This window comes from Polypterus senegalus, chromosome 5, assembly GCF_016835505.1.
Source record: "Polypterus senegalus isolate Bchr_013 chromosome 5, ASM1683550v1, whole genome shotgun sequence".
Classification (NCBI taxonomy): Eukaryota; Metazoa; Chordata; class Cladistia; order Polypteriformes; family Polypteridae; genus Polypterus; species Polypterus senegalus.
In genome coordinates this window covers 141,760,119-142,048,476 of record NC_053158.1, presented here as the reverse complement: position 1 = coordinate 142,048,476, position 288,358 = coordinate 141,760,119, and the positions used below count along the sequence as shown (strand labels likewise).

Below are 288,358 nucleotides of genomic sequence, written 5' to 3'. Positions count from 1 at the left end.
TGGCTCTTTCCAAAATCTAAGGATTTTATTAAAAATACAATATAGGGTAGTTAGTACATTTCAGATTTATTGTTATGTGTATATACAGTAGTACAATGGAATTAATATGTACTCTTCTGACTATGCTCCAACACTCTTAAAAATAAAGCTGCCAGAGTGGTTGTTCAGAGAACCTTTTTTGGCTCCCAAAAGGCCCATCCACATTCAAGAAAAATATCCAGGTTCCAGAAAAATATTTTATTTATTTAGATTCATAACAGGCTCAATACAGTAAATAGCCATGAATAGATGGTAACAGATTAGTGAAATACCGATGGGTCATAATTTTAAAAGGACTCTCACTGCATACAATAACACAGGTTTTTCAAAACTGTTAGTATCCTGCTAGGTAGCCTACCATACATTAAAGGTTTCTGATTTTTCTACAAAGAACAAAAAACAACTTTAGATGCAAAGAACCCATTCCAGAATGAAATGGTTCTTTTTCAACAATAGTTTTAGGCAGAGTCACAAAACCCAGTAAAGAACGATAAAGTGTTATTAAAGAAGCAGTATTTTTAAGTGTGCACTTAGTGTGCATCTTCCTCTCTAGGCTACGTAAAATAACAACATAGAATGCAAAAGACTCGGCGGGCTGGTGGAGCTTGGCCTTCGGTTGTCATAACTCCACCTATGACAGCTGCTGCAAGCAGACAAATGAGCATGAAATGTACCCTTAATTTGAGAAAATGAACCAAAAACATGTGACAAGATCATCCTTTCTTGTTTCCTTCCATGATCACAAGAATGGCTCATAAAGACGTAAAGGCATGTTATCTTAAATTGAAACCTTTACTGCTTCAAAGTGGACTTATTTAGTAAATTTTAAGGCTTTTGCATTCACCTTTGTACCCGTTACCCCATTGTTAAATGCAAGGACAAACAAGATATTTTTAACCTTTAAAAATAATGCTTCACTCTGGAACTCAATGTCAAGTGGCAAATTAATATATATCATGATTTTGAAGAAATTACTTTTACTTGAAAAATACCAGAGTTTTCATTTAAAGCCACCTCAGGCCAGAAGGCAGAAAGGCCACATATTTAAGAGAAAGGGAGAGTGAAGGGAGGAAAGTGAGCCATTAGTGATATCTGGACTGGAGCAACAGGGCACATCATTTGTGATGAAACAGGTCTCAGAGAATATGCACAGTGAAAGATTAATGGTAAATAACAGGACCGAGGACAAGTAGTACAGTATAATGTGTCAGACTACTGAAATTCTAGTGCAAAAAAATAAATAAATAAAAGCTGAAACAGCCAATGGCATATATAGTTTATTTGGGGTACCACCTGATGATGCACTGTGCTTCATACATCACTGACACATGTACGTGATGCATTTCAAATTGCAAGTTGTCTGCTCACACACCCATACACCCATATCAGCCTGCATTACAAAGAGTTTTTCTATGCAACTTGTCTCGAGTACCCCCAGGAAGCCTACCACGTTGACTGTCTGAACCACCGTGGCACACTTGTGTATTCCCCAGATTACTGCTGCCTGAAGCCAAGCATACAGGAGAACAAGCACACACAACTCCTATACTCTCCGGCTAAATGCAGCACATCTGCCATGTGCAACAGATGCCCACAAAACAACTGCATGTCTTGTGTTTTAAAAAACTGTGTGGCCGCAAGGGACACCATAGAGCCCTAAACCACAGACACCAATACCCAACACAAGTCCAGGTTTAAATAAGTGATTACCTGATAAGACACCTTTTTCACATAAACTCCAGCAATATAAACCAGTCACAATTCTTCCTTCCTTTTCCAAAAGAGCGTTGCCTGCTGCCTCCAGACTCTGACTTGGTTTAAGTGAGGCAGCGGAATTACTTTTAAACCAGTCCAGGGAACTGCTTGTGGTCTGCTGTGCAGGGTGTCTAGAGCATTTCTGGGTTGTGAGGAAACTGGGGCAGTCCCCCAAGGCCAGGGTCATCTTAACAGCATTATAGGCCCTGTCACAAGAATGAGACTTAGACATCATGAAGGTTTGGGCCAGTGACCAATATATTGTTCCACAGCTGCAAAAATTTGTTATTTTGAATAGAGCTGTTCACAGATTCTACGGTGGGCTAGCACCCTGCCTGGGGTTTGTTTCCTGTCTTGCGCCCTTTGTTGGCTGGGATTGGCTCCAGCAGACCCCCATGACCCTGTAGTTAGGATATAGCGGGTTAGATAATGGATGGATGGATGGATGTTCACAGATTCCTAACTAGAACTGATTGCATTGACATAAAATGGTGGTTTTTAAGGCCCGTAAAGGAAATGACGCCATCGGGGCCGTAACTGGAAGTGATGTCATCATTCGGGCCAGAACCGGAAGTGACGTTGACAGGACCAGAAGTGACGATGTCATTGGGACCTGAAATGGAAGTGACGTTGTCGGGACCGGAAGTGACGTTACAATTGGCGCCGCTACCCTGTGGGATTTCCCATGGATGGTCTGCAAGAGATTGCGCGAGACAGTCAGCGCACCCTGCTGCCCTCTGGTCTGGCGTGGAATTACCATTTATGCCCTTCAGCTGTCTCCCAATCGCACATGTGTGACAGCCCCCAGGCAAAGCAATGTGCTGGGGCCCCTACCTACACAAAAATAAAAATGTATATGGTTGATAAAATTGGACATATATTTATTGTATTGGTACTTCAAACGAAATCAGTGTTTAAACATTAAAAAACATGCTGTACAGCAAAGATTAATCAACAAGTCACAACAAACGTAGATTAGCGTGGGGCCTTTATGGTCATGAGGTCCGGCATGCCCATGTGTTAAGATGGCGCTGTTAAGATGGACAGGGCTGTGTTTCCAGATTCCAAATCTAATGCTCCCCTGTGGGTGTCCTGATTGGCTTTAGCTCCAAGGGACAGGGCCACCCTGTTGTGTGAGGAAATGATCTGCACTTGGTGAGCCTGCTTGCCTGCTCCTTCCATTATGGCCACCGGGCCAGGCATGAATCCTTCCTTTACCCTGGCCAGGATGCCTCTGGAATTTACAACTGTCTTTTAAAACATTATAATAACCCGCTGAGTAAAAGGTACTGTATAAATAAATCTGTGAAGTAATTCTTCACACTGCCCCGCCCAGCGATCAGCAATTCGAAACCTGCAAAAGTAGCCCCAGCTCAGAAGCAGTCTTTTCTTTCTTTTGTGTTTCACTTCTTTGTGTGCTTGAAATGTTTGACCTCCTTGGCATCATTCCAAAAATGCTGAGATATGTCTTTTCGTATTACAAGATATATCTTTCAATAAATTTGGTTCTTATTACACCTGAACAGTAGTGTACATTTTTCTGATGTAAGAGGATATAAGATGAGGATAAACTCAGTATGGTCCATTGCAAGACATATTCATGAATACACTTGATGAATGCCTAGTTTGTTTAGTGCATTTTGTTTCAAACTCTGGTGCGATTTGCTCGAAAATCCAGTTTGTCTAGCTAGTCTGGCTAGTGAACATGGCAGTTGCACTTTGGCATGGACCAAAACAACTATGCTGAGACTTTTTGCAAAGGGTGGTCTGAGTGCAGTTCAAAGAAAACCCTGGAGCAGTTCATATAAGATATAAATGTGACCCGACAAAAGACAGATGAAACTACAGAAACTACTGTGCATTCTTGGTGAAAAGGTGAAAAATATGAAAAAAAATATGAAGAAGGTACTCCAAATAAAAAGATATCGGGACATGAAATGAACCAGGCTTTGTGGAGCTGTAAAGCAACATCGGTATTGAATGCATGGGCATCAGCAAAATTTATTTATAAAAGTGATTGGGTTGCAAACAGAAAGACAAATAACAAATGATCAAGTCTCAATACATGTGGCAAAAATGAGAGTTAAATAAAGAGGGTAGGCCAAAAGATGGTTGTTGTTGTGATCTCTGATTTGTCAATAAACTATTGTGCAAATTCTACTAGAGTTTCTGGCGAAGTGTTTATAGATTACAAGGTTTTCACATACAAAGATGCCAAATCCAAAATTTACTTTGTGATTTTTCCAATTTAACAAAGTTTAAAATTTATTTAAGCTTTACCACAGTGTAATTTTGTCTTTTCTCTCAGGTGTTGTGTGTCTCATTGAAATGATGTGTCCTCCTGATGCCAGGGGTGTGTTCACAAAGGTCATTACTCTGACCTCATTAGGTCAAAGGTTTAAAGGTTGGCTGAAGCAGTCAACGGTTATCTGAGTATTACTCATTAACCTTGAATCACTGTGTGAAAGACTGTTGTTTTTGATTTTTCACAGTTAATGAATCCTTGCTGTTGCCTTTTTTGACTTTGAATTTCTGATGGCATTTTAGTTCTGACAAAATTTTGTCTTCCGAGTTATCTTGTTCTAGGTACTGACTCCAGATATTTTGATTATGTTCCCATTTTGTTTTAAAGATAGGATTAAATTTGGTGTCTAACCTTGGCTAGGTTTTTCGCTATGCGTTTTTTCTAATACATAAAAAATTTTACAGTCTCCCTGTGGGGCAACACAGATATAAACAGTGCTGATACGTTAATCGTAGTCAAGAAAATAAAGCTGGAGTTAGTTAACCAGAAATACTTCAAAACAACAAAGGAATTAAAGCTTAAATTCTTGGGGTAAAATTCAATCAAGGACGATAAGAAAGTGTTTGACACAACCGTTATACTTTGCACAACCCTGCAGAGATAACTTCTCAAAATTTTGGTGTCCATAAGATAAACAACATGGTGTTATAGTGTAGTACGAGGGGGAGTCAAGCTAAAGTTAGAAAATGGAATTGATTAGAAAATTTAACAAACCTTAACAAAACTGATAATGTCATTTCTCAATGTAGTGTCCACCCTTCTCAATGCACTTGCACCACCTGCCTGGAAGTGCCTGGATTCCAGCAGAAGAAAAGGTTTGGTCTTGTCCTCGCAACCACTCATGCACCTTAATTACTGTCGAACACTACATGTTGAGAGGTGCAACGTACTGTGACTTGCTGGAGACCAATGTGAAGCCTGCTATTTTATCCAAGTGGTGGGGGACTGCTGTCTCAAAGAGTCCTTTTGCTGATAGACAATGCCCACCCGCCCACACGGTGCTAAGGACACCAAGGCTTATCTGGAGAAACTGAAGTTTGAGGTATTGCCACATCCTCCTTTTTGGACCTCTTAAAAAACATCTGGGTGGTCGTCAATTCAAGACACATGACGATGTGAAGAAAGTGGTGCACGAGTAGTTGTGAGGACAAGACCAAACCTTTTATTCTACTGGAAACCCAGGCACTTCCAGGCAGGTGGCCCAAGTGAATTGAGAAGGGTGGAGACTACACTGAGAAATGATATTATCAGTTTTGTTAAGATTCGTTCCATTTTCTAATAAATCCAATTTTCTAACTTTAGCTTGACTCCCCCTCATATTATTAACTATTTACACATATAACTTTACCAAGTTTATGTTTTTTGTATCACAGATTCTAATGTTGTGGTTAGTTTTTTTATTTTAACTTGTTTTAAAAGCGTTCACTTTGATTTATGTCTCATGCCATTTTATTGTTTGTGTGAAATTTTGAGTGGTGTCGCACATCTGACATTTATGGCAGTCACATCAATCACTAACCCTTGTCAGATATACATAAAATCTTTCAAAGAATTTTAGCTATTTTAGTTATTTTCTTTTCAAGTAAGCCCTGGTGTCAGGTTTTTGTACTTTCATTTGATCTTTGACTTTTCATTTTTGCTCAGTCCTTTTTTTTTTTTTGTTTTGCTCATTCCTCTTTTTCCAACATGTAATAGTGCATGTTTCTGGTCATTTTTTTTCTGCTTTTTTGCATGCAGTAATTCCCAGGAGACCTTGTGCTGGTGGACAGGGCTGATCAGAGCGGCGTATGCACTCGTGTGGACAGTGCACCAGTCAGTCACGGTGAAGAGAAAGCAGAACTAAAAGGCAAAGCTCTTGATTTACTGGTTGATCGACATTCTTACCCTCACCTATTATCACGAGCTTTGGGTAATGATTGAAACAACTAGATCACGGATAGAAGCAGCAGAAGTTAGCTTCCTTCACGGGGTGTCTGGGATCAGCCTTAGAGGCAGAGTGATGAGCACAGTAATTCAGGAATCTCTGCACTGAAACAAGCCATTTGAGGTAGTTTGGGCATCTCATTAGAGTACTTCCTGGATGTCTCCTTCAGGAGGTTTTTCAGGTTTGTTCACCTGGAAGGAGGCCTTGTGGGAGACCCTGGAAGCACTGGAGAGATTATATGTCCCAGCTGGCTTGGGAAACACCTTGGTATCCCACTGGAGGAGTTGGAAGAGGTGGCAGGGAAAAGACATCTTGGCATCTTTGCTTAGACTGGTGTCCCTGGACTTGGATAAGCAGATGAAAATTGATGGATGGACCCTTGTGTCTCATACCATTTAGGAGAACACTACTTATTTCCAGCTTTGCTAAAAATGTAACAAACACCAACATAAATGTGGCTAAGAGACTCCTGGACTTCTAAAAGACCTAAGGCAAGATCTAAGTAATTCACAGAGGTCAAAGAGAATTAAACAAAAATCAGAAATAAGAACCTGATCATGACAACATGAGTGAACATGTCACCTGCTGCAACCTGCCAATCATATTTGAAAAAAAGAATGAATAAATGCATTTTGAGTTGCAATATTTCGGGCCACTAAGAGATAACATTTTATGTTATGGAAACTGAGCTGTATGCTGCAGTATTTGTGTTATTGTGTTTGAGTTATGTGTCACTTCTTTCTAATAATAAGAAAAATAAATCAATATCACCTCATATTTTTTAAGTTTATACAGAAATGTGAAGTTAAAGAAAGCTACTTTGTTATACTTCAAGTATGTAATATGTAAAGGCCCGAGCTCAGAAGGGAATGAGGGGGCCATGCTGTCTGAAGAATTGAGAAGAATTACCTTTTGCACGTGGGTGGTAGATGCACAGCCTGACACTACAGAAGGGGAGGCATGAAGTGGGCCACCCAGACCCACAGGTCTCCACCAACAATGCTCCTTCTCACAGCTGAGCAGACACCTGCCCCTTGCATATCTGCCCCCCTCCTCCTATTACCCTTTTAATTTTCTTAGAAAATTCCTCCCTCACTGGAACCGACTCTTCTCGAAGGCACTACTTTTGCAAGCATTAAAGATTTAGTTTCATTTAAATGTTCTCAAATGGTGCCCAAAAGGAGCCCAACTATCCCAATTGGGTGCATTGTGAAATGTGAAATACTGACACGAATTTTACTGAAATATCAGTTAAAAAAAAAAAAGGAAAGTAAATAAATTTCCTGTCCTTGCTCTGGTGGTCTTTCACTGTCAGGAACACAAGTGCTATTTGTTATCTTTTGGTCTGATAAGTACATCTGGTTTTGATTCAGCTAGCAGAGGCTGCCTTGAGAGTTGAAAAGCAGGGGAGAAGGAGGATTGCTTTTTCTTTCCTAAATTGAATTTCTCCCAATTTTTGAACTGGTACATGAACCACCAAGGCCTGAGCCTGTCACACAAAACTACATTTGGATTTTTGGCCTCTGGGCAAGAAAACCTGGCACAAATGAGTTTCACCTGTTTGGCTAAATACATTCACGTTAAAAATAATAAAAGCTATTAGCAAAAGCTCAGATTTTCTGCATTCTGATGTGAAATTGGGTGAACTCCCTGTGACCCAGCCCGTCACATATCTCTCTTTGTCTGGATACTTTAGTTATTAAAAATAGGCTGCCAGCATCTTGACATATAAGTCAGCCCCTTTTCCCATGGCCTTATTTATATATACTTAGCGAGCAGACACGAGGCAAATTCAGCTTTAAAGCTGGCCTGTCAATATTGTTATTTCTACCTATTTTGTACATTTCTCAATCTCTAAATAACAACAACGACAATAATAATACTCACTATGGCACACAAAGAGGAATAAAGGAATGTGCAACGTTTAGAATGAACTAACATTCAAGACGGAGATATTGTCACTTCATTACAAAGTCAGTGATCCATGCATGCACTTTTGAGGCTTACTTACATACTCTATTGGTAAACGTTTGCTTGGTTGAACCTGTCATGAGAGAATTCAGACACATCAGAATAGAGTGAGAAAAACACCTTGGATCTACCTCAAGGGCAAAAAATAATGTTTAACCTGGGATCGCTGTCAGAAAGAGTATGCATATTTGGCTTTAATAAATGTAGGAAAAAGTGACACAATGGGCCAGTGTCCAAGTCACGGGTAGAGCCAGACATATTGGCTTAAACTGAGGTAGTGTTCATTCTGCTCAGGCAGGCAGTCAGTCAGTCACCTTCCCCACCCTACTCAAATCAGTCTGTCATTACTCCCACTATGCTTGCTGAATTACTTGATTGATTACGAAATGAAGTAGAAGAACCTGGGAATGTGACACCAGGATAATGACAGCATAGACACAAAACAAAAGCAGTATTCTAAAGTAATTACGAAAATATTGGCGGCATGTTGGCTATCAATTGATTCACTTTGCAAAAAGGTTTATTCCATTACAGCAAACATTATTGTACTTGAGCATATACCTGTCCCAGCATCATTAGGTGCACGATAGAAACCATTCCTTGATGCGTCTATCACAGTGCTAATTTAGAGAAACCAGTTTATTTAATGTGCATTGTGGAAGCAAACTAGCTTTGTAAAACCAGAGACAAAAGAAGAACATGAGTCTGAATGTCAAATGAACAGGCTGTGAGGCACTAGTGCTAAGCACTGCATCACTTAGATGTCAGCTACTTTAAATAAATTGATTTTTTTTGTGTTATTGTTCAGGACACAGAAAGTGTCATTTGTTAATGCTGCCATTTCAAGGATTCACTGTTCTGGGTTCAAATCCTAAGCTCTGTTTCAGTATATCTGTGTACTTTGATATCTGTTATCACACATTTGCACATGGGAGACAGTATAAGAGCTTTAGTGATGGTAATTCTTTGCTGATCCAGGGGTTGGTATGCTGTGATAATGGCTTCTCTTTTCCTCCTCTCCTTCTATAGAATGGAAGATTGACAGCTCTCTTCCTCCAACGTCATTTACAGGGTCCACCCATCTTGATCAGCCTCTTCCTGCCCACATACTTCATAACCAGAGAAACCACCATCTTTGTCAGTCAACTAAGAGGACACCAGTTTGAGGCCGACTTAACATTTAATGTGCACTTTTAAATGTAATATTTATTTAATTATATGGTTTTCTGCAAAGTGCCCCACTACTGTCACTTTGTCTTGTCTTGTTCTTACATTGTCCTAGATTATTTGGCAATTCTAAATTGGCCCTGCAAGTGTGTGTGTGTGTGTGTAATTTGGACCAGTGACTGACTGGTGCCCCATCCAGTATTTGCTTCTGCTTTGCACCTAATGCTGCTAGGATAGGCAGCAATGAATTGCGATAAGCAGGTATGTTACGATTGGTTTAGGTACAAAATGTCTGAGGGTATCACAGTGGTTCCAGCACCCCTACATTTTCCTACATTTACTAATACTATTTCAGATTTGTGTAATGAAAATGATGATAAAAAGTGTCATGTGCAGTACTGTATAAAGTGCCTATAAAAAGTGTTCGCCCCCTTGGAATTTTTCATTTTGTATTATTATACAGCATTGAATCAAATTGGAATTAACTTCTTTTTTTAACATTAATCAACAAAAAAAGGACACTTTAATATCAAAGTGAAAACTGACCTCTGCAAAGAAATCTAATTTAACTTCAAATATTAAACACTGTGAAAAAGAACAGCCACCTGTATACTTGAAACCTGGTTGCAAAAAGACAGAATAAGTTACACAGATATGTACAGAATTGAGTCCAATACAGAACTGAAGTTAAAGAGGAAGTTGTCTTGTATTTAAGGCAGGCAGGTGGAAGTGATGTCATTGGGGCCGAAACCGGAAGTGACTTCTTCTTGGCCTGGAACTGGAAGTGACATCCTTGGGGCCGGAACTGGAAGTGACATCTTTGGGGCTGGAATCAGACAAAATTTCCTGTGTCCGCTCTACAGAGGTAAAAGAGGAAGGTTGATGTGCACCCTGCCACCCCCTGGCCTGGCATGGAATTACCTTCTTCTGGTCCATTTAGCTGCCTCCCATATGCACGTGTGTGACAACACAAGTAACTGATTGCATAACCATGCATCCCCTTCAAGTCAGTACAGTGGTAACTCGGTATACGTCTGCTTTGGAATAAGTCCAACTTGGTATATGTCCTATTTGGACGCGAAAAATTTTGCTTGGTATACGACCTTTGTTTGGAATACGACTCGCGTGCTACCCTTGTTTACCTCTCTCGAGACAAAGCCACGACTGCCCACGAGCATCAGTGCGCCAGTTGCTAGCATTCAGTGAACAACCCGCGCTATAACTCTCTGTGAATTTTCACGTGTGTGGTATAGCGGGTCCACAGCTCCTGTCAAAGGCCAGTTTTAAAATAAATAATCACCGCGTTCGCAGCCTGGTGAGGGGGAGTGGTGGCTCTGCAAGTGGATAGTATTGGGCAGAACCGTTTCTCAGGGTGATTCGCGATGTGGGCGTTTCTCACCTAATTGCACAGGTGACAAACCATCCGCATTCATGATTGTTCCTGGGGCTGTTGATTTCAGCTGCCATGCCCTCTTGATAAACAGAAGCGCAAGTCAGCTAGAAGGGGAGGAAAAAGAAAGAAAGAAAGAAAGAAAGAAAGAAAGAAAGAAAGAAAGAAAGAACGGACGAGCGGGAGGTTACTGGAGAGAGAGAGAGAGCCCGAGCGCAGAGGCAGGCTCGTGTTGCAGCTGAACAGGAAGCCTGGGTGTTGGGCCGACACCCGGGGAATAGTAGTAGTGGTCACTACTGCTGAGTGATCATGGAGCGGGATTGACCGGAAGGAGGTCGCTGTGGATCCCAAGTCGCAGTCAGGAGGAGCCTACTGGAGCCGAGGATCAGAGAGGTGAACTGAACAGCTGAAGTAGGCAGAGTGAAGGTCAGCTGCAAGTATGGCGACTCCTATTTTGAGAAGCCCAGATGAGGGAAGCAGGGGGGCTGCCAGGTAAAAAGGCACCGGGCTTGTTGTTTTTTTTTTTTGTTTTTTTTTTTAAAGAATGGTTACTGCTGTATTTTAACCTAGTTGTTTTTAAGAAGACTTTTTTTCTATTGCTTTTAACCTCCACGTTTTAATTCTGATTTTATGGATTTATTTATTGGAACTTTGGACACTGCACTTTAATTTGAACACCTTGTTTTGTTGATTGTTTTAATAAAAGCACTTTGCCCCACTTATAAGCTCATCGGTAACATTACCGACAGTGTAGGGTTCAAGGGCTCCCGGACAGCAGATGGGAGCATACAGCAAACCTGCATCGTCACAACATGATTTTGTGTTTTTTCACGTAAATTTGAATTGATTGTTGAAAAGTATGAAGGTGGCATGCGTATCCGGGACATGGTTGCTGCATACCGTATGCCGAAAACGGCAGTATCTACGATTGTAAAAAACAAAGACGTTATTAAAAAGTAAGGTGAGGTTAAATTTTCATTTATTTCATCTAATTGCTTTTGTATTTATGTATTTTAGTATTAAGCAGTTTTTAAATTTTATACAACCCCATCAATGTATAATATGCCAATAACAATAGGATTTTTTTTCATGGGAACAGATTAATCATTTTTCTATTATTTCTTATGGGAAAAATTGGTTTGGTATACGTCCTGTTTGGTATAAGTCCAAGGACCTGGAACGGATTAAGGACGTATACCGAGGTACCACAGTATTTGGAAGATATACAATTGGCAGCTATGTCAGCCTTGAGGGTGAGTGTATCAGCCTTGCACAACTGTATAATGGCCGACCCCTTACCCAGCCGGCAGCTACACTACCAAGACCTGTAGCCTGGATGAATTACTGAGGCTAACCTATATATACCAAGCCGTACCTCTAACAAATAATATTTTCCCCCTCAATCGATGGTTTAAATGCAAGCACACAAAAGCAGATATGTAAAATAGGTGTATAATTATATTAAATGAAACACAATAACAAAAAATGCAAATTCCACATGTAGAAAATGAACTCTGACTAGGCCATTTCAGGACATCAACATGGTTGTTTTTAAGTCATTCCTGTGTAGCTTTGGCTTTATGCTTGGAGTCATTGTCTTTGGCTAGAAACTAAATCTCCCAAGATTTAGGTTTTTCTTGCAGAATAAATCAGGTTTTCCTCCAGGATTTCTATGTATTTCAATGAATTCACTTTAATGTCAACTTTCATAAGCCTTCCAGAGCATGCTATAGAGAAACGCCCCCATAGAGGAATGCTGCTACCACCATACTTCATAATGGGGATGGGCTGTTTTTGATAATGTGCAGCTTTTGACTTAAAATCCATTAAGTTTGATGACCAAAAGGTTGAATTTTGGTCTCAACATACCATAGAACCTTCTTCCAGCTGACTCCAGAGTTTCCCATGTGTCTTCTGGAAAACTCTAGTTAAGATGTCATGTTTGTTATTTCTTAACAGCAGCTTTGTCTTTGGAAATCACCCTTAAAACTGATACTGATGCAGCAGCTGAGCAACAATTGTCTGCACAGTTCTGCCAATGTCAGGTCAGATTGTTACTTCTTTAGAGTTATCATTGGTTTCTTGGTGGCCTCACTCACTAATCGTCTTCTTGCATGGCCACTCAGTTTTTGCTCTAGCCAGGTTTACAACTGTGCCATACTCTTTCCATTTCTTTATCATTGATTTAACTGGACTCAAGGGGATATTCAGTGACTGGGACATTTTCTTGTCTCCCTCCACTGATTTGTGCTTTTCAATGACCTTTTTACTGAGTTGCTTGCAGTGTTCTTTTGTCCTCATTGTGTAGTTTAGGTGATGATACTAACTCACCACAAGCAGGACTTTCCAGATTCTGGAGCATTTATATTCAATCAGTAATAATCCTGACTACTGTCACACACGCGCGATTAGGGAACAGCCAAAGGGTTCAATTCAGGGTGTGAAAACATTTGGAAAAGGGTTAGTAAAGGGTACCAATGTCTTCTCTCTATCATTTTCACCGAACCACGGAAGATTAAGTAACCTTCCTCCCTTCCAGATGACCTAACTTCTGTCTCGCCTTGATAACCTCACCCTACTTTCTGCTGCCTCAATATTAATTCTCAGTCTCTTTATTTATCACTTGTCTTTTTGGTGTTTTACAGCTAACAAGACCAGTTTCTGTCTTTTTTAACTACTCTGCCAGACAATATACAGGGCCAATCCCCAAATGTTTATTTTTGTTTGTGCAATTATTCTACACTACATATCTGCATTTAACTAATTACGTGATTCCTACAACCTATTGGCTGCACCATATTAAATAGGGTAAATAGTTATGTGATTAATTATTTAGAGTTTAATATCTATAATTAGCTTAGATAACTTGCAGAGATCTGTTTTCCCTTTGACATTAAAGAGTCTTTTTCTGGGAATCAGCGTCAAAAAAAAAACCAAATTAAATCCATCATGACTCAATGTTTTAAACATGATATTTCCAAGGGGTGAATACCTTTTTTGGAACTGTTTGAATTGCACCATATTTGCTGTGCCAGAATTATTGCATGTAAATAGATTTGCTGGATTTTAACCAGAGTTGCTACTGTGCTATTGTGAGTACGTGCTCTGGACTTACCATTCATTAAATTGCACTGTTCCACTTTGATGTGTACATCTGCATTTCCAGTTGGAGATTTAGAAGAAATAACAGCTGCTATTTTGACCTGAATTTATACAAAAAACAATGTTCTGTATTTTGTTTTGAATGGGAATAAAAAGTGAACAAACACATTAAGTGAGTATTTATATTGCTCTAAATAAAATGTGACTTCAAAATTCCATTTTTGGCTGTGCAGTTATTTTATATTTTATAACAGAATGAGGTGAGTGGACAGGGCTTTGTCACCACTCCGTGAAATCAAGTTAAGAATGTTACCTGTGAAATTTCTCACAGGTAGCTGCCATTTGGAAGGATCCTTAAGTGAAATTTCATATTGGGGAACTTGTATTTCCCATATCTCCCAGGGGTCATTAACTCAGCATATGCAATGCTATTAATAATTTAGTCAGTTTGGAAATCACCGGACACAGCTTAGGCAGAATGCAACCATCTTCTACCTGCTGAGTTTGTCCTGAGACCCTGTGAACATTTTGAATGTTGCCAATTTCTCTGACACAGTTACTGAAAGCTGTGATGTCTCTTCATTGCATGCATGTGTTTGCTCAGAAGTGAAATCTGTTTTGCAGTTTAAACAAATCACAAACAATAAATCATTGTATTAGGTGTCTTGGTACTTTCTTGTAATTTTTTATTTTTATTTTCTTGTGTGGTTATTGTTGTAGACTACATCAGGAACCGCAATTGCGTAACCAGCTCAGCAGTACAAACCAATGCATATTAAATTCAATAAATCTTCATTTGTGCGTCTGTGTGGTTTATTAGTAATGTTTGCCAATGTGGAAAATTGGTTAGCACTTCTGCATCTGAGATCTGTTTCTGGCTTGGCCACTAATTGTGTCGATTTTGTACACGCGGTGTCACATTATACATCTGTTAGATGGAGTTTATGCCACATTTAATGACTGCAGTTACTGGATCTCATTGCCTTAAGAATGTGAGATTACATGACAAGGAATCACAGGAGATGATAAACTTCATACCCCCTCATGCCTGCACAGAACTGTTTCAGCTTTCCTATTGTGCCACAAAAGTGTCACAAGGTTGACATATTTTGGTGGGCAATCAGTATGGAGCATCTTTTTTCTTTCTCTACTCTATCATGGCATGTTAGAGACAGAAGTTAATTAGACTATTCTGCCAGCATTAGAAAATGGCCAAAGCAAAATAATGGAAAATGGATTTGGAGAGAAAGAACGGTTCTTTATCTGTAATTAGGTGAGGCTAAAACTGGGACAGATATTAAAATTGAAAACATCTAAGCACAATAAATAAATCGATAATCATAATCATAAAAGCTACTTTCTAAGATAAGCTTTTATTCTTCAAAAAAAAAAACTACAGAAAAAAATTATTATGTTTGAATCCAGAATCCTGGACAATATAAGCAGTGCATCACCATACTAAATAGTGGTTATGACCTCCATACAAGAAATGCACAAAATGTTGTGGATGAGACAAAGGAAAGAATAAACAAAATGGAAGCATATAAATAATAACTGGAAGCATTAACAACTCTAAAATGAAAGTATAACCACAAACTTATGTTGGGAATGCAACTACAAATTATTACAAATTAATGAAACTGACATTTGTCTGGGCTTCAGTGTTCTGTGACTCCCTCTTATACTGACTTAGGGTAAGACAGTAAATGATTTAATGTAGAGGACCAGGAGATGCATGTAAGCAAGCTAATGTTGGCACCTACAGTCAGTTCTTTTTTTCAAACAAATTATCAACGTAACCAAAAATTATTAATCAGAAAGGAGAACAAGAGATCAAGAAACTGGACAGTCAAAAGGAAAATAAAAGGTTCCAAAAGTTTGAGCATAAGTACTATCTGTCTGTTAAAACTTGGGAGATGTTTGACATCAAATGTGGGAATTGTGGGATAACACCAAGACAATAGGAGACCCTGAAACAGCAGTGCCATAGGAAACAAAGATGGCATTGTGGCATGATGAAAAAATCCTGATCTTTCTCAATTCACAACAAAAACAAAAAACAAAGGGAAAATTGTGATCCTTGAGTTCTACGACCGTAAATCAGTACATTGACTGTATAAATCCATCCAGAAAATTCCTCAAAAACCTAACAAAGGCACAGATCACGTTCTTTGTTTTCACAATCTAGAACATCCATTTTTGTTTATTTCTTCATAGCACAATTATTCTTCTACATTCTTCTACATCCATTTGTGAGTACTGTATATATTGTATGTCAATGCTCATCAGTTGCCAGCTCTCACACATACTGGAGCCCATCCATACACCCTGCAACAAAATCAAATGATACTCAACTAGTATCAAGAGGTCTAATGTGAAACAAGAAAACATTCCTGGGAAGCTCTTTGTGAATTGCTGGAACCTCACATTGGGGACTAGTTATTATTACCATACTCAAATTAGTTTAGATCACAAGTCTTGTCCATTCTATGGTTTGGTCAAGCAACAAATAAACCACACTTATTAATGCTATACACATGTAGGCAATAGAGTGATCATAGTGTAGCCTACGGAGGTGTAAGAGGTTGGAGGCCTTGGTTTGAATTGTAAGAAAAGGATTTTTTAACTATATTCATAACTTGCTCACTTTGCCTTTACCAACTTTTGCATCCTTTGTACATGGCCAGTTCTGATCTCCATTTGTAAAGTTCTGATAGATTTTTCAAACCAGAAAGAGAAGATACAAGAGAAGGAAACAAAAGCAGTTATTAATATACATATAGGAGAGGTAACATCACCACTTTACCTCTCCGTTTCAAGCATACTATACAGATTTACTATAAATAATGACTGCAGTATATCTTAAGAGCTCAAAACCCACTGGAGTAACTTTATATTTACAGAGAAACATTGAGAGACAGCTGTCATGTATATCCTCTGCCAACACCATTTCTTATGTCCTAAAATGTCTTATCTTCTATACTCCCCACCTTCACAATTTGTCAATTTGTTCTCATTTTGCTGCTAGATAGGTATCCTGTTTCTCACCTCAAATCCTTCAACAACTGTCATAGCTGACCACTGACACCCACTGTGATGGTCATTTTTTGGAGACTCCATATGTTATTTTCCAGACTCAAGAGTATCTCTTTACAGCACTTTTGACACTAGGTCACAACACTCCCTGGTGGTTCATGGCATCTCCTAACACCCTGAAACAGGGTGTAATGTGAGGTGTCAAGTTAACAGGCATCCACTTAACTGGATCTCAGTATTTCACATTATAATGTCCTGGCAATTTTCTACTTAACGGTAGTTAAAGCAAAAAACAGATACACACAATGGTAGTGATGCTTGATGCTACCAAAATAATAAAAAATCACACAAAAACTATCATGTTGCAGCATACTTAGAAACCACCATAGAGACCTATTAAACAGACATTCTAAATGTCATGTACTATAAACCTTATAGACCTACCAATACTCACCAGAGTTACTATTCCAGCACCTTGTTAAATAACTCCCCAAGTCCCTCATTTTGCTTTGCAGCTCTGACATTGTTTTCTAGATTTATTTGTGCTATACCTATAGTCGTGGCCAAAAGTTTTGAGAATGACACAAAGTTAGCTGCTTCATTGTTTTAGATCATTTTATCAGATGTTTCTATGGCATACTGAAGTATATTTAGAGGCAAGATTCAAAGGCTTTTATTGACAATTACATTACGTTTATGCAATATTTGTTGTGTTGGCCCTTCTTTTTCAAGACCTCTGCAATTAGCCCTGGCATGATCCAACAGCAACTTCTCATAAACATTCAAGAACAGTTTTGTGATGAACAATGCCTTTTCCAGCTTGATGGAGCACCATGCCATAAAGCAAAAGTGATAACTAAGTGGCTCTGGAACAAAACATCGAAATTTTTGGTCCATGGCCAGGAAACTCTCCAGACCTTAATCCCATTGCGAACTTGTTGTCAATCCTCAAGAGGCGGGAGTATGGACAAATAAAACCCACAAATTCTGACAAACTCCAAGCATTCATTATGCAAGAATGGGCTGCCATCAGTCAGGATTTGGCCCAGAAGTTGATTGACAGCAAAACAGGGTGAAATTGCAGAGGTTTTGAAAAAGAAGGGCCAACACTACATATATTGACTCTTTGCATAAACTTAATGTAATTGTCAATAAAAGCCTTTGAAAAGTGAAATGCTTGTAATTATACTTCAGTATGCCATAGAAACATCTGAGAAAAACATCTAAAAACACTGAAGCAGTAAATTATGTGAAAACCAATACTTGTGCCATTCTCAAAACTTTTGGCCAACTGTACAGTAGCACGTGATGATTAACTCTTACTTTTACATTTCCATGTCTTCATTTACAATTTTCAACAGTCCTTAGATGGTAATGGGCAGAGTATTGGCTCTGAGGCTAGGGATCTGCACTGGCAATTGGAAGGTTGCTGATTCGAATCTCATAAAATGCCAAAAGGGTCTCTGCTCTGTTGGGCCCTTGATTAAGGCCCTTCACCTGCAATTGCTCCGTGCTGGGTATGATGTTAATCTGCATCCATCCCTGCATGTAGGCCTTCCAACCTGCAGGGAAAAACTTGGGGGTTGGTGGCAGAATTGGCACTCCAGCCACCATACAAAAACCTCACACTGTTCCACTCCATCTGAACTAGTATGGTGCTGAGGTATCACCCGAGTCCTAATCTGGATCCTGAGTTGGTTTGCTGTGTGGTGGATGCGGAAATGCACTGTATCAGTGCGTGCTCCTAACCTCTCTCCCTTAGATGGTAATGACCCCACTGTACCGTATACCAATGTAAATTGCTAGTTGTAAATAGAACAGCCCAAATATATTAATTCTTTCTGTTACTCTCCGAGCACTTTTGCAGTTTTTACTTTATTATTTTCTACATTTGGTCTTATTTTATATCTTACATGGCATATCAATAACTGATCAGTCAAACATCCTGTTTTCTCTTTAAATCTGTCAGTGATGCATGTTTTGCTTTTTATTTTGTACTAGCCATTCCCCATGGCTCTGCCTGCGTAGTGACAAACTTTAAACGTCAATAAAAAAAAAGGTATTGCTAGCTAAGCGGAGGCAAGTTATGCTCCAAAACACAGAGGTTGACCGACTCCCCACACCTGACATCACGTTTCCCCTTCTCCTCGGCCCGCACCCTCTGTCTCGGATATATTCCTTCTGCAAGCGAACTATGATTCTTAGCGTAATGAAAGAAGTCACAAAATCAACAGGAATGTTCAAGCAAATTCTAGAAAAAAACCCGATCTAAATGCATTAAGTAGTTGTCTCGTTCACTAGCTAAGTAAGATACGCCCTGTGGCTGATGCGTGAGTGAGGACCCCCCCTCCCCGCGGGCCCCCCTCCCCTCAGTCTGCTGCATCTCTCTCAGATTCATGCAAATAAATCGGTACCGTAAGCGAACTATGATACATAATATCGACGAGAGAGATCACAAAATCAACCGGAATGTTCAAGCAAGTTTTAAAATAAAGCCCAATCTAAATCAAGTTGTTCTCTTATGAAAAGCAGACAAACAGACAGACAGATGTTAGATTTTATATAAATAGACATTAGTTATATTTAATCTCTCCATGACCTTGTATTATAAAAATAAGTTTTGCAAAATGAATGAATGCTTTTGATCTTTTGCATATTTAAAATGCTTATTTGAAAGACTATTGCAATCATGTTGCTCTATAAAGCACTGGTAATGGTGTCAATGGTGCTATGTGAAATTAAAGCTTAATGATTGCTGACAAGCAATTGTATGAATGCACTTAATCAAACAGGATAGAATGAGACACAAATGACAAGAGCCAGCACTGAACAGGGAAGTAGTCCATGCACCATCATATTGACACAACTCGTTCATTTTTGCCAAAAACCAGACTGACATGGGAATAACATGCACTTCCGCACAGATAATGACCAGTCAAGGATTTGTACAAAGGACTCCAGAACTGTGAGGCTGCAGAATTAATTGATGGGCCATCATGTTGCCTCGTAATCAGATATAATATGAAAAAGGTTTTTGGATCTTTTCCCAGTCTTTTCTATTATTCAGGTAAATGCCTCTTAGATTAACTAAAAAAACAGCAAGATGGACTTTAGATAATGTTGTGATACACAAATTAGCTGTTGCAACTAGTGGTTACGTAAAAATGTCATAAATATGTACACATTAGAAATCCAGATTCAATGCCAGACTGAAGGTCTTCAGTATCTCTTGAGGCCATCAAACTCACCCCATTTCTCAAAACCTGTGCTCGCGCTGTTATATGGCCCTATGGAAAAACATAAGATTTGTTATTTGGCTTTTATTAGATTAACTCTGACTTTTACCTCAAATGAAGCAATGAATACTTTTTTATGTATGTTACTAAAGCAAAGGAGGTTTCCAGAATTGCCTTCACCGTGATAAAAACGGAGCATTTTAGAGGTCTTTATTGGAGAAGTCAGTAATTACCTAAGAATTACCTTGGGATATTTCAATTACAAAACAAGCTGAGATTTGTACTTATAGTCACACTGAACAGTGGCACATGCAGCTTTATCACCTTTGCAATCAAAATTCTCAAATAGATGAAAGTGATGTGGAAAAACAGGAATTTGTTTTCAGCCACTTAGCCAAGTACACTTGCCATATCATGCTGTAAGGACTGGTGTTATCAAATCTTTTTGTTTATGTCTTATCATTTAAAATGTTTTATCAGTAGTGAGACCAGCTATGTTATATGGGTTGGAGACTGTGGCACTTACCAAAAACAGGAGACAGAGCTGGAGGTGCAGAGTTAAAGATGCTAAGACTTGCATTGGGTGTGACAAGGATGGATAGAATTAGAAATGAGTACATTAGAGGGTCAGCTCAAGTTGGGCGGTTGGGAGACAAAGTCAGAGAGGTGAGATTGCGTTGGTTTGGACCTGTGTAGAGGAGAGATGCTGAGTATATTGGGAGAAGGATGCTAAGGATAGAGCAGCCAGGCAAGAGAAAAAAGAGGAAGGCCTATGAGAAGGTTAATGGATGTGGTGGGAGAGGACATGCAGGTGATGGGTGTAACAGAACAAGATGCAGAGGACAGAAAGATATGGAAGAAGATGATCAGCTGTGGCAACCCCTAACGGAAGCAGCCAAAAGAAGAAGAAGAAGATCGATTATTAAATATCTTAATTTATACCTATCTTAGCAAGCATGCACTGTGCTATTCAGTGGCACAGGCTGAAACACAACAAATTTCCTCTTGGGTCATGTGGTGCCTGAGCCTGTCCTGGCAACATCAGGAAGAAGGTAGGAATCAGCTCAGGATAAGGCACAGTTCTGTCATGGTGCAGGCTCACATTCAGCTAATTCAGAATTGCCAGTTTAACTCACCTGTACGTCTATGAAATTTATGACGGAAACTCGATTACCTGGAGTTTGGCCCACCTATTTTAGATGTGAGGCATCAACACAAGCGAAGCAAGTAGAAATTATGCCAACCAGAGAATTATCAGTTCAGTGGAGAGCAGGTAAAATTAAAAATATGAATAGATATGAGTAAGGTTACATTTCTCAGTAGAGTAATGATGATGTTTCAACAGTGTAAAAAAAAATTCTAAACGAAATCTCTACAGAAGTATTTCCATAAGGTTTCAAGTAACTGGCCTATACAAACAAGAGTATGAAGTACATCAGGTGAGCTGATGTTTGCTGTCTTTTAGTTGAAATAAAGCTAAGTATTTTAATAGATTTCACTTTATGATGGCCTCAGAGAACGGAGGTGTGTTGAAGTTGACCTAACATTCTCATAACTATATACTGTACACAAAACAACAGCTATTATTAGTAAGTGCAATGACATGGGTATAACAGGCTGTATTTTATTACAAGAGCTGACTCCTCTCCACTTGCCCACTTGTTTAGGATTGAAGTTGTCTTGGCATCCTCAGGGATTTTTGAAATTAACAGAACTTTATTTATAGTTGCTAGGAGTCTGTCTAGGTGTAACAACTATAGATACAACAATAGTTCTATCTATCTATCTATCTATCTATCTATCTATCTATCTATCTATCTATCTATCTATCTATCTATCTATCTATCTATCTATCTATCTATCTATCTATCTGCTTTCTTAGTACTTAGTTTTCTCTGTGCCGTCTGACATATTGAGCAACAATCCTTCAATGAACTCGGTCTACCGAGACTTTTGCTGGCTCATCCTAAATTATGTCAGTGACTGCAAGGTCCCCTGAGTGGGTAGTCTCAATTCCTTTTCCTGTTTCTAGGCTTGTAGTGTAACTTCGTCTTGGGGATCCAAAATTCAGGTCGCCTGAGTACATGGCCGGTGAGTCACATCCGCTAGATGGTGACAATGTTTAATAGCTTCAGTAAGCTACTCTGTCATAGAAAGTATTCATTAAAGCTTTGATTGCAGATGGTGATGTTAAGAATCTGTTACAGGCACTGCTAATGGAATACATTGAATCATTGGGTGATGCTCTGCATTGCATTCTAGGTCTCACCGATATGGCAGAGACACCAACCAAATTTCATGTAAAATGTTTGTTGTAAAACTTGGCCAATCCATTGCCATGCATCTTCATCAGGTGACAATGCTGTGTAGATAGTATTGTTTGGTCACTGTGATTTCCCAGGTATGTAGATAATAATGAAACTGAGATGCACTAGTGCAATGAGGACACAGACAAGCAAGGCTGGTGCACAAATTGCATAGTGCAGCTTATTCTCAAATAAAGTAGTGCCCCAGAAACAGTTGATTCTAATTTTCCATAGATAAATAATTAAGACACGAATTAATATCAATCAATACATCCATCAATAAATCCAAAAGATACTTTTGAAAACAAAGGATAAAAACCATTGAGATAAAATCGGGTTCTCTTTCTCTCTTTTCTCCTGTGTAATTCGATGCGTCCCTCCCTCTCACCTCCAAAGCTCAATCATTTGGTTGCTTCAATGAGGCTGAGACATATTTGAGAATGGTCATCCATTAAGCTGTTTTTGTTCCACCACTGGAACACCCAAAGCCCAGCTCTATCATCCTACAACCATAACTTGGCATTCATAGGACAATCTTCAGAGCCAACCACTTGATCCTGCACCTACTTCTGCTCCTACAATGCTAAAAAGAAGAAACCCACCTCTGGAGCGCCATCCTTCTAGCTCACCACAGGGCCTCCCAACTGCCTTGCCTCCTGTCCACCACATTTCCAAGCTTACTCCTTGTTCTTTCCAACTACTCCTCTTGATTTCTCCCCGTTTCACTTTTGCTTTCTTCATTCTTTCTTTCTTTTTTCTATATCAATCCTTTCTTATCTTTCCCCAACTGTTTTACACAGAATCTATGGATATGGGTGCTTTCACTAAAGTCCTATGGATCATCAATGGAAAATGGCTATGCTTACTCCATTTTCCCCGTTGCACACAGGAACACTTTTTAATCAGAGTATAGCATCAAGTCAATGAAATTTCTGGGATATTGATCTGGTCAGTTAAGTAGCAGAGGGGGTTGTTAATCAGTTTCAGCTGCTTTGGTGTTAGTGGAATTAACAACAGGTGCACTAGAGGGGCAACAATGAGATGACCCTAAAAACAGGAATTGCTTAACAGGTGGAGGCCACTGACATTTTTCCCTTGTCATCTTTTCTGACTGTTTTTTTACTAGTTTTGCATTTGGCTACAGTCAGTGTCACTACTGTTAGCATGAGGCGATACCTGCACCCTACAGAGGTAGTCCAACTTCTCCAGGACTACCATGCACTATGGATCAATACGTTGCCATTGCCAGAAGGTTTGCTGCGTCACCCAGCACAGTCTGAAGAACACGGAGGAGATTCCAGGAGAAGGACAGTTACTCTAGGAGAGCTGGATAGGGCCATAGAATGTCCTTAACCCATCAGCAGGACCGGTATCTGCTTCTTTGGACAAGGAGAAACAGGATGAGCACTGCCAGAACCCTACAAAATGACCTCTAGCAGGCCACTGGTCTGACCAAACAATCACAAACAGTCTTCATGAGGGTGGCCTGAGGGCCCGACGTCCTCTAGTGGGCCCAGTGCTCACTCCCACTCACACTGGCACCTTGTGCTTTTCACAGATGACAGCAGGTTCACCCTGAACACATGTGACAGACATGAAAGGGTCTGGAGAAGCCGTAGAGAATGTTATGCGGCCTGTAACATTGTTTATCATGACCTCTTTGGTGGAGGATAAGTGATGGTCTGGGGAGGCATATCCATGGAGGGACACACAGATCTCTACAGGCTAGACAACGGGACCTTGACTGCCATTAGGTATCAGGATGAAATCCTTTGACCCACTGTCAGACCCTATGCTGGTGTAGTGGGTCCTGGGTTCCTCCTGGTGCATGACAATGCCCAGCCTCACATGGCGATAGGATGAAGGAATTGATATCATGGACTGGCCCCCATGCTCACGTGACCTAAATCCAATAAAACATCTCTGGAACATTATGTTTCGGTCCATCTGACACCACCAGGTTGCACCTCAGATTGTCCAGGAGCTCAGTGATGCCCTGGTCAAGATCGGGGAGGAGATCCCCCAGGACACCATCTGTCGTCTCATTAGCAGCATGCCCCTACGTTGTCAGACATGCATACGAGCATTTGGGTGCCATACAAACAACTGAGTATGATTTTGAGTTGCTGCAATGAAATTTCAGCAAAATGGACTAGCCTGCCACATCATTTTTTCACTTTGATTTTCGGGGTGTCTTTGAATTCAGCCATCTGTAGGTTGATAATTTTCATTTCCATCAAACGTTGTGGCATCCTTTCATTCCTAAAACATTGCCCTGTCCATATCAGCATAGATATCCAGCATGATTTTTTTTCCTATTAAGATTTGATGTTTTTTCAATGTGTTCCTTTACTCTCCCCCACTATCTAGTTATTCTTCAGATGTCTGTAATTATCATATATATTATTTCACTAATCTTGATATTTCCTTTCTCAGCATATCAAAAGGATTTTAAAATGAGATAAGTTTTCTCAATCTTATGATGAAAGTCAACATACTATCATTTCTTTCTTTCTTTCTTTTTCAAATTCATTTGTAATTGTCTGTAATGTTTTCCCTGCTGTTTTTTTCAAATCACAATACCCTAAACGTCTTTTGAAAATTTGAACAAAGAAAAACTAAAATGATTAGTTAGAGACATGAATACACATTGTTAAGACGATTGCCCAAAAGACTATTGTGGAAACTGATAAAAGTCTGGTAATTCATCCAAACAATGTGTTAGGTTTCTCCTCCTCAAAACTCAAGGGCTTTTACAGATGGAAGGGTATGCTTGTCCATTTATTGCCAGCCATACATAGCTGGTTGGAAGGTTTGCTCAAATCCCAAGCAAGTGAAAATGCAAAGTCGAAAAAGGTGTGCAAACCAGGTACTTGTTGAGGTGAGTTAGGGTTGGTGTGCGTACGTTCTGTATCACATTTAATTTTCAGTAATGTTTTTTTAAGTGTATTTATCTTATTTTAATTTTTCTATACATATCTAATTAATATATAAGTGGACATGGGAAGTTCATGTCAGAGAACAGCAAAAACTTGGCTCAGACGGTGCTTGAAGGACTTTATTGCTCATCTTGTGTAGGAAGTAATTTTATAGTACAGTAGTATAAAAGGAAAATATTAACAAATAAAACTCAATCAACATTTATTTATATAGCACATTTTCATACAAAAAATGTAGCTCAAAGTGCTTTACAAAATGAATAGAAAAATAGAAGAAACAATAAAAAATAAACATAAGTCAACATTAATTAACATAGAATAAGTAAGGTCCGATGGCCAGGGTGGACAGAAAAAAACAAAAAATGGAGAAAAAAAATAAAATCTGTAGGGGTTCCAGACCAAGAGACCGCCCAGTCCCCTCTGGGCAATCTACCTAACATAAGTCAAACAGTCCTCTTTGTACTTAGGGTTTTCATGGAAGGACCTGATGATGATGGTCACGTAGACTTCTGGCTTTCAGTCCATCAATGTTGGTGCATCATGATGCTTTGAGTAGGTGGTGGTGGCACAGGCCGCCATCACAAAGAAACCGGAAAAAGAAACAGAAGAGAGAGTAGGGGTCAGTACAGATTTTGGAGCCACTGTGAATAGTTATTATGATGAATTGAACATACAGAGTATACAGAGTAAAACTGAATTTAAAGTTCACAGGTCTTTGTTTCATTTGCTGCACTATTCCACTTATTCAAACAGTGCTACACTGAGTACTTCCAGTAACTTAGAAACTGCAGAAGCAGGCAGACAGACATTTTTTGGAAGACCTGTTATAGGAAATTGCATTGTATTCATTCCAACTAAATTAAGTCCTTTGTCATCATCTATTGGTTTATTGTCTTTGCTATGCAGTATTTTGACATATCTTTCACATCTGCTCTTCATTTGATCAGTTTCAGCTCTTAATCCACAGATTTCTTTCTTAATACTATCATTATTGTTAGATTTGTTCAGTAGCCTTATAATCCTTTGACCTTCTTATGCATTGAGTCTCATCTTTCCTTCTTGGAAAGTTCTCATTTGATAGGGGCTTTACCTCCCCTGTAGGCTGTTAATATGTGTTCATGAAGTAGCTGTAAGATAAATGTGTAGGATCCCAAGAAAAGGAGATTAACAAAAATTCTTTCAGAAGAGAACACTTGATTTTATTTTGTCTGAATGATTTCCAAATTACCTCAACACCGTACAGTATAACGGGAGAAGATAAAGTAAACTCAAATGGGCTGCTGCAGTGATGCAGTTGTCATATATGTGTGAAGGAGAAGAAAAGCCCTATACGTCAATCCACTTAATTGCTATAAATGTTTGCTTTATACATTCAGCTAAAGCAGACAGCAGTGTAAAGTGATTATATTTCTTAGGATTTCCTTTTTTGCATTTTAGATTACCTTTACCTGGACTTAGAGCAAGATGGTGGCATACAGTTTTGCTGCCTCAAAGATACAGCACTCTGTGTTCAAAATCCTCTGTGCTTTTGCTGTCCTGGTGGAGTTTACTCTGTATGAACAGTCCTTTCACACATTTCAAAGACATGCAGGTTAGGTTACCTAGCAACTCTAAATTTGGATAGTGAGTTTCAGTATGCCATGTGATAAATTGCACCATCCATCCATCCATTCTCTTCCGCTTATCCGGGGTTGGGTCGCAGGGGCAGCAGCTTGAGCAGAGAGGCCCAGACTTCCCTCTCCCCAGCCACTTCTTCCAGCTCTTCCGGGAGAATCTCAAGGCGTTCCCAGGCCAGCCGGCAGACATAGTCCCTCCAACGTGTCTTGGGTCTTCCCCGGGGCCTCCTCCTGGTTGGACGTGCCCGGAACTCCTCACCAGGGAGGCGTCCAGGAGGCATTCTGATCAGATGCCCGAGCCACCTCATCTGACTCCTCTTGATGCGGAGAAGCAGCGGCTCTACTCTGAGCCCCTCCCAGATGACTGAGCTTCTCACCTTATCTTTAAGGGAAAGCCCAGATAACCTGCAGAGGAAACTCATTTCAGTCGCTTGTATTCGCGATCTCGTTCTTTCGGTCACTACCCATAGCTCATGACCATAGGTGAGGGTAGGAACGTAGATTGACTGGTAAATTGAGAGCTTTGCCTTACGGCTCAGCTCTTTTTTCACCACGACAGACCGATGCAGAGCCCGCATCACTGCGGATGCCGCACCGATCCGCCTGTCGATCTCACGCTCCATTCTTCCCTCACTCGTGAACAAGACCCCGAGATACTTGAACTCCTCCACTTGGGGCAGGATCTCTCCCCCAACCCTGAGAGGGCACTCCACCCTTTTCCAGCTGAGGGACGTGGAATTGCATCAAGTGCAAGTGGATATACTCCATCAGGATTTCAGAATGTTATGATATGTTACATTGCCTTCCACTGTGGTGGCTATAGATCGTGTTTGCTATTGTAAAGCAGTCTTGCCGCATAATACAGTTTGTGCCATCTCTCTGTCTTGTGAGCTCCCTGAAAGGTTTTCAGAAACTGCTACTTTCCCTTTTTAACATTCCTCCTTCATTTTTCCCTCTTCTGTCTCTTTAATCTGAAGGGGAGTGCTAAGAGTCTCTTATTTCTATCTTTACTGTAGGTGACTCTCATCTCATGTATCTTTCTCATGTTCCTGCCTTCAGAATTATAAGAATATAATTAAGCCAAACAGATACAGAAAAAAGTAACATATAAACAGGAGCAACTAGAAGGGTTCACTTTACCCTACTGCCCCCAATTTGGATTATGATTATAATAGTGAAATGATGAATTACATGATTAGTATTGCACAAGGGTGATTAGATGGCCTCATTCTCTACAGTTCTTGCGCTCCAGGTTCCATATGAAGTTTAGATGTTTTGGCTGATGAGTTAGATTGTGATTCCTTGTTGATGCGGTTTTCAGTGAGTCTGTTAGTGACCTACAGTCGATAGCTGTCATAGATAAAAGAAATGATTCACTCATTTATAAAAATTCCAAGTGTTATCTCCCAAGATCGCCTTGTTATGTTTTGATTTTTTTAATTTTGAGAAAGGTTAGTCATACAGTTTTACAGTCATACATGAATGAATGAAAACAAATGTTTAGAGTTTTGAGGTTTAGAGGTTAAGGAAATGACTGGACTTGGAAACAAAACAAAACAAATTAGCACTAATCTTGAAAACCGTTCTTTCTTTAAATAACTTACAAGGGCTTTCTCCATCTTAAGAACAAGCTGTGTTTTTGATTGACAAATACACTTCAGATTTAACATTTTAAACCACCATATTGTAGCATGATGGTGAGAACTATTTATTTGTCTCACTAGTACTAGTGTGTTGTACCATGTTGGCCATTATGGGTGTGGTGAGAAGTTAAAGAAAATGACACCTTTTATTTACTAACTAGAAAAATTACAATATGCAAGCTTTTGAGGCAACTCAGGCCCCTTCTTCAAGCAAGATGTAATATGTTTATATATATTGCCTCGAAAGCTTGCATATTGTAATTTTTCTAGTTAGCCAATAAAAGGTGTCATTTGCTTAATTTGTCTCATTAGTGTTTTATACATCCCTTCATTTATAATCAGCAGTTTTTAACATTCTATTTAAAAGTGTCTGCACACTGCATAAATGAAATGAATTTTGACATAAACCCCGTAATATTTTACAGAGGATTATTCCTATAAGTAATCTTACCACTCTTGTATTTATAATTAATGGGTTTTTTTTTGCCTGCATATAGGACTTTGTACCTTTCTACATTAAACTTAATATTCCATCCCCATTTTTACCCGTTTAGGGTTTTGGATTGTTTTTTCCGCTTCAGGATCTGGTATTTCTGCAGTTCTAGTGTCATCTGCAACTTTCAAAAGTATAATAAATATACTGGAATTGATTTAATCGATATTACTATAAATTTAAACAACAGTCCAAGAATAGACCCCTAAGCCACTCCACTAATGACGTTACCTTATGTGGAATATCTTCCTTGAATCTGTAGTCTTTGTCACCTGATTAATCAAATTGTTGTTTTTAATTCCAAAGTTAATATTTGAAAACCTAACAAAATGTTAAATTCTCAGTTTTTGTCTACTACTCCAGTTGCCCATTTAAAAAAGTGTAACAGATTGAGAAAGGTCTGGCTGCAGAGACTTTTAGCGGCAGGCCCCTTTGTGGATCCTTTAGCTACAGGACCCTATGATGTCATTTCCTCCCAGTGCTCGGATTTCTTCCCACAGTCCAATGACATACAGCTTAGGTGGATTGGTAATGCTAAATTTGCTATGATAAATGTGTGCATGAGTGTACATGTGTGTGTATGTTCAATCACATGATGGCAGTGCATTCGATGATTGCTGGATTGAGCAACAGCTTCATTGTGACCCTGCTCTCAGATGAGAAGGCTGAGAAAGACTGACAGATGGATTGATGGATGTATTAGGTTTTGGGACTGTGTCACGGAAATATTCACCGAACATGAGGTATGAAACTGTGACATTGTCTCGCAAAAATATTATACAATATTTAACCTACAGTAAGAGTACTTTTACTTACAGGCTGGTTAAACGCAGTGTGACTCATGTTAAGGGTGTTTCTGAAACAGCACAAATGTAGCAACTGTATTCTATGATTGAAATTGTGCAATCAGTGACCCAGGATGTTAGGCTTTATTTGTGAAATGTTGCTATACTTTATTTCTTCATTTGTTTTTATTGATCTTATTACAACGTACTATAACCATATCTACCTTTACATTTATCCAGTAAAATTTTACGATACCCTGTGCCAAGACTTTCCCTTTTTCACAAAATAATAGTTGCTCAGAAGAAAATGGCTGATGTCAGGTTTTCTTGATACTTTTAGCTAAGGGTTGTTATTGACAAGTGGGTTTCCAAGAGTACAACTGCAGTTAACTGCCACAGACATCCTTTTGTTTCTGGCCCTTCTCAGATTTAAAAAAAAAAAACTAAGAAAAAAATATCCCAAATTCACAGATTATAGTTACTCTTTAAACATTTGTGTCATGGCAGAATTCTCCATTATTAAGACAGACATGCTTGGTTTATTTATCAATGCTCTTTACGTATTTGAATGTGCAGGTAGTTAAGAATTGTACCTGTAAGCGGTTTTATGTTTGTTCTGAGATGCCAGGAATATCTCAGGTAGAGTCTCTCTGCTAAACCAGTAGACTTGTCCCATCCTAGGGCTTCTCATTTTATATCTCCACAAGGGGGTGTATTATTATGTATGTATGTTATTTTGGGCAGGGCTAGACATTCTGTGCTTCAGGGCTTCCATTCTAGGTGTGTTCACTTTTGAAGCACCCCTATTTTAGTTGCACTTGCTATGCTCTATAAATGTTCAACTTATGGAGGCAGAGCTAGCTGTATATAATGTCCCTTATGCTCACTTTTGAGGATGCATTTGCAATATTGTGTTCAGTGGATGTTTTCCTATTAGCAGAAGCATCTTGCAGACCTTCAGATCACAATTTAATCACAGTTTGGAAAAGTTACAGTAGGTGAGTAGGAACTGACAGTCTTTGTGAGACCTAAGGGACTATCCTTGTCATAATTATGTTGTGTTGTAAGATGTGTAATCAGCAATTTTCCGATTTTATACCATAAACTATTGAACAAGGGAGCAAGTGTTGCTATGCAAGAATATTTTATGAAAAATTTAGTCACACTGCAAGTGTAATTTTTCTACCTTTTTACTTTGATTACTGAGTTACTGAGGTGTGCACAGTTGTTTGTCTTAGTGTGGCATCCCATAGCAGATAGCATTGCCAATCCACCAAAGCTTGTGACAGTCATATTTCTTTATCCCATCAATGCAGATGCATTGTTATTGTTGTTTTTATAATTTTATTCTATTATTAGTACCCCCCTCTAATTATTTGGTCCATTATTTTTATTGAAGAATGAAGCTTTTCTATTATTCGGTGTAATATGTGATTCTTGGTTTGTCATGTCATTCAGCATGCATGCATTTTGTATCTTCACCTAACAGGATGGTTTGTATTTACCTGACAAGAGTTTCATCTTTATTAATATTTAGGGCTTATTAGTAGCATGTTGTAAGAAATTTTCTGTGCAAATTGCAGACCAGAATCACCACAAGTCAATGTTACTGTATAAAAATGTAATTTATTTACTGTATTTGGGATGTGTCATTATTATGTAAATTTGAACCTAACGCAAGTACTGGTTATCAAAAGTAAGCACATTTTCCAGATAAAGCCCAATTAGTGCTTTGTTATGCTGTATGAAATTATCAAAGATATTAATGATTCATCACATACAGTATTTCAGAAAGCATTCAGACCCCTTCGCTTTAATGCATATGTAGATTTAATTTTAAATAGATAAGTTTGCCATTTTGGCCCTTCAGTCTACACTCAATAACCCATAATAAAAAAATGAAAAGATGTTTTCACAAAGGTTTGTAAATTTATTAAAAACCAAAAATTGAAATCTCTCAAGCATCTTATATATAAATGTCTAAGCGTGGAAGTCTGCATTTCTGTCTGCCCAGCCCGGAAGTGCGAGGGTACAGCATTAAACTCAAAGAGCCGGTAAGGCTGCCCCAAGTTAACGAGTCAGAGACAAACTCGCATACCCACTGATAGACAAGGGGGGTAAGCATATCGGCAAAACAAAACCTCCGAGGAGAGAGAAACTTGCTTACCTGCTGATAGACAAGGGAAGCGACCACGTCCGTAAAACAAAACTGCCGACTCTGCATTTCAGTTTTTTTTTTCTGGCAATATCAATAGTTTCTAGATGCCCAGGATTTTTACAACACGGGCTTACACAGCTAGTACAGTATAAATAATCAGTCCATTTGCCATGGCACTCCAAATTGTGGTCAGGTACATCTTCTTTGCTTTTGTTATCCTTAAGATGTGTCCAGAATTTGATTTGTGTCTACCTACGCCAAATATAATCAACTGGACATTATTTAGAACGGCACACACACACCTATGTACAGAAGGTCCCACAATTCACACTACATGTCAGGACAAACACCAAGCCATGACATCTAAAGAAATTTCTGTAGGCATCCGCAATCAAACTGTAGTGAGGCATAGATCAGGGCACAGGGATAGAACCAATTACAGTGGGATGCAAAAGTTTGGGCAACCTTGTTAATAGTCATTATTTTCCTGTATAAATCGTTGGTTGTTACGATAAAAAATGTCAGTTAAATATATCATATAGGAGACACACACAGTGATATTTGAGAAGTGAAATGAAGTTTATTGGATTTACAGAAAGTGTGCAATATTTGTTCAAACAAAATCAGGCAGGTGCATAAATTTGGGCACCGTTGTCATTTTATTGATTCCAAAACTTTTAGAACTAATTATTGGAACTGAAATTGGCTTGGTAAGCTCAGTGACCCCTGACCTACATACACAGGTGAATCCTATAATGAGAGTATTTAAGGGGGTCAATTGTAAGTTTCCCTCCTCCTTTAATTTTCTCTGAAGAGTAGCAACATGGGGGTCACAAAACAACTCTCAAATGACCTGAAGACAAAGATTGTTCACCATCATGGTTTAGGGGAAGGATACAGAAAGCTGTCCCAGAGATTTAAGCTGTCTGTTTCCACAGTTAGGAACATATTGAGGAAATGGAAGACCACAGGCTCAGTTCAAGTTAAGGCTCGAAGTGGCAGACCAAGAAAGATTTCGGATAGACAGAAGCGGCGAATGGTGAGAACAGTCAGAGTCAACCCACAGACCAGCACCAAAGACCTACAACATCATCTTGCAGCAGACGGAGTCACTGTGCATCGTTCAACCATTCGGTGCACTTTACACAAGGAGATGCTGTATGCGAGAGTGATGCAGAGGAAGCCTTTTCTCCGCCCACAGCACAAACAGAGCAGCTTGAGGTATGCTCAAGCACATTTGGACAAGCCAGCTTCATTTTGGAATAAGGTGCTGTGGACTGATGAAACTAAAATTGAGTTATTTGGGCATAACAAGGGGCGTTATGCATGGAGGAAAAAGAACACAGCATTCCAAGAAAAACACCTGCTACCTACAGTAAAATATGGTGGTGGTTCCATCATGCTGTGGGGCTGTGTGGCCAGTGCAGGGACTGGGAATCTTGTCAAAGTTGAGGGACGCATGGATTCCACTCAGTATCAGCAGATTCTGGAGACCAATGTCCAGGAATCAGTGATAAAGCTGAAGCTGCGCCAGGGATCTTTCAACAAGACGAAGACCCGAAACACTGCTCAAAATCCACTAAGGCATTCATGCAGAGGAACAAGTACAACGTTCTGGAATGGCCATCTCAGTCCCCAGACCTGAATATAATTGAAAATCTGTGGTGTGAGTTAAAGAGAGCTGTCCATGCTCGGAAGCCATCAAACCTGAATGAACTAGAGATGTTTTGTAAAGAGGAATGGTCCAAAATACCTTCAACCACAATCCAGACTCTCATTGGAACCTACAGGAAGCGTTTAGAGGCTGTAATTTCTGCAAAAGGTGGATCTACTAAATATTGATTTCATTTCTTTTTTGTGGTAACCAAATTTATGCACCTGCCTGATTTTGTTTGAACAATTATTGCACACTTTCTGTAAATCCAATAAACTTCATTTCACTTCTCAAATATCACTGTGTATGTCTCCTATATGATATATTTAACTGACATTTTTTATCGTAACAACCAACGATTTATACAGGAAAATAATGACTATTAACAAGGTTGCCCAAACTTTTGCATCCCACTGTATAAAAGTTTTGAGTGTTTCCAAGAGCACAGTGGATTTAATGATTGGTAAATCAATTACGTTTGGAACCACCAGGATTCTTTTGTGAGTTGCCCACCTGGCGAAGCTCAGTAACCGGGCATGAAGGACCTCCATCCAGAAAGAGACTAAGAACCCAACAGTCACTCTAACAGAGCTTCAGATGAGAAGGATGTGCTGCCAGTGTATGACTCAAACAAATCAATATTTGGGGTAAGATTTGTTAAAGATACCTTTAATGTATGTGTCATAATTAGCCTAATTCTATCACTTTTTTTTTGCAGTGACAATTAAGAATCTGCTTTCACATAAGCATGTCAAAGCAAACTGGATTAAGAACCTAAAAAAAAATTCACATTCATTATGTTTTTTTCACCTCAAATTTGTCACATCAACTAGTCTTTTTATTATAACACATGTGGAAAAATTAGTCAACATATCTTCTTCTTTCGTAGATAAATCATTCTTTACTTTTTGTAACTGACAAATCACAATATGCTAAAACTATAATCTTTATTTCTATTTTTTGCTTCTTTCATTTGGTCAGTTACGTTTTGACATTCTCAAAGAAGGTGTTTTCAGTTCTTTGTGTCCAAATCTGATATGTGACCATGTAGTCAAACATACGCTTCCTCTAACTCCTCATTAAATTTTTTTATGACACCACCATCACCTAGCTCAGCGTTTCTCAACCTTTAAGTATTTGCGACCTGAGTTTTCATAACAGTTTTAATCATGCCCCCCTAACGTTTTTTTTAAAGGAGCCCACTAATACCAATTTGTTCTTTTTTAATTAATGTTATATCATAGATGCATATTTTATTATGCCTACTTAACTTTTATCGACATTTATCTACCTCTATATTGATTTTTCTAGTATCAGAATGCAGTTTAACTTAATTTGTTTTGGTTTCAATAGATGTATTTTTCATATTTTTGATTCTTGTTTTCTTTTTTTCACATCTTTGCGCCCCCCTTTTTTTGTTACTTTGTGCCCCCCTGGGGGGCCCATCCCACAGTCTGAGAACCACTGATCTAGCTGATCTTCAACAATGATGAGGCAGCTTACAAGGAAGAGGTTTGCCATCTGATATGGGAGCTCGGACAATAATCCTTTAAAGGAATACTCCATCCAAAAATGATCATTTTTTTATATGTCACTTAAAGTTAAACCATGCTGTGCCACAGTGGTGCAAGTCGTAGCACTTCTGCCTCACAGTAAGGAGACCAGGGTTTACATCCTGGGTCCTCCCTTTGTGGAGTTTGTATGTCCTCCCTGTGTCTAAAGTGGGTTTTTCCAGGTTGCTCCAGTTTCCTCCCATAGTCTAAAGACATGCAGGTTAGATGGATTGGTGTAGCTAAATAGGCCCTAGTGTATGGTTAGGGTGTGTGTGTGTGTGGACCGTATGCTGGCTAGGATAGCATCCACCACACCCAAAAAAACTCTTCAGACCTAAGTGGGTTAGAAAACAACTTTAATAAGGAAAGCAGGAGATGCAAAAAGGTTTGGGGATGGCCACCACTGAACACAGCAAAAGAAACATGTTTATACAAAGCGGAGTTCAAAACAGAACTGAGGTAATGAGGTTGACACAGAGACATAATATGGCTTAAGTAGTAAGGGGATGGATCAGGGTGGCCGGAATTCAGTAGGTGGGTTCTGAAGAGGAAGATGTCATCAAGGAGGGACGGATGTGACGTAATCAGTGGGAGGGTTGGTGGCAATGTAATTGTTTGGTCGGTTCTTCTGCTGGTCTGTAGATGGACAAAAGGAGAGCCCATCAGCCTTCGCCTAAGTGCACATATGTGACACCATGTACTTTGTAGTGGTGACCAAGAACAAAAAACGTAATTCCTGTTTTCATGGAGAAAAGACATATCGAAAGATTTGAACTCAACAGAACCCTGCAATGACCAGTTATGAACAATAACAAATGATGTGTCCCTAGGCAGACTCAAAAATGGGAACCGATTTTATAACTCTATAATACAATCAAAGTGCCAAAATATATCAAAGTGTCTTTCAAGGGGGAGAAAACCATAAATCTCAGGCTTGTAAAGACAACCCAAACAGGATTTTTTTTTAAATAAATTGAGGATTTATGAAAAAAAAAGAAAATAAGAAAAAGGCACTAAAGGGCAAAAAGATTTGCCTAAAAGCAATCCAATGTGAACAAGTCCAATCCACAAATCAAAGTAAATACACAGAAAAACCAAAACTCATGAAACAACTTGTGACACCTTATGCAAAGGCACCCTTACACATCGTTAGACTTCAGGAATCTGGAGTCATAACTGAACAAACCAATTGGTGAGAAATTGAGACATAGACAAAAATGTTATTCTTTAAAACAGAAATTCTGGTCTACCCCAGCAAGTGCCAAATATATACAAAACAGAAATAAACCCAAAAATAGGTAACAAGTGACTGTATACAATATGTAGAATAGCTCCAAATCAAATGTTGAAAAAGAAGAAAAAAAAGTTATTTTTCCTTCAGTTTCAAAATGGACGTAAAGAAAAACAGTCAAAAGTCAAACAGGGACAATTAAACAAAAAAATAATAATAATAAAGTACACCAACCAAAACCCAGATTATCGCCAGAAAAAATGTATAAAGATAATCAGTCAGAGGTGAATCTCTTTGTAGATTTATATACATAAAGCATGCACCATACTTTACTGCTATTACATTCAGTCACCAAGACATCTCAGCTTTGTCAACCCTACAAAGAACTCTGTTTTTGTCTACATGTATTAGGGTGGTACACAAACCAATGCAAAGAGTTGATGCTTGTAAAATCAATCTCTATTAGGGGTTGCTTGCTTACCTGGGAAAGTTCAGCTTGATTCTCGCTTCATTCTGTTATTTGTAGTTTTCACTACTTACTCTTCCCTGGGATTCTAAACTGGTTAAGTGATTGGAAAACAAAACAAACAGAAAAAAAGAAATACAGAACATTCTAGTACAAAGGTGGAGTTTCCACAACATTCTAATATTAAGTAGGAATTTCAAGAACATTTAAGTATAAGTAGGAGTTTCTATTTTGGTCCTTTTTGATTACAGAGTCTCAGCAGAAACAAAGAAAAAGATTATGCAAAGTTTGCAGCATCCGCCATTATCAGACATTTCTCGACAAATGTATCTGAACAGCTGAAGTTGGAGGATCTGGTAACAGAACGAACAACATCCTTCTATGATGTCCTAATAGAACAGGGCAAAGAAAGGTCACAGTTGTTCCTCAAGAAATCACTAGAACAGTGGACAAATGATCCAATCTTCAATGAATTTTGTGAACTGTTGGTATGCATGATGGTAGTGAAGGATGTAGCTGAAAGAGCTGAAGATACTGACAATGAACCATGATCAGAAACATCACACAAATTCAAATTTATCAAGTGTCAGTTAAAAGGGGATTGTGGAAGAGAAGTGAAAAAGAGAGTGCAGGCAGGGTGGAATGGATGGAGAAGAGTGTCAGGAGTGATTTGTGACAGATGGGTATTAGCAAGAGTGAAAGGGAAGATCTACAGGACTGTAAGTGAGGCTAGCTATGTTATATGGGTTGGAGGTGGTGGCACTGAGTAGAAAGCAGGAGACAGAGCTGGAGATTAAGATGCTAAGATTTGCATTGGGTGTGATGAGGATGGACAGGATTAGAAATGAGTACATCAGGGGGTCAGCTCAGGTTGGACAGTTGGGAGAAAAAGTCAGATAGGCGAAATAGCGTTAGTTTGGACAAACATGAAAGCAGAGATATGCTCGGTATATTGGAAGAAGGATGCTAAGGACAGAGCTGCCAGGCAAGAGGAAAAGAGGAAGGCCTAAGAGAAGGTTTATGGATGTGGTGAGAAAGGACATGCAGGTGGGGGGTGTAACAGAACAAGATGTAGAGGACAGAAACATATGGAACAAGATGATCTGCTGTGGCAACCCCTAAAAGGAGCAGGCAAAAGAAGAAGAAGAAGAAGAGGAAGTTCAGGTGACATAATAACTACTAATTTAATTAACCTCTAAAAACTAGCCTTGTGGAGAACTTGAATCTGTTACATTCTAATATGTGTTGTCATATAAATGAGTCCAAGACATTATAAAGGTTTGGGGCAGCAACCCATATATTGTTTTTCCCAGCTGCAAAAGGGTTTTCTGAATCAAATACACGATGTGCATATCACAGAGTCCAAAACAGAACTGGCTATAGTAGCCCAAGATGGAGGCTTTAAAGGTCTGGAGAGGAACTGATCTCATCAAAGGGGCCGGAACCAGGAGTGATGTCATCAAAGGGGCCGGCTTCGGAAGTGACGTCATCAAAGGGGCCGGCTTCGGAAGTGACGTCTTCTGAAGCACCGGAACCTTGCAGGATTTTCCGAAAAAGGTCTGTAGGTAACTGAGAAAGACAGTCAGCGCACACCGCTGCCCCCTGGTCGGATGTTTTATTACAATTACTCAGGCCCTTTAGCTGCCTCCTACTCGCACGTGTGTGACAAGGCCCCCCCCTCAAACCAGACCCATTGGGTCGGGCATCCTGCACTGAGAGGTCATGGGCACGAGAGAGAGCATCAGCGATGGCATGGAGAGAACTCTTACGATGAATAAGCGAAAAATTGTAAGGTTGAAGGTCAAGAAACCACCTAGTGACCCATGGATTCGATTCCTTGTGAAAGGAGCATGATCCGTCACTAGAGTGAACTCCCAGCCCAAGAGGTAGTACCACAACTGCGTAATCACCCATTTGATCGCAAGAGCTTCCCTTTCCACCGCTGCATACCTGGTCTCCCGATCCAACAGTTTCCAGCTGAGGTACATGATGGGGTTTTCAACACCATCGACACTTGGCTCAGCACTGCACCCAGGCCTGTGTCCGAAGCGTCCGTCTGGAGAATAAAAGGGAGAGAAAAATTAGGAGCTTTTAAAATTGGTGCTGATATTTTAAGTCACTAAATACAGTGTCCGCCTTGTCAGTCCATACCACATGATTAGAAGCTCTCTTCTTTGTAAGATCAGTCAAGAACGCCACTCTCTCTGTAAACCAGGGTACAAACCGGCGGAAGTACCCTGCCAACCCGAGAAAGGCTTGGACTTTCCTCTTGGTTCGCGGACAGGACCATTTAACAATGGCATCTATTTTTGAACACTGTGGTTTCACAGTACCCCGACCCACCAGGTAGCCCAAATATTTAGCCTCTTTCAATCCAAAGAAACATTTCTTGGGATTAATACAAAGCCCGGCTTCTCCTAGTGTCTGCAATACCGCAGTGACCTGCTGTACGTGTTCCTTCCATGTGCTGGAATAGATGACGACGTCATCCAGATAGGCAGCACTATACGCATTATGGGGTTGGAGCACTTTGTCCACCAGACGCTGAAAAGTCGCAGGAGCCCCATGTAACCTTAATGGAAGAACACAATACTGCCAGTGTCCGCTAGGAGTGCTGAACGCGGTCTTGACCTTCGCGGAGTCCATTAAAGGAATCTGCCAGTACCCTTTTTTCATGTCAAGCGTGGTCAAAAATTCAGCTTGTCTAAGTCGCTCGAGGAGGTCACCCACATGAGGCATGGGATAAGCATCAAAAAGGGAGACCTGGTTAAGCCGCCGGAAGTCATTGCAAAACCTCCAACTGCCGTCAGGCTTACTAACCAAGATAATTGGGCTGGACCAGGGACTATAACTTTCCTCAGTCACTCCTAGTTCCAGCATCCGCTTGATTTCCAGCTCCACTTCTGTTTTCTTTGCCTCAGGAAGTCTATAGGGGCGCTCCTGGACTATAACCCTAGGTTCAGTCACTATGTCGTGCGCAATCGGAGAGGTCCTTCCGGGTTTTTCACTCACCACCTCTGAGACGGACAGGATAGTTGATTCCAGCTCCCGTCTTTGTCTATAAGTTAATTCCTCGCCAAAATTAAGGTTGTCTATGTGAGCAAAGAATGAGCAGGGCTGAGTGGAGGAGGAATCTGGTTCCCTCTCCTTCAATGACTTCAGCAAGTTCACATGATAAACCCGCTCAGTTGGTCTACGATTGGGTTGTTTCGCCAAATAGTCAACCAATCCTTTTCTCTCCTGCTCCCTTTTAAAAGAAGCTGAAAGTAAATGTCGGAGAGAGGTTCCGGTCTGACTTCAAGGGGAGGGGATTCCTCCTGAATCGTCAAGGCGCGGGTGGATGACGTATTTGCCTGCGATGGACCAGGAATCTCCCTGTCCTCCACGTGGGCTTCTGTATCGCTCTCCGCCAACTGTGTACACGGCATGGAGACAGCTTGAGACGAGTTATCCCCACCTATAACGTGGCCTAAGTTTTTATCAGGAGTAGTCAATAGTTTACCGCATTTATTTTCTGACCAGTCCCGCCCTAGAATCGCTAAAAAGGGAAGATTAGGGTGGACCGCCATAGGAAATTTTTTTAGCGATCCTCCCTGACTTAAGAAACACAGGATGGTGTTATACATCCGGATGTCTCCGTGAATACATTTAATACTGGTCTTTTTTTTAATTCTCTGTCGCGGTTAAACATATCGGCAATCAACAATGGAAACGTTGCTGCCGGAATCAAACAGGGCATGGAGTTTATAACCAGTAATGACTACTGATCCTGTATTTGAACACGTCAGGGGGTTGGCAAGAGCACACAAACCATCCTCCCCCTTCCACCTACATCCTGCCTCGCTCCCAGGTGGGTCGCACACCCGGTGGCCTGGGAACTCAGAAATAGGCTCTGATGTATGTGTAAGAGACTTATTCAGTAGGACGTGATCTCTAGGAAATCCACTAGAGGGCTGTTCTGCTCTCCCAGATTTTGAGACTGTCTCGGGTGTTTTCATGAGCTTTATAAGCTCTTCCATAGAATGAAAGTCACCCCAGTCCGGCTGGGCAAAGTTTTTAGGGAGGCCTTTTAAAAAGAGAAGGCAGGCTACCTGTAGAACTTTCTGGCAGGTGGTTAATTCAAATGGCCTTAGCCATACAGCCACCTGCTCCCAGAGGGCCATAGCCTGCTCCTGGACTGATCTCTCTGGATCAAGTACCCAGTTTTTTATTATTTTTGCCTGCTGGACTGGGGATAGACCATATTTATCTGGGACCTCAGTCCCAGGACTTCATCCTGCCGACTACGCCACTGACCTATAAACAAGTCCAAAACATTATAAAGGTTTGGGGCAGCCACCCGTATATTGTTTTTCCCAGCTGCAAAAGGGTTTTTTGAATCAAATACACGATGTACATATCACAGAGTCCAAAACAGAACTGGCTATAGTAGCCCAAGATGGAGGCTTTAAAGGTCTGGAGAGGAACTGATCTCATCAAAAGGGCCGGAACCAGAAGTGATGTCATCAAAGGGGCCGGCTTCGGAAGTGATGTCATCAAAGGGGCCAGCTTCGAAAGTGACGTCTTCTGAGGCACCGGAACCTTGCAGGATTTCCTGGAAAAGGTCTGTAGGGAACTGAGAAAGACAGTCAGCGCACCCCACCGCCCCCTGGTCGGCTTGTTTTATTACAATTAGGCCCTTTATCTGCCTCCTACTCGCACGTGTGTGATAGTGTATACCAACCACTGAACTAATGCTCCTCATTTTTCTCCTGTATCCCTTGATGACCGCCTTGGCATCAGTTTATTTGAACCCTGTGGCACAAATTGCTGACCTTTAGGGCACAAGGACAGCATACAACCATGAGAGAAATGAAATGTGAGTGTGCATTGCCAGGCTGCCACCACATTAACCCACATTGGAGCACTTTTTTGTCAAATACCAAGTAAGTGCATTTACTTGAAATAACTGTTTACAGTTGTACTGTAAAGCTATAGTTAGTAAATCTATTTCAGAATTGAATCCATGAAGCGCTCTGTCACACAACTTCTTACAAACTCAATAACCCGCTGCCAGGTTCTTCTCTCTACCCTGAATATAAAGTTGGAAGATGGACTTAGCAGCAGTGAGAGCAGGGTGGCCTGGCCTCCAAGGGGTTCACCCACAAGGACCAGGATTGGATGAATATTTAAAATATATAAGTAATAAACAAAAATAACAGAAATTCAATAAAACATATAAATATAATAATTAAAAAAAAGCAAAGACAACAATAAAACAGAAAAAAATTAAATCTAAAGAAAGGAACCTGGCTATAACATAAAAATGTGCTTATACATTGTGGAGGACTGCCGGCTTCCCATGCCGGTCCGCACCCCCAGGCCACCAGGAGGAGCTCTCCCGACAGCAGGATCGTGCCCCGAGTTCCAGCAGGGCCTAATGGACTATGTAGTGTTTTTACACAGCCCTGCTGGATACCTTGGGGACCACCAGGAGTCGCTGTAGGGGGGCTCATGGGCTCTTGTGTGCCCTATAACCGGAGTGCGTCACGGTCATGTGACAGGAAGGAACGGCGTGCTCCCGGGTTGAAGAAAAGGACTGTTGCCCTGACCCGGAAGGAATAAGGAACTGTGGACTGTTGGGACAGGAACACCTCCAGGTCAGGGGCTATAAAAGGACGGTGCCTCAGTCCAGACACTGAGCTGTGATGGGAGGTAGAGGAGCAAAGTGTCTGGGCGAGGAGGAGTGGTTATTGTGCTAGTTTATTGATTTATTGAATGAGTAGTGTGGAGGGTGCTTGGTGCACTGTGTTAAAAGAAAATAAAAAGGTCGTGGACTTTTACCTGGTGTCTGGAGTTGTACCTGAGGGTTCAAGGGTGCACTACTGCCCCCTACTGCCACAACATATTACAATTATTTCATATATCAAGTACAGTTTAACAATGCTGCCATTATCTGTCAAATTCTTAAATAATTTCTATTAAATACATTGATTAGTAGGACATCAAATGTAAAATGTTGACAAAGATCTTTTTAGAAGCAGTGGTTCCACTGGCACAATGCTATTGAGGGAGGTTGGCTGTAGGTTATTTCTAGCTCTCTTAATGTAGCCTTGACAGCCGGTTTCTGTTACTTTCTGGCCAAGAGCTACAGTCTGCATGAAATAACCAAATTTGGGAGTGGGTTGTAGCAAAGGCATTCAATTTTTTATTGCACCAAAGTCAATTAAATTACTTTATTTCTTTGTGTGCTGACTGATAAATGTAAAGAAAGGGGGACAGCATAAAGAATAATGCAGGTTATTGTGATGTCCTGAAGTTCAACTAGAGCTTCAAACAAGCCTGTTTCAAAACAGAGAGGCTGAAATGAATGTAAACCGACAGCTGATGTGGTTTAGCGGAGCCTGGCTGGTGGAGGGACACTTTCACCTCTCCGGCTGCCCTCTCCATGACTCTGTTACACAAAGATTTTGTGTTCAGTCATACTTAGCCCTCTCCCTGACCTCAGCAAAACCCTTTAGCCCTTTTTTCTTCCCACATTGCTCCAGTAAAACCCACTGACTAAGTTTTGGTTTATTTGTTCAGGTGAGGAAACTGTATCGAATACTGGTTTCTCAGTTGCTTTTAATTAGGCTGCTGGAATCCACTCTTTCATCTGGAGGAAAACCTGCGTCAGTCCAAGACTGGCAATTGCAAATTTTACACAAATAACTTAAAGCATACTGTGGGGAACAAGACTTAATTATATGGGCTTCAGGTTTGTGGTTACAAGCAACTAAAATCTTTAATGGAAAAGAGCCTTGTTTGTTTTAGTTTCACCTTTAAATGTTTTTCATGTTTGCCGTGGTGTTTACCCGCAGAATCAGTGTACTACACATCTGTGGGAACTTTACTGTTAAACCACAAGTATGTACATATGAAACATTAGCAAACTTGTTTCTCTTGGTCCATTCAGCACTTTTAGAAATGATGCTTGCCTCTACATCATGCTAAATATAACTTACTTCTTGTAAATGTCCTCTGCTTCAGCAGTATCTATTTTCATAGTGCTTTATCTGGTGACAGTATATGAAAAATATGGCATGACCTCTATGGTGGCAGAGGAATAAAGCAAAAAAAAAATTCCAGGGTTTTTTTTTTTGAAGACCTAACATAATTCTGGTATTTTATTTAATAGTAACGAAGCAAATAAGGCCCCTCAGGTTCTTCTGGGCTTCAGCTTTATTATTTGTACTTTGTATGACCAGACAGTAGTTTGCCGAAAAAAGAGACTTAAAGCTCTTTAATTTTTAGTTTCTCAGCTGCCCTAGGTCAGTTGTAGTGGCTGAAAAAGGTCATTGAAGAAAATGGCTGGAATTTAAGAATAGAAAGAGGGGTTGGGAACATGCAGTGCATCACCCACCACATGACGAACCACCTCAGGATTCCAAATTAGGACCCAAGCACAGCCATGGAATGGGTGACACCACAGCAAGACACTAGTTTGAATGGAGTGGAAAAGCGGGAAGATTTGTACAGTGGCTGGAATGTTAGTCCTGTCACCAACCCCCAGGAGGACATGCTTGCACGCCTGGATAAAGGTTACCATCGTACTCAGGATGGAACAGGTTATTGGCCTTGGTCAACTGAGCCCAACTGAGTTGAATCACTTCTGGCATCTATAGGATTCAAACCAGAAACCTTCTGATCGCTGGTGCAGATCCCTAGCCTTAGAGCCACCACTCTGCCCCCAACAGAAGCACATGTTTTTCATATTCAGCTATACTCAAATGGGAAGCAGAACCTAAAAAATAAGAAAAGCAAGAAAAAATTAAATTGGCACCCTCTTCATTCTTTGATGTTGCATGATGTGCGGTCTGGTTGAAAGATTCTAGGACTGTTTGGGAAATTCTGGGATGATAAGTGGGTCATAAGTTTAGTGTTTGCCATGGTATTGTGGGCATATATAATAATTCATATGAAAAAATAGTTTATTTACTTATTTAATCTTATTTTTGCAATTAGTACACCTGACAGGTCATCACCGTTAAGTTGGCAGTGCTTAGCATAGTAATAATTTATTGATAGATAAGATTCTCATGCTAATGAAAAAGGTCTTACTTCATGCATTTGATTTTTATGTTATATATATCATCTTTACTTAACGAACAAACTCATATATGTTTACTTAATTAATTAGTTTAAGTCTAAATATAAGGAAATGAAGCAGATTTTAGCTTGTGAGAGCTTCTTTGGGTTTGATAAGTACAGTCCGAAATGCTCAAGAACATGATGTTTATCCAAAAATCAGAGTTGTTTGGTTAGAGTCTAATCAGCATTTACTGTATGATATACAGTTTAACCAAAGGTGTGAAGCGCATGCAAATTGTATAAAAGGCTTGTCTGCAACTGAGTAAAGTGTACACATATGAACATCACAGTTAGGGGGTGTGTGTGTGTCGATAAAGATATCCTTGCTTTGGACAACTAAAGAATAAAAGTGTCTATGATTTACTTTATTTAGATAAAGTCTTACAGAACCCCTTCAGTGACAGAAAACATGCCACTCTTGTTCTGTTTCACTCAAAGCAGTGTTTAAGTGGCACATGGGAGTGGGAGACAATGTTATGAGTTAGCTACTTAAAAAGAAATAGCAGAAGTAGAAGTTAACCATGGAGGAGAGAAGGTACATCTGTATATGGGAGAAACTATGTGAACATTAAGTCAAAGCCCCCATCCAAGTGAGTCCAAAAGAAGTTGTATAAAACCATTTCCGTTTATAAATATCTAAACTGGTGGTACCATTAACTCTAGCAGCAGGTACTGTGTTTTCCCAGAAATAAGCCCTACTCCGAAAATAAGCCAAGATCGTCCACAGGCGCCTAAGACCAGGTTTATACTTAAGATGATGTGATGCGTGTGCCTGAAACATCCATTAAATTCTGAGGACACCTTGCCACAATATCTCTGAAAATTCCATTCCAGCAGCATCGGCGCAAAACAGAAACAAAATCTCTGGACCAGGTGAACAGAAACACACACATACACTGGCGTCATTGTAGCTTCACCAAATCCCTAAACCTTCATGTCTCTGGATGGAAAACTGAGCACACTGTGGAAACCCACCAGGAAAACTTGCAAACTCTAGGCAGGTATCACAAGGGACGTGACTCCCTGCGAGACAGCAGTGCTACCACTCTGTCACTGTGCCACCCCATATGTGTAAATATTAGCAGTATTTATTATTTAAACAAAGTTAATGATTTATCTGTAAAATGTAACATACATATTTTAATGCATTTCATCATGAAAGTTATATCAAGTATAAATCTAAAAATTCTAAATGTGCAGAGAGCTAGAGTATTATAAATTTAATGTGTTCTGTGTGGGGATGCTGCTTGCCGCTGCTGTCAGGTCAGGAGGAAGCCCCAGAAGCGTGTAGCGATTTAAAAACTGGGTCAGTTTTAAGGTGATGTTTACGACGGTCCACTTTAATCACAAAATAGACATTTTCATTATGTCCTCATTTTTTTTTTCTCTGAGGCCGTACATTCTGATGGTATTGTAAAGTTGCAAAAAAAAAAAAAGACGGCACAGAAGATGGTATGTGAGACTTTTAAAATGTATTGTGTCATTAGTTTTGTGAATATGCGACACTTGAATATCAAAGCACCATGAATGCATTTGTATGTCAGCATTTTGCTTCACCACGTCAAACCATTTATCAAACATCGAAGCACGTACATCGATCCGGAGGATCCTAAAAGCGGCTGGAGTAGCAAGAAATTCAGGCTGAAATTCAGGGTTTGAATGTGGAGATTTATATCGGTATTACAGAAGAAGATGACATGACTTTATTTGGATAAATGTATATTGTTGTACAGTACATGAATATATATATATATAAGGTATCCCCTGAAAATAAGCCCTAGTGCATCTTTTGGAGCAAATATTAATATAAGACCCTGTCTTATTTTCGGGGAAACACGGTAGCTAAAGAAGAAAGAGAATGAGAAGAAAGATCAAAAAAAAAGAAATCTTGAGGTAAGGACAGAACAAAGGAACTGTGACAGAAGGCTGAGATTTTAGGGAATTCCCAGTATACCTGTGAAATTCAATCTGAGGCTATTATTTTTGCATCACCTGGAGAAAAGCTGAATTCATTATTTTTATGTCCATTTTGTTTTACTGATGGGTGCCGCCATTTGTTAGGTTCTGCTACTGTGAGGCTGTTGTTGGTTGCTGGAGCCCATGGTTTCCATTTACCATGCATGATTTGGATAAAACAACCTACAAATTCTGTTCTTTATGCATGGACATTTACTGTAGTGGTTTTAACCCTTTCAACTATGATTTTGATTAATGCTCTTGTTATTTGGTCTTTTATTTCCTTTTGACAACCTTGATAATGACTCTAAGAAAGAGTTCACCACACCACTCACACCAAACAATACAGTCATGACAACAGAATTGTAAAGAGGTTACAAAATATGGATGTGGATAAACACAAAGAGTAAAAAAAAACTAAAAACGTTCTTTCTGGTCCTACTTAAGCCAGTTTTCTTTGTCCGCTGGAGTGGCTGGCCCTCTTTGCCATTCTATGCATACCACAAATCACCACTTCTCTCTCTTTCGAGTTTCATATATTTATGTCTTCAAGAACTTTCTGGCCTCACTTCAACTCACTAGTCAAAGATGTTCCCCAAACACACTACTTGACACATTTCTTGGTGATGCCAGGGCTCCATCACTACCCCAGTCTTGTATATGTTAGTTTGTTCATTTTGTTATTTTATGGTAACAATTTGTTATATTTACTTATGGTTCAGGTCCTGTTAATTTGATTCATAATAGTTTGTTCTGTCTTTATTTTTTTATTTGATCTCGTACTTGTCAGTTCTGTTAATTCTGTATGTATTTGTATTAGTTTGTCTGTTAGATCTGAGGAGGCAGGACCTCCAGACAAAAGGATTCCCAGAGACCTATCTAAGGACACAGTACGTCTCAGAAGAAGTGCCATGGCATTAGTTTCCCATTTTTGTTGTATGCTTCTTGTTGTTCCTTGTCCTTGGGAACAGCTTCATAATAAGCATGGACCAGCCAAAGCAAGATGGAATTTGTGTTATCAGAAATCTTTGTTTTCACCCATCAGCTCTGGAGGGCATTTTCAAAAGTGTTCATTTTCATGAATTGAACACGCCAGTGCAGTTTGGATGAAAGGAGAGAACACAGACAAATGTCCACATTTTTAAACGAAAAAGTGGGAATGTGAACAGGGCCTAAGAATATTACTATTATTATTTAATGTAAATGTTAGCGCAAATGTAGAAAAATTAAGCAAATTACTAATTAGTAGCCAAACAGAACTTGTAGATATTTTAAATAACAGCACAAACACTCAAAAAATTACATTTTGCATTTAGTCATGTGCAAAGGTTTTTTGGTCTTTGGAGTCCAGATGAACAAGATGATTACGAAGACCATTTGAAGTGTTTATACCTACTTGATGTATGTGTTGAGAATTTTGAGAACTTTACACGGGGAATATTCAATTAGTAATCCAAAAAAGACCTGAGGTCCAAAAAAGGAAGGAGTTATCCACCAAAACTCAAGGCTCAGAGAGTAAAACTATTAATTATTTAAGTTAGGAATCCAACAAAAGCATACAAAATATTCCAAAAATATACAAATTTCAAATGCCAAAAAAGCTAAAAATCCCTAAATAGAGCTTATTTTCAAAATACAGAAACTAGATGTTAATTACTAAAATTAACAAAGCAGAAGGTAATCCTAAATTGCCAAAACAAGTCTGCTAAACCAAGAACAATCCCCAAAAGTGCAAAATCGAGGAAACAACCAAAATGGACAAAATGTACTGCTAAGAGATGGAAAATAGCAGTGCAAGTTTGAAGAATCAGAAGAAGTGACTTTGGACATGAACCAAAGACTAGAAAACCACATGAAGATACAGTAAAGAACTATAAACAAATCAGTAATCAAAGTCAAAGAAATGTGCGTTCAATGCCGTAACCAGCAAAGCTAAGAGAAAAGTTTGAATAGAATGAGTTTTGTTTTGGTTTAAATACTCACAGTTTGATGGGATGCCATAGATGACCTTTTAGTTTATCAGACACCTATAAGTTGTGTCCTAATTACAGTAATTACAGAACAGCAGCACCAAAAATCAAAATGGTGTCAAAAATGGTTCAAAAAACCATTTTAAACAATTTTTGAAAGCAAAAACTAATGGCAAATTTGAATTCTGTCATGATCTGGGGGTCACAAAACACGTAAGTCCCAAAAGCACTTCTGGAAATGCCCACTGAAGGGGATTTCCCATCATACCACATGAAGATATAGGGGCAAACACAAAATATTTATAAAATAAGGACAATTATTTTTCACATAAAATGCTCTGTAATACTGTGAAATTCAGAAGAGCACAAAAGGCATACAGGAGTTGTTTGAAACAATAAGACAATCCAAGCAAAACACAGTCCCAACTCAAATTCCAGGTCCCAAGTCAAAAACAGGGCAGAAGGTTTAAAATTCAGAAATTCAATAAATCACAGAAGAACAATAAACACAAGCAAATTCATCAATTCTGTAGCCCATTCACAATGACCACTAGGAACAGTGGGAGACCCACTAGATATATAGGGTGGAGGGCAGTTCCTGGTGGGGATTGGGGGACCACCCACAAAACACCTAGAACATAACACAGGCAAAGAAAATACAGCAGATAATTTAAAAAAAGTAACATTAACAAAAATAAACGACTCAATAAAAATTTCTAAAAGCGTAAAACAAGACTTTGAACTCCAGCCAGGAAAGGAACCCTGGATTAGATATAACAAATACATCATGCTAAAAAAATCCTAAGTGACAAAAATCAAGCTTAAACATGACAAAAAACAGCAAAAATTATAAATGAAACTAATTCATAAGAAAAAAAAACCCAACAAAACTCACACAAAAAACTGAAATAGAAGGAAAAAACAACAAAGGGGCTGAACGACAAAAGGATGGAGCAGATACCAAATGTCCCAGAAAAGAACTGAGGCCACTAGGTGGAATATATGAGACTCATCAGGTCATACATTAAGGTCATACTTCCAAATTAGTGAGGAAAAGGATTGGGAGAAAATTGTGAACAACAGAAAAAAATATAACGAAAGAACAAACAAGGGAGTGAGCAAAATTACCAAATTAATAAATAAAAATGAAACTATAATGAAGTAAAGATACAATCATAGGAACAGGATCATTGACTAGAATGAGTTTTTAAGCCCTCACCAGGGATCACAGAAAGGTCCTCTGGTTCACCTGAAGCCATCTCCCTAAACCGTCTTCAGGCTTCAGTAACAGAAGATTCTCCCCATTGCCCTTTCCTTATCACTGGGCCCTAGAATAATTTGTTGTGGGACCCTCTCATACTAATCCGGGTTTTGAAAATGATTTCTTTCTTCCTGAACTGATATGCTAACAAGTGTTGTCAAATTCTAGAGCATACTTTTCCTTTAATTTCAGGCTCTCCCACTGTCCTGTAATGAGCCCTTTCATCTTTCCAGACCACGCAGTGTGACAAGAAAAGAGATTCTCTGAGGAGAGTAAACTGAAAGAATCAACAAAAAATCTAAATTGGAGTTTGATGCTACCCAGATGGAATTTGCCCATCTGCTAGCTGGCATCAGAGGGCATTTATGTGCACAACCTGAGCCTGTTACATTGCCTTAGGTTATGATGAACAGGCCTCCTGCGTTTTTGTAGAATTTCACTTGCTCCAAAAGTAACCCTGGGGTGGCAAGTGAAGTACCCCCAGTGCATAGTTTTGATAAGCATTTTCTGCTAGCTCCATTTGAGCTGAAGTGGAGGAGTATTTCAAGCTGGACCCGGGAGTACTTCAGGTATGTTAGCACTTCTGCATCAGGTGGCACCTCCGAATGACAGCTCCCTCCAGCAACACCCAACAGACACAACGGGGCTGTGGGTGTCCATATGGGAGCTCTGCTAGAAGTATACTGCCATCCAGAGTACAGCACAAACACATGGCCTTCAAAGACACTCCCAGTTTCCTTCCAGTATTTTGGAATCCCAGTCATATTGGTTAGGACATCCATCTATTCCTGCTGCCCATCTATGATGGTCTCCCAGCTGGGAAAGGTATAAGCAACCATCCGGTCAGGATACCCATCACTGTTCCACAGCCATGATGCATGATGGCCTCTCAGTAGGGTAAGGGGACACCATCCATCCCAACCTAGAAGCCAGTCCATTTCTACAATATAGTACCTTTGTCATACCAAATATGCAAAAAATAAGATTACATTTTTGGCCATGGAATTGTTCATAGTCAGTGGCAGAGGTTAATCGAAACCATAATTCAAGGCAAGGAAGAAAGCCTGAAAAAATCCTACCAATCTGTGATGTTTAAGCCAAAACAAGAATCTACACATGTACCCTAGAAATGCCAAGGTTAAAATCAGAAATTAGCTTTGCATTTAATGGAATATATGAGTAAAATCGAGTCTAAAGAAACCATCTCTCTATCAGAGGTGCAGTTTTCTCAGGTCACTTAGAGTATAAGGCATCCTAGGGCATTTAATCTTTCATGGTGGCACTTTGCATTTTGACGACTGACATAGGATATCTGATATAGCAGTTAATTTGCACATAGGGAAGATGAATAAACAGTGTCCATAAAAAGTATTCACACCCTTGGATGTTTTCACATTTTCTTGATATATAATATTGAATCACAGAGAATTTAATCTGTTTTTTTGACAGAAAACTGATCAGTGAAATGTGATTTCTGCAAAGTGGTGTGCATTATTTTCAAATGTAAAATACAAAATTATTGATCTCATAAGTTTTCAAACTCTTTCATATCACACACTTAAATCATCACTGGGGCAGCCAAGAAGTAAAGAATGTAAAAAGAGAAAACACCTTTAGTAAGAATTTAACTATTATTCATCATTCATTCACTTTCAAACCCACTTAATCCATTTATAGGACTGAGAGCAAACTGCCTGTTCCAGCAGCACTGAGAGTAAGTCAGGAGTCTTACTTGTATTTGGTGTTATACTGAAAATGTTGTGGAGAAATCTTCAGAAAAAATTAACAGAGTCTTTAAAAAGTCAGTCAGAATTGTGACTCTATTGCACAACATAAGAAACAATTGTAGAGCACATAATGACGTCTCAGTTCATGGAGTGAGTCGGGTGGTTTGAGTGTGGTTCGTTTTTATTTCAGTTCTAATCACAAAACATCCCCATTTCGTAAATATTTCTCGTCATCCACTTTACATGTTATCTTCATGTTATCGTAATAATGTATCTGTTTCCATAAAAATTACCTTGCCTTGTAATCTCCTTTCCCCTAATGATCATCATGCTTGCTGCCTGGCCCAGAGATGACCATCATCTAATCATGTTTTACATGTCCCACATTTTCACATTCCTCATCTTGATCTACTAAAAATTGGAGGCCTTTTAATTGATCAGTCCTCATCATTAAGTTGGAACCAAGGTGACCCACATATGAGAGACTGAACTGTTCAATTAATAATTGATGGTTGTACTTGCATTTAGTAAGACTAAAATCATAGGAAGCTGTGCAGCTTCACTAATAAGGGCTGAGCTGCTGGAGCTGAATGCAAACGGCTCTTGTGATAGTCCTCCTGTATAACTAAATCGTAGCTAACACAATGCAGCTTGCTTTCAGCTTGATCATGTGGAATATTCATAAGCCTTAAAATATAAAATTAAATGCCATTTAAAAAATGTTTATATGTTTAAAGTCTTTATGTGCTAGCATGCAAGTTTATTTGTTAACTTGTTTGGTCTTTAGTCAGTCAGAAGGCTTAGCAAAGTTGCCATGTCCAAAAACAAAAGCTTGTTTACTCAGTTCCCTAAAAAAACACAGCATCCTTTGTTCATAGAAAACAAGGGAAGTGAAAAGCAAACAGGCCACATTAAAAACAAAATAATAGTACCTGTCTAAGCCACTTATAAAGATGTCAAGCACCTCCTTTTAATAGTCAATAGTTCAAAAACCAATAACAAGAATAACAAGACATATTGATCTTTGATTTAAACCTCAATAAAACATGGCACATATAGAGGATGACTTTAGAGTTGCTAATTAACCTAACTTGAGCCTCAGTAGGATGAGGAAAGAAAACTGAAATACATGGAGAAAACCCTACATAGACTTGAGGGGAAGGTCCAAACCATGCAAAAGGTGACTAAGCCAGGATTAAGTCTGTGTGTCACCAAAAGCTTTGAGGCCATAGTAGTGGCTACCATTTTTGTGACCACTGAGATGATTTTCTTCTACAATTTATCAAAGTTTATAAATCTGTTTATTAACTTTCAATTAAGCAGATGCCTACAAATGCATTTAAATATAGTATTGTCATGTACATTTCAATAACTATTTAGTATTTGTTCATCTGTTGTGGACACTGTGGCATAAGGCGCTATATCAGCACCGATCTGTCACAGACAGACACCGAAGGCATGTCAAAAGGATAACAAAAAGATTTATTTTCTTCGTCTGTGGACTACACCTTCCTCGTACATTGATACACAACACAGTCCCAAGAGCACACAAAAGGAAAAGCAAACTCTTTTTCCTCCACTCCTCTCAGGCAGCTTTGTTGTTGTTGTTGTCGTCGTCCTCCTCCTCCTCCCACCTCTGACACCTCGAGTAGAGGCTGCAGGCTCTTCTTATAGCCCACCCGGAAGTGCTTCAGATGATAATTAACCTCATTCAGGCTGCACTTCCGGGTGTGGCTGCATTTCAGCCAACACGGACTCGTTAGGCCGTGCAGCTCCTCCTGATGGCTCATGCCTGTGGCCCCAGTATAACCCAGGACGGCTGACACCACACATTCTGGGGGACGTAGTGTGCATCCCACGGCTGCTCCCCCGGTCCCAGTGTCAAAGGGGCATCCCGGCCGAGCATGGGTCCCGGCCTACCGCTACAACACATGGTTGCAAAAACAACAGTCTGTCCTCAGTGTCAGCAAAACAAAGAAGCATGTAGAAGAAAACAGACCACACTTCATCTGTACTGAAGGTAATGTTATAGAGAGGATTTGCACCCTTAAATTTGTTAGAGTCACTATGTTGAAATGAAGTGGGCACTATACATCTTAGCCTTTGTCAAGAGTTCTCACCAATACCTTTACTACCTCAGATATCTAAGGAACGTCTGAATGGCCCCATCTTTGCTCACAAACATCTACAGATGTACAGTGGAGTCCTTTTTCAGTGGCTGCCTAACGTCCTGTTGTGGCACTGGATCAGAACCACAAACCACTGCAGAGGGTGTTGAATTTGGCACAGGATATTCCTGTTACACAGCTCCATTCTATTTAGGACGTGTATAACCGACACTACCTTTGAAAGGTAAATACGATTATTTAAGGCTTATTCACTTTTCACCCTCCTCCTTGATGGCTAGTACCAGATTATTAGTATGAGCACCAGTAGATTCAGAAACAGGTTTAATACTTAGTCACTCAACAGAAACTCAAACTGACAAATACTGATAAGTGAAACAGACAAGTTTCAAATTTGCATACAGTTTAGTGAAACTGACACTAAGTGTGGTTATACAGGCGATTTCGCAATTGTGAAATACAAAACTTACTAGTAATGTTTCTTGAAGGTTTTATGATTTGGGGTGTGGAAAACAAGAAATAATGCTCCCTAAAGCCAATTTACTCTTCCATGTTTACCTGTGTTCTTTTCTTTAGCGACGTAGTGCATGAAATCAGTTGCACTCTAGTAAAATCAATTCTACTTATGCCACTCATTCCCATAAACACACTAAGATGTACCATTGTGTGCATTTTGCAGTGTGTTCTTTGCAGGAAAATCTCATTTCATGAAAGTTGCCACCCCAGCAATTACAACTACCTAGCATCTCCCCTGGATTCATGTGGATGAGAGTTTGCAGTCTCCAAGTGCTGTGGAACTTTACGTCTCATTTCTGTGTCCAGCTCACCTTTAGGAATGTGACTGCCAGGTTTGTTGTCGTAAATGGCAAAGTGGGAATTGTACTACCAGAACCTGTCATCTTAACAATATGTCTGCATGGAGAGGAAATCAGTCTGGTGATCATTTTTTTTACTAGAGATCTAAATTACAGGCAAGCACATGCATGTAAATGCTTCCTAACAAAAATTAAACATGCTTCTTCTTTTGTCAATGGCATGGATTTCTTTGCAAGCAAATATTTTTACAAAGTGAAACACTGAATTTTGCTAATCGTAGTCATCACCACTGACAAATAAAGTACTGAGTGTTTTTTGAATGTATATGGGGTACATACTGATCAACCATAACATTAAAACCACCTGCTTAATATTGTTTATGTCCCCCTTGTGCTGCCAAAACAGCACTGACCCGTTGAGGCATGGAGTCCACAAGACATTCAAATGTGTCCTGTGGTATCTGTTAGCAGCAGATACTTTAAATCCTATAGGTTTTGAGGTGGGACCTTCATTGATTGGACCCCCTTTTTTCCCAGCACATCCCATAGATGCTTGATCAGATTGAGATCTAGGGCATTGGGACGCCAGGTCAACACCCTGAACTCTTTGTTATGTTCCTCAAACCATTCCTGAACAATTTTTGCAGTGTGATAGGACATATTATCCCGCTGAACATGACAACTGTTATAAGAGAATACCGTTGCCATGAAGGGGTATACTCGGTCTGCATCAGTCTTTAGGTAGGTGGTACATGTCAAAGTAATAATCATATGAATGCCAGGATCCAAAGTTCATCAGCAAAACATTGACCAGAGCAGACACTGCCGCCGCCTGCTTGCCTTCATCCCATAGTGCAACCTCTTCCTGAGGTAAACAATGCAAACACACCTCTGTCCACATGATCTAAAAGAAAATATAATTCATTGCTCCATTGTCCAGTTCTAATGCTAACGTGCTCATTGTGGACCCTTTTGTCAGGGGACAGAGTACAGCATGGGCACTCTAACCAATCTGTGGCTAAACAGCCCCATACACAGCACTGTGTATTCTGATATCTTTCTCACATGGCCAGCATTAACTTTTTCAGCAATTTGTGCTTCAGTAGCTCTTCTGTGCCTCAGACCAGATAGGTTAGCCTTCACTCCCCACACACATTTATTAACCTTGGGCACCCATGACCCTATCACCCGTTCACCAATTTCCCTTCCTTGGAGCAGTTTTGCTAGGTACTGAGAACACAAGACCTGGGGCCTCATGTATAAACGGTGAGTACGCACAGAAACATTGCGTAAGAACTTTTCCACGTTCAAATCGCGATGTATAAAACCTACACTTGGCGTAAATCCACGCACTTTTCCACGGTACCTCATACCATGTCGTACGCAAGTTCTCCGCTCGGTTTTGCAGACTGGCAGCACCCAGCGTCAAAGCAGTGCTACTGTTCCTGTGTGGTTACTCTTTATTTTCCTAACGCGGCTTTATAAATACACTGAAACTAACCGCATATTGTTTATTAGTGTAATGCATCTGATTGTAATTAACTTGTAACAATATAATGGTAGAGGGAACAGCCATAGTATTCCAAATACCATAACTGCTTTAGCGTTGTTACTCTCACTTCTTCTTCTTCTTCTTCTTTCAGCTCCTCTTGTCAGGAGTTGCCACAGCGGATCATCTTTTTCAATATTTCTCTCACTGCATCACTCAGAGTATTTATATCACTGTATCTGAGTGTGAATCACAGCAGCAGCTGATCGGAAAGGGAATTATCGGTATACAGCTTCAAAGACACGCTGTCTCAGCCACGGCAAAATGTTTTAAAGTCTTTCCTGTACGGACCTCGTGGTTCAGAAACAGAAACGATATCATGTATAAGGTGAAATTCAGCAAAATATGTTTATTAAATTATACAGATAAAACTTTAACTTCATTTAAATAATCTATATTCTTCACTGGGAGTGTCGTTAAGGATAGAATAATTAAACATGTACTATGAAGATATTTCAATGTTCTTTAAACGTTTTGAAGAATCGGCACTAAGCTTACAGATGGCTTAACGTCTATTACAGAGCTGATTGTATGGTGATTGGTTACTTGGGGAAAGAAAAGCACTGACTGCAGTGGCTACGCCAATATATATTGAATATAAAACAGAAAGAGAAAATAACAACACAGCTAAAAACACAGCGACAAATTTCGGCAAAAGTTAAATGCTTGTGTCATGAGCACGAGGCGGCTATGCAGTGTCCGCAACGGACATAGCCATCCACTGTGCATAAGCTACCTTACTGACGGGCGGGCGAAGGAGCCACCGATTCTTCCTCTGCCCAGTGCCACCACAAGCCTAGAGCTGCCCCTGAGTACTGCTGCAATAAATTATTTAATCGAAGTGAAACACATGTTTAATAACATGCTTTATCCCCTATCATCATGAAAATGATATCACGTATACATCTCAGTATTTTAGTTATTCAGAGAACTGTAATATCACGAATGTAATGGATTCTGTGTCCAGTTGGAGGAAGAGAGCCGGTTTAAAAGCAAGTAGTGATTCACACACATAGAGCACATAGAAGATCAAATACAAAACAAAGCATTTAACGTGCTACTTTAATTACGATGTGATTTGAGAAACTGGTTAATTAAACGATTTTAAGATGAAGTTTATGATGTTCTACTTTAATGACAAAATAAACTACGTGATTAAAGTGGAAATGTCGAGATTGAAGTTGAAATTTCGTGGTTTTTCCTCACTGTGTGCCTTTTTTCTCTGTACCCTAATAAGCTTTCATATGACACTCAGACAGTGGGCTTTACAACTCGGCTTTTCACGGCGACTTTGATATGTGACTTCTTTTTTATTTCCGGCACTGTGCGATTTGTGAATGTGAGCTTTCAAGTTTCTCCAACACGCTATGTCATTCGATCAACTTCCTTTTATTGATTATACCGCGGTTTATTTGAACAAATAGTATGTTTTTCATTTGCCTCCACTTGGTATTCGCTGAAATTCTTATATTTTCCCCCGTGCTTTTCCCATTGTCTTTTCACAGAAGGCTGCGCTTAAGGGCGATTTATATTGATTTGCATATTCAAATAGGCGTAATTCTGGGAGGAGTTGGGGCGTTACTTAATCTTGTGTGCGGCGTTAGTTTTCACGCTGATCGGGATTTATGTAGCGGAAGAACGTGGAAGTTGGAGTACACACAGATTCCTGCATCTGGATTTTTCTGTGCGTAAACACATTTCGGCTTTTGTGCTTACGCCATGTTAGTGCGAGTTCTACGCACGGCGTTATACATGAGGCCCCTGATGTTTTAGAGACGTTCTGATGCTCCAGTCATAGAGTCATCACAGAGTCACTTAGATCCTTACATTTGCCATCCTTCCTGCTTCTAACACATCATCCTTAAGGACTGACTGTTCACCTGCTACCTAATGTATATATTTTTTGTGTTCTTTATTTCGCCTTATACAAGGAATTAGGAATTTATCAGAGTGCAGGATCAGCCATTGTACAGCACCCTTGGAGCAATTACAGGTTAAGGGTCTTGCTCAAGGGCCCAACAGAGTAGGATCTCTTTTGGCAGTGACAGGGATTCAAACCGGCAACCTTCAGGATACCAGCGCAGATCCTTAGCCTCAGAGCCACCAGATGCAGATGCAATTGTAATGAGATAATTAAATTCAGTGAATAACTGTCAGTGGTTTTAATGTTGTGGCTGATCAATGTATTTACTGCATTACATTTAATGTACAGTATGATGTGCTATTAATTGTCCATTTTTTTGTCTGAACTAATGTCACTAGTCTGTGGGAGACATGAAAATAAGAATTTCATTACTATATACATATGTCAATGCACTTGAATTTAAAGGAATTTAATTTTATTCTCTCCAAAGGATGAGTATCTGTCAATAGATATTCAGTCATTGTTATGGCAATAGTGCTAATGTGGCGTACCCATCTTGCCAGAATATGCTAACAAAGCGTGTAGAACTGATGCTGTGCCTACCATGTGGAAAAAAGCACAGGCTTTACTGCAAAATAATACACAGTACTAGTGAATCCTAAATTGTTTCTGTGTTCATTTTAACAAATACTTTGCAGATACATTTGAACATATCTGTTATATGTGTTTAATTAAGGCCTTATGTGTCAAAGAAAATATTTTGATTTAAAATAATACTGTGTTTACTATAACCATCAAAGTAATGCTTAGAAAAATGATGAGTACATTCCAGCTTAAAATGCAATCTTCATTTTTTTTCATTTTTCAAAATGTGAAACAAATAGATTCCAGTCTAAATGATATGCTTTAGTTCATTTCCAAGAAATGTCTTTTCAAAGTGTATTACCACTGAAGGAAGCCACTGGAGTTAGACGAAGGACACCAAACTACAAGCATTCTTAAACAGATACGTGCCAGAAGAATAACTGCAGTAATAACAAAAGCTTAAAAAAGAAGCATACGGACAAAACCAGACCATCTACTGCTTTTTCTAGAGAATACATTGAGCACCCACCTCACTCTGATGCTGATGATTGTGGTATATGGCCGGCCATTCATCCCGGCCAATAACCCCAGGCCGCCAGATGGAGCCCTCCCTGCAGCATGGAGGGGCCCTGTATGCCAGCAGGGAATCATGGACAATGGAGTGTTTATTCACAGCCCTGCTGGATACCATGGGGGCCTCCAGAGGATGCTGCAGGGAGGATCAAGGACTATTTTCCCTACAGCCCGGAAGTATGTCCCAGTCATGTGGATAGAAGAAATGACGTACTTCCAGGTTGAAGAAAAGGAGTTTTTATCCAACCTGGAAGTGTTACCAGTCACATAGACTCTGTGTGTGTGTTGAAACACTTCCAGGTCGAGGACTATAAAGGACTGTGGGAGATCCCAGACGGCAAGCTGAGTTGGGAGGAAGGGAACAACGCGTCTGGGTGTGGAGGATTGATTATTGCTATTATTATTGTATTGATTTATGAATATTGTGGAGTGCAGGGTGCTTTGTGCACATTATTATTATAATAAAGTGAACTTTTGGACTTTTATCTGGTGTTTGGCATCTGGACTGAGGGTTCAAGGGGATGACAGCGTCCCCTATCTGTCACATAGTCTAATCAACAATTTAATTGTCCAGCCAATAAAAAGCAAACATTAATGAAACCATCCTCTTTTTTCTGAAACCATCTTTTCCATTATAGTATTATAGCCCAGCATCCATCTATGTGGGCAGCAAGCAATTGGGGAAAATATGCCAGTCCATCACAGGGCACACTAACACTTATTTGCAGTGGGAAGATTAAGATTCTATTGTGCTGAATACAGGGGTGATAGAAGCAGCTTAGCTGCCCCCACTCCAAAATCAAGTATGTGTTCTCCTTAATGTTTCCTTTGTAAAACTTTGACAGTCTATGTTTACATGGTGATTTTTTTTTTAATACCTTAACTTTTACATGTGGCACGAGTGACAGTGGAAGAATTAATCCAAAATAAGCTGGGGTGCCAATGCCATGTAATCTATACTAATAAAAGGCAAAGCCCTCACTCACTCACTCACTCACTCACTCACTCACTCACTCACTGACTCATCACTAATTCTCCAACTTCCCGTGTGGGTGGAAGGCTGAAATTTGGCAGGTTCATTCCTTACAGCTTCCTTACAAAAGTTGGGCAGGTTTTATATCGAAATTCTACGCGTAATGGTCATAACTGGAAGCAGTTTTTCTCCATTTACTGTAATGGAGATGAGCTTCAACGCCGTGGGGGCGTTTCGTGTGACATCATCACGCCTCCCACGTAAACACGCAGTACATAGAAAACCAGGAAGACCTCAAAAAGCGCTGAAGAAAACATGCATTATATAATTGAGAAGGCAGCGAAACAATAAGAAGCGAGCGAAAGTGACATATACAACCATATTCATGAGTTCTGCTACTGAAACAAAGCACGATGTAAACCTACACTTTAAATTAAGTTCATAGACAGGCTACGCTGGCGCTTGTAATTTAGTGCCTGCCCATATAAGGCCGTCCGTCAGCGGCAATCCAATAGCAAACTGCCACGGGTAAATATTCACGGGTGAAGGACTGTGCTTATGGAGAGGAAGATGAGATGGTCAGGGTGGTGTTTGACACAAACTCAGCGAAACTGCGAGAGAAAGTTTTAAGTGCCAGGACTAAGGTAACATTAAATACAGCCATGGACATAGCACGAGATGGCACCAGCACAGCTGGGAACCTTCGATGCATGTACACCGAGCGGCTCACGGAACTGACGCGAGTGCACAGATAAAAGGCAACAGTTCCAAAGAGCTGAACAAAACCGAATTACACAATTGAAAAGGCAGCAAAAATATGAAGCGCCTGATACATACAAGCATATTCATAAATCCAACTACTGCGGAAACAAAGCACACGTTGGAAAAAGTCAATGTCCCGCTAAAGGAAGACAGTGTAAAAACCCTGCATGCAGTGTGTCAGGTCTCAGATAAAGAAGAAGACGAGCTGTTTATTGATGCAGTAAGAAACGAATCGATGAATGAAACCTGTCATCTTTACAACGATTGACAAACACGGAATGTAACTTGAACACAACACATCCTACAAATACGAACCTGATTGAAAGAAATAATGATAATCAAATCCTTGATGACAGCAACACTCAGTAACACTCACAAAACAAATACTGTATATTGACAGTCATGTTACGCTATTTTTAAAATGTTCCCTTTTCTTTTCTAGCTTTTTAACACACTACTTCTCGCTGCGACGCTGGTATATATATATGTATATATATATAACCCGATCTACATACTCGAATAATGGATACTTTATTCGCCATCAGTGATTGTTTTGGTAAAGCCATACTCAGTGTATTCATTAGATGAACGGTAAAAAATAAGGGCAAGGGAGGATGACTTATTGAGGCATGCAGGCTGTAGTGCGTCAACTCTATCTGAATTGCGCGATCACATTTGAAAAATATATCTTTTCAAGTTCTATTTAGTCCATATGTGTCAAACTCAAGGGTCCGGGCCACATCCGCCCGGCGTAATTATATCCGCCCGAGATCATTTTATATACTGTATTATTGTTATTAAAGCCCGGTATATGAAGCGCTGGTAACACAATAAACTACAGATCCCATAATGCAGCGCTTCAGCTGCCTTGCCGAACAGTTACGCGTTAATCAAGTCTACCTTAAGATGCTGCAAGTTATTGCGAAGCTAGCTCACACGATGCTGAAGAGAAAAGTTGATTCTGAAAATAGAGCCTTTAAAACCGATGGGAGCCTGAGTATATGTTTACTGAACCCGTGTGTCTCATTTGTGGAGCTAATGTGGCTGTAATTACAGAATTTAATCTAAGACGGCACTATGAGACAAAACATCAGGGTAACCTGAAAGACCTGAATGCAATGCAGAAGATACAGAAAGCAGAAGAATTAAATAAGAATCTGACACTTCAGCGGACGTTTTACCGTGCACAATCACAAAGTGATTTCAATTGAGCTGCTTTTATGGGAGACACAACCACTTGCCCCACTTTCCCTATTACCAAGTAATGTTAAACCAAGTCGTCACTACGGTGTTCCCAAATACGCACTTTGCTGATAAACTGAGCGCACTGAGTTTGCACGGCGCTTTGGTGACTTTGAAGAACAAAAAAAGTCCGTCTACATGCGGCTCGAACCTTGTGCATGTTTGGTAGCACATATCTGTGTGAGAAGCTCTTCTCAGTGATAAAGACTAACAAAACAGCACACAGGAGTCGCCTCACTGATGAGCACCTGCAATCCATCCTGAGAATCTCCACAACACAGAACCTCACACCAAACAGAAACGAACCTGTGCCAAAAAGATGCCAGGCGTCCAGCTCTAAAATGACATATGAGCAAAGACAACTGAATGATTTGATTTGTTATTGCTGAAAGGAACACATTTTATTTATATTTCCAGGTTTTGTTATGCAGCATGTTCATATTTGAATTTGTATAATTTTGACAGGATATATTTTTATGGAGAGCAAAATCTTTTGGGATATTTAAAATCTAAGTTTATTTTTATATAAAATTACATAAGAGTAAAGAAATTTGAATGTTTGTTCTTTTAATGTTTACTTTATTTCTAACTTGTATAATTTAGACAGGATATATTTTTATGGAGAGCAAAATATTATAAGTTGTTTAAGGTTTGAGTTGATTTATTCAGGAATAATATTCCTGTCTGTTTTTACCATTCCTACCAAAGATATTTCTGTCGACTAAATAAAAATTCCTTCTATTTAAAATTTAAATAGAACTTGAACAAATACGATAGTTCATAATATCCACGCAGACTTGCACGTAAGAGCGGTGTCATCCGTTTTAACAAACAGCGTATTGCACTGATCTGAAATAGCTGTGTGTGTATATATGTAGATATGTATGTATATGTATATATATGTTTATATATGTGTGTGTGTATGTATATATATATATATATATGTATGTGTGTGTATATATGTGTGTGTATGTATGTATGTGTGTATGTATATATATATATGTATTTGTGTGTATATATGTGTGTGTATGTATGTGTGTATGTATATGTATAGATATGTATATATATATGTTTGTGTGTGTGTGTAAATATATATATATATTTATATTTATATATATATATATATATATATGACAACAACACTCATCACTCACAACAGTGACAAAACAATAACATTGACAATCATGTTACGTTATTTTCAAAATGTTTCCTTTTCTTTTTCATTGCTTCTTTAACACACTACTTCTCCGCTGCGAAGCGCGGGTATTTTGCTAGTCTATACTAATAAAAGGCAAAGCCCTCACTCACTCACTGACTGACTGACTCACTCATCACTAATTCTCCAACTTCCCGTGTGGGTGGAAGGCTGAAATTTGGCATTCCTTACAGCTTACTTACAAAAGTTGGGCAGGTTTCATTTCAAAATTCTACATGTAATGGTCATAACTGGAACCTATTTTTCTCCCTATACTGTAATGGAGTTGAGCTTGATGGCCGCGGGGGGCGGAGTTTCATGTGACATCATCACGCCTCCCATGTAATCACGTGAACTGACTGTCAACGCAGTACGTAGAAAACAAGGAAGAGCTCCAAAAAGCGCTGAAGAAAACATGCATTATACAATTGAGAAGGCAGCAAAACAATAAGAAGCGAGCAAGTGACACATACAAGCATATTCATGAGTGCAGCTACTTCGGAAACAAAGCACGGTGTAAACCTAAACTTTAAATTAAGTTCATAGACAAGCTGCTGCTGGCGTTTGTCATGCCCACGGGTAATGCGGGATACAAGTTTAATGAGAGGACGCAGGATATAAACGAGAGTTTTGATCACTTTGTAACTAAGTTAAAATTGCTGGTGAAGGGCTGTGCTTATGCTAATTCCGAGAAACTGTGTTTGTGGGGGGATTGACAGTTAAGGTGGGTGGGGGAGTCACGTCATCATCTCCCCTCCCATTCACCTCATTTCGCTCTGAGCTGAGCTCCGCGGCTAACACGGTCTTGCGGAAGCAACTTCATCACGCTGCCATCAAATACTCACAGAAAAATCCACAAGTTAATACACACTCTGTCTCTAGAGTTTCTCCACACTCAATGTGTTCCTCGTGTCCCCTTGCGCGATGACAAGTAATAAGTCTCAGGGACAGACCCTACAAATGCCATTGATTTCAGGCAAGATTGCTTTTCTCCTGGACAACTATACGTTGCATTTTCAAGAGTGAGCTTGTGCAGCTTCATCATATTACAACCGGAGTGCACCAAGAAACTTTTAAGTGCTGGGTCTTAGCTAACATTAAATTAAGCAGTGGACATCGCAACATCACACAAGAGAGCAGCTCATGTGAACTTACTGAACGCAGTACGAGTGATCACTTCCATGCATCAAACCTGTTCAAAAAATGTATTACATAATTGACAAGGTGATGGCTTTATATGTAGTTCATTTATAAAAGAGCGGAGAAGCTGTGTAAAGGATGTTTCACAAAAAACCAGCGGAATGTCTTATATGAGCAGGCAGTCAGGTAAACAAGGGAATCAATAAATATCTATATAATCGTAATAAACGAGAAAAAAATAACGTACAAGTCGTGGATTAAATAAAGGAAATGGGTACCTGAACAGTAAAGTAAGTCTCGAATAGCTACACAATAACTATAACAATTGTAATAAATGAACAATAAAACAGTACAGAACTGCGAAGCAAGGAGAAACGATGGCCTTATATGGCGTTCGTTTATAAAGCAGCGGAGAAGCTGTGTAAAGGCAGCTACACAAAAAAACAGCAGAGCGCCACACTCTGAATGTATTTCTGGCATCACAATTATACCCTCTGATCTCCCATTTCAATTGAAATGCCTCAAATTTCCAGTAAGGCTCAGCTTCGCGATGACAATTAATAAGTCTCAGGGACACACCCTACAAAAGGTTGCCAATGATTTGAGGCAACATTGTTTTCCTCCTGGACAAAACTATACGTTGCATTCTGAAAAGTAATATATATATATATATATATATATATATATATATATATATATATATATATATATATATATATATATATATATATATATATATATACACACCCGGTCTACATACTGTCAAATAAACGAACCACACACCCTGGCGCTGATATCTGAGGTTCGATTCCCGAGAGTTGGTGCAGTGAGTGTGTACTGCCTGAAGAGCCCAGAATTAGGGCGAAACACGTGCCGCATACTGTTTGCATTATTTGACAGTAAAACTATTTTAATATATTCAATACATATATATCAGTGCTTCCCAATTCATTTTACCCTCGCACCCCCTTGGTTTGAGAAGAAGTATGAAAAAATATGAGGTTAACGCAGAAAAACAGATCACCAATTGAAGCTTTATGAATAATGGATACTTTATTCGCCATCAATAATTGTTTTGGTAAGGCAATACTCAGTGTAATCCTCCTTCCATGTTATAATTTTTGCGCGACTAGCCATGATTAAATGAACGGTAAAAAAGTAAGAGCGAAGCGAGGGTGACTTATTCAGGCAGGCAGGCGATAGCTCAATAGCTCGAATTTGGATATAAGTAGGTTGTATTTAGTCGCCAAAAATATCTTTGGTAGGAATGGAAGTTGAATTTAGTCTTTAAATTTTTATGGTGAAGAAAAATTTATGCAATGATGACTAAATTTAACTTTCATTCCTACTAAACATATTTCTTTCTACCAAATAAAAATGACTTATATTTAACATTTAAATAGAACTTGAACAGATCATAATACCAACGCAGCACTAAGTGCACGTAAGAGCAGGAGTCATCCATTTTAACAAGCAGCGTATTGCACTGATACGAAATAGCCTGCCAATTTAATTATTTAGGAATGGATAGATAAATTAAGATTTTTTACAAATAATGTTTTTAATTTTTCTTTCTCGATGGATTCTGGCACCCCCAGCAACAGCTGCTCGCATCCCAAAGGAGATATATATATATATATATAGATAGATAGATAGATAGATAGATAGATAGATAGATAGATAGATAGATAGATAGATAGATAGATAGATAGATAGATATATGTGTATGTATATGTGTGTGTATATATGTAGATATGTATGTATATATATATATATATATATACATATGCCAGCAACACTCATGACAATAACAAAACAATTACACTCACCTAAAGGATTATTAGGAAGACCTGTTCAATTTCTCATTAATGCAATTATCTAATCAACCAATCACATGGCAGTTGCTTCAATGCATTTAGGGGTGTGGTCCTGGTCAAGACAATCTCCTGAACTCCAAACTGAATGTTAGAATGGGAAAGAAAGGTGATTTAAGCAATTTTGAGCGTGGCATGGTTGTTGGTGCCAGATGGGCCGGTCTGAGTATTTCACAATCTGCTCAATTACTGGGATTTTCACGCACAACCATTTCTAGGGTTTACAAAGAATGGTATGAAAAGGGAAAAACATCCAGTATGCGGCAGTCCTGTGGGCGAAAATGCCTTGTTGATGCTAGAGGTCAGAGGAGAATGGGCCGACTGATTCAAGTTGATAGAAGAGCAACTTTGACTGAAATAACCACTCGTTACAACCGAGGTATGCAGCCAAAGCATTTGTGAAGCCACAACATGCACAGCCTTGAGGCAGATGGGCTACAACAGCAGAAGACCCCACTGGGTACCACTCATCTTCACTACAAATAGGAAAAAGAGGCTACAATTTGCACGAGCTCACCAAAATTGGACAGTTGAAGACTGGAAAAATGTTGCCTGGTCTGATGAGTCTCAATTTCTGTTGAGACATTCAAATGGTAGAGTCAGAATTTGGCGTAAACAGAATGAGAACATGGATCCATCATGCCTTGTTACCACTGTGCAGGCTGGTGGTGGTGGCGTAATGGTGTGGGGGATGTTTTCTTGGCACACTTTAGGCCCCTTAGTGCCAATTGGGCATCGTTTAAATGCCACAGGCTACCTGAGCATTGTTTCTTACCATGTCCATCCCTTCATGACCACCACGTACCCATCCTCTGATGGCTACTTCCAGCAGGATAATGCACCATGTCACAAAGCTCGAATCATTTCAAATTGGTTTCTTGAACATGACAATGAGTTCACTGTACTAAAATGGTCCCCACAGTCACCAGATCTCAACCCAATAGAGCATCTTTGGGATGTGGTGGAACGGGAGCTTCGTGCCCTGGATGTGCATCCCACAAATCTCCATCAACTGCAAGATGCTATCCTATCAATATGGGCCAACATTTCTAAAGAATGCTTTCAGCACCTTGTTGAATCAATGCCACGTAGAATTAAGGCAGTTCTGAAGGCGAAAGGGGGTCAAACACTGTATTAGTATGGTGTTCCTAATAATCCTTTAGGTGAGTGTACATTGTCAATTATGTTACGTTATTATTAAAATGTTTCCTTTTCTTTTTCATTACTTCTTTAACACACTACTTCTCCGCTGCAAAGCGCGGGTATTTTGCTATACATGTATATGTGTATATGTATATATATATGTATATGTATATATATGCATATATATGTATATATATGTGTGTGTGCGTGTATATGTATATATATGTTTATACGCATGTGTGTGTGTGTATATATATACACAGTATATATATATATATATATATATATATATATATATATATATATATATATATGCCAGCAACACTCATGACAATAACAAAACAATTACATTGTCAATTATGTTACGTTATTATTAAAATGTTTCCTTTTTTGCGCGGGTATTTTGCTAGTACAGCCATAAAAATAAAATATATCGACAGGTGCATGGAGGCACTGAAACACAAACAATCAATGCAGTCACTTCAAGTTTTGCCCTTTAGCAGCATCAAAATACAATGAAGAGTTAGCCTTTGGTTCAGCTCCAGCCTTTCGGGTGCTCAGGTCCAACATCGGCTGCCACTTCTTGGAGATGACTGCTCTTATATCATCTGGACTGGAACAGGTGGAGCTTATCTGGCTCAGTTGCCCTCATTGGACATCTTCTTGGCTCTGAAAGGGAATGATCAGGCAAGACCAATTGCGACAGCACCCCTCTCATCCTGGGGTGTTACTGCACACCTCTGCTGATCTCGGAAGGCAATCCTCTGGTGTGCATGCATGACATACTTCATATACTAACCAGGCCCACCTCTAGAATGTAGGCAAATTAAGCAGTTGTCTATGGCAGCAGAATTTGAAGGTCATCATTTTTATAAACAGTACAGAATCTTGTACAAACAGCTGAACTTAAAACAGCTGTCCGATTTCCATTAACCCAATTATCACTCTATTATAATAAAAAAATCCAGGGACGAGACGAGATCTCTTTTTCAGAGATACTTTCATGTCCTGTGAGACAAGACTTTGTGCCAAGAGATTTAAATAAAAGCCAAAGAGTAGATGACAAAGTAGAACGTCATAAAGAATTCAAAAACACTGGCGCTATACACATGCAGAGCAGGTTAGAGATATTGAAAGTACTAAAATTTGAAAGTCTCAAAAAAATGACAGTAAAGACCACATTAGCGCAAACAAACAGAAATTATTACTCTGTGAAATAATGGAACAGCGAAAAGAGATAGAATATATTGTTTGGATTTAAACTTTAAGTCGGAGACTAGTAGATCATCTAATTCGTGTTGCCATCAGGGAAAAGTAGTGTTTCTTCCCAATGAAGAGGCGTATCTGCGAGAATTAAAAGATTTGTTGTTTGGTGAAAGTGAAATCCACATATGCAAGTAGCAGAGATGTGAAGTGGCTGGCGCGTAGCACAGGCTTTTGGCGAGCAAAAGAGAGCAGGGGCTGAAGCCCCCTAGTATTTCATATTATCATGTTTGGTCTTATTGTCTGACATTCTCCATGAGCCCTTTACGGGTGATCTTCCAAATACCAGGATGCATCCTACATGACTTTTCGTTTTTTTACATTCAATGTTGTTCCTTTATTTTTTTCAGGAGCAGGCTTGTAGTTTTAGTTTTGTTTTCATGGATGCCAACTTGTCATAAACATGAGAGAGAGGCAAAAAATTATAGGCTACAACATTGATGGTGATGATAGGAATAATCCTCAAACTGGCATAACATAGGATGGCAAAATGATATTAAGCAATCAAAATAGTAACAGCTTTTGAATGTGCTGCTAAAAGCTGATTTAATTCAAACTATAATCATCTCCTAAATGGGAATACATTAAAACTTGCATAACATTCAGTCCTGGCCTGCTAATGCAGTTCTCCATAGTCCATTTCTTACTGGAAAACACTCTGAAATTGTGCATTCATTGGATAGTTATATTGCATTATTTGCATACGTTAGTGATGATACAGTAAATAGGAATCATGGGTAACTGTTAAAAGATAATCACTATACTTTAATTTCTTTGAACTTGGTGATCTTATTAAGTTTGTCAATTTATTTTAGTAACCTAAATTAAATGTTTTTGGAGCTACCTTGGTAATTTTATAAATAGACTGACATCACCATCTAGCAGTTTAAACAGAGAGCTACAATTTGTAGCTGCAGTTTAACAGTAGAATTACCAGAGCCTACGAAAAAACTCATAGATCCATCCCACCTTAAATCGCTTCTCACCTCTCCATTAGCGTCTTTTGTCCTTTAAATGTGTTGATAAGCAGCAAACAGCAAGCAGTCTGTTGTCACATCCCCCACTGGCACACAGTTTTCTCAGCTCAAGTCTGTTTACCTGTATCTAGCAAAATGACACCTTTTATAAATAGTATATCGTTATTTGAAACACAAGCATTTCATGTGTGTTCCGTGTCTACAACAATCTATGTACAGTAAACACATCGTTAAAACAGAAACGTTTTTCATGTTTTCGTAATAATTGACAAAATGTAGACATGAAGTGTATAATGTGTTAAGTCTGATTTCCAAATATCAAATTAACACTTTCACAAAGGTATAAATATAACAATAATCTGATTATGTGACACAAATGTTTTTTTATTTCCACAAAGAAATGTTAAATCCAAAAAAGTATCTATATAAATAAATAAATAAATAAGCCAACTAAAGCAGTGCAATTCATACATGTCAGCCCTAAAGTCTGTATTTTTCTGAGACAGTCTTGTATTAGGATATTGCTAGAAGTAATCAAATGACCCCTTTGACATTCTCAAATTGTAAATTCAATTTTTGTATCCAAACGCTGCATATTTTGCGCTTCCCAGTCCTGGATCTTGTCTCTTGTGTCTCCTAGTTTCCAAGGGCAGTTCTGGCAGTGATGATTTCACTTTAAGAAAGGGCGCGGCAGACTGCCATTTACAGCTCCGCATAAGGCAGCAGAAATACTAGAGATGACCCTGATATTATCATATTCTCAAACAGGCTTAATCCATTTCAGGACCATGTTGGTCAGGAATCTATCCTCATATCACTGAGTTGAATCTGGCCCTGGTTAGGACAACAGTCCCCCATAGAACCCATTTACACCCACAGAATGCCAGTTTAAAACTGGCATTAACCTAACCTGCACATCTTTCTGGGTGTTTGTGGAAAATCCACAGAAATACTCGTAAAATGTGCAGACTCCATATGAGCAATGTCTGGCCATCTGATTCCAACTGAATACCTTAGATGATTGGTGTTAAACTCAGAGGCTGGTGGGATGCTGTGGCTGCAAGTTTTGTTCCAGCCATTGTCTTAAATGGTACAGTGACAGTTGCTGCTTTTAAAGGAATTGATTGACTTGCTTTTCAACATTCAGAATGCAAAAGTGTTTATTTTTCCTTTAATCAGCAGCCAAACACTAATGAGATGCAAAGCAAGCTGACAGATGACCGGCCAACTCTTGTACTCTATTTAGGAGAGCCACCATTTTCACTCCAACCAATTTCTTACTGAAAAGCCTGCTGTTGCTGCAGAAAACTGTTATTTTATTCTATAGTTTCTTGTTGCTCTTATTCTGCTAAAATCTGTTGTATTTTTTTCTTTCTGATTGCACCATCTAAGTCCTTGGGAGCAGATCAATGTTCCTCAGACCTTCACTTTTTTATTTTAGATATTTTATTGAAACATACATTGTATGAAGGGCAGAAGAACAGTACTGTGTGTGTGTATGCAAACATGATAACTTGAGTACACTTACGCTTTTGGTCAACCAAATTTTGCATACAAGTATTTAGTACAAGTATTTAGTACAAAACGTAGATTTCTATCAACTTTTGGGCGATTTAACTGGTAGTGGTACTTTTTTATTCATGCAGCTGCAGAGTCCGATTTATTCAACTTTACTTTTATAATAATTGTTCAAAAGATTATTAATTTGATTTGATTTGTTGTTTATGGTTCTTAAATGTACATAATATAAACATGTAATCATTGTCTTGCTCTTTACTCCTGAAATATCCACCCCCGTATCTGTGTATGCGAGAAAGTCTAGGGGAGACCACTCCTGATTTTTGAATTGTGTGCTTTACCAGATCTGCATTCCAGGCATTGCTGTTACAATTCATTGAGTAGATAGTTTAATATTGTAATGTGTCTGCCAAGTACCGTGGTGCTGCATTGGCATTTCACCCCAGTGCCCACAGGTCATGGCACTAAGTTGTTGTGCATACTGTATCATGTTGAATATTGAACTAGGAGTAAATGTGGATTTAAAAGACCTGGAGACAAAGACTGTTTGACATAGAGAAAATGAGAGAAACTGAGTAGAGTGCAGGGATAGCCAGTGAGATCAAGCAAACAGAAGGCAGGGATCCTGTGAGTTTATTGTCATTGGTGGCCTCACCTCTTGTCCTAAAAAGAGAAGTGTGAGGAATTGTAGCAAACAGTCTGTGCATTGTGTCCAGAATTCTATAAGTTTCATTTAAAGACATAACTGAAATGTCTGCTTACTCCTATTTTGGTAACAGCTTCTGTTTAATTTTTAACATGGCTACAATATCAAAAAGTCTTAAAATTATTCCTTTATATACTTCCTTCCACCAGTCCAGCTTACTTCTTAAATTAAAACATGGATATCTTCCTTTTTTACAATGCTCTTGTTGGGTGTGAAAAGAAGAGCCTCAACACACACAAGAAGGTTTGGGGCAGCCACCTACATCTTCTCTCTGGCTGCAAATGTTTTTTTTCAGCACACTCATGTGCATTGTTTCGAGTCTTGAGTTAAACTGATGTGCTGAAGAAATGATGGTGGCTTTAAAGGCCAAAACTGGAAATGACATCGTCCATGGAGCTGGAACCAAAAGAGACGTTGTGCATGGCGCTGTACCCCGGAAGTGACATCATTGGTGATGCGTCTTGTAGGTTTTCCAGTATTTCGCCTGCAGAGATAACAAAAGTGGGTTTAGTGCACCCTGACACCCCTTGGCCTGGCGAGTAATTACCTTGACTTGGTTCGCTCAGCTTCCTGCTACTCGCACATGTGTGACATGGGATAAACACAGCGTTGGGGTAACAGACAAGAGCCCAGTTAGAGTAGGTCTGCACCAGGGTTCTTCTTTATGTCCTTACCTCATTGATCTGTTACGGATGTGTTGAGTCATGGGATAAAAGAACATTCCCCCGGGCATTACTTTTGCTGATATCATTGTTTTGTGTAACACCAGAAAAGAGGAAGTGAACAGGAAATTGGAAGAATGAAGAAGGTCTTTGGAAGATTGAGGGTTGAAAATAAATAGAATGAAGACATAATATATGGTTTTTAATGCTGATCAGGATTCAGAAGTTAGCCTGCAGGGAGTGCTATTGAAATGAGTGAATAAATTTAAATAGCTAGCATCAGTGGTAAACTGAGATGGAAAACTAATGGAGAGATAACCCACAGAGTGCAGCACTGATAGATCAATTGGAGGAAGCTGTCAGGAGGATTGTGTGATCAAAAAATTAAGGCGAAGGTGAAAGGTAAATTTTAAGACAGTGACAAGACCAGCGATGATGTAGTGAGCTGAGACATGGGCAGTATCGGCAGTGCAGGAGAAAAAGTTAAGTGCTGCAGAAATGAGAATGTTCACATGGATACGTGGAGTTACTAAAAAATGAACAGAATAAGAAATGAGACAATCAGAGGACCATCAAAAGTGGAGAGATATCTAAGAAAGTACAGGAAAGTAGATTGATATGGTTTGGATGTATGCTGAGGAGACACCAAAGCTGAGGTGGATGGATAAAGTACAGCACATCTACCCCACATGGAAGTGGCAAAAGATAAAGAGTAAGAAGGAGAAGAAGAAGAGGACTTGCTGTTCTAAAAGGTAAATTGGTAACATTACTGTCTCACACAGGCCTAGCTGTGGCAACCAAGTTGTAGTGTTTTCACTTTTATGCCCCTTTCTGCTGTGATATACTGGAAAAACATGTTTGTTCAGCCAGCCACCATTTTTGCTCAAAGTAAAAGGAATTTCTGATTAAGACTGTAAAAACTTCCAGTATCCAAATATTGCAATGCTTTATTTTCTTTATGGAATGTTGTAGATGTATGTGACTATTAATCTAATATATATACTTCTATTAAATATGGGGTTTAATTCTTCCCACTCAATTTAAAGAAAACCTGCTATTCCTTGTTAGATCACTTCTTGTTTTGCCCCCACAAAGAGGTCTGATCTGAGGTTCAGACATATATTAGGTGATTAACAAAAGAAACCATACAGATATTTACAAGAGCCACTAATGAAGTAGCAGCCCATCCCACCACTTATATTTTGCAGTCTCAGTACCAGATGGTATTTAAAATTTTTTAGAAAATCTTAAACTTAACTCAAATATTGATCCCAAAGGCCACACATTTTATGGCTCATTGGCTTGATCCTACCTTGGGGTATATACTTCTAATCGTGAACACTACAGTGATTGTTCTTCGTCTGTCTTCCAAATATAAGCAGTCCTCTGTAGGAAAAGTCATATAATGTGAAAATATAACATATCCTTATTGACTTTGATGTTTACATTTTCAACTTTGTGAAAATTCCTTTATTAAAAGCAAACCCTATTTGTACATACTTCCTGTTCTTTTCTGTAAGTACAGGTACAGCTATGGAGACATTCTTCAAGTGGATGGTTCTTTTATTTACTGTTTCACATTCTATTGTTTTAGAAACATTACAATGGAAAGCAAATGTCAACACAGAGATACATACTATAAATGTAACTCTGTTACAACATTCGCAAGCTCACTTGATCTAATTGCACGGAGCCAGAGGGTATCCTGACAGCATTGGACACGAGTCAAGAAACAGTTGTGGACAGGATGGCAGTCAATAACTTAGCCCATTTATGCTATGCCAGGTTGGAATCACCAAGTAAACTCCACTCTTAAAAATAATGGCACTTTAACAACACTCTACTAGGTTATGTGGTTCCTCATAGAATCATTGCTTGACAAAGAGTTGTTTAATTCTGGGAATGGTTCTTTGCATATGAAGTTGGTTCTCTGGGCTTTGAAAAAGTTAATGTGTGGGTAAAACATACACCTTAAATGTATAGTAGGAGACCTGGCAGGACACTTAACGAATCAAGGAAACCTGAACCTAACCTGTGTGCTTGTATGCGGTGAGAGTCAATTAAAATCAGGGGTCCATTGGTATTTCACAAATTGGTTGCCATCACTTCATGGCTATTTAGATAAATAAAAGTTCTTACTGGAAATTACATGTTGATGTTACATGTTACATGTTCTTTTCGTGGACCTCAAACAGTTCCTCTAGGACACAACTCTGGCCCGTTTTATTTTGAACAGTTTACGCTGTGTGTCTTTGTGCATGAGGGATGAAAACCAGAGTATCTGCTGCGGTACCCGAACCCAGAATGCTTGATCAATGAGGGAGCACCACTGCTACGATGCCTGCATGGTTTTTCACACAGTCTGCTTTTAAATTTACAGTCTTGTGAAACCCAGCCATGCGGTAGTGATTATAACGGCTGTTTGCAACGGTGGGAGGCATTTGGATTTGCAAACTGAACACTTGAGACCCAGGTGGACTTAGTAAGGTTAATGACCTCACTTGTGTTTTTATTTTAAGTAACACTGGCCTATTGTTACCCAGTCTGCACCTGCTTGGGTGGCTTCACTTCCATTTCTGTCTGTTATACGTCAGCTAAAGAAGGTATGCTTTCTTTATATTTATTTAGCATTCTCCTGTAATCAGTTCTTTATGAGTCAATTTAGTAAAGTTTTAATAACATTCAGAAGTCAGGTACTTGACAGAATCCTGTCCTCGTAAATGTGAGCTATCTGAAGTTTAGAGCAAGGCCCATTTGTCTAAAGATTACTTTATCTCACCATTTCATTTGGTACAAATCTCATTTCCTTAAATCATATAGTTAGTTGCACATCCTGTTTTCTTTAAAATAAAAAGTGACATAAAATAATGCTATCCATCCATCCATCCATCCTCTTCCGCTTATCCGAGGTCAGGTCGCGGGGGCAGCAGCTTAAGCAGTGAGGCCCAGACTTCCCTCTCCCCGGCCACTTCTTCTAGCTCTTCCGGGAGAATCCCATGCTCCCAGGCCAGCCGGGAGACATAGTCCCTCCAGCGTGTCCTGGGTCTTCCCCGGGGCCTCCTCCCGGTTGGACGTGCCCGGAACACCTCACCAGGGAGGCGTCCAGGAGGCATCCTGATCAGATGCCCGAGCCACCTCATCTGACTCCTCTCGATGCGGAGGAGCAGCGGCTCTACTCTGAGCCCCTCCCGGATGACTGAGCTTCTCACCCTATCTTTAAGGGAAAGCCCAGACACCCTGCAGAGGAAACTCATTTCAGCCGCTTGTATTCGCGATCTCGTTCTTTCGGTCACTACCCATAGCTCATGACCATAGGTGAGGGTAGGAGCGTAGATCGACTGGTAAATTGAGAGCTTTGCCTTACGGCTCAGCTCTTTTTTCACCACGACAGACCGATGCAGAGCCCGCATCACTGCGGATGCCGCACCGATCCGCCTGTCGATCTCACGCTCCATTCTTCCCTCACTCGTGAACAAGACCCCGAGATACTTGAACTCCTCCAGGAGGTTGGGTGCAGTGTGAGTTGGGTGGTGGCCGAAGACGGGGACCTTGGCGGTCTGATCCTCGGCTACAGAAACTGGCTCTTGGGACGTGGAAAATAATGCTACTTTATCTTAATTAAAGTGAAAAACAACATTATTCATAACATCATGAGCAGCCATCTGATTTGCAGGAGCTGCACAGATGTCATGGGTGATGGGGGTCTCATTTGTGGCGATGGGCTGCAGGAAGCCAGGCAGAGGCACTCTCTGAGTGATGTGCATCAGAAGGATGCCATTCAATTATTGGTTTATTAACAGGATTAATATCAGGTCTTCCAATTTGTCATATGCTTTAATGAGTTCAGCTGTTGTGTTTTATTTTGTTTAACTTTTTGTACCAACTAGTATGTTTCAGTTTTATCTTAAGCTGTACTTGTGTTTGAATGGGTCAGTGTTTTTAATTTAATGTTTGTAATTCATTGTCACTAGTCCAAAAACGTCTGGTATGCAATATCTGCTAAACAAAAGTTGGCAATGGCTAAGCAGTCCGCAAGTGAATCACAAGTTACCGTGAATTCACAAGCTTATTATCTCACTGCTCTGTGATGTTATTAGATGAAAGCGTCTGTATTAAGCACGTTTTTTTTTATTTATTTTTGATAAAATCATTGTGCTTTCAATATTATTTTCATTATGCAGTGGATTCAGAAAGAATTCATACCCCTTCTTTTTCTGTGCACACTTTATTGTAGGGTAGCTTTAATTTTAAATGAATATATTTGTTATTTTTGCCCATCAATCTACACTCTGCAACGCATAATGACGAAGTGAAAACATGTTTTCCGAAAGGTTTCCAAATTTATTAAAAATCAAATAGTGAAATCTCTCATTCATACACTGTAAGTATTCTGACCCTTAATACAGCACTTTATAGAGACAGCTTTGATTCTTGTTAGGTGAATCTCTTCAAGCTTCGCAGGCCTGTACTTGGGTAGCTTATCCCATTCTTCCCAGAAGATCCTCTCATTTTGAATTGTAGAAAAGATTTGGTGGATCTTACTTATATGTCATTTTGGGAGACCTCTGTAAACACCCAAAGTGTCGTGAGAGGAGACTCCAGATCCAGAAGGTAGAAACAAGCGCGTCATGATCTGACATAAGTGTATGGCAAGAGTTGTACACTCTCCATGCATATCAAACCCATAGTTGGAGTTTTCCCACCATCTTCAGGATCTTGCAATGCTTGATGGTGGTTTTGATAACTCTTGAGGTGATAGACAGGAGTGAGGAGCCCCAACGGGTTACCTTAAAACCAGTCCACAGAACGTAGTGATAGTCGGGGGAGTCAGCCATTACGGTAGCTGAGACACAGGCTTGCTCCAGAGACAGTAGGAAACTTCCTTGAAAGGGTGGATAGGCCCTTGGCCGCGGTGGAGCGGGATCCAGTTGTCATTGTCTGTGCTGGAATAAATGACAACCTTTTTGACATACAAAAGGGCAAGCTGTCAGTTCTATAGTCCAAATTTAAAGAGTGAGGTGCCAAACTGAGATGCAGAACTGACAAGGTGGTCTTCTCTGAAGTTCTGCTGTGCCACACACCAGTGGATGTAAGATTAAGGGGATTAGGAGGCTTAGCACTTGTCTTGGGTCTTGGTGTATGATAGAGGAGTGTAGGTTTAAGGGGCATTAGGACTCCTTTAGGAACAGCTGGGACCTGTGCTGCTGTGACGAATTACATTTGACCAGGAGGGGTACTAATGTACTTGGGAGGTGTTTGAGAATGAGGGCATTTAACACAGTCTGGGTTTAGAGCTTCACATATAGGACATGCTGCAGTATAAATAAAATTATTCAAGATAATTTTGAAATTTCTAGTACACTGTTAAAAAATGAAAGTAAAGTAAGTAATGCATTTGAAATGCTTGCATGAATGCTAGGAGTATTAAGAATAAAATAAGTGAGTTGGAATTATATGTAGCTGCACATAACTGTGATATAACAGGAATAACAGAAACGTGGCTAAATAATAGAGACAGTCAGGAATCTAACTTGGATGGGTACAATGGCAAACTGAAAAGGTGGAGGAGTCGCAATTTATGTAAAACAGAATTTAAATGCAAGTTTACATATCCATTAGTCCCTAGTTAGTCAAATTGTGTATGAATGGATCTGATTTATTATTGTGGCAGCTCTCCCAAGAACTGGGCACCAATCAAGATGACCTAAAAGACACAAGGCAGAATTCTCATTGAGGTATGAAAAACCAGGCAGTAACAACTAAAAACTTGAAGGAGTCACTGGAACAGGTTAACGTGTCTGACCATGAGTCTACCATACATAAAACATTGAACAGATGGGACATAAAAGAGGAAGAAGCTGTGCTCCAAAAAAAAAAAACATTGCTGCACACCTGAAGTTTGCCAAAGACCATCTTGACACTCCCCAGTGCTATTGGGAAAAATGTTTTGTGTACTGATTAAGGTAAGCCTTGAATATGCAGCAGTACATATAGTATAGGGTGGCACGGTGGCGCAGTGGTAGTGCTGCTGCCTCGCAGTTAGGAGTCCTGGGTTCACTTCCTGGGTCCTCCCTGCGTGGAGTTTGCATGTTTTCTCCGTGTCTGCGTGGGTTTCCTCCGAGTGCTCCGGTTTCCTACCACAGTCTAAAGACATGCAGGTTAGGTGTATTGGTGAAATAAATTGGCCCTAGTGTGTGCTTGGTGTGTTTGTGTGTGTCCTGCGGTGGGTTGGCACCCTGCCCAGGATTGGTTCCTGCCTTGTGCCCTGTGTTGGCTGGGATTGGCTCCAGCAGACCCCCGTGACCCTGTGTTCGGATTCAGCAGGTTGGAAAATGGATGGATGGATGGACATATGGTATAAAAAGGGCACTGCATACCAATATGAAAAGATCATCCCAATGAGAGGGAACATCATGATATTGGGCTTCTTTACTCTCTTGGGGCCTGGACAGTTTGCCATCATCGAGGGGAAAACAAATCCCAGAGTTTATCAAGGTATCCATCAGGATAATGTCAGACTGGGTGTCCCCTAGGTGAAGCTCAGTAGAAGTTGGGTTTATGCAGCAGGATGAAGGACTGTAAACATCAGAATAAATCTAGCACCAAATGGCTTCCAAAAACAGACATCTGGGGTGACCCTGTAATGGCTGGTTTATACTTCGCACTGAGAACACTTTTGTGCACATATCATGGCTGCCACATGTTTCCAGCGTTGTTTTGATGCACATTTTCAGAAATTAATGCGACGCGTGCACGAGTTGCAGTACCAGCAATAATATGGGTGGCTTGCTTGTTCAAGTTTTGTAACATGACATCAGCATCGTTGTTTAGAACATTATTACATTAGAACACTCTAGACGAAAACAGGCCATTCAGTCCAATAAAGCTCGCCAGTCCTATGCACTTGTTTCTTCCAAAAAAACATCAAGTCGAGTTTTGCAAGTCCCTAAAGTCTTACTGTCTACCACACTACTTGGTAGCTTATTCCAAGTGTATGTCGTTCTTTGTTTAAAGAGAAACTTCCTAATGTTTGGACAAAATTTACCCTTAACAAGTTTCCAGTTGTGTCCCCATGTTCTTGATGAACTCATTTTAAAATAACAATCTTGATTCACTGCACCAATTCCCTTCATAATTTTAAACACTTCAATCATGTCACCTCTTAATCTTCTTTTGCTTAAACTGTATAGGCTCAGCTCAACATGTGACGCAAACCATACAGCAGCTCCAACAGGATCAATCTGTGTGCTTCGATATTTGATGAATGGTGTCATGCGGTGAAGCAAATCATTAAGCTTAACTGCTGGCATACAAATGTGCTCTTTTTCATCAATTACATGTGTCACATATTCCCATTGTTATGGAGAGATACATTTAAAGGTCTCACATACCATCTGTATCGCTGTTGCCGTCTTTTTTTTTTTTTATCTTCACAACAGCATCGCAGTCCAAAGAATTTTTATTTTTAACATCTTTGTTCCTCAACTCACAACATGGGAAAACCAGATGTTTTGTCACCATGATGATGTCTCACAATGCTACCGGGTGGAATCCTCCAGAATTACTTAAAGTACACATGCAAGTATAGACAGTACACTGCTTGCGTAGCCCCAGCATCCTGAAGCACACGCTACTTGAAGTGTTAAGTTTATCCCTGGCCTAAGCACCCAAAACCTTACCTTAACCTAATACAGTTACAATGGAATGACCTCAAGAGAGACGTTCACACCAGACCTCCTAAGAATATGGCTGAGCCGAAGCAATTCTGTAATGAAGAATAGTCCAAAATTCCTCCTAAATATTGTGCAGGTCTGATCCACGGCTACCAGAAGTGCTTGTGAGGGGATATTTCTGCCAAAACTTTTCAACAAGTTTTAAATCCAATGGTTCATTTATTTTTTAAACAGCGCACCATGAATGTTTGATGGTAGTGCTCAATAAAGACATGAAAGATTATAATTGTTTGTGTTGATTAGCAAATGCATATTGTGTTTGTCTATACTTGTGACTTAGATGAAGAACAGATCCAATTTTATGATCAGTTAATGCAGAAAAACAGATAGTTCCAAAGGATTCACCTACTTTTTCTTGCCACTGTTAATATAAAATGGCACACTCTAAATATATGATAATTGTCATTATCACAATATAATTCAAAAGCTATAAAAAATAATGAGTATGGTGGCATCTTCCTTCTTCTAGCTTATTGTTTCTATAATGACTTTTGAAAGACATCTGTTTAGGCTTTTGCACTTTTCATAGTACAATAAACATAACTTTTCATTTTGTTTCTAGGCTGCAAATATTTTTGCTTCAAGCCTAATTCACTTAGGTTTAAATTTGTTGCTTATTTAAGCAATGCATGTATGTGGATGTTGGTAATAAATGCAAATGGGTAAAGAGTAAGCCATTACGCACCTCATTTTATAAACAGGTTTTTGGAAGTTACTCTACTGTCCTCTAGTGGCAGTTAGGCAGAATTAAAAAAAAACAAAAAAAAAACTTCACAATGGATGGAACAATCCCTAAATCAGCGAGAGGCTAATTGACATAAAAGCAATCCTTCTGCCCTCACACCCATGAAAATCACATTTTGGATCGACAGAGTGCTAAAAAATTTTGTGTTTCACTCCAACAAAGTGTACAGCTCAAAGAAGAATAATGGATCATACACCCATTGATTTTCTTAACTCCTTATCCAGTACATATCTTTACGAAACATGCAAAGGGTGCAAAATGGGAACTAACACTGCTGCAGACAAACGTGTAGTTTTATAACTTTGACTTCTTTTGCTGCCTTCTAAAATCACACATTTCTCTCCATCCAATAGTAAATACTTTATGATTAATTTAAATTATGATCAGGGGTCTGGGGCCTTGTCCTAGAAGCCTCAGAGACAGGGTTGGAACCAGCACATGGCACGCTCACATACAGTCTAACTAACTCATAAGATTAAAACAACATGCGTATCTTCTCATCTCATCTTCCGAAAGAGCTTTTCCTGGTGAGGGTTGCGATGGCAGCAGGCCAAACAGATCAGCTCAGACTTCCTTGTCCCCAGCTACAGATTCCAGCTCTTCCTGGAGAATTCTCAGGCATTCCAAGTCCTCTGAGAGTTATAACTCCTCCAACAAGTCCTAGATTTGTTGCAGGGTCTCCCCCCAGTGGAACATGCCTGAAGCAGTTCCAACAGAAGCCCCCGCAGAAGCATCTTTATGACATGCCCAAACCTTAACTGGCTTTTCTTAATTCTGAGGAGCTGATGCTTTATTCTTAGACCCTTATGAATCGTTAAGCTTCTCACCCTATCATGGAGTGTCAGTCCAGTGGGCCTGAGAAGAAACCTCATTTCTGCCACTTGGCCTCACAGTCCTATTGTGTCAGTCATTACCCACAGCTCATGACCATAGGTCAGAACAGGGATGTCAATTAATCGGTAGGCCAACTCAGGTTGCACTTTACCAACACAGTGGCAGTGCTCAAAAAATAGCTTCCGCCATTCTCATCCGATTATCAATCTCACATTACCTTCTTATAAGCAAGGTCTCAAGGAACTTGAACTCCTCCATTACGGGCAGTTGTTCCCCCCACTCTTGGAGAGAGCAATCCACTCTTTTCTGAGAAAGAACCATGGCCTCAGTCTTGGAGTTGCTGATCCTTATCCCTGCTGCCTCACACTTAGCAGTGAATCACTTGAAAGCATGTCAATAGTCACAGGGAGATGAAACAAAGAGAGAACATCATCTGCATAAAGTGATGATGCCAGTCCTAGCCTCCCCTACTGGGCATCTTCACATCCTTGGCTGCACCTTGATATCCTGTTAATGAAAACCACAAAGAGGAGCAGTGTCAAGACAAAGCCTTGAAAAGGGTCCAATACCCACAGTGAACAAATTCCACCTCACTGCAAGTATTCAGGCATAGTTCTCAATGTGTACCATCAGAGAACAAACAGCATGCAAGAACGACCCTGTCACTTCATACCCTTACAGCACCTCACACAGCACATGCTGAGGGACACAGTCATATGTTTTTTTCCAAATTTACAAAACACATATAGACTAGTGGGTTATCATACTCATTTCTGCACCAGGAAGAAGAGCTGATCTACTGCTCCATGGCCAGGACAGAATCCATACTGCTCAACCATCAGATGGAGTGTCCACTCCAGCAGTCAGGTGAATGCTGTTATTCTGGTCACCAAGGGTACTTGACCTGTCTTCCATGCAGCATTGAATGGACATGTTAATCATGTCATCCCGACAATGTCCAGAACTTTCAACATCTCCATTCAGATATCATCCACCCCAGCAGTCTTATGAACACAGAGGACTTGCACCTAGATTGCAACTTTGGCAACAGTGATGGAATTTGCCCCATCAGTCATGTCCAATGCTGCCTCCTGATAGGAGGGCATGTTCACTGAGTGGAGGAGTCTCTCAAAGTGTTCCTTCCATCACTTGACAATTTCCACAGAAAAGGTCAGCACTTCTAAATCCTTGCTTAACACAGTCTGGGTGAGATGACACCTTCTAATTCTGAGCCATCAAACAACCAGAACAGTAACAAAAGACCAAATCTGCAGGCTTTGCTCTCTGCAGAATGAAGGAGGGAGATGGAGCTTTCCTTGCTGTGTTTCCTTGATTGAAACAGTCATGCAACTCAGTGTAATATTGACCAGTGTGATATACCAGCCCGAATATACACACGCTTTATTTTTGTAGCACAACCCCACAATGTTCAATTAGCAACAATAATGCTTTCAGGCCCTTTTTTCTCTCTCTCTCTCTTTTCCTTTCTTTTTCCTCTTTGGTCACCTCCTCCTCTTGACTCAGACTCCTGTCTTCTCCCTTCAGACTCTGGCCTTGAGTGGAGTGCGGCGGCCTCCTTTATACTGCACTTGGAAGTGCTCCAGGTGCTTCTTGATTAACATCCGACAGCACTGCCGGGTGTGGCGGAAGTGCTACATACGGGTTCAGCTCCTCTTCTGGCAGAACTGGAAGTGCTGCCGACCACTGTCCTGGAGCTGTGCAGGTGCCCCCTGGCGGTGGCCACGTCCCCCCACAAGGTTAAGCGTCTCAGCTCCGTGGTCCCCATGCAACCCAGGAAGGCTGCCTTCCCATGTTCCGGGGCAAATACTGCCCCTCTCCCAGTTCTTCCCTTCTACCGCTGTCCTGGTGGGGCACTGTCCCCGGACATCTGTCACACCAGTTACTGTATGTGGGCCTTTATAGGCTCATAATCAACATAAAGTACCCCCTCAACATAATAAAAAGCTGTGCAAAAGAATTAGACCTTAAATTTCTTTGATATTGAAAGACCTCCATGATTCCATTGTTTTGATTACTGGATAGATTCTGGTTTATAAAGATACCACTAAATTTGATTCCAGTTATGAAACGCTTCTTAAACTTTTCTCATTGCAAATTCATAGATTCTTTGTTGAACATCGGATGCTTCATTTCAGAAGCCCACACTTTGGGCATCCAATATGCACAGACCTTGTTTGTGTTTAATTGTTCAAAAAGAATGGATTCAACTGACCAAAAATGAATCCATCCATATGTATGATTACTCTTCAATTCTCTATACTGATTTGCTCCAAGTTGGTGATATTTTCTTCCATTGTGAATGTCAGTGACTGGGTAGACCCAAAGTTAACGTCAAGAAATGTTCTGCTATGATGGAATTCTGAACCCATGTTGCATATAAACTGATCCTGGTAAAAACTCATTGGCTGAGCATAAATCTGTAAGTTGCAACATTTCATTTTATACTTTTTGACATCCATGCAGACCAAAAATATTAGCAACTTGCAATTTGTAGAATACTTTCTGGTGTAGGGTGAAATGTTTTGGATCTCACCTGTAGTACATATTGTTACATTCTACCCTTAAATTCTTTATTTTATATCACCTCTTTTAATGTGATCATCATCATAAATTGACTTATAGAGAAATTGGAATAAATATGCAGGTTTCTCCTAGCCTTGTATTTTTCTCCAACATCTTAGAGATTTACAAATTAAGGCCGTGACATACAAAGTATTATGCAACTTTTGGGTGATCTTTAGTCTTAGGATTCATTTACATAATTCTTAGTGAGATGGAGGTGGTTGGCAATATGCTCCCCTGAAGCCAGTTACCTACATGTCACACGTTCTGCAGCTCACTCCAACTAATTCATGACTCACTACCTTTAGTTATAGTGGTGGGCTCTGTGTGCATGAGATCTGATAACCAATGAATGTTCATTTGAAATTACAATGTACATAATGCTGTGAGAGGGAATAAGGAAAGGTCTTTGGACCTCAAAAAGAGTAGAGAAGCTCATCTGTCTAATACCATATGTTTTATCTAACATGACAGAAAAAGGGCCAAGACTACAGCTCAATTTGTTGTACCTATTAACACTTCATACAGCACTGATTCCATCAGGCAGCACGCTATTGGCTGTCACAAAAAGGGACAAGCAAAACTGCGGTGGAATTTTAGCATGCGGTTGGTAAATGTGACATGTCCAGTGATTTTCATTCAATAAAAGTGACATAGTCCAGTGACAAAATCAGCAACTGCAGTCCAGTCAACAAGTCTAACATGCCCAATGAATAAAAGTCGCATGATGTGGCATCTGCTTTAGGTGCATGGATGTCTCTTAATTTCTCCTTCATGAATGAGTGTGGGAATGCGCCAAGGACTGTGTCCTGTGAAGAAGAGGATGTCTTCAGTGACGGTTACATGATATTGAAGCCATGCAGCAAAAAACAGATTAGAGAGTAAAGGCGTTTTCACACTCCTAGTCTGCTTGGTTTGCTCCAAATCATAAGATAGTCCCTTACTTTGATACCATTTTCACTTAATTCATTTGCATTTCACACTTCAGAGTTTTAAGCAAACTAAACATACCAGTGGGCTTGTTGTGGACTTCCTGCATTGGGAAGAAACATTTTTTCCTAGGAAAAAATATTTTGAATGGTTGACAACAGCTGTGTTTGGTTTACTCAACTACAACTCTATGAGCAAAACACCTCAAACAACTGGAAGACTATATGAAAATGTACTGTATGTGCTACTGCGTATGGTAAGAATAGGACATGTTTCAAATGAGTGAATAAAAGAAGGTATACACATTGAGTGCTTCAGTTTTATGACAGTCGTTGTGTCATTTGTGTTTCATTTCACTGTACGATGTTGTGTATTCACTCCACAGCAGCCACCATGTGAAAGCAGCCTATATTATCTCAAATGACAAATCTTCTGTCATAGCTCCTGTATCCATCCATCCATCCATTATCCAACCCGCTATATCCTAACTACAGGGTCACAGGGTCTGTTGGAGCCAATCCCAGCCAGCACAGGGCACAAGGCAGGAAACAAAGCCCGGGCAGGGCGCCAGCCCACCACAGACAGCTCCTGTAACTATTTGTTAATAATGTTCATTTTGAAATGTCAAAGTTAGTACACTTTTATATTTACATCACACATTTGAGAGAGCACCCCACCTACATGCATCACTACCGGTGTATGATTAAGGGGTTTGATCCTCAGTCTCACAGGGCACTTCTATTTGTGTCTTGCCACCACTGTATATGTTTTGATCGATCAAAATCACAAATTAATTTACATTTTTTTTTTATTGCTATATGATCGCAAATATGCAGGTCCACAAGGGACATGTTTGAGGTGCCAATTATATACTAGGCTTGCTCTGATCGATTGGTAATTGTGTGAGTTGGTTATTATGTGTTGCATTTATACTTACACTGCTTATTTATTTTTACCTTTTTATTGTTTTTAATCCTTCATGTTAACACTTGGGCAGCACAGTGCCACAGTGGTAGTGCTGCTGCCTCGCAGTAAGGAGACCTGGGTTCGCTTCCTGGATCCTCCCTGCGTGTTCTCCCCATGTCTGCGTGGGTTTCCTCCGAGTACTCCGGTTTCCTCCCAGAGTCCAAAGACATGCAGGTTAGGTGCATTGGCGATCCTAAATTGTCCTTGGTGTATGTGTGTGTGTCCTGCAGTGGGGTGGAGCCCTGCCTGGGATTTGTTCCCTGCCTTGTTCCCTGTGTTGGCTGGGATTGGCTCCAGCAGACCCCGTGACCCTGTATTTAGGATAAAGCGGGTTGGATGATGGGTGGATGGATGTTAACACTTAACTTATTTTGTGAACAAGATTCCACAATAACTAACAGCAGATGCTTAGCATGACTACCACAACCAGCATGAACAATTTCACCCATAATCCACAGGATCATATTCATACCTCATGTGAACTGGTTCAGTGTTCGCTCACATGATACCGCACCAAGACCACCTAGCCAACGTTTCTTGATCTGGTTGTTTTGGCCCACACTTAAGTGCAATGTGTGTTCACATCTACCTACATGAACTGGACTGTCAGGGAAATTGCACTAAAGTTCAAAACAAATGCGCTAAGCAAACTAGGTATGAACATGCTTTAAATGAAAAAAGCATAGACTAAGGGTAGGCAACCTATGGAACGATTTTCAATGGCACTCTGATTGAATTGAAATATAGTACAAAATATATATATTTTAATTACAGAGCACACATTTGTACCCTCACCTACATTATAACTGGGCCAATTTTGATACTATATATAAAAAAATTGGTAGAATTATGTCAGCTGTCACAGGAGGCTAGTGGTCAGACACAGCCGGGACGTCTGGAAGGACCGGGAGGTGGTCTATACGTCTCCCGGGCCACGAGGGGGCAACCGCCCTGGATGATGGGGGACCACGGAGATGGAGCAAGGAGGCTCAAGCCCATTGGGGCCCTTGGCCACCGCATCATGGAGCCCAGGAGATCGACACTTCCACCACACCAGGAAGTGCTGCTGGAAGAACGTCATCAAGCACCTGGAGCACATCCGGGTGGAAATAAAAGGGGCCGTCTTCCTGCAGTCGGGGAGCTAGAGTTGGAAGCGGGAGCAGGACGAAGCTCCCAGGACAGGAGGAGGAGAGGTGGCCCACGGACATTGAGGGAAAGGTCCGTGTTAAGGGTGATTGCTGCTGGAAGCACAGTGTGCTGTGTGAATTTTATGGTAAATAAACGTGTGTTTTATAAAGAAGAGGTGTTTGTCTGATGGTGTTCGGACCCGTGCTCACACGGCACACGGAATAAAATTGTAACATAGGGTCAGAACGACATCGCTGAAAGGTTGCTGACCCCTGGCATAGACCATTGAAACCCCTTGCTGGTAGATCAAGAGAAAAATGAAAGAATTCATCTGATGTTGGACTCATTTCTTAAACCAGACATTAGTCACTTGCACCAATAAAGCAATCTAAGGTAATGCTTAAATTCATTTATTACAGTATTTTGTAGTCAATATCAACAATGAGATCATTTATAATATTTGACACAGGTTCAAAGACATTCAAAAAAATAAGTCCACAACCCTGACGACATTCCACTAATACAAGTAATTTAAGAACTTTGAAAAGCGAAAACTGACATATTAGGGAGCAATAAACATATTGCTGTCTAACACCTGACTAATTTTTTAATTAAATAATTTAGGTAGTTTCCAGTTGATCTATAAACCTTCACAGAAGGTGAGACACACACACTAGAGTTCCAGAATGGAGGTACACACTCGCACACACACGCACACACAAATGACAAATAATGTTGCATTAAGTAACCTTCCAAGTTGCTGCTTATTACTAGAAGTTGCACCTTCTGTTACATAACAAGTACAACTTGAGGCACCAGGCATACCCATACCTTGAGGCCTAACCACCCCAAACAGCCCACTGGGTCTGCGACTTTTGGTATCAGAACAGGAAATTCATCTGGCCATGTCTGTGATACCATTTGACGTCACTAGCTGTGAACATTGTATGGAAAGTTTTTACTGGTGCCCACATTTATCTGATTACCAAGTTAATGACACGGAGAGATTTCCAAACTGAACATTTGTTTCAACATTTGCCTGCCCAGCACAACACCCAACGCCAATTTTTTCATTTCATCCACTGTGTTGCCTGAAGTTTTTAATATGCACACAGTCAACCAAGCAGCATACTATCTTAAAGACAGGGCCCACTTTCTAAACAGTGTTCTAGCTGACTGTAAAACAAGGCGTGAGTTTGTCAGAAACAAGTACATTCCATACATTCAAACAAATCAAAATATACACAAGGCCTCATCTAATTCTGTCAGACAGTTTTGCGCTCACAAGGGCGTTCTCTGTCACTATCACAAAAGCAGGCAGCAGTGTGGCTTCGTTTTTTATATTGTGCGCATGAAGGCCAGACAACTGTGCTTTTGTGTTTCTCATCAACATATGTTTCAAACAAAACAGGTGCAACATGTAAATTGTAACCTTCCAATGCAAATGTGTTTAAAAGAAGGCCACCTTTCATCCTCGTATGATCCCTCAATAAATCTGAGCCAAACAGCCTAGTCCTTATGTTGCCTTCTGAGTACAATTATTCTTTTACCGGGCTACTAGCATTGCTACAGTACAGTAAATCTGCATGGAGACAGTGTGCAGAAGTGGTTTACTTGTGTTCCCTTGGCTTGAAATCCAGCAGTCCTGTGTTTCCAGAGAAGCTCACAAAAAGCAAACAGTAAAGTGCTCTTACAGTATCTCGTATTACTAAAGGAAAATGCAGCTGTCTTCTATCTGTTCACTGAGTGTGATGTTGAAAGTTGTTTCACAATCCAAGTATTACTTAACTCATCTAAATGAATATTTGTGTTTCAAAACCAGCAACAAAATATATATAAATAATTTAAAAACATGCTACATTATTTACATCTTAAAAATTCAACACAACATTGCAATACAGCAGATCAACATTAAATTGCACTGTAATATCATTACAGAGAAGGTAGTCTTGTCAAAAAGGTACAGCTAATATCACATGCAGGATCTGACACCTGATACATTTACAATGTGTGGATTAAACATTTAAATGGGATTATTCCAAGATATGTTTATCAACAAAGACTCACAAAAGTTGACAGAAGAATATGAGAAAGATTCTCATTCTCAGACTGCGCACCAGAGACTATCGAGTGCTTCGCAAGGCTTAAAACTTTTGCAAAATGAAACCCCAGAGTTTAGATAAACCACTGGACCAGGCGGCACTCCATTTTTATACACTAAAACAATGTAATGTAGTCACTGGCATTCATACTTTAAAAGATTAACATATTAAGAACTGAAATCCGCTTTGATTTTATATTATAAAATGTTCCAGTAAAATGGCAAGAGTTGTTTAATGATAATGGTGCATTGTAATACTACTACGACTACTACTACTACTACTGCTATTATTATTATTCACATTTTCTGTCAAATTCAATTTAAAGACAAAATCCCAAATCAACTCTTTCAATTGCAGCATTGTAGACTTTACAAATTTATCATTTAAGTATCCATAATAATTTTTTGATCGAATTAAGCCCTGAGAAATAAAAGAAAACAAAAATAAGCAAATCCTTAAATGAACCAAAACACTCCTATTTTACGTATATCACCTTAAAAATGCTTAACTATAATTATTTAATAAACTATACATTACATTTAAATATTATTAAAACTATAATTACTAATGCAGAACAAAAATATCTCCTCTTCAGTGTTTATTAAGCTGTAGCACTGTTGGTCCAGTAGAATGAGGCTTGCTGTATTCTTTTCTTCTTATTAATCTGTTAAGTAAAAACAAAGAAATAAATAATAATTAAAAAATATATATACTGTATATACAGTATATATCCATCAATCCATTATCCAACCTGCTATAACCTAACTATAGGGTCACGGGGGTCTGCTAGAGACAATCCCAGCCAACACAGGGCACAAGGCAGGAGACAAACCCTGGGCAGGGCGCCAGCCCACCGCAGGGCGAGAACACAAACACACGGGACAACTTAGGATCGCCAATACACCTAACCTGCACGTGTTTGGATTGTGGGAGGAAACCGGAGTACCCAGTGGAAACCCATACAGACACGGGGAGAACATGCAAACTCCATGCAGGGAGGACCTGGGAAGCAAACCCTATATATATGTACCTATATATATATATATATATATATATATATAGTTTACAAAGAGTTAAAAATATAAGTGTATATTTATTTTAATTTTAATTGAATTAACATTTCATTAAGTGTGTTGATCTACCATGTACCCAGGTATGTGATGTGTAAAAGTAAGTGCACCTTCTTTCAACTCTATGATTAATTTTTATCATAACATAAGTAAAAATCATATAGTTTTCACCAAATTATAAAATTTGATAAATCTAAGTTAATAAATCTATTCCACATGTTAAAAAACTAGATAGTCCCTGTAATTCAATAGCCTATAAATCCACCTTTGTCATTACTAACTTGACGCACAGTATATTTTCCTGTGTGAGCTTATCAGCCTAACACATTGCAGTGGAGGGATTTGGTCCATTCCTTTTCATAACAATGGTTCAGTTCATTGATGTTTAATCGCTTTCATATACAGCACTCATATGGGTCAATGGAGGTGAAGTCTGGCCATCCAAAACCTTGATTCTTACTATTTCAGGTAATGATTTGTAGATTTTCTGGTTTGCTTTAGATAACTGTCCTTTTACGTGATGTAATCACAGTCAAAGTTTAGCTGTGACAGTTTCACATTTTCGTCCTAGAATACTCCGGTATAGAAGAGTTCACAATGGACTCTGTGTTTAAGCGCTTGACCACATCATTAGCTAACCAAATTCACTCAATTTGTACTACTCTGAGTACCTTCATAGTTGATATGATTTTATAAATTTTTTTAATATATTTATATATATATATTTTTATCTTTTATATACATTTTATGATTTTACATACCGTATTTACGCTTGTACCACACGCACATTTTTTCCCGAAAATTACCATTAGAAAATCAGGTGCGCGTCATACACGAGGAAATGTAATTCTGTAATGTTTACTTCTTCTGCTTGGGCTCGCTCGGTCGCTCTCTCTCTCTTTCTCTTGCTCACTCACGCTCTCGGGCTCTCTCTCTTGCTCTTGTTTTTGAATCAGTTTGCCGTTGTCATTCAGTCATTCAGCATGAATAGTAGCAAGCGTTTACGCTCCTTCACAGCGGGAGAGAAACTAAAAGTGATTTTGGAAGCAGAGATGATAGGAAATCGGGCAGTAGGTCGCAAGTACGGTGTTCCAGAGTCATGTGTTTCATATTGGCAACGGAAGAAAGAAAAACTGTAGTCATGCAACAAAAACAGAAGGGCATTTCGCGGAAAATGTGCCCTAAATGCTTCCTAAACAATTACAAAGCTTGTCGTACACGGGGCAAAACGTTTTTGCAATTTTCTTTGTAAAAATTAGGGTACGCGTCTTACACGAGGGTGCGTGGCACACAAGTAAAAATTGTATACACCATATAAATATTCTAAACAAATCCAAATCATATTATGTGAAATCATCTACAGTAATCCCTCCTCGATCGTGGGGGTTGCGTTCCAGAACTAGTGAAAATCCGCGAAGTAGAAACCATATGTTTGTATTCCTATTTTTATATATTTTAAGCCCTTATAAACTCTCCCACACTGTTAACATTATTAGAGCCCTCTAGACATGAAAGAACACCCTTTAGTCAAAAGTTTAAACTGTGCTCCATGACAAGACAGAGATGACAGTTCTTTCTCACAATTAAAAGAATGCAAACATATATTCTCTTCAAAGGAGCGCCGTCAGGAGCAGAGAATGTCAGAGAGAGAGAGCGTGACAGAAAAGCAAACAATCAAAAAATCAATTTGTGCGGTTGGGCTTTTAAGTATGCGCACCGTGATAAAACAGCTGCAAAGAAGGGAGCAATGTGAAGGTAGTCTTTGAGCATTTTTTAGAATAGTGTCCGTATCTTCTAGGCAAACAGCCCCTCTGCTCACACCCCCTCCGTCAGGCGCAGAGAATGTCAGAGTGAGAGAGACAGAGAAAAGCAAACAATCAAGCACCGCTCGGGAAGCACATCGTATATCATTGAGGAGTTTCATTTAATACGTAATACATGCTCTGATTGGGTAGCTTCTAAGCCATCCGCCAATAGCGTCCCTTGTATGAAATCAACTGGGCAAACAAACTGAGGAAGCATGTACTTTAAATTAAAAGAACCATTTTCCGCAGAAATCCGCGAACCAGCGAAAAAGCCGTGATATATATTTAGATATGCTTACATTTAAAATCTGCGATGGAGTGAAGCCGCGAAAAGTCAAAGCGCGATATAGCGAGGGATCACTGTACTGTTAAATTCTGCTCTGTACTTGTAAAATTTTTATTTTTATACTGTATTGAGGATTTGTTCTGTTCTGTGTATTGTATTGTATTGACCTCCTTCTTTTTGACACCCACTGCACGCCCAGCCTACCTGGAAAGGGGTCTCTCTTTGAACTGCCTTTCTCAAGGTTTCTTCCATTTTTTCCCTACAAGGGTTTTTTTTGGGGAGTTTTTCCTTATCTTCTTAGAGAGTCAAGGCTGGGGGGCTGTCAAGAGGCATGGTCTGTTAGACCATTGTGGCACTTCTTGTGTGATTTTGGGCTATACAAAAATAAACTGTATTGTATTGTATTGTGTATATATATATATATTGTGTATATGAGGAAAATTCAAAACATTTCCGCACTTTTTTTTAACTTTGTTAATTAAGAATTTCAAAAACAAATTACATCACTTTTCTATATAGCCACCTTCATTTGCGATGAAATTTTCCAGCGTCATACCAACTTTTTAATTCCCAATTACTACTTCTCCCACCTTCACCATTTCCAACGAAAATATTAAAATGCGGAAACTTTTTAAACGTCCCTCGTATACTGTATGTACTGTATACAGTATATATATGTATACCCATTAAAACTTTAGGAACATCACCATAATTCCAATTTTTATTCAAATTTTAGCAGTTCAAGTCCAATAAATAACCTGAAATGGTACAAAGGTAAGGGGTAAACTGCCGGAGAAAAAAGAATTGTTTAGGTTAGCAAAAACTGCTAACAAATGTAATCTTCGGAGTCATACAAAGAGGCATTTTCAGGGAATGGGTTAACAAAGCAAAGTCTATCTGCAGCAATGAAACTTAATTAAGCATTGAGAGTTGATGCAAACAGTTCTTACAGGTGTCCCAATGTTTGCTGATTACTGAAAAATCCCCTGTCTGTATAGCTGCAATATTGAAACATCTTGTGTTTCAACACCCTCTAAAGTATTATTTGGACAATATTGCACTGTATGTTGCTATCAGAATACTGTAGTGAGAAATGGGCAGAGAAAGATAGACAGATCATTACAACACTTAAAAGTGGAGGTCTTTCCTCCAGAGAAACTACAAACAAAGCCAAGGTGTCAGTGAATAGTTTCCAACACCATCTGAAGGAAACTCAAACAGGAACAGGTCTGGCAGACCCAAAGCCACAGAAGAATCAGAAGAGAAGTCCCTGAGAGTCATCAGCTTAGAAGATATGTGCCTCAAATGGAAAACAGCTTCAAGCACGGCTTAACAGTGATTGAAGAAAGCAACACTCATTTTCAAATGTGAAGAGAAGACTTGGAGCTGTAGGTTTGACAGGTCAAGTGACAGGAAAAAAGCTTTTACTACAATGTTTAAAAGTTTTAGAGTGTCCCCATTTTTTCAGTTTTTACTGAAACTTATACAGTTTAATGCCTCAATGTACCACTGCCCTGTCCTGCACATTTGTTAAGCTGTGCTTGAAGCTGTTGTCCTGCATGGCGCCTATCATGCAAGCTGTTGAATATCAGTTAAGCGATTATGCAATTAGATATATGTGTGTAAAATGGGTGGACTAGTATACATTTTTACAAAAAAAATTAAATATGTGTATGTAATATGTTTACATAGAATGTAAAAATAATTCATATTTGCCAATCATTTTCTTAACTAAATTAAAGTTCTTACACTACTGAAAAGTTGATAACTAAATTGAAAAGTAAGCATTATTAAACTAATCTAGTGGGAAATGTAAAGGAAATAATGCACACTTCCATTACACACAGATTCCTTGTTGCCTTACCCATACAACTGTCTAGCACCTCCCTGGACAATTAAATAACTGACTGTAGCATAAGCATCCAAATATATACATTTTATAAAGTTTAGTTTGACTTGAGCAGCAAGGCAGCGTAGGGAGAAGCACTATTGCCTCCTGGCTACAGGGTCTTTGGTTCGTATGTAGGCACAGGGATTTTTCTTCTGGTAACACTGGGTTTCTTCACCCATTTCAAAGATAGCGGTGTTAGTTTAATGTTGTGTCTCTAAAATGGCCTGCTATGTGTAAATGTAAGTGTGCATAAGAGTATGCTACTCAATTGGCTTACATCCTGTAAAGGGATTTGTCTTGCATTGTGTTCAAATGCTCTCCGACTTCTATAACCCTGAAATAAATGGAGCTGGTCTGATTGTGGATGACTAGACTTCAACCTGACTTCTCAGTCAGTGTTTCAAAATGCAAATATAAACCCCAGGAACATAACTAGGTGACTTTGAATTTTTATATAGTGAAAAAATGTAGAATCTGAAGTAAGGAGCAAATTGTGAATCAGACACCACATGCATAACTCCACTCATTCACACTGTTGCCTAAAATTCATATATAGTATTTGGGATGTGTGAAGAGTGTAGAATTTCACACCAGAATGTTAAAACTTGTTTGCCTACAGGTATTCATTCACCTGTTTCAACCCCAAGCAATGTTGACCACCAGATTCACTTTTGTCTTGTGAAGCCAGAAGCTAATCTTGGGCAATAAGCAGGAGCCACAACTGAGCAGGATGCCAGTCTTTCATGGAGGACACTCACAAACCCACTTTAGACTGGTCTGACAAACTGCTCTCTACTGTCACTGGCTAAGCACTACCCACCAGTTCTGAACCAGTAACCCTTAGGTTAGATAGATACTCTGAAATTGTGGAGAACAATGGGAGAACTCCAAGCCACAAATGTATGAGAGAGCTCCTAAGGTATAAGCAATGCATGTCTGTGTGTGCCATGTCAGGGTGAGCTCTCTTCCAGACCTCCATTTCTGTGTGCAAATGAACTACTAAACCTACTTAGAGTATTGATGGCCATGTCTGTTGGTTATGGGAGGAACCTGTAGAAAACAGAAATACCTGAAAAAACTTTTTTTTAATATAATTTCTAAAGGTTTTACCATAATCTACAAATGGATAAGGGGTTTAGAAAATGAACGGATTGATGATGTTTCAGGAAAACATTTTACCATTTTACTGTCACCCGCAAAGAAGGACTATTGCTTTGCTGAAAGGCACCCTTGGGCAATGAAGATATTAAAGACACTTTTTCATTCATCCATAACCCTCTTTATTTTTTGAATAATTAATTTTACATGTAAGAAAACAAAGTAGGCATCTTTGTTTCCAGCCCTATGAGTGCCGAAAACTTTGTTTTGACATTTAAATGAAAAACATGTCACAAAAAATGATATGGAAACAAATGAATGGCCTTTACGGAAAATATATGAAAAAATATTCAAATCTGACCTGCACACTAGTTATCCTGAATAGATTTTAGAGATCAAAGAACAATACTGGATGTTTGTTTTTCTAACCCTGTGACACTTTCCAAATACAAATTAATTGCCTGTTCATAAGTAATCAGCTTTATTACACTTTCCCAACACATGCTTGTTTCTGCCTATGCAATTTGTAAAGTCAAAATATTATTTTTCCACTAAAGGTGTGGTATGATACAAGCATAAGTTTTTTTTCTAATGTAAACTCATTTTGAGCAATGATCTGGTTATACATTAATCATGACTGTGTCTTCACAATATCACTTACTAGGTGTTACATTACAGAAGTGCTGGTATTCAATTTATGGTAAAGGAAAAGGAAATACAGACATACTGTATTTATAAAAATATGAGGTGACGTGCACTTCTTATTAGAGAACAGTTAGTCTATGTCTGCTTGGACTGAAAGTTTATTTCTTTTGCTTTGGAATATTGATTAAACATGTTAAGTAAAATATGAATGCATATTTTTGCCTAACACCTTCAGGTCAGGGCAACATTTTAAGTATAAATTGTTCATGGGCCCTTTTGTTCTAATAGCTTTGCATTGACTTTGTAGACCCTCCTTTAAGTTGGGCTGCCTTTAGCCATTCCTTAAATTCCAAATAAAAATGATGTTTGAGTATAGAAGCCAGCGTAATGTGACCTAGTGCTAACAAATTGGCAAAACATAACTAATAATGTTTCAGAACTACTGCTGACCGTGAGTTTCAAATATGCAGTGTAAGTGGTCCTGTATGTGTGCACATTTCGTCTTCTAGTCTGAGCCACAAAGGCCTTTGTTAATAGAAATACTGCATTCATTTGTTCATGTTGTATGCAACAACATTGGGCTTCTCTTACTTTGTCCATTTAACCATCTATTTATTTTCTAACAAGTTTTTATACAGTATTTCATTGCAGCATAAGGATAGATAGATATATAGATAGATAGATAGATAGATAGATAGATAGATAGATAGATAGATAGATAGATAGATAGATAGATAGATAGATAGATAGATAGATAGATCACACAATGAAACAGCTACAAGGCAGACAAGCAGTTCAGTACCACCCTCTGGAAATGACCCTCTATCTGCTGCAGCCAGGTGTTACGTGGGAGTCCCCTTTGCCTATTCCAGCTACTCGGGTCCTCAACAATGAGGATCCTGTGCCCCGGATCACCCTTAGGGAATCGCGGGAATTCGTCTCAGGTCACTGGATAGCGTCCATGTCTTGAAACCATATAGCAAGACAGGAAGCACCAGGACTCTAAAAGCTTGGATCTTCATCCTTTTGCAGAGATATTTTGAGTTACACACACCCCTTTCCAGTGTACCCATGACCCCTGCATGTTCTCCTAATCTGTCTACTGACTTCATATGAAAAGTCACCAGAAACAAGGTCGACACTCTATGTGCAGACAGACACACTGCTGATGGCTGTGCCTAAGAGGTCATTAAAGGCCTAAATCTTGGTTTTTATTCAGGACACTTGCAAACCCACTCAGACTCCTTGCTCAGTCTCTGAAGAGCCCCAATCAGAGCCTTCATTGACTCAGTGATGATCACAGCATCGTTGACTAAGTCAAGATGAGTCAATCTTTCTTAGCCAACAGATGACCCAGAGCTGCTGGACCCCACAACCTTGCCCAATGCCCAGTCCATGCAAGGATTGAACAGAGTAAGAGCAAGAACACCTCCCCGATGAACCCTAGAATCAACTGGGAAAAATGCAGAGGTTCTGCCTCCACTCTGCACAGCACTCACAGTGCTAGTGTACAGGCTGGCCATTATATCCAGCAACCTTGAGGGGATCCCGTAAAGTCTCAGGATATCCCATGGGGCACATTTATGAAAATCGACAAAGGCTGCAAAGAAACTCTGCTGATATTCGCATTTGTGCTCCATGAGAACCCTCTATGCCAGGATGCGGTCGATGGTAGACTTCTTAGGCATAAAACCAGAATTCTCCGGTCACTGGTAAGTGAACAAGCGATCATGGATCCTATTGAGGATGACCCTAGCAAGGACCTTACTGAGAGCAGTGTTATTCCCCTGTAGTTTCCACAATACAGGTGATCATCCTTCCTTTTCCAGATAGGGACAACAAGTCCCATTTTCCAGTCAGTTGGGATGACACCAATCTCCCAAATGGAAGCAAAGATTGCTTGCAATGCCAGGAGGACAACCTTACCACCAGTGAGGAGAAGATCATAGGTAGATTAAAATAATGAATGCATATTTTCCTAAACTAGATAGTCATATTTTAGAAAAATACGTATTGATTCATTCTCTGATTCAACAGTATTTATCTATCTATATATATTGCTTATTCATTTAATTCTTCAATCATACTTATTTAATTACAACAGGGATCAACTTCAGTCCTGAAGCAGCTGCTATAGTTGCAAGTTTTCAGTCTAACTCTATTTTTAATTAGTGAACAGTTTTTGTTGTTAATTGACTTAATTTCCCTTAATTTTAATTGTCTTGTTTTTTAAGATTCAGTCGCCCGAATTGATCATTTGTTTCCTTAAAAAATAATATGTGAATTGAGCCAACAGATGACCAGCTAATTTGGGGCCTCAAACTGTTATCAACTTCACTCAAACCAGTTTCTTAATTAGAAGTCAGTTCCTGTTGTTAATTAAACCTGCTATTTAATTCCATGGCTTGTCGGTGCTTTCATTCTGCCACAGCTGACTTTTTAAAAACTGTTGATTTTCCGTTTTTCTAAGAACATGTCAAAATATTTTGTGGACCTGAGCAGGTCAACATTACTGAGACCTTCACCTTTCTATATTTTCAGATATTGTATGATGCACAATGTCTCATTATTTGTCTTACTATCATTTGGCTGATAATTATGGAAAAAAGAAATAATTAGGGGATCTGATTCTTAAATAGCAAATCAATTAAAATGAAGGTGAAAGAGTTAATTATCAGCAAAAACTTGTCCCTAATTAAGAAAAGAGTTTGAATGAAAACCTACAGCCACTACAGCCCACCAGGTTCATTGTTGAAAACCCCTGAAGAGACATGGAGTTTAAAAAAATGAAAACCACTGAAGCTGCAATATATTACTTGAGACAACTCTGTTTTCGAAACTATATGAGTCATAATGTCTTCCATTAAGCTACGTTACATAGTCGTGTGTCTGATAGTTTACTTAGTAGTTCTGTGAATGATAAAATCTTCTGGGACCTCCTTTTGCCACCTCTTTTATTTATTTATTTTAGATGTTATAACACACAAATACACAGAACAAAGTAGTTTAACAGCATCACTCAACCTAATGTGCATGTCTTTAGAATATGGAAAGTGATGAGAAACACCTGGAGAAAATCAATGTGAACATGGGGAGACCATACGAACTTTACAATTTTGCTGGAGTTAGTACCCTAGTTATGCATTGGTTCATGTAGTTATGGGGCAGCTCCAATGGCCCATATGAAAATGTACAAGCTTATTAGTTCTTAACTAGACATTAAGCCCGTTACAATAACGGGCGCTAGAACAGTAGTGCATAAACATTAGTAGGAACAGTCTATATTACATGGCAAGGGACCTTGTATGTGGCTGTAATATGCGTCACTGTATTGTGTGCCTTTAATTTTCTCTCTCAGTAATACTGGTTTGTATTTCCATAAAATGCCTGTAATTTTGTCAAACAGTAATACAGTGGAACCTCGGTTCATGACCATAATTCACTCCAAAACTCTGGTCGTAACCCGAGTTGGTCATGAACCGAAGTAATTTCCCCGTTTCAGACTGTATGAACTGTATGTAAATATATATTTAAGTTTTTAAGCACAAATATAGTTAATTATACCATTGAATGCACAGTGTAATAGTACACTAAATGTAAAAACATTGAATAACACTAAGAAAACCTTGAACAACAGATAAAACTAACACTGCAAGAGTTTGCGCTATAGCCTTACGACCCGCTCGCTAAAAACACTTTTTTTTAATGAGTTTTAAGCACTGGGAAAAAAATGAACATTTGAAAAATCAGTAATTTAATAAACAACCAAGAAAAGTAACATTGCAACAATGCACGCACGCGACTGTGTGTGTGTCTGTTTGTCTCACGCTTGCCTGTATATGTGTGTTTCTCGCGCCTGTCTGTGTGTGTGTGTGTGTGTGTGTGTGTGTGTGTGTGTTGCGCGCGCCTGTGTGTGTGTGTGTCTGTCGCGAGCACACCTGTGTGTGTGTGTGTGTCTGTCTCGCGCATGCCTGTGCGTGTGTGTGTCTGTCTCTAGAGCGCCTGTGTATGTGTCTGTCTCTAGCGCGCCTGTGTGTGTGTCTGTCTCTCTCTCTCTCTGCACAGGGAATGCACAGGAAGAGACTGAACACGTGCTGTGTGGCCCCGCGCATGCATACTTCACCAGAAGACACACACACGGACACCTGGACGCACACAGTGGTTTTATTAAAGAGGATAATAAACTCCTCATTAAGTCACATATGGAGTAAACATAATATTAAATGCAGGGTATTCCAAAAGCTTACTTACAGCCTCTTGTGAAATATCATTGAGGGGAAGAAGGTACATGGGTTATGTGGGACTTGGCCTAAAAGAGAGATAAAGCAAAGCTATCACATATCATCAAAAATGAGAACATGTTTTTTGTGTATTCATTCCTCAATAGTCAAGTCCTCTCAACTGCTGTTTACATCCTTAAAACAGTAAGGGAAAACCTACCTCTACTTTTTCTAATGACAAAAAAAGTTTAGGATTCTTAAAGCTAGGCATTGTCTCAACTTATGTTACCATATTTAAAGCAAAAATAACAAGTAACATTCTCAAAGCTGATTAATTCAATTCAAGAGCATGTGGTCTATCACAGCAGCATGGGGCACAAGGCAGGAAGCAACCCTGCCTTGTTGCATCAGTTCATCTGAGAGGCCACAAACTCACACACCCACTCATATGGGTCAAATTTATTGTTATCAGTCTGCTTAATTGTATTAGTTGTAATTAGTTTTTGGGTGGTAGAAGGAAAACATTTATTCAAAGATGCAAAGAAATATTAATTGGGGAATATATAGAAGTAAATGATTAAATTCTCACAATGCTCCAACTGTGAAAAGAACTAAAGTATGTTTCTTTATAAGCCTTAATTTTACCTAAACAAATTTAGAAGATCCATGCATTTGCAAATTTGACACACTCTCACATATGGGGACATCTTGGAGTTGCCAGTCAACTTGCATTTCTTTGAGTTGTGGAAAGAATACCAAAGTATATTAAGAAATATCTATCCACACATGGGGAGAATGTGCAGCAAACTCTATACAAACTGGGTAGGGATTTGAACCTTCAAATCTGGAACTTTGTATGTGCCAGCACAATCCACTTTGGGAGCCAAAACTGAATGATGGACCTTTAAAGTATACTGTACCTGCTGATGAAGCATGTAGTGAAGACTGCGATCTGAAAGCCAGGGATGCTTCAGAGACTCAGTTGCACTTATCCTCCAGCTGGAATAAACAAATATATTACCTAAATGACATGTAGGCACAGTAAAGATTATAATTAGGTTTCAGTAAATCTTCCTATTAAAATGTATTGGATATCCATTAATGGAATACTGCGTATAAAATGAGGAACATGGAATAAAAGAGTAAATTTGAAAGAAGATGGAAACTTCTCTTGGCAAAGTGATACAATTGTCGTAAGAACTCCAGTAGTAGTAACCAACAGTTGCCCAGAATTTATCATAGAGTGTGATGCAATGTAGGATGCAATCCTACATGCGGTACCAGTCCATCACAAGATTCACAAACACTTGCACTTATTCTCTTTGGGCTAATTTACAATCAACAGTCAATGCAGCCAACAAATCTTTGGGATACAGAAAGTAACTGCCTGGGGAAATCCAATACAGACATATTGAGGATGTGAAGACTTCACTCAGATGCTGATTGGGTTAGGAATTAAACCCATGCCACTAGAAGCAGCACTAACCACTGCCTTATCATAGTTTCCCCAGGTTTACGAAACTGATGCTTCTTCCTTAGTATTTTGTCCTTCATCTTGAAGCTTCCTTCTAAAAGAGCCCTTTATACAAACAGGAATACATGTCATAATACAAACTGCATTAACTTGTACATCTGAGAAAGGGAGTAATGGCTGTGATAGGATGCTCACAATACATGCTAGATTCTCATCAGCTGTAAAATAAATATTTATGGTCTAATTACACACTCTTATAATCTGGAATATTTAAGTTATTTTTTTGTAAATTTACAATTTTGTTAAATTAATGACATGTTTAATGTATGTTTCTCACAATAATACCATAAGATTGTAGAATGTGTTGGAAATGTTAATATTTTTGAATATTTTAAAAACGTTTCACAAGTGTTGCTTTTTCCCTTATTTGTTTATTACATGTCATATTATGACAGTAACGTCATGCTGACATTTTCCAAAGAAGAGTTCTTTCTTGAGAACAGACACTTTGTTGGACATCACAATGTTGTTTATTACATTTCTAGCCCCACTAGTATTGGAAACCTTTCTTCAATAATAGAAACATATGTATTTGTTAGAATAAGACATAAGGATTTCTTATATATTGCTAGGAATTCTGGATTTCTTCTTTTGATATTAGTTTGTTTTGCATTTTTAGTATTCTAACTTCCTTTTTTCTGCACTGACCATGCTTTATTCTTTACCCTTTTCAGCTATTTTCTCTCCCAGTCATATTTGTTTCCCTGTCCATGGCATGATGTGCTACAAAGAAGATGGGGAAATGCAGGAATATGTACAAATGGACAAATGCAGTGCCCTGCAATGTCCATAAAATAAGAAAAAAATATGGAATTATGTATTTTGAGGATGCTGAGTGTCCCATAATCATAGAGACAAGAGGTCCAAAGAAATAAAAGGGTAATTTATGAGTAGGTAAGAAGTGCTCCACAGTTTTTTCCAGATGTAAATGCAGGATGGGCTGGATGGGTCTACAATGTTCTTGTTAGAGAATGATAAGATAATTTAAAGCCTTGAAAGGTTGACTCTTTAAGGGTAGTGAATGGCTCAGGCATTCAAAGACTTCAATATATGTTTATGATTTAAAATATTGGGACATGACTAATTGTGGAAGTGACTTCCAGGCATGGCCAGAAGGATCCCAGGATGGGGAGCAAAACCAGCCTTGTTGCCAGGGAATCAAGGAACTTAATATCAGGAAGATACTGGTCGGCATGAGCCCAAAGAGTAGAAGAGGTTGGATCACTGATATAGAGGGACATAAGGTGATGTGAGCCTTAGTGCAGAAAATTCCCAAGTTGGTCCATCACAGTTATCAGATATATGTAAACACACCATATATAAAGGCCCAGACAGGCTTAGGCTTTCCCCTTTATTATTTGCACTTGCTGTTACTGCTTTTGCACCTCCCCTGTTTTATATTCGTAATAAAACTCTTTGGTTTTGATTGTTCAGGAATTCAGATGCCACTTACTGTATCTTTCACACTGTATTTACTAAAAATATAAATTCTATCAAATACACATTGTGTTGTGATATGTACATTACATATATTTTTATATTTTGTGTTTGTCTGTAGGTTCCATTATACTAAGCATATTTCAGAAAACACCTTTATTTTTCATACACACAATATTCTACTTCAGCAACAAAGAAAATATCAACAGCACAAACCGCAACCCACAATTCATAAACTTATCACTGACATCTTTTTTTTCTGAGGTGCAGTTAGCTTTCAAAGGGACTTAAAAACTACCTTTTGTCTTTGATTAGAAGTTTTCTGATGAAATCTTTGGCTTCCTCTGAGACATTTTTAAATTCTTCTTCTTCAAAGTCCCATCGGCAAGCAAGGATGTTATTGAGAGTTTCATTGTCATTCTCCCCAAGGAATGGAGAAAGGCCACTGAGCCTAGAAACAAAGAAATGTATTAGACATTTACTCAAGAAAGAAAAGTACAGTATTGGCCTTGGGCAGCAACATAAAATTATGACCAAATGTTGGGTTAGGAAATTATCCTTCACTTTGAGAAAAAGGTCTAATTTAGTTGATATATTCTGTTTGTAAAAAGATAGAAAAGATACAAAATATTAGTATTGCAGGTGGTACACAGGATGGACAGGCATCCTGACAAGGAGATGGGAAGATACCTTATCTGGATGGAAGGTCCCGAGTTGACAGAAAGACATCCCAGCCGAGAAAGAGATGCATGTCATACCTGGACAAGGCTGCCCAAATGGAAGGACTGAAATCCCAGCCAGATGGCTCCTTATCCAGACGTGAAGCCCCAGACGAATGGACAAGCATCTCAACCGGACATTTGTGTAACACTATCCCTGGTTGACATAGAAGAGGAGAACAGGCAGGGACTGTCTCTAGGGGGTGTTTATTCCCCCCAGATGCTAGGTAGCAGCAGCCCTTGATATCGGCACCCATTTGGGAACCAGTGGGAAATGCTGGGAATTATATTCCAGCAGCGCAGCCCTGCTGAGGTCTGTGGGTGCTGCAAGATGACGCTGCAGGGAGATGTACTTCCTGTTAAGTGGGACTTCCCTATGACCCGGAAGTGCTTTTAACAGGAAACAGTCCTGGCACCTGAAGTACCCCTGGGTCTTCAATAAAACTGTACTGCCTTGTCCATGCCAGTCAGAGCTGGGAGGAGGACAAGCAATACTCAACTGGAGGACAGCAGTGCAGTGAAGAGAGGAGAGGTGTTAGGAGGAGAGATAACTTGTGCTTTGGTGCTTTTTGTGAGGTATTTGTGTAATAAACACCCGTTTATTTGAACCCAGGAATGTCTTGGTGTGTTTGTGTTGGGGTTTGGGGCTCTCAGGCACCCCTGAGCTTTCACATTATGTTGTGATTTTTAACTTACTGAAGTTTTATCATACATACTAAATTATTTAATGATAACTAAACCATCTCCATTCCATTTGAATTTTGTCCTTTCACCAGCATATGTCCCTTAAACAATTAGATGTACTGTATATAATAGCACCTGTCCAAACTATTCCTTCTACTAGTGTTTAAAACTAATTCTATAATTAATAGCCTTTAACCAACATCGTGGTTTACTCCTATGCTACTAAAACAATACCAATTAAAAATTAAAATGAGAAAATAGGAACCCGAAATGTCCCGATAAGTTAATGTTGTCAAGTCCTAAAGCAAAAAATAGATGGAGATTACTTACAGCATATATGTAATCACTCCAAGGCTCCACATGTCAGTAGGAAATGAAACAAAATCATAGTTGATAACTTCTGGGGCAAGAAATTCTGGAGTTCCAAAATTAACTTTAAGCTTTTCCCTTGGTTTATATCTAATGAATTATAAGGAGATAAATGAAAAACAAGTTTTAAGGGAATACGTTCCAATAGAGTTTCATTTACACTTAAGGTCAGTCAGTCATTATCCAACCCGCTATATTCTAACACAGGGTCACGGGGGTCTCCTGGAGCCAATCCCAGCCAACACAGGGCACAAGGCAGGAACAAACCCCGGGCAGGGTGCCAGCCCACCGCAGGGCACACACACACCCACACACCAAGCACACACTAGGGACAATTTAGGATTGCCAATGCACCTAACCTGCATGTCTTTGAACTGTGGGAGGAAACCGAAGCACCTGGAGGAAATCCATTCAGACACGGGGAGAACATGCAAACTCCACATAGGGAGAACCTGGGAAGCGAGCCCGGGTCTCCTTACTGTGCCACCGTGCCACCCCACTTAAGGTCTGATTCTCCAAACTTTCTATAAATTAGCATAACAATGAAAAAGAGCTAAAATTAAACTTATACATCAAGATCACAGTAAATGAAATCATCTTTTAAAAGCTGCAAAGTAGAACAATGTTTAGTAGTTTTTCTCAAAATGTGATATTTATAATTATTTTCTTTTATTTGCACAGTTCACTGTTGGTTCCTTCTTTTTTTCCCCTTGTAAAGTGTGCATGGTGAGAACTTTGAGTAACCAAACCAGAAATCCCCTAACAGCCCCTGGTGTCCCTAAAACCCTCCTGAGCCTTCTACCACTCCTAAAAAGCCAAACAATCTACCCAGTCTCCCTTGTTATACTGACACAACAGTACGGGGGCAATGTGTCTTTTAGCAGGGTGCAGTTCTGGTACTCTTTGTTCTTTGTCTCGCTTAGCCTCAGAGAATACAATCTCTCAAGCAAGTTTCCTATCCTCTACTATACTATGGGAAAACAGCTTTCTGTCCCAGAGGTCACTTTTAAGGGTGTCCCACCACTTGATGTTCTGGGGAAGTCAGCAAACATACAGTTCATAGTACTCACTAGTGTGCAAGGCTGTCAGTGTCATTCATTAAGTTGTTATGTGTACATATATGTCACACATGTGCATCAGACCCCAAGCCCTATAAAGCCAGTCATCCCCAAGCCAGACCAGAAGACAGATCTCCTCAATGCCAGACCCACTCAGCCAAACAGCATTTGCAGACCAAGAAAAGGTTATAGCATGTATTTCTGTTGTTTGACATCATATATATTATGACAGATGGCCGGGGTCCTTTACCGGCTGGGAGACTGTTGTAATGGAAGGACAGGGAGATCAGATGTACACAGGGCACTGCCTCCCCCGGAGTGCTAGATGGCAGCTCCCCTGGGTTAAGAAGAAGCACCTTTGTTTCCCGCAGGCCCCCATAGGAGTTGGAGTCTGGCACATCCCTGTTGGGGTCCATGGGAGCCACCAGGTGGAGCTGCAGAGCCCTACTTTGCAGGGCTCTCAACACACGGGAGTGATTCCAGAAATTGCTAATGAGACACATGAAGTACTTCTAGGTGCAGCATAAAAGTGGCCACCTATCTTCATTTGGGCAGCCAGAGTTGAGAGGACTAGGACAAAACTTGCCAGAGAAGGAGTGGAGGTGGAAGGAGAGACAGAGAGAAAGAAGAAAAGAAAGTGCTGAGCTTATTGTACTATGCTTGGTGCTCTAAAGGGAACAAAGAGAAAGTGTTTCCCCCTTGTAAATAAAGCCTTGTATGTTGTTGGACTTGTGCATGGTGTCTGCCTTTGTTGGGTTTTGGTGAGCCGGTGCTGCATATACAATAAGCATGTAAAACCCAACAATTTTACTTTTCAATTTAATTTGAATTCTATTTCAAATACCATCTTTAATTTTTACTTATAAACCAAGACAATTAGTTTTAACACTGATAAATAGAGGTGAGGTGTAGTATTGTACAGTACAATACATAGTCACTATTTTCAATCATTTTGTGTCCTCATTCACAAGTGTCTTACAATAGTTAGATAGCAGGGGATTTTTATTCCATTAGTATGACTCCAAAATACACATCCACTATAAGTAAAGGGGGTTGGTGGTGATAAGAACAGTAATAATACTGGAAGAATAAGTAGACGTTATAAAGTGTGCAGAAAGCGGAGACTATATTAAATAATATACAATTGACATACTCTATAGGGTGGTCCAGGATCTAATTATGCAATTTTCATTACGCTATAACTTATTAAATTTATTACATAGAAAATCACCCGAAAAATCCAGGACCATCAAGAAGTGTGTGAACTGACGACATGAAGAATTGTCTTTGCGCCGAACTGGAATCGTCCCCACATAAATCAAAGTCATCCAGACGATCTGGATCTGCATAATTAGATCTGGACCACCCTGTACATACCCATGCCTTCTGGTTTAAAGTATAGTAATATTGCTCACTGGCACTTTATTAATGCATTTTAATATGTTCTTATGCAAGATAAATAATGAAGCAATCTGCATTTTTGGTGATATTCCATTAGGGGACGAGTTCTGAAATGCAAATGTCCACAGGGATGGAATTTGTTCGTAATGATGAGTCTCACTTGTATATATGTATAATTTTGGAAAGAAATACTGTATATTCAGTGGTTTTCCCAAATATGTCAGTAGGAAATGAAACAAATAGTTGATTGAAGTTGATATGATAAATCATAGTTGATAGAAGAATGTGTGCAAAATTTGAGGAAAATAGGTTCCATACTAGAAATATAATGTGTGTGCATATATGTATAAATGTGGGATATCTTCTTACCTTCTTGCCAGTCCAAAGTCAATAATTTTAATTTTGTTGGTAGCTCTGTCTACACAGAGGATATTTTCAGGCTGTTGAGCAAAAAAAAAAGAAGCTAGTATACTAAACATTTTTTCACACTGAGGTTTATGTTCTTCAGCCCAGTTTTCCTTTAACAGTAAAACTTATACCACTGATGCAAAAAATACATATCATTTAAGACATCTGTTTGACTATATACAGGATATTTTTTATGCACAAAAGGTTTTAGGATGTATTCACCATTTAAGGTGCATTAATTGAAATGTTAAAGATTTAACTGATTGTGCTAAACATATCCTTTGGATTGCTTTTACAGTCCAATAATACTTATATGTTTTTCAAATTGTACAATAATTTAAGGGCATCATGATGACCACTATCTCAAAGGCCCAGAAGACTATGCTTGATTCTGGCATGGACAAGGCTTGAGGAGAGTTTGCATGTTGTTCCTGTAGTTCTGTGAATTGTTCACTGGGTATTTGGATTTTGTTCTTACATGCCAAGTTACAAGTTCAAGGAGGCTGTGAATCTAAACAGGCAACATAAGAATAAGGGCACCTTGTGACAGACTGGGGCATCAGCTCAGCTAGGAGTGGCTCTTACCTAAAGCCTGGCTCCCTACAAACCTAATATTGGATTAAGTGATTGAGTGATCCACATACAAAAACTCATATTGCAAGTTAAGTGGAAGTGCACCTACTGTGGCGTTCATTGGTGCAGCACAGTAATATATGGAATAATGACAGAAATTCTGGCTTTAAGACCCTTACTGTTATTGCACTTTATTAATATTACAAAATCAACAAACATATTTTCAGACTTCAAATAAAACTGAAATAAAAAAGAGAGATTTTTTTGGCAAATGGTTTCCCTTCTTTGATGACCGACAGAATTCAATGTGTGTTCATTTTAGGCTGGCCACCCAGAAATCCTATTTCTGAACACCAGGGGTGGGTAAACTGGACAGAAGATATCCTAAGGCTATTTCCATGCTATCACACTGTGAGCAGATTTAAACATTCTGCGAAAGAACTAGCCTGGTGCAGAAAATTCTCACAGAGATCCAGTTTCAGTTGGAAAGCCAGGAATTTAAGTGAAAACTTTAAATTGACTGGTGATGATACATTCATTTTATCTATTCTGTAAAACTGCATTTTATATTGCCATTATTTTATAATATATTTTTCTCATATATTTAATATAAATAAATGCATTTTAAAAATAGCAGTTTATATGTTCAGAAAAAGTAAATGTACCTTTAAATCTAAATGCAATATATACATCTGATGCATATATTGAATTCCATCACAGATCTGTTTGATGAATAATATTGTGTCCAGTTCAGTTAAGTTGCAGTTTTCATCAATGATTCTATCAAAGAGTTCTCCTCCTTCCACACTGAAAAAAATAAACACACAGACTTTGAACACACTACAATGTATTTTTGGTGTACAGTAAAATATTTAATTTAAGCCTCTCTATAAGCACACAAATATAGTGTTTCCACTGAGAATAAGGCTATTACATTATTTTTCTGTAAAACACACTGCATATGTGAACTTGAATTTTAGAGTATCACCTCTAGGGGGAGACATAGACACTGTTAAGTTGAAATTACATCGCAGCAAATAGAAGATACAAAGAATACTTACTATTCCATAACAAGTACAATCTCATACTTGGATTCAAATGCTGCATATAGCTGGATGAGATTAGCATGGTTTAATTGATTCATAACTTGTATTTCATTCTTTACTTCCTCCTGGCAGCAAAAAGACAATAATAACATTTGTTTTGGTTACAAAAGACAATATTAAAACTAACACTATTCAGTGTTTGCATTCTGCATGCACCACTTAAGACATTCTCCCTGTAGGCATGACTGAAAGCTTTATTTGATGTAAAGGTATTCTGTATCATTATCAACATACACAGTGCCTGGTTTTTGCCTTTGAATTTTGAAAACAAAACAAAAAACAATTTGCATTGAACATTAGTTCATCTTGGAGATAACATTTTCCTATAACAAATACAACTGTTAAAAAAATAAATAAATAAAAATCTTAGCCTCCTTGCTAATAAATACCATATATATGCAAGAACAGAGAGGGCATGAAAATGGCACGGGAAAGGGGGTAGTTCAGTCAGTAGACATGTGGAAAAGGAAAAAAATAGACTATCAATGGGGCCAATGTAGACAGACAAAGGCAACTCGAGGGCGTTAAACCCTGAAAACTGCAGATGGTTTCCTGAAAAGGAAATTCTTCAGAAGTGCCAGAACAAGAAGGAGGTAATAAGTGCTGGAGGGAAACCAACATTATTTTCAGGAGACACTGTATGGCAGTAGGAAAATCAAACAGGAGATTGATGAGGTGTGGTTTAAGGACAAACAAGACAACTACTATAGATACCTCATGTTTGTTTAGTTGCATATTGGGCATTGACTGTGATTTCTTTGCTCCTTAGATTCTCTTATTGATCTATGACTGTGAAAATAGTGGACTTTAAAGAGCTACATATTGTCACCAGCAAACTGAGTTAAATTTAGAAAAGAGTTAGGGAAATGGGTTACTAACAGTAAGGTTCTCATATTAAGGATAGAAATACAGAGAGAGAGAGAGTGACAGATACTGGAGGTGGAATGGTGACTTGTAGTTGTCATATCTGTAGTATTGTGTTATTGGATTTAATGTTTTTTTATGTGTCACATGTGTGTGCATAGGGGAGAGCTTAAAGGCTCTAGTAATGGTAATACCCTGCCTCTCCAGGGGTTGGCGCTGTATACTAAAGTCTTTTCTCTTCCTCCCTTTGCAGACCAGAAGACTGACAGCTTTACCACCACTGACGTCATTTTAGGATTACGTCCGCCTGGACCTGCACCTTTCTGCCAGGCGTCCTCAACGCCAGGAGATCCGCTATCTTATGGCAGTCACAACTGGACTCATGTCTGCGAATACATTAATTCTTCTTAAATGCACTCACTACTTGGTGTTCAAAACCTTTGTGCTGTTTTGTCCATTTCCTTACACATGGTTTTTCTTACAAGATATTACTTTTCTTTTCCTGTTTCTGTTCTCCTGTTCTGGTGTGTCTGCATAATATATGAAAACACCGACTGTCTTTGTCATGTCTATCTGTTGATCTGCCTGTATGCATGAAACAACTTGACACCTGCTGGAGTGATTTTATTTGGAATCTGGTACATACAATTTTCAAAGAAATTGGTCAGGAAATTTCGATTCTGTTGAGACATTTCAAACAAAATGCTGTACACTTTTTTGAAATTTTGAAAACATTCATTTATCACCCACTGATGAATTTTCAAAATTGTCTGTCTTAAAACACACAAAAATAAATTCTATAGCATCAATTAATGTAGTTTTTACATCACATGAAATGGTATCTGCTGCTAATAAAGGCTATTTCAGAAGCTAAAATTCTACTTGAGCTCTGCTTAACTAAACTACATTGTAAAATGCAGTTAAAATGTATATTTACTCTACTAATGCATTCTTATCAGTGGCATTTTGTAATGCCAGGCACTGGGGTAATGTGAAATAATCATGAGATAAATTTGTTTGTAATGTGCCTGGTGTCAGCACATGTCAACATCCAATAATAATTGGTTCTGACTCGTATTTGCTTAATTTCTGTGTGAATACCTATATTTGGTGGGTGAAGGGCTCTGGCCAAATGAAAATCTACGCAAGTCCTTGATCTTTTGGCAAGCAGGTGAGGCTGTCCTTTAATTGGTTCCTTTCAGATTTTTCCAGGGACGCAGCTCTCTGAGCCCCAGACACTGCTACATTTATTGGCAGCAAATTAGCATTGTTTAAGGTTTTTTTAATATAATGTAATTGAACAATCGTTGATACACTACTTTGTGTTCATATCAGTGGTTTACAGTTCACACCCACCATTAACATAACTAAGGATCAGCGAGTGTGACTTTACAGAGATGGCAACTTCAAGTGGAACTTCAGAAATCAAAGAAAATTTGTTTCTTTCTGTAATGAATCACCCCTTTATAAATCGTTCACTTGAAGAAGAGAAAAAGAAGATAAAGGGCAAGTGATCGAGGACAAGGTCACACATGGACTTTTTTCCACACAAGATCGACATGTAACCTGTCTGAGGATACGCTGGATACGCTGGCATAAAAGTAGCTCCGTGATCTTCAAGTTAGAACACTTTGGACGTGTCTCTTGGCTGCTAGAGTCCATCTGCCCTGGGTGAATAGTGGACATTCAAGTTGCCTCTGAGGCAGAGAGAGGCAGGCAAAGGGACACAGCAGCTAGGACATGCCAGCAAAGTGCATACTAAGTGCTTTGTCTATGAATGCTGATCCCAAAGCTCCTTTTTTACCAGCTTCTCCAGTAGTTCCACTCCTTCAGGAGGTTGAGCAAATGTATGAGATATACTGAATATGTGGTTAGTAAAATAGTGGTGTGCTTTGGGATGACTTTGGTTAAGAAAAGAGTGCCAGTTCAAGAAAAAGGTTGGGAAACACTGATCTAGACAACAGTATGAGGCTAAATTTTGCTGGCAGGCTTAATGAAATGACTCAGTTTAATCAGAAAGTAATTAAGAAATTTCCAGGCCTGAAGGAAAGGAGGGCAACGTTTATGTTCAAGGAAATACAGGTGTTCTGATCATAAAGGTTGAAGATTTAAGTTGGACATGTACTGTGAGTGTAGTTCAAGACAGGTTGGGGGGGGTGAATTGTTTTAAGATGTGGATCCTACAATGTGAGTTTGTGCCCAGGTGAGGTAAGCCTGGCAAACTTGCATACGTACTTGGCAAACTGGCTGCAAATCTATACTAATAAAAGGCAAAGCCCTCACTGACTGACTGACTCACTCACTCACTCATCACTAATTCTCTAATTTCCTGTGTAGGTAGAAGGCTGAAATTTGGCAGGCTCATTCCTTACAGGTTACTTACAAAAGTTAAGCAGGTTTCATTTCAAAATTCTACGTGTAACGGTCATAACGGTCGACAACGTCCGCCATGTTAAACTTTCTTATTTATGGCCCCATCTTCACAAAATTTGGTAGGCGGCTTCCCTGCACTAACTGAAACTGATGTACGTACTTATTTCGGTGGTATGACGCCACTGTTGGCCGCTACATTGAACTTTCCAACAGTCTTTGTTGCCCTCACTGACTCACTCATCACTAATTCTCCAACTTCCCATGTAGGTAAAAGGCTGAAATTTGGCAGGCTCATTCCTTACAGCTTACTTACAAAAGTTAAGCAGGTTTCATTTAGAAATTGTGCGCGTAACGGTCATAACAGTTGACAACGTCCGCCATGTTAAACTTTCTAATTTATGGCCCTATCTTCACAAAATTTGGTAGGCGGCTTCCCTGCGCTTACTGAAACTAATGTACGTACTTATTTCGGTGGTATGACGCCACTGTCGGCCACCATATTGAACTTTCTAATGGTCTTTTTACCTATTGGCCCATTTTCAAGAAATTTGGTACGCGGGTTCCCAACGCTAACTGAATCCTACTTACGTACATATATATGTCCATAGCCTGCAGCTCGGTCGCTGTGTGAGGCGGCATTAGGTCCCCCATCCCCACACCTCTCACATTGTTGGCTACCTGCCTATATAAGGCTGTCCGTTGCTCCGGTCTCTTTATTCCCTCCTTGCTTCGCCACGGTATTCACATCTCCCTGCTGATAACTGCAGCCTTTTTATTTGATCCACGGCTTCTCTACTGTTCTATTGTTTGTTTATTACAATTATAATTATTTTATAGGTATTTTAGACTTACTTTACATTGTTCAGGTACCCATTTCCTTTAGCGTTCCAACCATACCCCCATTAACATGTCTATCGAGGTGATCACCATCGATCAAAGAACTGTCACTTACTGAGTGGTTTCCATGCCCGGAGATGGCGCCTGCCTTTTCCATCCTCTGTGTTACATATCAGGCTCACTCTTGATATCCGGAGGAACATTGTGTCTAATGAATTGAATGACTGGGATAGGTTCAAGGTGTGGACTGATGATGGTACAAGAGATAATCATACTACACAGGAGCACTAGAAGAGTGAAATGCTTAAGCCCTTCACCTATGGTTCTGCAGGTGAGTTGATGGCTACCGCTGAATTTTTCGGTTGTCGTTTTCAAGTGTACCGAAATGGCCAAATATTTTACACCTTTGGACAACCGCCAATGCCTCTTAAACATCTTAGATTCACAGGTGACGATTTGAGTAGTGGACACTTTGATGTTTATGAAAGTTTAAACTCTCAAAAGCTGGATGTGAAGTTATCGATGAAACCGGTTGTATGCTTACAACGCTTGACAGATGCCGAATGTCACTTCAACACAACAAGTCCTGCAAATACTAACGTAATTGAAACAAACCATGAAACTCAAACCGATTATGACAGCAGCAATCCAAGCTGTGAGATTTGAGGCAAGATTGCTTTTCACATGGCCAACTGTACATTATGTTACATGCTCAAGAGTAAGCTCAGCACACAGCTTGGTCATATTACAACTGGAGGGCTGAACTAACAATGTGGCATACAAAGAGATCCTTAACAAATAATTATTGGTATATTTTCCCTCAGTTTAAAAAGTTTTACTTTTCTTCTTAATAAAAATTTTAAGGCAGTACTTCGCCGCTGTGAAGCGTGGGTATTTTGCTAGTGTAGAATAAAATTAGGATGGAAATGACTCTGTGGATGTGGTAAACAATAAACTGGGATGCAAACCTGAGAAAAATCAGAGGACTAAGGATTATAAGATGTGGATTTATGGAATACTGTGGGAATAGCGAAGGACTTGGCACTCTATTCGATTTGGATTGATCTTATACTATGGATGTGTTATAGGGAAGACAGAAGTCCATGTTACTGGAATATTACAGATGGGGGGAAGTTTGTGGGTTTTTTCAGAATGGGGAACTGGGCAACTTGGCAGAGGATTGGGCAGTTTAGAGACAGTTGTAGTATAAACTTTGGGTGGCAGATGCACCTGTTAATTTCCACATCTCTAGGGCAAGTTATGAGAAGAATAAAGAAACTGTGGAGGTTTTGGAGAACAGTAGAAATAAGAAGGGTATTATAATACATTTTAGCCTGGATTTGTCCTATGGGTCTGGTACTGGACAGGCCAACATGAGCATTGACACTATGATGAGGACCACAAGAGCATGTGGAAAGACCAGAGAGATAGATATGATAGATGTGAAAGGTATTTATTTTTCTCTTGTTGAATTAATTTCTTAAAATGTCCTTGTGTTCATCTGTACCTTCTGTTTGAATTTTTAATGCTCTTTATTTTTCCAGTGTTTGAAGTAATTTGAAATCTAATTTTTTAATTCTGGGTTTAACATTCCACAGTAGACAAACCTTGTTGAAACAACTACAACGCATTAAAGAACATGTACTGAGATATGTATGCCAAGATAAAACTTTAAACTTTCTATTTGATGTTCTGGTTATTATTATTTTTTTAACTCTAAAATTCCTAGTTTGAAAGGTAAAACATTCTCTAGGAATAATATAAGCACTCATTCTGGTTTGAAGAACATATTTGCAAATTGGATTTGTGAAAGGGTTATTAAAATAATAGTCAAATTTTGTGCTGGCTGCTATCTGTGTTGTGCATTCCAATAAAAATACATATGAAGTCTTTGTAGGTTGCTGCAGTGTTTCTGATTTGAAAAGTAAAGTCAAGGCACCCTGGATACCAACTGGGAGAATCAAAAGACACAGAGCTGAAGATGGACCTAGGGAAGTAACTGAAGTTTCCAGAAAACATCACAATGACTTCACACAGGCCAGATATTATCAAAACCATCGAAATGGGTGGTTATGTTGGAATTAACTGTCCCCTAGAAAGATCAATTGGAGGAGGCAAATTAGTGTAAGAGAGCAAAATATGCAGACTTAGCTCTTCAGAGCTGCAGAGAAAAATGGAGAGCACAGTGCATGTTTGTTGAAGTAGGATGTAGAGAGTTCCTATCTTATTTTCTTTGCAGGACCTGCGGTCAACTGGGAGTCAGAAAGGTAGCACCGAAAAAAAGCCATAAAAGAAAGCTGAAAAGGCCTAAAGATGGCTGTGGAGCAAGAGTCATTGCATGTGAATGCTACTTGGACAAAAGCTGAGGCCTAATTGACCTTAACTTGGTCAATTAGAAGGTATCTAATGTTGAAAGAACCTGTACACCCACTGAACCTAGAACACATCACTGATGAGTCCAAGTGCATCTAAAGATGTGAGTAAGAATTAAGGAAAAATTAATTTAGTACAGAATGCAAGGATAATCCGTAAACCTAGAATGAAAGTCAATGAGGCCACTGTAATGACAAATGGGAGTATATTATGGAGAGACAAATTCCATAGATAAAAATAAGTAAAACAAAGCTCTAATGTCTGTATCGATCTTCCTATACTCAATGGCAAGTCCCCCTTTCTATTCAGTATAGTGGCTGTTCTGTTTCCTACCGTTGTATCATGATTAAGTACTCCTTACACATCTCCTGTACCTCTTTATCAAAACCCTGTCCTCACCTCCTCTCACCCATCAATCCTTATCTAAATCACCTTCTGGCCCAAATATCACTGAAGCCCTAATTAAAGGGGTTTTGAAGCTGCAGCAAAGGATCATTTATTGAGTAACTCTTCTTAATGGGAATGCCCTCTGAATACTACTGGCCAAAACATCCCAGCAGTCTTGAGCTCCAGCTCTCACTTAAAGAACAGACAATCTCCAGTATACGGTAGGAGTTCACACATGTTGCACAGGTCCCAGTAAAGGTTTGGTGAAGTTCTGTTGCATCATTTGCCACCCACAGTTTTTTTATTGTAACAACATGGATTGGGCACCTCTTTACATTTTACAGTACCTGAATCACAATGACTTTGATTAAATATTTTATCTTCTGGGCGGCCCAGTGGCGCAGTGGGTAGCACTGCTGCCTCACATTTAGGAGACCCGGGCTTGCTTCCCGGGTCCTCCCTGTGTGGAGTTTGCATGTTCTCCCCATGTCGTCTATGGGTTTCCCCCGGGTACAGTCCAAAGACATGCAGGTTAGGTGCATTGGTGATTCTAAATTGTCCCAAGTGTGTGCTTGGTGTGTGGGGGGTGTGTGTGTGCACCCTGCAGGTGGGCTGGCACCCTGCCCAGGGTTTGTTTCCAACTTTGTGCCCTGTGTTGGCTGGGATTGGCTCCAGCCGATCCCCACGACCCTGTAGTTAGGATGTAGCGAGCTGGATAATGGATGGATTTTATCTTCTAAATTAGTTAATGATGCACATGTTACTGCTTTATTTATTACACAAAATACAGAGATGCATAGAGATACTGATAAATGCAGATTAGATATTTTCCTGTACAATATTGTCATTGAAATCATGTGACATTAGTTTAATATTTGTTTCAAGATGACAGTCATGTCAGAAATGCAAGTTGATGATATCCTTGACCTGAGCAAACTTGCTGTGCTAAGTAAGATCTTGGCAGATTGCATATCTGACTTCCCACCTCAAAGGATGACTGGATGACAAATTGGAAAGCGGCATATGTGGAGAGGGATGTATTAATAGAACGGTCAAAGTAAAGTGAGCCTGACGCCAGTCAATTTTTGTCTCAAACCTGTGTCATTCAGCACATGAAGAAAAAGACAATGGCATAGAAAGTATTGTGGGCATATACATTCTCTTCATCTATCTATCCACCCATCCATCCATCCATCGATTTCCTCATCTGTTTTCCACTGTCATTTGTATACTATATTTATCTAAAGGCATCAAAATATTTAGAAAGGATTGTTTTTATTTCTTTTTGAATGCTACATTGAAATAAATGCAAATAGAGTTATTTGCATATTGTGTTTACCTTTTCTTTGGAGCCCCTGGCTTTAATGATTTTTGCAGCCAATGTCAGACCAGATGACTTTTCAGTGCATTTGTGAACTTGACCAAAGCGTCCTCTGTAATGGAAAAAGAGCTTTAATTGCCAGTAATCTACACCTTTCAACATAAGATTCTGTGATAAAATTTAAAATTTTACTTCTAACTGCAGTGAGCTAGTTTTGCACTTCATTATACTTGTTTTATCTTTAATGTTTAAAATAGAATTCAGAACCCCTCTCCTCCTCTTAATGTGTCATAGGAGCCAAAGACTTTCATGGCCCTATCAGGCAAAGAGCATCTAGTGACCCTGACAGGCTGCCGTGTTCTTCATCATTAAACCACTAAGCCTACAGTTACCAACCAGTGCCAACGTTCATGATTTTTTTTATCATCTATACATTCCATTCTTTCTATATTTCCTTTCAATAAGACAAGAAGCAACTCAGGACTAGACATGCTCACATACACTGACATTCACCCATTCTGGACCAATATAGAGGTGACCATTAAATAAACACACATACTGTTTGGTATAAGACAGGAAAGTAGAGAACCTAGAAAAAAAGCCACTGGAATAGGCATCCTACTCCAGTTTCTCATTCATTAACCTAATAGGCACATTTTTCAGATGTCAGTAAGAATCTTAAGTGCGTGGAGAAACCAGAACATGAATATTCTACTGTATATTGTCCATATTCCACAGAGACAGGGACAGCACTATTAATCAAATGTTGATCAATGGATTAGAGAAATTATGACCACCATGGTGCACAAAAAATCCCACTTATCAGCTGGGATACATGTTTATAATTTCCTGGCAGAGGAGGAGTACTATCACAAGGTAATATCAAAGTGCAAGTAGGAGGATGATATCTTGTCCTTTTCTCCATGAATAGGCCAAAGTTCCTTTGGATTATGCAGGTTCAATAATGAATGGAATATACACTCCTCTGTCTCTTTAGTGTACCTCAGAATACTGACAGTGGGGTGTCTAAGTTTCAAATCAACATGTCTTGGGGGTATCAAGACTGGAATCATTCACACAATGCAAATTCATCCATTGTACTGAGCTGTCTCCTCTAGGGGCCAAGCCACAGCACAAATATTTCACTAAGAATGAGGTTCTTGCAATTATGCACACATCAACAGACACAGCCAGATGTTAAAAATGTTTAGCAGTGCTGATTCCACCACATTTGGAAACATCAATATGAAACTTTTGTGCAGTGGCTAAAAAATACAACTCGGCATGCAAATACGTAAAAAAAAAATTGAAAATTTGTATTACACTACAACAAAGCCAATCAACAAAACAAAACAGATTCTAAAAGGTGAATGTTCAAGCACATTGCAAGAGACCGGCCATTCAAGGAGCAGGATTATCACCTTCTGAGGACTTGCCAGCTGTTTTCAGTTTTAGTTTCACATATAGCACTGTACTTTCCACCAACGTATACACAAAGAAGAAGGAACTAAAATGAATCCAAGCAAGCCTTGCTGTTCTTATAAAACAGTATTGTTATCAAAAGACATGACACACAGTCTGGGTGTCTTACCCTCCGATTATCTCCTGTTTGTCAATTGCATAGAAGCTAGCTATTGGTGCTGGCTTTGCTGAGACAATACGGTGTTCAAATGGAGCCAGAGGTGAATGGCTTGTGTCTGTAGAGGCAGAGAACAAAAATCAAAAGCTGTATGATTTAACACAGTCACTGTTCTTTCTAGGCTTACTTATACATTATACACATTATAATGTGTTCGTGCTCATATTATAGTCACTATTCTACATGTTTAACATTTGTTTTGTTTTTAAATATATTGAATTACCTGATTTTTGACAAGAACTATACATCTGTACCTATTACATATTCTTTGACGGTGTCCTCCTGAATCTGTGGTCCCTGCCCGCTGTCTCCCTTGCACTGGTCATGTGCTTCATTGGTTGTCGTTGCTGGTGCTGACTTTTGAGATTCTCCCACCTGAGACTCAACACGGCTCTTCTTTGGTGCAGCTTTCACCAGCTCCTCCTCTGTGACTCTCCTTTTGCTGCTAGTGCTCAGCTCGGAACCTTCTCTATTTTCCATCTGTGCCTCATCAGTGCACTCTTTTAAGTGCAAAAAGATGCTTTCTTCATTGTCATCTTCATACCTTAAACACAAATATTTTACATTTAGTAGTTTACATGACAAAAGGAACATTTATTAGATGAATCTGTGGTGTTAATGTCTAGTAAGCTTAACTGGATAAAGCACATGAATGCATGTCTGGCATATAAAAATGTGTAGTTATATTCCCAATTGGTTTTCTGTGTTGCTGGAATAGGCACCAGTCTCTAACCCTGAACTGAATTAAATGGGGTAGTTGCTGAAAGAAAGAAATCCATTACAAAAATTACTAATTACTTTTCTCAAATTGTAACAGGAATAATTTTCACATTGCCTCCAGGAAAAACTAATCACTTTACTAATTACTTAACTTTTGCATTATTCTCCAAAACCATGTAAATATATACCAATTGCAAATCGCAAGGATGACACCCCAGTGTGCTTCTAGTATTATAATAAGGAGGAAAGAACCAATGACAGAGAAGGTGAATTCAGCAGTTAAACAAGTAAACGACATGACTTTCAAATGTATGAACCAGCGAGTAGAGCCCTTTATTAAGAATTCTCAATAAAAACTAGTCTTAATTATGGAAAAAAAGACAACCAACTGAATACTTGCAAACATTGCCTCTGTAAATAGTTAAGTTTTTGCTAAGTGTAAGAGGCAATACGTCACAAAAAAATCAAACATATTAACACTAACTGTATTATTATCACACTGTCATGGTAATTAGTATGGGGAAGGGATGGGTAAGGAGAACACATGTACAGTAGTAAAAAAGCAAAGCTACTGTAGATTTGTAACCAGAGTATAAAAAAACAATGCTGACAAAATCAGCACATTAATCAAAAACTGTAGTCAAAAGAATGGAGCAAAAGATTGTTAACCAAAGAATACCTTTCAAGAAAGCAACAGAGGGCAGCACGGTGGTGCAGTGGCAGTGCTGGTGCCTTGCAGTTAGGAGACCCAGGTTTGCTTCCTGGGTCCTCCCTGCGTGGAGTTTGTATGTTGTCCCCGCGTCTGCATGGGTTTCCTCCGGGTGCTCCGGTTTCCTCCCACAGTCCAAAGACATGCAGGTTAGGTGCAATGGCGATCCTAAATTGTCCCTAGTGTGTGTGCGTGTGTGTGTGCCCTGCAGTGGGCTAGCTCCCTGCCTGGGGATTTGTTCCTGCCTTGCGCCCTGTGTTGGCTGAGATTGGCTCCAGCAGACCCTCGTGACCCTGTAGTTAGGATATAACAGGTTGGATAATGGATGGAGGGATGGATGGAAAACAGCAGAAAAATCACTAGTCAAGATCTGTCATCTATCCACAATGTGAGATAGAAAGAAAACGCTGGGGCTGACCTATTAAAATGTCACTTCAGTGATGTCATTCACCCCATACTGTACATCTGGTTCATTTGCCATGTAACAGTAATGAAATAGTGGCATCAAGAGAAAATAAATATGGCTTCAAAGGCATGTGCAAAAACATTTATACCTTAATAAAAATGGCATTATCTCCAAAAAATAATGCATATATATAATCTACATTATTAAAAAATCCAAGTAGGTGCAAAAAGGAGGGTCACCTTTCACAACGTTATCACAGGAAAATTAAAAATGAAGACAGATCATAACAGTGTGAAATTGAACGCCCACACTTCAGAACATATGCATTGTTTACATAGATGTAACGCAAGAAACAAAATTCTACTTAAGTCAGAAAGTGTAATAAGATTACAAGAATTTAAACTGTAATTTGCACTACTACTTTATTATTATAAGATGCTCCCAGTTCTTTTGACTAGGCATATGTAGACAGAAATATTTATAAGTTTAAAATAGATTTATTTCCAATATAAATTTTATTCTAGCCAAATATGAGCATTTTTCTTTCCTCAAGGTAGCCTGGATTTCCACCCACATCCCCAAAAGACTTGTGTGTTAGGTGAAGTGGCCATTGTAAATTAGCCCACTGTGAGCCTTAGTGTGGGCATGTGAGCCATGTGATGGGTTCAAGCTCCTCCCTGGATCAGTTTCTGCTTTTTATCCACTTCTGATGGAATGGTCTACAGTCTAGTGCAAACTGTGTTTTCAGAATGTTAAATTCTGCCATGTTAAGTTGTATATAAATCAGACCTTTGTAAACCATGGATTCTATTCTCTGTTTCAGGTATTCATGGCAACACCTTCTCAAATACCAAACAAAATAATAATAATGGAAATAAAAAACTTGTTAATTATCATCTACAGAACAATACTGAGAAGAAGTCAAGGTGTTAACCAAATAGTGAATCACTGTCTCCAGGCGCAGTCTTAGCCTTTCGTTACATTGCATTAATTACACTACGGTTTGCATTCAATTGCTTCCTGCTATTGGATGGTAACTATTAGTCACAAAAAAGAACAGGATTGTTCCTTCTTCTAACTATGTCGGCAGAATTTAGAAAATTAAAAAAGTCTAATGCATCTTCCTATTACTTGTGTTACAAAAGTGCCACGCAGGAAAATCTCTTTGCTTGTTCAGGAGGGTGTTGTCTTATGCTACAGTTTTACCTGGAGATGCATAAAGAAGGTAAAGCAAAACGACAGTTGTGATTCTGGCTGTGATCTTTTACTGCTCCCAAGTGGCCAAAGTGGCCATGTTGTATTCTGATATATTAAAAATCCATATTATGCACACAAGTTGACCAAGGCCAGTAAATTTAGAGAAATATATTTCTATATACTATAAATATATACATTTCAAATTTGTAAGAAATGCACAACAAAAGATAGTATGATTCAAAAGCTTTGCAGTTTTGCATAAAGCACTACATTTTTCAATTTAAACAATATCAAGTAGATTTATAGTCATTCATTTTCACATATACAGAGTACAGTGAAATTCTTATTTGCATGTGCTAATGAACATGTAATGTGTCACCACTCTCTGTTAGTGAGTACAACAACCTTAACACAAAACCTTTCTTATCTGAAAAATCACAAATATACTGTAATGAATATCAAATAGAATGAAATTGGCATGGTATAAATGAAAGTATGAGTGAGTGTGCTTTCTAAGGGATTGACATCTAAGGCAGAGTTGATTCTTGCCTCGTGCCACAAGCAGTCAAGTTGATTCTTTTCCTGGAAAGGGCCCAGGGCCATCTTAACGTATGGGCACAATGGGCACTGGCTGGGGACCCATGATGTTTCTGATGCTTATGTATGTTCTTGTTTTGCTATTAAAACAGGGACCCCAGCACACAACTTTGCATGGGGGCCCATAATGCAGCTAAGAGGGCCCTGGTAAAGGCAGGCTCAGAAAATGAACAAATTGGCACATAAGTTCACTGACTGAAATATGTACCTTTCATGTTAACATTAACAAGTATATGAAATCATACACAAAGGTAAGTTCACTTTGTAGTCACAACTAAAAAGCACTAAATACTCACAAGTTTTAAAATGACATAAACCTAAGATACATAACAGTTTTTGTCTTGTTATCATTATAGGAGGTGTCATGGAGGTCCAATGCCTATAAGTGTTGTCAGATTTACAGGGTGTACAATTTTTTTTCTGTGTGTATTTGCCAATTGCTAAGATGTGGTTGTAACTTAGAAGGGACTGTTTCAGTGGATGTGTGTGTGAGTGTGACATATTGCACAATGGATAGCCTGGAAGTGATAAATGTCTACTACTCAATCTGCTGAGGTATGTTCTGAATTTCCTGGATTAGGTAAAATGTAAAGTTAGCACAAAATGGATGGATAAATGGCATGATATGGGAACTTACTTCTGCAATAATACAGTACAGTTCTTGTTCAGAACATCAGCAGACAGCTCCTGCTCTTCTTCTTTGTTATTTTCATGTATAACCTCTGAAGTCTCTTTTTCATATAAAGAAGTTTCCTCATTTTCTGTCACTTCTTCAGTGTATATTTCATCCTCTTCCCCACATTCTTGTACATCTTCATTTGTGTTCTGCTCCTCCTCCTCCTCGTTCCCTTCCTCTTCCACCTCTCTTTCCTCTTCCTCCTCCTCCTCTTGAACCTGTATTTCAATCAGTTCTTCATCTGATGACATTTCAGGCACAAGTTCCTTCTCCTTTCTCTTTTCATGATTTGTCACACTGGGCTTTTCAGTCAGCCTGGCTTCAGGTTCGTGTGCTTCATGTTCAAGGACTGAGGTAGAATTCTCGGTAACGTTTGTGCTGTCTAACCCACTCCATGTTTCCTCTTTTTTGAAAGATTCATCTGCAGCCTCCTCAAGAACCACACTCTTGGAGATCTTTTCCAAGGGCACCTCTTCACTGGGCTTCTTCTCCAGATCTGTTGATGTGGATTCTTTAGATGGTGCTTGGATGTCTTCTGGAGGAGAAAATATTTTTCCCAATCTTTCAGCATTTTGTCGGTTCAACTGATTTACCTTTTCATCAGTTGCTGCCTGCTTCTTATAAACTGGTGATTCTGTAAATAGATAAGAGTACATTTGAAGTAAATGGTAATTATGCTGCTAGTAGTTAAAACAAAATGCTACAAAATAAGGAAGGTTTAGTAAGGAAAAAGTATGGTTAATAGTTGCTGTATAAAATATACTGGCCATGTAAAAACCATCAGTCGTCAATGTGATTTACTGCTTTACTGAAGCCACATATTCTTTGCAGACACAGTACAAGAATAGCATTTGGTGACCTCACCTGTGACATCGAGTGTTTTTTTCTTTTTTTGAGATTTCAGAACTTTAAGACTTATTCTTTGCTTTTCTTTCCCATCTTTTACTTTGTGATCCTTAAGCTGTAAAATAGAAGTAAATTGTTACAAACCTGGAAGAGCACAACATGATCATTTATAATTATTACAGTACAGCTTACACAAGGGTAACCCCAAAAGTAACAAATACATACATTTTTTTTAGAACAAACTGCAGCTGTTACTTTCTGAGCATCCCTCATGTAATTTGGCTGACATGGAATTTATTTTGAAAGAACGATCACAGAGTCTTATAATGACTAAACAGCACTTTGTGAAAGAGGATGGAGACAAGAACAAAACCTACAATGTATCTATATTTACGGTTAGCAAGGAAATGCTTGGGTCCCTGGAGTTTAGTCCTACGTGGGGGGTTGTGGATGGCTTCACAAGGCCTGGAATCACTGAGGTCACTGTGGGGTCGGATTCTTTGAGTCCAGTGAGCAGCTTTAGCTGAAGGAGCAGTCTGTTAAAAACAAGATGGCATTGCTTGGACAGGTCAGTGCAGATGCAGGTTAAGCAGTCATTTGAGCACAACTAACGTCACACTCTACAGCAAAAATAAAAATAACACAAAATGGCTGCAGCGTTAGTGAAGCTCAATATAAGCGCATTTTAAAGCTTGGTCAGCAAAATGCTTACGAGAAAACACAGAGGTACTGTTTATCTCCCTCAGATATTAAAGTAATATTCAGAGCGCTCAGGCAGATCAAGCAGCCCAATTAATGCATTATTTACATTTTTGAAGAGATCTCTAAAATTATTATTATTTTCACTTGTTTCTCTTGTTCTGAATGCACATCCTGCTCTGTCATAATAGGCTCTATTAAAACACCAAAAATAAAACATAATATAAGGTTTGTGCAATAAGGAGAGACAGGAACAATAATTAATATTTCCTGTGATGCAAAATTTTCAAGGAAATTCTGTTTTCGTTTACTATGAAAGGGGAGACGTGTGCAGTTTTTAGGACTAAACTGCATATTTGTGAATTTCCCCTTGGGATTAATAAAGTATCTATCTATCTATCTATCTATCTATCTATCTATCTATCTATCTATCTATCTATCTATCTATCTATCTAAAGAAGTTATCAAATGGTGACCATATCTTGACACACAGAATGAAACACAATTAGCCAGCAAAATGTCTTGCTGAAATGAGATGTGAAATCTGTTGGCAATGAATGTTAAGGAGATGCTATCCTTTCCTTGACTTTTACAAAACTTATTTGAATTCTCTGAGGGAGAACATCTTAAGAATAAGGAACTTGTCCCTAAAAATATAAATTTTATAGCTACATGAGTCTGTTGTTCTGCCATATAAAACATTTTGAATACATATGGTAATGTACAGTACAACATTAAGAAAACATTATATAACAGAATGGATGAAAGAAAAAGTGTTGCTGAAAAATAAGCAGAAGCTGAGCAAAGCAACGTCAATCTAATATTGTGCTAGATAGCACTGTTCATGGTCATTCCAAAGTACAGCACACTGGAAGGCCACAGCAGGCCAAGGCTGAAGACTGAATCTACTATGGCTTGGTGGTTGTTAATCCAACTACTAGATTACTCTAAAAGGATACCGTATTACATTACCATTTGCCTTCGTTTGAATATGGGAGTCAGATATTTACAGAATAATGCTGAACAAAACATTCTAAAGTGACACACCTAAGCTGCAAGAAAATCACTGCACCATCAAGTGTTGTTCTAGGAGGACATAATTTGTGGTAGAGGGGATAATAATGAGTTTTAGTTTGGAGAAATTGTTCAGCATTAATTTTTTCTATCACAGGTTTGTATAATAACCATTAAAAACAAACAAAGTGATTTTTTTTCTTTTATTTATTTTAATTAATTTGTTTTGAGAACAATGTGATAGGTGCTACCCAATAGGGAAAAATCCTCACATAAATATAAACGTTATACTGTATATACATCGTTCAGCCACAACATTAAAACCACTGTTAGGTAATGTGAATAACATCGATTATCTCATTAAAATTGCACAGGTCAGGATATATTAGGCAGCAAGTGCAAGTCAGTTCTTGAAGATGATGCTTTGGAAGCAGAGAAATTGGGCAAATGTAAGGATTTGAGCAACTTTGACAAGGGACAAATTGTGATGGCCAGATGACTGAGTCAGAGCATCCCCAAAATGGCAGGGCTTGTGGGGTGCTCCTGGTGTGCGGTGGTTAGTACCAAGCAAAAGTGGTCTAAAGAAAAACAGTCATGGGCCCCAAAGGCTCATTGATATGCATGTAGAGCAAAGGTTAGTCCCAGCTTGCTGCTTATGGGGCTGCATAGCTGCAGAGTGGTGAGTGCCCATGCTGACACTTGTCCACTGCTGAAAGCGCCTACAATGAGCACATGAGTATCAGAACTGCATCACAAAGCAATGGCAGACAAAGGCCTGGTCTGATCAATCATGTTTTGCTTTAGATCATGTGGACGGCCATGTGTGTTGGTTACATCGGGAAGAGATGGCAGCAGGACACACTATGACAAGCCGGCTGAGGCAGGATGTTGCTTTGGGCAATATTCTACTGGGAAACCTTGGGTCCTCACAATCATTTGGATTTTACTTTGACATGTGCAATCTATCTAAAGATTGCTGCAGACCACAAACATACTTTCATGACAACAGTATTCCTGGATGGTAGTGACCTCTTGGAGCAAGATAATGTGCCTTGCAACACTATAAAAATTGTTCTGGAATGGTTTTGAGAACCATGACAAAAAGTACAAGATGTTGATTTGACCTCCAAATTCCTCAGATCTCAATTTGATTCCATATTTTTGAGAGAAAAACAAGTCTGATCTGTTGAGGCCCCACTTTGCAACTTATAGGACGTAAATGAGCTACTACTAATGTCTTGGTGCCACATACCAGAGGACACCTTCAGTGGTCTTGTGGAGTCCTTACCTTGACATCTCAAAGCTGTTTGGCAGCCCAAGGTGGACCTACACAGTATTAGGCAGGTGGTTTTAATGTTGTATATATAAAAACACACACGCATGTGTTGCTTTTATTGCTGATTCCAAATAAGTCCAGGATTGTGGGTGTATGAGCAAGTGTGTCCTTCAGTAGTCTGGTGTCCCATCCAGGTTTGGTTCTTACCTTTTGCTCAAGGTCTGGTTAATTATGACCCTATATTGAATGCTACGATACACACAGCATACGGTTAGAGAAAAAGTAAGTAAAAAATGCTCCCAGCCAACCTTTTTTTTTTAATTTACATCATTCTCGGGAGGCCATATATCACTCACTCACTGATATGCAAACCTGATAAGAACAGAAAGATTTTGCAATACTTCAGTTGTAAGTAGAAGGAATATCACCATGGCAGTGTATAGATCCACACCTATTTTAAATCCTACCTGTTCCCCCAGGATATAGCAGTAAGTGATCACTTGATCAACAGAAGGAACATTTTGAAAGGGAAAATCCCCTACCTCAGTGCAGTTAAACCTGCGTCAGCATTTGTCATACTGTGAGGGTCCCTTAAACTAATACAGCTGCCCTAACTAGCGATGCAAGTAAAAATATTAGCCAGTAACATAGGAGAGGCAGTGAGCTTGTGGTGAATTCATTACTGGGCTGGTGGTAGAGAATTTGAAAGGGAAGGAAAAGAAGGAACAACTAAACTGAGTGGCTTTAGGAATCATCCTTTTTTTTTCATTTTCAAACACAGGTTACTTGTGTGGGCTTAATGGGTAAAGCCTATCCAGGCATTGTCAAGAGCAAAAGGGGAGCCAGCTGTAGACAAGTTGCCAGTCCATTGTAACGCACAGTCAAACACCAACACTTATTCATGTCAATTAAGAGTTGTTATTAATGTAAAATACATATTAATGGCATGGAGGAAGGAAAACAGAGCATTGAAACCCAGTAAGAACATACACAAATGACTAGGACAGAATCTGAACCCTGTACTCTGGAGTTGTCTGATAACAGCCTCTACCCACTTCATTACTACTCTACTATCAGCCAGAACATTTCCCTAAACATGGAAAATATGAAAAATGTGATTGAAAATACTTTGTAAATCAATGTGTAAAATGTCATATTGAAAAAATAAACAAACATGATAATAAATGTAGCTTAGCTTAGGAAAACAGTATTATATGACCTGGAATTCTATCAAGGTTGTTTGGTTAGTTAATAACTCAGTTGTCATAATAGTTCACTTTAATTGTTTTTTTAAAGTTATCAAGTTACATCTAGGAGGGTATGTACAAAACATGCAGTAGGGTGGACTTTGATGTACAGCTACATCAGCAGGGTGCATCTATGGACATCTGGACAGGTGAAATGGAGTTGTCTGGTATTTTCATTAGCCATAAAACTGCCAATTGAGTTAAAGAACGACTGACTTTTATATATTTTTTTTCCTCGATTGCTTGGTTTCTTGTGTTCCCTTCCCCTCAGCTGTATTTTATGGACTGTGTATGTTGTAAATGTTATGATTTGAATAGCTCAAATAAACAGCAGTGTAAATAGTGTTAGCATTGACAGCTTTCACATGGAATCAAATGTGTGATTGGATGTAATAATGTATGCTAATGAAAAGCTTACCTGTCTCACATTTACCACACTTGTTTTATCAGATATGCGGTGGGCTGGCGCCCTTCCTGGGGTTTGTTTCCTGCCTTGTGCCCTGTGTTGGCTGGGATTGGCTCCAGCAGACCCCTGTAGTTAGGATATAGCGGGTTGGATAATGGATGGATGGATGGATGGATGGATTTATCAGATTTAGACCAAACTGGAGTTAAAATACCTATCTACTAGACATGCAACATTTGTTTCTTCTAAAGAAGGGTCTAAACCTGGGTGGGCAAAGTCGTTCCTAGAGTGCTGCAGTGGCTACAGGTTTTTGTTCCAGCCCACTTACTTAATAAAAAGCACTTATTGCTTCAAGTAACACTTCTGCTTCATTTTAGTTGTCTCACTCGTTAAAATTTTGAGCCCATATTGTTTATTTTAGTCATAAACAACTGTATTTTGTTTTTTAATTGCTCCTTATTAGCAATAAGATGCCAATGACAAAATAAACCAACATTTCTCCTTTTAGCTGGTTTCCATTTACACCTGTTTGGTTTAATTAAACACTTGGAAGGAAAGTGAAAAGAAAAAAGTGAAGGACTGAGAATTACTTATTCATTTTAGATCATTTGGATGATATCCTTAGAAAGGAAAAAAAATCTAGGATATGAGAATGACCTGACATGGCAGATTTAAACCACTAACAAGCCATGAAATTAAATTATTGGCAAGAATTGTTTTCTAATTAAGCAACTGGTTTGGAACAGTCCCTCCGGACTGACTTTGCCCACCATTGGTCTAGATGGCCAATTGCTATTCAATGTAAAATGGTAAACTCTACATATTATTTGCATTTTAAACTGATGTTGAAGGAGTAACTCAAGTGGCCTAAAGATGGCTGATGACACCTTTTATTAATGATGGCTTGTAGCCTCTTCTTTTATATATTAATGTTTCTTCTGAACCAAGATTCTGGATGTTCTGGGTATTGCTGTGAGTTTCCACTATGTCCTCTTCTTTCTTTACACCTCCCAAAGAAGTACAAACGAGAGTGAGTAGTAACTCTTAATAGCCCTGCATGACTGAACATGGTTGAAGGAATGAGTTTTTGTCTGCTGCTTTCCAATCAACGCTACTGGGACTAAGCTGAGGTTCCTGTGACCTGGCAAAAACTGGGTTCAGAAAATGACAGAATTAATGAATTTTTAGATATGAAGAAAACAGTACTGTATTCAGATTAAAAATGTGACTCTGGTACAGTTATGCATTTTTTCATCACTTATGCATTTTTGACATTTTGATGTAGCTGGATTAACTCAATTGATCCGTACAAAAATGTGCAGCACACACCTCTAAATATAACCCCATGGTATTAGATGAGCTGCTCCTCCACAGATGACACCAGACCTTTTCTAGATAAAAGAATAGAAGGTCAGCTGGAAAGTCTCTGCTGTGAATAAGTTGACAGTAAAAACAGGTGTTCGACTGCTAAGCACTGCTATTCAGCCTGGTATGTCGGAGGGGGTGGGAAAATATTTGATGAAACACTTGACTCATGTTAAATTTTAAAATGTCTCAAGGTCACTGTTTTAAGACCTGTCAGAAGCTCTCTATTGTTAAACTATGGGAGTACAATGAATTCAGATATGCAAATTAGTTTCAGAAATAAGGATATCCGCATTATTATTTTTGAACTCTGTGTTATGCAACTTTAAATCATTTTAAAAACTTCATTCTACATGAAAGCAGATTTTTTGTATGTAATATCTTTTGCATGTGGCTGTTCGAATCTCTATTATAATTTATAAATTATGGTTAAAAGTGGGAGATTATTATTTGGGGTGGCGCAGTGGGTAGCGCTGCTGCTTCACAGTTAGGAGACCTGGGTTCACTTCCCGGGTCCTCCCTGTGTGGAGTTTGCATGTCCTCCCACATTCCAGACATGCAGGTTAGGTGGATTGGTGATTCTAAATTGACCCTAGTGTGTGCTTAGTGTGTGGGTGGGTTTGTGTGTGTCCTGCGGTGGATTGGCACCCTGCCCAGGATTGGTTCCTGCCTTGTGCCCTGTGTAGGCTGGGATTGGCTCCAGCAGACCCCCGTGGCCCTGTGTTTAGATTCAGAGGGTTGGAAAATGGATGGATGGATTATTATTTGAAAAATTCTTCCACTATTTTCTGTGATTCGCTTCCCGGGTCCTCCCTACATGGAGTTTGCATGTCCTCCCCGTGTCTGTGTGGGTTTCCTCCGGGTACTCTGGCTTCCTCCCACAGTCCAAAGACATGCAGGTTAGGTGGACTGGCGATTCTAAATTGTGCTTGGTGTGTGTGCCCTGTGGTGGGCTGGCGCCCTGCCCAGGGTTTGTTTCCTGCCTTATGCCATGTGTTGGCTGGGATTGGCTCCAGAAGACCCCCATGACCCTGTAGTTGGGATATAGCAGGTTGGATAATGCATGAATGGATGGATGTTTTCTGTGAAGAGCAGAAGTTCCAACATCCTGGATTTGAACCCCACAGCTGCTTATTGTGGTGTTTGCATAATCTCCTTGTGTCTGCATGGGTTTTTCCTTTGAGTTTTTTACCCACAAACCCAAAAAAAGTGTAGGTCTGATTGATTGGCCTTATGTGAGTATGAGTGCATATATGAGTAGACTCTGCAATGGACTGGCTCCCCACGTAGAGCTGCTTCCTGCTCTGAACTCCATGTTAACTCAGAAGATTAAGTGGCTTTGAGAATGTGTTATATTCTCCACACTTAGCAGTTGATTGTAAGCTTCTCTCTGCCTCAGGTAAGTACTTTTCTTCATCAGCATTGTTGAAAGTAGGTCTGTTTTTCTGACTTAATCATACTATTTTCATGTGATTTGTTTAAACAATTTAAATAAATAAACATTGGCTAATCTATTTACAAAACACCATTTCAAACTAAAAATATTCTTTTAAAATGTTAAACCAATGTTTTTTTAACCAAATTCCTTCAAATATTTTACAATAACAATTGTCAGGAAAGACATGCGATCAAATTATTATAGCGTTAGAAAAAAAAAACATATTGTTTGCTTCCTACTTGTGCTTCTGCAGGCCAGATCACGTTGTTGTTCAGCGTTAGCAGAGCAGATCAACTGTACTGCAGGCTGCCAGTATTACAGCATGTACTGCAGTAGATATATGAACAGCCCCTTGGGTAACGAAGATATACCACTGAGGCTCTTGTCATCTGATCTTAGAGGCAGCAGGCAGAGTTTGTCAGCTTTGGCTGCCCATGGCTCTTTCACCACTCAGTCTGGATTTCCTATTAAAGATATTAATGAGCTTTGCGCCTTGCAAAAAGCAATGTACAGAAATCATATTTTTTTTATTGTACAATTTGAAGGAATGCACAATTCTATGAAATAAACAGCAGCATAAAGTTAAATTATCTAATCTAATTGCAATCTGAATGCATTTATAAAGCAATCCAAAATAATCAAGCCTTTTTGTATTTGAATGCCGGCATCACCAAACCAGTGTTTTGCCCATTAATTATCACAATTTTAAACATTGTAAAACATTTAAAGAGCATTTTTCAAATATAAAAAAGTATGAATGTTAATTTAATTGGTGATTATAAATTTGCTGTGCTCTGAGCAAGTGTCAGTGCAGCCATGTGAATGCCCTGCAGTGGATTGTTTTCTGTCTTACATCCAGTGCTGAACAAATACGTTCTGGATGGACGAAAAATAGTGAGGACAGGCATAAAGCCTCTGATGACTATAGTATATATAGACTATAGTATATGATTACTAAAATGTCTTCTTCCTTAAGTTTCAAGCTTTTGTCATTGTAATAGCATTTTAAGATAATTATTAAAATAGAACTGTCAGATAAGGTTGCAGAAACAACCATACAGTAGAGTTTGCTTATATGACTACTAAATATATATTTTTTGTCCTTTATTTTGCCTTATACAATTTCTTGTATTATGAATTTGTTAGTTTTCACATACCCCTTGGGGTCAGAGTGCAGGGTCACCAATTGTACAGCACCCCTGGAGCAATTGCAGCTTAATAGCCTTGCTCAAGGGCCCAGCAGAGTAGGATCTCTTTTAGCACTAATGGGGATTTGAGCTGGCAATCTTCTGGATACTGGCACAGATCTTTAGCCTCAGAGCCACCACTCCACCCCTTTATTTATTTGTATAGAGAATATATTAAAACGCATCCATTCATCAATGTATTAACTCACTTATCCAGTTCGGGGTCACAGGGAGCTGGAGCCTATAAAGAGAAGCATCAGATACAAAGTAAAAAAATAAATCAATAGGGGACATCAGTCCATCATGTGGAACCTTTGCACAAACAGCCACAATCACTCTTTGGGACAGTTTAGAGGTGAAATATAACTTGCTCTGAACATATTTGGGATGCAGGAGGAATACCGACTGAGAAGCATGGAAAACTAGCAAACTCTTCACAGGCAGTGACCGAGTTAGGTTTCAAACTCAGGGCTCCAGAGCTGTGAAGTAGTAATGCTTAATGCTATGTTAAAACCTTAACCTCATTATCAAGCATTAGTTATCATTTTTATGTTATTGCATTTTGTATCTTTGTATTACATATGTCAGGTGCACATATTGTTTTCATGAACCGATATATTTAGAGGGATGCCCAGTTCCCTTAAATTGAACAGTTTTAACATATTTTAACTGAAGAGAAGCCCTGGAATTTATTACTTGTGTTTGCAATGTGATTTACACCGCAAGCTGAAACCATTTGCTAAATAAGTGGGATGCCTTTCTAAGCATGGATTCTGGAGATCAAAAGCTGCCTGTTTGCCAGCTCAAAAACTATACTTTGTCTGTTTAAATTTATATACATAAAGTTTTGCTTTATATTGTACAAAGGGCAAAAACTCTCTGGTGTGGTGAAGATTTAAACAGATGTGTTAACGCACATAGAAACTTAATGTCTTAATTTGCTGAATCTGAACAACTTACTACATACACAGAAGTACAGCCAAGTGTCACGTTTTATTATGGCCTAGACTTTCATGTGAGTCTAGATAGAGCTGTAATAAACAGATGAGTGGTAGTTCACCATCCTGCCAAGAGAAGTAGTCTGGGGACTCCGTGTCTCCTGTTCTTCATTCCCTAAGCCAACATGTACATTTGAAAATAACATGACATTTTATTATAATGTTGTACTGCTTCTCTACACCTTGTACTTTTTAAGATTAATTGCCAAATTCAAAAGGGAGATTGAGATGTTACTGTGTGATCTTTACCATTACTAAACTGTTTTTAGAAGTAAAAGATATTCAGGTGACTATGTGTTTTACTAAAGGAGCATATTTATACCTTGATCCAGACAATAAACTGGAAAAGAAAAAGCACTACAAGTAACACTATAATGTGAATAAAGGCTTGCAGTGTGCTATAGATGCCTGGTTAAATACTTATTTAAAAAAAAGAAATGAATAAGCTTTCAGTAGAAAAAAACAAACACACATATATTTATATATTATATATATATATACATTTGAAATATTTAGAGCTAGTTCTCTCTGTAAGCTTCCATTTAACATACATCATAATAATATATATGCATTAATATTTGATGAATACATCATATACCATACTAAGATCACAAATATGGCATGTTATTTAGTAATTAGTACATTATACAGTATGCCTACTGTACATGTAAACTTTCTGGTACATACATTACATTATTGGCTGCATTAAAGCTGTAGACACATTCTTGTTATGGAAATTACACCATATAGTGCTTTGCAAATACAATATAAACTTTAGTTCACTTCTTACCTTTTCCATCCGTTTTTTCCATATTGTGTCACTTTTTTCAGAAGCGTGCCTTTTCACAGGCTGCTTAGGCCGATTGTCTTTTACTGCTGACACATTTACCATGCTGGGCTTTGGAGGGCATTTTTCTTTGAAAAAATGCTCAGTAATTCTGGATGTTTTAATGGTTTCCCCAACAAAGTTTATAAGTTGCTGGATGCCAAGAACAATTTTTTCAACTCCGTCTAACCTTTTTGTCTGTTGTTCAGATCTTTGATCCATGGAGGACAACATAGTTGTAATTTCCAAAAAAACGTCTTTAATATCATTTGAGGTCACTTTTTCTTGGGCCTGTTGAATTTGGCTTAGATCCTGTTTGCTTGCTTTCAGTACTTCAACTTCATCTTCAATTACCTCAATATCTTTTGCCATGCTGTCTAACCTGTTGAGCACTTTTTCCTGGATGTTGATAAGCTTGTCCATTTTGCGACCCAGAGTGTCGATCTTGATATCCATGACATTAAAATTGTCAACAGAGTTATTTCTGGTTCTTACAAGCTTCTTGCATGTGCTTCCAGTGGTACAGGTGGGTCCATGGTTCTGTATAGCGTTTGGGTCATAGATTTTAGCAAGGGAATTCACAAAAGTAGTACTCTGACTTTCTTGATTGCTCATAGTGAAATTTAAAACTGTATTAGCATTCCTTTTAGTAATTAATGAAAGTTAAATTATTTTAAACAACTCTTCTGTTCAAAATGTCATTTTTATTTTTTCTGTGGATCTTTTTTTCTTCATGCAGTTACTTGATCAAAACAGTATTTGCCAGCCAAAAAAAACAATCAATACACAAGCTTAAGGCAGTGAGATGGTCTGTTTCTGTTTCTTTCTTTTTCTCTCTTTCTGCATTTCGAAGTTCCTCACCCCCCTGGACCTTGTAGGTATCAAGAATGGAACGCGTTGACCTCCATAAATGCAGACCACACAGTGACGTAAGCAGCAGAATGGACAAGGCCATTTGAGCCCACACAGAATTTGGCAGTGAGAAAGTGACATGATATATGAGAACCTTTGAGTGCTGAGCCATTCTGGCAGCCGCTGCTGCTAGGTGTCAGAAATCGGGGACATACAGATTGCGATGCAATCTGCTGTTGATAAACATGATAGTTTCTAAATCTGACATTTAAAGTGCTTGCCACGGACCACACATTGCACTGGATTCACAGTTATGTAAACAAAATTATTAAACATGTTCATATACAAATATGTATAACGGAACGCATTTAAAAACTTCTTTATGTGTTATATACTTAAACAACATGAGCTTTAATTGAACTGTGAAGTTCTTAGAAAAATAAATTGTTCAATTATTAACTTTTAAATGACAAACAGAAACTGAAAACTTCCATGTAGACCCAATAAAGATTTATCTTTCAATTTTGTTTTTGGATTATGCATGGATGTATGTAATACATTGTTTTTTGTGTAACATTCGTATTATATTCCTTCACTTTTGATTTTAATGTTGTAATTACCGTTGATTCCTGTTTCAAAATAAAAAAAAAAATCGTTGGCACTTGGTGCTACAGCAGTTGTTCTATACTACTGTTCCAAATATAGATCTTCATTTTTATTTGTAGTTTGTATTTGTTCAAACAAAATAAACAAGATAAAATATGGAAACTACAGTTCTTTTGTTGTGAGGCCCCAAATGTAAATTACATATGAAAAAGGGATGAATGAACACCAATTTCTCTGTGTTTTTATAGGATTCGATGTAGTTAATTTGGATATGGTATGTGTAAAATATTTGTAAATTTTCTGACAAAACAACATGTACAAAACCACCTCATGGATCCAGCATTCTCAGTTCAAATATTCTATTTAGTCACAGTGTGTGTGGAGGCTACATATTGTTCATATGAGGTTTGTTCTCCAGAAATTTCACAGTATTTTCTCCCTGTAGCTGCACTGGGTTTTCCTCTAGGTACTCTGACCTCCCCCCCACCCAACATACCAAAGATTAAAAACTGACTCCAGACAATTGTGAGTGTGTGTGTGATTTTGAAAGTACTCTAAATTGCAAAAGATTGTGGGACCTCTAAAAGACCCATAAAACAGGCCAGGTCCCTCACTAACCTACTCTATTAACCAGCTTTGGCGTACAAGGGCCCAAGGTTTTGGTTTAAAAAGTTCAAAATATATCATTAATCTCACAAAAATTACAAAAATACATAAGAGTGCTTCTCAGTGGAAAGGAAACCTCTCTGACATGTGTGGTGTCCCGGTGCGATGAGCACCATTATTATTATTATTTTTTTAATATTTTGCGTAAATATCATGTGTATGTTTCTTTAATTTATTTTACTCTGGCAGTGCCTTGGACAGCAATGCAGGTCTTGTGTGAACCGACGCGATCGATTCGCTGACAATCACTGACGAGCTAGTTGGGGCGGGGTTGAGGCAGGATTTAAGATGGCCGCTGCTGTTTGTTTGTGGTGCTTGCTTGGGCAAAAGGTGTCCTGAAATGCTGCGAAGGGACTAAACGTTTGGACGTTTTGTAAAGCGGTTTTGCTGCTGGCTGCAAGGGTGACGTTGACCTGACCTGAAGAGAGTGGACTACGGCGCTGTGGTCCAAGTCCGGAGGGAAAAGCAGCAGCCACAGGATATTTGTCCCTTTTTCTCTTTGTGTGTTCAGGTACCCAAATGAGGCGAGTGAATGAGAACACGGAGGCTGATCGGGTGATGCCGAGAGAGATCAGGAGTGGAACCAGGCTGACGGAACAAACGGCGAGCAGACTGGAACGGAGAGAGAGAGGGTCTCAGACCCCTGTGATCCCCAGCCAGCATAAAGGGAAATGGCTAATAGCTAGTTGAGGCTGTGTGCACAAGGACTGAGGGTTGTGCTCTCCCAGAGTGATATAACTCGAGTGCTGTGTGAAAAAAGAACTGAGTGTTGTGTTTTGCTATTTTGAACTGCTGTGCTTATTATGGGTGTGTTGGGAGGGGAGCCCGGACCAAGGGGGGAGAGAATTGCCACCTGGATAGAAAAAAAAACTGTGCATTCAATAAACGTGCATTTGAACTTGCCGCTACGCGTGTGTTTAATCCCTCTCTATTTTGTTGGGTTCCAGAAGGTCCCAAAGGAGTGAAACAAACTTAAACGATAAACCAAAATAAATTGCTATTGGGGTCTCTACCCCGGGCCACCACACATGAATCCAAAAAGGGCACTTCATAAATGACAAATTTTTTGCACTCAACAAAAAGGTAAAAGTATTTGCATAAGGAGGCAATCTAGAGCAACAAGTCCCAAAAGACTATCTAAAAAGCAGAATCTAAAGACAGAAGCACAAACAGAAAATCCAGACAAACTAGCAATACTTACAATAAACTCCGTCAATGAAGCACTGCTGTGTCCTTTCCAGCTGATATAGCTGCTCATGTATAACAAATATTGTTGTTGAATGATAAACCCCTGCAATGAGCTTAGGCTCTTTAAGGTTCAAATCATACATGTTATTTTATTCTGGATAAATTTGTAAATCCCACAGCCTAGTACATATATATGTGCTGATAAGCCACAACGTTAAAACCTCCTGCCTAAGGTCCCCCTCTTGCTGCCAAACCAGCTCTGATCCATCTAGGCATTTACTCCAAAAGACCTCTGCAGGTGTCCTGTGGCATCTGGCAATAAGATGTTAGCAACAGATCATTTAAGTTTTGTAAGTTGACAGGTGAGACCTACAAAAATTGTGCTTGTTTTTCCAGCATATCCCAGAGATTCTTGATTGGATTTAGATCTTAGCAATTTGGAGGTCAAGTCAACACTTTGAACTATTTATCATGCTCCTCAAATGATTCCTGAACAATTTTTACAGTGTGGCAAGGTACATGTTCTGCTGGAAGAGACTACTGCCATCAGGGAATGCTGTTGCCATGAATGGGTGTAAGTGGTCTGCAACAAACTTTAGACAGGTTGTCCGTGTCAGAGCAACTTCTACATGAATGTCAGAAATTAAGGTTTGGGATTACTCAGAGGATCACCCTGCCTCTGCCAGCTTGACTTCTTCCCATAGTGCATCCTGTTGCTATCTTTTCTCCAGGTAAAAGATACATGCACCCATCTGTCGACATGATCTTAAAGAAAATATGATTCATCAGACCAGGCTACCTTCTTCCATTACTCCATGGTTCAGTTCTGATGCTCACATGCCCATTGTAGAACTGTGAGTCATTGTGTGTTCTGATGTCTTTCTCTCAAAGAACTTAAAACAAAAAGGTAGTTATTGTTATTAAAGGATAAGTTTGGTATTTTCCAAGGCAAAGTTATTTTTTCATAATATAAAAACATGTATATAAATTAATATGGTATACTGTATATGGTATTAATTTGTCACATAAAATTGTGCTTTAAAGAGAAGCATTTTTTACAAATTTTAAAATTACCTGGTTTGTTCTTGCAGCTAGAAACATGGCTAAAGGGTGCTTGAATACACAGATAATAGAAAAAGCCTTAAAACCTACAGAGTACGTCAATTTTTCAAGACAAAAATGTTACTAGGTATTGAACTGCATCTTGAGAATACAAAAATATTGCAAAACTGTTGTTTTAAGAAGTTAAAAAAGCAAACCATTGTTGTGAGATTGAGCCATTTTAAAAGAAGTCCAGTTGTGAGAATTACTTCGCCAGCTACTGTGTTCGTGTTCCTCCATGGCAACATTTCAGCCCCATGGAGACTCCTTGCTGCAGCTTGCAGAAAGGGGTGGAGGATCTCAGCCCCAGAACTATGGGTTCACTTCAGAAAATCATCACCAAGCACCCATTATTGACATTACTGAATGTTGGTTTGCAAATATGAAATGATGTTCCTGTTCTTTAGGCAACTTGATAGTAATAACTGAAAGAGGCACACTTACAGTCACTTTTATTCTTTCACTTTACAGAAATTTATTTATGTCTAATAATTAAAGTCTAATAATGCACACATTGGCTTCAGTGAGGGAGAATATTGAGTAGACTAGTAATATGAAATCAAGAGATAACTGAACAGATAAGTATCCATTCATTCATCCTTCCATTTTCCTAACCCGTTTCTCCAGGGCAGGTTTGTGGGGCAGCTGGCTCCTATCCCAGCAAGCATCACACACAAGGCAGGATCAATCCCTGGACAGGGTGACAGTCCATTGCAGGGCAAACACACAGAGGCACTTTATCAATGCCAGTTCGCCTACCCTGCATGTGTATGGACTGTGAGAAAAAGGTGTGGGACATGGGAAGAACATGCAAACTACACTTAACACGCACACCCCGGTCTCTTTCATTGCAAGAAAGCAGCACTACAACTGCGCCACCTTGCTGCTGAATAAATGTATTATTATTAATTGCTGTCCTCAACATGACTATATTCAAAGGGAATAGCTATTGTTATGATGGCATAGCCACTTGATCCTCAGTGATGACCAGCTAGAGGCCAAGACAGCCCTGCACCTCAGCACATGGGAAAAGTGGCCACACAGACACACAAAGAAAAGATGGATTGATTGGTTATGGGATGATATGCAGGAAGTCAACTCTGTCCCCACTTTAGTCAAAAAATAATGATAACAATAATCAATCCAACTTCATAACCTGCTTATCCAAGGCACTGTAGCGGGGCAACTGAAGCCTATGCCAGCAAGCACCAGGTGCAAGGCAGGCACCTGGAAAAGGCACCAGTCCATCTTAGAGTGAACATACACATCCACACACAATCTCACACACACACACGGGCCACTTTAGCAGTGTCAATTCAACACTATTATACTATTTCATTGAACATCTGTTTGTTTTTACAGGCTGTGGCCAAACATAATTGCTGCAGAAACAGAATCGCAGAGGCAAAAGTAGGACTATAATCATAGTATAGCGAGGTGCTAGGGTCTTTCTGGGTTGTCATAACTTCAACCACAACAATGCAAATGAATTATTAACTCAAGAAAAAAATTTCCAGGAATCTGCAATAAAATAATTATTTCTAGTTTCCTTTGTTATCACAAGGATGCCTCATAGATGCGGAAGCCATGTTATTTTAAACTGAAACCTTTGCTGCTTCAATGTTGACATATTTGGTATGTTTTAATGCTTTGTTACATTTACCTCAAAAGTCAGATGTTGGTGCTGGAAGTGACGTCACATCGAGCTAACTGTGTTCTGGTAAAACACTTGGAAAATCAATATAGATGACTCCAAGGAATCCCATTGTCGTGCTTTCTCTTTCAGAATACACACAGCTACAGAATTATGCAGTACTTTGCCTATCCAAACACTGAAGCAACCTGTCCACAGATGGAAGTTGGACAGTAATGTGTGTGAAACGGATTTAATGAAACAGGGTTGGTGAGGCTCTCCCGTCTTTCCGAGTATGAAAATCCAACTTGTGGAGCATTCCAGTTGAAACTTTTTATTGAGAACTTGGAAATTTCAACTTCCCAGTTCAAGTAGAACGCAGCATAAAATGTTTTAGTTTACCTATGGATCCATGTACCCTTTAGCCCTATTGTAAGTTGCAAGAATAGGCAAGGTATTTTTTAAATTTATAAAAAAAAAAACATTTGGCTTTAGAGCACAGTTTTTGGGACAAATTTATATATACCATAGTTGTGAAGAAATAACTGGAAAAGTGCCAAAGTTATCATTTAGCAAATGTTATTATTATTGGTTCTGTCTATGCAAATTTATTTTTGTATTTAGTTGAGCTAATATGTTTGATTTTTAACATTTTTTTGAAATTATTTCACACTCATTTTTATGGCCATGGTCATACTGGCTTACTGGTCGTGGAATAGCAGTTAAATCTTTGGACTTGAAAGCCTAAATGGCACTGTCACTGTGGCATTGTGTTACCATGAGAAATTCATTTCACATGTCCATACTTCAATTGGAAAAAAAACAAAAGGAATGTAATCAATTGTATCTCAAATGTTGTAAGTTATCTTGGATAAAAGTGTCAGCCAAATAATTATAATATTGTTTATGATAACGATACCCATTTTAGTCTAGTGCTTGGTGATGTGTTGTACAAACTTTATTTAAGAGAGTAGTGCACTACACCTTATATTTTAGCATTGGAATATTTAATACAAAACTTGACTTTCATTAGCATTAAAGGCAGTTCTCCCAGTCAATCCCCCTTCCCCTTCAGGATGTCTTTCTTCTGGAGGTGTTAAAAAAACAGCAAACATCTGAACAATAAAGCTGTATGTTCCCTAAAAAGAATTTAGTTTTGTTAAGTTTGGCTTGATTGTATGGAACATCACATGCTTTTAATAAATTCAATAAAAGACATAAAAAACAGGAAAACCAATAGTTAAAACCAGAAGTCTTGTATATTAATTAGCAGTTATTCCAAGAGTGCCAATCAATTTCACCAGCATGCCCTAATGTGGGCCGGTCAAAACTCAACTTTCATTTAACAAAGAAATCTGTCTTGTCACAAAACTTTGAAAATTAAGGAAATGAAGAAGTTAATGAAACTCTTTTGTACCCATGCAGGTTTAAAATGAGGAATATTACTTTTTTCAAGTAATTCATTACTTTGTAAGGATGTAAATTAATATACACATTGTAGAATATTTTGTCATGTTGTTAACATAACACATAACTCCAGTTCTTAAATCCTTACACTGGCTCCCAGTTAAGTTTAGGCAGATTTCAAAATCCTCCTTTTAACATATAAAGCATTAAATGGCCAAGGTCCGCCTTACTTGTCTGAACTTATCATGACTTACAAACCAGAGCGCACATTAAGATCTCAGGATGCCGGTCTGCTTAGGATTCCAAGGATTAATAAAATAACAGTGGGAGGTCGAGCTTTTAGTTACAGGGCCCCTAAACTGTGGAATGGTCTTCCTGCTTCCATAAGAGATGCCCCTTCGGTCTCAGCCTTTAAATCCCGGCTGAAGACTCACTACTTCAGTTTAGCATATCCTGACTAGAGCTGCTGATTAACTGTACAGACTGCATCTCTGTTGTTAGTCATTAGCACTAAAACATAAGTAACATGATAGTTATAATTGAATACTAACCCTCACCAATTCTGTTTCTGTTCTCAGTACTCAAATGTGGCAATTGGTGCCACGCCCCACCTGCCAAGTTGTTTGCCTGCCTTTGGTAAAGTCATCCCTGATGGAGGATCACAGGAATCATGAGAAAAAGGGGTCCTTTCATCTGATTGGCTGGCCTAAAAATATCCAAATCTTATTATGTGATATCATCTACTGTTAAATTCTGCTCTGTACTTCTAAAATTTTTATTATTATGCTGTATTAAGGATTTGTTCTGTTCTGTGTATTGTATTGTATTGACCCCCTTCTTTTGACACCCACTGCACACCCAACCTACCTGGAAAGGGGTCTCTCTTTGAACTGCCTTTCCCAAGGTTTCTTCCATTTTTCTCTACAAGGTTTTTGACTCTTCTCAGAGAGTCAAGGCTGGGGGGCTGTCAAAAGGCAGGGCCTGTTAAAGCCCATTGTGGCACTTCCGGTGTGATTTTGGGCTATACAAAAATAAACTGTATTGTATTGTATTGTATAGAACAAGTGGCTGGTTCAGAAAAGCTGTGTAAATAAGTAGCTGGCTGCAAGGAATAAGGAGCCATTCGGATACGCACATAACTTCATATTCAATTCAGACTTAAGGACAAATACTGTTAAACATTAATAATTACCCCAAACCTTTTCACAAACTATGTGTGAAAAAGAAAATCATGAGGGGTTTCAGCTTAAAGCTCCTGTCAGTTCCTTTTCATACTCTTGAAATGGCTGCTGAAGATTATGTGAACAACCAATATACTGTAGTTTGCACACAGAACAGAACGTTCACACACAAAACTGCAGCAAGGTGCATATATGAAAACCAGTATGTTTCGTATGCAAAACTATCATAGCACACACATAAAACAGCATATTATACTTACGAAACTGGCATAATACACATATAAAACAGTACAAGACTGACATGTAATAGATCTAGTGCATGCATAAAACCAATAGAGTTCATACATAAAACCGATATATTACCCACTTTAAACCAGTATAAAATATGCATGAATTCAGCATAATGCATACACAAAACCTCTGCTGTTTAAGCAGACCAGCAGTATGTAAAGAAAAGGGAATATATTTTATATGCAAACCAACAGCATATGAGTGCAAACTGATACGCTTCACTAACAAAACAAAAACAAATGTGCCTAAACCACTGATCTATAAGTGTCAAAGAGTACAGTTCATATGCAAACCAGCAGAATGCACATTGTGATAAGACAGGTCTATGGCAGCTCGACTTTTAAGAAAATAAATAAATAAAAGAGCACTCAGGCTTATGTGGGACGTAGATGTGTGTGAGTGGTGAATTGGGGTGATTGGCTGAAAGTGCATTCTCATGCAGATGCACGCGGTTCAGTCGATTCCCTCATCAGCACTAAAAGGTCAATAATTAGCACTCCTGCATCCCAAGAAATATAAGAGGAATCTGAGCAGACAGTAAGGGGACAGAAATGATAAAGGACATAAAGAAGGTGAAAAGATGAAAGGATAAAGGAGAAGTAAAAGGAAATGGCAGGATCGGGAGAAGAGTGGAGGCAGTCCGGAAAGTGAGACCCTGGAGAGTAGCATGTGGCTATCACTGAAAATGGGGGTTGAGGGTTGCTCCTGCTGAGTGATCTGGGTGCAGGAGTGACCAAATGCTCCAGGAGGGCTCCTGGGTAAGGCTGAGGAGTGGCAGTGGGAGATGAGGGATCAAAGCTCGGCATGGGAACTCTTGGACGCCGAAGGGCTGGCGACAAGAACCTGAGCCTAGTATGAAGGTTGACTGTGCCTGTTGGGAGTCTGCAAAAACCAGATGGGGTAAAAAGAGGAGGTGTCCATTTTTAGAAAGTAGCACTGTGGCTCGCGTTTATTTTAATGGATGGTCAGATTCCTGTCATGGATTTTAACCGCTTTTTTTGGATGTATTTATTGTTATTTATTGAATTTAAACCTCTGCACATCATATGATTTTGTGCATTATTTGTTTGTTTATAGATTGGCATTGCACCTTTCAAACACTTTGTATTAACATAAATTAAAATAAAAGAATTTAATCACTTTTACACCAGCTCTTGCTGACTGTTTGTTTCCTCATTTACCTGTGTCATCCTGGTTAAGTTATCGACAGTTTTGGGTTCAAGTTGCTGGGGACTGAGGAGCCATCCTGGACCATCACACATACAGTATATAAACCAATAATATACAGACACAAATCAATATAGTTTATATGAATGAAACTAGTACTGTATGCACACAAACCAATAAAGTATGCATGCAAACTGATAGGAAATGCTCATAAACCAATAGTTTGAACATGTAAACCAATTGATTGCACACACACTCAAATATATGATTGATGGCCTGTTTGGCCCCTCATACTCAAGTTCTACCCTCTTGCAATATCTTCCTTTAATCAAAGTTTAGAAACAGTTTAATCAGGGCAGAAACTTTACATGTCATGTCCATGTACATCACTTGCCTGGTAATACTGAACCACTATAGTGACCAAATACACAAAATGGCAGTTCCCATGAAATAAAAATATACCAATTGGCTAAGCTATGATGCTGTCAAAATAACATAACATATTCATAACATGCTTTTGAAACAATTAAAGAAAAATATAGCCTGTGGAGGACACTAATATATGAAGGCTTTATAAGCTTGCTTGGCCTACATGGTCCTGCATGACCTGGCATAAGTTCACTCTGAACCAACTAAATTTACAGTGCTGAGGAAAATGATCAGCCTCAAAGGCACAAAATACATACACAGAAAACCTTACAGAGAATCAAGAAAACAAATACTGATAAGAAAGAAAATGTATATCAAAATAATGGAGTCTAGACTTTCCAACAAAATTCAAAAGAACCAATGGTCATGCCATAGTGATCATGGTGTCACAGTGTAGTGTATGCACACACACACTAGAAGTCACTTTGATATCATGTGACTGACTTTATACATGACCACTTTTTTCACACAAACACAGTGATTACAAATAAATCCCTTGCTCTGATCTTGGCCTTCCCCAAATAAGCATATTGGATCCTCTTCTAAATAAGGATCTGTGGTTTTGATTTATTTTTTGACCTTTTTCTCCTTATTTAGGCCACATGAACCAAAATGATATTAATGATCTAAATACAATAAAACATATTTTTTATTTTCCTGCCAGATTAGCTTCAACCTTTCTATCTATATCAATAAGCATGTCAGCAGAATTTATATAACTTTATATCCACACTATATGTGATATATGTGATCAAAGATTAAAAACTCATTACACAGGTCGATAATTTTGATTTAGAACAGGTACTATGTATTCCGCAGGCTCTCTGCTGAGGCTGAAAACAAACTTCTCAGAATACTGAGAACAATGCTAAGATTAAATTGCATATTTTTGTTGGAGATGGAGGCTTTACTTCATTGTTGAAGGTTGCCATGTGCCTTGCTTTAGAAGTCACACTTTATAAACAACATGTACAAAAAGGAAGACAATTTCAAGACATCATTGTATCTGATGATTTACCAACAATATATAGAATATATGAAGTCCATTGGAAGCTAAATTCCCTACCCTACCATTCCCTACCATATAAGTGGCTAATTAAAAAGGGAAGGCTCAGTTATAGGATATACTCTGGACCCCCTGGAGGTAGTATCTATCTAACCACATGTTATGAATTTAAAAGCATAGATAAGAAAATTATTTTTAGGATTAGTATGATTTGTTTATTAGAAATGGCCATCCTTTGTTATGTTTAACTCCAAAATACACTGTAGAAGAAACTCACCTGGCTTATTGTTACGAGCCATGCCATAATCCTATAACTTGACTACATCACTTGCATCACCCATTGTAAATAGGAATACAGTTACAACAGACACAATTCTTTATCCCTTAACATTAGATATTATCAGACCTCTATTCATTAGAATTAGAATTTTACATACACAGCAACTAAAAGATGAACTATTAACAGACTTGACTTGGTTTTGCTTGACAATAACATGTCTAAGCCTAAACACTCCAAGCTATTTGAATTGTTTCAATCTGCTTTTTGCTCATGTCTAATAGGAGAAATAATCCATCCATCCATCCATCCATCCATTATCCAGCTCGCTATATCCTAACTACAGGGTCACGGGAGTCTGCTGGAGCCAATCCCAGCCAACACAGGGCGCAAGGCGGGAAACAAACCCTGGGCAGGACGCCAGCCCACCGCAGGAGAAATAATCTTAGTTCAAAATATTCTACAACAGAGAAGATGTTAAATTATTTTATTAGATTGGTAGTCCATTCTCATTATATAATTTTATATACTACACATAGAGTAACATCATGAAAGCACTCAGTTTTCAGAAGTTAGATGTGTTATGTACTATGACTGTTTTAGTCTTTTCATTATAAATTGCAAACTTATTCCTAATTAATTATTGCTTCATTTTTGCTTTCTTTAATGTGGTAGCTTCCTCTTCTTCCATTTTTTGCATAATTATTATTAAATTTTTTTTCCTTAACAGTTTCAAATTTTTTAAAATTAATTCTTACCACTTAGTACCAGTGGTAGCACTGCTGCCTCGCAGTAAGGAGACCTGGGTTCGCTTCCCGGGTCCTCCTTGTGTGGAGTTTGCATGTTCTCCCCATGTCTGCGTGGGTTTCCTCCGGGTGTTCCCACAGTCCAAAGACATGCAGGTTAGGTGCATTGGCAATCCTAAATTGTGCTTGGTGTGTTTGTGTGTGTGTGTGTGTGTGTGTGTGTGTGTGTGTGCGCCCTGGCACCCTACCCGGGGTTTGTTCCTACCTTGCGCCCTGTGCTGGCTGGGATTGGCTCCAGCAGACCACCGTGACCCTGTGTTAGGATATAGCAGGTTTGATAATGGATGGATGGATGGATGGATAATTCGTACCTAACAAACATAATACTGTATATATTAGTGTTTTTAATTATTTTTGGGGGAGTTGGGTGGTATGGTTATAAATTTATGTTATGGCTAGAGTTTAAACTTGTTCTTTCAGGGTAGTTTGTGCCTGGGCTGCACCATGTTGCTTCCTTTTAAGTGTCTCTGTCAGCATAACACATCAGACAACTCTGGAGCACACCCATTACCTTTAGACAAATGTATGTTTTTGAGTTAGCTGTGTGATGGCACAGTGTCACTTAGTAATAATACTTACACACCTTGATCCTGTAAAATGTAAGCAGAGACAACTTTCACCCAAACTTGATATAAAATCATGATATATCGAACATCTGCTGTTCTAATTTGAAAATGAAGCTCATGGTGCCTTTTGGCATCTAAGTTACCACTGCTATAAGCTTGTAGGCAATGATAAGAATAGCTGAAATTGAATCTTACATGGTGTGCAAGAAATTAAGAACACCATGTACACTGAAATGTGTAAATCATTATAAACTGTGTATTATGTTTGGTCTGCGCACTCAAGTCCCTAAATAAAAATGATACTTTATACATAAATGCACATTTAATGCAAGTTTTACAAAAATTAGAAAAGTCTAATACTTTACTGCATGAAAGAGAAACTTCAGTAAACTAGGTGTACTTTTCAAACACTCATTTTGCAATAATTAAAGTTATAAGTCTTCCACTCTACTGTTTCTTTTAGAACTGATCAGCCACAATCTTCAAGTCTGTCTGAAGACTGTCAGGCAATTCCAGTAAAATATTTATGTTGTTATCTTGGTTGTTTGCTAGGAAATGCCGTACTAGAATGTAAATCCTCATCCTTCTAAATTTTCCACCTCAATAACTTTCCTGTGTAAGGTTTCATTCATTGCTCAGTCCCTGTGTTTGTAAAGTATTGTTTAGTAAGTATGGAAGCAAAGATCTGTGATACGGTTTGCATATTTGCAGTTGGAAATCCACAAAGGAAGAAAATGAATCATGCATCTTGAAATAGCTTTTTATTTTTAAGCCTTCAATTCCTATCAGGCAATATATAGCAAATAACGAGGGTAGGGTAGGTGGATGTAGTTTAATGAGGTCGAGTTCAGAGGGTGTTGGTCATAAAGTCTTATTTATTATATACATGTTCTTCTTTTCAAGCCAAAGAACCTTCTTCTTGGTCACTTTTCTATCGATGAAACATCAGTAAAGTGAAGAACAGAGTGTTGCCCTCGGCATAACGTCACTCATCTCTCTCAAGGAACTCTGCATTTCTGTGAGAGTGTTATTGGATCAATTCTGAATAAGAAACACATTTCCATGTTGCTCAGTTTGTTTTGACAGGCAGGATGTTTCCATTTCTTAATGTTTTGACTATGCTTTATATACCTCTGCAGATCAATACTTACTCATAATTCAGGCAGAAATGTTTTTGATTTTCATGAAACACTTGTACTCCAGTAAGAACTGTCTGGACTTTATCTGGACACAAGTATTTTGTCTCAGGGGTGGCCTTAGGCATGTGCAAACTGTGCACCTGCACAGGGCTGCCAAATCCCAGGGGCCGCCACGCCAATATATATCTATACTAATAAAAGGCAAAGCCCTGACTGACTGGCTGACTGACTGACTCAAATCATCACTAATTCTCCAACTTCCCGTGTAGGTGGAAGGCTGAAATTTGGCAGGCTCATTCCTTACAGCTTACTTACAAAAGTTAGGCAGGATTAATTTTGAAATTCTACGCGTAACGGTCATAACTGGAACCTACTTTTGTCCATATATAAGGCCATAGCCATAGCCTGCAGCTCGGTCGCTGTGTGAGGCGGAGTTGTGTCCCGCATCATCCCGCCTCCCACATAATTGAGTGCCTGCCCATATAAGGTAAATATTCGCGGGTGAAGGACTGTGCTTAGCATATTCATAAGTGCAGCTACTGCGGAAACCCTCTGATGCTGAACAAGCCTTTGTACACATATCAATAGGAAAGCAAGGTGTAAAGCTTAAGTTTAAATTACATTCATAGACACGCTGCCGCTAAATATTCACAGGCAAATCCACAACTTAATACCGGGAATGCGTGTTAAACATCTTAGATTCACGAGTACCGATTTTGGTAGTGATCACTTCGATGAATGAAACCTGTTCAAAAAATGCATTACACAATTTAGAAGGCAGCAAAAGAATATGAAGCGATTGACGCATACAAGCATATTCATAAGTGCAGCTACTTCAGAAACAAAGCATGGTGTAAACCTTTAAATTAAGTTCATAGACAGGCTGCGGCTGGCGTTTGTCATGCCTACAACAAATACGATATTCGCGAAGTACAAGTTTAATGAGAAGACGCAGGGTATAAACGAGGCTTTTGATCATTTTGTAACAGAGTTAAAATTGCTGTAACGGAGTTTAAATTGCTGGTATGCCAGGTCAGAGCTAACATTACATAAAGGCTGTGTACATCATGAGATCGCACAAGATAGCACAAACACAGCTGAGAAGCTTTGATGCATGTACTCCAAGCGGCTCACGTGAACTGACTTTGCAGGACTGGGAAAGGTTAAATTAAGTTCATAGACATGCTAAATATTCGCAGGCAAATCCACAACTTAATACTGGGAATGCTTGTTAAACATTTTAGATTCACGAGTATCGATTTGGGTAGTGAACACTGTTATCTTTACAACGGTTGACAAACACGGAATATAACTTGAACACAACACATCTTCCAAATACGAACCTGATTGAAAGAAATAATGATAATCAAATCCTTGATGACAGCAACACTCATAACAGTGACAAAACTATTACATTGACAATCATGTTACGTTATTTTTAAAATGTTTCCTTTTCATTTTCATAACTTCTTTAACACACTACTTCTCCGCTGCGAAGTGCGGGTATTTTGCTAGTTGAATATAAAATAGAAAGAGAAAATAAGGACACAGCTGATAGCTGAAGCGAAGCTAGTGCAAGTGGGCTAATCATCTTACAAGTAAATGTTTCACCTAGTTTTAATAAAATATTAGTTTTAGCGCAATAGTCATAGTGAATATCTGGTCGGATAGAGGACACAAGACATTCGCATACCCAATCTAAGCAAAATGTAGAGATTTCCACTACACGAATCTGGTTATTCGACACAAAAGAGAAAGGCAGTTCAGGAGGCTTTCATTGCATCACAGGAAGGAGAAATCCTGAACTTTATCGTAAGTTAAACGCTTGTGTCATGAGCATGAGGCGGCTATGCAGTGTCCGCAACGGATGTGGCCATCCGCCGTGCATAAGATACCATATTGACATGGGCGGGCGAAGGGGCCACCGATTTTTTCTCTGCCCAGTGCCGCCACGAGCCTAGAGCCGTCCCTGTTTGTCTTAACCAGTTGAAGTAAATCCAACTAGATTCCGTTATGTTTTGGAGAGATCCTAAAAGCGAAATGTGCTGCACCCAAAATCATTTTGGACTTTCATAGTAAATAGGATGAGATATCATCAGTTTAGAGCATTTCAAGATTTTTGCACTGCGTTAATTTACCTGAAACCCTAAATTTACATTTAATCTAATAATGATTTGTTAAGATAATGACATAAAATAGCATATACTGGAAATAAACTTGAGGGTGCAGGGAAATATTCTGTATGATTTTCTTCATACTCCAGTGTACACACCTTTTTACATCGGAAAGAGAAGTCATTCCCATAAGTAAGACTGTTTTGTGGAAGTCAGTCTTGTAAAAGCAAAATGTAAAGTGAATGATTACACCATTGCATGAATAAGCACCATATACAATATTTATTTTTGTGGTGGAAATAAGCATACATTTGTGCATTCTCCCAAAGCTCATGTTTAGAAAACAACTATAGAGTTAACTATAAATCTAGCTCTCCATTTATACATTTCAAAATAGATCATATTGACTATAAAAATCATGCTATTTTATATAGTTCTATACTTAGCGTACATCACTAGAGTAAAATTTACATTTTGCACTAACATCTTGTTGCATCCACTTCCAACACAGCTATTGCTCTAGGTGAGCCTACCAATAAACTAAACCATAACATCAGGTTTGGCCCCAGTGTCATGTAATGAACCCTATGCAGCTGTTTTCACCCCTTGTGTCATGGGCCAGACCTCCACTTAGACAAATTTAGGCAAGTAATATCACATTTATTTCTTCTTCCATCTAGCAATTAGTCTTAGAGATGTATAACTCAAGTTGCACTTCCATATGGATTCTGTAAGGCCTAGATCCTGTAGTGATTAAAATTGGTGTTGTCATAGCATTCAAAGCTGACTTGCTGCTTTTAAAACAAAATGTTCTGTCATAGGCCTTGCTAAAGGTGTTTTACATTACAATTTGTCCAAAGTTTCACTTGTATACATTTCACACTTCAAAACACACACATTGTTACATGCCTGTTGCATCGGTAAGTGTGATAAGCAGGTTATAATCCTAATTTAACTTTCATAATACATCCTAAGATTATCCTATTTAAATGATAGAAGAATATTGACATCTGAATATTCACACTGACACCTCTCATTATTCTGCCCTAGAACATAAACTGTCAGTTAGTCAGTCATTCTCTAACCCGCTATATCTTAACACAGGGTCACGGGGGTCTGCTGGAGCCAATCCCAGCTAACACAGGGTGCAAGGCAGGAAACAATCCCCGGGCAGGGTGCCAGCCCACCGCAGAGCACATACACTCACAAACCAAGCACACACTTGGGACAATTTAGGATCACCAATGCACCTAACCTGCATGTCTTTGGACTATGGGTAGAAACTGGAGCACCCGGAGGAAACCTACGTAGACATGGGGAGAACATGCAAACTCCACACAGGGAGGACACAGGAAGCAAACAAAGGTCTCCTTACTGCGAGACAGCAGTGCTACCAGTGCCGCCCAACAGAAACCGTGATAATTATTTATAAAGATCTTAACTTAATATAACATTGTCAGAGCCACTTAATCTAGTTCACAGTTGCAGCTGGGCAAACTTAAATTAAGCATGTCAGGAATAAGACAGGAGCCCGACAATGCGCTATTTCATTGTAGGTCATTTTTGGGAAAATGTCAGAGAAGTCTACAAAGATATAGGGATCTGTGCAAACTCTGCTCAATAGCTGCCCATGGCATCTGGTCACAGGTCAATAATAACTGTTTGTACTGTATGTTGTAACGACAATAAATTAAAACAGTTCACAGGAGGGCACACTCTTACCCATAACAGACCACAATACCGCCCATTTACAAATTAACCTAACCTGAAAATATTTTGGATGTGGTAGGGATACTCACATGTCCAAAGAAAAGCCCATGGGGATACATGGAATGGTGAAACACCACACAGACATTTACCAAGCTGTTATCTGAAGCCAATCTTCTTAGTTGTGAAGCAGCAGGGCCCTGATAATGTTCTATTTAATTGTATTTTAACTTAATTATAATGTGTTTACCTTGTTAGATGAATACCTACTGTAGTATAAGATGTTTGTTGAATTGAGAGATTCAATACAATGTGGGGTGAGTAACCAGACATATAGGTTCTTAGGGTCAGTATTGTCACATGCACAACATTCAGTGAAATTCGTATTTACTGTCACACATGTGAATCTGGGAGGCAACCTCAGGGTTCATTTAATAGCTGCTACACTTCGATCCAGAGGGTGGCGCTGTTGCCTAATGCCTTTCTTCTTTCTTCCTCTGCAGAAAGGATGATTGACAGCTCTTCTTCTTCTGACATCACCTTCAATTTCCACTGTTCTGAACTCTACCCCTTCCTGTTTCCAGACTTTATAACCGGCAACAACGCCATCTTGGAACACATTCTGAAGATGGCTCCCATCTGAACAAGACGACACGTGCATAATTGCAATCTATCTTTGTTTTTTGATCCATTACACTATATGAGGATTACTATGGTACCCCAACTCTTCCTGACGTGTTCTCAAGTTTTAATTACACTTGCATATAAAAGGAGAGGCACAAGCGTTGTCTGTGTGAGAAAGCATAAAGGTCTAATGGTAAAAGGTGATATACGTATCACCCTTAAACTTTTTAAATACAGTACAGTATTCTTGTTTTTTTCTTCTTGTGGAAAAATTCAAATTGCAACATATTACTCCAGAGACAGTAAGATCACACCCAGGTCTACTTGGGGACATTGTAAAAACACAGAGAGAAATTCTTGATCAAATACAAGGTTAATCTTGGTTTGTGCAGTATTCAAATACAGACTCAACCTGGTTAAAAGGCAAGCATGCTAATTATGACACCACTATAGTGCTGTTCCTGTGTTGATAGGTCACAGTAGTATTTCTTTGGTATTTGCTCCAACCATGAGTTACCCCTGTCAATCACCCACGAGTTACAGTATATGCCAAAACCTTGACTTATGGTAAAAAATACCAGGGTGCCAAATTTTAAATTTGCAGCTTGAAAAACAAAATGGTGCATAAAGAACAAACAGACAGACTGTGCTTTATACATACAGACTTCCCCTTAATTACAAACAAACACTTTACAAATATTCTGGTATACAAAGGAAGTTATTTAAGACCACTTTTCTGATCACATTCAAAAGCATTCCAAGTGCACATCGATGCAGTCTGCAGAAACAACAGAGACTGCAGGTTGGTGACACATCCCAGTCACAGTCCATCACAAAGCTTAATACTATGTCCGTGTCCTATTTTTCAATCAGCTTGTCACATATGCTATTTAGATGTTTTCACACATTATCATGAGCATCATGGCTCAGAAAAAGATTTTGAAATAGTTGGAAAAGTCAAGAAAGTTCAAAAGGCCAGTCTTTTTGGAAAGATAAAGTGATACAGCGCTGGTAAACAGCCTTATTCTCCACCAACATACAAAATTTTCAGTCCGCTTCCATTTTAATTGACACTCCTTCCTTGTGACACTCTACCTGTTTAGTACTTTCTGTGTCCTCTATATATAACAATTTACAAAGCTATTAAAACTACAGTTACTGTATTCCTACTTCATAATTTTTTATATAAAATGTAGTCAAGATTTTCATTTATGGTAACTTAATTTAATAATAGCCTGGTTACATTTTTAGTGCCAGTTCTATCAATTACTATTTATACAGACCCTAAGCATTATGCAACATTTTTTTTAAGGAAGAAACGTATCTAAAGGTATTATGTTTCATTTGCGAGACATAATATTTAAACTGGCCCTCACATTCAGTACCAAAAATAACACCCATGACTAGCAGTAGGTAGCAAGTAACCACTTCACTAACATACCACTGCTGTCAGCCAGTTGCATAAATCAAGGGAAGCGTCTGCCAAACAGTGTTCACTCCAGTTAAACTGAGATGGTAAAGTATGGGGATTTCCTTTTCAAATATTTTAGAACAAACCTCATTGTATGTATTGCAGACCATCCCTGCTCTCCATCATTGTCAGTAATGAACTTCTTTTCACCTTCCCCAAAATTAGTTGAGTTTCTCACTTATTTCTAAATAGAAAAAAATCTTGTTTGTTGGTGTACAAAAAGTACTGTCAATTAATGAGACTGAATATGAAAACTGAAATCCTTGAGCTGAAAAAAAACACGAATGATTCAAAGCCATCCGTTGATGTTGACTAGTGTCTCTACATTTCATTGCCCTCCTTTTCACTTAGCAGTGTGCATATATATATATATATATATATATATATATATATATATATATATATACACTGTATATATATATATTGTCACGCACGCACGAGTAGGGGCCACGGACGGACCTTAACGCGATCAAGAAGACACATGTCAGGAGGGAGTGGCGGGTACTAACCTTTCTCTCTTTGTTTCCCACAGAAGAAAAGATGCACCGCCACCATGACTCTGCTTCCTATAGTTCCCGCACTACGTTACTTCCGCCCTTCCTCCGTCCTCCACCTATGATGTCATCGATCCCATCATCCACCACGGCTCCTTCCCAGCATTCCTCCACTTCCAGCCCCTCCTCCTTAAATACTTCTCTGACGCCATTTTATGTTGTCAACTGTTTGAGTTTGCTGATCGACTTTGACCCTGAAATTATTCTGTTTAACTGAGGATTATTTTACAGTATACAGGGCCGGAAACCCCAAATCTTTATGTTTGTTGGTTCTTTCTTTACAATATATATATATATATATATATATATATATATATATATATATATATATATATATATACAGTGATCCTTGCTGTATCGCGCTTTGACTTTCGCGGTTTTGCTCTATCGCGGATTTTATATGTAAGCATATGTAAATGTATATTATGGATTTTTCGCTGATTCGGATTTCTGCGGACAATGGGTCTTTTAATTTATGGTACATGCTTCCTCAGTTTGTTTGCCCAGTTGATTTCATACAAGGGACGCTATTGGCGGATGGCTTAGAAGCTACCCAATCAGAGCACGTATTACATATTAACTAAAACTCCTCAATGCTATAAGATATGCCTCCTGCGCGGTGCTCGATTGTTTGCTTGTCTCTGCCTCGTATCTCACCCTCTCTGACATTCTCTGTGCCTGACGGAGGGGGTATGAGCAGAGGTGCTGTTTGCACAGAAGCTGTTTGCCTAGTGGATACGCTCCTCTAAGAAATGCCACTTTATCGAGGTGCGTCCAAAAGCACACTTATTGATTTTTTGATTGTTTGCTTTAATCTCGCTCTCTCTCTGACGCTCTCTGCGCTTGACGGAGGAGATGTGAGCAGAGGGGCTTTTGCACAGAGGCTGTTTGCTTAGAAGATACGGACGCTCCTGTAAAAAATGCTGAAAGGCTACCTTCGCATTGATCCCTTCATTGCCGCTGCTTTATCGCGGTGCTTGCATACTTAAAAGCGCAACAGCCCTATTGATTTTTCATTGTTTACTTTACTCTCTCTCTGACATTCTCCGCTCCTTACGCACTTTGAAGAGGAAGATATGTTTTCATTCTTTTAATTGTGAGAAAGAACTGTCATCTCTGTCTTGTCATGGAGCACAGTTTAAACTTTTGACTAAAGGTTATTTCATGTCTAGAGGGCTCTAATAATGTTAAAAAACGAATTTAGAAGGTCGTAAACAGGTTTTCTATGCTCTAACTGCGAAAATATTAGATTTATAAATAAAGAATCCTACTTCATGGAAATTCATATATCTCTCTGGAGCGGATTAACCGCGATAAACAAGGGTTTACTGTATAACTGTGCGGAGAATATTTATAAACAGTGTGGGAGAGTTTCTAAGGGCTTAAAATATTTAAAAATAATCATACAAACATATGGTTTCTACTTCGCGGATTTTCACCTATCGTGGGCGGTTCTGGAACGCAACCCCCGCGATCGAGGAGGGATTACTGTATATATATATATATTGTGGTATCTGGCCGGTTTGTCATCCCAGCCAATACCCCCAGGCCGCCAGATGGAGCCCTCCCTGCAGTATGCAGGGGCCACGAAGACCAGCAGGGAGTCATGGACTTTGTAGTTTTTATCCTCAGCCCTGCTGGATACCACAGGGGCCGCAAGAGGGAGCTGCAGGGAGGACCGAAGATTCCTTTGTGCCCTATAACCAGGAAGTGCATCAGAGGAAGAGCAACGTGCTTCCGGGGTAAGAAGAAAAGGACTTGTACCTGACCCGGAAGTGATTGAGAGTCACATGGACTAGGGATTGGAACACTTCCGGGTCAGGATATATAAAAGGACTATGAGAGCTCACAGATAGCGAGCTTAGCTGGGTGGAATGGTGGCAAGGCTTCTGGGAATGGAGGATTGATTTATTATTATTTATTGTTATTGTATGAGTATAGTGGAGGAGAGGGTGCTTTGTGCACTGTGGAGATTTAATAAAGTCAACTATTGGACTTTTACCTGGTGTCTGGAGTCGTGGACAGGGGTTCAAGGGAGCACAATAGCACCTCCTATCTGTCACTATATATATATATATATATATATATATATATATATATATATATATATATATATATATATATATATATACTGTATACACTGCTCAAAAAAATTAAAGGAACACTTTGAAAACAAATCAGATGTCAATGGGAAAAAAACATGCTGGATATCTATACTGGTATGGACTGGGTAATGTGTTAGTAGCAAAAGGATGCCACATCGTTTGATGGAAATGAAAATTTTCAACCTACAGAGGGCTGAATTCAATGACACCCTGAAAATCAAAGTGAAAAAATGATGTGGCAGGCTACTCCATTTTACCAAAATTTCATTGCAGCCACTCAAAATTGTACTCAGTAGTTTGTATGGCCCCCACTTGCTTGTATGCATGCCTGACAACATCCGGGGGGCATGCTCCTAATGAGACAGCAGATGGTGTCCTGGGGAATCTCCTCCCAGATCTGGACCAGGACATCACTGAGCTCCTGGACAGTCTGAGGTGCTACCTGGAGGCGTCGGATGGACCAAAACATAATGTTCCAGAGGTGCTCTATTGGATTTAGGTCAGGCGAGCATGGGGGCCAGTCAGTGGTATCAATTCCTTCATCCTCCAGGAACTGCCTGCATTCTCTCACCACATTAGCCCAGGCATTGTTGTACACTAGGAGGAATCCAGGACCCACTGCACCAGTATAGGGTCTGACAATGGGTCCAAGGATTTCATCCCGATACCTAATGGCAGTCAAGGTTCCGTTGTCTAGCCTGTAGAGGTCTGTGCGTCCCTCCATGGATATGAATCACAAGACCATAACTGACCCACCACCATTCAGGTCATGCTAAATGAGGTTACAGGCAGCATAACGTTCTCCACGGCTTTTCCAGACCCTTTTCACGTCTGTCACATGTGCTCAGAGTGAACCTGCTATCATCTGTGAAAAGCACAGGGCACCAGTGATGGACCTGCCAATTCTGGTATTCTATGGCAAATGCCAATTGAGCTCCATGGTGCCAGGCAGTGAGCACAGAACCCACTAGAGGATGTCGGGGCCTCAGGCCACCCTCATGAAGTCTGTTTCTGATTGTTTGGTCAGAGACATTCACACCAGTGGCCTGCTGGAGGTCATTTTGTAGGGCTCTGGCAGTGCTCATCCTGTTCCTCCTTGCCCAAAGGAGCAGATACTGGCCCTGCTGATTGGTTAAGGACCTTCTACGGCCATATCCAGCTCTCCTAGAGTAACTGCCTGTCTCCTGAAATCTCCTCCATGCCCTTGAGACTGTGCTGGTAGACACAGCAAACCTCCTGGCAATGGCACATATTGATATGTCATCCTGGAGAAGTTGGACTACCTGTGCAACCTCTGTAGGATCCAAGTATCGCCTCACGCTACCAGTAGTGACACTAACTGCAGCCAAATGCAAAACTAGTGAAAAAACAGACTGAAAAGATAAGGAGGGAAAAATGTCAGTGGGCTCCACCTGTTAAATCACTCCTGTTTTGGGGGTCATTTCATTGTTACCCCTCTAGTGCACCTGTTGTTAATTTCACACCAAAGCAGTTGAAACAGATTAACAATCCCCTGCTACTTAACTGAGCAGATCAATATCCCAGAAGTTTCATTGAGTTGATGCTATATGCTGATTAAAAAGTGTTCCTTTAATGTTCTTGATCAGTATACTGTATATATATATATATTTACCAATAAACTTTGGAACAAGACAAAAACTTGAAATACCCAAGGGAAAACTATCACTAGACCACGGAGAGTCCCAGACAGACTGAGCAGCTTGAGCTGAAATAAAGTGGTACAACCTTTCATTGTATATTGTATTAAATCTAAAGTTCACTGTAGAATTAGATCTTGGGTCTATGACTTTCAAATTGTGTTAAGTCAAGGACATTTCTTAAATGTGTAAATCCAGGCACCTCCTAGCCCATCTGCTGCTAAGTTCTATTACTGTCTCTAATAAAACCACAAATAATTACTGTTTATGTTACAGACATATGACTCACAAACCTCAATACTAACTTCCTCTGGCTCTCCATATCTATTAGTAATTTAGACTATATGTCCTACTGGAGGTATGATGTTTCAATCTGCATACCCTACAAATTAAAATTACAGTGTAGACATGCAATACAGCAAGTGACCCAATTAATTTATGAACAAAGTGGTATGTGTTATCAGGAAAGAGGCGGTAACTGTGTGGGGATTATGAGTTTAGGGAACATCAGAGGTTACTTGAGGGAAAAAGCTATAGTAAATTGACAATGGAAAACAAGTAATAAATAGTCCTGACTGCCCCATTTGGCCTAGTTATATCCCTATCTATCTAACCTAATACATCGGGCACCTAAGGCACCTATTCAGAAGACAACACTCTGTGAAATTACTTCATTACCTTTTTCATCATCTCCGGCCTCTTTGTCACCTGTAAGACAAACTCTACCAAACACTTGTACTCCCCACTAGTGATGAGTGAAACAATTCCTTGTGAATTTTTTCCCACAACAAACCTCAACATTTGTCAGTCAGTCAGTCATTTGCCAACCCGCTATATCCTAACACAGGGTCACGGTGGTCTGCTGGAGCCAATCCCAGCCAACACACGGAGCAAAGCAGGAACAAATCTCGGGCAGGGTGCCAGCCCACCGCAGGACATACACACATACACACCCACACACCAAGCACACATTAGGGACGATTTAGAATTGCTAAAGCACCTAACCTGCATGTCTTTGGACTGTGGGAGGAAAACCATGCAGAAATGGGGAGAAAATGTAAACTCCAAGCAGGGAGGACCCAGGAAGCAAACCCAGGTCTCCTTACTGCGAGGAAGCAGTGCTACCACTGTGCCACCGTGCTGCCACCTAAATATTTGTCTTTAAAAAAAAAAATGGAAGTACACTCTATTTTGCATTCAGAAACATTTGTGCAATTTACAGAAAAAGAAAGGTATTTAGTTCTTGTCTGGAAGCATTTCCATGCCTTAATTCCACATGCATCTTCTTGTCATTTGCTAGGTTTTATAAATCTGAACTTTTTGGGGGGTATGTAGTTTCTTGTTTTTTTGGTGTACATATATTTTCAAGCTTACATCAATGGAAAGTTTAAAAAATCGGATACTAGGAAATGGAACAGACATAAACCTTAGTGAGAAGACAAAATGATGGGTCAAAAGCAATAGGTCATAAGATTATTCGCCTAACCCCAAATTCAGTTCCTTAAAATGCAAGCGAAAAATGTCTAAGTTCAATTTGTCGAACAAGCACAGTCTTGCAAAACATTTTGAAATATCCACAATCTTGAACAAAGAGTTTCACAAGAAGCCAACTTTTATTGTATCACACTGATGATGTCACAAAGTGTGACTTCCAGGACCACACTCTCTAGCAACCGCTAGACAAAGTATTATGATAATAAAAATAATAAATCTTAAAAAATATATCGTAAGGAAACAAACAAAAGTAAAGTCCTCATGATCCAAAACTATATTAAAAATTATCAGATCTTTTGGAAAAAATTCTAACATTCAGAAGTCTTTAAAAGATTGTTAATGAGATATCACACAAACACACATCACACACATGTGAATGCAGGCTAACATGTGTTGTAACCACAGAAACATAAAATACCAGCAGTAGTGATTTCATTGACAGAATCCGTCAACATAGTAAACAAAAAATAAAATGGCAAGATCTCTTTATTCTCGGCAATTAGGAACCTGGACACCAGGCTAGAGGTCTACCTAGTGTACCTGAAATCTAAGACCAAATATTAGCCTTAAAGGGATAGAACACTATGGGAGCCACTTCACTACATTCCCTTGACAGACAATCCTTTCACAGTACAAACTTTACAGTACAATGAAAATTATTTATTGATAATCCTATTAGTGCACAAACTTGACAAAACAGCATTTGGCACAATAACACAAGACACAAAAATTATTAATAGAGCAAAGACAATTATATTGAAATGATAACTGATGTTGTCTACTGATCTGTCCTTTGGCCGCTATGACATCAACTCCACAGACCTGGTTGTTTTTATATCATGAAGAAAATAAGAGACATGCAGATACTGTACATGAGGATCAAATGGGGTTACTATATTTCTTCTGGGTTACAATCTTACTGGCTGGTTAGGAAAAAGACAAAGCAGCCTCTAAATCCTTCCTTCATGTCCCCCAACATCAGTGATTGTAAGGTCTGCAGTAAGCTTGCACCCATGGTACATATATGTTCAAAGAAGTAAGTAAAGACCATTTTCTGATAACAGATAAAACGTCTTCACACAAAACCAAGAGGCTGCCAAAGCAAAATTGTATTGACAGACAAAGTCATTGGACTATGTGAAATTCAGATTTGCAGAATAAACAAGGCATTGGTATTGGACATAAAAAATTACAGGAACAAGAAACACATGACAACTTGTAATGATATGACAATATTTTCTTATTCACAGAATAGCAATGGTGAGCATAACTGACTTCTTCTTCTTCTTCTTTTGGCTGCTCCCGTTAGTGGTTGCCACAGCGGATCATCTAAAAAATTGTTGTCCGCATATTGATTTTGCAAAAGTTTACACCGGATGCCCTTCCTGATGTAACCCTCCCCATTTATCTGGGCTTGGGACCGGCTTGAAGAAACACACTGGTTTGTGCATCCCCTGTGGCTGGGTTGGTGAGCATAACTGACTACTGTGGTAGGAATACAGTATTTAGAAAATGGGTACTTTGAGAGAAATTTTAGCTGGCAAAAGAATACCACAAGCAGGCGCACTAGCAAGGAGACATGGGCCTGAAAACAGCCCATATAAAATCTTCAAAAAGGAGACAGTGCTACACTAACAAAAAAGAGAGATCCTGTATATACTAATGTATAAAAGCAGACATCACTTAGACCAGTAGACCTTGTCATAAAGGGTGCCCTAGAAGTGCAATGGGCTGGGGTACAAGAGCGCAAAGAGACAAAATGAGTGTGTAGCAAGCAGTTTGGGTGGTTGTAAACTATGCAGTCTGCTGCCATGTTACAACACTGGAAGTCCGAGTGCCCTCTAAGATATAAAAACTCATTTATACTAATCAGAGGCAGGCATATACTGTATTATATGATTTTACAGGCTGAGGAAACTTGAGTGAGTTCACTGGGCCAGACTCATAGTGCCCACACATTTTAACAATGTAAAGATTTGATAATAAACTGTATTTGTTTATGAAGTAGGCTGAATGTAGCTAAACTCTCTGTCATTATTTTCCTTTGTAGCCTGTATCTCAAAACTAGCAGACTATTATACTTATGCTACATGCAATGCTCCCAAGAATTTGTAGTTGCCAAGCAATGTTGCTCTGTAGTTTTGCTTTCTTTCCTGGATGATACTCTTGCCACAACTAAAGCAAACATTTTTCTGCTATGGATAAACAGTCTCTTACTGATTGGTCAATGGGTATTGAAACCCAGAGTGGGCTTACATACCATCTCAAAAAAGACATGGGGAACTCATAAACTACTCAGAAATGGTTGGAACATAATCATACCTTGCAAGTATTGATACTGTATAATGGCCTTAATAATTTTTGTGATTTTTAAAAACCACATGGGAGTTCTACAACTCAGGCTAAAACTATAAAGTCTATAAAATCTACACCCACCCTAAGAAATCTGACATGATTTTTGCAAATGCTTGAGAGTAATTCATTTAGCAAAACTGCCTTCTCTTTTAGAGAACGAGAGGCAACGGAGTGCTGCCAAATGAATGCACGACTGCCCACTGGCTATCAGTAACAATTTTCTCATTCTGAAAAAAGGCATTACAAAGGACTGGCAGTTGACCACTAAAAGTCACAGTGGATCATAATCATTATGGTGTCTCAATTCTTGATTAGTAATCCTTTACAGAAGAAAAACTTATTCCAAAATAGCAGACATAGATGAGTTTCTTTCTGCTTGTTGGGCCACTTACCTACTGTATATGCATCTAAATTGCGTTTTATGCAGTTTAAATGCTGTATACAGTTTTGGGTAAGACATCTATGCTGTGTGCATGCCCCAGTACATGAGGATGACCATATAATATATGTTTTTGATCATTTTAGAGTGGACAAAGATACTTTCATTAATATGAAAATGTTAGGGTGGATGGGGGTCACTTTAATTTAAAAACACAATTTTTACATTAAAATGTAGGAGTGTGGACATGCCCTTTTAATAATACAATTTTCTTTACGTGTGGACTCTCTTTCCCATTAAAGAAATCACTAATATTTTAGTTATTAAGAAGTTTCAAATCACCATTTAACAATTCATATGTATAAATTCTGAGACACTGTGATTAATTTTGTTTTTGATTTTATGATCCCTGACAGAGAGCACAGGTGGCTAGAGTACACATATGTGAAAATCTGGTGTAACATATGTTTCCACTATGATACAGTTATGAAAAATGTAGTCATTAAATATGTATCAATGAAATGTTCAGGATAAACTACACGTGACACGTTTATGACAGTAGCTTTAAATTGGAGGCAAACCTTAAGATTACTGCATTACATTTGACAACTGTTTGGTGACTGAACTAGAAAACAGTATGTAAATGTCTTCATTCTTCATCTGACTCCTTTAAGGCCTTCCAGTAGCAACATGAGGTAAGTGAGTGTCGTGGAACTGTAAGCTCCAGATATACATATTGTGTGCGCACGCTCAAACTTTATGGGAGGCAGGGTTAAGGATGTTTTCTGACAGACTAATTAGTGCTTCTGTGATGAGAGCTTCCCCATGTCTATCTAAGAGATTTTCTTTTGTCCAGATATCTTCTCTTCTAGAGTGGACAAATGTAAAGTTTGTTGACAGGAGCAAGTGTGAACGTGCCGGAAACTCCTTGTTAAACCCTGTGCACGTCGGCCGTAAAGGAAATTACCATCGGCAGCTGCAACTGAGTGACAGCTTCCCCAAATGGACCCATGGTGCAACTGAACAGCCCTATTTAGGGATAACACTGTTCATCTCAGCGTATGAAGGGTCTATAAGAGGTAATCCAAAAATAGACCTCTCAGAAGTAGTGGAAAAATCCCACACCTGCAGGGACATTCCATTTTGTTGCCAAATCAAAATAATAAAGATTATTTCCATTAAGATTTCCATTACAAGGAACCCTTTAGAGTAAATGGTTGAACAGGCTAGCTCTGAAGGAAAACAACAGCTCTTATAATAGACAAATAGGCACAATGTTGCCCCAGATCCCCATATGAGAGAAGAATTCCAGTCAGTGGAACAAGTGAGTCTTGGTTGCTACAGAAGGTTCCACTAAACAAAGGGAACATAGGCTATAGGGTATTGTTTTTTGGAAAGAGAACATCCAGTGTGGCAAGCATCTTCCTAGTGCTGGCTTCACAATGAAGATAAAAACAATTGCTTCTTTAAGCCTTTAATATTCTGAATCCTCCTTGTCAAAACATCACTACACCACTCTGATGATGCCTATGCTGCAACCTTCAACGATCTTAAAAAGATCACTTGTGTCTAGCACTGGATGAAATACTTAACCGGATTCCGAAAAGTAACAAATTATATCTTGTCATATTTTATTGATACAGGAGAGAAACAAGCAACTTTGAAGTAGAGAAACTGAATGTCAGCTCTAAAGGCATCAGGCTGCTTATTCACTATGGCACCCACAAGCTTTCTATACAGTAAACAAGAAAAATATTTCCATAAAAGGACAAATACAAAACTTTTTGCTGTATCCTAAGTAAAAGCAATGGTATCTTAATGACTACATCATAGCTAAACCAAATGAACCTAAAGTTGTCTTACTCATCCTTGCATTGTAGGGCAGGGGTTGTTGGACAGAAAAGAAAGTAGACAAATATAGTAAGTAGAAAGTAAAACATATATTTAAGAACCTTGACTGCTCCAAGGTCTCTAAATAACATAAACATTTCAGCTAAAGCACTGAAAGAAATAATTTCAGGAGAAATGAGGTTAGATATGAAAAGTTTCCCAGCTCACACTGTAATGCAGCTTCCCAAACCATTACATACAGGACTACGAACCACTAATTCTGCTCTCCTGAGAACACTACAACTCTTTTTTTGGAAGTTATGTGTGAACAACACAGACTAGCACTTACTAGTCCTTCTTAACAAGCAGTTAAGGAGCAAGACCAAGACCAAGGTCTATGAAATAATTCTTCAAATCCTGCAGGATTAATGTCAGATTATAAAGGATTAACAAATATATGCAAAAAGACTGATTTACTAAAAATATTTAAAAACTCAGATAGTTCCACCACAGTCTTTAACAAAAATAAAAATGGAGCACATCACATTAAAGGTCAAGCCACCAAAGTAAAGGCCTGTATGGAGCTTATCATCCTCTGTCCTATCTATTCTGGCCTAGTGAACCCAGTAATAATAATAATAATAATAATAATAATAATAATAATAATAATAATAATACATTTGTATTTTTATATAGCACATTTGCTATGGTTGTAGTGCTTCACAAATAATTAAATGGGTACACTGTAGCTGGATTAAAATCAAGGAAAATAATTTGGGAGAAAAACAAATATCAAACATTAAACACAAGATAAATACACAAATTTGAGATAAATACAGTACATGGAAAACAATATTCTGAATTCATATAAGGAAACAGGAAAAAAGTACAAAATGCTAAAAGAAACATAAACAAATCAATCTGGTATGCTTGCATATAAAACTATAAATGTTGATCTTAAAAATCATCCTTAAAAATGATGGCCTGGGAAAGAGAACTTAACTGAATTAGTAGTTCAGTCAGAGAAAAATGGGAAAAGAACAGGTTTTCTTAACAGTTACACTTGAAGGAAACTTGAAGGAAACTAGACATTCAATGGTACACATATGATTTTTAGAACAGATTTAACAATGTTCTCCAGGAATCCTGCCCTTAACATAAGATTGGATGCACACAAAACGTTAAAAAAAAATTATGGCAATTTCTTTCATTTCAAGCAGTACATAAATGTTTTTGAAAGTGCCAAACTAAAAATTCACACTAACACAATGTAACAGATATAGAACCATAGATTCTGCACTTTGTTTACAACTCCCTAATGAATAAAATACATTCAGTATTAATTATCTACTATGCTAAAGTTATAATCTGTGTTAGTTTCTTTTTTGCAACATACCTCTTCAGTCTATTTTTCTATTTGACCAAATTACTAATATTATCAAAGCCATATCTCAGCATTTAAATTGTGGCTGAAGACTCATTATTTTAGCACAGCATATTCTTATTAGAACTGCTGCTAAATTTGTTACATATTACTTTCAAACATTGCGTTTAAAATAATTGTAGTAATTATTTCTGGGTTCCCATTACTAAGTATGATTTTGTAATATCATCTTTCTCTTCTCTATGGCCATGTTGGCCTTGGAGAGGATGTGTTGTAGCCTATGATGGATCTATTTTCAGATGTTTTCTATCTAAATGAAATTTTTGTTGCTTTTCTACTGAACTTTTACCTCTCCAGAATATGGTTGACTTAGTTTGAAAATGAACTGTATATTTAGGTGTGTTATCAAGTGTGCGGGTGTAGTGTCTGTCTTTTTCTGACTTGTTTGAAGAGTACACGTTGGTGGCATTAACCTGTTTCTTATCTGCGATTCTCTTCTACCCTTAGAACTGGAAAAACCTAAGGGCACAAGCCTACTCAAGGGAGCCATCTTTGCTTAAGACTGTGTTGACCTACAATTTTTCCACTGGTTACTTTTTTCATAAATCACATCTTAACACTAACTTAGCAGTCACCATTTGATAATAGCCATAGGATATCATGTAGCAATAATATTTACAGAACTGTCTGTGGGGAGTGTAAAGCTGGGAACACCCCAAGGCCCCACTCTTTGAGGGAAACAGTGCCAGGTAAACCCCCCACACTCCACAACTGCAATCCCTCTTCACACACCCATAATGTTAATACAGTTCTGTCTGATTGAAAATAGCAGAACAAAACAAAGTATGTCAAAGGTCAGGAGAGGTGGACAACTCATGGTCAAAGGTACAGAAAATAGATCAGTACCAAAAAAGTATCAAACTCGTAGTCTTAAAACACATACCAAGTCCTAATTCTCTAGAAGTCTGTAAAATAGCAAACACACAAAGATCTTTAAGTACTGAATCCAGAATCATGGAAAAAAGGCAGCAGTATGCCACCATCTTCAATACTTTGTGGGCAATGATTTCAGGAGTAATAAGTAGTGCTGAGCAAAAGCAGGCAAGTTTCAATTTACATACAATTTTGTGAAATTGACACTAAAATTTGTTTTGTACTTGATTTCACAATTGTCAAATGAAAAACTGATTAAAGAGATTTTAGGGGTAATGGGTATTAAAAGTTTTTTTTTTGGGCGTGAAGCAAATAATACTATTCCCTACAGCCTCATTCATACTTCCAGGTTTAGTTGTGTTCTTTTGCATAGCTGCGTAAATACCAAATGACAGGCAGATGTATGTGGAATTGATGCATTAAAACTCTTGCAGATGAAACTAAATTATTTTCTTCTTGTAAGAATAGCACAGATTTCACTGGAAGTTAAACACACTTTATTTTGTAAATTTTTTCACAAAACAGAACACTGACTTGTGTTGTGAATTCAATTTTGTATGAATTGTTACACTCATCACTAATTAAATAATTAGATTTATAACAGCCAAAATGACAATTAAGTCACAAGCAAGATGGCCACTGAAAAGGAATTGACTTCATCCAAATGGCTTTGTGAAAACAGATTGAAATAAAAATAAAATTTTGTGTCACCTTGAAACTAAACATTATTGCAAAATAATTGCAAAAATGAAATCTGCAGAATTTAAAACCTCAGAATCATTCATAAATTTTTATATATTTCAATAAAGCAACAAACAAAACTCTTAATTTAACTGAAGATTGGATTTACAATTAGATGCAAAAATGGTTGCACATCTACTCCACACTAATTAAGTCATTAGATGCAAACTAGATTTTATTGTAAAATACAGCCTAACTAAACTAGATTGGAAAAAACATATCCAGTAGAAAAATGGTGAGCATAAGCAGAAATATGGACATTTTATTAGAATGAGCAAGAGAAAAGATAAAAGGAAGCAGAAGAAGATGGATGCAAATGTGGCATTTAAAGTGTCCTTTGAAAAGTTTCTTGAAAAAAACAGGAGTGAAGAAGAATAGGTCACTGAGATCATCATTTGTGTCAAGGATGATAGTGAGACCAGAAGATTCAACGACAAGAGTGCAGGCTGGATAGGTTGTGTGAAATGACATTTGATCACTGACAATTACTGGAAGTGAGTGAAAAGTCCAGGAAATGAAAACATGTACAATAAAGCATGCAAAAAGAAATGAGCAACCAAACCCAGAGGACAGAGCAAAAAGTGTGGGTGAAATTGAGAAAAAAAACAACAACCTGTAACTAGAGCCTACTTGAAACAATAGTAACTAATTCTGGAATTTTTCAAAGATTCTAAGATTTATCCATCAAAGGTTGGCAAATGTTATCAAAATAGTCATATTTGTATAATAACCACCAGTGATGTCATAATCACAGCAAAACAGTCATGTGGCACTGCTTGGAGCATTGTAGAAATAAATAAAATGAGATAAAAATCAAATCTATTAGAAATGAAAAGCTAAAATAACATTTGAATGGTTGTATTAAGAAAACATACACCAAATAAAATTACACGTCATCACCTCAACACTTGTCCCCTGTTGCCACAACTCCACATAAAAATCCCACTGAACTTGTCCCACAACATCATCCCTGCCTCTGCCTTGGGCACCACTCACTCAATAAAACAGTCCAGTCTGTTACATTCTGTCCTTCATTTAAAGGCTAGGTACCATAACTGTCCCAGGCTTGGGTGTCTTCCTCAATATTAAACAGTTTCATGACTGCCAAGCTTCACAGATGGGATTGGAATGTAAGGGTGACCATACATTTTCCATAAGATGTGCTTTAAAGGGCACCCATGATGCATATATTGGCTCCCAACACCTACCAGTCATTACATCCTCAGTGACATCTCAGTGGGATCTCCAACTACTGGTTTGGATTCCATTAAAACTGTCATATCATGCATGCCATACTTAAATATACAAACTTGGTCAGTTATTTATAGAAAACCAGGGCTTTGATTACACATCAAGAGCATGGCAAAGATTCAAAGTGAAAGCAGCAGTGAAGGAGTCCAAATGGCAAAGAAACCTGTACAATTTGTTCTGGAATATCAGGTCATGGAAGTCATTTTGAGAACCCAAAATATGCTGGATTGAATTTCTCTATTAGAGATTTACTGAACCTTTCAATGTTCTAGTACTTGATTTTGTAACATATTCAATATTGTGTTGACTTTCAAATATGCTGATATTCAATAATACAAATAATGTACCTGTAAATCTGGGTCAGAATGATGATACTGTACAGCAAAATCCCATTTCTGCTTTCTGGCTTTAGTTCAGCTGTGCAGCCAAACTTTGTTTTACACTTGTCTGCCAAACAGAATTTGTGATACAAAGGTGATGATGTTTTAAATGTACTTTTATGTAATCTGTACAAAATAACTTGATGCATTAGCTAGCATGTATAATATTAAAAATGTGGCTAGTTATTCAGTCACATGGTCATTCTGTTGTTCTTGATTAACAGATTTTGTTTAAAACAACATATGACTTTTTCATTAATACATGGTAAGCAACCCAACGAACTTAAGACCCTAGCTCCTGTTTAGGATATGTATGCAGCCTTGAGATGACTGATTTGATTCCATTCTATTTCTGGCTTTAGTGCAAGAAAAGTAGAGATGTATAGAGAGAGAGGAAAACAGCCAGATAAGTAGAGGAGTTGGCAAGGGGAAGGGACCCAAATATTTTATGTTTCATATAAGAAAGCGTGGCTGTGAATGTCGGGCAGAACAATTACTCCAGGCTAGCAGATGGCAGTAGACAGTATCTACTTGAAAACAGTGGAAGAATACAGCTCATCAAATAAAGCAAGCAGCTGGAAATCTATGTCACAGGACGGTCCCTTTAAAGGCCACTTGGGGATACAACGGACTACCAGAGGATACTTTAGCTTAGTGACCCTGTAGCTTTAGAGGACTGATCTTGACCCTGGAAATAAACATTGGATGGGCATAAAGGACCAACTCTTTGTCAGTCGCTAGATTAACCTAGTGTTGGAAGCTCGGTTAGGCACCTGCTCTCTTAGCAGTGTGGAAGAAAGGCCAGGTTATGAAGAGAATGTGTTAGTGAGAGGGACAGAGAGAGAAGGAAAGAAATAGTTTAAAATTAGAGGCAGAGGATATAGTGATATTTTGGAGATGGGACATTACCAAGCTACTCTTTTAGTAAGTCAGAGCAAGGATCTATATAAGTAAACTCAGTGGAACAGTAAATCTTTTTTTATGTTCACCCTGAGATCATCACTCTCTGGACTGCTTCAAGCTATATAAAAGTAGCATTTTAACATGTGGGATGTTAAGCCTTGATTTAAAGTGACTAGAAATAAATGATATACTGTATTCAAAAAATACTTTTATTAAAAAAGTAAAAACAGAGAAGAATTGAATAAAAGTAGTCAGTAAAAAAAAACTTGCTGGTTAAATGTCTTTCCTTGTGTAGTTTTTAACTCTGTCATCAAGGTTTTTTTGTCCAGATTACCTTATAAAAAGTACTCCTGTCTCATTTAACTTCTTCTCTTACATCACAATTTTGCTAACAAGTCTTTCTTCTAATTTATCTTCAGACTCTATGCACAAATGCAGTTGCTGAAATTACTCATCTTCATAAGAGTAAACATTTTCAAAGGAACACCTCAAAGCTCACAGTGCTGGTGTTGTTCAACGACACATTGCACACCCAGAGTGTTATTCCTGGGAACCTCAAAAAATTTCACTTATTCCACTGAGCTAAGAAAGCCTTTATTGTTTCACTGCTTAATGATCAGAACCTTGAATGTGTGTCTGTTCTCTATGCAAACATTCATACACATTCAACTTAGACAATTTCCTCAAAGAGTTTGTCAGAATATTTGATCAATCTGACAAAATACGCATTGTCCATAATAAAGTATCAAAAATATCAACCGGGAAGTCAGTCAGTCAATAATTTCATAATTACTTTCAAAATGCTGGCTGTAGATTTGGGTTGGGCTAATGCTACTTTAGTTGTTTCATATTGTAGCAGCTTTACTGATGAGATTAAAAATGTACTGGCCAAGTATGATTTAGGGGAAAGTTCTGACAAAATTCTAGTCTTATTGTAAAGAAAAATTGAAACCGGATGTTAGGAAAGGACATCAGAAATAAAGAGTTTTAGTTCTTTCACATTTACGTTAATTAAAAAGCCAATCTCTCGGGGTGATGAACAACAAGAACCTATTGAATTTGGAAAAACAGCCTGTAAGAATGGTGCCACAGAATAACATCTGGCCTTTGTTTCTGCTATGAGGGATTGGGACATTGAGTTGCAAAATGTTCCAGATTCCAGGGAAACTAAAACACCCATCTCATGAAAGGGTTCATAGGATAGCATTGTAGTAAAACCAAATTAAAAACAAATTCTTATTACCTGTGATTTTAATGGATAATAAAACAATAATGTTTATATATTTTGATTCCACAGAAAAAAATATATATATTTTGATTTTGTCAAGAAATATTGTCTGCTTTTTATCACCTGTATTGGCAACTGGTCCTATTAGAGAAGAATTAATAAAGTTTGTCACATCACCAGCTAAGGCCCACAGGTGTCGAATTCTGGTCCTGCAGGCTTTCATTCTAACCATCTTCTTCAATGGTGACCAGTTTTTGCTGCTAATTCACTTATTTTGCCTCAGTTTTAATTAACGCGACTCAGACAACCTTAGTTGTTTATTCCTTAATTAGCAGCCAAACAATAATGATACACAAAATGAGTTGCCGCATGACCAGCTCACCTGTGCCCATCACACAATATCTGAAAATAAAGAGAGGTGATGGCCTCACTAAGACTGATCTCTCAGGTCACCAAAACATCTTGACGGCGTTCTTAGAAAAAAACAGAAAAATCAACAGTTTTGGAAATGTCCGCTAAGGTAGAATGAGAGCGGAAACAAGCCATGGAATTAAATAACAGATTTAATTAACAGCAAGAATTGACTTCTCATTAAGAGATTGGTTGGAGTTTGAAATCCCAGTTTAGCTGCTCATCTGTTGGCTCATTTCATATTTCATTTGTGTTTGGCTGTCATTTAATGAAGGAAGGAATCAATTCAGATGACTGAATCCTTAAAACAGGGCTAGTAAAATGAAGGGAAAAGGGTTAATTAGCAATGAAAACTGATCACTGATTAGGAAAAGGGTTATAATGAAAACCTGCAGCCACTGCAGCCCTCCAGGCCTGGAAAAAGTAAAAAAGTGACATAAAAATACATCAAAAGAGAAGGAAAGACATTAGATATCATAAAGAACACCTCAAATGGCAAAAAAAAACAAAACAAACTCTACAGCAGCTCTTATGCTTTATTTAGTTTTGCCACTAAACAATTATGCAGTGACTGTCTACTTACATATTTCTGTTATGTTTTTAACTGTTGGTTTTTAACTGCGCCTGTTGGCTATCATGAATAATTCCTGACACCCTCTGCATGACACCCTTGTTAACCTAGGCGCAAGTTCAGCACATTGTTAAGTCTATTAAACATATTCTTTAGTAGGTGCCACTAAACTATACAACATATCTTATTATTCAGCAATGCTTTTCAACCATTTTAATATATATCAATATTTTTATTTATTTGATTATGCATATATTTATTTTCTGTTTAGACTATGTATAAAATGAACAACTATCCTTCTATCCATTTACAGTATATCTTCTTTCTTTCAGAACAATGGAGGCCATAACCTAATAAATCTGTGTCATGGACAAAGCAGGAAACAACCCTGGGTAGGGCACCAGTAATTAACAAATAAACCATTTTAATTTATACAGCTCTTTTTGTGGTAAACACTAAACTAAAGTACCATTTTATACTGCATGCTGGTCTAGGAGAGTAATTGATCAACCAAATAATTGGTATACAAAAGAAAGCTTTCCTGCCCTGAATACTGATTTTTTAAACCACATTAGCAGTGTCCAACAAAGCATGAATTTATGTCTCAATCATCTGCCCAATCACTCTGTCTTTCCCTTAGCTAGTTTTTAGCATAGCATTACATAACATAGTCAAACTAGCCTAAACCAATTAAATTTGACATAGGCCTTAGGTAATATTTTCAAAGGAAAAATATATGTGTCAGATTGAAGCCAATGTTTAATGTTATATCTAAGACATATTTGCCTCTGAATATCATTGATACTGATCCATATGAATCAGGGTTGAATGAACTGACAAAGACAGATTTGAAATGCCAAATCTAAAATTGAGATTAATCACTTTAAAAGACTATGTTTTTATTGTTAAAAGCCATATTTCCATTTCCCAGTCTCCTTATCCAGCTCAGGGTAGTGAGGAGCTAGTGTCTATCCCTGGAACAGCAGGCACTATATGAAAACCATCCTCAAGTAAAATATCATTTCATGTTGGGGTACACTCACACACATGTATAGTTATCCTCGTGTGTAAAGATTATGCTCTGCTGTAACTCTCATACATGTTTGTTTGGTGTCCACTATAAAAAAGGTTGTCAAATATTTGTATTAAAAGGGACAATTGTAGGGAGCAGCACTGAAGAAGATCAAATACAGTAACTCTTCTGTCTCACTGCTCCAGTAGAGTGCATCTGAATAACAGCCTTACCACAATCTGTGCATGGTGTACATTTTTTACATCCCCACTTGGGTATTTTTTATGTACTCTGGTTTTAATTATAAATCCCAAAGATTTCTTGGTTAGGTTAAATGGTGATTTTCTCCTGGCTATTTTTGGATTATCCCAGGTTTTTGAAATGATGCTCATGGGTTGTGTACTAGCTTTCCACAAACCCTTAAAATGGATTAATTGGTTTAGAGAGTTGATGAATCAATGGATAAACTTAAAGATCCAAGACTGCAGCTATGAATAAATGTAAAGATATAAGGCTGCAAATTCAAATCCCATGACTGGCTTGTTATCATTTTATCATCAAATTTTATGGGAGCTGTTATTTTTCAATATATGTAAAGGACTTGACACTTTATGTCATTGTTATTGATACATTATGCAGAAATATATGAATGTTTCAACAATATGTTTGTGAAAGCAAATTCCTAAATAAGCTATGACATCTGTGTGAGGGCAGAAAAAACGTTAATAGTTTAAATAAGAAAAATAAAACAACATATTAATATTATTTTAAACATAAACTAATGCAAATGGATTTTACTGGAAATTGTGTTTTACATCTTAGCTTTAGCAAGCCAAAATTTTCAAATTTTGGGGCAACAGAAATGTAAATCCTGTATATCTAAAGATTATGTTTTTCTTTTTTTTAAGTTTGTTGTTTTTTGCATCAATATGGTTTTTAAATGACTATACAGTGCCTCCTGGTGGGGAAATAATTAGCATGTGTAAAAAATGCAAGTGCAGTTTCTTAAGTACTTACTGTAAGTTTTTTTTTTATATGAGTCATTTTATTTAAGTAAAAATCAAATCAATAAAGTAACTTAAAATATAGATAATAAACTGATGTAGAATGACAGACATTAAATTATTGTTAAAAAACGAAATGTACAAATGTATATCAATAATAAATAAGAGTATATGATGACTGGCTACCTGACTGAAGTCTAAAGGAGCAGTCAGGTGGCCGATGGCATGATCTGCCTCTGTCACATTGCCTTAGTTATGTAACTGTTACCTAAGCTTAGACTCCCAGTCCAGTAAACACTTCAGTGCCTGAGGTGTCAGCAAAAGTACATGAATGTTCTTACTGCAGCTTCTTCAAATTAGCCTTCTTAGAAAGTGAACGTGCCTATATGGTGGGATCTTGTTCGACCAATAAGTGTCAGCCACTATGAGACGGTGACTTTCATGCTTCTATACTTCTCTCTGCACTCTCCCAGATTTGTAATAAAAGATCTTCTCTGCCTTTCTCTTTAACTTTCTCCATTAATTTTTTATTTTTAACAAATTTAACATCATATCTCCTCCTGACCCTCTCATTACATGACCTGCAAAGGACATATTTCTTATTGTTATATCCTTGCAGAAGTGCATCTCAGTACCTGCTCTTCTAAGAACCTCTATTTTGATTTTCATTTTTAGTACCATAGCTCAAAACGTATAGTCTTCATGGTTTGTTTATTTGGACCCTGTACCTTACTGACATTCCTGAAAAATGAGAACAGGTTATATTGTAGTGATTTTGCAAATGCAAGTGGTAGAAAATTAAAAGAGGTGACACACACAAAATGAATGGTGTAGCAGCATTAAGTAGCAATTCATGCAAAATTGGAGGGTGATACTTGCAAAATCAGAGGTGGAGCACTGCAAAACACTTGAGTCGGCACTATTTGTTTTAAGTTTCTGCTGTTCACACTTTGGTACTGTCATGAAAAAGTCTCAGGTAAATATTGCATATAATGTAAATACACAGAGGTACAGTATATGTTTTCCAATCTGACAGCACAACCAATCCATCACAGGGCCTAAGTCACATGAGGCAATTTAGACTTGCCAGATACCCTAACAAATTCTTCTTTGATATAAAAATTAGAGATCCCAGTAGACACCCATTAAGACACAGAAAGAACATGCATGATCCACATTGGCATTAACTAGGCCAAGTTTTCAACTCCAGAATTTTGCACATGTTAACCAATCCATCACTGTGTTGACCTTTATTGGCACAGAGCCAAATTGCTATTATTCTAATAAAATCAACTAATTAGTTTATTGTTTTTCAAGAAAGTAACATAGTATATAATCAAGCAGATAAAATTTGCAGAACATATACACAAATTATTTAAAATTCACTTAAAAAACACCAGAGAATTAAAACAAGAAAAAAAGCAAAACCTAACAAGAATTTAACCCAAACATTAATTTTATTCCTCTATTTAAGGTTACATCATAAATGTAACCTTTGCTAGAAATCACTTATCTTTGAAACATCAGGCACAAGGCAAAAAAACAATTCTGCAACACATGCTCCTACACAAATCTGCACTAACGTATACTCAGCAAAAGTACAGTTTGAAGAACTTTAGGAGGAAATATGAGTGCCCAAGGAAAACGCATGAGAAGATGGGTAAAATATAAAACTTTACAAAGACAGTAATTTGAGTAGGGATTGAACAGAGGTACTTGGAGCAGTAACGCATCAGCACTAATCACTGCACCACCATAGCGTCCCATTAATATTGAAATTTTTTATCATTATTGTATATGTCAAAAGCGGAAATCTGAGGGGCTTGCTCCAGGATTCTGATCCTTTATTAAATCATACATTTAATTACAGCCATCTAGGATGAAAGGAAAATTAATCAATGGGGGAGTCAAGCAATTAACATTTCAAAGCTGCTCCGAGCAGAGTACACTGTGTAACTTTGTCAAGATTAGATAACTGCCTCATCTTACAGAGGATCTGCATTACAAGAAGGCCTTGAGACATTTTGTTTTAGTAAGGGATTACTATAATTAAAAGTACAATATATTTTTATCTTAGTCATTAACTTTCAAGCAACCGCATAGAAAAAATATACAGTAGTTGTTCACATTGTCTACATTTGATCATTCTAGTTGTTCTGCTAATAGTTTCTCATTACTGTCAAGTTTAGCATCGATTTTTAGATAAGGGTGGTCACCTGAGTAAGTATATTAGTATTGTCGTGTGTACAAAGTACAGTGTGTGTTTGTATGAGCTTGCCTTGTGATAGACTGGCCTCCACATCTGGGGTAGACTCCGACCTTTGGCCTGATGCTACCAAGATAGGCTCCATTACCCTGCACTCATGAAATGGATTAAGTGGGTTTGATAAAGAAACAATGGATGATACTTTCTGCCATCAGGGTGATTAACACAGGAGTACAGTACTAGTACTACTGTCTCATGAATCCAGTGTTCTAGATCCAAATCCCACCTCTGGCAATTGTCTGCATTGTTTGCATGGTATCTTTTTGGAGTCCATATTAATTACAGGCTGGCTTGGTCTCAGAACACAGAAGGACTATATAAGAAAGGGCAGAGCAGGCTTGCTTTCCTTAGGAGACTGCGTTCCTTGAATATGGGAAGTGACATCCTTCACATCTTCTATAACTCTGTGATGGCCAGTGTGATTTTCTATGTTGTGGTGTGCTTAGCTGGTAACATCACTTCAAGAGAGGCCCACCAAAACAACAAGTTAATTAAAAGTGTGGGCTAAATTATCAGACATGCTCTGCAACCCCTGGAGGTAGTAATGAAGGAGAGAATTAAAACCAATCTATCTATCTATCTATCTATCTATCTATCTATCTATCTATCTATCTATCTATCTATCTATCTATCTATCTATCTATTCTTCTGGGGCCGATTTTAGCCTCATGTCCAGCCTAAATGAATTAAGTCCCTACTTCCTAATGTCTTTGAAACTGAAATAATTAGGCTCTGAAGATTTGTAAATGGGTTTGTTTGGCAAGTACACATAATGACAGTATATTTATGACACAATAAAACTCTTAAAAGAAAACCTTAGGCTAAAGCACTGGCTAATTGTTATACATGGAGCTACAGTGACCTCTTTACCCTTCAAATAAGTATTATAAAATCACTAGGTCTGGTGCATACATTAAGAAGATAAAACATAAAAGATAAACAGATTACATTTTATTTCTTAGACTGCTGCAATTAAATATTATAGAGAAGGTGAACGTAGAGATGTGCCTCTGACATTTCTGCAGCAACTGCATGATGCTGTCATGTAAATATGGACCAAAATGAAGAATGTTTTTGGCACCTTCTTGAATATATGCCACAAAGACTTATGGCAGTTCTAAAAACAAAAGCACAGTACTAGTAAGGTGCACCTAATAAATTGACCAGTATATGGGACAAGACCTAAACAGTGAACAACATCATCAAATGTGTGCCTTAACGGGTGATATGATGATGATATATTTTATTTATACAAAACATTTCCCAAAGCACATCACAAAAATTCAAAATGAAAAATAGGAAATAAACACACAGGAAAAAATACACCACATTGAATACAAAATAACATTATCAAAAAAACTACATAAAAGAAAAAACAGATAAAACAAAGCTTTGCATTAGAAAAAGGTTATCTGGAGTACTTGGACAGAGAAGGTAAACTGAAGAAGGGGTAAGAATGCTCAGGTAAGTTGCTTTCCTGAACAAATATGTTTTAAGTTCCTTTTTGAAAGAGTGAATGGATTTAGGTGGTCACAATAATTTAGGGAGATTATTCCTTAGCGCTGATGCAACAGAGGTGAAAATTCTGTCACCGGTAGAGCACAGGTTAGTTTTGGGCACAACTAGTTTGCAGGCACAAGTGGACCTTTGCAGGTGGAGAAGAGCATAGTGATGGAGGAGGTTACTGATATAGTCCAGTGAGACACACCATGGCCCCCACATTCTAACGCGGGCCCCTAGGCCAGGATCTCTGGCGGGCCCTTCACCTAGGGTTAAGGAAAACGTGATACTCAATTTAAGAGGATTTAAACTAAAATAAGTGACATTAATGATGCGAAAACATAAGAAGTATTATGCACATTTATTGAATATATTTATAAAGTAAAGATCCTAATGAAAAACTTACAATAGTATCAAAAATTATTGCAAAATCTGTTTTCTACCTTTCTTTGACGCTAAATTTTCAATGACATCACTAAAATCAACATGTTTAGCTAAATCCTTTTCAATAAACATAATTGCTAGATGATTAAGTCGTTTTTGACTAGTTGTACTTCTTTGCCATGTTTTTAATGAATTTGCCAATCTGCTAAACGATCTTTCTGCTGAAGAAACAGTAACTGGCACTGTACAAAACAATTTAATAGCGAGACAGATATTGGCAAATATACCTTGAAGTTTTTTGTCGTAAATTGCGTTCAAAATTCTAATTGGGCTTTTCAAAACTGTCTTGTAAATACTTTTGAAGTGAAAGATTTCATCCAGTAAGTCATCTGACAGATCTTTTGCATATGCATGTACAAGTTTTGCAGCTGTTGCGGTGAGTTGACCATTGTCCAAGTTCTGAAAATTCAAAACGGGTGAGAATAATTCACATATGGCATCTGCTACTTCAAATCTTGACTTTAAATTGCTGATGATAAAATCCAATACTGGGAAAACTACTGAAATTTTGAAATCATATTCTGGTTCTGTAGAAGGTTTTCGGTTATTTGGAAATTGAGTTCGCACTGCTACTACCTCAGCAACTGCTTTCGCCTCCTGAATAATACTTTCCCAGGAGTTTTTCATGTACTCCGGCATTTTTGAAATACTTTTCTAATGTAGGGTTTCCTATAGGAAATTTTCCGACTAAAATAATGGCGGTTGTCGCAGGCCTCAATTTTCTTGCAAAAAGCTGTAAATTACGTCTTTTTTTGAAAATTGCAGCAATTTTGAAAAATATCGAAATTTTAACTTTAACTCTTTATATCTGCAGAAATAAGTGGCATAAATGTTTAATTTTTTGTGTAGTATTTCTTATTTAATTGTGTTTAAAACCATGTATAATTTGTTTAAGTTCATTGTTTATAATATTTATAAATAAAGAATATATAAAACTACATGACACCAAATCAGCAATTAATATCAACATTTTTGACCAGTGGAGAGGTCTGTTTTATTTGGATTTGTAAAATGTCAAAGCGATAAAGTTGCAGAAAAATGTATATAGAAATTTTTTTATCTGAAACTTTTTTTGATATTGTTTTTAGTTTTCAAAATATTTTATGCTGAAGTTGACACGCTGTAGGATTAATTCTTGCTTTCTGTTCATACGTTTTGCTTATGCATAATATCTACTCATTCCGCACCGGGCCCCTTTGATCCCGAGCCCCCTGGTTAGAGCCCTGTCAGCCGCCCCCTTGTGGGAGCCATGAGACACACAGGCCAGTGAAAACAGAACAGGCGCTATATAATCTCTGTTGCGGGTCTGCATAACACATCTTGAGGCAGAATTTTGCACTAACTGGAGCTGACGTGAAATATTTGAGAGTTACAGTAGCCAGTGCAGGAGGTAATAAAAGCAAGGACAAGTTTCCCAGTATCAGAAAAACAGAGGACACAGGATATGTTACGCAGGGGGAAGTAAGAAGGTTTCTTAATGTAATTTATGTTTTTAATGCCTTACACTCAGATCATACTGTGAAAAAAAAGTGTTGCTTCTTTATTAAATGGGATTATCTAGTCATAATTTCAAATTTTATCAGCATAATTCGGTGTATAAACTTCAAGATCAAATTGTAAACGATAATTTAATTTAAGGAAGACCACTGCCAGAAGAGATCCTATACTGTTGGGCCCTTGAGCAAAGTTCTTAACCTGAAAATTTCTCTGGGGTGCTGTACAATGGCTGACCCTGCACTCTGACCCTCTAAGATCACGTGAAAAGAGAATTTCTCCTAGGAGATTAAGAAAGAATATCAAATCAAAACAATGAAAATCAAAGTTTCGATTTAAGGTTGTTATACTCACTAATCATGGCGCCAAAAAACGGCAATATGCTGAATATTGATTTTCATATACAATTAAGAATTTCACTATACTCTGCACATATGAAAATAATGACCAATAAAGTTTATAAACCAGGCAATCAACTTAAAAGTACTGTATTTGTGTGGTCTAAGGCAGGAGTCCCCAACTCCACCCCTGGAGGACCATATTGGCTGCATGTTTTCACCTAATCATTTTCTTAATTAGTGACATGTTTTTGCTGCTAATTAACTTCTTTTGAATTATTTTAATTGACTTGTTTTTTTAAGATTTGTTCTCCTGAATTTCTTCATCATTCCTCTGAATTGCTTCATTTCTTTCCTTAAATGGCACCCAAACAGAAATGAAATGTGAAGTGAGTGAGCCAACAGTCAGGGCCTCAAACTCCAACCAATTTCATTCCAACCTGTTGCTTACTTAGGCACCGAGTCTTTCTTTAATTCCATGGCTTGTTGTCGTTCAATAGGATACATTTACAAAATTGTTGATTTTCTCTTTTCTAAGCGCACCGTTAAAATGTTTTGGGGAGCTGGGCAGATCAACATTCCTCAGACCTTCATCTTTCTTTATTTTCAGATATTGTATGATGGTCACAGTTTGCTGGTCCTGTTTTGGCTCATTTTGTATCTTATTATTGTTTGGCTGCTAAAAAAGGAATAAGAAGTAATTAAGGGGTCCAAGTCTTCGAAAGAAAGTCAATTAAAATTAATGAAAAAGAAGTTAATTAGCAGCAAAATCAGGTTACTAATTAAGAAAATGGTTAGAATGAAAATGTGCAGCCACTGCGGCCCTCTAGGACTGGAGCTGGGCACCCCTGTCTAAGGAATGTCATACATACAAACATGGGGAGAACATGCAAACTCTAGACAGACTACAACCTTCCCAATAATTAAACTATGAAACACCAAAGACACCTAGAGACTCAAAGAAATGCACTTTTACCATAACGGTTTTATTATTTTGTGTTATGCTTTAAAACCTTTTTTTCCAATTTGTATTCTTGCAAAAAAGTATTTGGAATCGGAGCCAGCACCTAGAATGAAAGAAAGACATATGCCCTGCCATCTTTAATCATAGCTGTTTGTTAATTTTAACATAAACTTTGACAAACTGGATATACTTAATATGAAAGTACCACTGTGTGCCTGTAGTTGGACATTTTCTTCAAAAATACAAATGGAATGCGTTTTTGTTTGTTCATATATTGTTGTTTTGAGTTGATACCGTACATTTGTAGGTTCAGACTCCCATCAAGCCCAATATTTTTTTTAATTTAGTGTTGATTTACATTTTATTTTCATTTGGTTTGTATAGCATCACGTGATAATTACTGCAGTGAAAAATACTGTTTTTGGACGTATTCAGTACTGTTGATGAGTAACCACAGGATACAAATCTAGCTACATCACCATTTTGTCATGTGGAAAAGTGGCATTTAGTGTTTATTGGTGTCCTTTTACAGATATATTGCCTGAATAAAATGGATTTGCTTGTTAATACATTGTGCAATGCCTTATTGCATTACTATTGTTTGACCAGCAGAGGTCACTTGTTCCATTAACTACCTACTTCAAAATGTCTCAGAATTAAGTCTGGCCTGGACATAAACAATGTATATATGTATATATATATATATATATATATATATATATATATATATATATATATATATATATATATATATATATATATATATCAGTATTGCTTGCATTGGAAATAACAGTTGCACATAGGCAAGTTGCAGGCACCACCTATCCTAACATCCATATTTTTGAGATGTATGTGGAATACTGAAAAACCTGTAGAGGAAAAACTTGTGCAGGCATTGAAGGATTGTGCCACCACAGACTGTGACCAGGTGTAGTTTTAAATGTCAATATTAATGTATAAGTATTGTTTTTTAAAAGTGTTTTTAAATGCCATTACCCCAAGCTTTGAGGCAAGAACACTACAGTATGTCACCATGTCTCCCACATGGTTTGTATATAACATTTAAAATTTCCCCAATTATCCATTTTACAATCAATTAATTCATTTCAGGGTTATGATCTATTGTCTCGGCATTAGAAGCAAGGAACCAAAACAGGACAGCTTATTACTGTATAAATTTATGCACATAACCAAACATATTAATACCTGTCTAGTTAAAAGTCACCAATTAAACTAAGCAAAATATCTTTGGGCACCTGAAATAAAACTAAAATGTAGTGCAAATTCAGAAATTTGGATGTGAGCGTCAGTAGGCACTAGGATCCAAGTTACCCAAAATATTCCATAACATTTCATTAATTATTTACCACTCTGATTCTGATCTTTCTGATCATAAAATAGGTCATTATGATAGCAATTGATGAGAATAATTCATAATTAATTACAGAATTATGGTATTTGAGGGTTCCTCTAGAGCAGAGGTTCTCAAACTCAGTCCTGGGGGACACCTGTGGCTGCAGGTTTTTGTTCCAACCAGATTCCTAATCAGTGACAACACCTGATAGCACTGATCTCATTTAATTAGCTGGTGTTATTTATCTTTTATTCTACATTCAGAAAAGCACTCCAGCATGATTTTTACATTTATAAGAAACTTAGAAATATTTCTGTTTTTGCTGTGGATTTAAATGCTTAACTCTCTTTTTATTATATTTCGCCCTTTCTCTGTGCAGTTTGCTCCCTTCATTGAATCTTAAAAATGACAATTAAAAACAAGCAGAGCAGAAACCCAAGCAAATAACACTCAATCATGAAAGGCAGCAACTACTTTAGTGTCAGCCCCACAAAGTAGTAAATAACGGATTAATTAAACAATTAAAACACCTAGAAAAGTAGAATGATAATCAAGATGACAATACTGTTAAAAAGAAAAAAAATACATATAACTGCTTAATACATTTTAAAACCTTTTTTGTTTTACCAAACTTAGTTTTCTAATTTGTATATTGTTCCCAAAACATGGAATCTGGGAAACAACAGTTCACTTAATTAGCCCAGGAGTCCAGTTTAAAACAGAGGCTGGTTGGAACAAAAACCTGCAGCCACAGGGGTCCCCCAGGACCGAATTTGAGAACCCCTGCTGTAGAGTGCCTCCTTCTCTTGCACAATTTGGCTCAAAAACTGATCAGCACATTGTCATCTCATAACAGGCTTAAGTTTCGAGTTTGGTATTTTTCCGTCCAGCCGTTTTTAACTCTAGACCATCTTCAAGAAATGTTCAAACACATACACATGCAGAAAGACACACACCCATCATCGAGATATCAGTGTTTTTGGTATCCGGTGACCCTAAACTGGAGGTCAAAATTTTTGACGAATCTAAAGCTTCGCTCCTCCCCCATAGATGATAGGTTATGGTGATAGAGGTCACAAAGCAAAAAAGACACTTCCTGGGCTAGGATTAAGTCTCCATAGAGTTTTGGGACTGTGCTACCCATTTTAAATAACTTAGAAATGTACGCGAAAGTAACATCATATCTAAAGCAATTATAATGCAAACCAAAGCTGATTTTTATACCGGATACTGAAACATTTATTATATAAATATGCAGCCAGTGACAGAATCTGACCACAATGTTGCTCGAACACTTTCCTAAAATTATGTATAACTGTCTTACTCTCTCATGGCCAAATACTTAAATGCTTAAAAGTAAAATTGGCGGGTTTACTCTAAAATTTTATTCATCCACTAATCAATTATTAATTTAGTAGGTTATTTTATTTATTGTTCATCTAGTCCTAACACAAATCACAATACTAATCTTCTTGTATTCCCATCAAGATCCTCAGTTTTGCCCCTTATGATCTCATATTAAATGTGGAGATAGCCCTTTACTCACTTTAATTCACTGTATTAAATCTAAAAGGACTCTCAGTCTATGTTTTCCAAGACTTATAAACCTTATATTCTTTTGTAATCTATTAAAGCATTTGTATTTCATCATCTGTCTACAAAACAAAGTTCATTTTGTTTCTTCCTCTTTCTTTCTGCATTTTCAATTTACTTCTGGTTGGCTACATAAAACACACTGTTCGGTAGTAAACTGCACCTGCTCAAAAAGAAAGATGTATGCTTTTGTCATTTCACAGTGGATGCACACTTTTAGAATATGATGGTGTGGATAAGAAACAATTAACATGAAAGCAGTGTTTTCAAAGTTATCGATGTATCAACTATAAGGCTAAGAAAAGTATAATAATTTTTTTTTATACGTAACAAATTTTCTGGATTGTTCATTATTGGTCATCCTTTGAAAACTCTTTTAGCAATTTTAATGAATAATTATTTTTTTCACTCTTTCTCCATAATAAAAAAGTAGAATGGGGGTGGGGTGCAGGGTGGTGGGTTATTTTAGCATATGTAGTTTAGTATGTGGTTTACTTTTATATATTGATAATTCTGTCCAGCACTGTCATTTAAGACTTGCTTGGGGACGCCCATCACCTCATTTAAAGCCAATAGTTTACCTCAGACTATGCCTCTCACAGTCAGCTGCATGCCATCTATAATTAACTGGCAGTCACCTGAATCATACCGAGCTCCTCTTGGTATATTTAGACAAGCTCTTGCCACCACTTTCAGCTCAGTTGTTAAGTCTTCCTTATCCTTATCATTGGTTTTGGTGCTTTGGTTATCAAAAGTGTGATTTTAAACCAGCTCTTCTGAGAAAAAATATAAAATATATACATGTGAATGATTAGTGTCTTTCCTGTGCTGGGCTCTACCTTACTCCAGCTGCTGGATGATAGATAGACTCCAGCTCCAGCATGGCCCTAAAACTTGAATTTCATGAGATTCTAGAATAGATTGAGAGATGGATCTAAGTGGTTAAAGACTCGTAACCAGGTGTGAAAAAGGGCCTATTGGGGACTGCAGTTTCATGCAATTTGATTTTGTGTAGGAGAGGAGTAGCACTGTCTGATACCCTGGTGGTAAGTGCATGGACATTGAAACTATTGACTGTGATAGAAGATCACCAACAGAGGGTGCTATTCCTCAGTAAAATGGAATTGTGCCAAAGAATTAACTTCTACCACACTACTAGGTAACTTATGCCATTTGTTTATGTCTCTCTGTGTAAAGAAAAACTTCCTAATGTTTGTGTGAAATTTATGCTTAAGAAGTTTCCAACTGCGCCCCTGTGTTCTCGATGAACTCATTTTGAAATATCAGTTTCAATCCAATGTACTAATTCCCTTCATAAACTTACACATAATAAGTACCCTTCATCTACTGTATTTAAAAGGTTAACATCAGCATGCAGCAGAATGACAGGTAATCATTCTGACTTTCATATGAAGTGCCTTCAAAGGCAGGAAAGCAACAGAAATAAGGAGAGAAACATAGGGAGAAAAATTATTACTTGGCCAATGCCAAAAAAAATCCTTCCGAGAAGTGGTATGGTGATGGCATAAAGCATAATAAAAACTTTAAAGACAAAAAACTGAGCTAAATCCACTGCTTAGCACGAATAACAGGAAAGCTGTCTTTAAATGTTTGCTTTGCTCTAACAAAACAACTCAGAAAAAATTACACTGGATCAAATTGTCTTATTTGTAAGTAATAAAGGCAGTAACATTCACACAAATGTGTTCCATGTAAAAAGATTTCACATGGGTAAAGAAATTACTGGATGAACACACAAATCAGGTTTACAATGAAATGATACAATATAAACAGAAGTGCAAAATGACAAAAACTGCAGATCAAATGGTACCATTATAAGCATTTAAAAAATAAATTAAGCAGCTATTCTGATTATTATGATTTTGTCATTGGCATGCCTATACCTCAATGAATGCTTTATTGCTCAAAAAGAAGCTGGTGTTCTTCATATGATAAGTGAGACTCAGACAAATAATATTCATTTAAAATAAAATATATACTGTTTATATAGAGAGCAAAATAGAGAGATAGAGTACAACATAGTAAATGTATTTTATGGAACTGAAGCACTGGCAAGTCACTTATTGACATGGGATTGTATTAGCATCCTTGGGGTTTAAAGTTCAATGCTTTAGACATTACAGAATACACTATTACCAGAGGCTATATGAGTAATTGTGATATAAAATTTACATTGATCATGTCATCACACAGACTTACTTCATGATTAACAGCTCCATAAACATCCAAGAACCAGTTTCTTTTGTTCATCAGTCAACCAATCAATCATATTGCTGGCTATATAATGCCCACCTCACTTTCATGTATCACTGACATGTGTTTTTGTCTGATAAGATACATTTTCAATGGACTTATACAGTATAATAAGCTTGCTGAGACACTTTAACTTGGTTATTAAAAGTGGTTTGTTTGTTAATTACTGGTGCCCCATCCAGAGGTCATCCTTATCTTGGACCCAGTGTAGTTGGTAAGGTTATGGTCCACACAAACCTGCAATTTAATGCAAAATTGAGTTCATGGATACTTTGCAAGTGTAAATTTTAAGTATTGTTGCTTTATATCATATCAAACCTATCTATATGAGTGAAGCAGAGGTCCTAGTTCAAGAAAACACATCTGGACACATCTAAGAAATCACCAACCAAAACATAAAGAATTGTTGCTCAATCACACTAAGCATTTTTCTAGCATTTTAGCACTAGACCAGATTGCTCCTAAACCACTTGAAAAGTTATTTCAGATTGTTTTCAATGGCATTATTTAAACCTAAGTGTTTTAGCAATGAGTGTTTTAGAAAACTCCTGCATGCAGCAGTTCTTGAGTGTTTACAGTGAAATGCTTGTTCCATTGAAATTAATGGTAACACTCATAAATTGCTGGTAAAGGAAAACAGCATTTTGGAATCATTTTTACAGGAAGTCACTTCCTCTTCCTGGATGAAGCAGTTAATTGAAACAAAAAAAATGCCAGTGACATTGTGCTTACCAGTTATTCAGTTATCTACTGACATTTCAAAATATTGTCATTAAATAAATTAATTAAAAGTAAACAGATACTTTAATAATAGGTTTCTGTTGCTGGATTGTATGCGGCACACTCTTTCTGATTGGCTGTGGGAATGAACCCTGAAAAGAGTCGTGCACCGTCAAGCACATTTGTTTCTTGCTTTATACCCAGTGTTGCTGTGATAATTACATGACTCCTAGTGACCCTAAATTAGGTAGATTAAAGTTATCCCTCAGAACATGCAGGAGTACATTTATACCAATACAATGCCTGTTCATTTTTTTAGGTTGATTGCTGCTGTGCATGATAACCCCTTCCTCTCCAGCTGTTACTAAATGACTAGATTATGCATGCTCATGATGTTTCATCGGAAGCAGCAGACATTTTTTTGCCATTAGTGATCTTGAATTTTAAAAAATGCCTTGAAAAGAAATTTCCAGGCAAAGTAAACTAGTCAAGCAGACAATAGGTCTTTCCTTGGTAAACTAAGTTCAGACAACATATAAGATGTAGCGGAGTCTCTAAAAAGATGCCTGTCAAAGATACATGACCATCATTTGCCCATGCCCCAGTGACCCACTCCAATGTCTTAACCCAATCTGCACCATTAATACATAGTAATTAAACATAGGCGGATTGTGCCTGATCTGCGTTGTAGGTGTTTTATGACATGACAATATGGAGGTTCAAGTTTTACTTTCAAAGATGACAACTTTGGAATTTTAGAACACATAAGTTATCCCTAGTTTAAGGAAGATGGCGTGGATACAGCAGTGCATTGTGATGTGATCTGTATAATGAAATATATTGTAGTTAGGAAAGTGGTTTTACAATGTGATCTATAGCTTCTTGGTCAAATAGCTGGCAATGCATTAAATTCAAAGTATACTTATTGAAAAAATTAGTCAGTAAAAAAATTTAGATGGAAGGAAAAGAAGATAAGACAATTAATAAAATGCCCAGGATGTAACCAGAAAGTCACAAATCTGTTGTTTATCCAAAGCAATTTGCCAGTACTAGCTGTCAGGGAATTAATCGCATGGAATCACTTCTACGTATCTAAATCTCACTTGGGAATGCACATGGTGATCTGTATATGGTGATGATGACAACATGACATGTTGTTCATTCCTTGTGAATCATTACTATGGCAATGGACTGTGCAAAAAGCCCCAAAATGGAATTGCCCAAGAACAAGCAAAATGGCACAGAAAAATCATCCATTCATCCTTTATCCAACCCGCTATATCCTAACTACAGGGTCACGGGGGTCTGCTGGAACAATCCCAGCCAACACAGGGCGCAAATGCAGGAAACAAACCCCGAGAAGGGTGCCAGCCCACCGCAGGGCGCACACACACACCCACACACCAAGCACACACTAGGGCCAATTTAAGATCGCCATTCCACCTAACCTGCATGTCTTTGGACTGTGGGAGGAAACCGGACCACCCAGAGGAAACCCACGCAGACACGGAGAGAACATGCAAACTCTACGCAGGGAGGACTAGAAAAATAATGCTAGAAAAATCTGCAACTTTTGAAGAAAGCCTTCTAATAAAAGAAAAATGTCAAGATCATATTCTTTGTGTTAAAAAAGAAAAAGCAAAACAAAAAAGACGTATAATTTATTTTTAACATTTACACAAAGCCTCAAAAATGTAAACAATATATCCAATTATAATAAACATAAAGTCTTTATTATTCAATTACATGAAAAGACTTAGTTTTGTACAATTCTCTCTTTTCTACACTGATGCTTGTACCTGCTATTGAGCGGCATACATCCCACCAGTGTGCATACAATGTAAAGCTCTTTGTGAGGGTTCCATTAAGCAGTTTATCCATATTCAATTAAGTATGCGTATATGTAATAATAAGGTTGATCAATAAGATCGACGAACTGGCCGCGCTGGTGAAAAATGTCAGGACCTACAGAGAATGCAGTTTGTTTTGTTTTTGTGAAACGTGGCTAACAACTACCATCTCAGATGCTAACGTGGAGCTACCCAGGTTTAGCACAGTTAGCAAATACCTGCAGGAAGCGGAAAGGAGGACTCACACTCTATGTGAATACAAGGTGGTGCAACTCTGGACATGTAAACATGAAAATCTCCACTTGCTGCAGGGACATCAAACTGTTGGCCGAAATTCTGCAACCCTATTACTTGCCCAGAGTTTGGACACGTCATTGTTGTTATTGTTTACATCCCTCCTCGGGCGGACATGGAGATAGCGGGTGACATCATCCATTCCGCTGTTGCTAAATTACAAACACAGCACCCTGAGGTGCTTGTGCTGATTGCTAGAGATTTTAACCATGTGACACTGGACAAAACATTACCTGCCTTCTCCCAGTATGTGGACTGTAACACCCGAGGAAATAGGACTATTGACCTAATGTATGCAAACGTTAAAGACGCATACAGCGCCGCCCCGCTGCCTGCGCTTGGGAATGCAGATCAGAACCTGGTTCTGCTTCAGCCTCACTACAAACCAAGAGTAAGGGAGCTACCTACAACCACATGCTCATTCAGGAAGTGGTCCCCTGAGGCAGAGCAGGCTCTGAGAGACTGCTTTGGAACTATGGACTGGGATATCCTGTAGGGGTCACATAGTGAGAACAATGAGGAGGTTGTTGACTGCACTACTGACTACATCAACTTCTGTATGGACATTGTAGTTCCAGTAAGAACAGTATGCTGCTATGCTAAACACAAGCCATGGATTACAAGTGACATCAAGGGCCGTTTGAACCAAAAGAAAAGGGATTTTAAAGGCGGTGATCAGCATGAGCTCAAGCACGTGGAGAAGGAACTCCAAGTCCAGCTCAGGGCAGTGAAGGAGCAGTGCAGGAGAAAGCTGGAGCAGAAGTTGCAGAATAACAGCATGAAGGAAAAGTGGGATGGGATGAAGATCATCACTGGCTGCAGCTCAAAGTGGGGTGTCACCATCGAGAGAGATGTGGAGACAGAAAAGCAGATGAACAACTTCTTTAACAGGTTTGACCACCCTAACCCACTCTCACCTCGGAGTACTGCACCCTCCACCCATCCTTCTGCTGATACCAGCATAGGAGAGACAACCCCATCCACAATTACAGCAGGCCAGGTAAGCAGAGAGCTGAGGATACTTCGTGCCAGCAAAGCAGTGGGTCCAGATGTAGTATCGCCATGACTGCTGAAGGTCTGTGCGTCAGCTGGGGAGTCCTCTACAACACATCTTTAACCTGAGCCTGGAACAGGGAAGAGTCCCGAGGCTTTGGAAAACATCTTGCATCACCCCAGTCCCAAAGGTATCATGTCCTTGTGAGCTGAATGACTTAGGGACTGTCACTCTGATGTCACATGTGATGAAGACCATGGAGCGGCTGCTGCTTCACCACCTGAGGCCACAGGTCCGCCACGTCCTCGACTCTCTGCAGTTTGCATACCACGAGAAGGTGGGAGCAGAGGATGCCAACATCCATATGCTACTCCAATCCCTCTCCCACTTGGACAGAGGCAGTGGTACTGTAAGAATTATGTTTCTGGACTTCTCTAGTGCCTTCAACACCATCCATCCTCTGCTCCTTTGGTACAAGCTGACAGAGATGGGAGTAGATTCATATCTGGTGGCATGGATTGTGGATTATCTTACAGACAGACCTCAGTATGTGCGTCTCGGGAGCTGCAGGTCTGACATTGTGGTCAGCAACACAGGAGCGCCGCAGGGGGCTGTACTTTCTCCGGTCCTGTTCAGCCTATATAAATGTCCTGCTCCACTGACAGACTGAGGAGATCGTTCCTCCCCCACACCATGCGACTCTTCAATTCCACCCGGTGGGGTAAACGTTAACATTATACAAAGTTATTGTCTGTCTGTTATACCTTCATTGTTATCACTCTTTAATTTAATATTGTTCTTTATCAGTATGCTGCTGCTGGAGTATGTGAATTTCCCCTTGGGATTAATAAATTATCTATCTATCTATCTATCTATCTATCTATCTATCTATCTATCTATCTATCTATCTATCTATCTATCTATCTATCTATCTATCTATCTATCTATCTATCTATCTATCTATCTATCTATCTATCTATCTATCTATGTCCACATGACTGGGCAAAATAATTTTAAATAATATGAATCAAAAGGGGTTGTCACCTCTATAGTTTTTCAGTAATCTGTAATACTGAATATTGTAGTTATTCCAGCATAAGGTCATAGAAGCATCCTGTTCAAGGTAGGAAACATAACTGAATGGGGCAAGATCACATTGCAAGGCAGATGTCACACTTGCACCACTTCCGTGCCACCTTGGAATTGCGTGTTACACTGGCCAATCTATATGTCTAAGGGATGCAATAGTAAATGGCAGAGTACCAAGAGAACACTGGCATAGACCTTGGGAGAAATTGTGCTGCTTGAAATATGAACCTAGGGCTCCAGAGTTGCGCAGGCATTAGTGCAAGCACTGTATATTAAATAAATGAGGTTCTTAAAAATAATCCCATACCCACTGACATGCATTTTTAAGTGGACTTAACATTATGTTTTTCAGACAAAGCATACAAAAAGTAGTATTTAAAATAAGATATGAACTTCTTTATGATGCACAGCAGAAATCAATCTTTTTGTTCAGATGTCTCTTACAGTAGGGTCACAGACATCTTATTTATCAAATTTAATAAACCAACTAGACCATTTAGTAATTTATTTTTTGAGATTTGAAGTTGTGGCAGGTGCAGAGATGTTCAGCTGATAATGACTCTTTAACAATTAAAGAGGACAAACAAATCCTGTAGATACTGTGGTTACAGTTCCCTGTGATTTATAGTGCACATGTAGTGCCAATGTCATTTTGTCAGCTGTAGGGACAGCTGCATGGAGCCAAACATGACAAAATAAATTTCACAATAGTGAACAATAAAAATGTTCAGTCTAAATATAGAAGATCAGGGTGTTCTACAGTACATGTACAGGACATTTGCTGATGGCCTTCAGTGAACACTAGCTTTTCTGCATAAATGCATTATTGAAGAAACTTTTTCTGAGCTGTACTGAAGAAGTAAAATGCTAATACCTTCTCCTTACCAGACTCATACAGTATTACTAGATACTATATAGGAAAAATGGTTGTAAAAGGTCTTAGTTCGACTTCGAGAGAGTTTGAGAGTAAGGCATATTTAATACTTGTGATTCACTACAAGAAAAGGACATACATATCTATTTATTTATTTAGAAATATGCAAATGTACTTTGATTTCAGAAAATTATAAATATTAAATGAAACATACAAGCTATGAAAAGTGCATGTTTCAAAAATTCAGTACGTGCTGGTCTGTTTTGAATTCAGAAAATTAAAAATATCTCCCTATTAGGAAAGTATGCAGGACTTTTAAAAATATTAAAGAAAAAATACAAGCTATGAAAGGTCCAGGATTCAAAAATTCGATGCATAATATTTTTGAGAAAAAGCAACATATGAGGTAGAAGAAGTCTGTTAAACTGATCTGTGACGTGTACACACAGCAATGATGTACATTTTAAGTAGCTCTTGTCACACATACAGGACTGCTTAGTCTTTTACTCAGACTAAGGTAACAGGTAGTTGTACTAAAGGTTTCCAATGTTTTTTCTTGCATTCTCTTTTCCAACTCTAGAATGGTGGAACACTAACCAGAAAAACTGTATAATTGATCATTGTCAGGTATGAATTATCATGACTTTAATTTAATTATAGAAAATTTGTATATATGCAGAATGCATTTAAAATATTAAAATAAGAATCCTGCTATTAAGATCATACCCTCTGAGTGTTACGTTCTCTATATATAATAATAATAAAAAAAGAAATATTAATAGTTTACCTTTTTATTACTGGGAAAATGAGAAATGTCCTAAAGACACAAATATGTTATTTTATATTGCGCCTTCACAGTAAACACCCCCATGGGATTGATTAAATTTATTTAATCTAATCTAATCCATTCAGCCATCCATCCTCTTCCGCTTATCGGAGGTCGGGTCGCGGGGGCAGCAGCTTGAGCAGAGATGCCCAGACTTCCCTCTCCCCGGCCACTTCTTCTAGCTCTTCCAGGAGAATCCCGAGATGTTCCCAGGCCAGCTGGGAGACATAGTCCCTCCAGCATGTCCTGGGTCTTCCCCGGGGCCTCCTCCCGGTTGGACGTGGCCGGAACACCTCACCAGGGAGGTGTCCAGGAGGCATCCTGATCAGATGCCCGAGCCACCTCATCTGACTCCTCTCGATGCGAAGGAGCAGCGGCTCTACTCTGAGCCCCTCCCAGATGACTGAGCTTCTCCTCCTATCTTTAAGGGAAAGCCCAGACACCCTGCGGAGGAAACTCATTTCAGCCACTTGTATTCGCAATCTCGTTCTTTCGGTCACTACCCATAGCTCATGACCATAGGTGATGGTAGGAACGTAGATTGACTTGTAAATTGAGAGCTTTGCCTTACAGCTCAGCTCCTTTTTCACCACGACAGACCGATGCAGAGCCTGCATCACTGTGGACGCTCCACCGATTCGCCTGTCGATCTCACGCTCCATTCTTCCCTCACTCGTGAACAAGACCCCGAGATACTTGAACTCCTCCACTTGGGGCAGGATCTTGCCTCCAACCCTGAGAGGGCACTCCACCCTTTTCCGGCTGAGGACCATGGTCTCGGATTTGGAGGTGCTGATTCCCATCCCAGCCGCTTCACACTCAGCTGCGAACTGATTCAGAGAGAGCTGAAGATCACGGCCTGATGAAGCAAACAAGACAACATCATCTGCAAAAAGCAGTGACCCAATCCTGAGTACACCAAACCGGACCCCCTCAACACCCTGGCTGCGCCTAGAAATTCTGTCCATAAAAGTTATGAACAAAATCGGTGATGAAGGGCAGCCCTGGCGGAGTCCAACTCTCACTGGAAATGGGTTCGACTTACTGCCGGCAATGCGGACCAAGCTTTGACACCAGTTGTACAGGGACTGAACAGCCCTTATCAGGGGGTCTGGTACCCCATACTCCCGGAGCAGCCCCCCACAGGATTCCCCGAGGGACACGGTCGAACGCCTTTTCCAAGTCCACAAAACACATGTAGACTGGTTGGGCAAACTCCCATGCACCCTTTTCTGCAAAGGGTGTAGAGCTGGTCCACTGTTCCGCAACCAGAATGAAAACAACACTGTTCCTACTGAATCCGAGGTTCGACTATCCGACGGACCCTTCTCTCCAGAACCCCCGAATAGAATTTTCAAGGGAGGCTGAGGAGTGTGATCCCTCTGTAGTTGGAACACAACCTCTGGTCCGGCTTCTTATAGAGGGGGACCACCACCCTGGTCTGCCAATCCAGAGGCACTGTTCCCGATGTCCATGCGATATTGTAGAGACGTGTCAACCAAGACAGTCCTACACATCCAGAGCCTTGAGAAACTCCGGGCGTATCTCATCCACCCCTGGGGCCCTGCCACCAAGGAGTTTTTTAACCACCTCGGTGACCTCAGTCCCAAAGATGGGGGAGCCCACCTCCGAGTCCCCAGGCTCTGCTTCCTCATTGGAAGGCATGTTAGTGGGATTGAGGAGGTCTTCGAAGTACTCCTCCCCCGACCCTAACGCCCCAGTGAGGTCAGCAGCACACCATCCCCACCATATACAGTGTTGACACTGCACTGCTTCCCCTCCTGAGACGCTGGACGGTGGACCAGAATCTCCTCGAAGCTGTCCGAAAGTCATTCTCCTTGGCTTCCCCAAACTCCTCCCATGCCCGAGTTTTTGCCTCAGCAACCACCAAAGCCTCCTTCCGCTTGGCCTACCAGTACCTATTAGCTGCCTCCAGAGTCCCACAGGACAAAAGGGTCCGGTAGGACTCCTTCTTCAGCTTGATGGCATCCCTCACCACCAGTGTCCACCAACGGGTTCAGGGATTGCTGCCAAGACAGGCACCGATCACCTTACGGCCACAGCTCCGGTCAGCCGCCTCAACAATAGAGGCACGGAAAATGGCCCATTTGGACTCAATGTCTCCCACCCCCCGTCGGAACGTGGTCGAAGTTCTGCCGGAGGTGGGAGTTGAAGCTACTTCTGACAGGGGACTCTGCCAGACTTTCCCAGCAGACCCTCACAACACGTTTGGGCCTACCAGGCCTGACCGGCATCCTCCCCCACCATTGAAGCCAACTCACCACCAGGTGGTGATCAGTTGACAGCTCCGTCCCTCTCTTTACCCGAGTGTCCAAGACATGTGGCCGCAAGTCCAACGACACGACCACAAAATCGATCATCGAACTGGTGCCAACAAGTGCACATATTAACACCCCTATGCTTGAACATGGCGTTCGTTATGGACAATCCGTGATGAGCATAGAAGTCCAATAACAACACGCCACTTGGGTTCAGATCGGGGGGCCATTCCTCTCAATCACGCCCTTCCAGGTTTCACTATCATTGTCATAATGTAATGTAATCTAATTTAATCTAATGTAAAAGTGTTTACATGGACAATGGCTTTTTCCATTCTTTCTTTATAAATTATGTGCTAATGCGGAACAACTGAACAACTTAGACTTGGGCATTTAATCAGTTGCGAGCCATGCATGTATTGTCCATTGTTTAAACTCCTTAACTCTGCAAAGAGTAACATTCACTGTTATACACAGTAAATTAATCTTAAAAAAATGAAGTGTTTGTTATACATATTATGGTGGTAATAATTTTGTATTTAGTATTGCATGAATTTTCTACTTATCAAAGAATCCTGTAAAGCTAATACCAGTGTCTGTTTTGGGCTCTTCTTGAATGGGAATTTGTTCTGACATACAGTTCACTAAGCCATGAAAAATCAGAATGCCTATCCCACTGACAATGACAAGATATTTAGCTACACGGTTATATAACAGAAATGTTTGCATCATAATTGCTCACTAACCTTCATGCATACTCAGTTGCCTAAAGGTGAGACATTCCTGGTATCCATATCATCTTCTCAAGTGACACTATCCATGTGTATTTTTGACCTAAGCCGAATAAGTAAGTCTATGCTCTTGAACAGCAGAATGTTTTACTTACAAGAAGACAGAAAGATAACTAGATAGCAAAACATGTTCATTACAAATATAATATAATATAATATAATATAATATAATATAATATAATATAATATAATATAATATAATATAATATAGGCATAACACATAACCAATTAAAATTATTTTTTTCAAGGGAACTTGACTCATTTGGTATATGTGAGCGAGCCCTGGAATGGCACGCCATCTGGAGTTGTTACTTGCTTTGTGCGAATAAGATTGGCTCCAGCTCCTAAGACCCTATCCTGGATTAAGATGACTTAATAGTGAATGACTACATGTTTAATTTATTATCACAATGTTTTTTATACCCAGAATAATCAATGAATTCATTACATATTAATCCTTTATGTCTTTTCCCATGCAGACTAGTTTTTTTGTCCTCTGTTACCTATTAATTTATATAGTTTGTAATTTACTGTATGTTGCCTGTGTATAGATTTGGAAGAAAGATGTTCTGTTTCAGTAACCTTTAGACTGATTCTATTCAAGTGACAGTGGGTTTGTGCATTAGTACCCTGCAGAATATAGCTTCTTCAACTATACATTGGATAAAGTGAGTCTAAAAATGGATGAACGGATGGACAAGACTTGCCTACGATCAAACTACATACACATATCTTAAGTGAAATTAAACCTGCCTTGCTTGTTTGAATTGTTCAAGACCTATATTTAAAATTATTTTGCATTTAACTATTTGTGACTCACAAATCACAGGCAAAGAATAGAATCATTTATATTACTATAATCAGAGTGGCGGCAGTAAAATGAGTAGCTCACAGTCACACGGTGACTCAATAGTGGACAATGAAGTGACAGCTGTCGTGCTGTAATACAGTTTATGGCTTTTGATTAGGAATGACATTTAAGACTTCCAGTGCACAAAGCTTATCACTTAGATTTTGAGGCCTGCCCATCAATTATGTCTACAACATAAAACAAACAATACCTCTGAATTAAGTCATGTTTAGTAAGGACATTTCTGAGTGAGTCAGTATGAACCTTTTCAAAAATCTGACTAAATCCCGTAGTTTGTAATAAATTTTAATTTGTATTTCAGGTAGCTGTAGTTCCGATCAGGCTGTTCAGCTTAGTTTAAATTATTTGCAACACCATCTTAAAAAATGAAAAATGAAATAGAATAAAAATTTTCCAGTATTCATGTTTTAAAAATGTTGTCATGCACGAGTGTATGGGAGGCAGTCAATGGGCTTGGTTGGGCGTATTATGCAGAGACAAGGGTTTTCAGGATGCACTAATCCCTTTTTCTCTCTTCCCTCCAGCCCCTCCGAACAGAAGCCTGTATAATTCCAGCACGTTCCTTCTCAGTCACATCACTTCTGGTTCTGGCCCTTTCAAAACTCCTCTCCCTCCTCAGCAGCTATAAAACTCCCACTTTTTCCTTAACCTCAGTCCCATTTTGGACATAGTCAGCAGTGACTTCTCAATCCTTCCTATTTTCTAGAGAGTTAATTTAATATACGGGGTGGAATCCCCAAGCCTTTTTTCTTGTCTTTCTTGTGTTCTTATAACGTATTATGCAGCCTACACATTATAATTTACACACTACTTTCGCAGTGCATCTGATAATCACATTTTAATTGTGCTTGCTAAAGAAACATCACTGCATGTCCTGTTCATGATACTGTACTTTCCAAACCTGTCACCTGCATGATAGCAGAAGCTCACCCACAGTTAAAACACATTCAGCTTATATCAGAAAGCGGAAATACACAAAATTTGGCTATCAGCAATGTTGTCCCAAGATGTCCAATATTGTTACTGTGTTACATTTCGTTAAAAAATCTTGGCTCCTGTCTCCTTAAAAACAAGAAAGATGAACACAAAATAAACTTTTCTTAAAGGAATTGTGCGGATGAGCAAAACTGAGGACAAAATAATAAATGCACTAAGAATTAACAACATTAAAAATTCTGATCTTCATAAAATTAAAAAAGATAATTATATAAATTTCTGGCAAAACAATAATAGTAAAAAAAATTATTATCAAATTATATATTGTACTGTGTAGTACAAATGCATTCACACACACATAGGAAAACCTACCTCATTGCATTTAGCTGAGATATTCTCCAATGACCCAAACTAAATGGAAAGGGAAGTAAGAAGGTTCAAATAGTATAGGCTCATTGCAATAAAGCTACACATGCTCATTTAAATAATCTAGGCTGTCTGAAAAATATAAACTTGTTTTCCACTTAGCCTGGCTCATTGAAAAGCATCTTGGATAATTGATTTTCTAATTTGGCTATAACACATACATACATACACTGCATACACGTGAAGCAATTGTTGATTCTTATACATGGGACATAAATCATTGTATATTGTAAAACTTTTCTTTATAAGGAGATTTTATATATATAATAATGTGTGTAGCAAGCTGCCGGGGATGCTATAGCAGCTCTGATTATGCCAAATGCTTGAATAAAGTGATCAGGAAGACACCATCTGCATTTCAGGAAGGCGCCTTGACTTAGCACAGACACTAGCAGAAAAAGAGGATGACAGTAAAGTGACAAACCATCATTGCATAAGCTCCATGATGTGTTCTGCTGGAGCATGTTTAGTCAGATTCACATTCTATCATGATGTGACATTTCAAAGTGCGTATACATAAAGACATTTTTATTTTCTCAGTGTTTCGAAATTGTTAAAACTGACAAATTTAAAAGATGATTTCAGTACACTATAATGTAATGTGAGCATTTCAAGTCATTTTAATAATAAACAATAGACTAGGTGTTTTCTGAATTAATATTTTTGTTTTTGTAATAAACCTTGAATATTATACAAGAACTTGAGTTGTTTACCTATGAGGAAGTAGGATTATTTGCAGCTAACGTACAATTGTAGGTTGTTGGAGCAGCAGATTGGATCTAGAATCCTGAATTTGAATTCCACACATGGTTGCTGTCTGAGTGGAGTTTGTATATTCAAGATTTGTTGATATGGATTTTGTTTGTGTACTCAGATTTCATCCATTATTTTAAAACATGAAAGTATATGTCATTTTGTTGGGCCAAATTTAGAGCTTAAAGCAAAACAGAAAAACATTTACAGTTTACAAGGAGCATGACAATTCATAAGCACATACATTTTGGCCGAACAAACATCATCGCCATGTTATTAATGTATGAACTCATCTTTATGTGGTCCATACCTTATAAAATTTGTACTGATGGAGCAGTAAGCTCCCTTTGGGCTTCTGGGACTAAAAAAACATTCAGTAGCAGCATATAGTGAAGGCTGCCAAATATACAAACTCAGTGAAGTTTTCTCATTCTCAGCCAAGTAGTGGGAGAAGAAATCACTTGTCTTAAGAGTATTTGCATTCATTACATAAACATATAAAGGCGTGTAAACCTGACAGCCAAAGAATGAGAAAACAAGGTCAAAGACATAGGTAAATCAATTTGGTGAATTAAGTACAAAAAGTAGAAGAAAGTCTTGTCAAAACAAAGATGAAACATTAAATAAGCAAAAATTATTGGGGAAAAACACAGCTATCAATCAAAGGGAAGAAGTCAAAATACAATTTAATTATAGCACAAGAAAAAAAGAAATGAAAAAGAAATTTGAGGTCAAAAAACAAAGCAATTTGTAATGGTCTAGAAAATGCCTTTTGTGGTAGATCATTTTAATCCAACTTCAGATAACTGCTGTGACACTGTAGTTACTACAGACGAGCAGAACATAAAAGGTATAACCAAAAGTAAAGAATACAAATACAGCACAATGAGCAAGGTTTAATGAATGGGCAAGGAAAGGTGTTTTGGAAAGTTTAGAGTACTTTGACAAATGAGTTTGCGTTTGAATGTGTTCACTGTACTTAAGTCAGAACTTTTGCCAGGATAAATTTAATGTGGTTATTTTTGGGTAATATTTCATTGTTATATTCCTTTAAAATGTACTTTTACTTTTTCTTTTTGATGTAGACATTTTGTGTTTTACTCTGTGTTTTGTACACAAGAATGCAATTCAGTTGTAGTACTGCAATGCTGTACATGGTCACATCACAGTTTTAGTTGATGATATGTTACATACTGTACTTTTTAAGGATGAAGAGTTGTGGCAAATCCTCATTTGAGCTTTACTTAAAAAGTAAAGAATGGATCAATATGTGGAAATAATTTAAAACTAGGATTTTATTAAGAACTTCAGGTTGATCATCAGTCACTCTCAGCTATAATTTAAAGTTATGTCAAGTTACGAATGTTGTATTGATAAATTAGCTCTCACACTTCCTAAGGTTACAATTTCTGGTTTTGTATTTAAACCTCTGTTTCTCAAGATTTAGAGAAAAAAATATTATTAATATGATCTTTAATGTTCACAGTATTCCTTTAAGAAAAATGTGCAGAGGAGTTTAGGAAGGTATGAGACCTAGACAACCATGTCATCTTCCTGCCGCAAAAGAGGAAGTCTGGCCCATTCGCTCCTTCCTTTGCACCTTTAAAAGGAGTTCCTGAGCAAAGTGAAAGTGGTTAGCTGACCTGAGAGGAAGACACACCAAGAAGGAGGGAGAAAGGAAGAGTGGAGCGGAGAAGCTGTCACTATGGCCGCTAACATTGTGCTTGAATTAAATGAACAGGTTATCAATAGAGTCCTCAACTCTTTATTGTTTTACAGGCATCATCTGTCCACACTATAAAGGCATTTCCTGTGTCAAGTTCTGAGCTGGCATGGTCAACAACATTGTTCCCATACCTATTCTTTGAATCTCCAATAATCCTGCCACTAACAGTGTATATACCTGCAGGGTCCCACAGAGATTGTATTTGTCTACAAAGGGATTTACAGAGCTGAAAATATATATGCCTGCTGTACTGTTTCAACGTTTCTAATGGTCCAGGCAGAAGAAGTCCCACTACAGAAATAGCAGCGAATTTCAATGTGAAAATTCTACAAATAAGCTGATTTCTGGCATAACAGAGAGTTTAGGGAGTGACAGGAAAAGGAGAATGGATCTGTTCTGTGAGTAGAAGGGTTCATTTTTATATGTAGGTCTATCTCTGATTGGTAAATGAAGACATCAGGCCATTAAACTTCTGTTAGTACCACACAATGATTCAACCAGAATGTCTCTGCCTGTTTAACACATAAAGGATGAATTCCCTGCAGCAGATGTGAAGCTTATCTCTGCTATAAAAAAAAAACCTGGCATATAACCTCAGACTAATGTAACATACTATACCTTAAAAAATACTCACTTACCTTGGAAATATAAAAAAGAAGCAAGAAAATAAAGTTTTTAATAATACAAAACATTCCTATGTTTTATAATATATTATAATCTAGCCACTGGTAAAGAACTGAGATAAAATATGCTACTGAGGCTCTACTGAATAGATTGCATAATATGAGCACAAATATTAGTTAAAACAGGTACATCACACTGTACATAAACCGTGTCTAAATGCCTAAATGAGAATTCTTCTCTATGGAAATGGCCTCTTCCTCTTACAAAATAGCAAGCACAACTGCACTGAAATATATTCTTAATATTCAGATAATATTTCTTATTTATACAATTTACTCATTGTAAGAGTTTTCAAAATATCATTTGTAACTTTAGGATTCTGGTGGCACAGCTGTATTAGCAACAATAAAATGCCTAAATATTCAATGCTTATTTGTTAAGTATCCAGAGTCAATGCATTACTGCATGTTTAGCATACAAAGAAAAAGGAAGGGACTACCTGTATGTCTGGAGTTGAAGGTGTCTGCCTCTTTCGCTTGTAATTGAATAAATTCCAAAGACTATGCCACAGGAATGAAGCCACCAGGCAAATACTGCCCACTATCCAGACATCTTTTCCTTTTACAAAGCTGTCCATTTTTAAATATACACATTTATCATATTTGGGCTATGTGGTTCTGCAAAGCCTAGCCAGTGAGAGTACAGCATGAGCTTGGAGAACCACTGATTACAGAAAGGCCAAGGCAGAATAAGGTTTTAGTCTGTCACACTGTTAATTGAGTCCACTGCCAGAGCCAGTACTGATAAGGAAAAACATGCTGTCTTCATGACAAGTGCTAAACAGGTGGTGGAGGGTTAGAAAGTTGTGACAGAACACCCCACTGAAGCCGATTTACATATCAATACTGGAGACATGTATCCAGTAACATTATACACATATACTTTTGCATATTCAAGACACCAATGAAGAGAAGTTCTGAGCAAAAATACAACCAGAGAAAAAAGTTATTATTCTTGCTGGAATTACATTACAATATTTTAATGAGAGCTTCTTTAAAGAGTATATGTTATAATGCATAACTGATACAAATATTGGAAATGTATTTTAGTATTTTATTATTACATAATAAAATCAACATTTAGTTAAGACTATCTCTATCTCTTGAAAGACAACACTGTGCAACATTTAAAAGTGAACATTTTGTAGATTCAGTACATTTGAAACTGCTGTCTTCTTCTTAGTGTTTTATAGGTAAATTTGTACACTTTCTTTTCGTACAAGTCCAAAAAAACACTATGGCTACAAGGAAATATTAAATCTGCCTTCCCAACATGGCATTCCAGAACTGAGTGCTGCTGCTGCCTTAGAGCTCCAAGAGACTGGGTTATAATCCTAGTCTAATTACAGTGTGTGTGAAATCTGCATGTTCTCCCAATGTCTCAGTGAGTATGAGCCTAATTGATGATTACGAATTTGCCCAATATAAGTAACTGTGCAATGCACTGGACTGGCACCCCTTGTTAAGAGTTTCTGGCATTATTGCACCTATGCAGCCAGGAAATACTGTGTCGCTCCTAAAACTGGATTAAGCAGTTTCAGTAAATTAAAAATATTAAAAATACAATTTAGATATTACTGCCAAACTGTATGCTATAATAATTTGATCTACAGTCTTTGAAAGATTAAGGATGTTTTGTTCTATTAAGTTAGTAATCATTTTTATCATGCAAATCTCTTTAATCCATGTATATAATAACTGTGTTTGATCCTTAAAGCTCCTTTTGATGCGTATTTCTAGTTTGTTTGGTATGTATCCCAAGTTCACCTTGCTTCTGTCAGCCCTTTTGTTTCTATTTCCAATATTTGCATTGTTGCTAATAACTATGTACAGTATATTACATGATGATTTGTAATCTTGATTAATCTATATAAATTCCTTGATGATACATGTTTTCTATGAGTGTAACATAAAACAATAATTAATCATTCCATGACATATAATGCATGTCTTTGGGATGGAAATTACAGTACTTGCATGTGTAAACTCTACATTATAGTATTTCATCAAACATTAAAAAAGCATATTTTTAAACTCTGGTAGAAAATCAGAATCCCTTTAGTATCTCCATTGCAAAACCGAATGAGACATGAATGGAGTGTGTCACAGAACTTTAAATTTTACATACCATTTGACTCCAGCTAAATTATAGTTTTAACTCCAATACCTATAACAGTTTCTCCAATCTGAACATTCTTTTAGAAGTCTTATATTAGTTGCCTTGTATAGTACTTTGTAATAGGGTCTATTAAAAAATACAACATTGAAATTAAAAAGAATGCATTGAAAAGCCTTTTGTGCCCCTTTATTTGTACCATTCTGGACTTACTGCAAACATTAAGTGACTAACAGTAATGGCTGGGTTTCAGTGTAAACAGTATTGCTATTCCTATTTTTACCCAGTGTACAGATTTCTTTATGTGTAAATTAATGCAATGGTGATTTATGATAAGAATGGAAGTGGTAAGCAAAGGAGGCAATCAATGAGTGTCATAACCTTAAATGGAAAAGATGTCTTGTATGCTTACTCTACTAAATGTATATACATAAGATCAAATGTGATTTTTTTGTTCTTTGAACAAATGTACACCCAAATATGAAAGTTTATACACATTTGGTGAATCAAATGTTTAAGTTGAAGGGTTTGTCTTATAAGATAGGACCTTTCTAATGTGTTTATATAAGAAACTGGTATAAAAAGCAGCTTGCTGTACTATTATATATATATATATGGCTGAGGGCTCATATTCCTCACTCTTATGAGGTAAGCAGTACAACCCTACAACGAGAAGGGGTCCCATCAAAAACACTGTCTATTTTTCGTTCTGCAGTTCTGACAGGTAACCCATGGACAATACCTAATGCCCACTTTTAGCCTGGAGATAACCACTCCACTTCCATTCAGGGCACCATGAATACAAGCCACTGATTCTGGAAGCAAACGTCAAAAGAGGCAGAGCTCCCTTTAAAACAATGTGTGGTGTAGTTTCTTGAAGCTGGCCGATTCAGTTGTACATTTGATGGTACATTGGAAAGACGCTGCACAAGTTGTCATGGGAGTGTGATGGTTAACACGCTTGCCTTTCAACCAAGACATCAGGTTTGATTCCCACCCATTACATTTACCTTTATCTTTAACTAAGCATTTCCCTCACTATTATTGTCATGGCCCCAAACTGTCCCCATTTGGAAAATACTGTCTCTGGAGTTATTTAATACTGTCTCTGGAGTTATTTATTGCAATTTGGAATATTTGCACTAGAAGGAAATATCAACAAAATCATATCAATCTTATTTGCGACCTTTGACCTTTTCTTAAAAAAGTTTCCATTATAACATGTAAAAATTTCTTGTTTGAGACAATTTAATGGTATTTATGCAGCCAGTATATGAGCACAATTCCATTTATTTATCAAGATCGGATAGAGAATCATCCCCAAGCCTCACCTGCTAACAAACTGGGAGGACAACTGATATGCAAGTGGATATCTGTTATTTACAGAGATACTGTATTTTTAATTATATTGTTTTTCTATCAGGTTCAACAGTGAGACAATGAGAAATTGCTAGAGCACCAAAGTTTACCAGTACTTACACTGTAGTAAAATGAATTATATATTCCCAAAACCGTTTAATAGCACAGATTTTTTGATATTGAAAATAGAGACACAAATAACGACAAGAATCATAAGCAAAGTAGAAATGATCCTGCATTGCTGGGAAAATTATGCAGTAATACTACACCATCTTGTGAAAGGTAAGGCTATTTTCTTTGTAATTATAATCTTACATCACTCGGCAGTCCTGGATGTTTACTGGCATATTGAGTACAGTTTCAATCAGGAATATTTCCTCAAAATTGATCAGGTGTTTCTGTCCTGCCATATCAAACTGTTTTGATCATTGTGATTGATTTCAGCAGTATCATCTTTTAAAATGCAGTCATATAAAATCTGAATAAATTGTGAGCCTTGGCACCATCCATAATTTGGAGAATACATTGGCTATGATTTGTATAAGCTGATACAACAATGTATTCTATTTTGAATTTTATGTATGTTGGTTTTGAAAGGACAACCCATAATAGCAACAGTAAATGAACCTTTAAAAAACACATTAGGTGATTTGAACACAGACACCTGTGGCTGGCAAACAATTAAACAAGGTTTATCCACATAAACTTTCATTAATACATTAGGAATCTCTGTGACTTTAAAACAGGGGCCTCATTCCAAGTTACTTTTCTGGGTAAGGCTGTCTACCTATAGGCTTTTTTCCATGAAGTGTAAAGAACACACATATGCCTTCTAACACGGCTTTTTCAAATTAACTACCTTCAGCCAGAGATGGTAGTCCCCATCATGTTTCATTGGTGCATGAACAGTAAAAGGTTCTCCACGTCCATATTTTGATTAGCTTAACCCTTGAGCTTGAACCACTCCTGGCTCAAGATCTCTTAAAAAAAACTAAAGTAAAATTACACATATCAAAGCAGTCTTTAATTAAGCAGATAGTCCTGGATTTTTCTAATTTTGCTGGCTGCAATGTATACTCTGAACTGGAAAATCTCAAGCTGGAGGTATGTGTGTGTTTTCCAAAAAAAAACTAACTGCTAAAAATAAGCTTTTCAACAGTAAAAATAGTTTTATAGCAAATTTAACTGTAATGGCATTAAAGTTTGGCAATGTAGAATTTGTAATAACTTTCCATTTTCTTACCCAAGCAATGCTATGAACTTGACTACCATGAATATACACTCATTGATCGAATTATTAAGGACACTATACTAATACTGGGTAGGGCCTCCTTTTGCTGCCAAAAAAAGCCTCAACTCTGTGTGGAATGAATTCCACAAGATATTGAAAACATTTGTTTTAAATTCTGGTCCATGTTGACATAATTACATTATGCAGCTTCTGCAGATTTCTCAGTTGTACATTCATGCTATAAATCTCCCGTTCTACCACTTCCCCGAAATGTTCTATTGAATTCTGAGGCAGCGACTGGAAAGACCAATGAAGAACACTAAACTCATTGTCATGTTCATAAAACCATTTTAAGGTGACTTTTACTTTGTAACATGGGGCATACTACTGGAAGTAGCCATTATATAACCAGTAAATTGTGGCCAAGCAGAGAAGAACAAGGTCAGCAACAATACTCAAATAGATTGTGTGATTCCAGTAGACTGATTGCATTAACAGGTCCAAAATTTGCCAAGAAAACATTCCAAACTACCATTACACAACCATCAAGTAACACAAGAAGCCCGAACATCTGGAAGACAGGGGAGGCAGAGCAGACCGCCAGACGGAGCTCCTGTTCGCAACTGCAAAGAGACAGTTGTTTCCTTCTCACATTAAATGGAACAACCTGTCATTCCTCCACCGGGCCACTATATACACCAGACATTAATAGAATAAAATAAAGGATTTTTATTCTCTGATAGCACTTCTTTGTTCACCTTCCCGATAATTAACCACAATAAGTACAATAATTACACAAGATACTAACAATTGTTCTTCCTTACACTCTTTGATGAGTGTTGCCTGCCGCTTCACAACTTTGACTCGTCCATGTGAAGCAGCAGGCTCTTTTTAAGCCATACCAGGAAATGCTTCTGGTACCATGCCATGTCTTCCGGGAAGCATTTTTGGGCCATGAAGAAAGTAGGGAGGTCCTCCCTCGACAGCGTCCTCTATCGTCATGTAGGGACCCCTCCATGGCTGCATTTCCAGACTCCATTTCCCAAGCACCCTTGCGGTTGTCCTGAATGGGTTGATGTACGATCACTACTGCCACCTTGCCTATGGGGATGGAACAGCTCCCTATTTTTGGCTCTTTTGGGCTGGTTTACTGGTCCATGTATTAAATTATACCAGCTGGGTACAAAAGTATTCTCTTTTTCTGCCTGCCACTTACTGCATCGTCATACTGGATTTCCTGCCAAGGAATAAAAGTCTGCAATATTCACTAATACATATTTGTGTAATGATGCTTTTCCTAAACCAAAATACTTTTTTTATCTACTCTCTATATATAAAATGCAAAGCCTAAAAAAGTGCAACGATTTTATGTGATGTTTTTTGTCACTCTATAAATCGGGCTTATTTTAAAATCTACATATATATGCTTGGTATCATTCTTTTCAGAAATTATCGAACTTTAATGTGATGTTACTAGATTTTCAGATTCTTATTTCATTTTTAAATTATAAACTAAAAATTATCAAGAACTCATGTCCCTCAATATGAGACTTAACCAAGAGTGCCAAGAGATGAAACCACACCCAGGGCCAGAAATAAAAGACAAAGAGTAGGAAAGCTGCTGTTCAGGCTATAAAATGTTTGCAAGATGCAGATCATGCAGCACGGCAGCAGCAGCAAGTCAGCAGATGATCGAGCAAAGAGGAGATAAAAAAAAAAACAATTTCTCATTGTATCACTGTTTAAGAGGGGGTTTCAGAGGAGCAACTGCATCTCCTTGGGGTGCATTCAGCTCCCCTCTTCACAACGCAACAGGCAGACTGGCCGCAACTGGGGCTATTTTTGTATTATTTTTTTGTATTATTACAAAGTTAATAAAACCTTTGTGTTTCAAAGTAAGGGTACAAAATCTTTTCAAAATTATTTTTAAACAAATTATATTCACCCAGAAACTAGCCCAGTTCAGTAATAACTTTAACGTTAATCATTTTAACTTAAAGTATTTTTCATTTTTTAAATAGATTGCTATAAAAAACTTAATCCTCATTATACACTCTTATCTAATAGATGGAATTAAAGATATTCAACTACATTTTTTACATGACCAGCTCAAATAGTCTATACTTTGTGCATTTTTGGACTGAACAGATCACAGGAGGAAATGCTAGCTGATGTTGCTTAATTTAGAAAGTATCTGAGGTTGCAACACAAGCTCAAGAGCAAGCTTGCTGATGGAGCTCTTATGCAGTACACTTGATCCCACTTTGGATCATTGCATGTTAAACACTAACAACACCTCTCTAGAGTCATTTTATTAATGACGTGCCTCTGTCACTTAATCCTGCTTGTTCCCTTTGTTTAATTTTTATAAACAATTTTGCTATCTAAAAAGGGTGCTTAATTGTCTATGTTAAATTAGTTTAAGATCATTGAAAAGTGGATGTTTATTTTAATGTAGGAGTTGTTTGTAGGGAATAAATCTTCATGTAGTCATAAAAGCTATGTCTGCCGGAAAGTGCATAATTTTCATAATTAGCCATTTATAATGAAACATGAAAGCAAAAATCACACATCAACCATATGACATATCTTCATCCTCAGTGGTAACAGAAAATGCAAAACGTTTTGTTCAAACATTAAATGTTTAATTTTTGGATACTGTACATTATCTACATTGATCCCTATAAATTTTAAGACAATTTTGCACTTCTTGGCATAGGGGATTATAATAACAATAGCTATGCCCTCTGTCAGTGCCCCAAACCAAACTGATATCTTTTTGCTGTTTAAAGTTTAACACAGCACGTAATGGCAAAAAGGCAGGGTTTTCTGACATCAGTTTATGTTTAGCAGACTGTTAATCTTCAAAATCAATCCATCTTTATTTCCTACAGCAATGTTCATTATAAGAATTATAATATACAAGTTACTATATTTATTAATAAACAATGTGTCACACTTTACACATTTAAATCTAAAATTTACCATGCTGAATATCACCTTGTCTTGCAAAACCATCAGTAGTAGGGTGAAGCAGCTTTGACTGAATTTGTAACTAACTAATCTAGTACCCATCAAAAGTAGAAAAGAACCAAGAGGTGGACTTAACACATGAAAAAGTCTAAAAATTCATCTGACATATTTTATGGATCATTTGTCTTCTTAATGACCTTTTTATATGAACTATCAAAAGTTTAAGAGTGGTGGTATCAGAAATTTGACTGTGAACAAATTACCCTTTATTTGGGTAATCTCTGTCTGATATTGTTATTGCTACTGACTTATTAAACTGTTTATCAAGGCACACAATACTTATTTACAGTATATTAACATGTCAACAGTTGTGATCGTGTGACATTCACCTTTTCATGTTGCCTAATTAAATGTATATAAGGAACGTAAAATAACTGAGTCAAAATGTAGACTTCAAATTATAAGCAGAACTGCATGTTTTAGGAATTCTTAAACACAATTTTCCCACTTTTGGAGTGATTTCTGTGTGTGTGTGAATGTGTGTTGGCAGAATAAGGAACTGTTGCCAAGTTAACTAAAACCTAAGCATTTATGTGTATTGATTTCAAGGAAAATTGATCTGACAGATTTTCAGCTTCAGAGATTATTCTATTATTTTACTGTCACTAATGTTAAGTAAACTTAATTTGTAGTGCTCAATGTGAATAGCAGCCTGAAAAAAAGCCATTCCTTCATAGAGAAATTAACTGTTATAGTAAGTGCATTTCCAAGGTGCTGTAAAAATTTAAATTAATATTACATGTGTTACCAAATATTTTTAACAGTAAGAGCCCAGGAAGTTTAGGTGACTTGCTCACAGTCACACACTGAGTCCAAGGAACTAAAATGGAAACCTTGTGGTTTAGTGTTCAGGGTAATCTGTATTTTCAATTATTCGAAAAGGCAATAAACAAATTTTTCACACTTCATACTGTAACATAAGCTGCATACAATGAAAACTTTACCCTCACATGTTAACCATATCAAACAGGAACACTCAGAGTGGCCTTCTTTGAGTGTAGCAACTTTATCCTCTGATCTTAGTAAACTTGCTAAACTTATTTTCCTGGATTAGCATATGTCACATTTGATATGGTTTGTTTTATTTATTAATGTTTTGGCCAACCGTGACCAAGAATTCTAGTAGACTCTTTCAATAGAACAAAATTACATTGAAATAAAACCTCTGTCTAAACATTTAACTTTTAAAGAACACTGGAAAATACACCATGCGCAATAGTTGATTGATCCTTAGTTGACATTTGGCCTTAAGGTGAAAGAAAGGAGAACCAGATATAGCCTGTTACTCCAAGAAGCAAATGTCAAGCATCCCTCTGCTTTTCAGCCTGAGTCATTGCTGACATATTCATACTTGAAACAAAAAACAAAATAGCTGAGACCCTGAACTAGATGAAGTGGGTTAAATATAATAGGTAGACAGAAGAATAAAGGCTGAACAGGTAGGAGGGAAGAGGAAAGGTGCAAGTGTGAATTATGTTCAATTTCTGTTTATGTGACATTAAAATTGTAACTAACAGTACTCAAGTGTTTAATTGCAAATTTCACAAAAAAACATTTCATTACAGAAATTACATCACCATCAAATATAACAATGCACATAGTTATGATTTTGCAATTTGTCACTTTCTTTGGAGCGCATAGACCGGTGGGAGCAGGGCCGAGGATTTGGAGTGATGGAGTTGGCTATTTTTTTTTGGCAGACTTGTAGTTACAGTCAGAGTTGCAAAATTCTTCTTAGCATATGAGGCTCAAGTGTCCTAATAATTTGGATTCCAAATATAACATCTGTCAGTATTTTAGTGGCTAACACACTAATAAAAACAGTCCAACATGCAAACTGTAAATGTAGCGGAAGTAGCTACAACAGTTGTGAGTGGGAAAGCTGCATGATTTGAGCTATGCCACCTAAGCAAGACATGCTGAAAAAATGATGTAATGACCTTTACCGCTGGAGCCACTGCAGGGTGTCTGCATATAATACGGACATTAGAGCTAAAGTTGTTTTTTAATCCTGTGCCCACAAATACTTAGCTGATTATCTGTGGGCTGTAATGAATGAGGTCCACCCAAACAAAAAAAATAACGAAAGTAATTTAAAATCTCTTAAGGTTAAAAACTTTTCTTAAAGAAAAACTTACCATACTTCACAGCTGTGCTATTGAAGTACTGAGCAAGCTGTACAAAGACATTTCCAGCTACAAAATTATAGGGGTAAATGTCTTCATTCATAATGTCAACACAATTCACTTTTTTTTTCTGATCACTAGTAGGGAGCACAGCTGAATTCTCGCTGAAATGAAGTTTTGTCTAGGAATCATTAAACACAGCTCAGACAATTTAGCTTTTTTCCATTTTATTCTATAACCAGTTAAAGCATGCTCTAACTGCTGTCTTCCTTGTCATTTTGACTGCACTTACAGTTTTAATTGTCACTTGTACATTTGCATGCTCCATTTTTGTCACTTGACACTCAGAAATTACATAATTGAAATAACAGTTGAATTTTTAAAACATAAATAAGACAGAACTTCTAAGTACATATTCACAGCAACAACATTTTTACAATTATTTATTGTACATTATAGATAAGTTTTCTACTGCTGACTGTCAATTATTGCCCACATGAGAATGGAAAGGGCCTACACTCAATTTTTGCACTGATTCCCACTGCAAACTTCTAATGTATATTATTCATTTAGTGGCTCCATCACTGTATACCAAGAGTGTCCAACTCCGGTCGTGGTGGGCCACAGTGGCTGCAGGTTTTCATTCTAACCATCTTCTTAATTAGTAGGTCATTTTTGCTGCTGATTAACTTGTTTTGCCTTAGTTTTAATTGACATGACTCAGACCCCTTAGTTATTTCTTTTTCCTTAATGAGCAGCCAAACAATAATGAGACACAAAACATGTCCCCACATGTCCAGCCAACCTGAAAATAAAGAAAGAGGAAGGTCTCGGTCATGTTGGTCTGCTCAGGTCACCAAAACATCTTGACGATGGTCTTAGAAAAAAACAGAAAATCAACAGTCTGCTGTAGCAGAATGAGAGCAGCAACAAGTCATGATATTCAATAACGGCTTTAATTAACAGCAAAAATTGGCTTCTCACTAAGAAACTGGTTGGAGTGAAATTGGCTGGAGTTTAACATTCCAATTTAGCTGGTCATCTGTTGGCTCATCTCATTTCTGTTTGGCTGCCATTTAATAAAGAAACAAATCAATTCAAAAAAACAGGGCTATTTAAATAAAGGGAAAAGGAGTTAATTAGCAGTGAAAACTGCTTGCTGATTAGGAAAAGAGAATGAAAACCCGCAGCCACTGTGGCCCAACAGGACCAGAATCGGACACTCCTGCTATACTATATGAGATAAGGCTGTGTGTTGTAATTTACAATACAATAAATGAATAATTACCAATCAAATATAACTGAAAAATAATGTCTCCTATAAAAGCCATAATTATATATTTTTTTTATTTTTTAATGCCAGTCTGAGATGAGCTTTTTAAAATTTCAACAGTTTGTATTCAAATCTCTTTGACTCCATTTTTTGTTTCCCCTTTTTTTTAAGGTTTTGCAGTAGTTTTATTCTTTTAGATTTTAGATTCTTTGGTTTTGATAACAGCTTTTTACTTCAGAGTTTTTGGATTCAGGATTGTATAATTGGGCGACACGGTGGTGTTAGTGGGTAGCACTACTGCCTTGCAGTTAGGAGACCCGGGTTCGCTTCTCTGGTCTTCCCTGCGTGGAGTTTGCATGTTCTCCCTGTGTCTGCGTGGGTTTTCTCCGGGTACTCTGGTTTCCTCCCACAGTCCAAAGACATGCAGGTTAGGTGCATTGGCGAGCTTAAATTGTCCCTAGTGTGTACTTGATGTGTGTGTGCGTGCCCTGCCCTGGGTTTGTTTCCTGCCTTGCGCCCTGTGTTGGCTGGGATTGTCTCCAGCAGACCCCTGTGACCCTGTAGTTGGGATATAGTGGGTTGGATAATGGATGGATTGTATAATTTGGACTGAGACTTTAATTGTATTTGCAGTTTGTTTTTTGTTAATTAAATGGACTGTTATCTAATTAGGCATGCTGTTATTTCCAGGTTTTTATGAATTGGTCTAAATACAGAAATTACAAACTGGGTTTGCCACAATTTTGCAAGCTGTAGCAAGTGTTTATATATTTCACATAAAGATAGTTTAATGCTTTCAATCTTGGTTTTAAAGACTGTTCTTATCATTGTTGTTATCATTATTATTTTTGTTCCTTGTTTCCAGGTAATCTGTTATTAAGATATTATTTAGTCATAAACTAGTGTGTATGGCAGAGCAACAGCTGCCCAGCATTCGGTCTCATTTGATCCGCTGTCTGCTTCGCTCATCATTAACTGTCATTATGAGGGTACACGTAAGAGTGCAAACTCTATGTTAAACAAAAAGAGATTGGGAAAATAACACAAGATAGTTAAACTTTAAGCATATGGCAAAAAAAAAAAAAGTCTTTTGAAATTCTTTCAAATATAAATTTTACACTACTGCTCTTTTGTGAATGCAGAATAAGAGAAAAAAAAAGACCAACTAATTAAACAATGAGATACATTAGAGGTAAAATGACTCCTTGATTGTGAAAAAGTTTGTAAGAAAATCATACAGCCACAAGTGTCCCCCAGAAATAAATATGAGAACTACTGGTATAAGTTATAAAGAAGAAGAATTGGAAAACATAAGGCTATAGGCTTAATTACCATCACTTATTCTGAGCTACCCGTCAATGTATAACTTGTTAAAAATAGGTACCTTTGTAAACTGTTACCTACTTTATTTTTCACCATCATTTTTATTATCTAGTCTATACAGATAGCCATGGGAGAGAATACACAGATTGTTAGACTGATTAATGAATGGAAGGAATTGATGTATGTATGGATGGAGACTTTCTGGTGGGGTCTGTAAACCATCAGTTGATGGGGCTACTTGTGATGGTGCTATAGGAAGCAAAGACTGATTGATTTGTCATGAACTGTGCTAAACATAAAATTCATATGTAACTATTAGGGTTCTTTCTGGACATCATGCTTTTCAGAACTGGAACTGCCTTAATACTGGAAATATCAAAAATAAAACAAGTGAGATGGAGTTGTATGTAGTAGAGCCATATGTATGATATTATAACAATAACCGAAACCTGACTAAATAACAAAGATGGAGAAGAGTATAACATAGAGTGATACACATTTTTTAGGAAGGACAGTGTAGCAGAAGGCCAGCTAAGGGCTTTAACTAGGACACCATAATGGAAGGACCGGTGGAGTGAGAGCGGGCCTGGGCTATTATCTCCCCCAGATCACTAGATGGCAGCCACCCTGGGCTGCAGTAGTGCCTCAGATTCCCACACAGAATCATGGGACTTGAAGTCTGCTGTCTCAGCCCTGTTGGGTTCAATGGGTGCTGCCAGAGGTTGCTGCAGGGACTGCAGAGCTATACTTTGTTTGTTTTTAACTTCACCTAGAAGTGCTTCTGGACCATGCTAATGGGCCACCAGAAGTACTCTAGGGTGCAGCATAAAAGAAGCCCGTTGCCTTCATTCTGAGAGCAAGAGTCAGGTGGAAGGAGGACAAAGCTTGCCAGGTGGAGTGGAGGAGGCAGAAAGGTGCTGAAGACAGAAAGAAGAAGAGACAAAGAGTTGCTGTGTTCTGGCTGTATTGTGCTTGTGCTACAGTGTTTGAACTTGTGGCCGTGATGGGATACACTTACAGACAAAGAGTTTCCCACAAATCTATGATGCTGGATTCATAAAACAGCAGTGCTAATCACTGTGCCCCCACCCACCAAAAAACTAGTAGTACACATATGCTCACTTTATACTTTTAAAAGTAAATCTAACACTACAGGAATCAAGAAGCTATTGGACACTAAAATTGCAAAGCAGGGATAAAGCTCCATCTAGTGGACTTCTTTAATGTGAACCACGCATAGATTCATTCTAGTGCAACTGTGTCTTAAGTAGTGGCTGGAGGTTTTCACTCCAGCAGCTTTTGTAATTAGTAACCAGTTACTGCTGATAAAGGAACTTCTTTTGCCTTACTTTAAACTGACTTACTTTTTAAGATTTAGAACCAAAAATTATTTCTTTTTCCCTTAACCAGTATTAATAATAATACTGTAATATGTTAAGTGAGCCAACATTTAACCAGCTAACCCTAAGCTTCCTTGCAGGCCACAATTTCTGCTCCAACAAGTTCCTAATAAAGAGTCATTCATTAATAAAGGTAAAATATTTTATTGAACTCTATAGTTTCTTAGTCCTCAGATTCTGCTATGATAGATATTTCCAAAACTGTTGATTTTGTTTTCTCTGTCAGCACTGTCCAAATGTTTTGTGGACCAGAGCAAATCAACATTTTCCAGGCCTTGACTTTTTCTTGTCAAGTATTTTATTTAAACACATATTGTGTGATGGACACACAAGTGCAAACAGGATTGCATTAGTTGGTGGGCTGTGCAGTTGCTTTGAATTTTATTAGCGTTAAAAAATAATGATGGGTTGTGAATTTTAACAAGCAAGTCAATTCAAAGTATGTTTTATTAGCAGCAGAGATTGGTTATTAATTACAAATGTGGCTGAAATAAAAACCTGCAATAAAAACCTATATCCCTGCAGGATTTGACTTTGACACTCAATATTGAAAGCAACCCTGTATGGATGAATACATTTCTGTATATTAAAAAAAAGTTTTAAAATAAATTACACATAATTTAGAGGTAATCACTGTTATTAATTGCATGTTAAATAGATTTAAAAAACATATGTTTATTTGAAGTAAAAATACAGATTAACAAAAATGAATTTGTAACCTCACAAATTCATCCAATATCCAATCCGCTATATCCTAACTACAGGGTCACGGAGGTCTGCTGGAGCGAATCCACCTCACAAATTAATAATAATAAATTAATCATATATGTATTCCTGATACATCCCAAAGAAGTTCATGCTGGGTTAATCTGCAACTCAATATTGGTCTTGTATAAATGTTGCTGTGGGTGTGAGGGCATGAGTAAATGATCCCCATTAAGGACCCTTGCCCAATGCAAGGTTGCCTTGTGCCTGATGCTGCTGAAAATGACTCTGTTCCTTGTAATGAACTGAGCAAATTAGACATGAATGGATAGATAAATAAATTTAAATCAGTTATTTTAATTTTTGTTCAATTAAATTACTAATTAATGTGGTCACAGGCATACAGAAGAATAATTTTAACAAAAAAAACAAAAAACAAATGTATATCTTTTTAAAGTGAACATTATTCTAAGGACAGATGTGAAGCACTAGTGTTATTTTACTATTGTGTGTAGATATATCTATACTAATAAAAGGCAAAGCCTTCACTGACTGACTGACTGAATCACTGACTCACTCACTCACTCACTCACTGACTCATCACTAATTCTCCAACTTCCCGTATAGGTAGAAGGCTGAAATTTGGCAGGTTCATTCCTTACAGCTTCCTTACAAAAGTTGGGCAGGTTTCATTTCGAAATTCTACGCATAATGGTCATAACTGGAACCTATTTTTCTACATATACTGTAATGGAGTTGAGCACGAAAGCCGTGGGGGGGCGGAGTTTCGTGTGACATCATCACGCCTCCCACGTAATCACGCAGTACGTAGAAAACCAGGAAGAGCTCCAAAAACCGCTGAAGAAAACATACATTATATAATTAAGAAGGCAGCGAAACAATTAGAAGCGAGCGAGTGACATATAAAACTATATTCAGCGGCTCACGTGAACTGACACAGTGCGCAGACAAAAAGCAACAGTTCCAAAGAGTGCTGAACAAAACCCGAATTACACTGCTACGCTCAAATAGACAAACCACACGCCATGGCGCAATAGTAGAGGCTTTGCCTCTAGCGCCGGTGTCCGATGTTCGATTCCCGAGAGGGGATGCACTGAGTATGTACGTGTGCTTCCCGATTCATTTTAGCCTGCATCCCCTTGGTTTGAGGCGTATGAAAAATATGCGGTTAATGCAGAAAGACAGATCACCAATTGAAGCTTTATGAATAATGGATACTTTATTCGCGATCAATGATTGTTTTGGTAAAGCCATACTCAGTGTATTCATTAGATGAAAAAAAGTAAGACCGAGGGGAGGGTAACTTATTGAGGCACACAGGCAAAACCACAATAGCACGCGGGCTCGATGTACTGTAGTGCGTCAACTCGATCTGAATTGCGATCACATTGAAAAAATATATCTTTTCAAGTTCTATTTAGTCCATATGTGTCAAACTCAAGGCCCAGGCCACATCCGCCCGTGTAATTATATCCGCCCAAGATCATTTTATATATTATTGTTATTAATGGCCCGGGATATGAAGCGCTGGTAACACAATAAACTACAGATCCCATAATGCAGCGCTTCAGCTGCCTTGCCAACACTTACGCGTTAATCAAGTCTAGCTTATGATGCTGCAAGTTATTGCGAAGCTAGCCCACATGCCAAGAGAAAAGGTGATTCTGAACATAGAGCCTTTAAAACCGATGGGAGGCTGAGTATATGTTTACTGACATTGCCGGTAAACCCGTGTGTCTCATTTGTGGAGCTAATGTGGCTGTAATTACAGAATTTAATCTAAGACGGCACTATGAGACAAAACATCAAGATAACCTGAAAGACCTGAATGCAATGCACAAGATACAGAAAGCAGAAGAGTTAAAGAAGAATCTGACACTTCAGCAGACGTTTTTACCCGTGCAAAATCACAAAGTGATTTCAAGTGAAACTACTTTTATGGGAGACACAAATGCACCAGTGCAACTTGCCCCACTTTCCCTGTTGCCAAGTAATGTTGAACCAAGTCGGCACAACGGTGTTCCCAAATACGCACTTTGCTGATAAACTGAGCACACTGCGCACTGAGTTCGACGGCGCTTTGGTGACTTTGAAGAACAAAAAAAGAATTTTGAGTTGTTTCGCAACCCATTTGCCGTCGATGTGGAAACTGCACCTGTGCAGATTCAGATGGAGGTGATTGAGCTGCAGTGTAATGGCACACTGAAGGCAAAGTACGATACTGCAGGCCCGCACAGTTTATTCACTCCATTCCGCAGAAATGCTCCAGCTCCGTCTACATGCGGCTCGAACCTTGTGCATGTTTGGTAGCACATATCTGTGTGAGAAGCTCTTCTCAGTCATGAAGACTAACAAAACAGCACACAGGAGTCGCCTCACTGATGAGCACCTGCAGTCCATCCTGAGAATCTCCACAACACAGAACCTCACACCAAACATAAACGAACTTGTTGCCAAAAAAAGATGCCAGGCGTCCAAATCTGATAAAATGACATAAGAGCAAAGACAACTGAATGATTTGATTTGTTATTGCTGAAAAGAACACATTTTATTTATATTTCCAGGTTTTGTTATGCACCATGTTCATATTTGAATTTGTATAATTTTGACAGGATATATTTTTATGGAGAGCAAAATCTTTTGGGATATTTAAAATTTAAGTTTATTTTTTATATAAAATTACATAAGAGTAAAGAAATTTGAATGTTTGTTCTTTTAACGTTTACTTTATTTCTAACTTGTATAATTTAGACAGGATATATTTTTATGGAGAGCAAAATATTATAAGTTATTTAAGGTTTGAGTTGATTTATTCCGGAATAATATTCTGTCGACTAAATAAAAATTCCTTCTATTTAAAATTTAAATAGAACTTGAACAGATACGATAGTTCATAATATCCAGGCAGACTTGCACGTAAGAGTGGGAGTCATCCGTTTTAACAAACAGCGTAGTGCACTGATACAAAATAGCCTGCCCATTTAATTAAAACTGCTCAAAAAAATTAAAGGAACATTTTGAAAACACATCAGATCTCAATGGGAAAAAGAAATCCTCCTGGATATCTATACTGATATAGACTGGGTAATGTGTTAGGAACGAAAGGATGCCACATCGTTTGATGGAAATGAAAATGATCAACCTACAGAGCCCTGAATTCAAAGACGCCCCAAAAATCAGAGTGAAAAAATTATGTGTCAGGCTAGTCCATTTTGCCAAAATTTAATTGCAGCAACTCAAAATTGTACGCAGCACTTTGTATGGCCCCTGTGTTCTTGTATACATGCCTGACAACATCGGTGCATGCTTCTAATGAGATGACAGATGGTGTTGTGGGGGATCTCCTCCCAGATCTGGACCAGGGCATCACTGAGCACCTGGACAGTCTGAGGTGCAACCTGGTGGCATTGGATGGACCAAAACATAATGTCCCAGAGGTGTTCTATTGGATTTAGGTCAGGAAAGTGTGGTGGCCAGTCAATGGTATCAATTCCTTCATCCTCCAGGAACTGCCTGCATACTCTCACCACATGAGGCCAGGAATTGTCGTGCACCAGGAGCCACTGTACCAGCATAGGGTCTGACAATGGGTCCAAGGATTTCATCCTGATACCTAATTGCAGCCAAGGTGCCTTTGTCAAGCCTGTAGCGGTCTGTGTGACCCTCCATGGATATGCCTCCCCAGACAATCATTAACCCACCACCAAACTGCTCATGCTGAATAATGTTACAGGCAGCATAATGTTCTCCATGGCTTCTCCAGACCCTTTCACTTCTGTCACATGCTCAGGGTGAACCTGCTCTCATCTGTAAAAAGCACAGGGCACCAGTGGTGCATCTGCCAATTCTGGTATTCTATGGTGAATGCCAATCGAGCTACATGCTGCTGGGCAGTGAGCTCAGGGCCCATTAGAGGACAGGGGGCCCTTGGGTCACCCTCATGAAGTCTTTCTAGTTGTTTGGTCAGAGACATTCACACCAGTGGCCTGCTGGAGGTCATTTTGTAGGGCTCTGGCAGTGCTCATCCCGTTCCTCCTTGCCCAAAGGAGCAGATACTGGTCCTGCTGATGGGTTATGGACCTTCTATGGCCCTCTCCAGCTCTCCTAGAGTAAATGCTTGTCTCCTAGAATCTCCTCCATGCCCTTCAGACTGTGCAGGGAGACACAGCAAACCTTCTGGCAATGACACGTATTGATGTGCCATCCTGGAGAAGTTGGACTACCTGTGCAACCTCTGTAGGGTCCAGGTATCGCCTCCTGCTTCCAGTAGTGACACTGACTGTAGCCAAATGCAAAACTAGTGAAGAAACAGTCAGAAAAGATGAGGAGGGAAAAATGTCAGTGGCCTCCACCTGTTAAACCATTCCTGTTTTGGGGGTCATCTCATTGTTGGCCCTCTAGTGCATCTGTTGTTAATTTCATTAACACCACAGCAGCTGAAACTGATTAACAACCCCCTCTGCTACTTAACTGACCAGATTAATATCCCATAAGTTTCATTGACTTTATGCTATACTCTGATTAAAAAGTGTTCCTTTAATTCTTTTGAGCAGTATATTTAGGAATGGATAAGTAAATTAAGATTTTGTACAAATAATGTTTTTCATTTTTCTTCCCTCATGGATTCTGGCACCCCTAGCAACAGTTGCTCGCACCCCAAAGACTGTATGTATGTATATATATATATATATATATATATACAGTATATATATATATGTGTGTGTGTGTATACGTATATATGTAGATATGTATGTATATATATGTTTATATATATGTGTGTGTATGTATATGTATGTGTGTATATGTAGATGTATATATATATATATGTATATATGTATGGACATGTATATATATATATATATGTTTATATGTGTGTGTGTATATATATATATATATATATATATATATATATGACAGCAACACTCATCACTCACAACAGTGACAAAACAATTACATTGACAATCATGTTACGTTATTTTCAAAATGTTTCCTTTTCTTTTTCATTGCTTCTTTAACACACTACTTCTCCGCTGCGAAGCGCAGGTATTTTGCTATGTATATATATATGCCAGCAACACTCATGACAACAATTACATTCTCAATTATGTTAACGTTATTTTTAAAATGTTTCCTTTTCTTTTTACTTCTCCGCTGCGAAGCACGGGTATTCTGCTATATATATATATATATTGTCAAACACACATGCATGGGAGGCAGTCTTAGGCCAGGTTTATACTTCAAGCGACGCAATGTGTGCTCCAGCGGACGCTAATGCCACATAAACCTTTTACTGTTTATACTTGCACACGTACTTTATGTAAATCTGGAAGATTCCACCAGGTGGCAGTGCAAGATATCATCACAGTGAGAAAACGTTCGGCTTTGCTGTGATGTGAATTGCAGGAACAGAGACTCTGATGTCACATTCCAACTTTTATTACACTGTTCCCCCCGACTTTTTGGTGGGACTGCAACTCACACACGCATCACGTTGATTTCTGAGGACGTGCTCAGGGGACGCGTCAAATGAACACTGGGAACATGCGGCAGCCATGATGCGTGTGCGTACGTGTTCTGAGCGTGAAGTATAAACAAACCCTAAGGGCGTAAATGGAGATAAGAGGCAGAGTCAGGGGTTAACGAACTGCACTAATGCTTTTTCTCCCTCTTCCACAGACCACCAGAAGGGAAGCCCAGCTAGAGCTCCACCCACTTCCATTGCCAGACTATGCCCTCAAACAGACCTCACTTCTGCCAAAGAACCCACCTCTTCCTAAAAAGCTCCTATAAGACCGATCCCTCCACCCTTCACTTTAATCTTTTGTTTTGACTCTGTCCGTTTTGATTACTCACTATTATGTTCATGATTTGCTACTTTGCTGACAATATACGGGGTGGATCCCCCAAACTTTCTGCTTTGTTTTGTTCTCTTTTACTATATATATTGTGAGGTTTCTGAACTCACACCACCAACATGAATGTGAGCAAGTTTTAAAACCTTCTCCCTATGCCTGAAATGACACGATACAGAAAACCATCCCTAAGTTAAAAATGTGGTGTTTTAAAATTCGAGTCCTCTCTCTCCAGATAGTAAGAGTCATTTGAGATGTGGGCTTGTCTGAATGCAAAATCCAAGTTGCTATTGGCTCATTGCAAGCGAGCAAACTCAGTCTGGATGGCAGCAGTATCAGCTTCCTTCCTCACCCAATGCAGCATCGCACTAACCTCCCACTGCTACTTCATTTTCATCCAGGTCTGTATTGAGTGTCCTGTCTGGGGAGGCCGTTGGTGCATGCAACAGCATGGAAAAGTCAGCCAGCTGTCCTGGGTCTTCACTTCAGGATTTGTCCCCCACCTCGCTGGACAACTCCGGTTCAATTTCAGACTCAGTTCCTTGACTGACATTGTTTGCGGCAATTCCCTCTCTATCCACTATGGGGAAAGGCGCTCTGCAGGTGAGGGCATTCCTTTTTTCTATTAGAAGTGGCTAGGGCAAGGTGTCTGATATGACAGTCCAAACCTTAAACTTCTTACCTTTAAATTTCAAAGAGAGTAATATAGTCTCATATGTTTTAATGTCCCCATGGTCGGAGCAAGTCACAGTGGACAATGCAGAGGTTGCTACCAGAGTCTAACAGTGCTGAGAATTCCTATCCGGCCAACATAACAGAGACCTTAAAATTTTCCTCCTTTAACATGTTGGGGGAAACTTGCGAGCCGCATACCTGGGCCAGAACAATTGCCATTGTCTGCACAGGAGGGAGGTGGCACTCCCAAGCCAGATGTCCCGGTTGATCACAGCAAAAGCAGCTGAGTTCAGTCCACACTAAGGTGTTCCCACTATGGCATCTTCCACCCATGGTGCTGGCGACCCTGGAGGTCTGTGCTGGCTGGATCAAAATCGGGGTCAAGCCCGGGTAGCTCCATTGTTTCCATGTGGTTTGTGCACCCTCTAATCTGCAAGTCAGATCCAGCAGTGAGTGGACGCATTTCATCACAAAGGCTTTCGTCTATCCATGACAGGAGTGCATCAATAGCAAGCTTCTCCACAATGTGCTCGAAATTGTCTCCACTGATCTAGCTTTGAATCAGGTCCACTAAGCCCTGGATCTGTCCTCATATGGGGAGGTCTGGATCAATATGTCATAGACGAAACTGGCGCCCCTTGACCATCAGGCTCACAGCCGTGTGGAGGAGGATCTGCTGCTTCAAGAAGTCATAATCATCGAATCTTTCAGGAGGGAGGTTTTGTATAATCTGTAGAGCCACCCCAGTTAAAAATGGGGGTCATGATAGATGGCCTGGTTCCCCTGTCCTAAAAGGCATCAATGTTGCCTTGTGCTCGAAGCAAAACAGGAAACACTCTGGGTCGTCCAAGGGAGCCATCTTCACCAGCACATCCCTGGAGAGCATGAAGACCGGAATCGTAGTGTTGTCTGGACCGATGCCTGTGAGAGAGCCTTCTCGGACCTAAAACCGCTTTACCATTGTTCCCGGGACTGAGCAATCCAGACTTTTCAAAGGAATTTATTCTGCAAATGGATGCAAGCACTTATGGTTTATGAGCAGTGCTATCACAATGTTTTGAGGGGGAAGAATACCCCATCACATTTCTCAGCAGAAAGCTGCTACCCAGGGAGTGTAATTATTTGACTATTGAAAAGGAGTGCCTGGTGATTAATTGGGCAGTGAAGGTCCTCCATTACTACCTCTGGGGACAGCAGTTTACCCTGGTGACTGACCTCACTTTAGTAGCAGTACAAAAAGAAGGATTTGACTGCCCGGCTCACTCGGTGGTCTATGAGCTTGCAGGCTTTCACTTTTGATGTTTGCCACCGTCCCGGGGCTGCATACACCAATGATGATTATCTCTCCCGTCTGGCCGAGCCTGGCTTGGACGGTCGCTTTGCCCATACCAGTGTGGACAAAGCTAAAGGGGAAGATGTGAAGTTTCTTTTAGGAGACCCCCCCCAACGAGACGGTATGCCGAAGTGTGACTCCCGTATCTGTGGAGGACTGCATGTCCATTGCAGAGGCAAACACAGGTTCGCAGTGCAGCAGCAGAGCGCAGCGGAAACAACTACAAGCTGAACAAGATCATGCTATACACACCTGTCTCTGATGGACGATGCAAGGGACATTATAAATGCAGGAAACAGTATAACTTGGCCACTAACCTGGTCCCGACTATGTCTGTTTGCTGTGTATAGGAGAGTGATAGGTCCTGCTGCAATAAATAACCTAGGTGCTCTTATTTCAAGTTGAATAAAGCTGGTTTTGCTAAAGTACTGAGACTCAGCCTCGTGTTTTGTGTTTATTTATACACAAGCAAATGACTTGCTTAGGCTCAAAGACAATGTCCGAATCTGGAGCATTATGGTTTACAGTAAAGCACATTAGCCTCTAGTTTAAAATATCTACAGGCTTACTATATTCTAAAATCAACTTTAAGTCTGTTAAAAATAACAGAAGAGGAAATATTTTAAAAACTTGGTTCTACTACATCAGCATACAGTACAGTACTACTTAAGTGTAACATTTCTTAAGCTAGGCTACATTCCTACAATGTATTGTTTTTCTTATAATTTTCATTTATGCATCATGATGTTTATTATTATTAATTGACAGGGAGTTACACACAGTATTTATGCACAGTGTCTATAAACAGTATCATAGCAACTATAAAGGGAAACCTAGGTAAACTGATCCTAGACACAGTAGCCAATTAACTTGGCTTATCTATAGTGAAAAAGCTCAGAAACTTTACTGGAGCTTTCAGATCAAATACAGGACAGTCTTGCATTTGAACACAAAGGTTGGCCATACAATACAGTATATTGTATGTGAACCTGTACAAGATTAGGAAATAGATTTAAAAAACTGATTGGCAAGGATAAAAATGTATCAGAGCCTACATCTCTTGAGTAAATATGTTAAAAATGTGGAATAATACAAGTTACAGCACAACATATAGCAACATTTTTAGGGAAAAAACTAATAAGTAAGTCAGTACAGTGGAGCAAGAGGGTATGCTACTGAATCATGCTACCTGAACTTATAGTTGATTCCTGACTGATATGCTTTCTGTGTGGGTTTTAACTTGTTCTCCCAGTTTCAGTGGCACACTTTTCAGACAGCGTAAAGATATTGGTTTAAATCAATTGGAGAATTTTTACCCCGCTGTGATGTTCTGGTGCCTTATCAAGGGCTTGTTCCTGACTTGTTCCCATTGCTACTAGAACAGATATCTATAAGCCCAGATTAATAAGCAACAATGAAAATGGCTGCTTGAATTGAATAAATGTGTCATATTACTAATGCAATACACACATCCTTCTATATAAAAGCGGTCGGGATTGTCCTTCTGTCCCGTGAGTGCTACGCAGGCGCGGAGTTTCACACACGCCCGGTCCATTTTGCAATGCATGATGGGATTTGTAGTTTCGTTTTTCCAGGTAACAGATGATTTTCTACTCCAGACTGTGCGATATCTTCTTCGTCTTTCTTACTATATAAAAGCGGTCGGGATTGTCCTTCCGTCCCGTGAGTGGAAAGCGTAGCGGTATTCCACTTATCACAGACTTACTACTTGCAGCTTATGCACGGCGACATGATGTGAGCAGAGTTCTAGTGCGCCCATCGTTCCCTTGCTTTTGTGTGCGATAAGCTGGAAAAATAGACAAAATTATGTCTCTGGAAATAATTAATGTTGATGGAGTACAAATGCCTCACCGCATAGTAAATATCAGGGGGGTTCAATAGGCTGACCTCAATATAGAAAAAAAGTTTAAATTTCATCACAAAAATAACAGAAACTACGAGTATTAAAGTAATACCGCTCAAATGCAATACAACCAAATTAATGAGTTTGTATAAAAAATCAAATTGATCTACATATTGAATTGCCTTAAGAAGTGGTCAAGTTAAAAGTCAGTCGCCTTAAAAGGCGGGTCAGCCTAGTTATTAACTAATTCCTGAAAATTCACCCAAAATGGCATAGGCTCAGAACATGTTCAGTATTCATCTTCAGTAGTTGAAGAACATCAACAACATCACTGTCCAAAACTCAAGAACAATCCTCTGGAGAATAAACCTTCCAATGTACCAAATATTGCACATGAGAATCTGGATGACAGGAATCTAGTATTTTCACCCTGTATTTTTTGGACCTACATTCAAAGCTCAAATTAGTTTTGAACTTCTTGGCACTTTCATGGACTTTTGCAAACCTCAAATTGAATCTTAGGGTTATTTTTAAAAGCAACCTCTCTTTTGAAAAACAGATTAATTTTGTGGCCAAGAGTTACTTTTTCTAGCTTCATCTATTATCCAAGGTTAAGCCTTTTTTACCTTCTAGGGATTTATTTACTCATTATTCTAGTTACTCATGCTTTTATCTTTTCTCAGCTTGATTACTGCAACTCATATTCTAGGATCAGCAAATCCCTGATACCAGTTTGCAGCTGGTTCAGAATGCTGCTGCTCATTTTTTTGGTTGGGAAAAAAACTCTGACTCTGTACATCCAAATTTTACCTCTTTACAGTGGCTGCCATTTAGATGTAGAACTGATTTTAAAATTTTACTGTTAGTTTTTAAATCCTTACATGGGTATGCTCCCATTTATTTATCTTATTGTGTATTATACACCAGCCAGTGAAACTGATCTGCTGGTCAGTTGTCTCTAGTGGTTCCTTGTAGTAAGTGCAAAACTATGGGGGACAAGGCTTTTGCAGCTGCTGCACCTCATGTGTGCAATTCTATACTTTACTACATTAAGGAGTCACCTTCAACTGAACTCTTTAAAACTATATTGAAGATGCCTTTCTATTCTCTAAATTTCCATGACCATCAGTGATACTGATAGTACCGTCCTCTTAATCCTTTGCTTGTTTTTAAATTTACTGCTGGTTGTATAGTGTTTTATTTAATTCTATAAATTTCATTTTACATTTATTGTATGTTTTAATGTAAAGTATTTTGTCCTAATGATGTCATTCCAGCGTGACTTCCGGTCGCTGGCCCCTCACAACTCATTGTTGTTTCCAGACAACTGGTGCCCAAAATTTCAATGTGCATACCAAAGCAAAAATGGTTTTATGGCATGAATGAAGGTAATAAATCTTTCTTAAGAAATTCCTGACAATTATGCAGTGAACAGAATGATGCTCTTTAGTTTTTTTAAAACAATTGGTTGTTTAGATTAAAAATATAATTTAAAATATTCATAGTCAGGACACTTCTGTTGGTCATTTTTCAGAAGCATGACTGAACTGGTAAGATTGTACATCCAAAGCATTGTATAGGAAAAATGCCACAAAAAGATCACTTACTTTGTGTTCTTCTTGACCACTTTGAGCCTTGCTTGACTTCCCCTCCCAAAAACTTCTCCTTGTCTCCACTCTCTCTAGATAGTGAAAGAAGGCCATCTTCCCAAACCTTAGACTATTAGATCTTTTATGAATGACTCTGAGTCTCTCTCTGAAAGAGCTGCAAGTCTCAGAGAGTTCCTTGCATTCTGGACTGTTCTCTTCCTTCTCAGCAAGTGTTTCGATGTTTTTATCTGCAGCTTTGCTTCTTTGCATGCTGAGAAGGAAACAGAAACATTAAATAGGATCACAGATAATATGTTTAAATCCAGTTGAGCCTTCAGGAGCCTGGTTTCAATGTGGCAGCATTAGGCTCAAAGAGGAAAATCACAAATGTAAAAATAAAAATAATGGACATTATTACATTATGTGTTTAAAGAATGAATTTAAACAAAATGTGTCCCTTTTATTTTATTTACATAATTTAAAAGGAACAATAAGTGTATTACATATATGCAAGGCATACCCCCTCTTCTTTCCATTTAGAGAACAGAAGAAAAAAAATATTTAATTTGAAGCACTTATTACAATTCTATCAATGGTTCGACATGTTCAACTAATTGAGGACCATATTAAAAATGCCTGTCATTCCTAAAGAAGTTTTGAAGTGTTATTCATAAAGTTAATTACTTTTCTAACTAATTTTAAGTAAAACATTACACTTGTATCTCACTGTATTATAGTATGTGGGTTAGGATTCTTCCAGTTGAGCAAGAAAGATGGCATGCTAGCAGTATACTGTAATTCATCAAAATAGATTCTCACTAAACAGCGATGTCCTATCAGTGCTGTTAGAGAATTAGTCATTATTGTGAATGCAAGATTGTTTGATAAAAAACCAGAACATTTTAATCCAACAAAATCCTATCACAGGATACAGTCAAAACACATTAACCCAGTTCATCTAGTGCCTGCTGACTTCCCTCATGTTTACAGTCTTGGTTCCTTTGATATTTTCAATAGTCTTGAGACAAGAAAAATGTGTACTATGTACATTTTTGAGTTGATACAGAACATTAGAAACTTTATCAAAAGCTAACTTCAACTATTTTTGAAGATCAGTCTCAAAGATTCTATTCTAAACTTGGTCTAAGTTTAACCCGAGTTGCATTATTTTGAAAACTCTGCTACAGTTTAAATATAATACCTACTGTGTTAACCGACTGTGATAACACATACTGATAAAACTACTGCATATTTTTATTGCAAGTAAAAATAACAATTTCTACAGTAGACATTAAGAGTAATGCTACTAAGCATTTTAAAGTTAAAAATGTAAGAAGTTCCAGTAAAGAAATGGGTAAAAATAAATAAATATGTAGTTCAGATCGAGAGATGATTCATTTGCCCTTGAAAAAAATTAGACATTGTTAATTATCTCTGAATAAGGAATTTGGATATTTGCCCCTTCTCTTTGGTTCTTGAGATTCATTTCCCTTTATTTTAATAGACTATGGACTTACAAAAGTTTTATAAACAGAATTAGAGTGTTCAAAAATATAAGGATGAGCAGAAGCTTTAGGGCAAATAAGCTCAAGATAGTATAAGACATTTAAAATTTTGTTGAAAGAAGCCATTCATTGTAAAGATTACCTTTAAGAGACAATTAAACCCACTGTGGGCAGCACGGTGGCGCTGCTGCCTCACAGTTAGGAGACCGTGGTTCGCTTCCTGGGTCCTCCCTACATGGAGCTTGCATGTTCTCCCAATGTCTGCATGGGTTTCCTCCAGGTGCTACGGTTTCCTCCCATAGTCCAAAGACATGCAGGTTTGGTGCATTAGCGATTCTAAATTGTGCCCTGTGTTGGCTGGGATTGGCTCCTGTGACCCTGTAGTTAGGATATGATGGATGGATAAACCCATTGTGTATTTTTCATTTAATTGTTTCCTATGTTCTTTTATGTTTTAATAGTAAATATTCAACCTGATCATTTTTTGTTTTTGTTGTATTTTTGTCATACCCATATTTGTAACGTCTGCTGCTAACAATGCATCCAGTCCCAGTTACTGTATATTTCACTTCTGTAAAAGTAAACTGGTTTGTTGCTGTTGCTGTAACATTGATTCATTTTCTGAACCAATCAATTAATTTCTTAAACTTCCTAATTTCAGATTTACAACTATGAAGATATGAAGTTGAAGCAGAAACCTTGACAACCTTTAATATCTGGATGAGATATTGGGACAGCTTACCTATTAGCAAGACAACAGGCTTGATGGACTGAATGATCTCCTCTCGTTTGTCAGATTTCTTATGTATGTTCTTATGGAAGAGGAATTACAGCTTTTGAAATACAGTTGGTTACATTTCTTTTGGTTTTTTTTTTCAAGTGGAGAGTAGGCTGGTAAAGTGACTTGCCCATGATCGTATAGTGCTAGTAGCTGGATTTGGGATGCTTTGTAAACCATCCGGTGTTGGTTCCTGACTTTCACGATAGACCATTGGGATAGGATCAGTGTCTGAACTATGTTCACATAAATTGCAGTACCCTATGTAAGCATAAACTTTGTGCCCCACAATCCAGTAATATATAATCAAAGAGCAGGGGGGACTACCCCCCTCGGAGTTTTGAGGCACACAATACACAAGGACAATAAAAAAGTGTGTTGGTGTGTACCTTCCCACTTTAGGCCCTGGATAAAGTTCCACCCCAGCACCGCTCTTCCCAGTAAGTGTTAAAACAGGTGGGTGTATTACCGCATAAACAAATGTATTCAGCTTACAGCTCAACTTATATTTTGACTAGCCATCCCCCGCGGCTTCGCCCGCTCACCCCGTATTAGTGAAACAGGACAGTGAGGAGGGCCCCGCCCAGCTCTCTATACCTGACATCACTCTTCTCCCTCACCTCACTCCAGCAAACAAACTGATATTCTTAGCGCAATGAGAGAAGTCGCAAAATCAACCAGAATGTTCAAGCAAATTATTGAAAAATCGTTCGCTAACTAAGCGGAGTTAAGATTATGCCCCAAGGCAGACGCGTGAGCGAGGAGGGCGAAGCCCGATGAGTCTCTCTCGGATTCACGCTAATATATCAGTACCGCAATCAAACTATGATATTTAGCGCGATGAGAAAGCCGCAAAATCCTCGGAATGTTCAAGCAAACTATAGAAAAAAAACCCGATCTAAATCCGTTAAGTAGTTCTGTCCTGAAAAGCTGGCAGACATACAAACGTGTCTAAAAAACTATAAGAAATTTCGCGCTTGGACCACGAAATTTTTAAAACCGTTTCTTAGCGAGCACCTATGGACCAAGGGTAGCCTACATTCCAAATTTCAAATCCCAAGTCCTCATGGTTCTGGAGATTTCGTGATGAGTGAGTCAGTGTGGTATTTAGCTTTTATATACTGTATACTGTATACTATATAGAAGATTGTAAAGCGAAAAGAAAATTATGTAATAGTAACATAAAGGTAGGGTTGCCAGACGTCCCGTATATATACGGGACATGTCCCATATTAGATCATTTTGTCCCCTGTCCCGTACTGAACTTTCAGGGACACCCAAATGTCCCATATTTAGTTCCAAATTTCATAATAAAAATGTATTTCAACTACCTTCATACGGTACCTAGTTTTAACTTTATAATTATACTTTCTTTTCTCAGATTCTCTTTCTGAAAATTACCCAAATGTAACGACGAAACTAGTGTTTGCTGCCTGGTTGGCTGAGGACAGCGACACTGTTACTGTTTTGCTTTCCAGTCGCGCTGCTGTGCAGTTCTGTATCAGCATTACAACATACAGCGTCAACAAAGTGTGTTGTTACTACTTGCCGCAGCCCACTTTTTTTGTAACTGCCTGTATTAAATAAATATTTTCAAATGATTTCACTTTTACAGACTTTTTTAGCTTGTATTAAATAATTTTCAAATGATTTTACTTTTGTTTTCCTCATAACCCATTACAATCCTTGCTATATGTTTTTAACTTATGTCTCTGCTTTGATATAAAATATTGGTCTGGGTGTGTAGGGGGCATGTATAAATTTATATATATAGTAATATAGAGAGAGATTTTAAGAGTGTCCCGTATTTCTAATTTTCTAATCTGGCAACCCTACATAAACACTGACGTTTAACATATATTGTATTTTAATTCGAATAAAAAGGTGTCTGTTGAAAAATATGAAATTAAGAAACAATTCGCTTCAACGTGTAATTAATTTCTGCGCATGCATTTTAAGAATGTGTATTTACTAAAAAGGTGGCATACCACGAAGACATCACGTTGCACGTGAACGTTAGGACTACATATCCCAGAAGCCTTTGCACAACCTTGATGTTGAGAGGTTTCCGTTGTAATCGTAAACGTACAAACTTTAATTTTCGAATTTCAGAACACATTCTGTTTTGGAAACACATTCAAAAAATGTTCCATTTTACGTATCTCTGAGCTTGCTTGAAGTTTAGGCCGCTACGAAAAGTAGGCGGCGCTCCAGAAGAGAACCATGGCGCAGGAAAGTAGCGCGGACATTGTCCAGTGCCCTGTGTGTCTGCGTGATTTTAAAGCGGCTGATATAAATTCTCATTTGGATAACTGTTTATTGCAAGCTGAGGTGAACGAACAGGAACCAGAATCAGAGAGTAGTGGAGAGCCACCACGGAAAAAACAGTGCACCGCGGAGCCGTGTCCTGCCATGTCGGCGTGGGGCGCCAAGGAGGGCAGTGGCGCTCCTTCCACATCAGTGTTTTCTCTTTTCCAGAAAGGGAAGCCTGGTACTACTGGTGACAGTGATGCACCTGGATTCTTCTCCAATAGACGTACCACTTTCCAGAAGTCGGATGAGGCTGACCGTTTTGCGAATATCCACAAGTTGGGAAAGAGAAGCGCTCCAGGCGGAGACGTGTCAGGTGACCAACTTCGTTCCAAACCTGCCCAGGATGAACTTGCAACGTTGGGGACCCAAACGAGGGAGAAATTATACGACAGTAAACCTTTAGCAGAAAAAATGAGACCTTGTACTTTGGAAGAATATTTTGGACAAAACAAAGTTTTGGGTGAAAATACCCTCCTTAGATCACTGTTAGAAACGCAAGACATCCCCTCATTGATACTTTGGGGACCACCCGGGTGCGGTAAGGTGAGTACAGTGCATTGCATCAAGGCCCCTCTTTGCTTGTAGCATTAAAACGTCGTTTCGTAGTCCGATTATGATAAGTTAACTCTAAACTCATTAAATAACTGATTTAAATACACTAGGATGTGGTTAGAAGCAGACAGCGACCACTTTTAACTCGCGTAAATGTATTTGCATTTCTGTCCGCGTGCAGTTAATACGTAATCGGAAAGTAATTTGAATTTTGCGCGGGGAAGATAACGTCAGAACGTTCTCTGCAGTCGATAGTGACGCATTTTAAAACCAGTGGTAAATATACTCGGACTAAATCATACAAAACGCATGATAATGCCAGTTGTAAAGGAGACATAATATGCAAGTTTCCTACGTTTTAGCCACGTGATGGCCAAGTGACCACCGTTTATAAGATCTGTAGCAATTCAAGATCCAGTGCCGATTTATTTAATTTCTTCTTTCGTTTAATATTACGATTAGTCAGAAAGTAGCTATACAGTATTCTGTTTTTTTTAACGATCATCTTTTCATAACCATTTTCAGTGGGTCTAGAAAGACAGGCTCGCCAGTCTTTATTCCGCAAGTAATTTACAACAAACCCAACAAATGTGAGATTTGTTTTCCCCTTGTACTTTTTGATATTGTTTGCAGTTTGGTCACTTTTTAATTGTATCGTAAACTTTTGTCTCTCTGTTCTGCATGAAAACTTTACATTACAAATTTTTCTTGGCCGTCACAACAAACTGTATGGGATAAGTGAAATGTAATTTCTGGGAGGAGTATCTGTTTTATTTCCTTTTAGAAACAAATGTAGTACTCTTTTTATTTCTCTAAATATCAAGAGGACAATAAAACACAGTAGTAATAACAATCGATTTTAAAAAAGCATACAGTACATAGTCTTTTTTAAGGATTCATTAACTCCAGAGCCTAGGCATAAACAAACTTTGTACCTGTCAAAATCAAATGGAAGAACCTCAGAACTGGGAAATATAGCCATAGTTTGAAATTATATAATCCATATGTTGTTTTGCATTACAGTAACCAGAGTGTCCAAAAATACAAATTGTTGAAATGTTTACAGAACAGATGCAGTAACTTCTCAAATAAAGACAAGACAACGCTAGTTCCTTTTGTTATACATAAATTCCTTCAGAGAAGTATATTCCTTATCAGAGGTCATGGGGGTATCGTTTAGCCGAGGAGGTTTTTATTGATGTAGTCTTATTAAACCTTCACTGGTCAGAGGATAAACGTTTATTATACTATGATCTGACATTTGTGTAAATGTCATTAGCTTTATAAACAGGAACTCTAAAGTGTTTCATAATTGTGTTTACATCACAGCTTTTGTTACAGTGATACATAAGTAAAAAGTGGGTTAGAATTTTATACAGCTTGTAAATTGCTCTTAAACACTGAAATAAAAAAAAAAAAAGGCAATTGTAATGAAGTGTTTTGAACACTGTAATGTGCTCATGAAGGACTACAGAATGTAAAAAATCTTAAATAGTTCCACTAATACACTTGGACAATTAAAGCACTTAAACATTTTAATAGTACAGTAATCATTTTACAGATAAGTTGACAATGGGAGGGCTTAAAGGCCTCTATGTATTGTATATGTATTTAATTTTTCATTTGTGAGCTCGTAGCAGCTGAGTCACTCCATCCTTAGTGCAAAGCTTTCACACAAAAGAATACCCAGTTTAAAATGAAGTCAGAGAAAATATGAAGCTTTGGATCACTTTTTGAAAAACAACACACTAATTCTAAACACAGAATATGCAATACATATTGGTGTGTGTGCGTATATATATATATATATATATATATATATATAGTGAGGTCTGGCCGGGTGGGACGCGTCCTTAAAGGAAGAACGGGAAGATGGCTTTTGAAGGGGACTATCTTCCCCAACTTGCTACTTGGCAGCCCCCTTGATGCAACGGAACCTCTGATTCCCATGGGGTTGTATGGGAATTACTGTTTGTCGGCACAGCCCTTTTGGTTTCTGTGGATGCCACCTGTGGGAGCTGCCAAGCCCTACATTGGGCTTCAGCCACACCTGACAGCAATTCCAGACCTCCCTAACAAGTACCTGGAGTGCTCCTGGATGCTGCTTAAAAAGGAGCCTTCTGCCTTACAGAGCTGAGCCAGAGTCGGGAGGAAGAGGAATGAAGCTTGCCTGTGGAGGAGTTGAGGTAAAGGAAAGAGAATTAGAAGTGCTGTATTATGATTGGTGCTAGTGGGAAACAACTAGAAAACATTTCCCATGGAATAAAAGCCTTCTTTTTTACGACACTTGTGTCTGTGCCTGTCATGTCGGGTGTTTGGTTAGTTGGTGCACACCCTGTTGGTCCACAGTATATCTAATGATTAGACATACTGGAATTGAAGGCAATACATAGCAAATGAGGAAGTAGGGGGAAGGTGTTAGTCATAAAATCTTATTTAATATGTGGATGATGTTTTTAAGCCTGCATAAGCTGGGTTCATGTCCAAGTGTCTATTAATGGCATTGTAGTTTTATAAGCACTATTCAGCCAGCTCTCTGGCACTTTTAGTATTAGCTTTTAAATTTATTTGCACCATGTCTCAGTTAAACATGTGTCTGGTTGAATTTCTATATGCGTATATCCGAGACCGTGGGTCTTTCCTACTGACGGAATTGCGATGTTCTTGTATATGAGTGTTTAAGACGTTTGTCCCACATGTATAGCTGGCATTGCACTCCATGGTATAATAAATATACCATGCAGTGCATGCCCAGCTATATATGCCCAACTGTGCACAGATAACAGAATCGGAAACTGTGAACGCGGTCTTAATTTATTGCATGTTTTTTTTTATTGTGTTCACATCATCATATTTAATCAACAAGCTCTCGAAAATAATCACTCTGCAATATAAAATACAATAAACTAACAGTAACTATCTACCTTGGTTACTCATAACTGGGTAACTATGTATAACGCTGCTTAACAAATCACAGCTTTACAATGTAGGAAATCTTTACACAGCACCAATGTGCAAATACATGCAGAATCACAAATATGTATAATCTAATATATGTCATATAAAAGTCAATGTATGCTATTTTCAGTTTTTAAGATATGAGTTGCCACACACATAATAACAAATGTTGAAGTCAAAAATCCAGTGAGTCAGGTTTGAACCGAGTAAGCTACCATTCAAAGAGTGACTGCTGTTCCAAGTCTTCTTTTAATACTCTGTACATGAAAGCAATTAAGTTTTGGTTTCCTTTGGTATGCAATTACTGGGTAATACAGGATTCAATGCACAGACTAATGTTCGACATCTGTTAAAGTAAGGGCTAGAACAACTCTATATGTGCCAAACACTGCCGTGAGTCTTGCTCTTTTTGGAAAGCATTACCATTGCAAAAACGGAATACAGAGCTTACTTCAGGGCATATAACATTTCATGGAAGGTAATATCATCAGTGGTGCATTTTGTACTTGTCTACACAAAGTTCACGCCTGTTTCACTGATTAACTGGTTTATTCATTCACTCTGTCAGCATTATTCCTCCACGATACGCCATCTTCCTTTCCTTGGCAGCATCTGCTCAGTTGCTCCTTCTTTCTCAGTTATGCCAATAATGTTTATGCACTTGTGCCAGCACCTCTTACTCTGCTGTCATGAAGGTTGTTGCTATCTGTTTCTCAGACTTGTAGTCCATATCATCTGCTCAGAGCTTGAAAAAAATTCTGTGAACACGCCTTAATCAAGATCAATGTATTTGGAATTCTGTGAGCCCTTTTGAGATCTGGTGTTCTAACAATGGATGATAATCTAGTGCAAAAATTGCACTATAGCAAGGTTGGGGGATGTTTTGAGATGCAGGAAAATGTAATCTCTGTTTATGGAACAGACTCCAGATCTTGTTGAGTTTTTGTTTTGTTTGCATTAGAACTCTATTGAATAGACTAACTATATACACACACATTACTTCCTAAAACCCAAGACATCACAGTTTTTGTCAAAGCGTTTTCTCTAGCTTTAGAAGATAATCAGCCACATATTCATAAGTAATACAATCTGACTTCATTCTTGCACAAAATCATAGTCACACACATGCATTTCATTACTATTACTGTCCCAACTAAAGAGAGAAAGTTACATATATTTATCCTTGGCTAGATCAACTTATTATTCAACATGGAAAAACTCATCATCAGTGTTGCAGTCGTGAGGTCCCAAAGAGTTATTTGAATGGACAACACTTTGCTGCATACTTCCCATAAGTGTGTGAAGTGCCTATGTGCATCCATGTGCTATGTCCTTTTCCAGTCTTCCAAAGTAAATATTATACCTTAAAATAGATGAATTATGCCCCAACCTGCATTTCATTTTGTTGTGTTCACCATAGCTGTTTCCCAGAAGGTGGTGCCCCTCCACAAAGAACATTACCATGTGAACAGAGCTCCTTATGAAAGGGACAGCTCACTGTACTTCACATTCAACTGTGACAGGGTACCTTTGTGTGTTATTCACCAAATTTTGAAAACTTTATGCAATTTAATAAGGTGCACATTGTAAAGTTAACTATTTTAAAGTTTATATTCTTTTAATCTCATTTGTATTATCTATTCTTCTAAAACTATTAATTCAAATATAAATCAAAGCTCACCAGTTCTTGCTGAATTTTGCTGGGAAAGCTTGCAACCCCTGGAGGTTTTTTAAAAAGAAGTTCTTTGATTTATTACATTTTTGGCAGCTACTTTTAGCAGCCAAAATGCTGCTCAGTAAATCCCAGCAGCTGCTTTAGTATAACTCTAATGCCAACTAATAGATAGTCTTGCTGGTGCAACGTGGGCAAATATTTCCATAAGAGTGGATCCGAGTCAGAGTACTGTTTTACTCCTTTGGTTAGGCTATACAATATGTCACACACCAGTCTGCAGATAATGTGTTGAACATTTTATTGTCACTTTTTTATTTTTGGGTTTATTTTATAATATGCCAGTATCAAATAACTCCGGATCGCTCATGAATCAGGCTAAAATATTTTGCAGACAATGTTTTTACTAAGGTACAAAGCATATAATCGAAGATAAAAAAATAATATAAAAAAAAACTGGGAAACTTTTGATAACTGACAGCATGCAGCATTATACAAAACTGTACAAGTGGATCCTTGAGAACAGACTGATCATCACAGTATCATTTATGGGGGAGACCCAAAAATAACAACATTTTTTTCTGGAGGGATGTTAGTTCCAATGTTTGCCACTAGGAGCCTATACTGTGGAGTCCTGAAGTGCTCAAGCATTTGTGTGATGCAGTGTGGCGAAAATGACCCAAATTGTGGTGATAAGGAGAGTAGTTTCTGCATCACGACAACGCTTCCACACACACAGCATTGAGTGTGTGTTAGTTCCTCGCAAAAAACAGGATGACAATGGTTTTCCACCCCCTTATTCCCCGGACCTTGCACCCTGTGTTTATTTTTCTTTTTTCAAAGAAAGAAGAGGGACCTTAAACAAAAGCGTTCTCAGGATGTAGTTGAGGTCAAAAAGCAAATGACAGAGACACTGAAGGCTATCACTTTGCAAGAGTTTCAGAACAGTTTTGAACAATGGAAAAAGCGGTGTGTCGGAGATGGCTGGGGTGGCGACCCGGCCGGGACGCCTAGGAGGACCGGAGGAAGGCTCGCGCCTTCCCCAGACCATGTGGAGGCGACCGCCCTGGTTCATTTGGGGGCCACGGGTACAGAGCTTAGAAGCTCAACCTTCTAGGGACCCGTGGTCACCGCCAGGGGGCTCCCCCGTGCCTTTGGAGCCCTGGACCTCAGCACTTCCACCACACCCGGAAGGACCGGGGGGGAGGACTGGGGACACCCAGAGTGCTTCTGGGTACGCAGCCGGCACTTCCTGCACACTGGGGCATGTCGGGAAGCACCTGGGGCACATCTGTGTGTGGCCGACTCCTTTCGTACGAGGGCAAGAGTTGGGAGTGGAGTCGGACAGAGCTTGGTGGAGGAGCCAAGGAGGCGGCCTGAAGGAACTGAGGCATTGTTGTTGGCCAGGACTTTGGGGACTTTTGGGATTTGTGTGCACTTGGACATTGTAAATAATTTATGAATAAATGTGTGTTGGGTGACATTAACGTGTCCACCTGTCTGTGTCCGGGCTGGCTTCCGCAGGTGGGACTAGTGTATTGCGTCTCAGGGAGAGTATTTTGAGGGTGATTAAATGTTGGAAATGTTCTCAGAAATGTATTCTATGTTTTTTTTAATTCTCGTAATTTTTATGTCCCCCCTTGTATATGGAATGTTCTTTTAAAAAAAAAAAAAAGTCATTTGATGAATTTTCCGTTCAACTTGTTGAAGAAAAAAAAGTCGACAGCTAATTACAGAAGCATCATCATGCTCTTACAGAAGAGTCCTCAAATACATTATTAGAAGTTTTAGATTATTAGTGTTCATTTTCACAAAAATGCTCCAAAGAAAGAGAATTTTTATTATGAGATGCAACTTTAATTAGAAATAACAGAATTAGTAATGTTCACCTTTTCTCTTATAGACAACTTTGGCACATATTATTGCTACCAATAGCAAGAAGAGTGGCAATTCTCGATTTGTTACCCTGTCAGCAACCAGTACATCAACCAGTGAGGTGCGGGAAGTAATCAAGCAAGCTCAGAATGAGCTGAAATTATTCAAAAGGAAAACTATCCTGTTTATTGATGAAATCCACCGCTTTAACAAATCACAACAGGTAGGATGACCCTCTTTTGAACCTGCTGCTTCTTTGTGATTTGTCTTTTTAATTAAAAAATATCTTGCATGTATTTTAAGATTCAGATCTTTTAAGATGTTTTATTACAATACCTGCTTACTGTAGGCATTATGTCGAGAAGTAAATTATTTGCCATTAAGTATTTGTCATTTTAAAGTGTGCAAGTTGATACTTTAAGCAAAATGTAAAAATCAACCTGCTGCATATGCTAGTGTATCAAGGCTGAGCCCATCAAAAATTGATTCTTGTTCTGTGCAAGGTGAAGTGCCAGACATGAAAACTGTAAAATGTTAGCAATGGAACATCTTTTTGGTTTATCTTAAATACAATTGTGTACAGTGGCATTTAATGGTGAATCTCAACTTCGCAGAAGTGACGATTACAAAATAAAGACATTGGACAATTAATTAACATAACCTGTTAGGTCTTACCACGTTATGGGGCAACTACAGTGCCCTATACAATATATTCACCCCTATTGGAAGTTTTCATATTTTACTATTATACAACTTCAGAACACAGTGTATTTACTTTGCCTTTTTTTGACATTGATTAACGTAGAAAGAGTTGATAATGTCTAAATGAAAATGGATCTAAATTAATTACAAATATTAAACCCAAAATAGTTGATTGCATAAGTAATCATTTCATAAATGTGTCTTTTTCAGCAATTCCAGCCATGAGTCTGTATAAATAGGTCTCTATCAGTCTGACACATCTGTGCACTGCAGTTTTCCCCCATTCCCTCTTTTCAAAACTGCTCAAGCTCTGTCAGGCTGCAATGGGGATTATGACTGATTTTGAATTGGATTGAGATCTACACTCTGAGCTGTCCATTCAGGACATTTAACATTGTTGTTTTTGAGTCATTCCAGTGTAGCTTTGGTTTTATGCCTGGGGTAATCGTATTGCTGAAAAACAAATTTTCTCTCAAAGTGCAGGTTTCTTGCAAACTGCATCTGGTTTCCCCCCAGGATTTCTCTGTATTTTGCTCTATTTATTTTACCCTCTACTCTTACAAACCTCCTAGGGTCTGCTGCCGCGAAGCATCGTCATAGTATGATGCTTCCACCACTGTGCTTCATGTTGGGGGTGGTGTATTTTTTGTGATAATGTACAGTTTTTTCCTTATGCCAAACATGTTGTTTAGTCTGATGGCCAAAAAGCTCAATTTTGGTTTTGTCACACTATACAAACATCTTACAGCTGACTCTGGAGACTCACATATTGCTTCATGAAAACTGTAGCCGAGATGTCATGAACATTTTTTTTTAAATTCTCTTTGCCACCATACCTTAAACCTGTGACTGGTGAAGCCCACGGGCAACTGTTTTTACAGGCACAGTATCTCCAATCTCGGCCATTTTAGCTTTATCCTAGGTCTCACTACTACTCTTGCAAAAAATTTTTTGGACTGTCAGCTCTAGGCAGATTTACAGCTGTGCCAGACCAATTCTGTCTATTAATAAATTATTTAACTGGAATCCGAGGGATATTCAGTGACTTGAGTATTTTCTTGTATTACTCTCCTGCTTTTCAGTCACCTTTTCACAGAGGCGTTTGGAGTTTTCTTTTTTTTTTTCTTTATTTTATAGGTTAGGCCACTATACTGACTCACAACAAGTTGGACCTTCCAGATAAGGTGCATTATACTATAATCAACTGAAAATCTTTGACTAAAGACAGGTGATCTCTACTAAACTAATTTTCTGTCTTTTAAAACCAATAGATGTGCCAGTCATGATGTAGGTGTGTCATATTAAAAAGGGGGAAAAATCTGACCAATTTTAGCCTCTTTGTGGTTCTGTCGCTTGTGTATGGAGATGTGGTTGTACAATTAAACAGATTTTTATTTTCATGAGAATTCATGAGCATATTCACATATGCATAATAGAACTATTTTACATTACAGTGAGTAACTAACCATATTAAAAAAGAGTAAAACATAATAATTTGGAAGTAAATTATGTTTCTTGTTGCATTCGAGTTATTTGTTGATAATACAATTTCATTCTGTTTGGCTTTGAAATTAACACACAGATACATTTTAAACTTACACTTTTACTGTAAAACTTCAGTAAAAACAATTTTTTGAATTACATTTTCGTCAATATCGCATTGAATTTTGATTCTGTGTTTCGACTTTCATTGTGAAAACGCAACATTTAACTGCCCGTGATTCAATTTCATTTCTTTTCTCTCTATTAAATAAAACAACTTTTTCGAATGTTTGGCTCTGAGATTTGTTAATTGTCTTTGCAAAAGCTATTCTAATGGGAAACTGTTAACGTTCTAATGCAAATGGCATATGGAGATCTCCTTTGTTGTGTAATGTTATCCGCGGAAGATGTACTACATTACTTTTCTTGGATACATCCTTCTTTCTACAGTAGTTCGTGTGGTTAATGGTTGTAGTTATTCCTCGGGATATTAAGTTGATGTTTTCATCTTCCACACGATCACCACCAACTGTTTCAGCATAGTCTATTAGTCTATTTTTTTTTTTTTTTTAGTCTAACCAATTTGCCAAGTTACCGATCATCTTTTTTGGCGTTAATCCATTTGACTTCATTGTTTCTCTCTGCTAGGATTGTCGGTGTACTCATTTTTTCTGTTGATACCCCTTAGTGATGAAATTCTTCAATAGGATTTGGACATAATACGTCTTCTTTAATTGGGAACTTAAAGTGAGGAAAATGTTAAAATTTATAAGAGCTGAGAGAGCAGAAAATGTGTTTGTCAAAAGCATTCACACGAATGAGAGGTGAGATTACCGTGTGCGTGGTTGAAAATGATTGATAGGAGGGCGGGACTTGAAAAAATCTCATGACCAAGGTCTCAACTCGCAGGCGTTGAAAAAATCTTCCAAAATGTCTTGTTTCGTTGCAGGATTATTTTATTATAATTGAAAGATTAAAGATAATGTATTTTAGGTATTATAAATATATTCTATTAATTGGTGAATTTGAAAGACGTGACTTAAACATCTAGTGTAGCTTTAATAAAAAGATGGTAAAAGTTCACCTGGGTCCATATACTGCACATTAAGTTTCCCTCCACCCCCTGTGTTCTCAATCAAGGAAATATTTAGGTTCTTTACTGTCCTTTTTGGAATAATATGCTAGATCAGTGTTGCCCAAACCAATGGTTAGAAGAATATCAGTTAATGCCTAAAATAGGAATGACTATGTTATAGAAAGAAATGTTAGCAGTGGCTCAGATGTCGGGATGTTGTGTTTTCAATCTTCACATTATACTTTTTTTATTACAATTAAAAAAAAATACATGAAAACTGAACAGGTATTTGTAAAATTAAGAAAACCATATTAAGTATCGCTTACACAGTCTCACAATGGAAGATGATGGGTGGGGGTGGTCGAAGTGGTACAATTTTTAGCTACTTCAGGACTTTTATACTCACACTGCAAAGTAACTGACTGGTTTCTTATGCTTAAGTTATTAACTTGCTTGGTAAAGTCTGCAAACTGCATACAGGCTTTAGTGTAATATTGTAAATGATGAAATGCAAATAATTATGAGTGCTATTTCATACAAACCCATGGCCCTGAATTGTATTATGCAGATTTGATAATTGTTGTCATAATACAACCCCAGTTCCAAAAAAGTTGGCTTGATGTTTAAAATTTAAATAAAAACAATGCATTGAGTTGAAAAATCTCTTAAACCCATATTTTATTAGCAATAAAAAATAGAAAAAATATCAAAAGTTTAAACTGAGAAAACATAGCATTTTAAGAAAAGAGTAAGGTCATTTTGAATTGATGGCAGCAACACGTCTCAAAGTTGGTAAAGGGCCATTTTAAACCTCTGTGTAGCATCTCCATTTCTTCTAATAACAATCCGTAAACGTCTGGGAACTGAGGAGACCAGTTGTTAGACTTTTCGGGAGAGGAATGTTGTCCAAATCTTTTCTGATATAGGATTTTAGCTGCTCAACAGTCTTAAGTCGTCTTTGTCGTATTTTTCACTTCATGATGTGCCAGATGTTTTCAGTTGGTGAAAGCTCTGGAGTGCCGGCAAACCATTTCAGCTGCTGGACTCTTCAACTATGAAGCCATGCTGTTGTAATCGATGCAGTATGTGGTTTAGCATTGTCTTGCTGAAATATGCAAGGCCTCCCCTGAATGGGAGCATATGTTGCACTAAAACCAGTATATATATTTCAGCATTAATTGTGCCTTTCCAGATATGCAAGCTGCCAATTATATAGGCACTAATGTATCCCCATACCATGAAAGGTGCAGGATTTTGAACTGAGTGAGAACAACCTGTTCCTTTCCTTTTTAGTCTAGAGAATGTAGCATCCATGTTTTTCAAAAAAGAATTTCAAATTTTGATTTGTCTAACCACAGCAAAGTTTCCAATTTGCCTCAGTCAATTTTAAATGAGCTTTGGCCCAGAGGAGAAAATAGCATTTCTGAATCATGTTTACAAATGGCTTCTTCTTTACATGATAGAGCTTTAACCTGCAAGTGTAGATAGCATGGCAAACAGTGTTCATAGACGATGATTCCTGGGTCCAAGCAATATTTTCCATGACAGAATCATCCCTGTTTTTAACACATTGCTGCCTGAGGGCCCAAAGACCACAAGCATTTGATACTGATTTTCGGCCTTATCCCTTACTCACAGAGATTTATCCAGATTCTGTTGATCTTTTGATGATATTTTGATCTGTAGATGATGAGATATTCAAAGTCTTCACAATTTTACATTGAGGAACATTATTCTGAAATTGTTCCACAATTTGTAGAGGCAGCGTTTTGCAGTTTTGTGAATCTCTGCTCATCTTTACATCTGAGAGACTCTGCCTCTCTAAGGTGGTCTTTTTATACCCAATCATGTTACTGACCTATTGCCAATTAACCTAATTAGCTACAAAATGTTCCTCCAGCTGTTTCTTTGCAGTACCACTTTCTTTTCCAGGCTTTTGTTGCCCCCGTCCCACTTTTTTGAGACGTATTTTGAGATTGCCATTTAATTCAAAATGAGCTCATATTTTTCATGACATAAGTTGAAACTATTGAAAATGAGACATTATACTATGTTTCCTATGTTGTATTGTGAACAAATTATGGAAAGGGTCATCAACTACAAGGGCCAGAATTATGGCACTGTGTTACTGAGGGGGCTGGACTTTAAAATAAAATTAATTTACTAGGCTTACCTAATTATATGTTACTAGCCAACCCGCGGCGTAGCATACGCCGCATAATCAGGCCGCTTTTTAAATGATTTTTAAGCAAAGAGGAAAAAATAAACATTTGAAAAATCCGTAATTTAATTTCCACGTTGAATTTTCATTGTTCTTTGCGGTTCTGGCTGCTTTTTTATATATAATCCACTAAGTCACACGATGGGGGTTACAAAGGGTAGGGGCGTAATCAGTGCGGCGTATGACCGCGCTGCACTGGGAATTTCTCGTTCGTGGGGAACAATTGCAAGCCACGGTCTCCATCACGAATGGGATTCAACGGCTTACCTACGCCTCCCCGCGCCGGGTAGACACACGTTGATCCATTCAGTGTAGCGCGTGTGCAGTACCGGACATACAATTGCATCACAGACCTGTTAATGCTCAATCTCACGTGGCTGAAACCCACTTGTCCCTCTAAGAATTTGGACGCCGACCGCTGTTGGGTCATGTAAATATTTGGCAGGCGGGAGTCTCGTTCGTTTTCGGTAATAACCAGCCAAATCGCTCCACCAACTAAGAACTGCCATGCACCACCACCCACAGAATCGAGAAAGAGCTATCAATCTGTCAATCCTGTCCGTGTCCAGGCCGGGTGAGGTTTCCTGTGTTGAGTCAAATGAAGCGAAAGGCTTCACACCTGGTGGTGCCCTTCCGTCAATTCCTTTAAGTTTCAGCTTTGTAACCATACTCCCCCCTGAACCCAAAGACTTTGGTTACCCGGTTGGCTGCCCTGTTGCAGGGCCTGCATTGGTGAAGCAGGTGAGACGGTAATGAAACAGAGGCACAGGGCTTATTGGTTTTTAAAGACTGCTTCCTTCATTGGGTTTTAACCAATGCACGGAACGAACCAACACACAATCATTCCGTCTTTGTACAGTTCAGATGCACCTGTGACTCACGTAGACTTTTCATTGCTCTGTGCGGTTTTGGCTGCCTTTCTATATATAATCCACCAAGACACCTGACCACGGTAGTAGTGAGGTGGGAGGGGGAAGTGTACAAAGTGAAGGAGCATCTAAGAAGACGCATGTTTGTCGCAGATGCGAATTGCTGTATGTAGCGTGTATGGTCGTGCGTCATAACCGAAAACTCGTTTTTTAAAGACTGCTTTCTTCATTGTGTTCTAGCTTCAGTTGTAAAGGAATGTTTTAAGGATCCCATGGGACACCCCTCGCAAACCGTTTTACACGCTGCATATGGCGATTCACCTCCGCGAGAAATATGCCTCTATGAACAGTCAGCGTGGGTCGGAGCTGCATGTTGCCTCTACGACAGACGAATATAAATGACACCATTTTTTCTGTGTTGTCGCGTCTGAGTTGGTGGGCATGGCTCTGCGAGTCGTCGTCGTATCCAATGGTCTTGGAGTTGGTGGGCGTGGCTCCTTCCTGCGTGCGCCATAGGTGTCTCACTTGTCGGTGGCTTAGTGAATCCACGCCCCTTCCGGCGTGCTTTCCATGGTCGTCTTGCCTTAGTGAATTACATATATAGATTGTTTAAAATGTTAACTTTCTTACAAAATTATTGTTATTTTTACTAGCTTAGATCTGTGTGGTAACTGCAGTTAGGCAATCAAGATACAGTACTTTAGTATTTTTTAATATTACTGATACGATAATATGGCAGAACCCTGGGTGAAATGCACCTACTTTTGGTATGTAAGCCTAATGAAATTATATCAATATTTTATATCCCAATTGTTTTGGAATTACTTCAGTATTCTAATGAAAATATTCTAAATAACATAGCCCATTTTTCCCTTCTTACATTTTCTTTATTCATATATTTAACTCTTCGACGGCTGGATATTTTTTTTGGCTGCCAGCAGGAATGCGCAGCAGAGCAGGCACCAGCCGCCAGAGCAGTCTTACTTTATACCCATAATGCATTTTATATAGATTCCAGTGTTTCTGTTTGATGTTTATGATATATACATTTAACAGTTTATTTTGAATAATCAATTGCATGTTGATGGGTCATATGGGTTTGCTATACTTTGCAGCCTTTTATTATGAGGGGACAACAATAAATTTTACTTAATATACTTTTTTACTTAATATACTTTTATAATGAGGAGACAAAAATAAATTTACTTAATATACTTTTTGTATTTTTCATATTTTCTTGGTTTTTTTTCCTTGTTATAGAAAAAACAATTCTCGTGCACAATCTACAATTAATGAGCCATAAAGACTGAGTGTGGCATATTATGATGAGATCTGTACCTCTGTAATTCAGCTGGTTTATTTTGGTCCACACATTTGTTGAAAGTTGATTCCTAGCATTAATTGTCCCAGTAAAACAATCCTCTATATAAGCTAATGCTTTATAAGTTTAGCTTTCATGTCATTATACAGTTGATTTCTTTTTACTTTTATTAATTTTAAATGTAACAGCAGACTGGTATGACTGCTGTCTTTAATGAGGAATTTTTTTTTATTATTAAACTAAATTGCCTTGCATTCCTATCCCATAGATGGAAGTTAATCATAACGAATTAAAAAAACTTACCCAAAGTGTGTAATGGAACAATGACATGGACAAAAATTAGCACATATTCATATCTTAAAACACATAAGTGTAGATTCTTCTTTTAACTTATTTACTCTAAATGTACCTTGGCTTTCACAAGAAATGTCACGGTGTGAAATAGTGTTTACTTATATGTAGTAAAACTCATTAATCATGTTTATGAATTTGATATGTCTTATGAGCATTCCTTTCCCTATATGTGTTTATTTATTTAAAAAGGTATATTGTATATTTAAAAAGACATAAGCATTCAATAGAGAACAAAATAAGAAATATTGCAATCACTAATTTAATTTTTGTCTCACATAAGTTACATAGTCTTTCAATGGATCAAGTAAGTAGAATATTTTAAAGTAGTATTTATTTATTTTTTTCAGAATTATAGTTTTAAGATTTATATGCTTACTATTTTTATGGACATTTTAATATAGTGTTTGACTTAAAATACAAAGCATTACATTTTCATAATTATAAATTATTTTTGGAAAAGTTAATGCAGAAAATGTGAAAATTATTAGACTGATACTTAAAAATTATAGTGACTTACTCAGAATATGGTGGTATATCGTGTGCACTGTAAGGTTTTTTCTCTTTGCCTCCCATCTTTAGGATACGTTCCTGCCTCACGTTGAATGCGGCACAGTCACTTTGATTGGAGCAACAACGGAGAACCCTTCTTTTCAGGTGAATGCTGCTCTTCTGAGTCGCTGCAGAGTCATTGTGCTGGAGAAGCTGTCTGTGGAAGCAATGGAATCTATTCTGGCTCGGGCATTGGATTCCCTTGGGATCCGAGTACTGGAACAAGAGGGTGATGACAGTGCCAGCATTAGAGACATCAGTGGCAGCTCAGAGTGAGTGCAGTTTGCAATTTGTTATGACAGGGCACTCCTGGAATTTGCAGTCCATATGTTGCCAAGGAACATAAGAGATGAAACTTTCCAGAGGAATGCCCATTTGTAGATGAAGCCTAAACAAAAACATTATTACCTGAATGGGGCTTGACAGCTAATTTATAGGTCAGTTGCAGAGCTGGGCATGGCATTTTCTCAGCTTTTGTTTCAGAGAGTACTTTTATATTGACTACTGTTCAGTTTAGTGTTTAGGAAAAATAGTAATTTGAATCTTTGGTAAAAGCAGACAGTTATTCTGTTCACAACATAAAACAATTCTTTAGAATATTAGAGAAAATAATAATAACCACTCCATTATATGTAATAGCTTGGTCATGGCATTGTAACTGTTTTTATTTTTTACAGTACTAATTTCCATCATAACCAAGCTTGAGATAATTTTTAACTGTTCTTTGAAGGTTAGAGATTAATTCTGGCATCTGCTATTGAATTTATACAGCATTGTTTAAAATCTTAAATAGGATAATGATTGAGCCTGCACACTGCATTACAAATTCCTGATTTAATGAGTTGATTTTCAAGTAGAATAATTTTCTGAAGCCAAATTATTCATACAGTAATATTTAAGGCATGCTTGCCTTAAGTTCACTGATGTGTCTCTTAGGGAGGTTTACTTGAATAAAGGTTTGCAACTTTGCCAAAAAACATATATTTGAAAATGTAATTTTTTTGTTTTAGTAGTGCCTAATGGGGAATTTTCATTAGCTATTAATATCTTGTTTTCATAATTTTCATGCACTGATAGTAGCTAATTTCAATGTTAAATGGCAGAATAAGCAGTGTTCATGAATATATTAACACTATGATTTAATTACAATATAATTTTTATTTAGAGACGGTGGTCTTAATTATTGTTCTTTATTGAACTATTCAGAAAGGTAAATAATAAGTAAAAAGCTGGATTTGGCATTAGCTCTGCTTTTGTTACAGAGAGTACTTTTACATTGATTACTCCAGATTAGTGTTTAGGTAAAAGAGTAATTTGAATTTTTGCCAAAAATAGATGTTGCAGTGTTGATCTGTTGTAGATGCCAAAATTCTTCATTTAAGCCCCAAACATTAACTTGAGAACCCCAATCATTTTCCTGACAGAACACATTATATAGTATATGTACTCAAATTGTATTTAAGTCAAAAAATATCAAATTTCCTGTTAAACATATGGTTTACTCATCTGTCATTTCACCTAAACCCCAACTACCTACTTGTTAATGTATAAGGTGACTCCAAATAAAAAAGGCTTCTTGTAAGTATTGCTTCTTTCAGATAGCAGAGAATCGGCAACAAGCATAATCCAAATACCTGGCTGTAGGAATGGGTCATGGTAGCCTGCTGGGAAAAGGTTTTCCTTTTTTTGTGTTAGAGTAATAGGCTGCTATTAAAACCTGGTCATTTTAGACCAGTTTGTAAAAGGAAGTTATAGCGTTTCCTACTGACACAAGTCTAAGGATCACTGGGGTGTACACATGCTTCCTTCATGCCAGTTGTTTGCAGGACATGGGCCAGTGGCACACTCCACTTGATAGGTTCAGATCCTACCTCTCAGTCTGCACTCAGTTCGTTCATCTTAAAACTTTCACATCCCAACCCAATGCTGTTACTTCAGGTGTGCCCCAGGGCTCTGTCCTGGGGCCTCTTCTTTTTATTGTTTACCTTCTTCCCCTTGGCAATATCTTTTGTAAACATAACATTAATTTTCACCATTATGCTGATGACACCCAGCTCTACCATGCTAGTAAACCCACCACCTTTCCAACATCTTCGCTTATTGACTGTATTGCTAAAATTAAATCCTGGTTTTCTTCGAATTTTCTTAAAAACAGTGACAAAACTGAGGTTCTCCTCATTGGGTCAAAATCATCATTATCCAAAGCCGATAATCTTTCTCTTGTGATTGATAACTCCGTTGTTTCCACATCACCTCAGGTCAAGAGTCTGGGTGCCATCCTCAATAGTACTCTGTCTTTCCAATCTCACATTAATAACATCACCCGGTCTGTTTATTTCCATCTATGTAATATTAATCGCATCTGCCCCTCCTTCACTCCCCATACCACTGCCATTCTTGTTCACAGTCTTGTTACTTCTCGTCTGGACTATTGCAATTAACTCCTCTTTGTTCTCTCTAATAAATCTCTCCATAAGCTTCAGCTAGTCCGGAATTCTGGAGCTTGCATCATTACTCGAACCCCATATATTCACCATATTACTCCGGTCTTGCAACAGCTTCATTGGCTCCCGATTAAGTTTCAAATTGATTTTAAAATTCTGCTATTAACATTTAAGGCCATTCATAACCTCTCCCCTCCATATCTGTCCAACCTTCATGTTGCCATTCCCTCCCGTATCCTTAGATCTTCTTCCTCCATCCACCTGACCGTTCCTCTCACCTGTCTAACCTCCATGAAGAGCAGAGCATTCAGCTGTTCTGTTCCCAAGCTCTGGAATTCATTACCTACTGAGCTTAGAAATATCCAATCATTTTCAACCTTTAAATGTAAACTTAATACGCATCTGTTTAAAATGGCTTTTTCTTTATGATTACAGTGGCTTTGTTTGGTTTTCATTTTTATATCTTCTGTTTTTTCTGATGTTTTAAGTTGTTTATAATGCATCTTTTTATTTATTTATTTATTGTTTGTTCGGTGTCCTTGAGTTTTCAGAAAGGCGCCTTGTATAAATAAAATGTATTATTAACTGAAGGTCAAACCCAGGACATGCTTTGGGAGGTAGAAGTTTGATTGTAACATTTGGTTGTCATTTAAGCACCTGGAAAGTTTAGTTACTAAGGATAGTATGGACTGTTTAGTGCCTGTTACTGTGTTGATAGTATAACCCCACAAAGCCTAAAAGATCAGAGTGGCTGAATGTAGTATATGTGCTTATATATATGCATAAAAATAATTATACACGAGCTGTCGTTGCTGCTATGTTCTTTGCTCAAAACATTGTATCCTCCATTAGGCCACTATGTACATACTCAATTGTGATTTAGTAATTTTTTTTTTTCCCTGCTGTCTTCCTGAAATAAAGCAAGCATTCCTGGGGAATCAGAAATACTTTACTCAAGACTGAGTGGAACTTTTTAGTTAGTAGTATGTAGCCTTTAAATTATATACATTAACGTTGTGGTAAAAAATATGTGCTATTGAAGTTACTAGTATCCCAAAGGTTTAATTGCTATGCATGGCCTGTTCAGTTTTCCTTCATGTTTTAAAGGTGAAAGTTTCAATAGGAACTTTGAAGCAGCAGTAAAAGTTTCCATTTATTGTTAAGATGTTTGTATTACAGTAACAGTTCTTCATTTTATAGGAGTTGGATCTCTCTATAATATTACAGCATACACCTCTAAACACTTGATCTTTATTATGAAACAGAAAGAGGCATACTGGATTATAAAACCTCTCACATCTGTTAACTATACAGTCAGCTTTTTGAAATGCAGACTTCTGTATATTATTTTATTCCCATTTCACAATACTGATTTGAAATTCCAAGTAATAGTTTTTGATGAATGTGCATGTTATATCTGTCCTTGAACACAATTTGGCCATTTAAATATGAAGTCAGTGTGTCTATGCCATGCATAACTTGTGAAAAGATCAGGCAATTATGGTTAAATCTGGCACTCATAACACAATCCTGAAACAAGAGAAACATTTGATTTTGAGCAAAGTTGTTTCAAAGGCAAATGACATTTTACTGACTGCAATGTTATTTTTAAGAGTTTCCTTTTATTGAAAATGTTTCAAATACAGTTTTACAAACTGAAATGGTCTAACAAACAGTTTTTTTATGTTTTATGTTTTACAGTCTGTTGTCATTTATCTTTTATAATGTACAAAATGTTTGCTGTCTCACACTAGTTTGTTTTTTATGTTTTATAGTCTATTGGCATTTATCTTTTATAATGTACAAAATTTTTGCTGTCTCACATTTATTGGTTTTTGTTTTGTACACCTCGGATGAAAGTGGTTGGGGATAAAATATTTATAGATTTTTTTAATATAGTATTTTTAGCAGTATAGGAAAGTGCTGTCAGGTAGAAGGCACTCAGCTACCCCTTCCATCTTCAGGTTTTGGGACTCCATTTATACCACCGCAGAAATGGAGTAAAATTTGAAGAACCCAGTTCACATTGATATGGGCTATCATTCAAACGAAGTTTTCATGAAAACTAAGGCAACAGAGCTAAGCTTCTGCATCAGCATGCTTCTCATTGATAATCTTACAACAAAGATTTCAACTTAGTGAACAACACATGTTAATTATATATTGTTCAGCTTTTGTAAACATCATCTTTATTTACTTCACTAGTTTTTCTTTTCTGCAAATCATCAGCCTTATTCTTTGCCTAGCATAGGTTTTCTTTGGATATTTGTACTACATGTTGTGGTGGATGGCCGGGGTCCATGCCCGGATGGGATGCCCCTTTGTTGTATGTTCAGGGGGAGCAGCCATGTACTGTGCAATACCTGCCCCTGGATGCTAGATGGCCGCCCCCCTGGTTTGGAGCGGTGCCTCTGTTTCCTGCAGGGCTCCATGAGAATTGGAGTTGAGTGCAGCCCTGTTGGGTCCCGCAGGCGCCACCAGGCGGTGCTGATGTACGTGGGACTGTGTTGTGCCTGTTGGGGTCACGGGGAAGACATACCCCACAGGTGAAGACAAACAAAAGTGTATTTGTTTTACGTGTGCTTCATGGTGTCGGTCAGTGTCCGGTCGGTGCCCACATAGAGCCTTTTTACAATGTATTTGTAACTAAAATAAATTTTAACACACCTGCAGCAATGTTTTGTCTTCAAAGGAGAAATGTGCTTTAATTTGTGTAGTTAATTTGTAGTATGTGCATGAATAACATTGTTAAAAAATAATTTATTATATTTTGTCCATTTTTGATAGTTCAGTCAAAATGCTTAGCTGTCATCTTCGGCACTTTCTTTACTTATACCCTTATTTAAATATAATGCGCGTAAAATAAAATGTTACAGAATATATGAAGAGTACTTTTCACTTTGATTGTTTTTCTTTATTATATTTTCTTGGTGTTAAATTGGATATAATTAACAGAAATGTGTAACACTTACTAGTTAGTTAATCATAACTATTTATTATACTCAAATACACGATTTAAAAGATTTCATTAAACTAGGAGGACATGTACCAGAGGTAGAGAATTTAGTTAATTCAGTTCAGCAGAGAATGTAAGCCACAAAAGAAGAGCAGTACTCTTGTGGTTTTACATATTTTGTCAAGGCCTGTTGTCAAAAATTTCTCAGTGATGTGGCTCATCAGATGTTTTCTTAATTTTTAAACTTTTCAAGTGAAATTCTAATTTCATATCAGTTTTTGCTTTTTTTTCTTATTTTTAAACCTTGAGTGTCAACAGTCCATTTCTGCTCCAAGTCAGTTCTTGGCTGAGGTTTTGATATCGGGCCAAGGTGCCATGGTTCTTCAAAATAAGTTGTTTATTAAAAACTCCACATGGAACAACCATCTGTGTATTTTGGAAAAACATAAAATGAGGCTTCATTAAGCAATATTCAAAGAATTGCTCTGCCAATTGCCTGAGGTTTTCAAAATTAAACATATTCCTTTTATTATTTGACAAAATATTTGTAAATATGCTCAGAACATATTTTTCCATAATTTGTAATAATATCACTATAATTTTTTAATTTGAGTTTATGTTCACTGTTCACAGTGCACAGGATCAGAGCACTTACATAAATCATAGCTATATTGTGATAGCTGTAGTTTTCTAAATGTTACATCTTTAACATACGTGAATGTTCAGATGCTGTTAACTCAATAAACATACAGTTATTTCACGTTGATTAACAAATGTATTCTGTAATAACCTAGAGAACTGGGTGCAGATTCCTGCCTGGTTACTGTTTGTGTGGAGTTTGTACATTCACGCTGTTTCTGGTTGAGTTTTCCATCTCTCATTTTCCCCTTCATTCCAAAGATATGCATGTTAGGGCAATTCCATTTATTTCTAATTCCATCCTCTGAACTTGCATAATCCTCTTTTTGGGGACTTGGGCTTGTTAAGTAAATCACTAGTTCTAAATTATGCATGTAAGTTAACATGCCCCTCAGTTAACTGTTTTGCGCCTGATATCACCAGGATGTGCTGTGGCTCCCTGCGATACTGCAATAGAATAAGCAGATTTGGAAAAGGGATGAATGGCTATTTTTTAATCACATGATGAAAGTGAGAGGATGAATGTTTTAAGGAGATGTATGAGATGCTCTGGTGAGAGTACACCATGTGCATTTAGCTGTTGCTTCTTACTAGTGCTTCTTGTTTCTTTGCTTATTGGGACTTCTCTCTCTCTTTTTTATTTTACTATTTAAATTTACTTCTTTATTATCATTGTTGACCAACCTTTATTTTTTGTCTTTTGAACTTTTTTGTTACCCTCTTCAGCTTCTTAGCTGCCATCTGAGGTCTTGACGTTATTCCACTACATTTCACCTGCAATCCACAAGCCCTCTCTCAGGGTGTGTTGTGCCTTCGGTGTTTTCAGTGAGTGAGTCTTCAGTTAGCTGTGTCTGACTGTTCTTTGTCTGGTGGGTTTGCAACTGTATTTTTAATGGACTATTAGGTGTTAGGTTTTGTGCTGTGGCTACGGTTGTTGTGACTTGTTGTCATAGGAAGGTGGTTGTTTGCTTTTGTATATTTTTTGTTTGATGTTGTTTATCAGTAAATGATTTAGCACTTTGAGAGAGATGAAATCTCTGGTCCAGGTTTAATCTGAATATTTGCTCTTGGAATATTCAGAAGTGACAGTTTCGTCATGGCCAGTATATACTCATCATCATAACTTCAAGGTTTGGCTTGAACTTTAGAACTCCAGCTGAACTCTAGAACATATGACTTATGTGTAGTACTAAGAATTACATTGTTCATCCACCACTGTGATTACCTCTTGGTATTACAGACTCCACATCTAATGCAAAAAAAAAAAAAATCAGAGGAATCTGTCTAGCTACCTTGTGTTACTGTCATTGGAATGCTATGTAGCGTGTATTCACTCGTTTGATTATACGCTATGATGTTTTTATTTAAAACTGGATTTACTCGGCTTGTGAGAAACTTCACATCAGGGCATTCAATTCTTAACATTTGTTCTCTTTGAGGTTGCAAATATATTGATAAACCTTGCTCATCTGGAAAGGATATTGGCTTTGCTGTTATTTAGTGGTCTTGCCTATCAGTCAGTGATATTGTTGTTCCTAGTGAAGCATATCTTGAATGTCTGTATCTTTAATTTTTTTCTGTATCTCCAGTTTTTCTTGTACTTATCTGTCAGCCTTCCAAGCCCAGTCCTGTGTTGTTCAGTGAATTTACTAAATTCCCAGCTTTTCTTAGAACCATTTCTTCCACTGTGATCTTTAGTGATTATATTACTATCCATGTTAAGTTGTAGCTAGGCAGACATTCTTTATTTCTTTCAACCTCTGTTATCCATCCATCCATCCATTATCCAACCCACTATATCTTAACTACAGGGTCACGGGGGTCTGCTGCAGCCAATCCCAGCCAACACAGGGCGCTAGGCAGGAAACAAACCCTGGGCAGGGCGGCAGCCTACCGCAGAGCCTCTGTTATAATTTTATTTTATGTTATCTTGTTTTGTTGTTTATAGGTGTACTGTTTGCTGTATATTTTCATTTTGTGATCTGCTCCTCAGTTTTATAATTTTTATTCCATTAGTTGTGCTTTCTAGTGCTTTGGGTTTAAGAAAAGTGCCTTAAGTAAAAAATTATTATTACATGCAAGCTTTGATATTCAATGCACTTGAGTCCTAAACATCTTTGAGCCAGAAACGCACTGTTTGCTATTTGTATCATAGAGAATTAGGTTTTTTTTTTTTTTTTGTTAGTTAAAATAGGGAAGGCTATATGAATTAGTCACGAAAGCTTGGATTTTGAACTTCAGTTTCATCTTGTATTTCATGCATTGAGTTGTCCTTTCATCTGCTCTCATTTGTTAATTATGTTTTCAGCCCACATCAACAGTGTTCTGTTTTTAAAGAACTGGTTTCTCTAAATGCAGTGCTACAAACTTTAAAGAATACATACATGCCGTAGTATGATGTGAGAAATTTTATTCTATAACTAATTGTACGAAAAAAAAACCAAAAACCTAAATGTAATAGTTTCATTTAAGAGTTAATACTTAAATATTGAATCCCTCTAGGTGTAAAAATTTACATAGTCATTTATCTTTTAATATTGTTGCATATTTCATGTAATCAAGCTCACTAATAAAACTTTTTAATATATTTTTTTGAACTCTAATTTATGTTTATAGACCTTCCATATATATTGAGCAAAAAGCTTTAAGCACCATAGCACACCTGTGTGATGGAGATGCCCGAGCTGGATTAAATGGCTTGCAGCTTGCAGTACAGTCAAGACTGAGTGCTGCAAGGCTAGGACAACTGAAGCAAGTTGTTATTCAGGAAGACCACATTAAAGAAGGACTGCAAAGATCACACATATTATATGACAAAGCTGGTAAGATTTTTTTTTTTTTATCTTATTTCTTTAACCAGATTTAAAATTTTCTTTTATATATATACAGTATATGTATATATATATATATATAAATATGTATATATATATATATATATGTATATATATATATATATATATATATATATATATATATATATATATATATATATATATATATATGATTCACCATGGTAAAATTAATATATCGGTGTATTTTTAAAACTTATCGGTTCAGTTTATGGTTGGTGGGCAGAGTTTGTCCCAGGAGCACTACACATAAGACAGGAATCAACTCTTGCATCAGTCCCCTCCACTACATGCTTATACACTCACTCATTTAAATGGGACGAGTTTAGAGTCATCTGCTCTTGTCAGAGGTGGTGGAGTGCTAAGAGCCATTAGCTTATGGCTAGGATGACATGGTTTGAAATCTTAACCCAATTCATATTATCTCCCTGTGTGTGCCACTCTGTATGGGTTTTTCTTTGACTACTGGGGTTTTCTTTCTGGATGTATGTTTTAGGTTGATTGGATATGTATAAGTAAGTGTGTGCGTGCATGAATGCCCTGCAGTCGACTAGTGTCCTATCTAATGCTTGTTCCTACTATGTGTCTCATGTTGGCAGGATAGGCTTTGTTCCTGCAATTTTGAGTTTTATTAACTGGATTTGAAAATCTATTGACAAATGAATGAATAGGTTTATAGGAAACATTTGTTTTAACATATCTGTTGTGTTTGCTTTTTTTTCTTTTTTGGGGGGGTTTTCTAGCCACAATGTAAAAAAATTGACTTCTCAGTCATGTGTAGTATTTTTGTTTTTGGTGCTCTTATATAATATGATTCTATGTTTTTAATATATGGTCATATATTATTGTAGTAATTGTCTGTTGGTTATATATCACTATTTTCACTTTTCTTTTGGAGTCTTGAAAGTAACTTCATCGTACTTTTACACTTACTGTAACAATAAACTTGAATTTATTTTGAAGCTCCACCAATTTAAGTAATTTTTATCTGTTCCCTATAATAATTATTTTCATCTGTGTAGTTGGAGAGAAATGTTAGATTTTGTTTATTTCCACTATAAAATGAAGAAAATTGATTTTGGTGACTCTCTAACAAAACCTTCCACAAGTATGAATAGTTCAACTGAATGAAATGTTGTTTAAGTATGGCATGCCATAACAGCAGTGGAGAAATTCAAGATTATTAGCGATGTAAACAGGGTATAGAATATCTGCACAGGCAAGACAGAAGCAAATGGCGACTGTTTGGTCTGGATGATCTAACCTGCATAATGCCATGGTCAGTCTCCAGGTCAGTACTTTAACTTGTAAATTAATATTAGTTTCCATGTGAGATTAAGGTCTACAACTTTGACTTAAGAGTGGGAATTATTATTATTTATTATATAAGCTTTAGAGCAATCAATTCATATTAAGATCAATGCATAATGTTTTGAAACTTTAGAGGATTGTAGCACTAATAAGCTGTTTTTAAAATGAACTTAGCGGCTCCGGCAGTATTTTCCCAAAGCTTAAGGCTTTGTTTCTTCAATAGGATAAATGCAACTGTGAGTTGTAAGCATTAATGAAAGCCATCCATGACATCACATTGATCATCATGTTTTCAAATGGATAAAAGGTTTAATTTTGTTGTAGACTAGTGGTTTGGATGAGCTGCTTGGATATTATAATATTTTTGTAATGTGTGTATATCAAAATGGACTGTATATAAGAACAGTGTATTCAATTTGTGTTTAGTCCCTAGGATCTGAACTGTGTTTTATGAATGAGTTGCCTTTAAATCCTGATTGTTAGATCATTGACAGCTTATCTATGATCAGCTATATCTTGTTTTTATTCTTTGCCTAAAAACATTGTTATTTTTATAAGTTTTTTTAAGTAGTTTCCATGGAAGAAAGTGCACTGCAAATTTTCAAGTCTGCTTTTAGCATGTTTTCTAGTTCATTTGTAAATTTGGTTGACGCCTTTATCCAAGGTGACTTACAGCATGACTTCGACTCGGGACGTTGTGGGTCGGTGGGGGGAGTACTTTGAAGACCTCCTCAATCCCACTAACATGCCTTCCAGTGAGAAAGCAGAGCCTGGGGACTCGCCGGTGGGCTCCCCCATCTCTGGTACTGAGGTCACCAAGGTGGTCAAAAAACTCCTTGGTGGCAGGGCCCCAGGGGTGGATGAGATACACCTGGAGTTCCTCAAGGCTCTGGATGTTGTAGGACTGTCTTGGTTGACACGCCTCTGCAACATCGCATGGACAGTGCCTCAGGATTGGCAGACCGGGGTGGTGGTCCCCCTCTTTAAGAAGGGGGACCTGAGAGTGTGTTCCAACTACAGAGGGATCACACTCCTCCGCCTCCCTGGAAAAGTCTATTCGGGGGTCCTGGAGAGGAGGGTCCGTCGGATAGTCAAACCTCGGATTCAGGAGGAACAGTGTGGTTTTCGTCCTGGTCGCTGACCAGCTCTACACCCTTAGCAGGGTCCTGGAGGGTGGATGGGAGTTTGCCCAACCAGTCTACATGTGTTTTGTTGACTTGGAAAAGGCATTCATCCGTCTCGCTCGGGGAATCCTGTGGGGGGTGCTCCGGGAGTGTGGGGTACCAGATCCCCGATAAGGGCTGTTTGGTCTTTGTACAACCGGTGTCAGAGCTTGGTCCGCATTGCCGGCAGTAAGTCAAACCCGTTTCCAGTGAGAGTTGATCTCCGCCAGGGCTGCCCTTTCTCACCGATTTTGTTCATAACTTTTATGGACAGAATTTGTAGGTGCAGCCAGGGCATTGAGGGGGTCCAGTTTGGTGGACTCAGGATTGGGTCACTGCTTTCTGCTTTTTGCAGATGATGTTGTCCTGTTTGCTTCATCAGGCCATGATTTTCAGCTCTCCCTGGATCGGTTCGTAGCTGAGTATGAAGCGGCAGGGATGGGAATCGGCACCTCCAAATCCGAGACCATGGTCCTCAGCCAAAAAAGGGTGGTGTGCCCTCTCACGGTTGGGAGCGAGATCCTGCCCCAAGTGGAGGATTTCAATTATCTCGGGGTCTTATTCATGAGTGAGGGAAGAATGGAGCGTGAGATCGACAGGCGGATCGGTGTGGCATCTGCAGTGATGCGGGCTCTGCATCGGTCTATCGTGGTGAAAAAAGAGCTGAGCCGTAAGGCAAAGCTCTCAATTTAACAGTCGATCTACGTTCCTACCCTCACCTATGGTCATGAGCTATGGGTAGTGACCAAAAGAATGAGATCATGAATACAAGCGGCTGAAATGAGTTTCATCCACAGGGTGTCTGGGCTTTCCCTTAAAGATAAGGTGAGAAGCTCAGCCATCCAGGAGGGGCTCAGAGTAGAGCCGCTGCTCCTCCGCATCGAGAGGAGTCAGATGAGGTGGCTCGGGCATCTGATCAGGATGCCGCCTGGACGCCTCCCTGGTGAGGTGTTCTGGGCACGTCCAACCGTGAGGAGGCCCCAGGAAAGACCCAAGACACGCTGGAGGGACTATGTCTCCCGTCTGGCCTGGGAATGCCTCGGCATTCCCCCGGAAGAGATAGAATATGTGGCCGAGGAGAGGGAAGTCTGGGCATCTCTGCTCAAGCTGCTGCCCCTGCGACCCGATCTTGGATAAGCGGAAGAGGATGGATGGATGGATGGATGGACTTACAGCATTTGAGATACTTTTGGTTATGTACTACACAACACTGTGTATTTTTAAGGTATCTTGATTTCTATTTGGAGATCGTTATTTTATTTTCGCATATTTTCAGAATAATTTTTCTTGAAAGACAAAATCACACTAAAGTGCCTCTGCCACGTGTTTTGTATTGTGTTGATTTACTTCAGAATTTATATGAGAACTCCTCCGCGAAGGCCACTTCTAATAGATCAAGCTTCTTTAAGCAAACAGAAAACATACCCTTACCTTAAGTAAAAATAGTACCCAGAATATGTGATAAACTCATTATTTCCAGATCCCTTTTGTTTTTACAAGATTGCAAATACATATATGTTTTTGAATATACAACTTGAAATAACTTGAAAAATACCAACTTATCCTTTAAGAAAGAGTAAAGCACAAATTAGTTAGGATGTCCCTCTTTTATCATATATTCAGTCTTATGTAAAACTGTGGACTTATTTTATCCTTGCTATTTCAGGACCTTTTTTTCTGACTATGTTGTATTAAAGTTAGACTCTAAACCAGACGTAAAAAAACACTATGTAAGAACCAATCCCTGTTGGCAGACCAGTCTAATTTAGATTAAATTATTTTCTCTTCTAGCCAGTCATTGGGACAAAAAAGGTACCTTTTCATTATTTCAAGGGCTAAATGTAATGAATAATAATAACATTTTCTAATCAAAATCCTTCAGTCAACAAACTGTCAGGTCTAAAGTTAATAGCACAGTTTTTAAGGCTTGTGTAGGAAAATATTTTTAAATATTGATTTGAACTTAGGAATGGTACTTCTGGAACGCTAGTAATTCAGTACTGAAGCAGCAATAATTTATTTATTAGGGACGTTAGGTCAATGATTATTTGCAAGTGTGAGAGCTCATCAGCTTTAATAGTTAAAAAAATGTTACTGATATGAATTAAATCTTCAAGGTAGACAATGAAGGTTTACAGAATACTAAAGAAACCTTTTCAGGGCACTGCTGCACACCTTCAAAGCCAAATCAAATATTCTGAAGTAGATGTTTTTCATTGTTTGCCCTATATAAACTCTTACTGCGTGTATTTCCAACTGAACCTTGATCTTCTCCTTATTTTTAAAGCTTGGCATTACATGTGTACATTTAAGCTACAGTGGGATGCAAAAATTTGGGCAACCTTGTTAATAGTCATTATTTTCCTGTATAAATCGTTGGTTGTTACGATAAAAAATGTCAGTTAAATATATCATATAGGAGACACACACAGTGATATTTGAGAAGTGAAATGAAGTTTATTGGATTTACAGAACATGTACAATAATTGTTCAAACAAAATCAGGCTGGTGCATACATTTGGGCACCACAAAAAAGAAATGAAATCAATATTTAGTAGATCCGCCTTTTGCAGAAATTACAGCCTCTAAACGCTTCCTGTAGGTTCCAATGAGAGTCTGGATTGTGGTTGAAGGTATTTTGGACCATTCCTCTTTACAAAACATCTCTAGTTCATTCAGGTTTGATGGCTTCCGAGCATGGACAGCTCACTAACTCACACCATAGATTTTCAATTATATTCAGGTCTGAGGACTGAGATGGCCATTCCAGAACGTTGTACTTGTTCCTCTGCATGAATGCCTTAGTGGATTTTGAGCAGTGTTTCGGGTCGTTGTCTTGTTGAAAGATCCAGCCCGGCAGCTTCAGCTTTGTCACTGATTCCTGGACATTGGTCTCCAGAATCTGCTGATACTGAGTGGAATCCATGCGTCCCTCAACTTTGACAAGATTCCCAGTCCCTGCACTGGCCACACAGCCCCACAGCATGATGGAACCACCACCATATTTTACTGTAGGTAGCAGGTGTTTTTCTTGGAGTGCAGTGTTCTTTTTCCTCCATGCAAAATGCCCCTTGTTATACCCAAATAACTCAATTTTAGTTTAATCAGTCCACAGCACCTTATTCCAAAATGAAGCTGCCTTGTCCAAATGTGCTTGAGCATACCTCAAGCGGCTCTGTTTGTGCTGTGGGCGGAAAAGGCTTCCTCTGCATCACTCTCGCATACAGCATCTCCTTGTGTAAAGTGCGCCTAATGGTTGAACGATGCACAGTGACTCCATCTGCTGCAAGATGATGTTGTAGGTCTTTGGTGCTGGTCTGTGGGTTGACTCTGACTGTTCTCACCATTCGTCGCTTCTGTCTATCCGAAATCTTTCTTGGTCTGCCACTTTGAGCCTTAACTTGAACTGAGCCTGTGGTCTTCCATTTCCTCAATATGTTCCTAACTGTGGAAACAGACAGCTTAAATCTCTGGGACAGCTTTCTGTATCCTTCCCCTAAACCATGATGGTGAACAATCTTTGTCTTCAGGTCATTTGAGAGTTGTTTTGTGACCCCCATGTTGCTACTCTTCAGAGAAAATTAAAGGAGGAGGGAAACTTACAATTGACCCCCTTAAATACTCTCATTATAGGATTCACCTGTGTATGTAGGTCAGGGGTCACTGAGCTTACCAAGCCAATTTGAGTTCCAATAATTAGTTCTAAAAGTTTTGGAATCAATAAAATGACAACGGTGCCCAAATTTATGCACCTGCCTGATTTTGTTTGAACAATTGTTGCACACTTTTTGTAAATCCAATAAACTTCATTTCACTTCTCAAATATCACTGTGTGTGTCTCCTATATGATATATTTAACTGACATTTTTTATTGTAACAACCAACGATTTATACAGGAAAATAATGACTATTAACAAGGTTTCCCAAACTTTTGCATCCCACTGTATGTGATGTGTTATGGCCAAGCCTTTTCGCACTCCCTCATATAATTTTACAGCTAACCGTGCCCTTCAAGTGTTGATTGCCTCTGGGCAAATCTTGTACTCACAGGTGCATGTCAACTAAATTGTCTGGCAACTACCTCAATTTGTTTAGTTTTTTTACATTTGTATTGACACTGACACCTCACTTTTGGGATACAGGAATTGTATTTAAGTAATCATGTATCTTATAGATTATTCCATTCATTAATCGAGTAATCCAATAAGAATTAGTTTTGTTTTAAGAGCAGTAGTAAATATACAAAAAAAGAAAATAAGACATCTCTCTTAAAATTAACTGCTAACCTATTTCAGAAAAAAACAGCATTTTTATTGCATAAATCGCATACAATAAAATTATTTAGATAGATAGATAGATACTTTATTAATCCCAAGGGGAAATTTGTCAAAGCTAAACCCATTTAGTGCATTTAAGTGCCATATTATATTCTGGATTTTAAAGAAAACTTTGTCTGAAAAGCAAAAACAAATAAATACAAAAATAATATAAATTACAAAGTACTTAAAGAGGTATACATAACAGTCTAAAACTAAGACATAAATTTAATAATAATAACATGTAAAAATTGTCATTAAATTGTACAGGTTAACTTTCAGAACTACAAGTTTTCAACCTAACTACAGCTCAGGCATGGCACAAGCATTTACTGTGTTCTTGTGGGGCTTTCTGTCAATTCTAGGAGACACAGTTCCATTTCCCAATCCTCCCCAGGAAAGTGACAAGTTAACCCCAGGTACACCTCTGGAGCAATGCTCATCCAAATGTCAGTTGTGAGTGCAATTCTGTCACTCTCACTAAGAGTGTTCTTCAACTTGCCTTTGATTTCTTCATACTTTTTCTAGAACATTTTCATGAAGTAGGTTCTTGAAGATAAGCATCGAAAGTGGAAATCATCTTTTGAAAGCCTTCATCCTCCACCCTGGGCAGAGAGTGCATCTCTGTGATAATTATGTTCAAAATGCTACCTGTGAACTCTGCTGCTTGCCCAACTGAACCTGGTACAGCCATCTACACAAAGCTCTACACTGAGCCGGCGCCACTATTATAGTGAATTAGGCATTCGCCTAGGGTGCAGATCAAAGCGCGGGGAGGGGGACCCAACCGCATGGATTAGCTACCAAACAGACAGTTGATGCATTAATAAGCTTGGCCTAGGGCACAAAGTAACCTAGCACTGGAAGTGCTTCTCCATACAACTCTTGATTTATTTAAAAAAAAAACAGGTTTGAAATAATTGTTGGTTCTTATTACTAGGCCTACATATCTTACTGTAAGTACATAAGACTGCCTAATGTACACTTATTTACTATGCTGAATAGTTGCCCTACACCTGCTGTCTCTACTCTACTACAAATGTAACTGAATATTCCTGCTGTAGTGGATTGGTGTGTTTTAAGCTCCAATTGCTATTTTTACCACCTAATATTTTGCTTTCTGTAGTATTTTATGAGTCACTGTGAGGTAGGGGTGTGTGACTAACATAATAACATGAAAGAAGCTATGGCTTTCTCAAATTCACTGCATTTTATTTTTTATGGTAATTTTCTTAAACAATGCTTACTTAACTTAGACTGGCCATCATACTGATATAAGTTTTTAATTAGCCATTACATATATCCATAGTTAATGTACATTCTTTGCTAGCCTTCATCTCAACTAGCACTCATATTGTTCTACCTTACAATAATAATGTTAACATTATGTTGTGTCAGGTCCGTTCTGTGGACTGGAGGCAGAGACTGGATCCTTCCTGTTGAGGTGCTAAAGCACTGATGTTGTACTATTGTGGTAGGCTAGTTTCTTTTTTTTTTCCTTTCTCCAGCTTGAAAGGATCTCATTGTTTTGACACTTTCTGTCATTTTCTCTGACCTGTCCCTTTGCTTCATCCCTCTCTCTTTCTCCATTTTGCAATCTGTGCAATCAAATCATGTCTTCACGTCATGTAATCACAGCTAAGGTATATTGCGCTGATAAACAGTGTGAAACGTACGGAGTTCGCTAAGGAGTAGTTATATGGGTTAAATGAAACTTCGATGCAAAGAACTTGCTTTGATGATTGTTGTAATCAAATTAATGGAGTTTCCCAAGGAATCGTTTCAGTCCTACCTGACTTGTGCTTTCTGTTCAGTTACGAAGCAACTCATGTAATTTGTTTCATTGGCTTTTTCAGGTTTCGATGTTCTGATGGTTTTTGAGTTGTGTGGCAGTCTTTGGCTATGGTTATCTCACATTTGCTTGTTTAAATTATGACAGTGGTGGCTCATGAACTTGTGTGTTCATTTTTTTTCTTTGGGTTACTGACCTTATTCATCTGTGCTTGTCTTCTTTAACCTCTTATCATTCTCACTAATACAAACCTTCCTGATAGCCCTGTGTAAGACTTAGTTGATTCCACAATACCTATAAACAACTCCAGCCTCAAAAGTGTTTTAAACATACAACAGACTAAGCAATGAACATAAGCAGGGTTCAGTGTGCAATGACACTAGTTTCTTATGTCCATGTTTTATGTTATTTTATTTTTTTCCAACTTAATTTGAAGGTGCAGATTTTTAATCGGGTTGCATGTCTTCTTGTAATTTGTGATAGCCAAGTTTCAAGTCTTGAGTTATCTTTGACTACCGGGTACATGTTTTTATATGTCTTCTTGCTGATGTTTTGCCCATTGTGGACTGCAGACCATTGCATTGAAATCGGCTCACAGTATGATGGAGTGGGTTCAGCATTCTATGGTAGTTACCTGTCAGTAATTTTGTGGAAACACGATAGTATATTGAAGGGATGGAAAAAAAGGCCAGTAATATCCTAATTATACAGTGTTTTTTGGAGAGAAGAAATCAAAAGATGTTGCTTAAATTATATATGAACTCTTGAGTTCTGTATGCAGTTTAGTGCTCCATTTTACTAGAAGTAAATAATAATGGTGCAGTGTTCTGTAGGTGATTTGCTGCTTGTTTTCCAGTAACAGCAAGATTATGAATTATAAGAAGAGACTGAAGTGAGTTTAACTTATTTTATTCTTTACCAGCACAGATTTCACGAAGATTATTAAAAGTGTTTAAAAGAGATTAGTTAAGTGACATTTTTTATTTAGAGTCTTTATCAAAGACAATGCTGCATAGAGAGAAACAGGGTAAGCATATAGTTTTCTGTGTGAATAAATATGATTAAGCATCTAGTTACACAGAGCTGTTTTTGAGTGTAATACCGTGGCCGTTCCGGTCTATAATTGATGTATATTCAGTCACTTCATCTCTTGTACTTGTGATTGCTAGCATCTTAGCTTGTTTCCAAGTTTATTTTGGCCCTTTTACATTTTGCTCATTTGTGTGCTGAAATCTGACTATTTAAAGCCATGATTTTGCTTATTCCTGACTTGGCAACATCTTTATTTCAGATCTACTGCATGCAATATGACATTGATGGTAGCTTTCATTTGTCCCTTATCCTCCATTTTAGTGAAGTTTCCTTTGAGTTTACTGTATTAACACCAATTTTACTACATTTGAATATATAACAGCTATGTGTTTGACATCATGTGGAAACCTAGATTGTATTTTTGCTTTATTTGCTTTTGTGTGTGTGTGTGCACAGCACAATATAAAAAATGAATGTTGAGTATATTAAAAATCAAAGTTTGTCTGCCAAGTAAAATCTTGTATTGTTTGGATGTATCCTGACATAACAGCCTGTTTTCTATATAAGTTGTTCTCTTTGGTCCATCCTTTTTAATTACATAAAGACCCACTAAGAATTCTTTCCAACAGAATTATACACAAACTCTGCTCTCTGTTTTGTTTCATTCAGATATTGCTGCTCCAGTTCGCACGCTATGGGAAAAATCTTGGTCCCCTCAGACAAGCACTTATCCTAAATTTTAGCTTCATGCCCTCTCTTTAGGAGACCATATGACGCCTCAGCCAGGAACACAGAAAAGCTCAGCTGTCCCAGCTATTAGTGAAGGCTCAAGTTTAAAGCCTGTATGGTTTTACATAGTACAGATCCATTGTTTATGTTGGACTGATACTGTGAGCCAACTAGAGGATTCTCTGAGGAGAAGCTATCAAAAATAGAAATGTCAGTAACATTCATTGTTTAGGTATTTCTGTTGTGCATTCTGCTGTTGTAATAGCATTGCACATAGCATATACAACATAAGCATAAACAGCTTATTTGAAATTGCAAGCTGTCATCAAAAATATTCTTGTATTTTACTTAATGAGGTTTTTGGTTATATACTTGTTTTATGTTTTATCAAGCCTGAAATATTCACTAATAGTGAATAACTTCTGCGCAAAGCAGTGAATATTATAAGACCATAACTAAGTAACTAATCACAATAGTAGTAAAAAATTTTCAAGTTTCATGAGGTCAGAAAATAAAAGTAAATTGGAAAATAACTTAAAAGGTCACATCGAGCATTTTAATATTTTTTTGGGGAAATGTATTCTGTTTATGAAGTGATCAGCTTTAAACTCAAATACTACAGCATATTCATGGTGTGTTGCTTGTGTGGCAGCCATATCCCTGCCTTTGTTCAAAAGACTTTTTCTTTATGGATGATGCATATGGATTTACACTCTGGCTTCCTAAACCTGCTGTGCGTGACTATTCCAAACACAAGCTGACTTCAAGGATATGTTAACCAGAGCTGACAAACAAAACAAATTCCAAACATGTCCGTTGTAACAGAGCAGAAATCGGTACTTGAGTGTGGTCCTGGCACAACAGGTGAAACATTATTAACACTTCTCAGTATAAGTAGCCTCACAATTCACTTGGCCAGAGCTGCAAGCATTATTAATGCCATGTAATGTTGGTAACAGCACTGCTGTTTATTAGCGTCTTGTTCTTAACTAGAAACAGCATCAATTAGCTATCATATTTTTAATGTTTAATTGACATTTACATAACGGATATGCCGAGCAGTTTTTTTTTTTTTGTGGCCATCTTACTTCCTGTTGGCTACATGGTGCCAGATTGCATATTGCCTCAAAATAAATTTATTTTGGATAATATATCTACCATGGAAACCCTCTCCAAATTCTTCTCGGTCTTGTTAAATACCACTGATAAATTCCACTAGACAAAGTAACTTATAGATAACAGGGTAAAATTGCATTGCTGAATATAAGGACTCATTGTTTACAGTCATATGAAAATGTTTGGGAACCCCTCTCAGCCTGCATAATAATTTACTCTGCTTACAACAAAAAAGATAACAGTGGTATGTCTTTCATTTCCTAGGAACATCTGAGTACTGGGGTGTTTTCCGAACAAAGATTTTTAGTGAAGCCGTATTTAGTTGTATGAAATTAAATCAAATGGGAAAAACTGGCTGTGCAAAAATGTGGGTCCCCTTGTAATTTTGCTGATTTGAATGCATGTAACTGCTCAATACTGATTACCTGTAACACCAAATTGGTTGGAATAGCTTGTTAAGCCTTGAACTTCATAGACAGGTGTGTCCAATCATGAGAAAAGGTATTTAAGGTTGTCAATTGCAGTTATGCTTCCCTTTGACTCTCCTCTGAAGAGTGACAGCATGGATCCTCAAAGCAACTCTCAAAAGATCTGAAAACAAAGATTGTTCAGTATCATGGTTTAGGGGATGCTACAAAAAGCTATCTCAGAGGTTTAAACTGTCAGTTTCAATTGTAAGGAATGTAATCAGGAAATGGAAGGCCACAGGTACAGTTGCTGTTAAACCCAGGTCTGGCAGGCCAAGAAAAATACAGGAGCGGCATATGTGGAGGATTGTGAGAATGGTTATAGACAGCCCACGGGTCATGTCCAGAGACCTGCAAGAACATCTTGCTGCAGATGGTGTATCTGTACATCGTTCTACAATTCAGCGCAATTTGCACAAAGAACATCTGTATGGCAGGGTGATAAGAAAGAAGCCTTTTCTGTACTCATGCCACAAGGAGAGTCGCTTGTTATATGCAAATGCTCATTTAGAAAAGCCAGATTCGTTTTGGAACAAAGTGCTTTGGACTGATGAGACAAAAATTGAGTTATTTGGTCATAACAAAAAGTGCTTTGCAAGGTGGAAGAACAACACTGCATTCCAAGAAAAACACCTGCTACCTACTGTCAGATTTGGTGGAGGTTCCATTATGCTGTGTGACTAGTTCAGGGACTGGGGCCCTTGTTAAAGTCGAGGGTCAGGTGAATTCAACCCAATATCAACAAATTCTTCAGGATAACATTCAAGCATCAGTCACAAAGTTGAAGTTACGCAGGGGTTGGATATTCCAACAAGACAATGACCCAAAACACAGCTCGAAATCCACAAAGGCATTCATGCAGAGGGAGAAGTACAATGTTCTGGAATAGCCATCACAGTCCCCTGACTTGAATGTCATCGAAAATCTATAGAATAATTTAAAGCAGGCTGTCCATGCTCGGCAGCCATCAAATTTAACTGAGCTGGGGAGATTTTGTATGGAAGAATGGTCAAAAATACCTCCATCCAGAATCCAGACAGTCATCAAAGGCTATAGGAGGCATCTAGAGGCTGTTATATTTGCGAAAGGAGGCTCAACTAAGTATTGATGTGATATCTCTGTTGGGGTGCCCAAATTTATGCACCTGTCTAATTTTGCTATGATCCATCCATCCATCCATTATCCAACCCACTATATCCTAACTACAGGGTCTTTGGGGGGGGGTTCTGCTTAAGCCAGTCCCAGCCAACATAGGGCTCAAGGCAGGAAACAAACACCAGGTAGGGCGCCAGCCCACCAAAGATTTTGTTATGATGTATATTGCATATTTTCCGTTAATCCACTAAACTTAATGTCAATACTACTTTTTCCATAAGCCATATCATATATTAAAAGGAAGTTGCTACTTTGAAAGCTCAGCTAATGATAAATAAAAATCCAAAGAATTAAGAGGGGTTCCCAAACTTTTTCATATGACTGTACCTCTAGATGGGGCCCCACACATGAAACAATATTAGATATATGTTTGTTTCTTTTTTTTTTTTCTTCTAGGCATGAATGTGGCATCGTAAACACAATCTGTATTGGTTTACCAGTCATTTTTTGAGCCAACCTTTGGCCATTTTCCCCTTAAATCTTCGGGGTATTGGCACAGAAATTTTTATGACAGGACATCCTTCCTGATGCTAAACTCTTTTAAATGCCCTTTACGACATGCAAGAGGAACTGTGACCTTATTCTAACTCCAGGTTACAGGGTAATTGAGAACACAATGAAGGATGCCTTCATAAGATTTCTGAATAAATGATCATTTGGCTAAAAATAGAACACAATGTTTCTACTAAATTGTTCTTCTGTGCCGTAACACAAGGAGTCTTCAAGTTTAGTGCTGGACTGCTGCAGTAGCTGTAGGTTTTTGTTCCAATATCAAATCAATCATTAGATTGATGTCTTTTCAGTTGTAACATGAAAAATATGGCAAAAATTAATTGTACGACTCGACTATTCAAATAGCTATAAATACACTTAATACATTTTATTTTGGAACAAATAATTCTCCATATGAATTCCTACATCTAAACCGACAGCACAGTATATTGGAAAAGGGGAGTTCAACTATTGAAAAATTCTGCTTCATCAAAATGGATAATAAAGTATTGAGGTAGAGAAGACTTGTCAGAGAGACTTCTAAGAATCTGACTGCAACATTTAAGGACCATATGGCTTTAGGTCAAAAACAGGTCATTGTGAGTGAGCATGTCATAAATATATGTGTACAATTTATGTGTAATTTATTGATTTTTTTTTTTTTTGCTGAGGATATGATGCAGAAAAATGAAGGATGTAATCATTACTATTTCCCATATATTTTACTCTCAACACCCAGTTTCAGTCTTAATACACAGTTCAGAGTTTTTTAAGGTTAGATTATTAAAGACTGTTATTTTTTTTTAAATTTACTTTATTTATTGTGCTATATTGCACAAAATTTTTGGTGATGTCAGACAACTCTAAACTGTCCATGTGTGGGTGGGTGTGATTTTTGTACTGCAATTGACTAGCACCCCATCCTAAAGTAAACTGCTCAAAAAAATTAAAGGAACACTTTGAAAACACATCAGATCTCAATGGGAAAAAGAAATCCTCCTGGATATCTATACTGATATAGACTGGGTAATATGTTAGGAACGAAAGGATGCCACATCGTTTGATGGAAATGAAAATGATCAACCTACAGAGCCCTGAATTCAAAGACGCCCCAAAAATGAGAGTGAAAAAATTATGTGGCAGGCTAGTCCATTTTGCCAAAATTTAATTGCAGCAACTCAAAATTGTACGCAGCACTTTGTATGACCCTGTGTTCTTGTATACATGCCTGACAACATCGGTGCATGCTTCTAATGAGATGACAGATGGTGTTGTGGGGGATCTCCTCCCAGATCTGGACCAGGGCATCACTGAGCTCCTGGACAGTCTGAGGTGCAACCTGGTGGCATTGGATGGACCAAAACATAATGTCCCAGAGGTGTTCTATTGGATTTAGGTCAGGAAAGTGTGGTGGCCAGTCAATGGTATCAATTCCTTCATCCTCCAGGAACTGCCTGCATACTCTCACCACATGAGGCCAGGAATTGTCGTGCACCAGGAGCCACTGTACCAGCATAGGGTCTGACAATGGGTCCAAGGATTTCATCCTGATACCTAATTGCAGCCAAGGTGCCTTTGTCAAGCCTGTAGCGGTCTGTGTGACCCTCCATGGATATGCCTCCCCAGACAATCATTAACTCGCCACCAAACTGCTCATGCTGAATGATGTTACAGGCAGCATAATGTTCTCCATGGCTTCTCCAGACCCTTTCACTTCTGTCACGTGCTCAGGGTGAACCTGCTCTCATCTGTAAAAAGCACAGGGCACCAGTGGTGCATCTGCCAATTCTGGTATACTATGGCGAATGCCAATCGAGCTGCATGCTGCTGGGCAGTGAGCTCAGGGCCCATTAGAGGACATGGGGCCCTTGGGTCACCCTCATGAAGTCTTTCTGGTTGTTTGGTCAGAGACATTCACACCAGTGGCCTGCTGGAGGTCATTTTGTAGGGCTCTGGCAGTGCTCATCCTGTTCCTCCTTGCCCAAAGGAGCAGATACTGGTCCTGCTGATGGGTTATGGACCTTCTATGGCCCTCTCCAGCTCTCCTAGAGTAACTGCTTGTCTCCTAGAATCTCCTCCATGCCCTTGAGACTGTGCAGGGAGACACAGCAAACCTTCTGGCAATGACACGTATTGATGTGCCATCCTGGAGAAGTTGGACTACCTGTGCAACCTCTGTAGGGTCCAGGTATCACCTCATGCTACCAGTAGTGACACTGACTGTAGCCAAATGCAAAACTAGTGAAGAAACAGTCAGAAAAGATGAGGAGGGAAAAATGTCAGTGGCCTCCACCTGTTAAACCATTCAACCATTCCTGTTTTGGGGGTCATCTCATTGTTGCCCCTCTAGTGCATCTGTTGTTAATTTCATTAACACCACAGCAGCTGAAACTGATTAACAACCCCCTCTGCTACTTAACTGACCAGATTAATATCCCATAAGTTTCATTGACTTTATGCTATACTCTGATTAAAAAGTGTTCCTTTAATTCTTTTGAGCAGTATATGTTTCTGTTTTTTATTTATTTATTTTTTTCAAAATTTGCTGGAAACCATATATTGAATTGTGAGGATTTAGACAATTATAAACAAATACATTTTTAATTCTTGGCTAATGGATAATAACATAAGTATCAACTAACTTCATTCCTAATATTAGTTATTTATGGTATGGCAATATATTGTTTTGTGAAAAGGCAGTTTTATTCAAAACATAAAAGCAGCAGCTATGTGATAAAATATTAAAATTTTGTCAACTAAGCCAGACATTTGAAAAGATGGCATATTTGCTGACCGTCAGAGAAATAGTACTTTAATTAAAGAAAAACTGAGATGACAATTACAAATGGGTTGCATCGGCTGGACGTCCTTTATTACAACTAGCCTGAGGGATGTCATGTGAACAGATGAGTTCTTGATGACAAGACTAAAGAATATAACAAAGTAAAGATCTTAAGTACGTTAGGATTATTTTCCTAACTCAAAAATATGTTAGTTGCACAAACCAGCATACTGAAAAATGGTATAATCTTTTTTTTAACGTACCTATATATTTATGTTATCTAAAGGTCCTAAAATACTTAAAAGGATTAAGAGTCTTTGGCACACATATCTAAAGAGAAACCTCTTATTTATAAGTTCTTATTGAGAACTAAATAAAAAAACAATTATTATTATCTCATTGTTTTCTTGGTAACTTGTTTGTATCATAATAGGTACAGAATGTCTGAGTTATAAAGGACAGGTACATCCAGAACACACAAAAATTCAAGAAATAATGAAACACACAAGCATACATTTTTGAGTCTGCTACACTGACATTTGATTGTCTTCTTTTCAAAAGAACTTACTAGAAGATGGTGACTAAAAGTGATTTTCAGGCAGTCAAACAGACAATATCCGTAATATTAAAAGGCTAAAGGCTGGAATGAAGATATGGCATAAGAGGTTCTGAGCTTGTCCAAGGAGCACGAAGAAAATGACAACCATCAGCCTTGACTGGCAAGCAAGTCTACTGTATTGTGGTTGTCGAACCACACCGTGTAGAACATTACACTGATTTGCGTATATGCTAAACTGATTCGATATTAAAGGAGAACCTAACTTAAGAAACCTAAAAGTTATCTTGTTGTGAATACCATGCAGTAAGGCAAATAGAAACTACAGTACATTTAGAGAAAGTATAAGTTTACCTAATTTTGTTTTATGAGTAATTCCTCACCATTAGTGATAGCTGCTATGTATTCATCTGCATCAAAACTAGTTTGCTTCATTTGTAAGTAAAAAAAAAAAATGGAAATCATTTGAAAAGATAAATGTTATATATTGTTATTGTATGCACACTATTGATTTACATTTTGTATAATGTTTTTATTTTCACAGTTTTAGGTATATTCCATGTAGGTTTGTGTTTCAGTAGCACTTTGACCTTATGGGTAAGAAGAGTATCTTAGATATTTGCTGGGAAGAAAGAGTATTCCCTTGTGTGTCTAATTTGCAGCTAGAGACGGAACATTTGTGGACACGGAGCCCTGTCCCCTTAAATATTAAGGCTAGGGTTAAATATCCACAAAAAATATCTGTATATCAAAGGAGTCAATCAAAGTTCCATAATGAAAAGTCTTCATATAAATGTGTTTTCATTTAATTTACTATTGGAATACATTCCAATGCAGTTACATGGAATCTGTGTGACTCAACCACTGTATGTTGAAGGACATTAGTGACGCTCATTGAATAGTTTTGTGTCATCTTTTGAATTTAAATAGTAATGAATGGTATGTGCCCTGTGATGGCTTGGGGTCCTGATGAGGAAAAGTCAAAAATATGATGGTTTTATAGATATTCATGACTCACACATGCCTATTTAGTGGTGTAACCTCTTTAATAACAGCTTTTATTATTTTGGGTTAGGTGTCTACTGTCTGTGCACAGTTGTTAGCAAAACTGATTTCCAGTTCGCTTTTTGCAGTTTTTTTTTCTTCAGATTTTTTATTATAAAGTTTCTAGGACAGTGCTTATGTACAGTCATTTTTGAATTGTTCTGTAAATTCTTAGTGTATTTTTGATAAGACAGAAAACAACGTCCTGTTATTATCTACTGCAAGGCATTCCTCTTTTTGTTTGAGCAACTACAGTATTGTTTTAGCCCTGTGCTTGGAATCATAGTGTGTAGAATAATTAATTTTTTTTTCCAAGATGTAGCTTTTAGCAGTTTGAAGCAAACTCCTTTACATCCTCACTGATTGCATAGCATCCTGGTATGATATCTGCTCAGTTGAGGACCACAAATTGTTACAGAGAGAGGATGGTGAAGTCAGCTCACGACATCACTGGTGCCCAGCTCTGCTTTATCCATCACATGTATAGCACTTGCTGCCTCTTTTAGTGAGACACGGTGTGTTCAGGTGTGTGGCATTGTGTGCCTTACAGACAGCTGGCCTGCGCCTGATATACCTGACACTAATATGGCACAGATTTCATCTTATTTGAGACAGAGAGTATATGCTCCCAAAAAGAACCAGCCTTTGATTTCAGTCTGTAACAGCCGGTGTAAAGTATTATTATTGTAGAAATAACAATAATAATGGCAGCTAACTCCCCAAAACACGGAGCGCCCCTCTCGAACCCGGGCCCTTTGGGATATAAGGCAGCAGTTCTTACACGTATTTTTGAATGGTGTAGAGGTAAGTGTCAATTTACATTTGAGCTGTAGTTTTTAACTCATTGACAGCCACATGTAAATTACATTTTTTTTCTCCTCCTTTGGTTATATTCTTCAATAAAAGTGCACGTGTTTGTTTGATATTTGGATTAAAGTCTTCACACATTATACACTTCTCGATTAGTATAACATGGAAGAAGTTTCTGCTTTAGGTATGTGTTCAGCATTTCTTGCATTTCTCAAATTTCCTTTCATCCTGCACTTACCCAGATCTTTGTAGACACGGAACACACATGAAATGCATGTATTCCAAATAACGATATACTGTGTTATTTAACCTCTACAACTCCAGGCACCACACCTTACACGCTGGTACGGAGCCTTGGCTTGAGCTTGGGAGACCTTTTTGCCTGAGCTGAGCTCTGTCAAGGCGGGGGGCTGGGACAACAGGCTGCTGATCAACGCATTTACAAAACAAAAGAAGCTGATGGAGAGGTGCGAAGGGATTTAAGGTGGGCTGGGATTCCGAATTTTTTTCATAGGCTTCAGGAATTCTAGTGTTAAGCACTGTTCCAACCAACTTTGTTGCATCCTCTTCAAATTGTTCAATCTGTTGCTGAGACCCCAGAGAGTATCACTGTATTGGAAAGCCTAATGATTAAAGACCAGTGGCCGTTATGTCCCACATGTTGAAGACCTTTCAGAACCAGGCCTTGTGACCTCTACTGAAGACCACTTAGACTCACTGCAGTTTGCCTTTCAGAAAAAGATTGGAGTGGAAGATGCAATTATCCGTCAGCTACACGAGGCTTCTAATCTGGACAAAGCTGATAGCACTGTGAGGATTATGTTTTTTTGATTTATCTAGTGCATTCATTAACATCCAGCCATCCTTGCTAAGGTTTAAGCTCTGTAATATGTAGGTGATGAGTGTGTGGTGTCCTAGGTAATTGAATATCTGTCCTGCAAACCACGCCACTCAATTAACAAACTGACTATTAAAGGAGGCTCAGTTATGAGACGCACTCTCAACCCCCTGGAGATTATAGTGAAGGAGAGGATAAAGACAAAACAGATGGCCTTCATGAACATTTCTGCACATCCTCTCTCTGACACACTATAATGAAGTAATTTTAGCTAATGAATTATTCAGCAGAAGTGTGCTTACAGATGCTACTGGGGCTCCTTTATATCTACATCAGTATGCCTTTATAATGCTTTACTTTCCCTGCTGTTTTCCCATTAACCAAGTCAGATATTTTTTCTTCCTTTTTGTGATTGTTCTGTGCACATTTAAAGATAAATTACCACTTGGGACAAATCAAATTCTATTTATCCATCCATGCCGCAAGCATAGCTGATGATGACAGACGGGTAATATAAAAAAGTATTAAAGTCGTATATTAAGGAGGTTTGTATCAGTAAACAATATATGTCTGTGATTATATATAACACGTAAATTACATTTAAGCATTTTAGTTTTAGAATTTTTTTCCTACTTTCTCATTCCCATCATATCACAGGAAATAGTATGGTTCATCATCACAGAAAAATTATTGTACTGGTATTTGCAAAGTTTTCATTATGTCCTTAACTAATACTAATCAGTGTAAGTTAACATGGATTTTATATTTGTTCTAGGTGAAGAACATTATAACTGTATTTCTGCATTGCACAAGTCCATGAGAGGTTCTGATGAGAATGCTGCCCTCTACTGGCTGGGCAGAATGCTGGAGGGTGGTGAGGACCCTTTGTATGTTGCAAGAAGGCTTGTGAGGTTTGCAAGTGAAGATGTAGGTAAGATTATATCAAAAAGCCATTTACTTATGAGGATTTCAATCAAACTGTTTTTTAATTTTTTTCATGTTATAATAATTTATAATACTTTTTTGCAAGTTTGATGTTTTCGGTCAGACATTCTATTTTTTACATTTTACTTATTTAAGGTATTACATATAATAACTGAACATATCCCTGGATTTCTGTAAATGTGATTCACTTTTAAGGAACAAAAAGTAGTGTAAAGGTAGATGGATGCACTTTTAATCCACTAATTGTTTTAATCTTTCTTTCTTATTTCTCTGTCTGACAAGGTGTTCCCTATATTCCAGCACAGCGTATGAGTGAATTTTACCTTTATGACTGTTTTTTTTTTTGCATATTAAACAGCCAGCAGTCAATGTAGTCTCTTCCATTAATGATGTTGTTTGCTCTGCAGGTTTAGCAGATCCAATGGCTTTAACCCATGCAGTTGCTGCCTTTCAAGGCTGTCATTTTATAGGAATGCCAGAGTGTGAGGTAAAATACTTTTTTTCTCTATCCTTGCTTCACAAAAGCACTCCATGCTTGATGACTTTGCATCTAATATTAAATTTTAGTAAAAACTGGATCAATTGTTTTAGGAAGCATATTGTGTCTCTTTCAAGGCCCAAATCAAATGTATGTTTTAGTGCATAATAGTAACAAAAAGAGCAGCTCCCTACTCAAAATGTTAATTCTGGGAAGCGATCAACACATTTACAAAACAAAAGATTCTAATGGAGAGGTGCAAAAGAATTTTAAGGTGGCCCGGGATTATGAGCTTTTTCATAGGCTTCAGGGATTTTAGTTTTAAGGGGCATCCTGTCTCTCATCTCTAGGCCACATCATTGTGTCTACATCATATCTGATGTTTTCCCTTCTGAAATACAGAGGGTAAAATCTTTTTGTATGCTACACCAAGCCAAGCCTCAAAAAGCCTCCGCTGTGACATCCTCACAGTCGGCATCCATTATTTTCACTAGGGAAACTAATTATGAAACTATCGATCATACACCTTCCACCTACAAGCAGAGAAGCATTCCTCAGTTGGTTTGAGGAATGGTGAATATGGTGGTAGGAACACCATTTGAAGAAGCTGGTCTGTGTTGCAGGGCCCAGTGGCTGCAGCGTGGTGAATTACCCCATGTTCAGCAATAGCATCACACATTGTGATGTTGCCCCTATGCTGTCCTGCAAATCCATTGTGCCCACTGATCTATGTTGTTCCTGCCACATCTCCTTCCTTTATTCAGGTCAAATCTTGCCTCGTCCACATAAATCAAATTATGTGGCGTCTCATTGGTCTCCACCTCAAGTAATCTCTGTAAAATCCAAAAAGAGTGTTCACGATAGAATCATTTGAAATATGGATTAGTATCTTAGAAAAAAGAGAAAACATCTCAATGTCCTTACCTGTACATACAGGTGTCTAAGCTGTTTTTACTGTCTTACTGTTCCTCTCAAATGGAGCATTGTAAAGCTGTTTTGTAGAAACATCATGTCTTTTTAGGACCCAAGAGAGACTCACAGAAGAAATGTTTTGAAAAATCCCACTGCCCTTCACACCAGCTCACTTGGATCATGTTTAGCCTAATGACACTGTTTCCTCTCACCATGTGGACAATGATCATGTGCTGTTCATGTGTCAAAAGTGTCCCTCTCCCACCAGAATGAGGCAGTGGTACTATTTTGACAATACAAAGATGATCAATTTGTCAATTGTTATACAGAGGTCACAGATTGCACTATCTACAGTAAACTGCAGAAATGTGATGTTGCATATGATACAAAAATACAGTAAATATGAGATTAGGAACCTGTTTTCATTACTAAATATCTGTATTACAGAAGCCATTGTAGACGGTGTCACCCAAGGCTGCACCTGTCAACCAGCTTCAGCCAAACTTAGATCATGTTTGACAACATGGTCCACAATTGTTTCCCTTATTTCATTAGATGCCCTATGGAATCTATTCACTCCTCTCCCTCTGCTCCTGTCTGTTGTTTGTCCTCTCTCTGCTCCTCTCCCCCTTACCATACCACACATTCAGACACCATGTCCTCTCGCAAAGCCTGCTTCTTGTACCTGCATGAAACCTTCTTCCTTCTCCATTTTTAGCACTATTCACTGGGTGAAACATGAGCATCACATACGCTTGTGTGGTATGACTGCAGTACCATGATATGCACCTATGATACAAGATTGAGAGCCTGTGTTTCTGTTTGTTTCAACTAAACTTCTTCTGAGAACATGTGCTTCTGTTTGCTTTCAATTAAAGGACAATTTACTACTAACACCGGCAGTGTGTAATTGGCCTTGCTCTTTCATACATATTTCAAAAAAGGGTGTAAAGTGATTTGATTGAAAACACTAATGTAGTGCTGAACAGAATAAAGGGGACTGATAGGTCTTTAGTTCTGACTGACAAAAGTACAAACTGTTTTGATGAGTTGTCAGAGTCAGATGAGAAATGCACAATGACAAAATGTAGTCATTTAGTAGTCATGTATGTGTAGAAACAATAGCAGTGTGTACAAACACAATGAGAAATGCTAATGTGGGTGGGAAAATACGTTACTGAATTGAGAACTGCATTAAGAGTAACGAGAATGATGTTCCTGATGTGAGAACTGCATCATAGCAATCGAGAAAAACTGTATTGGAGATTATTGTAAGTACAGTACAGCTTATAAGAAAAAAGGTATTGTATAAAAATAATTTCTTCTGCTTTTGTACTGTTTCTTAAATAATGTTTTATGTGTGTTTTTTGTTTTTCTTTTAAAATACAAGTCTTTTTCACTTATTGAGGGACTGTTTTTCCCTGCAAGTAAATATCTGTTCAAAAGCAGGCTAGGCTCATTACTTTCTAGATTGCTTACTTCTGCTGTTTCTTGATACCCTTTTCTGGCTCAGAGTTTTTCAGCATATAGACTGTATTTTACCAAAAACTGAAAACGTTTTATTCCTTGCACTGTTATCTGTTTCATAATAATAGCCCAATTACTTTTTACACAAACCACTAAAGCACCTCGATAAAAGGAACACTTCAATGAGAATACGGGTAATGCAGTATACAGTGTGGATTTAAAAAGTATTCAGACTGCTTCACGTAGTGCAGTCTATTCTGTTGCAAATTTAAGTTAGAACAGATAAACCTGCCGTTTTTGTCTATAAGTCTACACTCAATAACCCATAAATAACAAAGTGAAAGCATGTTTTCAGAAAGGTTGACAAGTTTATTAAAAATCAGAAACTGAAATCCCTCATTCATACATTCATGTAAGTGTTCAGACCTTTAATTCAGTACTTTGTTGAAGGTGAGCTCCATTCAAGTGCTAGACACATCTCAAGGATAATAAAAGCAAACGGGATACAACTGGCCACGATTTGGAGTGCCACGGGAAAGGGTCTGAGTACTTCTAGAAGTATGAGATTTCAGTTTTGAGTTTTGATAAATTTGCAGACCTTTTTGAAAAGATGTTTTCACTTTGTAATTACAGGTTATTGAGTGTGCATTGATAGATAAAAATTGTAAATGCATCCATTTAAAATGATATTTACAATACAGTAAAGTGTTCTGAAAGTGAAGAGGTCCAAAAACTTTTTCTTAATCCACTGTTTATCCAACAACTAAGACTAAATGCAGTAGTAAACTTCTTATGGTCTCCTTAAATGTTGCTTGTGAGCTGTACTGTTCACTGAAATGTTTTGTATAAAGATTGAATTTTTAAGACTACTTGGGTAAAGCCAGCTGACAAGTAAAGACAAACCATATACTGAAACAGCAAGATACACGTCTTAGAATTTCTCATTTTTGCTAATTTTTGTTATCTTGTTAATAAGAGGCCCTGTCAAATTAAGTATGTGCATTTCATTATTTATTCATTATTTGTAAATGTATCATTTCATTTTCTATTACTGTTTCTTAATAGCCCATTAATGGAAAGAATGATTTAACACTCTAGTTATGAACAGCCACCAGATGGCACTGTTTCCTTTAAATGATTATGCAGGGCCAGTCTAATTGGCAAAATAGCATGAATGCTATTTAAATTTCTCTTACTGGTCTCTTTAGCATTAGAAGGTTTAAATGTGTGTCCAATCACGTGCAATTAAAACATATAAGCAAATGTGATGGTGAGAACTGTAGTTTTAGAGAGTGCAAATGGTTAATGTATATGTTACCGGCAATGTATGAATTGCAGGCATTGTATAGAATGCCTAGGCAACGTATAGAATGCCTGGCGTGTTTAGGCAAAGTATGAAATGTCTAAATTATTTTAATATTATATAAACTTTCCCAAGGCATTGTTCTAATACCTAGGCAATATATAGAATGACAAATGCTATTTAGGCAAAGTATTGTCTTTTGAAATTGCATAGAATGCCTAGGAAATGCATGACATGTTAATCGTTTCATACTTTGACATCCAATTTTCGGCGTTCTATACATTGCGTGCATTTCATACATTGCCAGTAACATATATAATATAAATATAATTTATTTATATAAAAAAGTACAATTTTAGTTACATTTTCCTACTTCAAACAATAATAATATAAAAGGGTGTATTGCTATATAAGGGCTGATTACTGCCTTGCACCAAAAACTGCTAGGACAGGCTGTGGCTTTTCTGTGAACCAGAATGGAATTAAGTAAATCAGCAAACAAGGCTGAAAGCTTTTCTTTAGCAGTCCTCTGTAATTCCTTTTTCAGAATTTACTAGCATTCAATATTGATCAGATTGATTCAAACTGAAACACAATTTATCACTTTATTGGAATGCGGTTTTGTTTTCTATTTGTAGGACATAAAAAAGGAATAAGAGCTTGCATGTCTTTTTCAATAAATCATCTCTCAAATCTCCTCCCCAGCACCCTTCAGTACTTCATAGTCAGTTTTCTCCTTTTTTTTGTATCCACTTATATACTTTCATCTCTCCATTTGTATCAACATTAGCATATGTGCACATGTCCGTGTTGAAGTCTGCAGAGCAACATTATTGGAGTGCCATAGAAATGAGCTGTTTGCTAGGTATCCAAGAACTACAACAAATACATTATAGTGGATTAATTAGGTTAAAATTGTCAGATGGTAAAAGAAAAGCAAATTATTAAAATTAAAAAGATTTACAGGGACCTTGCTGCACAATGGAGCTTTACAACAAAAATCACTCTTCTGACAACAAGAAGACTGTAAATGTGCTAATAATTACAACAATGTTGACTATAAAGCATACCGTGGGCTTCCTCACAGCTTCTAAGGGTTGAGTCTGAATGCTGGCCGGGTCACCTTGATGGCATTTACATGAGATTTATTAACCCCGTTTTTGACAGAGATCTAGCTTCTAAAATATCATTGGTCTCTGAGAAGCGTGGTTAACAGATGCACATTTCTGTGTAAGTAACTCTGTTTGGAGATGTAAACCCTTGACAAGGTTACAGTTAGATTTTTGTAGTCAGCACATGTCCATTGCACTCTGTTTGCCTGCTTAGCTTTGCACATATTTCCAGAAGCCACAGGTGGAATCGTCCCACAAGATAAATTTCTTGAGGCAAATGCTGGGCCAATCGTATTATTACTTCTCCTGTTTGAAATAATTTGTCTCAGTATTTCAGAAATTGCTAATTTCTTAGGAACAGTGCTGGGGGTAAGAAGTAAGGTGCATTATGTAGTCAGATAATTTTTTAAGTAAAGAGAAACCTATTTTATTGAAGGAAAAACACCTATTGTGTTGCTCTCCAAGCAGCACTGGGCGTGACGAAAAATCAGACCGTATACTGCATGCAATCCACTAACAGAAACATATTAATAAAATGTGAGTTTCATCCAGCTGCTTGCTAAAGTTATGTTGGAACAGTGTGATTGGGTGACACCAGTGGGTAGCCAGTGTTCACACTGCAAATCTTTGGTGGCTCGGGCCAGTTGAGGATGTTTGTTATTTACTTTACTGCACATGAAGTACTAAACATATTTAATAAACACAAGAAAATTATCAGAGACGCCATGCTTGTTTGCAAATTCAACATGGCTGAAGACATTTAACTCTTTTTTGTGCAGTTTAATAACATTGGAGCATCTAGGAAAGGGACAACTCCAGAGGCGTACTTGCCCATGTAAAAGCAGATTTGTAAAAGAACCAGCAAGGTTTCTGCCTTAATTGGTATCACGCATGTGCGCCTAGGGGCCAACTTACTGGCTTAACAGAAGCAAGCCTTATCACTGCAGGATGTAAGGGGTCACTGTTCCTTTTCTCCCACCTGCTTTTCCGAGAAGAACCCTGGTGAGGGCATGTAACCCTACCCATGATGTCCAGAGCAGGCCCTGTGCCTTCCAATTGTGGCTCCGTAAAACCAGGCAGTCCTGGAAAGAGATGTTTTATTTTGAACCTGGATCTCAGCACAGACAGAGCTCCTTTTGAGATTTCTTCTTAATACTTGAGGATTTCCAGCAAGGAATTCACATCGTTGGGATACCAAACTCGTCTTATAAATTGTGCCCCTGTGCGCTTCCTTTCGTTTGTTTATTTATTAAAAATGGTCATCCTGTTTGCACCCCAGTTCTCACTGGTGATTATTCATGGCCCGTTGCACCAGCCACACTGGGTTACTCACCTTATCCCTGTTTTATGTGTGCATGTAAACACACTGTGTTTAGAATTTGCATATTCTCCATCTGGTACTCCATTATTGTCGTAGTGTACTTGTTAAGTTCATTGTTGACTGGGTGTGTGTGTGTGGGTATGTGTGTGTATGTGTGTGTGTGTGTGTGTGTGCGCATGTTTAATACTGGATTGATGCCTCATGCGCTAGCCATTCATCTAGTGCTCCCCATGAACCTAAAATTGGATTAAATGAATTCAGTAAATGGATGGATGAATGATCTATGGGAGTTATGGATGTTAAGAGGGAATGTGAACATGTGAGACTATAGCTGTTGTTTGAGTTATTCTGTTTAAGTCTACATTAAAAAGAATCTAAAAGAAAGAATAGGATCACCATAGGACCCTACCACGATAAAATTATTTTTTGCATTTTTTGATATGAAAATTGTTGCTTCAGATTAGTTTGCTAATGCAATTCTAGTATCAAATGCTAAATACATAATTGCATTTTGGCCTTGCCCATATGGTATTTCTCATGTTCATTCAGAGAAAAGACATCACTTTTTCTTTTCTTTTTTTTTTTATAAACTTGATTTTCATTTGATTTAACTTGCAGGTGCTCTTAGCTCAGTGTGCTGTCTACTTAGCCAGAGCCCCAAAATCTATCGAAGTATACAGCGCTTATAACAAAGTGAAGGAATGCCTGAAGAGTCACAAAGGACCCCTGCCTCCTGTTCCCCTGCAGCTTCGCAACGCACCAACAAAACTCATGAAGAGTCTTGGCTATGCCAAGGGTTACAAATACAACCCTTCTTTCACAGAGCCTGTAGAGCAGGATTATCTGCCAGAAGAAATGAAAGGTATCAATTTCTTCCAAAAGAAACCAAATAACTTTTAGGGCAGCACCCTTTAAATTTTTCATCTGCACTGCGCCCCATCCTTTCTGTCTTTGTTCTTCTGTGAAGAACTAAAGACGTAGAAGAGCACTTTGAATTTAAACCAACAGGCTGTCTTTGCTAAATCTATCAAACAACCAATAAACCAAGAGCAGGAGTTCCTCATAAGCTAATGAAGTTTGTGCAAATACAGCATTTTCAGTCTCTACTGCCTGTAGCACCTTGGAAATTTATAAAGCCACTGTGATTGCAGATGTGAATTATAGTTAATTTATGAACGGCCGATTTTATGGAGAATAAACACATGTACAGCTCTTTGAGTTTTTGGTTGTTTTGTATGTCTTTATTATTTTATATGTTAAAAAAACAAAAAATAAACAATTTAAAATTAAAAATGTGAATGTTCCATAATTATTCATTGCACATAATATTTGTTCTTAATCAAATTTTCTATTTGGCCATATGGAAAATGGTTTTAATACTTTTCTGAATCTGTGATGTAATCTTTCTGGTGGATCTTCAGCCACAGGATTTCTTTCTTTTTCTTTTTTTTTTGTAACTGTAGTCCTCACCATGAAATCTATAACATGATCAGGAAGAATGATCATATCAGATAATCTTTTGATTGATCACAAATAGGGAAATGTGTGACACATGATTAAAGGCAACATGTACCTTGGTGAATACTGTAGGGTATCATTTAGATTTTATCAGTTTCAATTCTGATTGTGATTCTCAGTTCTGATTTCTAATATGTTTTTTTTTAAAAAATGGTAGGAACATTTCAATAGCAAAAAATTGTCAATTCACTTTGAAGAGTTCTATTTAAGGGATTTTAAAATGTGCAAACTACCTGCTGAACATTTCCACAAAGATAGTGTGCACTCTTGGCTGGCTGTGACAGTCAGGCTCTATAACTACAGTAAAAGTGGGTGGTTGAGAAGAAACAGAAAACGGGTAACTGGACTGTACCGAAAGCTAATTCTTCCAGACCAATTATTCTGTCCATTATTCTGAATTACCTTTGAATTCATCAGACTATGCAGCATGTTTCATGGTGGATCTTTGTTTTCACAGAAATGTGGCCCCAATGCAACATTTCTAACTGAGCTATTTAGGTTGATGGGCTCATCAGCATCCAAGTGCGCAGTCAATACATAAACAATGAATGGTCAGCAAACACTACAGTCTCGCAGCACATTTCATTGCTGAAGGAACTATCAAGGTCATACATTCAGTTTGCCAGCGGAATTCATGTCTGCATTGGTCCTTTCAGTGCTAATAATAACCAGGGGCCTCATGTATAACACCATGCGTAGAAGTCACACTAAAACATGGCATACGGACAAAATTGGAAATGTGCATACGCACAAAAAAATTCAGATGAACAAAACCATGTGTAAGCCCACTTCCATGCACTTCTGCTCCATAAATCCCAGTCAGCTTTAAATGTATCTGCTGCCCCTACCTGACTCCTCCCAGAATTACACCCCTTTGAGTATGCAAATCAATATAAATAGCCCCTTCAGCATTTTGTGAAAATACATTGGCAAAAGCCACGGGGGAAAAAAAAAGAATTTCAGCGAATATGAAGTGGAGGCAAGAAGAAAATGTGTTGTTGTTGGATTAAGCAGTGGTAAAAACAATAAAAGAAAGTTGATAGATTAAAAAAGAGTGGCGGAAGCTCTCAAAAGTTCAAGTTCAGAAAGTCTCACAATGCCCAAAATAAAAAAAAGAAGTGGTCAAATATCAATGTCATTATGAAAAGGCAAGTGACATCCCACCATCCGAGTGTCATATGGAAGCATATTAGGGTACAGAGAAAAGAAAAAAAAAATAGCAACACTGTGAAGAATAAAAGGTCAAAATGTCAACTTTAATCTAATAGTTTATTTTGTCATTAAAGTAGAATATCGTAAACTTCATCTTAAAATTGAAGCTGAATTTGATAGATAGATAGATAGATACTTTATTAATCCCAAGGGGAAATTCACATAATCCAGCAGCAGTATACTGATACAAAGAGAATTTACTAGAGTTTCTCAAATTCCATCGTA

General features: G+C 38.3%; 2 protein-coding genes across 7 annotated transcripts; one reads left to right on the top strand and one right to left on the bottom strand.

The window, feature by feature from the left end:
• Nucleotides 1-88,072: 88,072 nt before the first annotated feature.
• On the bottom strand, nucleotides 88,073-249,433 carry LOC120529538 (myosin light chain kinase 3-like). Of its 6 annotated transcripts, none has more exons than XM_039753418.1 (16): nucleotides 249,343-249,433; nucleotides 229,167-229,419; nucleotides 125,407-125,565; nucleotides 125,048-125,144; nucleotides 124,145-124,817; nucleotides 120,133-120,422; nucleotides 119,831-119,936; nucleotides 118,258-118,351; nucleotides 110,040-110,149; nucleotides 109,644-109,785; nucleotides 108,367-108,437; nucleotides 105,500-105,628; nucleotides 104,065-104,217; nucleotides 101,716-101,794; nucleotides 100,827-100,884; nucleotides 88,073-90,444 (listed from the first exon to the last, which is right to left on the bottom strand). In XM_039753418.1, the coding sequence occupies exons 1-15, from the start codon at nucleotides 249,396-249,398 to the stop codon at nucleotides 100,843-100,845; spliced, it is 2,454 nt and encodes an 817-aa protein (XP_039609352.1). In that variant the 5' UTR covers nucleotides 249,399-249,433; the 3' UTR covers nucleotides 88,073-90,444; nucleotides 100,827-100,842. The 6 variants fall into 6 exon arrangements, with proteins under 6 accessions (XP_039609352.1, XP_039609349.1, XP_039609353.1 ...); XM_039753415.1 differs by lacking the exons at nucleotides 229,167-229,419; nucleotides 249,343-249,433 and adding exons at nucleotides 133,871-133,902; nucleotides 135,450-136,378 and having other exon boundaries at nucleotides 125,424-125,565; XM_039753419.1 differs by lacking the exon at nucleotides 125,407-125,565 and having other exon boundaries at nucleotides 249,343-249,432.
• Nucleotides 233,477-286,698, top strand: wrnip1 (WRN helicase interacting protein 1). The gene is made up of 7 exons (XM_039753421.1): nucleotides 233,477-234,287; nucleotides 240,830-241,024; nucleotides 249,405-249,646; nucleotides 258,030-258,235; nucleotides 278,641-278,796; nucleotides 279,218-279,297; nucleotides 286,022-286,698. The coding sequence occupies exons 1-7, from the start codon at nucleotides 233,655-233,657 to the stop codon at nucleotides 286,301-286,303; spliced, it is 1,794 nt and encodes a 597-aa protein (XP_039609355.1). The 5' UTR covers nucleotides 233,477-233,654; the 3' UTR covers nucleotides 286,304-286,698.
• Nucleotides 286,699-288,358: the final 1,660 nt, after the last annotated feature.

Excerpts from the sequence above, each read along its gene's own strand:
- LOC120529538 (XM_039753415.1), bottom strand. The coding sequence starts at position 136,100 with ATGAGCAATCAAGAAAGTCAGAGTACTACTTTTGTGAATTCCCTTGCT. Across the intron at positions 105,629-108,366 it reads GACTTTGGACTGGCAAGAAG|ATATAAACCAAGGGAAAAGC; the intron begins GTAAGAAGATAT and ends ATAATTCATTAG. Across the intron at positions 101,795-104,064 it reads CTTCTAATCAAAGACAAAAG|CTGGAGGATAAGTGCAACTG; the intron begins GTAGTTTTTAAG and ends TGTTTATTCCAG.
- wrnip1 (XM_039753421.1), top strand. The coding sequence starts at position 233,655 with ATGGCGCAGGAAAGTAGCGCGGACATTGTCCAGTGCCCTGTGTGTCTG. Across the intron at positions 249,647-258,029 it reads GACATCAGTGGCAGCTCAGA|ACCTTCCATATATATTGAGC; the intron begins GTGAGTGCAGTT and ends TTATGTTTATAG. Across the intron at positions 278,797-279,217 it reads GTTTGCAAGTGAAGATGTAG|GTTTAGCAGATCCAATGGCT; the intron begins GTAAGATTATAT and ends TTTGCTCTGCAG.